At 38.4% G+C, this 288,358-nt stretch overlaps 3 long non-coding RNA genes, 1 other non-coding gene and 5 pseudogenes across 15 annotated transcripts; 5 read left to right on the plus strand and 4 right to left on the minus strand.

Annotated features, from left to right (window-relative positions):
• LOC143649324 (lysosome-associated membrane glycoprotein 2 pseudogene) overlaps positions 1-1,953 on the plus strand; it is a 22,630-nt pseudogene extending 20,677 nt beyond the window's left edge.
• Positions 1,954-13,296: 11,343 nt separating this feature from the next.
• On the minus strand, positions 13,297-112,316 carry LOC143650882 (uncharacterized). Of its 8 annotated transcripts, none has more exons than XR_013159709.1 (7): positions 111,493-112,316; positions 71,902-72,053; positions 71,007-71,115; positions 21,315-21,436; positions 17,464-21,186; positions 16,382-16,979; positions 13,297-15,191 (listed from the first exon to the last, which is right to left on the minus strand). It is a non-coding gene; the product is annotated as an uncharacterized LOC143650882 (long non-coding RNA). The 8 variants fall into 8 exon arrangements; XR_013159710.1 differs by lacking the exon at positions 13,297-15,191 and having other exon boundaries at positions 15,425-16,979; positions 111,493-111,665; positions 111,882-112,316; XR_013159715.1 differs by lacking the exon at positions 13,297-15,191 and having other exon boundaries at positions 15,425-16,626; positions 16,936-16,979.
• Positions 22,089-24,116, plus strand: LOC143650879 (glycerophosphocholine phosphodiesterase GPCPD1 pseudogene; annotated as a pseudogene).
• Positions 71,894-72,056, plus strand: LOC143651059 (U1 spliceosomal RNA). Its single transcript, XR_013159808.1, has one exon. It is a non-coding gene; the product is annotated as a U1 spliceosomal RNA (small nuclear RNA).
• Positions 112,317-112,363: 47 nt separating the features above from the next.
• LOC143650883 (uncharacterized) lies at positions 112,364-127,301 on the plus strand. Its single transcript, XR_013159716.1, has 2 exons — positions 112,364-112,491; positions 127,237-127,301. It is a non-coding gene; the product is annotated as an uncharacterized LOC143650883 (long non-coding RNA).
• A 7,131-nt stretch (positions 127,302-134,432) lies between these two features.
• On the minus strand, positions 134,433-136,848 carry LOC143650880 (F-box/LRR-repeat protein 14-like; annotated as a pseudogene).
• A 22,315-nt stretch (positions 136,849-159,163) lies between these two features.
• Positions 159,164-231,264, minus strand: LOC143650881 (uncharacterized). Of its 5 annotated transcripts, XR_013159703.1 has the most exons (9): positions 230,776-231,264; positions 229,990-230,437; positions 216,944-217,205; positions 211,804-212,027; positions 211,491-211,699; positions 200,230-200,330; positions 175,345-175,452; positions 174,718-174,819; positions 159,164-159,254 (listed from the first exon to the last, which is right to left on the minus strand). It is a non-coding gene; the product is annotated as an uncharacterized LOC143650881 (long non-coding RNA). The 5 variants fall into 5 exon arrangements; XR_013159705.1 differs by lacking the exons at positions 159,164-159,254; positions 174,718-174,819; positions 175,345-175,452 and adding an exon at positions 197,266-197,510; XR_013159706.1 differs by lacking the exons at positions 159,164-159,254; positions 174,718-174,819; positions 175,345-175,452 and adding an exon at positions 199,009-199,547.
• LOC143651098 (small nucleolar RNA SNORA70) lies at positions 173,073-173,190 on the plus strand (annotated as a pseudogene).
• Positions 231,265-270,656: 39,392 nt separating the features above from the next.
• LOC143649752 (ragulator complex protein LAMTOR5 pseudogene) lies at positions 270,657-271,061 on the minus strand (annotated as a pseudogene).
• Between the last annotated feature and the right edge of the window lie 17,297 nt (positions 271,062-288,358).

Consider the following 288,358-nt stretch of genomic DNA (forward strand, 5'->3'; position numbering starts at 1 on the left):
AGATACTTTCTTAAGTTTATAAAGAAATATTCCTCAACCATTGTCTTTAAGGTTAATTCTTTATTGTCCTGTTTATGAAGTTATTATTTACACATATGTGTAAATAATTTTACATATGTAAATATGGAAAATGTTAAAATGGACCAAGACATAATAAACAAGAGTGCCAGAAGTAGAGGGGATAAGTGAGCAGAAAAAAAAATATTAAAATAAATAATTGGTTGGGGTCGGTGGTCCGCAGCTTGTAATCTTTGCTCCATCAACCCTTCCTCCGGTGTTGCGGCTGTAGTTGACCAGCGCCGCCTCCGCCGCCTCCTCTTTATGGGATCATGGGGTGCCGAGGCCCTGGCTTCTTCCCGGTTCCGGGCTCGGGGCTTGTTGTGCTCGGACTCCTGCTGGATTTATCTACCTAGTAGTGAAGGATTAACATGGAGAACGAGGAAGTCCTTGGTAAGAAGGAGGATAAGATTTTCACAGAGAACGAGTATCTCCCCTTTGGAGGTGATCTAAAAGAGAGAAAGAGCTGTCCATTCTTATGCATTAGAACTTAATTTGACAGATTCAGAAAAAGTGACTTGCCTTTATGCAAAATGGCAGATGAATTTCACAATACATTATGAAACTACAAGCAAAAACAATAAAACTGTAACTGTATCAGACCTTGGCACTGCAACATATAATGGAAGCACTTGTGGGGATGATCAGAATAGTCCCAAAATCGCCGTACAATTTGGATCTGGTTTTTCCTGGGTTGTGAGTTTTATGAAGAAGACGTCTACTTACTCAATTGACAACATCTCATTTTCCTACAACACTAGTGATAACATAACATTTCCTGATGCAAAAGATAAAGGTGTCATTACGGTTTATGACTCCCTGATCATTGGAATTCCATTGAATGATGTCTTTAGATGCAATAGTTTATCAATTTTAGAAAAGGACGATGTTGTTCAGCGCTATTGGGATGTTCTTGTACAAGCTTTTGTCCAAAATGGCACCGTGAGCAAAAAAGAGTTTCTGTGTGACAAAGATAAATTTTCAACAACGGTAACTCCCATCATCCCCACCACTGTGCCGTCTCTTACTACAGCTCCCACTCCAAAGGAGAAACCGGAGGTGGGAACCTACGCAGTTAATAATGGCAATGGCACTTGCCTTCTGGCTACCATGGGACTGCAGCTGAACAACACTCAGGATAAGGTTGCTTCGATTATTAACATCAACCCCAATACAACCGACTTCACTGGCAGCTGTCATCCTCAAACTGCTCTGCTTAGGCTGAATAGCAGCACCATTAAATATCTTGACTTTATTTTTGCTGTGAAAAATGAAAATCGGTTTTATTTGAAGGAAGTAAATGTCAGCTTGAATCTGGTAAATGGCTCTGTTTTCAGCATTGCAAACCACAACCTTAGCTACTGGGATGCCCCTCTGGGAAGTTCTTATATGTGCAACAAAGAGCAGACTATTTCAGTGTCTGGAACATTTCAGATAAATACCTTTGATCTAAGTGTTCAGCCTTTCAGTGTGATGGAAGGAAAGTATTCTACAGCCCAGGAGTGTTCGCTGGATGATGACACCATTCTAATACCAATTATAGTTGGTGCTGGTCTTTCAGGCTTGATTATCGTTATAGTGATTGCTTACCTAATTGGCAGAAGAAAAAGTTATGCTGGATATCAGACTCTGTAACACTAATCCATATATGATGTCTGTTATAAAATAATAAAGCAAGTACAAGTTCCAACATGAACTACTATTTAATTAAGATATATTTAGTTGTAGTTCTGATCCCGGAATGGGTTGTCTGTGGATTTCATTTAAACAGATTTAAAAAAAAACTATAAAGTACAATTTAGTCATGTGATTTTGGTCTGCCCAACCAAGAATTTAAAACTTTTGTTTCATTAGCAAAAGACATGTGCAGAGTCACCTGGATTGTACGTTCTATTTGATCATCTTAAATTATCATTTCAGTGTTTTCTGACTAGAAATATATAATTTAGGAAAAAATTTTTAGAGAGAGATTTTTTTTCTTACATGTAGTTAAATTGGGACAACACATTCTGTACTGAACTTGTATTTTCTTCCTTTGCATTTCTTGTGATTTGTTTGCAGGTTAACTTAGTTTATTTGGCATTGCCACATATTTGACTTAAGAGAGATGCTAGTAGATTTGAACAGGGCCTAGTATCATTATGTGCTTAGTGATTAATGCTTTTCTAATGCTTTTTGAATGCATTTGTATTTAATGTGACTGTAATGACAAAAGATACAGAAGCTTTTTAAATTTTAGAATAGTTGTTAATTTTATTATTTAATCCTTCTTTTAAAAAATCATGGGTATTTCAGTCTTTTAAAATACAAATCTCAAGACTATTCCAGCTGGACATTTCAGCCCAATTTCTAGGTACTTCAGAGATAATTGCTAGGCAATTTTGTACCCATAAATTGGCCTCTACATGCAGTACTAAAATTAATGCAGATTTATCCTCTTTAGCCTCCCATTATTCTTGTTGGTGGTAGCATGGTTTTTCTTTTCTTTTTTTTCTTAAACAAGAAATGCCAATATATCCTACGGCCTACATAAAGAAGTATACTTTATCCTTATGAGGTAATTTGCACCTAACCCAAAAGTTTTGGTTTTCTCTTAGTATTAGTGTACATTAAAAAGTTGTTCTTTAGTTCCAGCTTGTATTAATTTCTACAGAATTTACTAATTTGGCTTTCACATTTAAATGGTTCTGTGCTAATCAAAACTTACATTGTTATTGTTCATTATGGTAGAATCATTATTCATATCTTTCGTGTTCAGTTTTGTACTCTGGAGAGATGTACCAATTGTCCATTTACTGTGCACCACCTAATGTTTATATGAAATAGCAAAACATTTTAGCTTAATAATTAACATATCCATCAAGTATTTCTTGTTGCTTCTAGGAGATTTTTAAAAATTTATATTGGAATGGCTAAGCAAATAGTAAAAAACTGTTAATATGCAGTCATTTATGGAAGGTTCTTGTGTGTTCATGGTTGTTTTTTGTTTTGCAAGGGAAGGGTTATGTGCCTCCCTCCCACTCACTAGAAAATGAGGAGTTACTTGGGTTCTAAGATATTGATAAGGAATGAATTTGGTAGTTCAGCTGTAAATGCATACTTATCTGTAACTGTCTTTCATGTTATGTTGGAGTGATAAATATTTTCTTCCACCTAAATTTGTTCTCTGTTTAGAATAGCCTAAAAACCTTACTGGCATGGAATCAGATTCCCAGCTAGCTCCCCTTTTAGGGCTACATTGAGCTGCATTGCCAGGTTAAAACGTTTTTTAAAAACTAAGTATATATCTGATTTTCATAAATTATTTTTTATTTAAATAGTGCCTTGGTATAAAATTGTTACCCTTATAAGAATGATAATGTTTATAAGAAAGAACATGCACCTTAGATATTTCTCATGAGTCAAAACAAAGCAGTTTTGTAGCCTTTTTTAAAAAGTGAAAATTGGAAGCACAAGAGAGTAGCACTGGCTTAAGGCTCTTTATGTTACTAAAACTTTTCTATATTTAGATTATATACCTGATTCATATCAAAATACCTCTAATAACCACTGTTTTATAGAAAATCTGACTTCAATGAATATTTTTGTATTTTACTTGGACCAGCTTATATACTGCTATTTACACTATTATTTCCTATAACCACATGTTCTTTGTCCTTTTGAGGTTTTATTTGTTCTACTAGATTTATACCTTGACAGTAGCACTCTATTTGGTTTTGGATGTTTTTTATGTGTTAGCATTTGTATAAAGAAACTGGTCCATGTAAGTACTTTCCATGTTTTTTTTTTTTCTAAAATGTTTAAACCACTAGCTGCTGTATGGTATTTCTCTTTAGATATTTGCCTGTTCATATGCTTAACATATTGCTTCAATAACAACAATAAAGATTCTTTTACTTCTTAAAAAATAAATTAATTAATTAATTAATTAATTAATTAATTAATGACTAACTCCCTAATTTAATTCTGAGCACTCTTAAATCTCAGGGAACTCCAAATAGTATGAACACTGTGGGATCCACACTTAGATATAACATAGAATTGCAAAAGCAATCCAAAATGAGAACTGTGAAAAGAACAAGAGAAAACTATTCCATGAAGTACAAGGTACCCAGCTATCATTATAGCAGACTTCTCATAGAAACAATGGAGGCCATGAGAAAGTGGAATTCCATTTTCAAAGAACTAAGTTTTTAAAGTAGGTAAGGATGTCATAAACAGAAAACTATCTTTGAAAGATAAAAGCAATTTGGAATTAATTTCTGACATGCTAAATTCTTGAAAGTCATTAGTTTTGTCAAGAAAACTTGAAAAATAAAAATGAATGATTCTCTAGGATTCATCAGAGAATTCTGGTTTTGAGAAAAATTTCCAACCCAATATATGAAGAAAAAGGAAAATACAGAGAATAATTGCTGATTTTTTATTACATAGAACAGAAGCTAAGGAGACATAAACATACAAAAATATTTACGTGTTAAGTTTTTAAAAATTGCTGGAACTGAGTGTCGGATAGTTTGTGACTTGCAGACAGATGGTATGACATCTTTATGGTCTCAATTTCACCTTGGGCACTACACCCAGGTACCCAACATGCTCTCAAAGTGAAGATGTGAGAACCATTGTATAATATACACAGAGCTTTCTCTATAAGCAAGGTCTATTCCACAGAAAAAGAAAATAAACATGTAAGATGTTTATTCAAGAATTATTCCACCTAGTGCAAAAGTCTTTATCAATTCCACAACCCCTAGCCTTCCTATTTTACTTAAGAAGTGAAAAAAAATCTAAAAACTTGTTAAGACTGAGATTGGATAATGTAATTATAGAATGCTTCCTATCTTACACTCATAAAGAGCTAATCAACAGGGCTTCATGATTGTGGTTTGTAGATTACTAACAGAATCTTACAAGCCACAGATTTTTATCTCAGGAGTTCTTAGGAAGGCTAAAAGCAATGTGGGAGACAAAAGCAAGAAAATTATAGTAATTTGAAGGCTCTTGTATAAACAACTAGCACAGAGGCTAAATGCAGCCAACTTCCAAGCCAAACTAACATAAAACTTAAGAGAAAGGTCTATTTAAGGTAGGGCCTAATACCCAAAAAATAAGTTGGCTTTTGTCTTAGTTTTCCAGAGCTGCTATGACAATACTGCACAATAGGTTGGCTTAAAAATACAAAAATTTATTGGCTTATAGTTTTAGAGACCAGAAGTTCCAATAAAAGGATTAGAAAGGCTGTGCTTTCTCCAAGAACTGTGGTGATAGCCAAGGTCTCCACACAACTCAGTCATAGGCCCAACCATTTCTGAACACAAGTGGAAGGTCCTCCCTTTTGAACCTAAGAAACCCCTTCTGCCCAAAATCTGCTTCCATGGTTCTACCCTTGATGTCACTCTTTGCATTGTTCCATCCATTTCCCTCTTACTGAAGGCTGGCATACCTTTTTCTCATAGTAATTCTCAAAATCCTTGTTCATTTGGAGGACATTTTAAATAGGTTCAAATCATCAGGCAAAAGATTTTCCACAGATACTTCCTGGATAAGTATATTTCCAATTGTCACTTCTCTGAGATGGTTGCCAGGATTCATGACTGATGCAGTAAATCTTAGCAAAGAGCTGTTCAGCCAAAGCTTTGTATAATATCCCAGTCTCTGTTAGCCCTCCTGTGTGGGAGTTCAGGGAAGGCCCCAATAGTGATACTTGTGGCAATAAGGATACAGTATGATATGTGGATAATGTGAAAATTCTCTAAATCATGAATTACTAGTTTTATGCTTTATCAATTCAGTCCTCAATTTATCCCTCCCATCTCTCAATTTACTATAAATAGAAAGGAAAAAACTGAACTCACCTCCCACACTTACCTTGGAATTCTGCTAAATATGCAGACGTCACTTCTTTGTTTTGCTATCCACATGACATCAGAAATAAATTTTGCCAAATGTTTTGCCATTTTACAACTAGGATCACCTTTCATCTAGTTTCTAAATAGCCCATTCAGACTTTCCTTGTATGTCCTTACTGGAAGCTCCTTGAGTTCCCGTATTTCTACCAAAGTTTTTCAACATCATGTATGTATTTTCTAAGAAGGGAGAACATTTCTCTATGGCTATAACACATTTCTGTGTCCTTGCAGGAAACACCTTTAATGTTTATATCACCCTGACATTTACTTCAAAGAAATCCAGGCTTTTTTTTTTGATCAAGTACCTCAAAATTCTTCCATTCTCTGTTACCAATTCTAAAGCTACTTCCACATATTAGGTGTTTAACAGAAGTATTCTACTTCTTGTATGAAATATGTATGTATACATGGATTTAAAGGCCAGAAATTCCTAATCAAAACATTGAATAAGTCATTTCTTTTGGAGTCCAGCATCCTGGTGCTGGATTCTCACCATCCTTGGGCTTCCCTGGTTGTCTCTCTGCCTGTTGTTGCATGGTGACCATTCTTCTTGTGTCTCCTCTTCTAATTTCTGCTGAATTATGCTTCTAGATGTCCAGCAACATGGCTAAAGTCCAGCCATTATTCAGGGTGCCACATTTGAATAAAATCTTCAAGGCCCTATTCACAAGTCAGTCAACATCATGACTCTTTTTTTCATAGTAAGAAATACTTCTTATATATGGGTTCATATTCACAAGAATGCCAATTAAGATTAAGTACATGAATTTTGTTAATGTATATGTTTCAAGCAACCACAGCTTTCATAAAAAAAATTACAAGGAATGATAGGATGACAGAAAAACACTCAGATAATGTAAGAATCAGATTCAAACTTGGATAGGTTACAGATACTATAATTATGAGAGAGGGATTTAAATTAATTATTATTATATATTACTCTCTATAGAAAACAGAGAACATATGAGTACACTTGGGTAAAATGAGCATAGGAATTGAAAATCCAAGGAATAATTAAAGGCAATACTACAAATAAAACACTGCGCTGGAAAGAAAAGTGGTTTTCACATCAATACACTGTAGTTTGATGAAGGAAGTATTAGGACTGGAAGAAAGTATTAGGACTAAAACTTCCCAAGTTGAAATGTAAAAAAGAATTTTAAAAATGAAAAAAAGCATCTTTGAACTGTGGAACAATTTCAACATGTTGACATGTAACTGCATTTATAAAATAAATGAAATATATTTTGAAAATATATGCCATATTGTACCAAAGTAATGCTCCACATAAAAGTATTCCAACTGTGATGGATGTTAGGGAAATAATTTTGAGAGCATATATGTTTTTATCACTAGTATATTCACAATAAAAATATTCACACTATACCAGAATGGAAATAACTCAAAAACCCATCACAAATAATATGCTTAAATAAATCTATTGTAGTGATATAATGGAATATCACACAACAATGGAAATGAATGGATTATTTTTACAATAGCTACATGGATGAATTTCACACACAACTAAAGTGAAATCTACCAAGTACAAAAGGTGCATCCAATAGGAATACTTGTATATGATTTCCAAAATATTCACACACAATTACCTATTTACAAGTAAATATAGAATTCCTGCTGGCACAAAGAATAGTGAATGGAAAGGACAAAAATGAGATTGCTCATGTTCCTTCAGCATGCTATTACTTGCACAGAGTTTTGTTCATTCTGTGAGAGTTCGTATTATGATTCATGGACTTTTATTTGCTATTTTCTATATAAATGCATTTAAAACAGCCTTCAAAAATTGTTTAATTTAAAAGAATACAAACTAACTGTGAACAACACATTTTAGTGATAAATCCATTTCTAACCTCAGAAAATACAGGGGAAATACTAGAAAATATGACTTCTATTAAATGCATCAATAAAAATTCAAAATACATGAAAAATTAGTATAAAATTTATTTTAAAAGTAAGCTGAAGCTTGAAACTAGCAGATGGATATAAAATGTGTACCTTTGGAGAGTAATGTGGTCTAGAGATACAATTTGTGAGTAATCAGGGTAGGAAATTTTTAATTAAAAAGTATTTAAATTTCTTTTTATGTACTGTATATTCCTTACAATGTAAATTTATTTTTTTTCTGTTTGATACTGAGTAATGACCATTTTATATTGAACAACAGGTTCACACATAAAATTTCAAAGAAGGGAAGCAGTGCTACTAATATGAAATATTGTAGAACCATGAAACTTAAAAAAATTATATGGCATATATGGCATGATAAGACGTATGAAGGATAGTGAAGAATTCAATAAACAATATATCATTTAATCCTCTTGGGAAATTTAACTATTGAAATTATTAAAGAAAGCCCTTTCTGAAACCAAGACATTTTTCTTAGACTTTGAATCCGTCATTCCAGTCACAGGAATATATTCAATATAAACTCTTATACTTGGGAAACAAGAGACTTGTACAAATAATGCTATGTTTATTGACATATCATATTGAATTGAAAATTTAGCACCATATTTTTTTAAATTCCACTGTATTAATTATTACCAACATTTAGGCATTAATAAATTCTCATTAATTGCTGATTGGAATGTAAAATTTTAAAAACAATTTGGGTATGTTTGGAGATTTTCTTAAAGCTACATATTTGCCTAACTTAAGTTTAGTTAAGTAATTGATACAAATTATGTCCACATAATAATTTGGAAAAAGGAGGTTTTTAGTATTTTTGTAAATAATAAACCTATATTCTCATTATGAATAAAAGACAAAGAGAGAGAAAAAGAAAGAAAGGATGAAAGGAAGGAAGGGAGGGAGGGAGGGAGGGAGGGAGGGAGGGAGGAAGGAAGAAAGAAAGAAAGAGAAAGAAAATGAACACATAATGTATGTACCTTGAAATACATAGCAGTTTGGTCATTGTATAGATGACCTGACATTATTTTATTTATTTTTTGCTGGACTGTATTCCTTATGCACTGTATTTCCTCATGATAAAAGGCATTATGAAATACTTGTTATGAGCTGAGAACATAGGTACAGTAGATAAAGCTGATAATCACAACATTTCCCTCCATTCTAGATTGGAAGTCCATCTAGTTCAAATAACAGTATATATATCTTTAATTTCTGAAAATAAAGGGAATGAAGATATTTAACAACGCATTTATTTAGTAATCATTTCTTGGAATACAGATCATTTCAGGCCGTAGACTAGTCAAGGCATTTTATGTTGCTCAATGTAAATTAATAAGGTTTCTTCAGGTCACATTTGTAGACAATACATTACTTTAAAAGTATTCTCAGGTGGTGCGATGGTGGTTCAGTGGCAGAATTTTCACCTGCCATGCCGCAGGTACACACATTTTTAATCCAACACACAGCCCAAAAAAAAGTAATGGTTTTATTTTATATGACAATTAGTTTGATTCCTGGAGCCTGCTGATGCACAATAAACAAACAAACAAATAAATAAATAAAATAAAAATAAGATATTTTCATGGACTGCCTGACCTCCTTATGCCTCAAATGGTAGATACATATGTTTAACAGAGTCATACCACCACCTTGTTTTGTTCAGTGGAACATGAGGGGTGTGGCCTCATATAAATGAAGGGAGATGCACCATAGAATAGGCTTGTTATAACCACATGTGAGGGACAAGTGGAGACAGATTTTGTCTTTTCCTTACTGAAGTTCATCTGGAACACCACAACAATCACATGGGCATAGGAAGCTACAGTGACTAGGAATGGTAGCAGCAAAACAATGAGACCATTCATGTACAATACACCCTTACCAGAAGTGTCTTGACACACCAATAGCAATAAAGATGGTATTGCACAGAAAAAAATGGTTATATGAGCCAAATCTATAGAATGGAAGTAAACAGAAATGCAAAGTGTCTACTAGAGAATAGAGGGAATTACTGGTGCATGCCAATGTGCCCATAGTCAAACAATGCATTTTACTCTTGAGTATAGGATAACACAGTTTGAGAGTTGGCTTAATATTGATCAAAAGACATGAAATTGAGAAAGGATATTGTTCCACCAAGAGTCAAAGACATAAATGTTGAATCTCACAGCCTACTTTAACTTTCTAGGCTGATGAAAGCAGACACCACAAAATGGGTTGGACTTTAATAGTGGGAATTTACTAGCTTGCAAGCTTGCAGTTTTGAGGCTGAGAAAAACGTCCAAATAAAGGCATCATCAGGTAATGATTTATCCACAAAGATTGGTTGCCAGCAATTCTGGACTCCTCTTACACATTACATGGTTAGGCAAATGATGGTATGTGCTAGTCTCTCCCTCTTTCATTGATTTCATTCACGTTTCATTGATTTCAACTCCTTGCTTCCATGGCTTTTTCCCTCTCTCTCTTCATGTTCATCCCACTTATAAAGGACTCCAATGAGAGGAATAGGACCCACCCTGGGCCATACCTGAGCCACATCTTAACTGAAGCCACCCAATCAAAATGTCTTATGTACAATAGGTTTACATTCAGGAATGACTCAGATTTAAGAACATGATTTTCTGGGGTACACACATTTTTAATCCAAACACAGCTCCCAAAAAGTAATGGTCTTGTTTTATATGACAATCAAAGTTAGTTGCCATCTCAGGCACAGAAGCAGAGATGTACATCATGTCAATGAAGGAGAGCTGACTGAGCAGAAAGTTCACTGGTGCATGGAGTCCAGTGCCCATTTGGATCAGATTAATCAGTATGATATTCCCATCAGTGCCAATGAAAACAGGATGGCTATATTGTAAGAAAGAGGAAAGTGGTTGTTCATCCACATTGGTAAAGATCAAGAAGTGTAAGATCTATTCCAAAACTTCAGTATTTTGCATTAAATCAAAATGTCAAAGCAAATAATATGTTAAATTTCCATGTAATAACATTGTTCTTTAAGAGAAAAAGGAAAGATAACTTCTTGCAATGGAATTCTCTTGAATTATCTTAGGTGAATATGCCCCACCATATAAACATACCAACTCAGTATATAATGGGCATTAGCCATTTTTTGACCAATGTTAAAAAATATATAAATACTTTATTGTCCATAGAATTAAAACACCATATGAAAAAAGCAAATAAAGCATTCAGATTATTTGCCTATGTATGATTTTTCCTCATTGTACATAGTTCCAGCACATATTCTGAAGGAAAAAATCTCACTGAATTCATTTAAATAAGTCCTCAGTTTTAGAGGATACCTTTGGTCAAATGTGGTATAATTTTTCAAATTTTTTTGAATTGAGAATTGCAATTCTCAATTTTGAATTTATATTGGCTTTATATTGTAATGCAAGGTATAATGATATTCTTTTTGGAAGAAATATCACCACTCTTATGAATGAACTGCTGCTTAATTCTTCTTGTCAGTGGACATCAGACTTTGTCAGTCCTCCCCAAAAAGGCATGCCAGAGATTATAAAGATCTAGAGACTGAATAATTTAAATATAATTTAACACTGATTAATCAAAACTTGGACTCAAGAACCTGCCAAATATGGTCAATCCAAGCTAAGGAATTAAATTTTATTCTTTTATTTTGATCCAAGTCCTGGAAAATTTATTAAAAATGAATTTGCTAATATAGTCAATATGTTTAATTCCATAAATTATAATTATGAAAAACTAATAAATCCTATAAATATATTATTCATAATACTTTGAACATTCTCACTAGTCATAACAAATAACTCAATACTGATACGCAGTACTCTAACCTATTACTGAAAACTGGCTTAAATTTTTATATTAAGTTAAATGAAAATTATAGCATGTAACTGAAGAGATAGAATTATCAAATGGTAATTATTTATCAATTCCAACAAGTCCATCCTGAGTTTCTATTATCTATTTTATACCATAAAGTAATTATTTTAACAAAATATGGAATGACATTATCAAACAGAAAAGTAAAACAATATCAAGAATGAGGAGAAAAAATGCAACATATCAGATTTAGGAAGGTAAGTTAGATAAACTGGGACAATTGAGTGATAGAACAAGAGAAAGGAAAGAACATCATAGGCTAAAGAGCTAATAGAAAATAGGTCATAGAGAATCAGGAACTTATATTTCATGTAATTATTCAGCAACGTACTCCTGACTTTCTAATGTGGTTGCTTACAGCATCTCAAAGGATGTTTGTGGAGATTTGAACTAGTTAATAGTTGTGAACAATTCACAATGTTGCCAGAGATAAAGCAAGCACTCAGTAAATACTGGCTTTAATTATGATGATTATTATTATGTTGGTGTTATCACTGTTTCTTGAATTTTGAATCTATAATAAATGAGGTGGATTCAGGAATGGAGTCATCTCCTTCATTGCTTTGCTCAAATGTGGACAAAAACATTTCAAATGTTTGGGAGCCTGGGCCCAAATAGTTAGTTAGAAAGGATCATGGGGTTTTCTTTACTTCTAGATTTAAGTTGCTTAAATCCACACAATAAGTTTTTTAAAAAGCATAAAAGATAATCACATTACAATTGATCAAGTTTAATGAGAAAGAATTTAAGGCAAATGTGTAATGAGGAAAACTGTCTAGGTAATTCCATATGACAGATGATGTTCCTTAAGGCAAATTAGTACCTAGCTAATACCATTGGTTCCTTAAAATACAGGATCATTTGAAATTGGACAATAGGGAAAACTGAAGCTGAAGAGCAAAAAAAATATGGTCCTGATAAAAAAAATCCAAAGGAGAGACTTAAAGTGTGGCTTTCCATAAAAGTAATCAATATCAAGATTTGAATAATTTATTTTGCAGGGAAAACCTTCTTACTCAGCTACCCACTTATTCATCAATTAATTTATCTGTATTCATTTATAAATTACCATTAAGTTCCTGGAAGAATGCTAAACATGGGAAGTAAAGATGGATACAGAGTACATTCCCTCAAGAGGTTTACAGATGAATGAGACAGACAATCAGATCATCGCAATTCAATGTGAAGTATGCTTACAGAGATCTGCATGGGATGGAATGTGTTCAAGAAGGGATTCTAATCTACTTGGGGATGGCTAGGATAAAAATGTAGACAAGAGAGATATTAGCAGGTATCAAGGGGAAGTACACTGATAAAAGGGAAAATTAAATGGAAATGCCAACAATGACACAAATTTAGAACTAAGAGTAGATGTGAGACTATTATAGGCAATTTAATATTTTAGCAGCCATAAAACAAACATCATAACTATTCCAAATTTATAGAATAACTTTGTCCCTATACAGGACAAAATGAGAGGAAAACGTTATATAGGATAAACAATCACTCTATTGGAGAGCATTTAGCTTGGATCTCATTTTTTCATTTCACATTACAATCAGATAAAAAAGAAAAACAAACAAAACAATATGAAATTGCAGCAGAAATATCAAGGTTAATTAAATGCAAGTTTGTTGGATATCATCTAATCACCTGCTATCCACTTGGATGGCCTCTGATTAGATATTTCAGCATTACCTACCTACAGTTAACAAGTTACCACTTTCATCTGCATTCAGTAGTCTCCATGGTAGACACACTGATGAATACAATTTTCTGTATCATAAAACAATGGCAATAATGTTACTATATCCAGTTACATGGACATGCTAGACATTTGCCTGGTGCATCATTAGTTTCCAGAAAGTTGAACAATTATGAATGGCAGGAGGAGGGTAGAAGTAATGAAAAACACTGGCATGTGTAAAGACAAACAGTATGATTACTTGTGGAAAAAGTAATGTAAATAGGTTGGTTTCAGCATAAATTTTCTCACAGATCAGCAGAGATGTTGGAAGAAGTCACACATATATATTTATTTAGCAGCCTGCACTCCAAGTACTTTTTATATCAAAGAGTCTTAATTAGAAACATAGTTTCTATGAGTATCTTCCTGATATTATGAGTTGATGGCCCTAAAGGTTTCTTTAATGTTATGTATAAAGTAACAAATCCCATTTTTTCCTTAAATTTCATATTCTAATTAGAAATGAAGTAAATTGAGGTCATATTGAATCTTGAATTGAATGTGTGGATAACTAGCATCTTCAGATTATTGGTCTTTTAATCTATGAATATGAATATATTTCCATTTATATACATCTTCTTTCATTCCTTTCAACAATATGTATCATTTACTTTCAAACATAGAGTTCTTAGACATCTTTCTTTAGAAATTCCCATAACAACTGGTTTACATTCTAAATGGCATTTTATATTTAATTTTATTATTGAGTTGTTGTTTGATTTTCTGCATTGATTTGTATTCAGGGCCCATGGTAGAAGTATTTATTAGACTAAAGAGTTTGTTTCTAGAATCTTTGGATTTTCTATGTATACCTCCATGCCATGTATAAATGAAGCTAGATTTATTAATTTCTCTGTTTATGCTATTATTTTTCTTGGTGTACTGCACTATGGAATAAAGTACATAAGGAATATTTTTTCATGAATTTCCCCAAATCAAGTGAAATTGTTCAATAGTTCACCAGAAAATATGATAAACATAGGTTTTTTCATGGACTACCAGTCAGATTAAAGATGCACCCTTCTACTTTTAATTTTTATAGAATTTTTTAACACAAATTAAGTTTTATCAAATACTTTGTCTGCATCCACTGATGTGACCACAAGATTTTTTTCTCATTTAAGACTGTTCTAATTTGCTAGCTGTCAGAATGCAATATACCAGAAATGAAATGGCTTTTAAAAAGAGGAATTTAATAAGTTGCTAATTTACAGTTCTAAGGCTGAGAAAATGTCTCAATTAAAACAAGCCTAGGGCAGGTCATGGTGGCTCAGCAGGCAGGAATGCTTGCCTGCGATGCCAGAGGACCCAGGTTCGATTCCCAGTGCCTACCCATGTAAAAAAAAAAAAGCCTATAGAAATGTCCAATCAAAGACATCCAGGGAAAGATACCTTGGTTCAAGAAGGCTGATGAAGTTCAGGGTTTCTCTTTCAAGTGGAAAGGCACATGGTGAACACAGTCAGGGTTTCTCTCTCATCTAGAAGGGCATGTGGTGAATATGGCATCATCTGCTAGCTTCTTCTCTTGGCTTCCTCTTTCATGAAGCTCCCCAGGAGGCATTTTCCTCCTTCTTCATCTCCTAAGCGCTGGCTGGTGGACTCTGCTTCATGGTGCTGCAGCATTCTCTGCTTTCTCTGAATCTCCTTCATTCTCCAAAATGTTCCCTCTTTTATAGGACACCAGAAACTAATTAAGACCCACTCAAATTGGCAGAGACCTAATCTACCTTAACAACCACTATTGATTAAATCATACCTCCAGGGAGATGATCTAATTACAGTTTCAAATATACAATGTTGAATAGGGATTAGAAGAAGCAGCTGCCTTTACAAAATAGGATTAGTATTAAAACATGGCTTTTCTAGGGTACATACATCATTTCAAACCAGCACAAAGAAATTAAGATTTATTACATTTATTTCAATGTTTAGACAAATTTGCACTTCAGGAATAAATTCAATCATGTACTTTTCTTTTTTATATCTCTGGACTTAATTTACCAATATTTTCAGTTGGGTTTCTGTGTTTAAATTCATAAGAAATATTCAATATTCTATTCTTGCAATGCACTTCTGATGTGGTATACCCAAGTTTTATGTTGGTTCATGTAATGAATTGGCCATGTTTCAGTTTTCTATCATCTGGAAATATTGGCAGAAGATTGGTATTATATAATGTATGAATATACATATATACATGTATATAGAAGAATCCATATGCATATGACTGAAATATATAGGTTTTATATGGATATGTTTTCATTAAAGTAACTGAATAAAATTCTTCTCCCATTTACTAAACTGCACTTTGAATTCTAAGGTAACATTTGAATAGGATTCAGTATGCAATAAAAGGTATTTGCATTTTTAATACACTCATTTTTTTTCAATATCATAGGACATCTCTTTTGGTCAATAATCCCAGCAATAGTAAAAAATGAATAAAACAGTAAGCACACCTCAAAATTTTTTGATATCCTGGCATGTGTAATTTTGTTGTTGTACTTGATCTCATTGGTTCATGTTTAGTGATATATTGGTTTCCTTTGTTTTTTCACTATGCTAGATATTTAGAAAAATATGATATGCATTAAATGGTTATTCAGAGATTATTTCTGATTTTAACTAGAAATTATGAAATGTGGTTGAACTTATTATAACCAGGGATTACCTTAAAGATACTACTCATGCCTTCTCATTTTGGAGGGTGTTCTAGATTGCTAGCTGCCAGAGATGAACAGCTCTTTAAAAGGGGAATTTAACAAGCTGTAAGATTTACAGTTGTAAAGCTGTGAAAGTGTCCCAATTAAAGCAAAGCTATGGAAATGTCCAATCTAAGGCATCCAGGGAAAGATACCTTGGTTCAAGCAGGCCAATAATATTCAGGGTTTTCTGCTCAACTGGAAAAGCACATGGTGAACATGTCAATGTCTGCTAGCTTCCTCTCCAAACTTCTTTTTGCGTGAAGTTCTCCAAGGGGCATTTTCCTTCTTCATTTCCAAAGGTCTCTGGCTGCATGATCTCCTGTGGTTCTTGTTGTTCTGAAGCTTGCTCCAAAATGCTTCCTCTTTTGAAGGATGCCAGTAACTAGTCAAGGTCCACCTGGAATGGGTAGAGTCACATCTCCCTTTAATCAAGGTTAATACTCACAATTGGGTAAGTCACATCTCTGTGGAGATAGTCTAAATACTCCCACCCAATAATATTGAAGGAGAATTCAAGGACATGGCTTTTCTGGGGTCCACAAATTCAAACCAGCCCATTCCACCTTTTGGACCCCCCAAAAGACATGTCCTTTCCAAATGGAAAATGCATTCCTTCCATAACATCAGAAAGCCTTAAACCATTTCAGTCACAACACAAATACAATACAAGGTTAAAACCAATAAACGTTGCATCAAAGTCAGTTACCAGCATGATCTGTTCTAAAGCAAAATTCTCCTCTGGCTCTGGACCTGTAAAATTGATAAGTTATTTGCTGCCAACATACAAAGGAGGGACATTTATAGGTACATATAACCATTTCCATAGGGAGAAATCAGAAGGAACACAGGGGTCACTGGACCTAAGCACTTTTGAAAACTCCAGGGCAAACTGCACTAGGTTTCAACATCTGAGAGTCATTTATCCTTGGGGCTTTAGAAAGCAGCAGTCCCACCCTGTCCAAGGGCCTACACAGCTGCCCACTTTTCTCCAAATGCAAACTTGGGGAATATTGGGAGACCACCTTTTTCTCAGCTCCACCCTCTCCAAGCATTGGGGCTGCACCCAGGCTATCTGCCATCTCTGGGGCACATGCTCAATCCCTCTAGATGGTGGTACTAAGGCTCTCCCCAATCCCCAAGGAATATGCTCCACCCTCTCCAAGGTCTGAGGCAGTACAACTCCTCCATGTTTAGACAAATTGAAATAAATCCATTGTCTTTGGGGTAAACTCACCTTCTTATGCTTGGATGGGTTGGCTCTCCTGGCCTGAGGCTTTTTCACTTCAGATCTCAGCCTATATGGTTCTGCTTCTGAAGACATTTGACCTTCACTTTTTCCCTTTCCTGAGCCCCCTGGCTGAGCCTGGCAGTGGTTACATTTATACAGGTCCCACACACTCTTGGTGATCTTGTACGTAGTAAGCAAGGATCATGCCAATCAGAAGGAGTTTCCACAAATTGTTTCTGGATAATTACACCTCTAATCCATACTTTTTCTGAAATGGCTGACTGGTTCCACTTTTGGTTAAATCCTTACATGGGGCACTATTCTCTGTAGTCTCCCTTTCTGGAAACCCAGAATTTTCCAGAACTTTAATTTCTGGTTTATTTGTTCCCAAGTTCAGTTCTCAGCTTATCTCTTTCCTGTCACATTTCACTGTAAGCTGCAAGGAAGAAACCAGGATGTAGTTTTCACATTTAATTTGGAAAATCTCTTCTGCTAAATATCCAAGATCATGGCTTTTAAAATCTGCCTTCCAGCCAAAGCTGTCAATTTTGCCATGTTATGTACCATTTTAAAACAAGGATCACCTTCCTTTCAGTTTGCAATAACACAAGTCTCGTTTCTGTCTAGAGCTTCATAAGAGGTATTTTTAGAGTCCAATTTCTACCAATGGTTTCTTTGAAGCATTCTAGGCCTTCTCTACCAAGTTTCTCACAACTCTTACAGAATCTCCCCCATATCCATTTAAAAAGCCATTCCACAGGTTTCATATTTGCAAGTCACTACAGCACCCCACTTCTCCATTACTAAAATCTGTTTTAGTTTGCTAGCTGCTGGAATGCAATATACCAGAAACAGAATGGCTTTTAAAAGGGGGAATTCATTAAGTTGCAAGTTTACAGTTATACAGCTGTGAAAATGTCCTAATAAATGTCCAATCTAAGGCATTCAGGAAACATACTTTGGTTGAAGAAAACCAATGACATTCAGGGTTTCTCTCTTAACTGGAGAGGCACATGGTGAAGATAATGATATCTGCCAGCTTTCTCTTCAGGCTTCTTGTTTCATGATGATCCCCCAGGGAAATTTTCCTTTTTCATTTCCAAAAGTCTCCGGCTGTGTGAGCTCTTATGTTCTTGTTGTTCTGAAGCTTTCTCCAATATGCTTCCTCTTTTAAAGGATTCCAATAAACTAATAAAGACCCACCTGGAATGGGTGGAATCACATCTCCCTCTAATCAAAGGTTAATACCTACAGTTGGGGTGACTCACATCTCTGTGGACATAATCTAAAAGCTCCCACCCAACAATACTGAATGAGGATAAAGGACATGGCTTTTCTGGGGTCTACAAATCAAACCAGCACAGGCAGGAATAAAATATTTCATATATGGAAATGCAATGATTAGGTAAGGCTTTAAATACAATACTCATTTCCAGCATTAGTGCTAAAACTGAATCATTTTACCATAATAAAGATCATAATACATCTAATTTTACTATAATATATCTAATGTTACTAAGAAATAATAATTGCAAGTTGTAAAAAGACATGAAATGGAATGGAGAAAATGCAGTGGAGTGGATGGAGTAAGTGTCCTCTTGAATCATAACAAAATGACAATTATTTAAGTTGTCTATTTTTCTTCTGTTATATGACATCTAATCTTTACCTTTTAGCTTCTAAGTTTGGGAATTCTTAATTTGATAAAAAGTATCTATATCTAAGACCAAGACAGAGGTTTCCATGTATTATGAAATATATGATTACAATAGATAGAAAGAATTTTGTAACAAATCCCAATTCATTTGGATTCTGAAGCCTACAGATGTGAAATGCTTTGTTAATAGACATAATAAATAAACAAGAACATAAATATAATGGTATTGATAGTGTCCACACATCTACCTTCTTCATAGAATATCTCATTTTCTTCTCTTCCAATCTCTGAAATTGTGGTTAAATTCCACAAGTTAATATGTGATAAACATGAGCTCTAGTGGGATTCTATGAAACGTAGTTTTCAGTTTCCATTTGCGATTAATCTCTGAAATGAGACATGACTGGAAGTGATTAGAACTGACAACAGACAACCTAGCAAATGAAGTACAATCTTTGTATTAAAAGTGGTGTTATTTGTAGAAGAATTTATGCTCGCTTAATGTAAAATAATCTTCAGTTGAAAATTCCCTGAGAGATGAAAACAGATAAAGGCTTAAAATTTCTTCAGCAAAATTCTAAATAATTTTTGCGCTAATTCTATTTTAGCATCTATTGGTATCTAATAAAATAAATGATGCTGGATTTAACTGAAAAGAGGACAAATCAATTTAAAATTTACTTCAAACTCAGATTACTTTAGTAACTACAGTGCTGATGCTATTGCTTCACTTTTATATTAGTTCTTACACAATAAATACAGTGAGGAAAGAACAGATGGGTTGGTTTCTAAATATACGATCAATATAATGAACGTGGGCTTTGTGCAAACGTGGGCTTTGTGCAATCACCTTCCAATTGTTAATTCTTGTTTATGTTTAAACACTATATTATAAAATGCTTAGTACAAACATGCTAAACTCAACCTTTGGTGATGTACTAAATATGGTTTGGCTCTAAAACAGGATCTATGAGAACATACGCATTGTACTTCTTCATGTGATCAATGTTTGACTCGACTTCTTGCTCTCTGGTTGTAATTAGACAACTTCTATATGTGAGAAATGCAGGTGTTTTTCATACTGCTTTCCTAAGATGGACACTGGGTGGTCTTAATATGTATTATATATGGAAAACACTTATATCTCTACCTAGAATATGTGAAGCACTCAATGAGAGTTAAATTAATATAATATCATACACTCAGCAGGCCCTTAACATCAGCGGTGGACCTAAACTAACCTACTTCTTATTCCATATGCAGCAGAGACTTCATTTGTAAACAAGCTCAATTCTAAGGATTGGTATACATCTCTCCCTGAACCCATATATAGAAAAAATATTTATGGATTACTTGGGGATTAAAATTTTCAGAGAACTTAATGAAATAAGTAAAACTATAGAAAACACAATGGATAATAGTGTGAATAATTCAAATGAAATAGATCAAGGAAAGTTCTCACTCAATAAATCATTTATCTATATAAAATCATGTTCTCTCTTTATATACATCATAAAATGTATATGCATGTAAGTGTTTGTTCATTTCACATGAGAGGCCTAATATACTCTTATTGTCATCATTGTATAGAAGAAGACTCATTGGAAAGAGAAGGTAAGTATCATTTCTGAACTCACTAATAAGTGGTTAATCAGGAAGGAAACCAACTAACTCTGAATCTAAGGCAGCACCTGTTGACTCCTGCACTGGGATTTCATGACTAAAACTTTTGAGTTCTCAGAAGGAGTTAGCTGGGGCTGATAAATTGATGTTTATGTGACCTATCAATATTTTTGGCTTACTTGTTTTCAAGATGACAGATTTCTATAATGGGGCCATTTGAAGGACAATGGATTAGTTTTGCTTGTTATGCTGAAGGGAACAGAGGGGCAGACAAAGGACATTTTCTCCAAGGACAGTTCAAGTAGATTGTAAATTGGCCCGAATATTTGTAGTAGACAGTTCTACAAAACCTCTTCAGCTCACTGGTAATGTATGGCTCTGACAACAGAGGAAGATGAATCTCTCTGGATACTTCTCTGTGCAACTCTTCTTTTTACATAAATACAGTACTGGTGATAATATGTGAAAATATAAGAGGCATGTTAGTCTATATTTAATATTTTTGAAAAGAAAATGGGATTTAGGTTTTATAAAACAAATCAAGGGTGCACGGGTTGTTCAGTAGTAAAACGCTCACCTTCCATGCAGGAGATCCTGGTTTGATTTCCATGCATCTCTGTCTATGAGATAACCATTCACTTATGTTTAAGCACTCTTGGAGTTGAAGGATTTGCTTTTCCTTAAATGATTGTTTTTCTCCTGTGAAAAAATCAGTAGAAATAGGCATGATGATAATGTTTTGCCTTGATGATGCATATAACACTGAACTATAATCTCCTAGCCAGTTATATATACAAGTGAAATCGAGCAATTTACATAACAATTTTTTATGTATGCCACTTCGTGTATGATGACATACAACCTTCACAGATTTTTCAATAACAAGAGTTGGATAGCGTCCGGAACAATATTCGAATAACAAAAATACACCTTTAATACGTAGTCATTAAATATCTTTTAATTAGACAGCTGAAAAGACTCAATTAATTACTTTACTTGCCTCTGTAGAGTCGAATTACAAATAAATTTTAAAAGCTTTAAATTCAAGATCTTCAACGTTATTAAATTGAAAAATTTGGGGTTTGAGCTGAGCCCCTTCCCGCCGGGCGCCGCGGCGAGTAGCAGGCGGGAGCGCGGGAGAGGCCGGGAAGCTGACGTCATGCACCTAGACCCGCAGCCCCCTCGCTGGGGGACGACGGCGGCAGCGCGGAACCGCGGACCCGGCAGGGGGGGCGGGCGGTGGCTGGAGCAGCGCAGGGGATGGGCGGAGCTGTCAGGGCGACGCGGGCCGGGCCAGCTGGCGGACGGCTTTGTGAGCAGCGTCGGGCGCTGTTGCCGGGGACCAGCAGCCTTGACGTTCTCTCCGCAAGATGTCCTAAAATAAATCCATCAAAATGACACCTTCTCAGGTTACTTTTGAAATAAGAACTGTTTTTCCAGGAGAAATTTTTGCAATATGCGAAAATTGTGATGTTTTAGGAAACTGGAATCCTCAAAATGCCGTGGCTCTTCCTCCAGAGAACGAGACAGGTGAAAGCATGTCATGGAAAGCAGCCATTGTACTCAGCAGAGGAGTATTAGTTCAGTATCGCTACTTCAAAGGGTGCTTTTTAGAGCCAAAAACTATCAGTGGGACAACATTTCAAGTCACAGTTAATCTGCAACCACGATCCACAACCCCTTTAGGAAGTGAAATTATTATTGACGATGGACCATTTGGAATCCTCAATGACACTGAAACTCTGGATTCTGGGTGCTTGACGTGTCGCACTGAAATAAAATTATGTTTGCATTATTCTGAAAAATCCTCGTATCTCGATAACCAAGAAAAAAAATTTTTTAATCTAGATTTAGGGTAAAGCTGACACTAGCGGGTCTGGAGAAAGATGATGACGATTGGGTGTCTCCCAGTATTCTTCACAAAATGTCTAATAGCTTGGAGATAACCTTAAGAAGCAGCAATCATTCAAATGCTGGCATTCCCAGCCTGAATATGGGTATGGCTTACAGCCTGATTGTTGGACGGAGTATAGCATCCAGAGAATGGAGCCAAATAACCTGGAACTAATCTTTGATTTTTTTTGAGGAAGATCTCAGTGAACCTGTAATTCAGGACGATGCTTTCTCTGGACATGTAGAAACAGAATGTCTTTTATTATCCACCATTGCTGAGAGTGGGAAGAGTGCTGGAATTCTTACTCTTCCTATCATGAGCAGAAATTCCAGAAAATCAATAAGGAAAGTGAGAGTAGACTTTATAATTATTAAGCCATTGCCAAGATACAGTTGTGACATGAAATCTTCATTTTCCAAGTATTGGAAGCTAAGAATATCATGGGATGTTGGACATCGAGGTGCAGGGAATAGCCCAGCTTGCCAAATTTCCAGAAAATATTTTTGCTTCTTTAAGAAATGCTGCTAGCCCTGCTGTAGCATTCGTGGAATTTGATGTGCATTTTTCAAAACATTTTGTGCCTGTGGTATATCATGATCTTACCAGTTGTTTCACTGTAAAAAAAGAAATTTGATGTAGATTCAGTAAAATTATTTGGAATTTCAGTAAAATAATTAACATTTCACCAACTCTAGTTGTTAAAGTTTGCCCATGTGACCACATTAAAACCTAAGGATCAGAAGGAATCTGTGATTGAGGAGGGAAATTCCTTCTCTGAATATCAACAATTTCCTTCTCTCAAGATAGTCTTAGAATCTTTGCCAGAAGATATAAAGTTTAACAGAAATAAAATGGATTTGCCAACAAAGGGTGGGATGTAGGATGGTAACTTGTCTACATATTTTGATGTGAACCTGGTTTTGGATATAATTTTAAAAACTGTTTTAGAAAATTCTGGAAAGAGTAGTTTTCTTTTCATTTGATGCCAATATTTGCACAATGATTCAGCAAAAGCAGAAAAAATATTCCATATTATTCTTGACTCAAGGAAATCCTGATATTTATCCTAAACTTATGGATCATAGATGTCTGACAACCATTGCAAAGAGCTTTGCACAGTTTGAAAATCTACTGGGAATAAGTGCACATACTGAAGATGTGCTCAGAAACCCAGACTATACTCAAGAGGCAAAAGCTAAGGGACTAGTCATATTCTGCTGGGGTGATGACACCAATGATCCTGAAAACAGAAGGAAACTGAAGGAATTTGGAATGAACTGTCTAATTTATGATAGGATATATGATTGGGTGCCTGAACCATCAAATATAATCCAAGTAGAGCATTGGGAATGCCTGAAGGAAGAATTGCCAGAGCTTAAGAACTGTTTGTGTCCCACTGTTCGCTGCTTTGGTCCTTCATCTTTGTGTGGGGAGCCTGAAATGCAAGTGGATACCAACAGAATCAGTAATGTGGAGAATGCTTAGTTTTTATTGCACAAGTCTCTTTCAGGGCATGCACCACTGTTCAAGGTGTTCACTTTTCATCACTGAGCATTGTTTATCTATGCCTTTTGAATTCCTCTGTCCACTGAAGCAATAATGAAATATTTTATTACATCTTGCTATAATTTCAAGTATGTTATTTAAATCACATGGCTAGGTATAATTGCCAGTCAGTTTCTACAATGAAAAGATTTGTTGCTTGGTAAATATCTTAAACTAGATACATAAACCTAAATGTTCAACAGGTGTACATTAAAAGTATACCATGTTGAAATGAAATATTTAAATTTCTCATATTAAAATTCAATATTGATTTGGTATGTTTACAGGGAAAAAATCATTTAAGAAGAAACATATCCTTCACCCACAAGAGTGCTTAAATGTAAATGAATGGATATGTCATAGATTTATTATGCATAGGGTGTAAAAATTTACAAGTTGACTAGCTGATATAATGATGGGTGGATTTTGAGCCTTTCATATCCTAATGTCCTACTAGTTACTTCAAATGAATAAAATGACTGCTCAGATTAAAAAGTACTTTGCTTTAAAAAGTATAAAATTACTAATTACATTTTAATATATCTATGGGATAAATAATCTTTTCACCCAATTGTACAGCAGTGTATCAATCATCATTTATGAAAATCACTTGAAAAAGGTAAGGTAGCAGTTTATGTATAAACTGAAACCACAGTATGTGGTTGTGCCTACCTACTTATATTTGGATCTAGAGTTCAACATGCATTGACATGAACAAAATACTCATATCCTAAAAGTTTGCCATTCTAGAGAATCATGTGTCAAGTTATTTATTGGTAAGGAAAGAAAAATAATCAATGAGATTTACTGAAGCTTGAAAATTATTATTGAATGTCTAAAATCTGTAAAGAGACTGAAACCATTCTGTAGGAAGGAGACATCAAACTTCATTGTAGTCTCAGTTAGAGCCCTGGGCCATGAACTTTTAATTTCCCTTTATTGTGAGCTCCACTAGATGAAGCACAGATGAGGAACACAACCAATTCCTCCAGCCAAATTTTATCTCTAGTAGCAGTTTTCACTTGTTTGTCTCCATTGTCTTCATTTTGTCCATCATCAACAGTCTTTTGTGAATGTGGAGTGAAATTACCTAATGTCACCCAGCAGGCATTTGGTTTGACACTGGGCTTCTGGGCTTAATTGAATATTCTTATGTTTTTAGCCAACAAATTACAAAAAAAAAAAAAAGACAAATTTATCCATCTTGATTTCCAAATAAGAACACTTAAACAAGATTTCCCTTTAAGAGGTCTTATTAGGCAACATCCTGAAGCAAAGAAACAGGAACCTGGAAACATTTCAATGTGATTACGGTGCTGGTTCTTTAACTGTTATCAAAATATGTAAAGTTACTGTTCTTTCTGAAAATCAAACTTGCCTTTGAAAATGAGGAAAGCAATTCCTTGAAGATATGTTATAAAGATAATGTAGTGTGCTGGTTTGAAAGGAAGTATGCCCCCTAGAAAAGCCATGTTTTAATCAAAATCCCATTTCATAAAGGTAGAATAATCCCTATTCAATATTGTATGTTTGAAACTGTAATCAGATCATCTCCCTGGATAATGTGATTTAGTCAGGAGTGGTTGTTAAACTGGATTATGTGATGACATGTCTCCACCCATTTGGGTGGGTCTTGATTGGTTTACTGGAGTCTATAAAAGAGGAAACATTTTGGAGAATGGGAGAGTCAGAGCAGAGAATGCTGCAGCATGACAAAGCAGAGAGTTCACCAGCCAGAGACCTCTGGAGATGAAAAAGGAAAGCACCTCCTGGGGAGCTTCATGAAACTAGAAGCCAGGAAAGAAAGTTAGCAGATGATGCTGGGTTCACCATGTGCCCCTCCAGCTGAGAGAGAAGTCCTGACTGTGTTCACCATGTGCCTTCTCACTTGAGAGAGAAGCCCTGAACTTCTTTGGCCTTCTTGAACCAAGGTATCTTTCCCTGGATGGATGCCTTAGATTGGACATTTCTATAGATTTGTTTTAATTGGGACATTTTCTCAGCCTTAAACTGTAAACTAGCAACTCATTAAATTCCCCCTTTTAAAAGTCATTCCATTTCTGGTATATTGCATTCCAGCAGCTAGCAAACTACAACATATAGCATGTATAAAAGCTAATATATAACATACAGGTGCATAGAAGATTAATTATCACCACTATTTCATTTACCCAGTCTTTACCTCTTGCAAATTAGGACTAAGTAAAACCAGGTAGTCTTTAAATATCTGAGGTGGACATACACATATATAGAAATAGACAAAAAATAGATACTGATAGACATAGAGATTATCATGTAGATAAAAATATAAACATAAACATAGACATAGATTTAATAGAGAGTCAGAGGTTGAAATATTGAGAGATAGAGGCAGACATGGAGAGATTATAGGTTTGGATTTTTTATTGTTTAAGCAAACTTTATTTAGTATTATCTAAATTTAAAGGGGTCTAAATACATTACCTTAAAATACAGAGACTAGTGTTCTGGTGATTTTCGCTAAAACTATTATAAATCAGTGCATATTATATGATGCACTGTCATCATATTAAAATTGAGAATAATCTTTGGTACAGAGTTAAAATAGATGAAAATATGTAATGTTTATCACTTTATAACAGAGAGGGGAATGAAGTTGGTATATTGTAAAATGATGGTGGGACCAAATTGTGCTGATATTAAAGATTTTTGTCTGAACTCTCCAGGATAATGAATTCAGATGCAGAGAATGGGGAGATGGTCCAATCAGACCACTGGAACTGGTTTTGTTCTCCTAGGCATTTTTCATGACATTCAGTCCCCTAATCTTCTGTTCTCTCTCATCTTCTTGATGTTTCTCATGGCCCTTTGTGGCAACATTATGATAATGATTCTTATTTGGTTGGACTCTGGACTCCATATGCTTATGTAGTTCATTCTCAATCAACTTTCCCTTATGGATCTCTTTTACAGTTCCACTAGGGTTCCCAAGATAGCCATTGATTTCCTGTCTGGGAAGAAAACAAATTTTCACAGAAGAAAACTGTGAAATTCAACTCTTCCTCTCCATGACCCTTGCTGCAGTAGAGGCTTCTTCTGGCAGTCATGGCTTGTGACTATTATGTGGCTATATGTCTTCCTTTCTATTTCTTTGTTCTCATTTGCCCTACAGTCTGTGCCTTCATGGTGGCTGACTCCTGGCTGGGTTCTCTATTTGATTGTTTAGTCTATACCATATATATTCTGAATCTCCCTTGCTGGGCTTCATGTAAAATCCATCATTTCCTTTGGGAGGTCGCAGTTCTCCTGAAACTTATTTTTGCTGATACATTTTCTTATGAACAAAGAAAGGCTTTGGAAACCTGCTTTTCCCTTGTGATTGTGGTGTCTCTCTTCTATGGAACAGCCATTATCATGACCTTGTCCCAAAAACCTATTGTACCAATCTGCAGGATGAAGCAGCATCTGTCTTTTATACTATTGTCACTACAATGCTCAGTGGAGAGACATCTATACTCTTTGAAATAAAGATGTGGCAGCATCCTTCAGGAAAGTTCTTGACAGGTAACCTTCTAAAAGGACATCTATTTAGAATAAAATATGAGACAATGGACCTCATAAAGAATGAAGCTATTATACAAAAGATAGACACCATAAAACAACCAAACTACCACTTTTATACAGATAACTCAGAAAAAATCCTTCAAGGTCCTCTTGGTAAATTGATAATTAATTAGTTCACTTTTTCCAGTTGAGCCTCATTTGAACCTCACAGTACTATTAAATGGAATGCTCTATGTCAGAAGATACACAAAATTTGTAGGTGCTAGCAAACAGTTGAGAACAAAATGGTCTTCTAATGTTAGACAAGAGGGAAAATGTAGAACCTCAGCAATATAGATCCTATGCTGAATGTTATATTTATTTTTCCTAAATACCAGTATTATAACATCAAAACATAATTTAAAAATGAGCATTAGTAATAAATTGCTGATAACTTGTTTTGCAATTCTTAAATTAATATCTAATTCCAAATATATTAATCTAGTGTCACCCACAAGCATGTTTTTTTTTCTTCATTCTCATACACTTGATTTTGGGAGTGATATTATGTTTTTTGAATGATTGTTAGAAGCACATATATTCTTAAATTATTAAATAATATTTACCTAATCATTTGCAGCAATTTAGCTTATTAAATATACTAATCCAATAAATAGTATCTATTTTTAGGTCCTTTCATATATTTATATACACACACACATATATATATCATGTACACATATACATATGTAATCAGATGTATTTCTATATATGTACACAAATAAACGTATATTCACATGTAAGTAAATATGTATATATAAATACCATTCCACTTTATGGAATTTTTATCCTGATATATATTCAGAAATGAAAATGATTCCTCCAAATATTTTATTTTTTCTCAATATGTATTTCCCAATTAAATTTTATGAGTAATGTATATTTAAGATACAGCAACACAGATTTGTGCTTATAATTTGCACATTTATGTTAGACTGTGGGCAATGCAGTCATCAATACAATGTAGATTAAACTGTTTTGTATTTAATTTTAATTTAATTTTGAATGTGAAAAAGAAAATTGTTGTAAATTTTATATTTATTAAATATACATGCCACTAAAATTATGTGTGTGCCTTGTAATGTTCTTCAGTGTGACTTTATCGTAATGGCGTTTAGCTCTGTATTATTTCTGGGCTCATATTAGTAGATATATTTGACTGATTAACTTTCCTGTAATATTAATGAAAAACTCACCAATCCATTATTGCTTGCATAATTTATGTTTTATATCAGAATTTATGCAACCGTAATTTTTAAATTGTTATAAGCATGCCACATCATTCCACATTATTTGTTTTATATTTGTACATTTTCTTGGCAGTAATTAGCCTTTTCTTTTTTTTTTTTACATGGGCAGGCACCAGGAATTGAACCTGGGTCCTCCGGCATGGCAGGCAAGCACTCTTACCTGCTGAGCCACCGTGGCACACCGCAGCCTTTTCATTTTATGTTTAACTTGTAATTCAAGCTCCAGCAAGTGCTACACTACGCAAGATTATGTCTAAATATCTATGATTTAATTCTGCAGTATGTTTATCTAATGTTTTTTATTGTGAAAAATAACATACATGCAAAAAAGTAATGAATTTCCAAGTACATTTTACAAGTATTTATACAATAGATTTTAAAATTCAGTATGGGTTACAGTTCCACAATTTTTCATTTTTTCTACTAGCTCCTCCAAGACACTGAAGACCCAAAGAAATATCAATATATTGATTCAGCAGTCATATTTATTTATTAAATCCTATCTTCTATATTATAGTCTTCCTTTTCTTTTTTCTTTTTTATGAAAAATAACATATATACCAAAAAGCAATAAATTTCAAAGTACATTGCAACAATTAGTAGTAGAATAGATTACAGAATTTGGTATGGGTTATAATTCCACAATTTTAGGTTTTTATTTCCAGCTGCTCTATGTACTAGAAACTAAAAGAAATATCAAAATAATGATTCAGAACTCCTACTCATTTGTTAAACCTGAACTTCTCTATGTAACTCCACCATCACCTTTAATCTTTCTCTTACTTCTTAAGGATATTGGGCTATGGTCATTCTAACTTTTTCATGTTGGAAAGGGCTGCTGATAATATGGGATAGGGGGATGGAACTAGTTGTTCTGGAAAGGCTGACCCCTCCCTCTGCATTTCAGAACTTATCTGGTCCAGGGACACATCTGGAAGTTGTAGGTTTCTGGAAAGTTACTCTGGTGCATGAAACCTTTGTGGAATCTTATATAATGCCCTACATATTCTTTAAGATTGGCAGGAATGGTTTTGTTTTGGGTTTGGCAAGTTACAATATCAGCAATGTTTAACTGAAGCTTGCTTAAGAGTGACCTCCAGAGTAGCCACTTGATGTTGTCTGAACTCTCTCAGCCACTGATACTTTATTAGTAACACTTATTTCCCCCCCTTTTGGTCAGGATTGTATTGTTGATCTCATAGTGGCAGGGCCAGACTCATCCTTGGGGGTCATTTCCCACACTGTCAAGGAGACTTTCTTCCCTGGATGTCATGTTCCACATAGTGGGGAGAGCAATGTTTTCACTTGCAGGGTTGGGCTTAGAGAGAGAGAGACCACATCTGAGCAATGAAAGAGATCTTCTAGAGATGACTCTTAGGCATACATATAGGTAGACTAAGCTTCTCCATTACATATAAGCTTCACAAGAGCAACCCTCAAGATCAAGGGCTTGGAATATTGATTTGGGTGTCCCTAATATTTGACACAGTATCCAGGATTTCCCCAGATGTAAAGTTTGAAAATTCCATATTGTTTTACAATATTTTTTTAAATGGGCAGGCACTGGGAATTGAACCTGGGTCTCCAGCATGACAGTCAAGAATTCTGCCTGCTGAGCCAACATTGCACTGCCCTACAATATGTTTTTTGTTTTTTTTTATGTGGGCAGGCAGCGGGAAATGAATCCTGGTCTCCAGCATGGCAGGCTGGAACTCTGCCTGCTGAGCCACCATGGCCCACCCTGAAATATGTTTTTAATAATCAATAAATTGCCTCTCATTTTCAGATGTTAATTGGTTGGACAGAACTGGCTCACAGCAGCAACGAAAATAGCAATGATAGAAATGCTGTTAAGAAATGCAAACAGATTCATTTTTTTTCCATAATATTTTGCCTGTATTTGGTAATGCTTATTTCTGCTTCTGTATTTTAGCAAACACATCCTATGATTTATTAAGTGCAGCATAATATGCCCATGGGAACTTTCTGGAGTAATGATTTTTCAAAGCATAACTGTGATAGAAGCTGGTTAATAAATATGAGCTAAATAAATGAAATATTGTTAAAATTGTGCCAACAAAATGTTATTTCTTTGCATTATAACATAAGCATCAGCTTAAATATTAATTCCATTTTCTCACATTCACCACATAGTCTATATTTTTAAACAGTAATATTATTTTAGTGTTAATGACTCAAATAACATGAAATCAGGTGGATTAAATGGCCCAATTCTCCTTTCTGTCATCACAGACAAATTTTTAACACACCTTAAGGGAAATCTGAAACCTCTACTTGCTGTGCAATGAGAGGGACTATTTAGGTACATTTTAACATATCCCTTGTTGCTGTATCTCTGCTAACCACAACTCAGTTTATTCTAAAACTGTTCCCCTCTCTTTCCACCATGTGTGTTTTGACAAACATATAAGTTATGTAATCCTAATCCATAAAATCCATAAATATATTCTCCAGGACCAGTCAATCATTTTTTCCATTTGTCTAGCCCAATTACTGATGTAGGAATGAACATATATTCAATTCAGGATAAACTGTTCACTTCTCTTATGTTTTTTATATTTTCAACTCTTTGCAATTTCTCTTCCAAAGGAATTATGCAATTTGTCAAAGAGTTTGGTTAACCTTCCAATTTGTTTGGAAATCAATTAAATCAACATATGAAATTGGCTGTTGTCAGATACAAATAAGCAATTCTAGTAGAAAGGTCTTTAGATCTTACCAAAATGGGCCCCCCTCTGCCCATGGAACTGTCACATGGAGATGGGAAGACTACTGTTCCTCACCCAGGAAAAGCTTCCAACCGTTCAACTTCCTCCTCCACTGTTACTTGTCATTAGCCAGGACTCTCAGTTTCCAGCATCTTTTACAACAAATTCTGAACTGTTTCTGGAGGATTATTTTTTATAATGAAATGGAAAATTTCATGAAGTGTAACTGCAGTGAGATAACATATGCATGATTCTAATTTTGATACCTAGTTTGAACTGAAATTTACTCTGCAAAAGATACATCAAAGTCCTAACACCCATGCATGTGATCCTAGGTAGAAGGAGGATCTTTGTAGATATCATGAGGCCTAGCTGGAGTGGGTGGGCAATATAGCTGGCATCCTTAAAAGGAGATCAAATTTGGACAAAGAAAAAGGAGAACAAACTGCACACTGGAAACAGACATGACATTGTGTAATGAATTGTCACTGCCAGAACCTGAGAGACCTCAGAAAATGCATGACTCTGTCAACTCCTTGATAAGGAGTTCTGGTGTCTGGAACTTTATATTAAGTCACCCAATAAATTTCTGGAATATAAGCAAGTTTGTGGTATCTTGTTAGGTTAGCCCCAGGAAACTAAGAAAACACCTACATCTAGATGAACAAAATTTTATATGAATTAATCTTTCATTGACCAATATATGAGAATATTCATTACCCTCCTTGCATAATTAACATTTTTCAGTAGCTTAAATTTAAAGTATGTTTCAATTTGCACTTTATCAATGATGATAAATTTCTTAAATGTATAATTCCAAATTTTAAAATTATATTTTGAACTTTGCTACTCTTTATGAGTGTGAATGTATTAGACACGTAAAATTTTTAACTTTTTGTTTGCTATTACAAAGATTATATTTATTTTTTGTGGCTACATCAAAAAAATTTGACTAAAGTACCAGGATAGATTTTAATAAGGTGTGCAGGATATGGTTTATCTTCAAATATGGACAGTAGATGATAAAGGTAGTTTTTCATCCAGAGGAAAGATATTTGAGATCAAAAGAGTGTGTTGGTTATTCTCTCTGTATAATATTTAACTATAAGGGAATGGAGAAAATAGTTAAGTCCAATGTGAGATGTGCTGATTTTTATCTTTTACAGTTAATCTGCTAAGTGAACACAGAAGAATATATATATCCTTAAGCAGGGGTGTATATGTATATATAGCTGCAAATATTTACTAATATTAAATTGTACTATTGTTTAATCACATGCCTGAAAAATTTCAGGCAAGATAACATATCTTAAATATTTCTTTGATTTAGTATCTATCTCCCTGAAAACTATTTTGTCCCATTTAGATTCTAGAATCTTATTGTTAATTCATCATTCTTCCTCCTAAATTTAATATTGATACATCTGCTTCTTTATTGTTGATTCTTGTGGAATTAAAGGCTATCAATTAAGCTACATTAAGGTAGTGTCCCATTTATTTTTTACTATTGTTTTCAATTAATTACCTATTTATTATTATGCAACCATACTATTAAATGCTAGCATTCTTTTTAGAGAATTTATAAAGAGATTTAAAATAATTTTTATATGATGACGTTTTGATTCATTAAAATGCTATTCGGAAGGAAAATTTTGTCTTCATTCTGCCTATTTGCTTAGTTTATTACATTATAGAAAAAGACTGTGTTGAAATAATGTGTTGAGGATCATCTGGTGCTGATGAAAATCAATTTTGTGAATATTTCTGAGATGTTGGGATATAAAATACATTTCTCAAACTTCCAGTTTCTTCATCCAGTTTGTTCACCCAGCAGGTGAGCACCTTTGAAATCATCCTTCCAATCTCTAAAACAACAAAAAATGGTGAACAATCAGAAAAAAAGTCTTATATCTAGGACAGAACTGAAGTCACAGGGAAAACCACTGCCCTGTGACAGAATAGAGGAAGCTAATGTGAATGACAGCAAGCAGGAGATGGATGGAAATAGAAGACCTGCTGGAGCCAGTACAAGTGGGAATGCTGGAAACTCATTAACAAATCTGTGGATGCACAGTCTGGACAACATTGAGAGTCATAGACTCCAGGAGACCAGACAAACTGGGGAGGGCACATGTTTTACTGAGATTTGTTTACAAATAGCCATACTATTTTCCTACTGGGAACTCAGGAAAATTACCCCTTTCCAGTAGAAAGAGGGAAAAATAAGCATGTTGAAATATACATACACTGATATGTTCTCTTAAAAAGGACTGCTTTAAAAGAACTATTTTATAAAGCATAAAAAACTTTGGTTTTATCAGCATGTAAGTAATATAGGAGAAAAGAAATACTGAATGGCAATCACCTTTACACTTTCATGTTGTGGAAGGAAAATACAGAAATTAGACCCCATCTAGCTTTAGAGGTATGGGGAGGAAAATATCCCAAAGCAGCCTGTTTCACATTTCTTTTCTCATATGGAGCAGGGAGACTTTACAATGCTGAGAAACATCTAAGCTCACAGTCCAGGGACATGCTAACTAAAATTTGGGGAGCTAATCATAAGAAAATAGAAAGCTTTCCCTTCTCCCATACCTCAAAGGACATTGATAAAGCTCCTATGTAATAAAAGTGGATTACAACAGAAAGAATTTTAAGCCTTGGGCCTTATTTAAGAAGTCTTTAGGAAAACCTAAGAATATAGGGAAGAAAACACAAGGAAATTAGTGGAAATACTGGCCCCTAATAACTTACAGCTTCAGCAAACTGGAAACTTAACCTAATTCCTAGCTATGCACATAAAACCTCATACATGTGATGGGCTTAATTTTATATCTTCCAGGGTGGTGGTTGTTAATTTTATTCCATTACTGTGTATGTGACCCATTATAAATAAGATCTTTTGAAGATGTAATTTTTTTATTAAAGAGGGACCCAGCTTAATGAGGTTGGATATTAATCTTATTTCCAGACACTTTATGAAGAAAAAGCCATGTAGCAGAGCCAGAAACAGGAAGATAACAGAACCCAGAAGAGAAAAGATAGTACATCACAATATGGAAAGAAAGCTAAGTAGCCCATGGATTTCTAAACAAACAGAACAGTGCTGACCTATTAGGAAGTTAGCATTCTAGAGTTCATGATGCAGTAAATTCCTGTTGTTAAGCAAACCCATAGCAAATCTGTGTTGTACATAGAAGCTGGGTCTCTTAAGACTGCTTTCAGTATTGGGCAGTTGGATGAAGCTGATAGAAAATCATGGAAGTGTGGAAGTTGCCTTGGAGTTGGGGAATGGGTAAAGACTGGAAGAATATGAGGCACTTGAAAGCAAAAGCCTACACTGAATTGCAGTGACCTTTCATCAAATTATGGGCATAAAATTTACCCTTGATAAGACTGAAGAGGGAAGTGATGAATGTGTTATTGGAAACTGAGGGGGGCGGATTATCCTTGTTATAAGGTAGCTGGCAACTTGGTGAACTTGTGTCTGAATGTTGGATTGAACGTGGAACTTGTAAGCAATGAACTTGGATATTCAGCTAAGAGATTTCCAACTTAAATGTGGAAGGTGTGACTGAGTTACTCATTGCAGCATATACATATATGACTATATATATGAGTGTATATGACCACAGGAAATTATAAAGCTAAAAATTAAACTATTAAGCACTAATAAAGCAAAACAATTTTTTTAAAAAATACTCAGCCTATGCAGATAAGCACTCTGAGAGTTAGGACACAAAGATCTCTGTCAAGGACATCACTGAGCTTTCAGGAAGCAACTTCCCAGAGAATTGGTAAAATACATGTCAAGGTTTAAGTTAAAACCTCTTTGTTAAAGGAGGCAAAACTGAATATGGATCTTACAATGCATTTCAGTTCAAAACAGGTTTTAAAATGAAGTTATGCAGGAAGGAGTTGTGGAAAGTCTTTTTATCTGAACTTTTGACAACCTTGAACTGCACAAAAGTCAACAAGGCTTTTGCAAGATTTTTATGAAGAGAAGTAATACCTACCTGGATTGAAAGGGACAGAAATGGACAACTTGAAGGTAAATGGACATCAAGCACAGAAACATTGATACAGAGGTCTGAACCCAAATTAGCCTCTGCTGCCAAGACAGAATGCTCACTCATGTGTGTGAAAGTAGCTTGTCCATCCTTATTCTTGAGGGGACACTCAACCTACCCCAACACTAACATGGCAGGTGCCTTGAATCCCAATTTTTAGGGAGAATGCCATCACCCCAGTTCTCTGACTATTCCATTGCATTCAGGCAGAGTGTGGGTCCCATTCTAATGATCAAAAAGTTTGCAGCCTGTGCTCTTGTGTTCTGGGCTGCATGGACACTGCACAAGCTTTTTCAATCATGGATTTTCTGTCCCATGAGATGCAGAGGAGAAAGCATTTCTGCAGACAACTCTCAGACCTTGAAATCTAATAGATCCTGCTATATTTCAGACTTGTTTAGGAAAAGTTGTTTTCCTCCCAATTCCTCCTCTTCTAAAATCTTATGCTTGCCTCCTAACTGTATTTTTGAAGTAAATAACTTGTTTTCTAGATTCTAGAGGTCCATCAGATGAAGAAGAATTTTTTCCATTACAAAGCATGCCCCTAACTGATTTTCATTAGACTTTGGATTGAAAGCATTTTGTATGTGGGAAAAATATGTATTTCTGGGGTCCAAAATATGGACCATGATACTAATAATTGGGTACCCTAGAGGGACCAAAAAAAAGTAAACTAAAGTAAAATATTAAATTGAGTGCATACAAAGAACCATTTTGAGATATTATTTTTAGCTATGTTGTGGCCTACTGGAATGAGACTTCATACAGAGAAAACCACTTAGGGGAGTGATTCTGGCACAATGAGAAGCAGAACCAAAATCAACATGAGAGATATTTTAACACTATTGGATCAGGAATTTAAATAGCTAAGATTAGTATGCTAAGAGTTCTGATAAAAATTGGACACTATAAAGGAACTGATGAGTATTGTAAAAAGAGTGCCAAATACTCTAAACATATATCTTGTTACTTTATGGAAACTGTTTTCTAATTTATTTTGTGTATTACTTAAACCAGGTTTATAAATTAGATAATTGAGTATTGTATTATTTTCCACATTGCCTTTATTTTCATTCAGTAAAAATTTTGGATAACTCATTGTGTACTAGCTTTAAAAAAGAGTTTTTGTTTAAGTGTTTTAGATATTTTGTTATTTACTATTAAGCAAAAATTTCTATTCATATAATGTTCTAAGTGGATAAAAGTAGAACACGCAATATCCATCAATCCACATAAAAATTATATGCTTTTTAACAAGTCTCAAGTTTTTCATCATTCTTTCTTGATCAAAGTCCTCCTCTTCCCCATAGATGTGATGTCATCTGAATTTATGTAATTTTAATTTTATTTCTTTTCTCAAGCATGCTATTTTCTTTTACTTTTATTAATTATATTTATTTACACTCATATACAACAAATGAACATGCTATCTTCCCCTCAGCCCGTAAACCATGGCAACCTCTAAACTACTTCCTGTATATGTGAATTTGTTATTTCTAGGTTTTTCATATATTGATGTCATGCAAATTTTGTCCTTATTTATCTCATTCATTTATCTGACCATAACATTTTTCAAATTTCTCTCAAGATGGATGTCTCAGTCCTTCATTCTTAATGCTGAATAATATTACATTTTGTATATGTATTACAATTTGTTTTATATTCATTTAATGGTGAACATGGGTCTTTTCCATTTTTTTCTCACTGTGCTTACTCATTTTTTTTGTCCATTTTGCACTTGCATTGTTTTTCTTTCTATTGTCACATTGTAATCATTTTTGTGTATTTTGGATTTTAAGCCTTTCTGTCATAAAATGTGCAACTACTTTCTACCATTCTACAGTTCCTTTACTTTCTTGATAATGACTTTGATGTACAAAAATGTTTAAATTTGATGAAGGTGAATTATTCTGTTGTTTCTTTTGTTGATTATGTTTTTGGTGTCATATGTAACAATCCGTTTACCTAATTTCTGTTCAAGAATATTTTGCCCTTTGTTATCATCTATATATTTAGTTCTTATTTGGATTATGGAGCTATTTTGTTTCAATTTTTATATGAGATTATGAGGTAAGGATTTCACTTAATTCATTTGCAGGTGAATGTCCAGTTGTCCAACACCATTTGTTGAGGAGAGTATTCTATTTCTATTGAATGTACAATGCTCTGTAGTCAAAATCAACTGGGTCTATTTATGGATTTTTAATTTTATTATATTGGTCTATGTGGATCTTTGTGCCAGTACCATAGCATATTTATTTTATATATGTAGTGCAGGCGTAATTGGGAAATGTGAATCCTCTAATTTTTAATACTTGTTTTTTACTTTTCTGTGCCCTTATGCATTCTATACTATTCTGGGGATGTGTATTTTCTTTATTGCACAATAAGTTCCTGTAATTCCATAGGGTTTGTTTAGGATTTTAGACCACATTGATAATACTGACATCTTAATATCATTAGGTTTTCCAACCCATGATATGATAGGTCATGATGTTTATTTGGGTCTTTAATTACTTATGAATGTATTTTGCAGTTTCCAGTGCACATTTTTTTCATACTCAGTTAAAATGCTGTGGTAAAGACTGATTTCTTAATATGCCCATGATAGGTTTGCCCATTGTTAGTATTTAGAATTGCAGTTGGCCTTTGAGTGCTAATCTTGTGTCCAGCCACTTTGCTAATATCCATATAAGCTCTAGTGGTTTTCTTGTTCATCTTTGGATTTTCTATATATAGCATCAAGTCATCTATAAATAGAGATAGCTTCAATTTCCTTTCTGATTTGTACATGTTTTCCTTAAATATTCTTCCTAATTTATTTTTCTAGAACTTCTAGGACATTATTGAATAGCAGTGCTGACAGTGGATATAATTCACTTGTTTGTGATGAAAGGGAAAGACTTTTAGCTTTTTACCATTGAGCATAATGTTATTGGACTGTGTTTCCTAAAAGTTCTATATCATGTTGGGTAATTTCCCTCATACTCCTAGTGTACATAGATTATTCTTTAGGAGAGAGCCTTTGTTAAGGCACAGAAGAAGTCTTGATTAATTAAAGAATATTAAAATTATTTAAAATAACCCTTTCAACCAGAATGGAAGAAAGTTAGAAATAAATAACAGAAAGTAATATGGAAAATTACAAATATTTGGAAATTAAGTGGCACATTGTGAAATATCAATTTTTTAACAAAGAAATCACAAGAGAAATTAGAAAATCTATAGGCAGGGACTAATGAAATAAAAGAAACAAAAATACCAAATTTAAGGGATGTAGCAAAGGTAGTGTCAAAGGGAAATTCATAGCTATGAATGCCTATACTAAAAAGGAGAAATGTCTCCAATTAATTTCCTAAATCATATATTGACAAACAGAAAAAAGAAGAGGAGAGTAAACTCAAAGATAGCAGAAGGAAGGAAATATAATTAGAGTGGAGATAAATGAAATAGAGAAGGGAAAACAATTCAGGGAATTGGTGAAATAAGAACACACTTCCTTGAAAAATGTCAATAAAATTAGCAAATACTTAGGTAGACTGATAAAGAAAATAAGAATAAATATAAAAATAAAGATATTAAAAATGTATATGATGATATTACTACCACCTTAGATGAATAAAAAGGTATACAATAGAATATTAAGAACAAGTGTATGCCAGCAAATTAAAATAACTAGATAAAATGGAAAACCTATACAAACAAATAAACCACTTAATTGACTCAAGTAGAAATAGGAAACCTCAAAAACCCTTTAACAAGTGCAAAGATTGAAACTGTATAAAAAAGAACTTGCACAAGGAAAAGTCCATGGCCAGATTGTTTCACTGGTGAATCAACACCAATTACTTTTAAGCAGCCTTGTTCACAATTTCCAAAAGGTAGAAGTAACCCACATGTCAAAAACAGTTTGATTGGGCAGGCCACGGTGGCTCAGCGGCAAGAACACTTGCCTGCTATGCCAGAGGACCCAGGTTCAATTCCTGGTGCCTACCCATGTAAAAAAAAAAAAAAAAATTGAACAGATAAATAAAATGTGGTATGCATGCATAATGGACTATCATTAATCCATAAAAGGGAATTGAGCCCTGATACATGTGACACATGGATGAACCTTGAAGACAACATGTTGAGTGAAATAAATCAGACACAAAAGAAATATTATATGATCCCACTGATTTGAAATAACTACAAAAAGCAAACTCATAGATAGGTTCTTGTATTCTCATTTTACCTTTTCCAGCACAGAACAAACAACCTAGAAGCAATCATATTAAAAAAAGATCCAGAATCTTGATTTCCTCTGCCTTTGATAGATCATTCACCTTATTGTATAAGAATGTAGACCTTGGTTTCTTTATTAGAGATGCTGTGGGTTCACGGAACAATCATGCAATACAAGATTCCTATATACCAAGTCTTATTAAACCCTTGTTTTAGTTAGTGACAGACAGGGCACATTTGTTACAATAGATGATAGCATGTTTTTTATAAATTGTACTATTAACTATGGTGCATGGTTTAACTTAGAAAAGTAAAGTCCAACTGTGTTCTACATTAGTTGTATTAAATATCTTGTAAATGAGTTGTGGTTTTTTCTTGTTTATCCTGGATTAATAATGAGGTTTTGTCAATATTCAAGCTTTAACTATTTGTATATGATTTCAGTATTCTCATTAAATTATTTCATTTTTATTTTTTATTTTGAATGAACTCAGTGTTTACTCATTGATTTTTAGAAGTTCTTTATGGAGTCTGTATACCCATCCTATTACAGTTGCAAATGTGACAAAAATATTTCTCCCTCTCTGGGCTGGATTGTCATCCTCTTAAATTTGATATTTATGAAGATTTATCATTAGCAACGATGTGGTCATGCATGCAGAATCTCAATTCCAGGGCAGGACCAACAAGAATCTAACTGAAAATCAATGACTTTCCTTGGATTCACAAGAGAATTTTGGCTTTGGGACAAAGTGCCACCCCAATTTAAAGAGGAACATAAAAATAAAGAGGATCATACCTAATATTTGTTATCTAGAACAAGAGCTAAGAAGCCAAAAGCTTCTTGGAATACTTACATAGTAATTTTATGAAACTGCTGAAGCTGAATGTGGGATAGCTAGTTACAGATAGGGGATGACATCTTTAGGGTTTTCATCACTACTCTGGGTATTAGATCCAAGAACCTGAACATGATACCACAGTGAATATTTGAGAACCATTGTGAAATATACCTATCTCTTTCACTATAATGAAGTTCTACTCCTGAGAAAAACAAAATAAAGCAAGACAAATTATTAACTTCACTAGAAAATATTCCACATAGTGAAGTAGGCTTTATTCAATTCCAATAACCTTCTTGTCTTACTTAAGTCATGATAAACTCTAAACACCAGTGAAAATTGAGATTTAAAGATGAAATTATGGGATGCTTCCCTCCCTCTTCTATTCCTAACAAACTAATCAGCAGCACTTCAGTACAGTATGGTAGATTATTATGGTAATATCTGCAAGACACAGATTCTTTCTCACATGTTCTTAGGAACCCCAACAGCAACCTAGAGATGATAACAAGAGAATTATAGTAATTTGCATCCTGTTGAATAAATGCAGCCAATTTCCTAAGGAGATCACCATAAAATTTCACAGTAGAGGTCTACTATAGTAGTTATTACCCAGTACATCATGATTAGATCTTTTTTTTCTAACTTTCCAGAGCTGCTGTGACAATACTACAAAATGAGTTGGTTTGAAAACAAGAATTTATTGGCTCACAATTTTAGGTGCCAGAAGTATAAAACCAAGGGGTTCATCATGGCTATGCTTCCTCTCAGAGACCACAGTATTCTGGTGCTAGCTCACTGCAATTCCTGTAATTTTTGGCTTACCTCTCCCCATCCTGACCCATGGCTCTCTATCATTATATCTTTGTGTCTGTTCTTCTGTTTTCTGCTGAATACCACATTTTTAAAAGGAATCTAGTAGTACGGATAAAGACCTACACTCATTCATTCAAGCATACCGAAACAGGATGCCAAAAGATCTTATTCAAAAAGACTCCAGACCATTCCTCAATTTAACCTATTAAAATTACTATTTACAAATGGATTTATAAGGACAGAAACAGAGATTAAGATACCTATTTTGTTGGCATGTATGAATCAATCTACCACAGTTTGACCCCTGGACTCCAAGATGCATGTTTTTCCAACACACAAAATACTTTCACCACTTCTGCAATAGCAAATCCTTAAAGCACTTGAGTAACAACTCTGAGTCAAAGACTTAATGAAATCAAATATGGGTGTGATATGTCCTGGAGCAAAATATCTCTCCATGTGTGAAGCTCTGAAACATAAAACTTAGTAAAAAATTTACTTTTACTCAAAAATATAATAGTGGGGCAGGCATAGAATTGGTTTTTTCTTCACACATAGATGATAGTGGAAGGAAATTAGGGGTCATTTGTCCCACACATCTCTGAAATCCAGAAGCAAAATTCTATAATATTCTAATGTCTGAAAGTTATCTGTCAATTAGTGGGTTTGTTCCCTCAGCCCGGAAGGCTCAGTCTTACCAAGAATGGGATATGGACAAGCTCTTCCTGAAACTCAGAGCACAGGCTATGCTTTCTCTAAGAAACAGGTTGGCAGTGAAGGCCTCTTAAAAACTGGGATCATGGGCCCCACTATTTCTGGTTCCCAAATAAATTGAATTTTTTTTTCAATTTTATAGAGATATATTCACAAACCACAAAAACAATAAAAAATATAAAATCAGTGGCTCACAGTATTATCACATACATCCCCATGATGGATTTTCAAATATTTTTATTACTTTAGAATCAAAATAAGAATAAAAAATAAAATCCAAATCCTCCCATAGCCCTTTTCCCTCCATTGTTGACTCAGAGTATTGGTGTAATAAATTTGTTACTGTTGAATAAAAATACTAAACTATTACTGTTAACTATAGACCAGTTTGCAATAGCTATGTTTTACCCATATACCCCTACATGTTATTTTACATTCATAATGGCTCATGAAGAAGCTTCTTTAGATACTTTAAGCAACCACTTTCAATCAAATTCACCTACTGTACATTACTATTATTTATAATCGTAATAATGAGCTACCATCCCTCTACCCATTCCAAAATATTTATGATCAACCTCATTAACAATTTTTTAAATCTACTCATCTGTTAATGGGCACTTGGATTGTTTCCATCTTTTAACAATTGTGAGTAAAGCTGCTATGAGCATCAATTTGCAAATGTCTGCTCATATCCTTGCTTTCAAATTATACTGAGTAGTGGAATTGACAGTTCATAGTAAAGGCCCTCATTTTGCACAAGGGAATCCCCTTCTGATCTGACCTCTGCTTCCTTTGTTCTGCCCTGACAGTCATTTTTCCTTCACTTGTCCCATTCAGTTCAGGTTGGCAATACTTAATCTCATAAAATTTCTCAAAATCCTCATGGTTTGGGGGAAATATAAATGAGCCTAAGTCATAACACAAAAGCATCTTCCACAGATCCTGGATAAATGTATTTCCAAACCTTACTTCCTCTGAATAGGCTGTCAGGATGCATGAGTCAAACACATAATATTCCTAGAAAATGGCTATGATTAAACCTCACTTCATGTCCCATTCTTTGTTAGCTCTCTTGCACAGGAGCTCAAGGAAAGCCCGAGTCATTTCTGGCCCTTCTCTCACAGCATGATACCTGGATAAGATGAAAATTTTCAAGGTCATCAGTTGCTAGTTCATTTTGCCTTATTAACTCAGTTCTATTTATCCCTTTCATCTCTCATTTTATTATAAGCAGAAAGAAATAACCAGGCCATGCCTTCCACTTATAATTTAGAATTCTCCTCTGCTAAATATCTAAGAACATTGCTTGCATATTTCGTTCTCTACCTGACATCATAAAATTCTGCCAAGTTTCCTACCATTTTATAACTAGGATCACCTTTGATCTATTTTTTTTTTCATGGGCAGGCACCGGGAATTGAACCCAGGTCTCCAGCATGGCGGTTGACAATTCTGAAACTGAGCCACTGTCTCACCACCCCATCTAGCTTTGAAATAGTACATTCATCATTTCCTTTTATTACCTTCACCAGAAGAACCTAGATGTCTATATTGCTACAAAATTTCTCACCATAAATATGTATTCCCTAAGAAGACAAAGTTTTCTGTACATCTCAAAATTATTTCTCTGCCATCACAGGAAATGACCTTAAGATCCATATCTCCGTGGACATCTGCTTCACTGAAGTCTAGGCTTTTCCTATCAAGGACCTCAAAATGCATCCAGCTTCTACCCGTTACCAATTCTATAGCTACTTCCACGTATTAGGTATTTAACAGCAGCACTCCACTTTTGGTACCAAAAGCTGCCTTAGATTTCCAAAGATTCCATGACAAAGAGCACACAATTGATTAATATCATCAAGTTTTTATTCATACACGGATTGAAAGGCCAGAAATTCTTCACCAAGGTTTGGCAAATTTACAATTTCTTTTGCAGTCTAAAATTCTGATGCTGGCCTGCCACCATCCTTGGGAGTCCTTAGTTTGCCTCTGTGCATCTGGTTGCATGGTGACCATTCTAATTGTGTCTGCTTTTTTTTTTTCTACTGCATTCTCCTTCTAGGTCTCCAGAAGTATTAATTAAGACCCTCCCTTATTTATTTGGCCACACCTGAATAAGATCTTCAAAGATCCTATTCACAAATGAATCCACATCATACATGTTTTAACATAATAAGAGAATGCTTTTTCACAAATAGGTTATAGAAGGAAACAGTGCTAATATGAAATATTATTTTAGAACCATGAAATTGTCAATATTAACAAGATTTACTACAATATATGAATGAGAGGGAAGAGATTAATAAAAAGCATATCATTTAATCCTCTTAGGATATTTCATTGTTAAATCCTTAAAGAAAACACATGATTGTTTTGCTGTGACCATGAAATTTTTTCTCTCCTATGAATCCATAATTTCTATCATACATTATGAATATACCCAATATAAATTCTTAAACATGGATAACAGGAGACTTTTAAAATAATATTCTGGTTTCTTCACATAATATTTTAAATCTAATTGTAAGTTTAGCACCACATATTTGGCATTACTTTGTATTTATTATTATGTGCACCAAGGCAAGAATAATGCTCATTAATTACTGATTGGAATGTAAATTATTAAAGCCAATTCAGAAAATAGTTTGCAGGTTTCATTAAAGATTACATATGCCTTACTTAACTATAGTCAAGCAATTCATAGTTATATACCCAATAAATTTGTTTCTCTGCCCATGCAAAAAATTTAAAAGGAAGTTTTTATGTATTTTATTGACAATTGTTGCAGTTGTACTGGCCTTCCTTGGGTTAAGGTATCCTTCCCCAGATGCCTTAGATTGGATACTTTTACTTCCTTAGAACTGTAAACTTGTTACTGTATTAAATTTCCCTTTATAAAAGCCATTCCAGTTCTGGTAAATTGCTTTCCAGCAGCTAGCAAAAAAACACAAATGGCAAGAGGAGAGTAGATGTTATCTGAAAGGCTAATATGTTTAAGAACAGGAAAGCAGAATGGTTACATATGGGAAAGGTAAAGTAAATAGTATTGATTAAGCATAAATTGCCAGGCACAGATTACCACATATATGTAAGAATAAGCAAGATGTATAATATATCAGCAGTCTACATTTAGTTCTCTGAGAATTTTTATCAAAAATGTTATCAACTTTTATGAAATAATTTCTGCATTCATTGACTTGAATGGAACATGTGGAAAAGGTAAGGTAAAAATCCAATTGAGTTTGAAAGGCTATTGAAGTATTGTGGGCTAAATTATTAATAGTATTAACATTTTGAATACTTTGATTTAAGGCCAGGGCAGATACAGTAGCAGTGGTTATCAAAGTTACTAAAGATAATATACCAGCTATAATTAACCAAACTACTCTTTTTGAATGAGTAAGTCCAGAATGTAGTTCTTTTAATACTTGTAGCCCTGGGCTGTAGTACAAGGGATCACTGAAATTAACTGGCAGCATGACAAAAGCAGGCTGACAAAGTATAAGAATGTTTTGGCCAGCATTATGTATAGATATGCAATTTGTTAAATTGCATTTAGAGCAATTAATAGTAAACAAGTTATCTTTTCATGCTACAGTTAAATTTCCAGTAAGGACTACATAAGGAGGGTTAACACAGCTACATTAAATAAGTTCCAGCAATAACCCCCTCTTTCAGCACAGCAATTATCTTCTTGTCCTGTACCACAGCAGTATTTTAAGTTTCATTAGTAAAATTCCATGGCAAATTTGGAGACAGCCTTTAGAGTTTCCTTAGAAATAATTTATAAGATTCTTATGATGTGCTTTTCCTTTCTCATAAGATTCCTCTCTTAAAATTCTTTAAGTTTTTTTTCTTTCTCTTAGAAATAATTTATAAGATTCTTATGATGTGCTTTTCCTTTCTCATAAGATTCCTCTCTTAAAATTCTTTAAGTTTTTTTTCTTTCTCTCTCTAACTGCTTGCATGCAGTTTTTATGATATCTTCACAGAACAGTGGCCAACTTTCAATTAGCTTGTGCAACCAGGCCCAGTTTTGTCCTCTGGGAACTAGCTAGGGACCAAGAGAAGCTTCCTGGGACCTAGATATTTTTATCACAGTACACCTCCTCCCAGGAGGATAGCCAGTTCTCCCACCTAGAGTGCACATTTCAACACTTTCTTACCAAGGTCATGCAACAGCAACATTAGTCTCATGTAATGGCAAAATCAGGTAAACTGAACAGACTCCACAAATGTATTTTCCCCTTACATTTAGCCTTTAAAATCTGATTTGTTCATGATATAAGTCATGGTTATTTTGGGGGGGGGGGTAAATTTAGTTTATGTATATATTTTTATATAAATACAGGGCAAAGCATTAAAATACTTTTATGCAGGCTTAAGGAATTTAGATATTTATAAGATTTGAACATCACTGAGCCAGTAAAACAAGAGTATACATTAAGAGCAGATCTACTTATAACAATATTCCTTTAGATTAATAGATTAAGCCACCTGGTTTGGGGCAAGAAAAGAAACCATTTCCAGCTGGTATAACATTTATAAAACAAAAAAGAAATATTATTCAGATTTGCATAGTTTGGGGCACCCAGTACAATATGTTAGGAGACAGAAAAACACATTACCCAGCCAGTACAGTATTTTTATACTAGTTACCCTGCTCTGGGGGAAGACTAGCAGCATCTCAGGTAAGACTGTTTTTTTTCACTTGTCCCCATGTCATAGCAGGTGCAGAAGAGGTATTAATCATTGATTGGCTGGCAGAGGCATTTCCATTGGTTCTGGGTGGTCTGCATCAACTCCTTCACCCATGTTATCAATGGCTTTGTCTGCTGCTCTGCACTCAAGTCTCACACAGCATTCTGGGACCCAAAATGGTTGCTCTATACCTTCTGGAAAAACACAAATATAACCTTCCCCCACATTAAAGCAGGATCAGGTCTCTTCGATTGACCTATCTGTAAATATTTCCACTTTACTAATTCTGTGGGACATGTGAGTGTTCCCCAGAAATGAGTTTCAGTTGGTGTGATGGAGTTTTTAAGATTTAAAAAATTTATAGTATAAAGGGCTAAAGCTAATCTTCATTGAGGGGAGGTAAGGTATTCTCCCCCTTTTCTTCATACACAGATTTAAAAGAATGATGAGCTCATTTATTAATGGCTTGTTCTTGTGGTTTATGTGGAATTCCTGTGGTGTGAGAGATATGAAAATTTTTACAAAATTATTTAAAACTGTGACTTCTATAAGCCAGGCCATTATCTGTTTTGACTGCCATCAGTTTTCGTATAATGGAAAATTCAGCTAGGTAATGTGAAATAATATGTTTTGTGCTTTCCTCAGATTGGCAGGTAGCAAAAATGAAAGCAGAGTAAGTATCAATAGTAACTTGTTCCCATTGCAAATGACTAAATTCTGTAAAATGAGTTATATCCATCTGCCAAATTGGTTAGGTCACAAGCCATGTGGATTTACTTCAAAATGAAGAACTGAATGAAAAGGAATGCAGTTTTTTTATGATTGATCATGCTTGGTCTTTGGTAATTTTAAATTCCTTTCTGAGTGCTTCAGAGTTTTGATGAAATTTAGAATGTGAATGCTGAGCAGTTTTGTAATTATTTACTCCAATAAAAATGACATTAGCTAACATGTGATCAGCTACAGCATTCTCAGCAGGAAGGGGCCCTGGCAATTTAGCATGAGAATGAATGTGTCCAATGAAAACTGGACAGGTTCAGGCATATAGAAATTTTGTAATGTAGTAAATAATGCAAATATTTGAGGTGAGGATGTGTGACATAATGTAGCAGTTTCAATGAAAATGAAAACATGTACTGAATATTGACTATCACTATATATGTTTAACAGTCATGAAGGAAAGTAATTTAGAGCCATGTAAATAGCATAAACTTTGGCTTGCTGGGCAGAAGAAACAGATACATCTTGCTTTTGAGAGTCTTCTGCACTGTAAAATACTGCTGCTGTTCAAGAGCCATCAGTGAACACTACCAAAGCAGTAGGCACAGGGTGAATTTGAACAAGTTTTGGAAAAATATAGTCAGGATATTAAGAAAATTTCCATAGTTTATCAGGTGGGTAATGATTATCAATACTATTAGGGGAGTTGGCTAAACTGATTTGCCAGGGATCAGAATTTTCCCAAAGCTAAGATTGTTGTTGAGAATCATAAGGCACAATAATTTTATCAGGCTCTTTGTTATTCAACTGTGCAAGGTGGTGTCAGACCTTTGCAATTAAAATGGCTACAGCCTCAAAGTAAAGTAGCAAAGATTTATGCAAAATGTGTTGTAAGTCCATTCAAGAGGGCCTTGAAATTGCCATAATACTGCTGTAGATAGATACGGAGTTTTGAGGGTAATTAAAAAACAAGGTTGTTGTGGGTTTACATGAGTTAACTGTGCTGATTAAATAGCCTGATTAACTCGAAAGAGAGTGGCTTCTGCCTCTGGAGTAATCTGTCTAGGAGAACTGAGATCTTTTCACCCTTGAGAATTTCAAATAAAGAATTAAATTCAAAGTAGTTAGTTAACTTTAAGACTGTCTGGAGCAAGTTAATGTCTCCCAAAAGTTCCTGAAAGTCATTTAATGTGATAAGAGAATTGGTCCTGATGTAACCTTCAGGGTTTAATTTTTCAGCCATCCAGTATATATAACCTAGGTATTGATAAGGTGCCATTTTTTAAAATCTTTTCAGGTGCTATCAGCAAATGAGACTGTTTAAGTTCTCTTCCAGATGCCCAAATATAATTTATAACTGATCAGGATCTTTACAGGATACCAAGACATCATCCAAATAATGGATAATATAAGAATCTGGAAATTGTTCTCTAATAGGTAAAATAGCAGTTGCCACATATTTTTGACATAAAGTTGCACTATTAGTGGTGCCCTGAGGTAACACTTGACAACAATATCTTGATATCTTGACTTGAAAATTGAGTTGCGGCACTGAAAAGACAAATTTTTCAGTGTCCGATGGGTGTAATGGAATGGTGTAAAAGGCATCTTTTAAGTCTATAACTATTAAATGAAAGTCCCACGGTATCTTGGTCGGTGAAAGTAGACCTGGTTGTAATGGTCCCATGGGTTGCATAGTTGTATTAACTGCTCTAAGGTCCTGAAGTAGTCTCCATTTTCCTGATTTCTTTTTAATAATGAAAATTGGAGAGTTCCAAGGAATGTTAGCTTCTTTTATATGCCCTGAAAATAATTATTCTTTTACTAAAGCATGGGCTGCTTGTAATTTTTCCCCTTTTAGTGGACACTGATCTACCCAAACTGGAATATCTAAAAGAGATGCTATTTTATCAGCAGTCCTCTGAGTAGGGGGTTTGATCAAGGCTACCTCTAAAAAGCCTGTAATGGAGTAGAGGGAGAGGAAAACCCAATTCCAGATTGATCACATTTCTCTGAGACCTGAATGAGATAGAGTTGGTCTTGATGTTTTTCTAGACCTTGAGTGGGAATAAATCCTTGTTTTAACATCATAGCTGTGACAACATTGCTTGGACTGACAAGTAATACACCCATGCCTCCAACCACATTCCATCCCCATAGATTTAAAGGAATATCTTTAAGAATATATGGTTGGAACCATCCCTGTTGCCCATCTGGAGCTTGCCATTTTAGGAGTTAGAGCTTTGACTAGGGTTAGTGACAGCTCCAATGCCTTGTAAATCGCAGCCATTCTTTCTTTGGGCCATGAAGAGGGCCAGTATTGTTCAGATATTACTGGAACATCAGCTCCAGTATCCAAAAGGCTTCTGAAAGGCTTTCCTTCTAAAAGGAGCCCTAATTCTGGTCTCTGATTTAATTATATGTGCCCAGGAAGCTGAATTTGAGGATCCAAAACCATCTGCTCATCTTTGTCTTTGAGACAGAATTTTATTTGAGGTTTTGATAAGAGGAACTAAAACAATTTGAGCAAAACAGGTATCAGTGAACAACTGAACAATTTCATAATTAGCCTGGGTTATTACTTTAATTTCCCCTTCACAGTCAGCATCTATAACTCCTGGATAGACTTGCAAACCTCGAGCAGACATACTACTCCTTCCTAAAATCAATCCCACTGCACCTTTTGAAATAGGGCAATAAATTCCTTAGGAATTACTTGAGGTCCCATTTGAGGAGTTAGTATGACTCAGGAGGTGGGGCTGAGGCCCAATCCTGCTCTTCTGGTGGTTGCACAGAAGGAGTCTGTAATTGATGGAGAGTCCATCAGGGGAGGGGCTCCCTTTGGCATGGTTTTAAGTTGGCCTCATTGCAAGTGGATTCACTGTTACAGCCCCTACTGTTTGATGGGGCTGAGGCAGGTCCCTCTAAAAGTTTCACTGCTGAGGAGGAAGAGGCAGCCAGAGGAAGAAGTTTGAGATCAACACTCATTAACCCAATGCTTTCCTTTTTTACATCAGGGACAAAGACCAGGACCTCTATTAATATATTTATCCCTACATTCTTGAACAAATTGTCCTGGCTTACCACAATGAAAACAAGCTCCTTTACTTTCCCCACCCTGACATCGGATGACAGGGACTCTTTCAAGGCTGCAGCTAAAGTTGTACCCTGTATATAAGAAGGTCCAATTTCAGAACATAACCTGATATAGTCCAAGATATTTCCAGTTTTCTTATAAGGCCAAACTTTATTTGCATTTTCAAAGGCCAATTATCAGACTAGAACATTTCTAGCCTCAGGGTCATCTATAATTCTACTTATATATGGAAAAAGCCTGGAAACAAAGTCTTCACGTGCTTCCTCTGGGCTCTGTATAAACTTGTTAATATCTGTTGTTTTTGTTCCCCTAGCAGGCAAATGTCTCCAGGACATAACTGCTGCTTGGGCAGACTGCTCATAACATTAAATTTCAGACTGAAGCTGTTGATTTAACTGTTCATATTGGCATGTTCCTGTTAACATTTCCACTGTTCTGGGGATAATATTTCTCCAGTTTCTATAAGCCTGTTGTTGGCATTTATCATACCAATCAGATTTCCATAACAAATAGTCTCCTCCATTTAGACAGACTTTGGCAAGAGTAATCCAATCTTTAGGGGCTATGGGATTTCCACTGAGCAAAGAGTCTAAAAGAGCCAAAGAAAATGGTGCTGCATTTTTCAGCACCAATTGCCCAATCTCTAACCTATTTCTATCTCCTGATAGTCTATTCTTAACTTAAATTCTTTGAGTTCACTCACTAATGTTACTTCATATTAATGAGACCAGACAATATTGGTTCTTCTTCTCTTGTTGCTTGCAGGATTTTCTGTTTCTCTTCAACATTTGACATTACTATGTTGGGGAAGGCCTATTTGGAATTATTCTGTTTGGTGTTCTTTGGGATTCTTTGACCTGTACATTATGTCCTTTATGAGGGTTAGGAAATTTTCCCTCATTATATCCTCCACTACTCTTCCTAGCCCTTTACTCATCTCTTCTCCTTTTGGGACACCACTGATTCTTATATTTGTGCACTTTGTTTTGTCTATCATTTCCCTGAGTTCCCATTCAATTTTTTCCATCTTTTTTTTGCCATTTGCTGTTTTGAGTCTTTGAAGTCAATTATCTTGTCCTCTATATCACTTATTCTTTCTTCTATCTCTTCAAATATGGTGTTGTGTGCCTTTAGTATGTTTTAAATTTGGTCAACAGAGTCTTTAATCTCTGTGATTTCTACTATTTTTCTATTTATTCTTTCAGATTCCTCTCTGTGCTCTTCTTTATGTCATCTGCTATCTCACTTACTTTATTAAGTAGAGTTGTATGAACATCTTTGATTAGTTCCAATATCTGTGCCTTCTCTGGTGTTTTAATTTGGTCATTAGGCAGGGCTATACTGTCTCCATTGTGATATGCTTAGTGATTTTCTGCGGTCTTTGTCACATGTAGATATTTTGATTGATTTACTTTGGGAATTGATTTCTTTCAGTAGTCTAAGGCCTTGTGTTCATGGGATGGTTGTACAGCAGGGAGCAGGGAATGGGGTGGATCACTCAGTATGGCAATTTGCTTCAGATATTGGTGTAGGATGGGGATGTTATGCTGATGTTTGTGAATGTGGGCACCCAGTGGCCAAAGAGGATGTAGCAGTTGTGGGAGCACAGATCTGGGTTGTGTAACCCTGGTGTGCATTGTTCTAAGGCATGGGGCTCTTTGTGTACATGCATAGTGTTGTGGCAGCAGGTTGATGTTATGCTTTTGTGAAGTGGGGGATAGATGTGACCTAGCTGTGCAGGTCGGCACTTTCTCAGAGCTGGTAAGTGAAGTTGAGGGCTGTGTGCATGTGTGGTTCTAGGACTGCTGTAAAGTGTGGTTCCCAGACCTGAATGACATGATTGGAGGCCTGTAGGCATGCATGAGCCTGGGAGTGCCATCAAGTGATGTGCTGAGTTCAGTGAAGGTGGGGTGAGGCTGTGCGACACTATGGGCAAGTGGTGGGGGTAGCCTACATATGGAGGTTAGTGCCTGCAGCTTTTATAAGCTGACAACAGCCAGCAGGGAACAGGGAGGAGGAGGTAGTGTTTGGGAGGTATGCAGGAGAGGTGGGTTGGGCTGCACTTAGGGTGAGACTGTGAGGCAGGTACGTTCACTGGGGGCTGGTATGGTGGGACACCTGGAGCATAGGGAATGGAAGCAGGTGATGGTGTTCAGGTGTGTCATGTGTGGGGTGAGTTGCTGGTCACAAGACTGTGCTTGTGAGGGTAGTGTGCCCAGGGTGTGTGGCCTGGCTTACTCCCTAGTTCTGTGTTTCTGTCTGTGCACTCCCATGGGCTCCATGCCTCCATGCCAGGCTCCAGATTTTTGCCTCTCAGTTCCTCAGACTGTGCAATCAGGGCTGCTGCATGTGGTGCAGAAGGCTCTCCCAGGTCAGCTGCACTCCTGAATTGCTGCCTCAGTGGCCCTCCTGTTTCTTCTCTTAGAATGGCTTTTATAAAGGAAAATTTAATAAGTTACAAGTTCACAGTTCTAAGGATGTAAAAGTGCCCAAATTAAGGCATCAACAAAATAGTACCTTCACTCAAGAAAGGCCAATGGGTCAGAAATGCCTGTCAGCTGGGTGGGCACATGGCTGACATCTGCTGGTCCCTTGCTCCTGGGGTCCATTGCTTTCAGTCTCTATTTCTGTGGTTGTTCCTCAATTTACTTTTCTAAGGCTGATTTTCATTTCTTTATTTCCCTTGGCTCTCTCTGGTTTCTGCCTTGCTTAACATCTTATGGCAAAGTCTGCTGGGCTCCAAGCAACTCCAAATATCAGTGCCTGTATTCTCCATGTGTCTGCATCTGTGTCAGCTCTGCTGTGAAATTTCTGTTGGCCCTGATGCTTCTGTCATTTCTGAGTGTCTCCAAAATGTTTCCTCTTCTAAAGGATTCCAGTAAACTAATCAGGACCCACCTGGAATGGGTTGAGTCACATCTTCATCTAATCAGAGGTCAAGTGCACAACTGGGTATGCCATATCACCACAGAGATGATCTAATCAAAAGTTTCCAACCTACACTTTTGAATCAGGATAAAAAGAAGTAGCTACTCCCACAAGATTGGATCAGGATAAAAATACAGTTTTTCTGTGGTACATAACATTTCCAAATTGGCACATTCCACTCTCTGGACCCAAAAAAAGACATGTGTTTTCAATATACAAAATACGCTTACTCCATCACAATATCACAAAAGCCTTATACCACTTCAGTAACAATACATATACAATAAGAAGTTAAAACCTGTAAAAAAATCTCAACAAAGTCAATTATAGGCATGATCTGTTCTAAGGCAAAAAATTCCCCTCTGGCTCTGGACATGTGAAACTTAGAACAGCTTATCTGCTGCCAATAAACAAAAGAGAGACATTCATAGGATATATGTTTTCATTGCTATAGGGAGAAATCAAAAGGTAAAAAGGGGTCACTGGTCCCTCACAGTTGTGAAAAACCTGGTATATTCATTTTTATGGTAACCTCCATTAGTTTTTTAATTCTGAGAGGCATTTATCCTTTCAGCTTTAGAAAGCCACAGCCCCAGCCTTTACAAGGGCTTATGCAGCGGTGTTCCTCTTTCTCCAAAGGCTGGGTTCTGTTGCAACACAGGGATTCATTGGAGGCGGCATCTTTTTCTCAGCTCTACCTTCTCCATGCTTGGAACAGCATCCTAGATCTCTATCCATGAGCAGGGAATGTCTTTCCACCTATTTAGGTCTCCTTTGATTTCTTTTAGCAATGTTATGTAGTTTTCTGTGTACAAGTCCTTTATGTCCCTGGTTAAGTTCATTCCTAAATATTTGATTCTTTTCATTGCTATTTGGAGTGGAATTTTTTCCTTAACTGACTCCTCAGATAACTCATTGCTTGTCTATAAATGTTACTGATTTTTGCATGTTAATTCTATATCCTGCCACCTTGCTAAATTTTTTTATTAGCTAAAGTAACTTTGCTGTAGATTTCTCGGGATTGTCCAAGTAGAGTATTTTATTATCTGCAAATAACGAGAGTTTTACTTCTTCCTTTCTACTTTGCATGCCTTTATTTCTTTGTCTTGCCTGATTGCTCTAGCTAAAACTTCTAGCACAATGTTGAATAACAGTAGTGACAGTGGACATCTTTATCTTGTTCTTGATCTTAGGGGAGAAGGCTTTTGGTCTCTCTCCATTGAGTATGATGCTAGCTATCAGTTTTTCACATACTCTTTTTATCATACTGAGGTAGTTACCTTCGATTCCTATCTTTTGGAGTGTTTTAATCAGAAAATGATGCTGAATTTTGTCAAATGCTTTTTCAGTATCAATCAAGATGGTCATGTAATTTTTCCATTTTGATTTGTTAATGTGCTGTATTACTTTTCTTGTATTGAACCATCCTTGCACTCCTGGTATAAACCCCACTTGATCTTGGTGTATAAATCTTTTAATGTGCTGATGGATTTGATTTGCTTATATTTTATTGAAGTTTTTGCATCCATGTTCATTAGGGAAATTGGCCTGTAGTTTTCCATAATGAGTGCATCCATTTTTTTAATTCCTTTAAAGTTTTAAATGAAATAGGTTCATGATATCTTTGAACCTAACCCTGGGTCTGAGGATGAGACCCTTAAAATACAAGAAATATTTGAAAATCAACTGTATTTTCTTCTGTATTATTGTAGAAACATCTATCACTACCTTCAGTTTTGCCAATGTCTTTCTCATGTCCTTTGGAGCTCCTTGAGAGTATAAACATTTATGACTGTTATATATTCTTGGTGAATTGACACATTCATTAGTATATAGTGTCTTTGTCTCCTATGATGTCTTTACATTTAAAGTCTGTTTTGTCTGATATTAGCATAGCTACTCCTGCTTTCTTTTGGTTACAGCTTCTTTTGATGTGCTGCTGGTTCCAATTTGTAAGAATTTTGTTGAAGATTTTTGCATCTAAATGCAAGTCAGGTCAGGCTTTTCATGAAGCAGGCCTCCGCTGGCAAGGCCATGTCAGAGTAACCTTGGAGGCAAGTCCACTTTCTCTTAACTCTGTGTTGTGTCTTTCTTAATCTCCCACTGCCCCTTCTGACCTTGTTTGAAGAGTTGTTCAAGTAGGACTCAGTAAGTGGTGCCCAAACAAGGACCTGATGTGGAACTCTCAAAGCTTAAAGTGAGGAGACACTCCAGGGATCCCACTGCAAATGCTACAAATGGTAAGGAGTGAATTGGGGATAAGTTTTTCAAGCTAGGTGTTAAACATAGGGAATTCTGGTTCAGCAGAAAGAAAACTCTATATTCCAATGTTGAAATCCATGTTGTCCACTAGAGGCACTAAATTTTCTCAGTCTCAGTTCAAAACTTTTCTTAGTCATGTACAGGATTGTTGCCCATGGTTTCCAGAAGAAGGCACAGTTAATCGTCAAACCTGGGCAAAAGTACAGAACAACTAAAAAGTAGATATGAGACTCTTGGTCTTAAACAAACTCCAGTAGGTACTTTAATTTATGGATGTTGATTTGTGATCTGCTTTCTCCTGATCATGAACATGTCAAAATGGCACAGTGAGTACATGAGTCTTCATCCTCTGTTGTCATTATTGACCCTCTTAATTCCACAACAGGTGATAAAACAGTAAAGATGATAAGCCAGGAATAGATGATGCCCTTCCTCTGGCATCTCCTTTTCTTCCTCCAGCATCTCCCTTAAAATCTGAACCCCATTCCATGGGTCTACCTTTAATGACTTACCCTGATATGACCACACTTTCTATAAAGGAAGCATCACCTAATTTGTTATGATACTGCTCCCCCAAAAACAGGCCCACTTCATATGAGGCCATGGTGATCCAGGGAAAAAGATACTTCTTTTTTGAATGAATATTATGGTCCTTGTGTAACTGCTTCTATATTTCCCAATCCTCCACCTCTGGAGGAAGAATTAACTCCTTTAGAACGTACTTTACATGCAGCTAGAGAAAAGGGGGAAGTCTAAATATAGTCTCTGCCATCTTGGGAGCACATTTTCAACCCCTCCAGGACAATGGCATGGCAGGTAGGCTCCTCCTAATCTCCAGTTAATGCACTCCACCATCTCTGAGGCCTGAAGTGGCACAACTCTTCCCGAACAATGAAGCAGAGACCTTCCCTCTGCTTCAAAGTCAAATAAACCCTCTCCACATGTGTGGATGGGTTCACTTTCCTGGCCCAAGCCTTCCTGACTCCAGACATTAGCTTCCATGGTTCTGCCTCCAAAGACATCTTTCCTTCACCTTAGTTCCAATGGGCAATGGTTCTCTATTTATACAGATCCCATAACACTCTTGTTGGTTTTCTTGACATATGTTGGGATCACAATCAGACAAAAGCACTTTCCACAAATCCTTTCTGGATAACTCATCTCCAATCCTTGCTTGTCCAGAAATGTCTACTTCCAGGCTTGGTTAAATCCTTACATGGGACCCTATTAACAGGGTGCTCATTTTGTGGAAGCCCAAAATTTTCTAGAAGAAGCATTTCTGTTTTATTTGTACCAATGAGTTCAGTTCTCAAGTTATCTATTTCCTCTCACATTTTATTATAACCTTAAAGGAAGAGCCAAACTACATTTCCTACATTTAATGTGGACATTTCTTCTGCTAAATATCCATGTTCATCACTCTCAAATTCTGCCTCCCATCTACAAATAATGCCTTCCTTCCAATTTTGAATGGCATGCACATCATTTCTGTTTAAAACCTCATCAGCAGTATCTTTAAAGTCCATATTTCTACCAAGAATCTCTTCAAAGCATTCCAGGCCTTTAAAAAGCTGTTCCAACAGTTTTGGCATTTGAAAATTGCAGAAGCACCCCACTTCTGATCCCAAAATCTGTGTTAGGTTTAAGCTGCTGGAATACAATATACCAGAACTGAAAAGGTTTTATAAAGGGGAACTTAATAAGTTACAAGTTTACAGCTCTACAGATGTGAAAGTGTCCAAATTAAGACATTACCAAGAGGTTATGTCAACTCAAAAAGGGCTGCTGTGTCTGGAACACCTCTGTCAGCTGGGTAGTTATGTTACTGGCATCTGCTAGTTCCTTGCTCTGGGCTCCACTGCTTTCAGCCTCTGTTCCTGTGGGTGTTTCTCACTTTACTTCTCCAGGGCTGGTTTTCATCTCTTGGCTTCCTTTGGATCTTTTCATATTCTGGCTTGCTTAACATCTCATGGCAACATCTGCTGGGTTCCAAGCATCTCCAAATATTTGGTTCTCTACATGTCCACATCTGTATCAGCTCTATTGTGAAGTTTCTGTGGGCTCTGGTGCTTCTTCATTTCTGACTCTCTCCAAAACATTTCTTCTTTTAAAGGATTCCACTAAACTAATCAAGTCCTACCTAGAATGGGTTGAGTCACATTTCCATCAAATCAAAAGTCACACCCACAATTGAGTGTGCCATGTCTCCATGGAGATGATCAAATCAAAAGTTTCCAAGATACATTATTGAATCAGGATTAAAAGAAACAGCTGCTCCCACAGGATTAAAATATGGCTTTTCTGGGGTATATAATATTTTCAAATAGACACAGTGATGTTCTAGTTTCTTATGCTTCTTTAGCAAACACCACGAAAGTGGTTGGCTTAAAAAATGGAAATCTATTTTCTCATGGTTTTGAACCCAGGACAATGTCCAAGTCAAAGCACAACTGAGGCAATGCTTTCTCCTCAACACAGTGGCATTCTGGAGCTGACATCTGCTAACCCTGTTTCCTTAGCTTGTTATATGTCAAGGTACAAGGCAGCATCACCTGGTCTCTTCCTTCTATTCTGGATTTCATTGCTTTCTGCTTATTTCAGTTGGCTTTCTTTCTCTGTACTTGAATTTTATTATTTCATAAAGTATGTCAGTAATAGGACTAAACCACATCCTCTTTTAGGTGGTACACTTCTTAACTGAAGGAACCACACCAATAGGTCATACTTACAATTGGAATAGACACACAGATATGGATTTTAGTTAACAAAATGTTTTCTGGGTACATACAAGTTCAAGCCACCACACTCCACCCTCTGGGCCCCAGAAAGACCTGTTCTTTCTATAGTCAAAATACATTCATTCCATTAAAATATCCCTCCCCCTCAAAAATGTAAGCCATTTCAGAAGCAGTGTTTAGTACAAAGTGTAATTAAAACTGATTATGGGTGTGGTCTGTCCTGGAGTACAAATCTCCTCTGCCTGTGCAACTGTGAAATCTGCAGAAGAATGTACAATAAATGGACAAGCATAAAATAAACATTTCCACTTGCATAGAAATTGAAAGGAAAACACAGTTCATGATTCCCAACTCTGAAATGCATACTCCATCATATTTCAAGGTCTGAGAGTCACATATGGGATGAAATTTTTCCTCTGAGACTGATGAAGTGGCAACTGTAGCCCTTCCAAGTGCTTGTGCACCAGTCATGCTCTCTGTAAACACAGGAGTGACGTCTTCAACCTCTCAGAACTTTGGGGTGCTGGTTGACTCTGAAATCCCTGAGGAATAGGTACAACACTCTCAAAATGGAGAGGTGGTGGAGAGAGATGCTACAATTCCATGAGTACTGATTACACTCCCTGAAACAGTGGGATGGCACTCCACATGAGGTAGGAGGCCAACACACTCCAAGCCCTGAAACAGATAGCCCTTTCTACATATATTTGTGGGCACACCTTCTTGCTTGAGAAGATATCTTCAGTCCAGACCTCAGCTTCCACGGTTCTGCCCTTGAAGTGATTTTTCATACAATCTGGTCCCTTTTCATCAACGCTGACAGTGGTTGTTCACACATGTCTTGCAAAAAACTTTGTCAGTCGTGAATTTTCTACACAGAGATCCAAACCTTCAGACAGGAGAAGATTCCACAAATCCTTCTTGGATCACTGCACCTACAATCTTGACTTGAACAGAAATTGCTGACTGGTCTCATGTTTAATTAAATCCTCACTTGAAGCACTATTCTCTGGAGACTCACTTTACAGAAGGTCCAAATTCTCCAAACTATCAATTTCTGGTTTCTTTGAGCCCAAGATTTCAATTCTTAGCTTATCCCATTCCTCTTGTATTTTACTATAAGCTGCAATTAGAAACTACTCTGAACTTTCCATGCTTATCTTAGAAATTGTCTCAGTTAAAATTCCTAGTTCATGAATGAAGATCTGCCTTCCACATAACATCAGAACTTAATAGTGACAAGAATCATCATCTGTCCTGTCTCCATAATACATCATCATTTCCTTCTAGGGCATTACTGGAAGTCCTTTCACATCCAAATTTCTATGAATGGTCTCTTCAAAGAAATCTAAGCCATTTCTATAAATGGCCTCACAATTCTTCCTGCCTCAGCTGTAATCACATTTTTGGTATATGCCACAGAAGCACCCCAGTTGCCAGGTGTCAAACTTTGTTTTTAGTTTCCTAGGCTACTTCAGCAAATAGCATGAAATGGGATGGTTTAAACAATGAAAACTTATGAGCTTATGGTTTTGAAGTTTGGAAAAGTTCCAAATCCAGGCATCATCAATACAACATTTTCTCCCCAAAACTGTGGCTTTCTGGGACTCACAGCTGACAACCATTGTTCCTTAGCTTTCCATATGGCAAGACATATCATGCCATCTCCTGGTTTATTTCTTTTCTTCAAGGTTCATTGACTTCAGCATCTTACTACCTATGGCTCTCTCTCTGAATTTTATTTTCTTATAAAAGACTCTAGTAATAGATGAAGATTCATTCTGCTTGAGGTGGGACATTCCATAACTGAAGTAACCTCATCAAAATTAATGTAAACAATGGTTGACATATGAAGGAATAAATTAGATTTAAAAATATGTTTTTTCTACAGTACATAGAGCTTCACACCATTATACATTGGAGGTCAGCCAAGGGAAAAGTACCTGGAACACAGAATATTGATGATTTTTCACCATCAATATGTTAGTTAAGTCTTACCCTTGTGCATAAATACAGTGAGAACTTCTGGTTGCTAAGCCCATGTTCAAGGACAGACAAGAGAATATTCTGTATTTTCAGACAAGAAGGAATTCTAGGGTTCCACAATAGTTCATTATATTTTCAAAAAAGAATTGAAACACAGTGTAATGGTTAGGTTCATGTTTCATGTTGACCAGGTAAGGGTGCCCAGTTCCCTGGTCAAGTAAGCACTGGCATAATCATTACTGCAAAGAAATTTCATGGTTGGCTAATAAATCAGAAGGTTGGTTTATTAAATCATCAATTTATGGCATCTGTGGCCAATTACATATATGATCAAATAAGGGAATGACTTCCACAAAGAGTGAAACCAATAAGTTGCATTTAATCCCATTACTTGAAGACTTTATAGGGAGAAGAGAACTTTCATGTCTTTTTCAGCCAGCCAGCCACTTCTGGAGAGTTCAGTATTGACTTTCATTGGAGTTGTCAGCTACTGCTTGCATTATGGAATTTGGACTTATACATCCATAGAGTTATGTGAGACAGTTTTGTAAAATCATATTTATAGATATCTCCTGCTGGTTCTGTTTCTCTGGATAACCTTGATTACTACAGTAAGTTTCTTGCAACAGTCTAAGTTAATGTGGAAAAGGATATGCCTGTTTAATTGCTATCATCTGAATCCACATCAAATCCCTAGAGCACAATAATTATTTAGGGCACATTTAATCTCCTTATTCATCCTTATAGAAAATACTGATTGTATTCCCATCATTGTGCTGAGTGTTTGACATTGAATAAAGAAAAAACATGGAATTTGTGTTACAAACATTACATTTTAGTCAGGTGAAAAACTAAATGCAATTAATAAGTAAAGAGAGAATAACCCTACAGGACTTCCTGGAAGATGGCGGCTTAGTAAGACGCGCGGATCTTAGTTTCTTCTCCAGGACAGCTACTAGGGGAGTAGAAACGATACAGAAAGTGCCCAAAGCCACAACAGAGATAAAAAAGACAACGTACCCCATCCTGGAACGGCTGGCTGGCTGAGAGAAGCAGCTGGGGTGAGATCGCCGAGGCGCGCGGGCCTCACCGGGCGGGGTGGCAAGCGGCCGGAGTTACTCCCTTCCCCCTTCCCGGGCCAGCTGGGAGAATTGGAGAGGCAGTCCCCTGAAACCAAGGCGGCTGGCGCCCACACCACGCACAGCCCCCCGGACCAACTGAGAGTATTGGATCGGAAATCCCCAGGCTGCGGAGAACGGTGACGGGTGGGGGAGGCCCCTTCCAAACCCGTGACTCCCGGGGAACGTGCACTCTCTCGGGCGGGCTGCTGCCGCTGGCGTCCTCCCGCCACACTTGTCGCCCAGGGCCGACTAGGAAATTCGGACGGGCTCTTTCCCCGGCTGCGGCGACCAGCAACCCTCCCTGCATTCGGACCCCGACCCAGCTCAAGCCGCTTCGGCTAGCGAACCCCCCGGACGGCGAGAGTTTTCCAAAGTTTAAGGTCCCACAGCACCTTTTACTGGTGGGACCCGCAGACAAACGTGTGCCACGAGCGCCACCTACTGGGCAGGATAAGAAAAACAGAACCCAGAGATTTCATAGGAAAATCTTCCAAACTTTTGGATCCAATACCCAGGGAAATCTGTCAAAATGCGCAGACGCCAACAGAAGATAAAGGATCATGCTCAAATAATTGAAAATATGGCCCAGTCAAAGGAACAAACCAATAGTTCAAATGAGATACAGGAGCTGAGACAACTAATGCTGAATATACGAACAGAAATGGAAAACCTCTTCAAAAACGAAATCGATAAATTGAGGGAGGACATGAAGAAGACATGGGCTGAACATAAAGAAGAAATAGAAAAACTGAAAAAACAAATCACAGAACTTATGGAAGTGAAGGACAAAGTAGAAAAGATAGAAAAAACAATGGATACCTACAATGATAGATTCAAAGAGACAGAAGATAGAATTAGTGATTTGGAGGATGGAACATCTGAATTGCAAAAACAAACAGAAACTATCGGGAAAAGAATGGAAAAATTTGAACAGGGTATCAGGGAACGCAAGGACAATATGAACCGCACAAATATACGTGTTGTGGGTGTCCCAGAAGGAGAAGAGAAGGGAAAAGGAGGAGAAAAACTAATGGAAGAAATTTTCACTGAAAATTTCCCAACTCTTATGAAAGACCTAAAATTACAGATCCAAGAAGTGCAGCGCACCCCAAAGAGATTAGACCCAAATAGGCGTTCTCCAAGACACTTACTAGTTAGAATGTCAGAGGTCAAAGAGAAAGAGAGGATCTTGAAAGCAGCAAGAGAAAAACAATCCATCACATACAAGGGAAACCCAATAAGACTATGTGTAGATTTCTCAGCAGAAACCATGGAGGCTAGAAGACAGTGGGATGATATATTTAAATTACTAAAAGAGAAAAACTGCCAACCAAGACTCCTATATCCAGCAAAATTGTCCTTCAAAAATGAGGGAGAAATTAAAACATTCTCAGACAAAAAGTCACTGAGAGAATTTGTGACCAAGACCAGCTCTGCAAGAAATACTAAAGGGAGCACTAGAGTCAGAACCGAAAAGACAGAAGAGAGAGGTATGGAGAAGAGTGTAGAAAGAAGGAAAGTCAGATATGATATATATAATACAAAAGGCAAAATGGCAGAGGAAAATATTATCCAAACAGTAATAACACTAAATGTTAACGGACTGAACTCCCCAATCAAAAGACATAGATTGGCAGAATGGATTAAAAAACAGGATCCTTCTATATGCTGTCTACAGGAAACACATCTTAGACCCAAAGATAAACATAGGTTGAAAGTGAAAGGTTGGGAAAAGATATTTCATGCAAATAACAACCAGAAAATAGCAGGAGTGGCTATACTAATATCCAACAAGTTAGACTTCAAATGTAAAACAGTTAAAAGAGACAAAGAAGGACACTATATACTAATAAAAGGAACAATTAAACAAGAAGACATAACAATCATAAATATTTATGCACCGAACCAGAATGCCCCAAAATACGTGAGGAATACACTGCAAACACTGAAAAGGGAAATAGACACAAATACCATAATAGTTGGAGACTTCAATTCCCCACTCTCATCAATGGACAGAACATCTAGACAGAGGATCAATAAAGAAATAGAGAATCTGAATATTACTATAAAGGAGCTAGACTTAACAGACATTTATAGGACATTAAATCCCACAACAGCAGGATACACCTTTTTCTCAAGTGCTCATGGATCATTCTCAAAGATAGACCATATGCTGGGTCACAAAGCAAGTCTTAACAAATTTAAAAAGACTGAAATCATACACAACACTTTCTCGGATCATAAAGGAATGAAGTTGGAAATCAATAATAGGCGGAATGCCAGAAAATTCACAAATACCTGGAGGCTCAACAACACACTCTTAAACAACGAGTGGGTCAAAGAAGAAATTGCAAGAGAAATTAGTAAATACCTCAAGGCAAATGAAAATGAAAACACAACATATCAAAACTTATGGGATGCAGCAAAGGCAGTGCTAAGAGGGAAATTTATTGCCCTAAATGCCTATATCAGAAAAGAAGAAAAGGCAAAAATGCAGGAATTAACTGTTCACTTGGAAGAACTGGAGAAAGAACAGCAAACTAATCCCAAAGCAAGCAAAAGGAAAGAAATAACAAAGATCAGAGCAGAAATAAATGAAATTGAAAATATGAAAACAGTAGAGAAAATCAATAAGACCAGAAGTTGGTTCTCTGAGAAAATCAATAAGATTGATGGGCCCTTAGCAAGATTGACAAAAAGAAGAAGAGAGAGGATGCAAATAAATAAGATCAGAAATGGAAGAGGAGACATAACTACTGACCTCACAGAAATAAAGGAGGTAATAACAGGATACTATGAACAACTTTACGCTAATAAATACAACAATTTAGAAGAAATGGACGGGTTCCTGGAAAGACATGAACAACCAACTTTGACTCAAGAAGACATAGATGACCTCAACAAACCAATCACAAGTAAAGAAACTGAATTAGTCATTCAAAAGCTTCCTAAAAAGAAAAGTCCAGGACCAGATGGCTTCACATGTGAATTCTACCAAACGTTCCAGAAAGAATTAGTACCAATTTTCCTCAAACTCTTCAAAAAAATCGAAGTGGAGGGAAAACTACCTAATTCATTCTATGAAGCCAACATCACCCTCATACCAAAACCAGGCAAAGATATTACAAAAAAAGAAAACTACAGACCAATCTCTCTAATGAATACAGATGCAAAAATCCTCAATAAAATTCGAGTAAATCGTATCCAACAACACATTAAAAGAATTATACATCATGACCAAGTAGGATTCATCCCAGGTATGCAAGGATGGTTCAACATAAGAAAATCAATTAATGTAATACACCATATCAACAAATCAAAGCAGAAAAATCACATGATCATCTCAATTGATGCAGAGAAGGCATTCGACAAGATTCAACATCCTTTCCTGTTGAAAACACTTCAAAAGATAGGAATACAAGGGAACTTCCTTAAAATGATAGAGGGAATATATGAAAAACCCACACCTAATATCATCCTCAATGGGGAAAAATTGAAAACTTTCCCCCTAAGATCAGGAACAAGACAAGGATGTCCACTATCACCACTATTATTCAACATTGTGTTGGAGGTTCTAGCCAGAGCAATTAGACAAGAAAAAGAAATACAAGGCATCAAAATTGGAAAGGAAGAAGTAAAACTATCACTGTTTGCAGACGATATGATACTATACGTCGAAAACCCGGAAAAATCCACAACAAAACTACTAGAGCTAATAAATGAGTACAGCAAAGTAGCAGGTTACAAGATCAACATTCAAAAATCTGTAGCATTTCTATACACTAGTAATGAACAAGCGGAGGGGGAAATCAAGAAACGAATCCCATTTACAATTGCAACTAAAAGAATAAAATACCTAGGAATAAATTTAACTAAAGAGACAAAAAACCTATATAAAGAAAACTACAAAAAACTGCTAAAAGAAATCACAGAAGACCTAAATAGATGGAAGGGCATACCGTGTTCATGGATTGGAAGACTAAATATAGTTAAGATGTCAATCCTACCTAAATTGATTTACAGATTCAATGCAATACCAATCAAAATCCCAACAACTTATTTTTCAGAAATAGAAAAACCAATAAGCAAATTTATCTGGAAGGGCAGGGTGCCCTGAATTGCTAAAAGTATCTTGAGGAAAAAAAACGAAGCTGGAGGTCTCGCGCTGCCTGACTTTAAGGCATATTATGAAGCCACAGTGGTCAAAACAGCATGGTATTGGCATAAAGATAGATATATCGACCAATGGAATCGAATAGAGTGCTCAGATATAGACCCTCTCATCTATGGACATTTGATCTTTGATAAGGCAGTCAAGCCAACTCACCTGGGACAGAGCAGTCTCTTCAATAAATGGTGCCTAGAGAACTGGATATCCATATACAAAAAAATGAAAGAAGACCCATCTCTCACACCCTATACAAAAGTTAACTCAAAATGGATCAAAGATCTAAACATTAGGTCTAAGACCATAAAACAGTTAGAGGAAAATGTTGGGAGATATCTTATGGATCTTACAACTGGAGGCGGTTTTATGGACCTTAAACCTAAAGCAAGAGCACTGAAGAAGGAAATAAATAAATGGGAACTCCTCAAAATTAAACACTTTTTTGCATCAAAGAACTTCATCAAGAAAGTAGAAAGACAGCCTTCACAATGGGAGACAATATTTGGAAATGATATATCAGATAAAGGTCTAGTATCCAGAATTTATAAAGAGATTGTTCATCTCAACAACAAAAAGACAGCCAACCCAATTACAAAATGGGAAAAAGACTTGAACAGACACCTAACAGAAGAGGAAATACAAATGGCCAAAAGGCACATGAAGAGATGCTCAATGTCCCTGGCCATTAGAGAAATGCAAATCAAAACCACAATGAGATATCATCTCACACCCACCAGAATGGCCATTATCAACAAAACAGAAAATGACAAGTGCTGGAGAGGATGCGGAGAAAGAGGCACACTTATCCAGTGTTGGTGGGAATGTCAAATGGTGCAACCACTGTGGAAGGCAGTTTGGCGGTTCCTCAAAAAGCTGAATATAGAATTGCCATACGACCCAGCAATACCATTGCTGGGAATATACTCAAAGGACTTAAGGGCAAAGACACAAACGGACATATGCACACCAATGTTTATAGCAGCGTTATTTACAATTGCAAAGAGATGGAAACAGCCGAAATCTCCATCAACAGAAGAGTGGCTAAACAAACTGTGGTATATACATACGATGGAATACTATGCAGCTTTAAGACAGGATAAACTTATGAAGCATGTAATAACATGGATGGACCTAGAGAAGATTATGCTGAGTGAGTCTAGCCAAAAACTAAAGGACAAATACTGTATGGTCCCACTGATGTGAACAGACATTCGAGAATAAATTTGGAATATGTCCTTGATAACAGAGTCCAGCAGGAGGTAGAAACAGGGTAAGATAATGGCCAATTGGAGTTGAAGGGATACAGACGGTGTAACAGGACTAGATACAAAAACTCAAAAATGGACAGCACAATAATACCTAATTGTAAAGTAATCATGTTAAAACACTGAATGAAGCTGCATCTGAGCTATAGGTTTTTGTTTTGTTTTGTTTTGTTTTGTTTTGATTTTACTATTATTACTTTTATTTTTTTCTCTATATTAACATTCTATATCTTTTTCGGTTATGTTGCTAGTTCTTCTAAACCAATGCATATGTACTAAGAAATGATGATCATGCATCTATGTGATGATGTTAAGAATTAATGATTGCATATGTAGAATGGTATGATCTCTAAATGTTGGGTTAATTTCTTTTTTTCCGTTAATTAAAAAAAAAAAAGAGAAGGGATAATTGGAGCTGAAGGGATACAGACTGTACAATGGGACTGGATATAAAAACTCAGAAATGGACAGCACAATACTACCCAATTGTAATGCAATTATGTTAAAACACTGAATGAAGCTGCATGTGAGGTATAGGTTTTTTGTTTTTGTTTTTGTTTTTTTTTCTTTCTATTATTGTTTTAATTCTTATTCTGTTGTCTTTTTATTTCTTTTTCTAAATCGATGCAAATGTACTAAGAAATGATGAATATGCAACTATGTGATGTTATTAAGAATTACTGATTGTACATGTAGATTGGAATGATTTCTAATTGTTTTGTTAATTCTTTTTTTAATTAATAAAAAAAAAAAAAAGAATAACCCTACAGGCTGACATCTCAAAAAAAAAAAATAATAAGTAAAGAGACAAAAATTGCAGATAGTTTTTCATGTTATAAAATAACACAGAATATGTATATGAAGTAAAAAAAAATCTAAAACAATATAGACAAGCTGTTTTAGACACTTCTTAAGAGGATTAGCTATGTAAGTTTAAGACTCACCCAATGAGAGCAATGACTGATATTCTCCAGTATCACATCTCTGAACAGCTTTGTCTGGGATGAATCAAGTATTGCCCACTCTTCCTGAGTGAATTCTACAACTACATCTCTCAAGTTCACTAACTCCTAAAAACATCAGACATATAACAGTTTGGAAAGGGCCATCTGCCAATATCCAGAGTAGAGTGATTGAAAGCACAGCATCAAGGAATTGGTGACTGTTGACAGAAAGTTCAAACTGCATTTGAGTTTCAAGTCAGATGATTCTCAATGCTGAACAGTCATCTGTCTTTCAAAGGTATGGACACATACACATACACACACTGATTATTTGACTCAATTATTTAAAAAATCTCAAAAAATCGTGGTGTATATATAACTTGGACATTTTCCAATATACTGGTCATTATGATTTGCAGATGGTGATGTATAATTTGCACTTCAGCATTTATAACAAAAAACATTTTTCCACTTATTTCAAGTAAATATACTGACTTATTACAAGACAATGAATACTCATGTTTTGCCACTTTCATAACTATAGTTAGATTACTGCCCCAGATGACCTAAGTTTACTCTCATTCATGAAATCATTTCATATTTGAAATTTTGAAAGACCCAATGAGCTTATGTGTAAAGTACTATGCATCTGAACATAATATACAGGTATATTATTCAACAGAATTGTAGCAAACTTTACAGATAAGCATAGAGTTCAGCACAACTAAACAGGTATCAAATGGATAACTTGAAACAGTGTAAGCTGCCTCACTCAACTCTCCATAACTCAGGTATTCATCATAACATACAAGGAGGAACAGATCAGCAGCACACGTCAGTCTCCTGAAACTCCTATGCTGAAGGATGATCCTAGTTGGCCATTCCAGGGATATGAGATCTTTCAAACTCAACTTTTCTTGGGATCTTCAAAACCCATATTCATCACCTCTTCTATCTTCACCTCCTCTTTAGGTTCAAGAATAAAAGAAGGCTCTCAAGCCATTCTGGTCTCTCCAGTTCTTCAAAACTTTTCATAGGGTCTTAAATTTTACTCTACCCACTAGACTCCTGAATCAAGCTAAAATTAAAGAAACAGCATTTCTCTTCACTACTTCCATTTACAAAATTTGAATAAAGATTGTTTAAAAGAAGGGAAAATGGGCAATGAGGACAAAGGAAAAGGAAAATTTTAGATATCCTCTTTGTAAGTTTTAAAAATGTACAAATATACAATATCAATACCTTAAGAAATTAGGAGTTGAGGAAAATAAATGATTCATCTTTTCCTTCTATTAATCAATCCTCACATTTGCTCCTCTCAACACTGAACAACCCTCCACCATAGCAGCTTTATCACTGGACTGATAGAACTCAGTTGCTGGACACCAGCCTCCCTACTGACTTAAACATCTGCTGTTACTCACCTCTATCAACAAAGTTCACTGTATGCCTAAGCCATTTGCAGGCATTAACAGGATTATTTCTCCAGAGGACATGGGCTGAATGAGAAAAACCTCTCTCAGTTCTCCAGTGAATACAGAGTCTTAATGGAATCTGGAACAAACTTATGCTGGAAAGTTACTTATTGATGAATGATCACCATCCCAGAGGCCACGATAAATATAACTTTAGCTCAGATCCTTGAATATCTTCTAAATGTGATTAGAATATCCATGCCCATCTGCTGAGAACATATGGGTAATTTCAGTAAAAAGAAGAATTCCTTCCTCACCAGTGGCTGCATTGTCAACAGCTCAGCTGACAACTGTCTTCCTCAGGGTTTATACTCACAAGATAAGCACTAGGTAAGCAAAGTTGAGAATGTAGAAAAAAGTTATTAGATTCTGGACTTGCCTCTGATTTTCAGACACAATTCTCATGACTCCTAATACTCCACCTAGGAATAATCCCAGTTTAATAAACAGGAACATGATATATGCTCCAAGGGAATAACTTCTTCATACAGATGAGATGAAAAGAACAAATCTTTTCATATAGTTTGTTCACACAATTATGCCTCATCCCCAGGCTTCCCTCCCCAATGAGAACCTTCATAAAACTGAATCCACTACCAAAAGATCAACTTCTAGCTCACTTGATGTTTACTGAACAGCAAAATCTGTATTTACTCACATTAATATTTTCCTAGTGGGAACAATACTTCTCATGTCCTGCCTTGTCCATGACTCCACACAGAACATAACTAAGATGCTGATCCAGATTTAAACACAAAGTTCCTTTCCTTCAGGTCACATATAAAATCTGTCATTATTCATTTATTAATTCATTTATCTGTGCTTCCTACTGGTCTAACTGCATGAATTTATTCCTTGAGTAATTTTAGGCAAGTTTCCCTGTGAAAAATACTAATGAATTATGAATCTAGAGACATTTGTACATCCACTGCAACCTAACCTGACCTCAAATGGCTGAACCTAAATGCCTGCAGTCAAATCCAATAACTAAAAAATAATTAAAGAGGGCAGGTCATGGTGGCTCAGTGGCAGAGTTCTCACCTGCCATGTCAGAGACCTGGGTTTATTTCCAAGTGCCTGCCCATGCAAAAAAATAATAATAATAACTAAAGATTGTCCTTTTTGGTTAAAATTCTCTTCCTTATAAAACAGAGCTCAAACTGGGCAGAAATGCAAGTAAATCAAGACTTACTGATGATGCCTTCACCAAATTTCAGTGCTCAGAGGTTCATTATCACTCTAGAAGAAGTACCACTTTCATGGAGGACTATCCTTTAATGTAGTTGACAGTGTCATCAGTCCTATAATCCAAAGAAATCCTCATTATTTCGAATGACAGTAAAGATACTTATAATCAACACATGCCTTCTTTAACACAATCTTTACCATCAAAATATATAAATCATGCAGGCATCCTTTAATTCCTCCTAAAATCTAAACCCAACCTACATATCTTTTCCAGAGGACTCACTGTTTTATGGATTTTGATATACTGGGTAAGCCCCCTGGAGAATCTACAGGTAGAAGGCTTCTACTATTCTACTTTCCTAAAAGGACTTGTAATTGACCACCATTCTCTAACAATGTGAGCATCAGTGCAGTCTATATAACTGTTGGTGCTGAAAATATATGTTCAAATAAAAATATATTCATTTGATTTTAAATGTACATATTTTATTACTATACAAAGGAAGGAATATCATATCTCATCATTTCAGATTTAGCTGACATTCTAAGAACTTTAAAACTATATAAACTTTATTCCTAGAAAAAATGATCAAGATTCATTAATAATTTTACTATGAATAGAATTTGTACTATATTTTTTCCTTAGATTCATCATGTACTGCTCTCAAATTTTACTATCTATACAGTTTCTCTTTTTAATTGTGTAAACATCTTATATACAACATAAACTTGCAATCTCAACCAGTCCCCATCATACAAGTCACGGGATTAATCACATGCAAAATTTTGTGCTGCCTTCATCAGCATCCTTTGCCAGAACTTCACAATCTCCACAAGCAGAAATCATACAGCCAGCATTGATGATTTCCTTTAAATTAAAAGCACAAAAGCATACTTACCTGTCAGGGGAGACACCATGATCACGAAGGTGGTTTTCCCAGGGCGAGGCTTGTCCATTGCACTGCGGGTGTGCTGACCCCTGCAATTTCCCCACGTGCGGGAAACTCGACTGCATAATTTGTGATAGTGGGGACTGCGTGCGCGCTCTCCCCTGAAAAAAAAAAAGCACAAAAGCATTCAGTCATATCTTAAAATATTAAAAAAATCAGAAGCAAAAAAGAAGCAAATCATTTTAAGTACAGGTATTTGAATTTAAAGTAATACTTTTATCCTTTTTTAAACTCTGTTATGAAATTTACTAAGATATATTCTGTTTTAGTTTATTACTCTGCAATTTAATAATCATTGATTCCATTTTCATGGTTTTCTTATAGTCCTAGGAGATTTCAGCCTAATTGTACCAGAAAATTTTGAGGCAATTGATATTTTTTGTCAGAAATGTAAAGATAGTAAAGTTACAAGTTACTTTAAACTTGGTATATACAAGGGCATAAAGTTATACTCACAAATTTAAAAAATAAATAGCCCAGAACTGTGGAGTTTAAGAGCTGTATTAGAAGAGACAGTTTTTAGGAAAAAATCAAGAATGCTTTGAATACAGAATCCAGAACTATTTCATTTTGAGAGATGGAAAATCATCGCAGAAATGCAGATATTTCGTGCAAAACATTGCTTAAAAAGTATTTTTTTTTTACTCCAGGCATGAGTCAAAGGTATTGAACTATCAAAGATCAGAAAATCAAATATAATCAGCTCATCTATATTACTAAAAAGGGAACTGAAATATCTGACTAGAAAAATAAATGTTCAAGTCTGGGAATCAGACATTAGAGTCAGATGGGAAAGTATAAGCTTATAAACATAAAGATGATGTCTGAAGTCAAAGAAATGTAAGATATTGCCTAGGTAGAGAGGAAAAAATAAAGTAAGACTGAGCCTGAGGCCTGCAGCTCTTATAATTAAGGCTTCAGAAAAAGCTCACAAACACATAGAAAGTGGAGCTAGAGAAATCCAGGTGAATATTGACCAAGGAGACCAGGACAGAGACAAATTCTAGAAAAAGGGAATCAGGGAATTTGTGGAGGAACCTTGTAGGATGAATCAGCATTCAGTGGAATCAGTGAGGTGGATATAACCAGACTCTCAAGGATAGTGCATTGACATGAAGACAGTTTAAAATATATTGGAGTGTATTGAGGAAAAATGGGGAAGAATTAAATTTTAAGTACCTACACCACAATCAACTTCAGGCAACTTTTCAGTAAGAATTGAAATTTGTATGTCAGTGGAATTCAAAAGTTTCACTTTACTGTCTATTGTTAGTGTATTTTGTTTATTGTGAATATGGTTGCAAATGTCACTAGAAAAAACATGAGAAATGTGAATATATATGAAAATAATTTTCTTTTTATTAAAAAAACATGCATTTTTGCAGAACAACTTCTGCATGGTGTTGAAAACTCAAACAGGCACTGAATTTATGCTGTGTAGTAAATGGATCAGCAAATGAGCATGTCAGAAAGACTGGTAGAAAATAATAGTCAAAGACCCCAAACTAGACCTTTCTAATCAGGATCTGTATTTTAGTGAAATCTCAGGGGATTCATATGTGCATTCAAGAATGAGCAATACTGCTTCAGAATTTATTCCAATGTTCCCTTTCACCAGACTTAAATCCTGTGTGGCACAATGAAGATTTTCCTACTGTCTTATTCAGTTCAAATCCAAACAAGAAACCATCAAGAATGTTTATCTTAGGGTCTTTGCCTACATTGTAGTAATTTAGGTAACCTGATATTGGTGCCAAGACATCAAATTCCCAAAATCATTCTCTACTTTTGAAATAGTTTCAGAATAAAATACTCTTCATTGAAAATATAATATGGTCAAGCTTAGAATGACAAAGGCAAATCTGGACTGTTTCTCCACATTTCCAGCCATATTTCCCAGACATAAGTTTCAAATTGTTTTAACAATTCTTGTGTACATCCCAAAATTTATCACATGCATTCATTTTAAATTTTACCTTTCCAAATTAATAATCAATAGACTGACTTCCTTGTGGTACATACACAGCACATTTGCCATTCCCAATACTTTTAAAATAATTACAACATAATTTTAGTTCATTTAATTTGTTGTTGAATTGTAACAAAAATATTACTTATTTCTAGTTAGAATGTTGACATGGTCAGGTTCATGTGTCAATATGGTCAGGTTGTGGTTCCCAGATTTCTAGTCAGGCAAGCACTGGCCTGCCTGTTGCTATGAGGACATTTCATTGACTTACGTCTTGAACACATTGGTTGCATCTATTTGCAATCAGCTAAGGGGAGTGTCTTCTGCAAAGGGTGATGCTTAGTCTAATCACCAGAAGGATTTTAAGGAGGATTCAGAGAAGATAATCATTCTTCCCACTTCAGTCAGCCAGCCTCCCTGAGAGTTTATTAAAGATATTCATTGGAGCTGCCAGCTTGTAGCCTGCCCTACAGATCTTGGACTCTTACATCCACATGGTTGCCTAGTCAACCTCTCCTGAGAGTTCACCAAAGACCTTCATTGGAGCTGCCAGTTCATGGCCTGCCCTATAAGCCTGGACTCTGCATCTCATCTCCATTGTTACATGAGACACTTTTACAAATTTTATATTTAGAGATAACTTCTGCTGATTTTGTTTCTCTAGAGAACCCCAGCTAATTCAACTTAGTTTCTGGAGTGGTTCTTAGGAAACAGAGTCTAAAAATGGATTATTATGACTGATTTTCTACACTGACTGGACTTAAAGGCACTAAAGACTGTTTCCCATAATCAGAGTGACACTACCAATCCATGGGGTGATCTGGCAAAAGAGATAGTCAAAATATCACTGTTTGATTATGCAAATTCTTCACTTATATGAAGCCAGGCACTGGGGGATAATGTTTTTGACACGTTTATGGAGTTTTGTGGAATTGGGAGGTATAGAGATGCTGGCTGGTTGTTGTTAGATATGCTGTATATATTGATGAGGGAAAGGGATGAGCTGAAGTCTTTTAATGAGAAGTGCATTCACCATATGTCAGATGTAAAATTTCTATGAGTGCCCTGATGAAAATTCTTATTCCCTGTAGCCAAAGACTTGAGATGTCTGAAAATCAGACTCAGAGTTTCATTTTTAGGGGAGAAACATTACATCATAAACTGAAATCTCAACCCTGCATGGTGACTGCTATTAAAGTGAGGGCATTGATTGGAAAGGAGTGGGACCCTGAAAAATGGGGTGGCAGCATATGGATTGATAATGATGGCTGTGGAGAGGTAGAAACCCTAAATTGTGTTGAGTGTTTTTCAAAATAACATTGTAATAGTCTGCATTGAGGACATAGCTGCTCCAATTTCAGCCTGCCCTGAGGAGTTGGCCACCTAACCTCCACCTAAAGGGAATATCTCTGGAGTAATGAATCTTGTTCCACCAGATGAACCTACAAATGAATGGCCTGAAGCAATTGGATTGGAAGATATTTCTAATTCTTTTTATTGCTCACTCCCACCACCTTTCATTTCTTCCAAACCTGTAACTAGGCTAAACTCCCAACAGGCCACAAAAAGTGAGATACAAAGTGTCACCCACATGGAGGTATATTATACACCAAAAGAACTGTGTGAGTTTTCTGATTTGTATAGATAAATATCAGGGGGATACATGTGACAATGGATTTTAAGGGTGTGGGATAATGGTGGGAGGAACATAAAACTGTACCAGGCTGAATTATTGATATGCAGCACTAAGCAGAAGAAATACTGGATTCCTGGAGGGATTGCAGAGTTTAGTTCCACTGTTAAGGACTTGAAAGATGCAGGGGTGGTGATTCCCACCACATTCCCATTCAACTCTCCTATTTTACCTCTGCAGAAAACAGATGGGTCTTGGAGGATGACAATGCTATAGTAATAGTCTGTATTGAGGATATAGCTGCCCCAACTTCAAAAATGAGACTCTGAGTTTATGCTTTATCATAAACTCAATTGGTGACTCCAATTGTCACTGCTGCTCTGGATGTGGTATCACTGCTTGAATGTATCACTATACCTTGGAGCCAAGTATGCAGCTATTGATCTGGCAAATGCTTTTTTCTCAATAGCTGTTATTAAGGACCATCAGAAATAGTTCGCTTTCAGCTGAGAAGGTGAGCAATACACTTTCACTGTCCTACCTCAGGGTTATATCAACTCTCCAGCCCTATGTCATAATCTTGTATGCAGGGACCTTGGTTGTTTCCTCCCTCCTAGAAGATGTCACACTGGCACATTTTATTGCTGATATCATATTGACTGGACCCAGTGAGCAAGAATTAGCTACTACTCTAGACTTACTGGAAAGGCATTTGTGTGTCAGAGGATGGAAAATAAATTGAACAAAAATACAGGGGCCTTCCCCCTCAGTGAAATTTCTAGGTTTCCAGTGGTGTGGGGGCATGTTGAGATATCCCTTCTAACATAAAGATAAGTGAATAAAGATAAGTACTGCATTTGGCCCCTCCTACAACCAAAAAAGTGGCACAATGCCCATTGATATCTTTGGATTTTGGCAACAACATATTCCTCATTTGGGTGCTCTACACACCCCCATTTATCAAGTAACCATTAAAGCAGCTAATTCTGAGGAGGCTGTGCAACAGGTCCATGCTGCTGTACAAGCTGCTCTGCCACTTGGATCATATGATCCAGCAGATCCAATGGTGGTGGAAGAGTCAGTGGCAAATAGAGATGCTCTCTGGAGTCTTTGCAGGCCCCTAAATAAGAATCACAATGCAGACCCTTAAGATTTTGGAACAAAACTTTATCATCTGCTGCAGGTAACTATTCTCCTTTTGAGAAACAGCTTTTGGTTTCCTACTGGGCCTTAGTTGAGACTGAAAACCTGACCATGGGCCACCAAGTTACCATGAGACTGCATAGCCTATCATGAGGTGGGTGCTGTCTGATATACCAAGCCATAAAGTTGGGCATGCACAGCATCACTCCATTATAAAATGAAAATGATATATATGAGATAGGGCCAGAGCAGGTCTTGAAGGCACAAGTAAGTTACATGAGGAAGTGGCCCATATACCCATTGGTCTGCACTCCTACCATGTTACTTTCTCCTTCCCAGACCAGATCTATGGTCTCTTGGTGAGTTCCTTACAGTGGATTAACTGAAGAAGAGAAAACTCAGGTCTCATTTACATATGGTTCTTCACAATGTTTCCTGGGAAGTCCCTGAAGGAAAGTGGTGAGAGTAAATCCTCCCTGTGGGCAGAACTTCAAGCAATGCACCTGATTGTTCATTTTGTTTGGAAGGATAACTGGCCAGAGGTGCAGGGGCCTACCCATGGGCTGTTGTTAATTGTTTGGCTGGACGGTCAGGGACATGGAAAGAAAATGAGAAGAGGCATGTGGTAGACCTTTCTGAGTGAGTTAAAAACATGAAAATCTTTGTATCCCATGTGAATGTGCACCAGGGGGTTGCCTCAGCAGAAGAAGGTTTTAATAATCAAGTGGATAAAATAACATGTTCTGTGGACACCAGTCAGCCTCTATCCTCAGCAACTCCCGTCATTGTCCAATGGGCTCATGAGCAAAGTGGTCATGTTGGGAGGGAAGGAGGTTAGATATGGGCTTAGCGATATGGATGTCCACTCACCAAGGCTGGCCTGCTTATAGCCACTGCTGGGTGCCCCGTGTGCCAGCTACAGAGACCCACACTCAGTCCCCAATATGACACCATTCCCCAAGGTGATCAGCTGGCTATATGATGGCAGGTTGATTACATTGGAACACTTCCATCATGGAAGGAGCAGTTATTTGTTCTAACTGAAATAAACACACACCTTGGATATGGGTTTGCTTTCCCTGCAAGCAATGCTTCTGCCAAAACTACCATCTGTGGCCTTATAGAATGCCTTATCCATCATCATGGTATTCCAAACAGCATTGTCTCTGATTAAGGAACTCATTTCACAGTAAAAGGAAGTGTGGGAATGGGCACATGTTTATTTAATTCTCTGGTCTTACCATGCTCCTCATGATCCAGAGGCAGCTGGTTTGATAGAACAATGGAATGGCCTTTTGAAAACTCAATTATGGTGCCAACTAGGTGTCAATTCCTTGTAGGGTTGAGGTGATGTTCTCCAGGAGGTTGTGTATGCTCTGAATTAGCATACACGCTATGATGCCGAGTCTCTCATAGCCAGGATCCATGGTCCCAGGAATCAAGGGGTGGGAATGGGATTGGTGTCACTCACTATTTCCCCTAATAATCCACTAGGAAAATTTTTGTTCCAGTCCCTGTGACACTGAGCTCTGCTGGTCTACAGATTTTAGTTTCAGAAAGAGAAGTGCTTCCACCAGGAGAAACAACAATGATTCCATTGAACTGGAATCTACACTGCACACCAGTTACTTTTGATACTTGTGCCCTTGGATCAACAAACCAAGAAGGGAATTACTTTACTGGCTAGGGTGGTTGATCCTGATTATTGGGGGAAATAGTACTGTAACAACTACTCAATGTAGTTAAAGAAGAGTTTTCCTGGAATATGAGATCCCCTAGGGCATCTTTTAGTATTACCATGCCCTGTGATTAAAATCAATAGAAAACTGCAACAACCCAATCCAGGTAAGACTACCAATGGCTCTGAAACTTCAGGAATGAAAGGTTTGGGTTACCCCACCAGACGAAGAACCATAGCCAGTTGAAGCGCTTGCTGAGGGTAAAAGAAACATGGAATGAGTAGTGGAAATCCTTAGTGATAAGTATGAACTATGACCATATGATCAGTTAAAGAAGTGAGAACTGTAATGGTATGAATGTTTCTTCCTTGCTCTGAATTAGTATCTATGTATTTATACATAAATCAAATATCTTTTACACTTTATTTTATCCTTTTATCATACGACATAATCTGTTTGGTTCATGTTATAGTATTTAAGCTTTAAGATATCAAGTTTAAGAGTAAATATTATGCAAGGACTTGCACCATACTCTGGAAAGATTTAATGCATTTTCACTTGTACAATGGGACAGTTGAGTATGGTTAGTTGAGGAAAAAATGTATCTGCTATTATTTTCTTTTTAGAAATTAAGTATGGTTTAAGGTGCATAGCTGTCAAGTTGACAAGGAGTGGACTGTCATGGTCAAGTTCATGTGTCAACTTGGTCAGGTGGTGATGCCCAGTTGTCTGGTTGGGCAAGCACTTACTTGTGTATTGCCATGATGACATTTCATGGACTTAAGTCTTGATCACATTGGCTGCATCCACAGCTGACTGCATTTGCAATCAGCTAAGGAGAGTGCCTTCTGCAATGAGTGATGTTTAATATAATCACTGGAAGGCTTTTAAGGAGGATTCAGAAAAGAAAATCATTCTTCCTGCTTCAGCCAGCAGCTGCTCCTGAGAGTTCACTGAGGACCTTCCTCCTGCTAGCTAGTGACCTGCCCTACAGATCTTGGGCTCTTACATCCCCAATGGATGTAATTGATCCCAAAGGATCTTTATTGAAGCTGCAGGCTTGTAGCTTGGCCTTCAAACCCTGGACTCTACATCTCCTGGTTATGTTAGACACTTATAAATTTTATATTTAGCAATATCTCCTGCTGATTCTGCTTCTCCAGTGAACACTAGCTAATACAGATATATATAGATTTCTTGTTTACACAATTTTCTTTTCCTGCATAATTTGTCATTAGCTCTACTTCTTTGAAAATCTGTCATATAGAATTCCTAAAATAATTTTAAATCAATGACTTTATTACATATAGACAGTCAAACATATCTCACAACCTACTCTATCCACATTTTGCTTTTTCTTGTATTTGCTGTGAAATGAAGTTCATTCAAACCTTGTCATCCATATACACTGTAGTAATGAAGACCAGAAAGTTTAATTTTCATCTAATTTTGTTCTTTACCTTTCCCAGTTTTCACCATACCACAGAATGGGGTAGGGAGGGATTGTGCTAGTTTGTAATGCTGCCAGAAATGCAATATACCAGAAATGGGCTGGCTTTTATAAAGGGAATTTATTATGTTAGAAGTCTGCAGTTCTAAGGACATAAATATGTCCAAACTAAAGCATCCAGAGAAAGATACCTTGATTAAAGTGAGAGCTGATGATGTTTGGGGCTTCTCTTTCATCTGGGAAGGCACATTGTTATGTCTGCTAACTTTATTTCCTTGATTCTCCTTTCAAATGGCTTCTGGATTTTCAGAGAGCTTCCCAGTGATGTTTTCTTTCTACACACCAAGTGTCTCTCTCTATATTGTCTCTGAAGCTTTTTCCAAATAGGTTCCCTCTTAAAGGACTCCAGCAAGTGACCCACCTTGAATGTGTGGAGCCATATCTCCATGGAAACAACTTAATCAAATGTTCCTACCCACAACTGGGTGGCTTAAATTTCTATGGATACACCTTAATCAAAAAGATCCTACCCAACATATAAGTAACGCATAAAGACAGAAATAATTAAATAATGGGTGTGATGAGGGGTAAAAAATTTTGATATGCTGCAGTACTAGTGGTCAATGATATGGGGGGTTAAAGGCATGGAATTTATGTTTCTTTTCTTTTAATCTCTTTTTCTGGAGTGATCCAAATGTTCAAAAAATGATCATGGTCATGAATACACAACTATGTGATGTTTATAGAAACTGAATGTGGTGACAAATTACATGATGATACCGTGAGCCTCCAATTGTATACACTGGATGGATTCTATGCTGTGTGAATATTTTTCAATAAAATTGCATTAAAAAATATCCCACCCAGCAAAATTGAATCAGCATTAATCAATATGGTTTTCCTGGGTGTACACAACAACATCAGAGCAGCAAATCCCACCCTCTGCACCCCAAGGAAAACAAATGTTCTTCCCATATATAAAATACATTCATTCCATTATAATATCACAAAAGTTGAAAGCATTTCAGTAAAAATACAAATGGAATACAAAGTCAGAACCAGTACAAAACCTCATCAAATTGAGTTATAGGCAGAGTCTGCTCTAAGGCAAAATTCTCCCCTAGTTCTTAACCTTTAAAACTCAGAAAAAGTTATCTATTGCCAACATTCAAAGGAGGGACAGGCATAGGATCAAAGTTACCATTTCCACTGGGAGAAGTTGGAAGGAACCACTGTTCACTGGACACAAGCAGTTCCAAAAACCTATGGGCAAACTCCATTAGATTTCAAAGTCTGAGAATCACATACCCAGAGGTTTAGAAAGCAGCAGTCCAACCTTTTCTAAGAGATTAAGCAGTGGTCCTGTCCTCTTCAAACACTGAGGAGAAAAGTGCAACCTTGGGGGACATTAGAGAGGCCACCTTTTTCTTAGCTTCTCCCTCATCAATCATGGGGGCAACACCTGGGTCCTCTGCCATCTCTGGGGCATACTCTAAACATGCTCAGAAAAATAGGGCCACAGCAAAGCTCTCCCCAACCCCCAAGAAATGTACTCTACCTTCTCTGAGGCCTGAGTCACCAAAATTCTTCTTGAACTTTGAGACAGAAGGCCTGCCTTCTCCCTTCAGGGAAAACTTACCCTCTCCAAATATATGGTTGGGTCTGTTTTCCTGGCCTGAATTTTCTTGGCTTTAGACCTTACCTTCCATGGTTCTGCCTTTGAAGTCATTTTTCCTTCATTCTGTTTCTTGTCTGTCCTTTTCAGTCCAGACTGGCAGTGATTCTGTTTAAACAGTTACCACAACACTCTTGTTGATTCTCTAGGTAGAATACTGGAATCATATCTATCAGATGGTATGACTTTCCACAGATCCTTCCCAGATAACTTCATCTCCAATCCTTGCTTTTTCTGAAATGGCTTACAGATTCCACATTTGGTTAAATCCTTACATGGAGCACTATTATCTGTGGTTTCCCTTTCTGGAAGCCCAGAATTTTCCATACCGTCAATTTCTGGTTTCTCTGTACACAAGAGTTCAGTTCTTGACTTATCTCTTTCCTGTAACATTTCACTATGAGCTGCAAGGAGAAACCAGGCCACAATTTCCACATTTGGAAAAATCTTCAGCTAAGTATCCTAGCTTGTGGATTTAAATTGCCTTCCACTCACAACCAGGACTCAATTTGGTGAAATTCTCTGCCACTTTAAAGGAAGGATCACGTTCTTCCAATTTGTAATAACATACGTAAGAGTTTTGTCTAAGCCCTTATCAGAGGTATCTTTAAAGTCCATATTTCTACCAACAATCTCTCCAAATACTGTAAGTCTTCTCTATCAAACTCCTCACAAGTCTTCCAGAATCTTCCCATTTTCCATTTAAAAAGTCATTCCAACATATTTTGTATTTGCAAATCACTGCTCTCTATTTCTCTGGCACCAATACCTGTTTCAGTTTGCTAATTCTGTTAGAAAAGTAATATACCAGAAATGGGTTGGCTTTTATAAAGATAATTTATTAATTTACAAGGTTATTGATCTAAGGCCATAAAAATTTCCCAAATAAGGCATCCAGAGAAAGATAACTTGACTCAAGAATGGGCTGAAGATGTTCAGGGCTTCTCTGTCATTTGGTAAGGCATATTGTGATGTCTGTTAGCTTTCTTTCCTGGGGGACAGAACAGTTTCAAACTGGCAAAGAGGCCATTAATTGTTTTTCTCCAATTTGAAAAAGGATCAGTAAAATTAGAAATTTATATAGTTCTACAAACAAGAAGCATATGGTTCAATACATTAACATATTATATGCCAAGCTAATATGATTAAATTCTGCCCAAAATTCACACCAAATACTCTGATAACATTGACAAGCTGAGTCTAATATTTATTTGAAAGACATAAGGTCAAGAATTCTGCCATTGAACACTTTGCTCTAGTCCCAGCTGGGCACTTCTTGCTTTTTATGTTCAAGGCTGGGCAGACAAGAATGGGGAATCCTTGTCTTGGCAGGAGTGATTGATTTGATTCAGGGGAAGAAGCTAGGCTGTTATATTACAGAAGCAAGGAAGAACATTTGGCACCTACATGATTTACTTAGGCACCTCTCAGTACTTTCCTGCCCAGCTTTGGTAATAAATGGAAAAGTTTGCAAACCCTGCCTGAGAAAGACATTGTGATGAAGAGATCTGACTCATCACTGATTAGGAACTACCACCTGTAAGATCCGAGACTGGAAGAGGTGATAGGTGAGGGTGAGGGAAATCTAGAATGGACAAGGTAGAAGGACACTGATTGGCCCTAAAAACATCTACAGTGGTGGTAGTGTTATGGGAAAATATGCTTACTCTTGCAGATTCCTTCAGGAAGAGAGGCCTGGGGAAACAACTTCCTGAATATATAAAGATAGATACAAGTGAGACAAGGGATGGACTGGAACTGGCTCACCTAGATCCTCCTTAGGTGAAGAACTTCCTGCTCAGATTCTGAACGTTATCAACACTCTGACAATGTCCTTTCTTTGTCTGGACATTTAAGGATTGCCTTACCTGCAGAAAATCACATGTCATAAGATCACACATTCCCAGTATGATTAACAGAGACCAGGGTATGTAGTTCTGGCAATTCTGTTTCAGTATAGTACACATATAATGGACCATGTCAGTTATGAGGCGGCTTTGCAGCTTCAATTTTCCCTCTGTCAAATGTTTCTTTCTGTCCTCTTCTTTCCTCCATGTTGATACATATACTGCATACTAGGTTCTGGGAACCTAACCTATGAGAACAGTCAAAATTGTCTGGGAAAAAAGAGGATTTCATAAGCAGCAATTACTCAAATTCTGCTGAGGATGAAATAAGAAGAAGACTGAAAAAATCTCATGAGACTATAATATTGATGAAAATATTGCTGTCACTAAGACTGATCTCCATGAATTAATGGGAATAAAGACACATATTGGAGAGAGTGAGAATGGGGTGTAATGAGGAGAGAATCCAATGAATGGACTCTGCTTTTAACTTGAACTGAAAAGACAGCTGGAAATAAAAGTTCAAAAGAGTTTTAACTTTCAAGTTTCAGAATTGAAGATTTTAGAACATATTTAAACTCAAAGGGCTGGAATCAGATTTAGATGAATTAGATTCTAAAAAAACATATATGACTCATAAATAATGATATAAAATTTATGATACTGTAGCAAAGGATGGGAATCAAACACAAAGTTAGAGGTAAAGAACTCAGCTGGGAGAAAAGATAATGCCCTAACTGTTATGGGATAGATACTAGAAGAAGAATACTTTCAAATTTAATGGCCCAAAATACCTACCTCCAAAAGTACCTATGTCATTTCTCAAATACATTTCATATAAGGTGCTGAATTTGAGTGGAAAGGCAAGGATGTGGAGATACTAAGGTCATGGCAAGGATGTAAAATATTTTTTATTAAGCCTGGGAATTGGAATTGACCTGAAAGACTTAATGGTATTCCCTGAAATTTTTGACAAATGCACCAAGTAGTGTGATGTCATAGCTTCATAGGAAAGGGAACAATTACAATGTACCTTAGTAAAAAAGTTTCCTCCTGGGAACCAGAAATTTTAATCAGGAAGGGCCTATCTCTGAAGTCAAAATTGTTTCTATAGGACCCCTATAGTTTGGAAACCTTCAATATGCCACTTAGGAAGCCTCAACAATTGGCCACTGTTTTAGAGAGGGTAGACACCTACTGCTAAGATGCACCAGAAATAGGCATGTTTCTAAACAGCAAAGGAGCTTTAAGGGTGAGCATATCTGAAGGCCAGGACCAAATATAATGATCTCTGTGGCAAATGCAACTCATATTTGTAGAGCCCCAGAATAAATTCAGGCATCTCTAAATATGACCTATTTGTACCAAGGAAGACTAATTTCTTCACCTATAAAATGTATGTGATATTTTAACCAATTTCTTATTCTGAATCATAAAATAAATAACTGGATGTAGAGTGATTTGAAACAAGCTCAATAAAGAGTACTCAATTAATATGTTTATTCATAATAGTAACAATATATAATTATTTAAGTTTCAGGCAAATATAATTTTTTCCAAGCTCAAGAAGTGACCAGCCAGGCCCTCTTTATGAGAAGTATGAAGTTGAGTCTAATATATTCTACCAAATTAGAAAACATAGTATTTAGGTTGAACAGAATAATGTGGAAATTTGTGAATCCTGATTAAAATATACCAAGCATAGACAAAAGAACAAACCTTAAAGAGGAAAAAGGAAACTCATAATTTTCCAAAAAATTTAGTATCAAAGGTCTTAAATTCAATGATACAGTCCTTGAAATAATAATTCTAACAAGAGTAGAAAGAAACCTCATAGAATGAATTCAGAAAATGTCAATATTACACAGATAAATTTTCATTTACAATACTGAAAAATCTGAATTGTTCATTAAAATAGCTAAAGGATACTCACAGCAGAGGTCACAATTTAAACTAAGTAATCAAGCAAATATTCTTAATTATTTTATATATGATGCCTGAAAATAATTTTAATAAAATGGAAAATCTTTGACATCATTTGATGGACCCTCAAGGAGCATGAGATAAAAATATGCTTTGTATAGCTGTTTACTTATGAAAAGTCACTGTCATTACTATGGCTTAAGTTATGTTCTAAAAGCTTTTTAATGTGAAAACAAAGTCTTCAGTCCTCAGAAATTCAAACAGTTGAAATCAAACAATTCTCTCCTTTTTTGTCCCATCCTTGGCTATACCAGTTCTGGTGTTCACTGAAAGAGTTTGTGACAGTAAATATTGATGGTTTTTGTTTAATCACAACTGAAATTATTTCAGGAAGCGCCCAGACACTGCCCAACTAATCCCTGGCACATACTGACTGAGAACTGACTTCTTCAGAGTTCCTCAAATACTTACTTGGCATAAAGAACATGGGCATTAACAAAGAACAAATGCTCAAATAAGAATAACTGTCATTCTATCAATATAGTTTCCAAGTCTTTTTCTATGCCACACTGTGATATACAATGCTGAGAGAAACAGTACTGACACCTGCTCTTTTGGAGTTCACTTGGGTGGAGAGAGTCAAGAAAATGTATTACTAGTTGTACATATTTTGGTGGATATAGAGGTTTTTGTGGGCCTTGATACATAACAAGGTTGGAGTTCAACATTCAAACTATTAATACCTAGGCCAGTATCTAAAAGAAGGCCATGCTGGATATTGTCATAAGAAGTTCCAGGAATAGGTGGACAGGTGAACAAGTCATTAAAACAGTGGAGCCTATGGCCACTTGTATTAGCTAGGGTTCTCTAGAGAGACAGAATAAGCAGTAAATATCCATAGACAAAAAATTTATAAAAGTGGTTCATGTGACTTTGGGAATGTAGAGTCCAAGGTCTGTAGGGCAGGCTGCAGGCTGGTAACTCCAATGAAGGTCCACAATGAACTCCACAGAAGAAGGTCACCAGCTGAAGCAGGAGGGAAGACTGTCTCTTCAGAAGCTCCTTAGCTTTCCAGTGATTAGATAAAGCACCACTCATCACAGAAGACACTTCCCTTAGCTGATTACAAATGCAATCAGCTGTGGATGCAGCTGACATGATCATGGTTAAAGTCCATGAAATATCCTCAAAGCAATTAACAAGTCTGTATTTCCTTGACCAGGCAAATTGGCACCACCACCTGGCAAAGTTGACACATGAACCTGACCATGAAAGTCCACCCTTCATCAACTTGGCAGCCATACACATCAACTTAAACCATACTTAATCTCTAAATAGAAAACAATAACTGGCACATTTTTTCCTCACCTAACAATACCCAACTGTCTTGTATACAACTGGAAATGCCTTAAATCTCCTCAGAATAGGATGTAAGTCCTTGCATAATATTCATTCTTAAACTTGATATCTTACAAATTAAATACTATAAAATGAACAAAACAGCATTATAGTCCTCATTTCTGTAACTGATCATGTGGTCATAGTTCATATTTATCACTACCTTCTTCCACTACCATGTGCCCTTTACCCTCAGCAAGCACTTCAGCTGGACTTCGGTTCTTTGCCTGGTAGGGTGGCCCAAACCTTCATTCCTAAAGTTTCAGAGCCATGGGTAGTCCTGCCTGGATTGGGTTGTTGCAACTTTCCATTGATTTTAATCACAGGGCATGGTAGTACTAAAGGACACTTTAGGAGATCTCCTATATTCAAGGAAAACTCTTCTTTACCTCCATTGTGTAGTTGCAGGCCTATTTCCTCATGATATTCAGGTTTATCACCCCAGGAAATAAAGTAACCCCCTTCTTGGCTTGTTGATCCAGGGACATGAATAGGCCAAAGTGACAAGGTGGAAGTCAGATTCCAGTTCAATGGAATCATTGTTGTTTCTTCTGATGGAAGCACTCCCTCTTTTGGAATTAAAATCTGTAGACCAGCAGAGCTCAATGTCACAGGGAAAGGAAGCAAAAATTTTCCAAATGGATCACTAGGGGTAATAGTGAGTGGCACCACTCCCATTCCCAACCTAAGGTTACTGGACCCACAGATCCTGGCTATGGGAGAAACAGCACCATACAGCTTGTGCCAGTTTGAAAGGATATATGTACCCTAGGAAAATCATGTCCCTTAATCCTCATTCAATATTGCTGACTGGGAGCATTATGATTGTTCCTATGGAGATGTGATCTACCCAACTGTGAATGGTAACTTTTGATCAGATAGTTTCCATGGAGCTGTGACTCTACCCACTAATTCTTTAAATGAGAAAACATTTTGGAGAGAGTCCCTTTTTTGTAGAACCACAAGAAAACCTGCAGATGCCTCATGTTCACCATGTGCCCTTCCAGCTGAGAGAGAAATGTTGAACCTCATCAGCCTTCTTGAACCAAGGTATCTTTCTCTGGATGCCTTAGATTGGACATTTCCCTAAACTTATTTTAATTGGGACATTTTCTCAGCCTTAAAACTGCAAACTAGCAACTTATTAAATTCCCTTTTTTAAAAGCCATTCCATTTCTGGTGTATTGCATTGTGGCAGCTAGCCAATTAGAACACAGTGGATGCTGATTCAGAGCATACACAGCATCCTGGAAAACATCACACCAGCCCTGAAAGGTATTTCCACCTACTTGGCACCATAATTCGGTCTTTAAAAGGCCATTCCACCATTCTGTCAATCCTATTGCCTCTGAATGATGAGGAACATGGTAAGACCAGAGAAGTCCAAGAGCATATGCCCATTCCCACATTAATTTGTTGTGGTGTGTTCCTTGATCAGTAGCAATGTTGTGTCGAATACTTGATAATGGATAAGGCATTCTGTAAGTCCATGGATGGTAGTTTTGACAGAAGCATTCAGGGCGGGAAAAGTAAACCCATATTCAGAGTATGTGTATATTCCAGTTAGAACAAATTGCTGCCCCTTCCATGAAGGGAGTGGCCCAATATAATCAACCTGCAACCATGTAGCCAGCTAGGTCATCTTGGGGAATGGTGCCATATCAGGGGCTGAGTATGGGGCTCTGCTGATGATAGAATGGGCACTCAGCAGCAGCAGAAACCAGGTCAGCCTTGGAGAGTGGAAGTCCATGTTGCTGAGCCCATGCATAACCTCCATCCCTACCACCATGACCACTTTGTTCATGAGCCCATTGGGCAATGACAGGAGTTGCTGGGGAAAGAAGCTGTCTGGTATCCACAGAATGGGTCATCTTATCCACTTGATTATGAAAACCTTCTTCTGCTGATGTCACCCTCTGGTGTGCATTCACATGGGACACAAATATTTTCACATTTTTAACTCATTCAGAAAGGTCTAAACATATACCTCTTCCTCAGACCTCTTTCTCACCAATTTTCCAATTATGGTCTTTCCAAGTCTCTGACCATCCAAAGTATTAGCAACAGCCCACGAGTCAGTATACAAATGAACCTCTGGCTAGTTATCCTTCCAAGCAAAATGAATAACCAAGACACTGTTCAAAGTTCTGTCCACTGGGAGGATTTCTACTTAGCACTGTTCTTCAGGGACATCCCAGAAAAGGGATAGGGTGCTGCTATTGTCCACTTTCAGGGGGTACCTGCATATCATGCGAAACCATCTGTAAGCCAGGCCCAAGTTTTCTCTTCCTCAGTCAATTCACTGTAAGGAACTCCCCAAAAGGCCATAGTTCTGTTCTGTGAGAGAAGATAATGTGGCAGGAGTGGAGACCATGGGCATTTGGGCCACTTCCTCATGTAACTTACTTGTGCCTTCAGGAGCTCCTCAAGCTCTATCTCATATATACAATTTCCATTTTATGGTGGAGTGCTGCTGAGCACAGCCAACTTTTAAAAAAAATTTTTAAATACCAAAAAACACCAAACAAATGCAAACATTGTAACTTTTGATCATTCCATTCTACATATATAATCAGTAATTCACAATATCATCATATAGTTGCATATTCATCATCATGATCATTTCTTGGAATATTTGCATCTATTCAGAAAAAAAATGAAAAGAAAACAGAAAAAAATTCATACATACCATACCTCCCACCCCTCCCCCTCACCAATCACCAGCATTTAATTTAAATTTATTTTAACATTTGCTCCCCCTATTATTCATCTTTATTCCATATGTTTTACTCATCTATTGATAAGGTAGATAAAAGGAGCATCAGACACAAGGTTTTCACAATCACACAGTCACATTGTAAAAGCGATATCATTATACAATCATCTTCAAGAAACATGGTACTGGAACACAGCTCCACATTTTCAGGCAGTCCCCTCTAGCCTCTCCACTACATCTTGACTAACAGGAGCACAGCCAACTTTATGGCTTGGTAGGTCAGATGACACACAACTCATGAAAGACAACTCATGTCTCATGGTAACTTGGTGGCCCATAGTTAAGTGTTCAATCTCTACTAAGGCCCAGTAGAAGGCCAAAAGCTTTTTCTCAAAAGGAGAATAGCTATTTGCAGCAGATGGTAAGGCTTTGCTCAAAATCTTAAGTGTCTATATTGTGATTCTCCTATAAGGGTCTACCAAAGGCTCCAGACAGCAACTCTATGTGCCACTGATACTTCCAGCAATAGATCTGTTGGATCATATGGTCCAAGTAACAAAGCAGCTTGTACAGCAGCCAGGGCCTGTTGCCAAGCCTCCTATTATTTAGGTCCCCACTCTTTTGCTCTTTACTGGCAACATTAATTTCTTCTCTTAGAAACAATCAAACAATCAGTGGGTCAAAGAAGAAACTGCAAGAGAAATTAGTAAATATCACAAGAAAAATGACAATAAGAACATAGCATATCAAAACTTATGGAATGCAGTGAAGGCAGTGCTAAGAGGGAAAATTGTGGCCCTAAACACCTACACTAAAACAGAAGGAAAGAACTAAAATAAAAGACCAAATGGAACACCTGAAGAAACTAGAGAAAGAAGAGCAAACTATTCTGAAATCAAGCAGAAGGAAAGAAACAAAGGCTAGTGCAGAAATAAATGAAATGGAGAACCAAAAACACAATAGATTCAATAAAACCAAAAGTTAGTTCTTTGAGAGGATCAAAGAAATTAACATTGCAAACTAACCAATGTATTGCATCATATTAACAGACCATATAAGAAAAATTTTCATGAACTCTTCACTACACTGAAAAATCAAAAACAGAGAAAATACAAATAAATAAAATCAAAAATGAGAAGGATAACATTACTACCAACCCCTCAGAAATAAAAAGCAAAAGAGTATATTAGAACAACCAGACTTCCTGGAAGATGGCGGCTTAGTAAGACGCACGGATCTTAGTTTCTTCTCCAGGACAGCTACTAGGGGAGTAGAAACGATACAGAAAGCGCCCAAAGCCACAACAGAGATAAAAAAGACAGCGTACCCCATCCTGGAACAGCTGGCTGGCTGAGAGAAGCAGCTCGGGTGAGATCGCCGAGGCGCGCGGGCCTCACTGGGCGGGGTGGCAGCAGCCGGAGTTACTCCCTTTCCCCTTTCCGGGCCGGCTGGGAGAATTGGAGAGGCGGTCCCCTGAAACCAAGGCGGCTGGCGCCCACACCACGCGCAGCCCCCCAGACCAACTGAGAGAATTGGATCGGAAATCCCCAGGCCGCGGAGAACGGTGACGGGTGGGGGAGGCCCCTTCCAGACCCATGACTCCCGGGGAACGTGCACTCTCTCGGGCGGGCTGCTGCCGCTGGCACCCTCCCGCCACGCTTGTCACCCAGGGCCGACTAGGAAATTCGGACGGGCGCTTTCCCGGGCTGCTGCGACCAGCAACCCTCCCTGTGTTCGGACCCCGGGCCGGCTCAAGCCGCTTCGGCTAGTGAACCCCCCGGATGGCGAGGGTTTTCCAAAGTTTAAGGTCCCACAGCACCTTTTATTGGTGGGACCCGCAGACAAACGTGTGCCACGAGCGCCACCTACTGGGCAGGATAAGAAAAACAGAACCCAGAGATTTCATAGGAAAATCTTCCAAACTTTTGGATCCAATACCCAGGGAAATCTGTCTAAATGCGCAGACACCAACAGAAGATAACGGATCACGCTCAAATAATCGAAAATATGGCCCAGTCAAAGGAACAAACCAATAGTTCAAATGAGATACAGGAGCTGAGACAACTAATGCTAAATATACGAACAGAAATGGAAAACCTCTTCAAAAACGAAATCGATAAACTGAGGGAGGACATGAAGAAGACATGGGCTGAACATAAAGAAGAAATAGAAAAACTGAAAAAACAAATCACAGAACTTATGGAAGTGAAGGACAAAGTAGAAAAGATAGAAAAAACAATGGATACCTACAATGATAGATTCAAAGAGACAGAAGATAGAATTAGTGATTTGGAGGATGGAACATCTGAATTCCAAAAACAAACAGAAACTATCGGGAAAAGAATGGAAAAATTTGAACAGGGTATCAGGGAACTCAAGGACAATATGAAGCGCACAAATATACGTGTTGTGGGTGTCCCAGAAGGAGAAGAGAAGGGAAAAGGAGGAGAAAAACTAATGGAAGAAATTTTCACTGAAAATTTCCCAACTCTTATGAAAGACCTAAAATTACAGATCCAAGAAGTGCAGCGTACCACAAAGAGATTAGACCCAAATAGGCGTTCTCCAAGACACTTACTAGTTAGAATGTCAGAGGTCAAAGAGAAAGAGAGGATCTTGAAAGCTGCAAGAGAAAAACAATCCATCACATACAAGGGAAACCCAATAAGACTATGTGTAGATTTCTCAGCAGAAACCATGGAGGCTAGAAGACAGTGGGATGATATATTTAAAGTACTAAAAGAGAAAAACTGCCAACCAAGACTCCTATATCCAGCAAAATTGTCCTTCAAAAATGAGGGAGAAATTAAAACATTCTCAGACAAAAAGTCACTGAGAGAATTTGTGACCAAGAGACCAGCTCAGCATGAAATACTAAAGGGAGCACTAGAGTCAGAACCGAAAAAACAGAAGAGAGAGGTATGGAGAAGAGTGTAGAAAGAAGGAAAGTCAGATATGATATATATAATACAAAAGGCAAAATGGCAGAGGAAAATATTATCCAAACAGTAATAACACTAAATGTTAACGGACTGAACTCCCCAATCAAAAGACATAGATTGGCAGAATGGATTAAAAAACAGGATCCTTCTATATGCTGTCTACAGGAAACACATCTTAGACCCAAAGATAAACATAGGTTGAAAGTGAAAGGTTGGGAAAAGATATTTCATGCAAATAACAACCAGAAAAGAGCAGGAGTGGCTATACTAATATCCAACAAGTTAGACTTCAAATGTAAAACAGTTAAAAGAGACAAAGAAGGACACTATATACTAATAAAAGGAACAATTAAACAAGAAGACATAACAATCATAAATATTTATGCACCGAACCAGAATGCCCCAAAATACGTGAGGAATACACTGCAAACACTGAAAAGGGAAATAGACACAAATACCATAATAGTTGGAGACTTCAATTTCCCACTCTCATCAATGGACAGAACATCTAGACAGAGGATCAATAAAGAAATAGAGAATCTGAATATTACTATAAAGGAGCTAGACTTAACAGACATTTATAGGACATTACATCCCACAACAGCAGGATACACCTTTCTCTCAAGTGCTCATGGATCATTCTCAAAGATAGACCATATGCTGGGTCACAAAGCAAGTCTTAACAAATTTAAAGAGATTGAAATCATACACAACACTTTCTCGGATCATAAAGGAATGAAGTTGGAAATCAATAATAGGCGGAATGCCAGAAAATTCACAAATACGTGGAGGCTCAACAACACACTCTTAAACAACGAGTGGGTCAAATAAGAAATTGCAAGAGAAATTAGTAAATACCTCGAGGCAAATGAAAATGAAAACACAACATATCAAAACTTATGGGATGCAGCAAAGGCAGTGCTAAGAGGGAAATTTATTGCCCTAAATGCCTATATCAGAAAAGAAGAAAAGGCAAAAATGCAGGAATTAACTGTTCAATTGGAAGAACTGGAGAAAGAACAGCAAACTAATCCCAAAGCAAGCAAAAGGAAAGAAATAACAAAGATCAGAGCAGAAATAAATGAAATTGAAAATATGAAAACAGTAGAGAAAATCAATAAGACTAGAAGTTGGTTCTATGAGAAAATCAATAAGATTGATGGGCCCCTATCAAGATTGACAAAAAGAAGAAGAGAGAGGATGCAAATAAATAAGATCAGAAATGGAAGAGGAGACATAACTACTGACCTCACAGAAATAAAGGAGGTAATAACAGGATACTATGAACAACTTTACGCTAATAAATACAACAATTTAGATGAAATGGACGGGTTCCTGGAAAGACATGAACAACCAACTTTGACTCAAGAAGACACAGATGACCTCAACAAACCAATCACAAGTAAAGAAATTGAATTAGTCATTCAAAAGCTTCCTAAAAAGAAAAGTCCAGGACCAGATGGCTTCACATGTGAATTCTACCAAACGTTCCAGAAAGAATTAGTACCAATTCTCCTCAAACTCTTCAAAAAAATCGAAGTGGAGGGAAAACTACCTAATTCATTCTATGAAGCCAACATCACCCTCATACCAAAACCAGGCAAAGATATTACAAAAAAAGAAAACTACAGACCAATCTCTCTAATGAATACAGATGCAAAAATCCTCAATAAAATTCTAGCAAATCGTATCCAACAACACATTAAAAGAATTATACATCATGACCAAGTAGGATTCATCCCAGGTATGCAAGGATGGTTCAACATAAGAAAATCAATTAATGTAATACACCATATCAACAAATCAAAGCAGAAAAATCACATGATCATCTCAATTGATGCAGAGAAGGCATTCGACAAGATTCAACATCCTTTCCTGTTGAAAACAATTCAAAAGATAGGAATACAAGGGAACTTCCTTTAAATGATAGAGGGAATATATGAAAAACCCACAGCTAATATCATCCTCAATGGGGAAAAAATGAAAACTTTCCCCCTAAGATCAGGAACAAGACAAGGATGTCCACTATCACCACTATTATTCAACATTGTGTTGGAGGTTCTAGCCAGAGCAATTAGACAAGAAAAAGAAATACAAGGCATCAAAATTGGAAAGGAAGAAGTAAAACTATCACTGTTTGCAGACGATATGATACTATACGTCGAAAACCCGGAAAAATCCACAACAAAACTACTAGCGCTAATAAATGAGTACAGCAAAGTAGCAGGTTACAAGATCAACATTCAAAAATCTGTAGCATTTCTATACACTAGCAATGAACAAGCTGAGGGGGAAATCAAGAAACGAATCCCATTTACAATTGCAACTAAAAGAATAAAATACCTAGGAATAAATTTAACTAAAGAGACAAAAAACCTATATAAAGAAAACTACAAAAAACTGCTAAAAGAAATCACAGAAGACCTAAATAGATGGAAGGGCATACCGTGTTCATGGATTGGAAGACTAAATATGCTTAAGATGTCAATCCTACCTAAATTGATTTACAGATTCAATGCAATACCAATCAAAATCCCAACAACGTATTTTTCAGAAATAGAAAAACCAATAAGCAAATTTATCTGGAAGGGCAGGGTGCCCCGAATTGCTAAAAGCATCTTGAGGGAAAAAAACGAAGCTGGAGGTCTCGCGCTGCCTGACTTTAAGGCATATTATGAAGCCACAGTGGTCAAAACAGCATGGTATTGGCATAAAGATAGATATATCGACCAATGGAATCGAATAGAGTGCTCAGATATAGACCCTCTCATCTATGGACATTTGATCTTTGATAAGGCAGTCAAGCCAACTCACCTGGGACAGAACAGTCTCTTCAATAAATGGTGCCTAGAGAACTGGATATCCATATGCAAAAGAATCAAAGAAGACCCATCTCTCACACCCTATACAAAAGTTAACTCAAAATGGATCAAAGATCTAAACATTAGGTCTAAGACCATAAAACAGTTAGAGGAAAATGTTGGGAGATATCTTATTGATCTTACAACTGGAGGCGGTTTTATGGACCTTAAACCTAAAGCAAGAGCACTGAAGAAGGAAATAAATAAATGGGAACTCCTCAAAATTAAACACTTTTGTGCATCAAAGAACTTTATCAAGAAAGTAGAAAGACAGCCTTCACAATGGGAGACAATATTTGGAAATGATATATCAGATAAAGGTCTACTATCCAGAATTTACAAAGAGATTGTTCATCTCAACAACAAAAAGACAGCCAACCCAATTACAAAATGGGAAAAAGACTTGAACAGACACCTATCAGAAGAGGAAATACAAATGGCCAAAAGGCACATGAAGAGATGCTCAATGTCCCTGGCCATTAGAGAAATGCAAATCAAAACCACAATGAGATATCATCTCACACCCACCAGAATGGCCATTATCAACAAAACAGAAAATGACAAGTGCTGGAGAGGATGCGGAGAAAGAGGCACACTTATCCACTGTTGGTGGGAATGTCAAATGGTGCAACCACTGTGGAAGGCAGTTTGGCAGTTCCTCAAAAAGCTGAATATAGAATTGCCATACGACCCAGCAATACCATTGCTGGGAATCTACTCAAAGGACTTAAGGGCAAAGACACAAACGGACATTTGCACACCAATGTTTATAGCAGCGTTATTTACAATTGCAAAGAGATGGAAACAGCCAAAATCTCCATCAACAGAAGAGTGGCTAAACAAACTGTGGTATATACATACGATGGAATACTATGCAGCTTTAAGACAGGATAAACTTATGAAGCATGTAATAACGTGGATGGACCTAGAGAACATTATGCTGAGTGAGTCTAGCCAAAAACTAAAGGACAAATACTGTATGGTCCCACTGATGTGAACAGACATTCGAGAATAAATTTGGAATATGTCCTTGATAACAGAGTCCCGCAGGAGGTAGAAACAGGGTAAGATAATGGCCAATTGGAGTTGAAGGGATACAGACAGTGTAACAGGACTAGATACAAAAACTCAAAAATGGACAGCACAATAATACCTAATTGTAAAGTAATCATGTTAAAACACTGAATGAAGCTGCATCTGAGCTATAGGTTTTTGTTTTGTTTTGTTTTGTTTTGTTTTGATTTTACTATTATTACTTTTATTTTTTTCTCTATATTAACATTCTATATCTTTTTCGGTTATGTTGCTAGTTCTTCTAAACCAATGCAAATGTACTAAGAAATGATGATCATGCATCTATGTGATGATGTTAAGAATTAATGATTGCATGTGTAGAATGGTATGATCTCTAAATGTTGGGTTAATTTCTTTTTTTCCGTTAACTAAAAAAAAAAAAAAGAGAGAAGGGATAATTGGAGATGAAGGGATACAGACTGTACAACGGGACTGGATATAAAAACTCAGAAATGGACAGCACAATACTACCCAACTGTAATGCAATTATGTTAAAACACTGAATGAAGCTGCATGTGAGGTATAGGTCTTTTGTTTTTGTTTTTTTTGTTTTTTTTTCTTTCTATTATTGTTTTAATTCTTATTCTGTTGTCTTTTTATTTCTTTTTCTAAATCGATGCAAATGTACTAAGAAATGATGAATATGCAACTATGTGATGTTATTAAGAATTACTGATTGTACATGTAGATTGGAATGATTTCTAATTGTTTTGTTAATTCTTTTTTTAATTAATAAAAAAAAAAAAAAAAGCATTTGATAAAATCCAGCATCCTTCAGTAAAACACTTCCAAAGACAGGAATAAAAAATTTCATCAACATGACAAAGGGTATACATGATAAACCCACATTAACATTATACACAATGGTGAAAGACTGAAAGCTTTCCCTCTAAGATTTAGAACAATGCAATGATGCCCACATTCAACAATGTTATTCAACATAATGTTTGAAATTCTACTAGAGAAATTAGGAAATAAAAAGCATCCAAATTGAAAAGGAGAATTAAAACATTCATTATTACAGATAATATGATCCCATATATAGAAATTTCCAGAAAGTCAAGAACAAAGCTACCAGAGCAAATAAATGAGTTCATCAAAGCAGTGAGATGTAAGAGCATCATGAAAAAAATCAGTAGTTTTCCTATGCACTAGTACTGAACATTCAGAAGGGGAAATTTAGTAAAAATATTCCATTTACAATGGCAACTAAAAGAATCAAATATCATGGAATAAAGTACTCAAATATATAAAGGACCTGCATTCAGCAAATTACAAAATATTGCTCTAGGAATCAAAAAAAAGTAAATAAATTGAAAGGCATTCCACATTCATGTTAGAAGAATAAATATTGTTAAAAGTCACTTCTACCAAAATTGATTTGTAAATTCAATGTAATCCCAATCAAAATACCAACAGCTGACACTGAAGAAATAGAAAGGGCAGTTATCAAATTCATTTGGAAGTTTAAGATGCCCAGAATAGCCAGAAATATCTTGAAAAAGAAAGAAGTTGAAGAACTCACACTTCCTGACTTCAAAGCACATTGCAGACAGTGATTAAACAGCCTGGACCTGACATGAAGATAAACATACTGATTAATGGAAGCAACTGAGAATTCAGAAATAGACCTGCACACTTTTCAACAATTGATGGCTCACAAGGTTGTCAGGTCCACTCTACTGGAACAGAACAGTCTCTTCAACAAATGGTGGAAGAACTGTATGATATCTATATCCAAAGAAAGGATCACTATCTCATGACTCTAAAAAATTACTTCGAAATGAATCAAAGACCAAAATATAAGTGATAGGAACATAAAATTCCTGGAAGAAAATATATGGAGTCATCTTCATGAAACTGTGGTATGCAAAGGTTTATTAGACTTTATACCCAAAGCACAAGCAATGAAACATTAATGGAAACTCATAAAAATTGAATACCTTTGCATTTTGCCAAGAAAGTGAAAAGAGAGCCTACTCATTGAGAAAGCATATTTGGAAACCACATAGCCAGTAAGAGTTTACTCTCCAGATTATACAAAGAAATCCTACAACTCAATGATAAAATGTCAAACCCAATAAAAAATGGGCAAAAGACAAAGACTTGAGTAGATATTTTTCAAAAGAGAAAATATTAATGGTTTAAATGCACATGAAGTGATGCTCAGCATCACTACCTATTAGGGAAATGTAAATCAAAATCATGAGGTTGCATTTTACACCTACTAGATGGCTAATATTTGAATAAAACAAAAAACTGAAAATGTTGAAAAAACAAAAAAATCTACAAGTGTTGGAGGAGATATGGACAAATAGGAACACTCATTTACTGCTGGTGGGAATGGAAAATGGTGCAGCTGCTGTCAAAGACAGTTTTGCCATTCCTCAGGAAGCTAAGTATAGAACTGCCACATGATGCAGCAATCCCATTACTGGGTATATGCCCAGATGTACTGAAAGCAGGGACCTGAACAGACCAATCTTCAGAGCACACCAATCTTCAGAGCAGCACTATTCACAACTGCCAAAAGATGGAAACAACTCAAGTGTCCATCAACTAAGGAAGGATGAACAAAACTATGATTGAATACTATTCAGCATAAGAAGGAACAGATTCCTGATGCCTGCAACAACACTGATGAACTTTCAATACATTATGCTGAGTTAAATAAGCTGGACACAAAATGACAAAATGATCTCACTATTATGGACTAATGATAAGTAAAATCATAGAGTTACACTTTAGGATATAGTTTACCAAGATATAAGAGGTAGAGAATGGGGAGCTGATGCATATTTTTGGTAGAATATTTAATTACATTGACTCCTAATTTTTTGAAATGGATAAAAGGTGATGGTACCACATTATTGTGAGCCTAATTAGCACTACAGAATTATGTGATCATGGTTAAAAGGGGAAGTTTAAGTAACATGTGTGTCACTAGAAGGAAAGCTAGATAAAACAGATGATGACAGTGGTTAGCAGTAAAAAGATAAGAACGTTCTTTCATGAACTAGAACAAATACAAGTACCTTTCATGTTAGCTAGAGTTAACAAGAATTAAAATTCTTTCATCAACTGTAAAATAGGTATGACACCAGTGTTAAGTTTCAATAATAAAGGGCCACAAGGATTAGGAGATTTTCTTTTGGGTGGAATGAAAGTGTTCTAAAATTGTGGTGATGAATTTACAATTCTTGTTGATTATAGTGTTAACCATTGATTGTACACTTTGGATGGATTGCATGGTATGTGACTATACATTAATTTGGTCTGTGACTATATCTCAATAAAACTGCTTTAAAAATAAGAGAAATAACCTTGAACATGATAAGGCAGTGGGAATAAATATTTATAAAGCACTGAAAAAAATTAATTACCAAACAAGACTGTTTATATCCAGAGAACCTCTCTTTCAAAACCTGAAGGAGGAATTAAGATATTTTCAGATAACAAAAGCTGAGTGGGCATCACTACTTGATCTGCCCTGCCAGTAAAACTAAGGTTAGTTCTTAAGACTGAAAGGAAAGGACACAAGACAGATATCAAAGCAGCATGAAAAGATACAGATCTCCAGTAAGGTAATTATGTTGATAATTATAAATTCCAGAACTATTTTATTGTATTTTTGGTATGTAACTCCGCATGTAGAATGTAACATGCATTGCCATTAAAGTAATGACAGATGTGTGGTTTTAAACTCAAAAGGAATAAACACATAATTTGTGACAAGAACTTTATAAAGAAGAGAGAATAGAGAATTAGAGGAAAAAAATTATGGATGATATTGAAGTTAAGTTGGGATCAAATCCAAAGAGATTATTAGATTCAGGATATTAAATTATACTCCATAGTAATCACAAAGAAAATGCCAGAAAATATGCAAAAAAGGAAATAAGAAGTATTCTTATTGTTTCTGGAGTGGTTCATTAAAAACATCAACTAAGTTAAAAAGGAGGAAGTAATGAAATACTTGTAAAAAAAAGTATGGCTTGCAAAAACCAAATTCCAAAATGGGAAAAGTCCTGAATTATCAAGAGTTAAATGCAAATATCTTAAATTTCTCAAGCAGAAATTGCAGCTATCCCTTCTGCATCATGATTCTCTCCATCACATATTCAATATATCATGGTAATTAAAAGAAAATAATGGAACTTTTAGAGGAGTTTTACAGAAGTTGCAGGTGACACATGAAGGCCACCAGACAACACAGAAAATGTTTAGCAATTCAGAAATGCATAAAATTTATGTATAGTATTATATAGTATCCATATGTCTTAACTTTTAATACCAATAAGTTATTATAAACAGAAAAGAAAAATTCCGACTTCTTCTCTGGTATGAGGGGAGGACCAAAAAATTTTATACAGATTTTCTGCATTGTTGGGGCACCACTTGCTCCCCTAACCCCTGTGATGTGAAAAGGAGAATGCTATTCCACTTATAGGTGACAACCTTAAATGCAAAAACACAGGTTAAAGGTGAAAGGATGGAAAAATATTACATGAATATTGTAGCCAAAACAGAGTGAGGATGGTTAAATAATCAGCAGACCAAATAAACTGTCAAATATTCTTGGAAGGAACAAAAAAGACTCTATATCTATTGATAAAAGTATCAATTACAAACATAACTAGAATATGTAGACTCTGCCTTAAAACATGCAATGTAAGGTGCACAGAAATAGCCAGAAGCTTGAGAAGAGGGGCAATTACCTAATACACTCAGAATTTTTAACAAGGTTGAATTTAAATGTTTGGAAATGGACAGAGGTGAGGATAGCTCATTATTGGGATTGAAAGTATTAGTTCTCTATCGTAGGTGAATTTGGTTGAAAGGCATTGTTTACAGTCATAATAAATCACTGATTAACACTACAAATATAATCAATTTCTTACATAAACTAGTACAAATAAAAGACTTGTATAAAGAGTTAATAATAAGTGGTATAGCAGGAAAATACCCATTGCCAGCTATGGTTAAGGGTTAACCGTAATACCTTAATATGATTCCATCAACAGTAATAGGTGTACCAAACCAATACTAGAGGTCAACAATAGATGAGATAAGGGATATGGGATGTTTTGGTTTTTCTGTTTTATATGTCTATGTGTCATTTTTCTTTCTGAAGCAAAGAAAGAAAGGTCTAAAACTCAGTGTGATGCTGATTGTACAATGAGGTGAAGCTACTGTGAGATTGATTGGAGAAATAGGTGATTCTATATTAATAATAGAAGACTTCAATGTACCACTTTAAATAATGGCTAGCACATCCACACTGAAGGCCAAAATAAATAAAGGACTTGAATAATAATACATACGAAGTAGATATGGTAGATATATATAGTTTTATATAACATATAGAGAATGGGAAAGTGGGAGAAATAGCTAATGTAAAACTATTTGAAAACAACAGAGTAAATATTTTTCTCAAGTACACAAGGATCATTCCCCAGGACAGACTATATATTATACCACAAACATATTGGAATACAAGTCTCAATAAATTTTAATAGATTGAAATCATATAAAGGACCTCATCTGAACAAAATGAAATGAAACTAGTTATCAGTAAAGAGAATATGAAAATTTACAAATATGTGGAGTTGAACAATGCACTCACAAGACACCAATGTGTCAAAGAAGAAATCATCAGGAAATTTGGAACTATCTTAAGGTGAATGAAAAGGAAAATACAAAATATCCAGACTTATGACAAATATTCAATAGATTGATAGAGAAAAAAGAGAAGATGGAAATAAAAAAAATCATTTGACTGAAAGGGGGAATATTACTGCTGGCTTTACAAAAATAATAGGGATTGTAAGAAGATATTAAAAATGTTCTATGCTAATAAATTAGGTGACAGATGAAATGGACAAATTCCCAGAAACACACAAATTGACTAAACTGACTCAATGAGAAATAAAATCTCAAAAGACCAAGAACAAATAAGTAGTATATCAGTTATCAAAATCCTCTCAATGCAACAACATCTAGGATAGTATAGCTTCATCAACGATTTAAGTAAAATTTCCCCAAAGAAAATACCAATATTCAATAGCACTTCAAAAGATATTCAACATTTGGTTATCAGAGAAATGCAAATCAAAAGCAAAATAAGATATCACATTCCATCCTCTATGTGACTATTACTAACCTCAAGTCAAAAATAATAAATGTTGATGAAAATACAGAGAAATAGGAATCATGATATTATTGCTAGTGGCACTGTAAAGTGGTAGAGACACTGTGGAAACCAGTTTGATAGTTCTACAGAAAGTTGAAAATGGAATTCGCAAATGATCTAGCAATAAAACTTTTTGGTATACACTCAAAAAAAACTGAAGGCTGGGACTCTGATAAATACGGTATACCAGTGTTTATGGCAGCATCATTTAAAGGAGATAAAAGGTGGAAGCAACCTATGTTCATTAATAGACAAATGAATAAGCAGAAAGTGGTATACAAATGTTCTGGAGCAGTTAGAAGGAAAAATCTGAAATGCTGGTATGGTAGCCCATGACAAACTCTGGGATCTGTTTGTAACTACTTGTTGAAGAGGGTTTAAAAACTATTGCTTTTGTCTCTCTTTGCTTTGTATATACATATTATATTATATAATAAAAAGTCAAAAAATAAAATAAAATTAATGCAAACTGAGATCAAAAGTTAATAGTAACACTGTAATATTCTTTCATTAATTGTAACAAAGTCACCATACCAATACTAACTGTCAATAATAGGAGGATAAAAGGGGCATGGTGTTTTTTTGGAAGAAATGAGAATGTTCTTATATTGACAGTGATGATGAGTGCATAACTATGTGATTATACCAAGAGCAATTGATTGTACACTTAGAATCAATTGCATAGTGTGTGAACAAAAACTGTTTTAAAAAAGTAGTATACATACACTGGTGTAGGAGCCAAAGGGTTAACAGAAAACCTGCAGAATTTATTGGGAGTGACTGGCTTCAAATTGGCCTTGAGGAGGTCTGCTGCCAACAGCAAGCTCCCAGCTGTGAGCCTTATCTGGGGACCAAGAGAAGGAACAGGTATGCAAACAGACTTGCTTTGTTCCTACTTTCACACACGAAGTTTAGAATGTTCCCTTTTTGCTACCCAGATATCCAGGAGGCTAGATTGAAAATAATCAGCAAAAAAGCTATAAAAATATATATAAAATAAAGCGGCTGGAGCTCTTCGGGGCTGCAGTCATCTTGTCTGTCTTCTGTGTGTGTCTGTGTGACACATTCTGCAGGAAGTGTCCGCATCTGTGTCTTTTATTTCGCAGGGGTTGCTGAAAGACTGCAACACACTGGAATGTTATTCAGCTGTAAAGGTGAATGAAATTCTGATATATTCTATAACATACATGAATCATGAAGATAATATGTTGTGTAAAATAAACCAGATACAAAATGACAAATATTGTATGAATTTCTTTATACAAAATAATTAAAAGAAGGAAATTTCATACCGATCAAAGGCTGCTATTTTACCAAATTATGTTAAGTTTCCAAAATCTGGAGGGGTATAGAGGGACAAGGAATTATTGTTTGATGGTGATGAAGAAGTTGGGATAATGGATATTGGTAATGGTAGAAGAATAACATGAATGTAATTGAGCCAATTGAAATGTGCACTCGAAAGTGGTTAAATGGAAAATTGTAAGTAGTTCAATTGGTACCACAAGAACACACTCATAAGAATGGCTACTATTTAAAAAAAAATCAAATTAAATACTCACAATGGTGCAGTGAATTAGAAATCCTTGTACATTTCTGATGGAAATATAAAATGATGTAACCGCTGTGTGAAAGAATTTGGAGGTTCCTCAGATAGTTAAACATACAAGTATCATCTGACCTATCATTCTACTTATTCTGTTCCCAAGGAACAGGGAACTCAAACAGATAGTTGTACACCAGTACTTACACAAATGTTTTTATTATAGGCAAAAGATGGAAGCAACACAAGTGTGCATCAACAGAGGAGATAAAATGTGCTGGATCTACATACAATGGAACATTATTCAGATGCAAAATGAAGTTCTGACACATGCTACAGCATGGAACAACTAGAAGACATCACATTGAATGAAATGTCAGGCACATAGAGACATATTATATGATTTCACTCATTTGAAATACCTGAAATAAGCAAGTTCAGAGGCAGAAAATAAATTAGAGCTTATCTGGTGCAGGATAGATGCACAGCAGTGAATTAATGCACAATGGGTACAGGGTTTCTGTTTAAGGTAAAGGGAAAGTTCTGGAAATGGATGGTGATGAGAACAGTCCAACACTGTCTATGTAATTAATCTCAGTGAATACTATTCTTAGGAGTGTTTGATATGGCACCATGTATGATGTATATATATAGTTCCACAATTAAAAAAAAAAAAGCAACAAAAGAGTCAACTAAATGCAACACATGCACCTAAATGGGATCTAATAATGGAGAAAAGCTTGAAAAGACCTTGTTGGACATATGGAAAAATTAGAACACAGAATATGCCTTGTAACAATATTAAATGTGTTTAGCTTGTTAACTCTACATTAGGCAGTTACATTAGTGATTATCCTAGTTCTAAGGGTATTTACATAGAAGTGTTGTATGCAAGGACAATGGTGTATACAACCTACTATCAAATGTTTAATGAGGAGAAAGACATGAGGGAAGAAAGAAGGAATGGCAAAAGTGACAAAGTATAAAAAATGATAAATCAGGACATAAGTGGCAGGGGTGTATTTTGGTATTCTTTATTTTTTTGCATTTGCCCTGTGTGCCAGTTTGAAAGGATTTATGCACCCTAGAAATGTCATGTTTTAATCCTAATCCAAACTTGTGGAGGCAGCCATTTCTTTAAACTCTTTTTAGCACTACATGTTGTAAACTTGATTAGATTATTCCCACAGAGATTTGCCCCTGCCCATTTCAGGTGGGTCTTGATTAGTTTACTAGAATTCTTTAAAAGAGGATTCATTTTGAAGAAAGCTGGAGAATAAGGAGAGATCCACAGAACCACAGCAGAGCCACAAGGCTGAGAGTCCACAAGCCATAGCCCTTTGGAGATGAAGAAGGAAAATGCCCCCAAGAGAGCTTCATGAAACAAGTAGCCTGAAGAGATAGCTAGCAGCATTGCCATGTTCACCATGCGCCTTTCCAGTTGAAAAAATAATCCTGAACTTCATAGGCCTTTCTAAAGTGAAGGTATCCTCTTGTTAGTGTATTAATTTGGACATTTTTATAGACTTACTTTAACTGGAACATTTTCATGACATTAGAACCGTGAACTTGTAACTTATTAAATTCCCCTTTTCAAAAGTCATTTTGTTTCGGTATATTGCATTCCAGCAGTAGCAAATTAGAACACCATGAATTTAGAAATTATTTCAGTAATGTTAAAAAAAAAAGTGAAATGAGAAGGGAATTAAAATGGCACACCACAAAATAATGGTGGATTTAATAATAAAAAACATATAGAAGACAAATAAAATGGAAGTTTTAAGTCTTTCATTGTAAGTAATTTTATCCATCATGCCAAGCTCTGTTCTCATTATTTATTTTAATAAGTTTTCATTTAAAGCATTTGCTTAATTAGAATAGAGCTTCACATAATGGATAAAACTTGATGCAACTATTTTTTGCCTGCAAGAGAACCACTTTAGATCCAAAGGTCCAGAAAGATTGAAAGTGAAGGAATGCAAAAGAGTACTGAGATACTGCATACAAATACCTAAAAAATTAAACAGCACACTATAATAAAAGACAAAATTAAAACAACCATAGTTACAGAAAACAAAGAACTGGGTTGACGATAGTAGCTCAGCAGGCAGAGTTCTTGCCTGCATGCAAGGGACCTGGGTTCGATTCCCAGTGTTATGTCAAAAAAAAAAACAAACTGATATATATATATATATATAAAAGTGTCAACCTATCAAGAACATCTAAAAACTATAAACTTATATACCAGAAACAACAGAACACCAAAATATATGGAGAAAAAAATAAATATTGTCTATTTGAATAGTTGGACAGTTCAATTTCCCATTTCACAAATGAATAGAAAAACTAGAGAAATGATTGATAAAGAAATAAAGGACTTGAACAACACTATAAACAAGGTAGTTCCAGTAGAATATTCATTCTTCTGAAGTCCATGAGGAACATTCTCAGGATAGACCATATGCTACCCTATAAAATATATAAAAACACTGAAAACATAAATATCTTCTTTGACTGAAGTGAAATGAAATTAGATATCAATAACAGAAGGGAAAGTGGGAAGTTCCACAAATACGTGGAAATTGAACAACACAGCCAATGTACCAAAGGGTCACAGATGAAATCATCAGGAATATTAGAAAACACTTTGAGATATACAAAAATAAATACACAGCCTAACATATAGGATGCACTGAAAACCTTGCTAATAGAGAAATTTAGCTATAAGCACCTATATTTAAAAAGAATAACAGTTTTAAATTAATACCAGAATTTACATCTTAAGGAAATAGAAAAAGAAGAGCTACCTAAACCCAAATCTGGTAGAAGGAAGGAAATACATATTATATCAGAAATGAATTATAGAATTGAAAACCAATAAAATTAACACAATTAAAAGTTGGTCTCTGAGAAGATCAACAAAATTGATAATCCTATACCTAGACAAAGAATAAAAGAGAGAAGAAATGATTCACTAAAGTTAGTAACAAAAGTGGTGACATTTCTAACAACTTTACAGAAATAAAATGGGTTTTAAGAAAGCAATATAAACATTTCTGCCCCAAGAGATTAGGTATCTTTGACAACATGGGCCAATTCCTAGAAACACACCTTGCCAACTTTATATTTAGTCTTAAAATTTCACTTTTTTTAAAAAAGAGCATTTTTTAAAAGGTGGTATTTTAGGTAATCATGTATCCTATTTTTATGTTACTCATGATTTTATGTTACACTTCGTTTTTCTAGCTTAGCTATTATTCAACATTTTTAGGGGGATTAATAATCTCTGAGTCAAGGCTGTATTGTATTAGTCAGTACAAATACACAGGCAAACAAAACAGTCCATTGTCTGCCCTGTTGTGTTCAAGTTTAGTTTACAAAAGAGAATTTAAAGTTAAAAAATGATTATGATTATTATATTTTTGAGGCAGGAAATCTTCTCAGAAAGAACAGATGAGTTTGGTGAAACCTAAATTATTCAGCTTGGCAAAGTCCTAGGAAATTTGTTTGGTTTACAAATTAGTTTAATGGGAAAATGTACAAAATCCCAGCGACAATAGGGTGCTCTTTGCAAAAATTGAGTGGAATGGACTGAAGGCAATTGGGGTGGACTGGATGACAAAGAGTGGCAGTGAGAAGAATTCAGGGTCTGAAGACAATTGCAAGCCCTATGGCTTTTGTTCTAAGAACAGTGTGCATGTATTGACAAATTTAAGACTAATGACATGATGAGATATCTGTGTCTAGGTTTAGGTTTAGGTTGCATTGACATAAGGACTAAAGAGGTACATTAGGAGAAAATTCAGAAGGGTATTAGTGAATTTTAAATATTCAAAGATGATGCCTACATGCCTTAATGAAAGAAATGAGACCTGTATCATAGGATGTAATACGGAAATTGAAATGAGGTATAATTTAGTACTCTCACCTTGAATCCCACCTAGACTAAGGACAGGTGACTTACTTGGGGCCTCATTTGAATCATTTTGCAGGAGATCCCACTAGTGCAATCTGGTAAAATTTGAGCATTAAAAAAACTAACAGATGAGAACACACTGAATAAAACAGAATACATGAATCTTGAGTGCTATAAAATAGTCAGTGAGCAAACAAGCCCTTTGTAAGGCAGTAAGCCAAATAAAATAGAGCAGCACTGTTGGAAATGGAAAAAATGACCAGTTGGCAACCATTAGAGTGGTGGCTGACTGTGCTGAAAGGATTGTGGGTTTAGGATGAATGGCGACCACAGCATAGGTACAATCTCAAAATATGTCTTCATGAAATGTCATTATAATACAAAGTGAAAGCACGTTTTTGCACATGGAGGAACTTAAAGAAGTTTCAATAGATTATCAAGTTCACATCACCAATGGGTGAGGAAAGTATCTCTGGTCACTCTCAAAGGACTGCAGTGAGTCAAGCATAGCACCAAGCTAAGTCTCTACTGGGTATGTAGGACCTAAATCTCAAAAGGAAACATTGGCTAGAGGAAGGTAGGGGTCATGTATGCTTTTGAAATTTGTCAAAGATGTGAAAATGAAAGAGACTCATGAGGAGTGCCATATTGAAGTTAACTGGAAAAAATAGATATTTTTGAGACAGTTTGTGAAGGGTGGAACAATGGGTAAAAGTCGAAGGGGTCTGTGAGTGGGTTTATAGCATTGAAGCAAAGCTGATTCTGATTTGAAGTTTTCTAGGAGTATGTCCTTTTTTCTAGATGAATATAATGGAATATTTTTATGAAATGTTTGTTAGTGACCAAATATAGTAAAATTATAATCATATTGAGTATATAACCATACTAAGTATAATCATACCAAGCTGGGAAAACTTAGTAAAGGGATCGGGAATTCTTTGTACGCACTCTTGCAATTTTTTATACTTCTGATATTATTTCAAAATAAATTACTTAAAAACACCCATGTCCATTTTCCAACACCCCCCAAAACCCTATTAGGGCCTAATTGGAAATTATTCCCTTTAAGAATCAGGAACCAGTTTTATTTATTTACTTATTTTGCATGGACAGGTTCCTGGAATCAAACCAGGTCTCTGGCACAGCAGGTGAGAATGGAAATCAATTCTTTTAAAAACTACTTTTGGGGTTATGAACATCAATGTTTTATGACTATCAAGAACATGGTATATCTTTTCATTCATTCAGAATGCTGTTTATGTCTTTCAATAATATCTTATGGTTTTCCTCACATAGGACTTTTCTTGTTAAATTTATTTTACTGTTTATGTTGCTATTGTGAACAGCCCATTTCCTTCAACTTCTATTTCTACTTGCTGCTAGTTATTCTCTGGTCTATTGCTAATGTGGAGAAAAACTATTATTTTTGCATATCGCCATTTCACCCAATTGTCTGATTAATTTTAGTTTTGCTTTTAAACTACAGAATTTTGTGTTTTCTAAGTGTAGAAACATATTATTGGCAAAAGAAAACCAACACATATCAATTATATAAAGTTTTTAGTCAATGCATTTCTTTACTGGGAGAAATATAGTATTCAATAATGACATTAGTAGCAAAAATGAAAAGAAATGTGTACAAAAGACAAATGCTCTAAATGGAAAATTTCAAGATTATTTTTTATAAAGTCATCAGTATTCTACTTTATTTTTTTCTCCAGAGCAGATGCCTGGGCTTTTATTTTTTTCTTTATATTGAGTATTGGACTTTCTTTTATAAAATACACAATTATATTTCTTTCCATGATGCCTGAGTTGCAAAGTATCTCAAAAGCATTACAGTTTTTCTTCCTATATAATGCAAATATGAAAATTAAATATTTTGCAATTTTATGAAATAAAAATCAATGTCACTAACATGGTACAAAGTGTAGAGAGATCAAATCTACCGAAATGCAATTCAACCAAATTTTGAAGCAATCAGCCTTTTAAGAGTCTGGTTGTTACTAAGTAGAAAATGTGTCACTATTATATTAATAGCACTATGTCTTTGGTGTCCTGAATGATTTAGGCTTTATGTGGAAACAGTGAGGTGTTTATATTCCAGTTTCACACAGAAGCTCCTTCCTCTGCTGCATGATTTGCAGACTGACTATACTTTAACCCAGGTTGAAAGCCACAGAGAAAGCTATGTATTATATAAATCCATTCTCCAAGTCAGGGATGTGCCACTCCAGAATTTCTTGTGATCACTATGCCTTCGATAGGTGGATCAGATTTTAGTCATATTTTTTACTTGGCTTTCTTTTTGCCTGTCTGTGCTTGTGTGTTTCAGGGGATATCTCTCTATCTGTTTCCACTTCAGTAGCCTTTTGATAGATATTCATGACTTTTGGTAGATATTAGGGGATGAGGTTGTGACTTCATCACAGGACGGATTTTCCAGGTGAAGTGCATTGGGCTATGAAATGTGAGGGTTTATCTTTATGTGCCAAGCTGGGAGAGTAACACATGTAATTAGGGCACTGATTCTTGTTGAAAAGTGATTATAAACATTTATGAGACTTACTAGTCTGAGATAATATACTGTACCATGGGAAATTAGTTAATAAATCTGAACAAAAACCCAAACAACATATAAAGGTGGATGGTTCTTAGGCCTATACCCCCTTCAGTGTATATCATTAGAGTAAAATTTAACTAGACATGAACAGATTTTCAAATTTCAAAGTAGAGAAAGAGAAAAGAAATTGAAAATCATTCATAACCTTTTGAAATATTCATTCTTACAGGAAATAGGCATATACAACATGATGAGATTATAGACTTACTGATTTCACCTTTCCAAGGAATTATACAAAAGTAAACTAAGTGCAGATTCAGAGTCTGAATTTTCCACAGAAGAAATTTACTTTCAATGAACACATCTGAATTCCAGAAAAAATAAACTGCTTCTGAAATGGGCCTTCAATAAACTGGTAATTTAAGTGCCACACAAATTTCATCTTAAGTAGTTTAAACAGTATTGCAATACTAGCTATTGAAAATCACAATATTGACTTGAACATCAAAAACTAATTCCTGTACATGAATTTTACTCAATGCAAGTACATCCTCACTTGAAGTCTGCATATTTGTTAAATTCACATAGCAAATAACCAATTTAAAGTGTACAATTCAGGGACATTTAGGTCATTTTTATGCTGTGCAAATACCACCTCTAACGATCTATCTATATAAATAGTATAGCACCAGTAACACTGAAACTAAAATATTTCAGTAAGCTAAACTTAAAGGTAACTTCAGATCATCACTTGGTCATGAAAAATTGTAAAATGTAGCATTTAAAAACAAGAAAAAAATTTCTAAGTACTGTTCAAAAATTTTTCTCAAAACTTTGCTTTTATTAAAGCCATGAAAGTAAAATTATTATGAATGGTGGAATTTGGGGTAACTAACACTTCACAGTAATATCGGGAGTTGTATTACCCATACTTTTGAACTCTTCAATATTTTTTTCAGCTATGTAATTTTTGCAGACAAAATTAAATGAAAAAGTAAATAATAAAGGCATATACCTGTGAGCACCATTTTCCCTTTTACCTTGGACTCTGATATGGCTCAGCCAGAACTGTTCTGTCCTTCAACCGCTCCACTGGAAGGTTGAAATATTTTGTTCATCAATTTTAGTATGTTTGAATGATTTTCCCTTCTCTTTGAATCTTCATTAGGGTTATCGCCAAGAAGAATCCTAATTCCAGAAAAAAAATCCCAGTTTCTGACCTGGCAAAGCCCCCAATGAGCAGTTACTTTGCAAAGATAACTCTTGCTAAGAAAGTAGAGAATAAACTGAATGGAAAAAGGCATAAAATGAAGGTTCTGTGCTTCCTATTTTGAAATAAATCTCAGAGAACAGCAACAAAGTTCTCTCCTCAGTCTCAGGGATGAAAGGAAGCTATTTACTCACGTGGACGTGTCCCAAGTACTCCCAGAGCTACCGGCGCCTCTTCTGTGGGTACGGCGGGGAGAAATTGCTCATCCTTCCTGCGGTTGCGGTGGCTGGTGTGTGGGGGATGAACCAGGAAGTGTTTCTGGTGCTCTTTGTTCAGAAAAGGCATTTTTGCGCTCCCTCTGCTGGCCGGTGGTCCACAGTGCAGGAAGCTTTGGGCTCCTCTTCATTGTGAAAATGTGCCTACTCCCTCAATGACTGAATAACTGATACTGTTTTCAGACTATTCAATACCCAGAGACTGAGCCTGGGTGAAGTGAACTCCTCAGTACAATCAATATTGAAGGTTCAAAAAGAAGGGCCAGCAAAAGGAGCAAGAGCTCTGGAGCTCCCTCTCTATGACCTGACTCCCCTGTCCACATCAGGCTTTTGTCCCCACCCCCACCTGTCTGGACAATTCCAGGATAAAACCCCTGGTGCATCACAAAGGGTATCTGTGACCTCCCACGTGACTCCCTACATTGGCCCTGCTTAGCCAGAATCCTTGCTGCCTCTATTGCACCAACTATCTGCCCTGTCCAGTTAAGAGATATCCACAGTTTTGTTGATGAATTTGTTGGACATCAAGGTAGGTGACCTGTCCAGGATCTCATTGCCATCTGAAAGCATGGCAGATCCAATCCCATGTTCTCAACTCAGAGTACACAGAGTTCCAGGGGACAAAACAGCTTAGCAGGGGGCTGTTTAAGTCATAATGAGGGGAGACTGAAGTCCCTCCCCCACAGCCTATTCCTTGTAACCTGACCAATAGAATCCCTGTCGGATACTCACTAGAATAGGGGTTGGAGGGGTTTCATAATGTGAGTAAAGGAACCTCTTTTGTTTTTCATTCCTGTGAATTTATGTTTGCTGCTATTATGACATGTAAATATTATCCCAAGGAATGAACTATGAACAGTTAGAATTGCAAAGCTTGCTTTATGCTGAGCAAAAAATAATGTTCCTAAAGAACTTTATATCATAGTATTTGATTCATGTCAAACTCTTTGTAGTCCTAAAAGGTGTAATCAAGTTCCTGAATACTGGTGTCTACCTGACACTATGTCTGGATTGTGTCTTCAGGTCTCTCTACATCTCTGTCACCATCCATATACAAAAAGAAGGAAAGCAGAATCCGACTCAGAGGACTACCAGGAGTTTTGCATGGTAACCAATTAAAGAACTCAGAATAGTACCAGTGTTCTCTTTTAACTCTTGTATGGTCTATTCTGAATTTAAAAACCCTGTGAGCAAGTCTCAGGGTAACAATTTGCCATATGAGTCTCCCCTTGATATATTGTGCCACAATTCTTACATCAAACTTATGATGTGTATGGTTCATCTATGTTTTTCCATCTTCCTCTTTGTAGTATTGACAAAGCAAATGAAATCCCTTCTCCATGTGTCTGTTGTTGGTGTGTGAAATTAGACTATTCCCAATGGGAATCATCTTTGATAGTAGGAATGAGTCATTTAACCTGAAGTTTAATTATCAAAATCTATAGGTATAGCAGCATTGCAGCAGGAGTTAACTGAGTCCATAATACTGGCTGACATGTAAAATCCATATTTCCCTGTGCTTTGGTCCCCATCTCTCCATCCTACATTTTAACCATGAACTCCAGGTGACCAATATAATGTGATAGATTTCCTTTGACTTGACCACTCCCATGGAAAACATTAAGTAAAATATCTTTCTATACATAGTAGTTTGGTAGAATTTTCTGGGTAGGAGAAATGAGGAACTGGATCCCCCAACTCTTGAGTGTTTTTATATCCCCTGATATTGTTAAATTGCACATTCTGGAAAAGCCCTCCTATATAGCTCTACTTACAGATCTTTACACTCTGAGTTGGAGAAAATTCTTGAGGATGCTGAGGTGGGAGGTAGAGAGTGGGGAAAATGTGGAGACCCCATGATCTGGAAATTGGGACCCTGAAAGGCCCGAGAAAAAATACAGAGTGGTTGCCAGAAAATGACATGCTCTACAGGTCACTGAATAAAAGGTCAGGGAAGGTAGGATGCTAGCTATGATTTCATATACACAAATGTCACATTTTTAGAAAAAAAATTAAAAGAAAGAAGGGCAGATTATTCCAAAGATAGTTCCAATTTTCAAAACAGGAACAACTGCATGCACCCTATAATGCACAGAATTTATTGAGTGTACAATATGAATGTATTTTCAAGATGCCACAGCATTTCATCTAAGTTGTCTAGTTTGTTGGCATATAGTTGTTCATGGTATCCTCTTGTGGTTTCTTTCATTTCTTCAGAGTCTGTCATAACACACCATACTTCTCATTTCTGATTTTGTTTATTTGCATCCTCTCTCTCTTTTTCTTTGCCATTCTTGCTATTGGCTTATCAATTTTATTGATTTTCTCAAGGAACCAACTTTTGGTTTTATTGATTCTTTCTATTGTTCCTTTGTTCTTCCATTCATTTAACTATGTTCTAATCATTGTTATTTCTCTTCTATTTGCTTTGGGGTTAGTTTGCTGTTCTTTCTCAAGTTCCTCTAGGTAAGCAGTAAAGTCCTTGATTTTTACTCTTTCATGCTTTTTTAATAGGCATTTAGGGCAATAAATTTCCCTCTCAGCACAGCCTTTGCTGCATCCCATAAATTCTCATATGTTGCATTCTCATTTTCATTCATCTCCAGGTAGCTACTGATTTCTCTAGCAATTTCTTCTTTGACCCACTAGTTGTTTAACTGTGAGCTACATAATCTCCATATTTTTATGAATGTTCTTGTTCTTTAGTGGTTATTGATCCACCTTCATTCCATTGTGATCAGAGAAAAGATTTGAATAATTTCAATATTTTTAAATTTATAAAGACCTGTTTTGTGCCTAACACATGATGTATTCTGGACAATGTTCCATGAGCATTAGAGAAGAATGCATATCCTGGTGTTTGGAGGTGCAATGACCTATATATATTTGTTAGGCCTAATTAATTTATCAAGTTCTTCAACTTTTCTATTTCCTTACTGATCTTCTTTCTGGTTGTTCTATCTATAAATGAGAGTGGTGTATGGAAGTGTCTTGCTATTATTGTTGAAATAGATAGCACTCCTTTCAGTTTTGTCAATGTTTGTTTCATGAACTTTTGAACCCCTTGATTGGGAACATAAAAATTTATTTTTTCTTGGTGAATTTTCCCTTTTATTCATATGCATTGTCCTTTGTCTTTTATGATATCTTTATATTTAAAGTCTATTTTGTACAATATTAGTGTAGCTCCTCCTGCTTTTTTTTTTGGTTACAACTTGTGTGAAACATTTTTTCCACATTTCCACATTCAATCTATTTGTATCCTTGTGCCTAAGGTGAATTTCTTGTAAGCAGCATATAGATGGATTATGTTTCTTAATTCATTCCATCAATATGTACTTTTTAATTGGTATGCTTAGTTCATTTTATTACTGAAAATGTTTTTCTTGAATCCACCAACTTATTTTTGGATTTTAGTCTCTAGATCTATATATTCTTTTCCCTTTTTCTATTTTCTTTCTTTAAATTACCCTTGCTCATATGCTTCAATTCTATTACCTCCTCAGGACTTGCTTCTCCTGTCTTTTTTTTTATTTCAACTGGCAGTGCTTCCTTTAGTATTCTTGTAGGGCCAGTCTCTTGCTGACAAATTCTTTCAGGATTTGTTTCTCTGTGAAAATTTTAATCTCTTCCAAAGATTTTTGTTAATTTTTTTATTTAAGAAAGCAAACAATACACTTAGAACTACCAGAAATGGATATCTTATTTAGCTTAAACATAGGCATATTTAAATAAAGTGTCCATATAAAACCTGCGTTTGCACACTAAGTTTCACAAACCAATTTAAAATTAAGGCAACAAGGAAGATACAAATGTTTTTACAATTAATATATGGAAATCTTAACCTAAAATGGATATCTTAGTTAGATTATCCATAGGCATATTAAACCATATTAAAAATATCTGAGTAATAATAGTACAATGTGTTTGTATAATATGGTTTTTATAATGTTTCATAAACCATTTTAAAATTAAAGCAAGGAAGGAAAAAAATCTATAAATACAGACATTAGAGTTACTTGAATTCTAAATATTAAACTGTATCTTAAATACTTTGACTAACTGTCAAAAACTGAATGTGTTCTCAAAATACCAAAAAAAACTTATTACAAATATCAACTTTGCTGTAGTAGTGAGCTATGTCACTAAATATTTTCAAATGTTTAATTTCAGGAATTTATTTTATCTGATATTATAATTGCCTATAGTTTTTCACCATTTTCTAGTTGTAAAATGTGACATATATTTATACAAAGAAAAGAAAAGAAAAAGCATGTTTCAACAAGCAGCTACAGAACAATTCCAAGATTTGTCATGGGCTGCCATGCCCACAACTCAGATTTTTCCTTCTTGCTGCTCCAAAACACTGGTGGCTTTATCAGAGTCATAATAATGGAATCATACAGTATATACCCTTTTGTGTCTGACTTATTTCACTCAAAATTATGTCCTCAAGGTTAAGCCACATTTTTATATGCTTTGGGACATCATTTATTCTAAATCCTGCACAATATTCCATTGTATGTATATATAACATTTTGTTTATCCACTTGTCTGTTGATGAGCACCTAGTTGTTTCCATCTCTTGGCAATTGTGAATAGTGTTGCTATGAACATTGGTGTGCAAATGTCTGTTTGTGTCACTGCCCTCAACTCTTCTGGGCATATACAGAGTATTGGTATTGCCAGGTCATAGGGCAACTCAATATTTAGTTTTCTAAAGACCCGCCAAACTGATTTCCACAGCAACCGAACCATTTTACATTCCCACCAACAGTGAATGTGTCTCAATTTCTCTGCATTTTCTCCAACATTTATTCTTTCCTGTTTGTTTAATAGCAACCATGTTTATATGTGTGTGTGAAGTGATATCTCATTGGTGTCTTAATTTGCATTTCCCTTACAGTCAATGAAGAGGAGCAGCTCTTCATGTGCTTTCCAACCCTCTGCATTTGCTCTTCAGAAAGGTGTCTTTTCATTTCTTCTGCCCATTTTATAATTGGGTTGTTTGTTCATTTGTTGGTGAGCTGTATAACTTCTTTATGTACACAGGATATCAAGCCTTGATCTGATATGTGGTTCCCAAGTATTTTCTCCTATTGAGTTGGCTGCCTCTTCACCTTTTTATCAAAGTCCTTTGAGACACAGAAGCTCTTGATTTTAAGGAGTTCCCACTGTCTATTTTTCATTTCACAGCTTGTGCTTTAGGTATGAAGTTTAAGGAAAACTCTTATTACTAGATCTTGAAGATGTTTCCCTATATTTGTTTCAAGAAGTTTTATGGTACTGGCTCTTAGACTTGGGTTTTTTATCCATTTTGAATTAATTTTAGAGTAGGGTGTAAGGTATGGGTCCTCTTTCATTCTTTTGGCTATTGAAATCCAATTCTCCCATGCCATTTATTGAAAAAACTATTCTGTCCCAATTCAGTGGATTTCAGGGCATTATTGAAGATCAAATATCCATAAATTGGTGGTCAATCTTCACACTTTTGATTCTATTCCACTGGTCAGTCTTGCTGTCTTTGTGCCAGTACCATGCTGTTTTGACTCCTGTGGCTTTATATAATAAGCTTTCAAGTCAGGAAGTGACAGACCTCCTAGTTCACTCTTCTTTTTTAGTATATTCCTTGCTGTTTGAGATCTCTTTCCCTTCCATATAAATTGGATAACCAGGTTTTCCAAGTCTTAAAAGTAGATTATTGGGGGTAGGCCATGGTGGCTCAGCAGGCAGAGTTCTCAGCTGCCATGCTGTAGACCCAGGTTCAATTCCCGGTGCCTGCCCATACAAAAAGCAACATAAAGCAAAGAAAAGGCAGGATTTGGGGATTTTTATTGTCACTGTATTGAACTTGAAGATCAGTCTGGGCAAAATTGACATCTAGATGATATTCAACCTTCCCATCCATGAGCATGAAATATCCTTCCATCCACAAAAGTCATTCTCCATTTCTTTTAGCAATTTTTTTGTAATTTGCTGTGTATAAGTCCTTGACATCCCTGGTTAGCTTCATACCAGATACTGAACTCTTCCAATCACTATTCTGAATGGAATTTTTTCCTTAGTTGTTACCTCAGATAGGTCACTGCTTGTGTCTTGCACATCACTCCTGTATTCTGCCACTTCATTCAATTTGTTTACCAGCTCAAGTAGTTTTACTGTAGATTTCTCAGTGTTTTCCAAGTATAAGATCATGTTATCCACAAACAATGAAAGCTGTACCTCTTCCTTTCCTTTTTGAATGCATTTTATTTCTTTCTTCTGTTCAATCGCTCCAGCTAGTACATCTAATACAATACTGAATAATGGCGGTGACAATGGACATCCCTGTCTCACCCCGATCTCAAGGGGAATGCTTTCAATCTCTAACCAATGAGTATGATGCTTGCTATGTGTTTTTCATATATGCACTTTATGATATTGAGAAAGTTTCCTTTGATGCCTAACTTTTGAAGTGTTTTTATCAGGAAAGGATGCTGGATTTTTTCAAATGCTTTTTCAGCATCAATCGATATGATCACGTGATCTTTCCTGGTCAGTATGTTAATGTGCTGTGTTACATTGATTGATTTTCTTATGTTGAACCACCCTTGCATTCCTGGTATGAGTGCCACTTGATCATTATGTATAGTTCTTTTTAATGTGACATTGAATACAATTTGCTAGTATTTTGTTAAGAATTTTTGCATCTCTGTTCATTAGGGAGATTGATCTGTAGTTTTCTTTTCTTATATTATCTTTATCCAATTTTGGTATTAGAATTATGTTAGTTTCATGAAATGAGTTAGGTAGTATTTCTTTTTCTTCAATTTTTTTGAAGATTTTGAGAAGCATTGCTGTCAACTCTTTTTGGAAAGTATCATAAAATTATCCTATGAAGCCATCAGGTCCTGGGCTTTCATTTGTGGAAGATTTTTGATGACTGATTGGATATCTTTATTTGTAAGTAGTTTGCTGAGTCTTTCTAATTCTTCTCGAGTCAGCATAGGCAATTCGTATGTTTCTAGGAATTTGTTCATTCCATTTAAGTTATCTTGTTTTTTTGAAATATAGTTGTTCATAATACTCTCTTTTGAGTATTTTTAAAAATTTTCTTCATGAGCTTTGGTAACAACACCCCCCTCATGTCTGATTTTATTTATTTGCATCCTCTCTCTTCAAGTTTATTAATTTTCTCAAGGAACCAACTTAAAAAAAATTAATTAAAAATTAAGAACAAACAAGCAAAAACATTAAACATTGACATATAATTCTGTTCAAGGAACCAACTTTTAATTTTGGTGATTCTTTCTATTGTTTTATTGTTCCCCAGTTTGCCTATTTCTGTTTAAGTTCTATTATTTCTCTTCTTTTATTTGCTTTGGGGTTAGTTTGTTGTTCTTTCTCTAAATTCTCCAGGTAACCAGCTAAATCCTCAAGTTCTGCCCACTCTTATCTTTTTTTAATACAGGCATTTGGGTCAATAAATTTCCATCTCAGCACTGTCTTTGCCTCATCCTGTAAGTTTTAGTATCTTGCATTCTTATTAACATTTGTCCCCAGATATTTACTGATTTCTTTACCAATTTCCTCCTTCACGAACAGACTATTTAAGACTGTGTTGTTTAATCTCCACATAATTGTGGAAGCTCTGTTTCTTTGGTGATTATTAATGTTTAAGTTTATTTCGTTGTGATCAGAGAAAGTTCTCTGGATAATTTCATTCTTACTAAATTGATAGAGGTTCAGTTTATGTCTAGTATATGATGTATTCTTTAGAATATTCTATGTGCACTAGAGAAGAATGTGTATCCTGGTGTTTGGGGATGTAATGATCTATGTATGTCTATTAGATCTGACTCATTTATTTTATTAAGTTCTCTATTTCCTTAGTGATCCTCTGTGTTGTTCTCTCTATAGTGGAGAGTGGTGTATTGAAGTCTCCCACTATAACTGTTGATATGCTTATAGCTCCCTTCAGTTTTCCCAATATGTGCTTCATGTACTTTGGGAGCTCCTTGATTGGGAACATACACATTTATGATTGCTATTTCTTCCTAGTGAATTGTCCTCTTTATTAATATGTAGTGTCCTTCTTTGTCTCTTATGATATCTTTGCATTTAAAGACTATTTTGTCTGATATTAGTATAGCTACTCCTGCTTTCTTTTGGTTATATCTTGCATAGAAGATATTTTTCCATCTTTTCACTTTCAACCTAACTGTGTCACTGAGTCCAACATGTGTCTCTTGTAAACAGCGTATAGCTGGATTATGTTTTTTGATCCATTCTGTCAGTCTGTATCTTTTAATTGGTGAGTGTAGTACATTAACATTCAAAGTAATTACTGTAAAAGCAGCTTTTGATTCTTCCATCTTGTCCTTTAGTTTTTATTTATCAGATCTATATATTATGTTCCTGCTCTCTCTCTTTTCCTTCAAATTACCTTTACTTATATTCTTTAATTCTGTGCCCTCTTCCAGACCTCTGTCTTCTGTCTTTTTTTAATCAGCTGGCAGGGCTGCCTTTTGTATTTCTTGTAAGGAGTGTCTCTTGTTGACTAGTTCTCTCAATCTTTCTTTATCTTTGAGGATTTTAATCTCTCCCTCAATTTTGAAGGATAATTTGGCTGGATTAGGAATTTTTTGTTCAAAGCCTTTCTCATTCAGGAGCTTAAAAAATCATAATACTGCCTTCTTGCTTCCAAAATGCTTGTTGAGTAGTCTGAACATGTTTTCTCTTGTATGTAGTACATTGCTCCTCTCATGCTGCTTTCAGAACTTTCTGTTTCTCTTCAACATATGACAATCTAATTAGTATGTGCCTTGGAAGGGACTTGTTCAGATTTGTTCTATTTGGAGTTCCCTGGGCCTTTTGATGTGCATATTTGTGTACTTTATAAGGGTTGGTAAGTTTTCTCCAATTATATTTTCAACTAACCTGTTATTCATCATTTCCGTATGAACCAGTTGGATTTTCCCATCTTTCTAGCTATTTGTTTTGTGTGTGTGCTCTAGTTCTATTGTTCTATCTTCTAGCTCACTTATGCTTCCTTCTGCTTCTTTGAATCTGCTATCATGTGTTGCCAATGTATGTTTTATTTGGTCTACTGTATTTTTCATTTCTGTGAGATCTGCCATTTTTCTATTTAACCTTCCAAGCCTTTCTTTATGCTCTTCTAGTGTCTTCCTGATGTCCTTTATTTCTTTATAAATATCCTTGAATAGATTTTCCATATTTTGTGTCCTATCTGGAATTTTGATTTGGTCATTTGGCTGGATCATTTCTGCTTGGATCTTCATGTTCTTGATGATTTTCTGTTGTGTTCATGGCATTTGATTATCTTGATGTGGTTATAATGCAAGTTGACTTCTTTCACTTTCTACAGTTTTGTATTTACATTGTTTTTGCTGAATGTTTCCTTTTGCATTTTGTCAGTTATCCTCTGCCAAATCAAGGTCCAAATCTCACGTAGAGGATACAATTCAACTTAAGCATCTATTATAATGTAGGATGGGGTGGGCAGATACTCCAGCTAAAGAATGGCTGCCCTCTACACAGAAAACCCAAGCTGAACTCTTAGCCTATGAGCACATACGACAATTTTATTGCCTGTAGTGTATGGCTGACATTACCAGAGGTTGAAATGAAAAAACTGCCTGGTATAATGTAGATGATGGGATCCAGAGGTTTAGAGATATTGAAATGTTAGAGCAGATTTATCATGTAAAGTCTGCTCTTACCACCCAGGAATGTCCGGAGGATGCACCTTTTTACCAGAACTGTGAGAAACAAATTTGAGAGACTAGCAGCAGCATCCTTGAAAAGCTCTGTAGTTGCAGTTCTCTGTAGGTCAAATATTATGTGGGAACTGCCATTACTGAGCTGGAATCCTTAAACACAATGAGGATGACCAGATCTCAAGTTGGCAGAAGCCAGATGGCAGCAGTTAATTGCCAAAGACAAGGTAGACATGACAATCATAATGGATAGCAGACTCAAAGCAGAAGTCAGAATAATCTGACTCACAGAGACTTGTGGCATTGACTGGTAAATCATGGGGTACTTAGAATTACAATAGAAGGGCAGTCTACTAAATTCTTGTTTGAGCTGTATAAGCAGAAGTGTTCTAGGTCAAGTGAACAGAAGTCTAACTTGAACTACAAAAACAGAGTGTCACATCTCCTTAATCAATTTCAGACTTGAGAGAGTTTACAGACCCAGAGCCCCTTGAATGACAGGGGGGCCAGGTCTCTTTGGAGGAGGACCCTGTTACACTGCCATAAATTTATACTGTTAGTCTTCCTCTAAGCCCTCCTCAAAGAGACTGATGGCCTTTTACCAGGGTAACTGTGCATTGGGGAAAATGAAATGATAAGATATTTTGGGGATTATTAGACACTGGTTCAGAAGGGACATTAATTCTAGGGAGCCCAAAACATCACTCTGGCCTATCAGTCAGAGCAGAGACTTATGGAGGTAAGGTGAGTGATGGCTCAGGTCTGTTTCACAGTGGGTCCAGTAGGCCTCCAGACCCATTCTGTAGTTATTTCCCCAGTTCCAGAATGCAAAATTGGAATAGACATACTGAGCAACTGGCAGAATCCCCACATTGGCACTCTAACTCATGGAGTGAGGGCTATTATGGTGGGAAAGGCCAAGTGGAAGCCAGTAGAACAGCTGTTACTTAGCAAAATAGTAAATCACAAGCAATACCAGAATCCTGGAAGATTGCAGAGATTACAGCCACTCTTAAGGACTTGAAGGATGCAGGGGTGGTGATTCCCACCACATCCCCATTCAACTCTCCTCTTTGGCCTGTGCAGAAAACAGATGGGTCTAGGAGTATGACAGTGGAGTATTGTAAGCTCAACCAGTTGGTAACTCCAATTGCAGTTTATTTCCTGGAAGTGGTATAATTGCTCGAGCAAATCAATACATCCCTTTTTACCTGTATGGAGCTATCGATCTGGCAAATGCTTTTTTTCTCAATAGCTGTTAGTAAGGACCACCAAAAACAGTTTGCTTTCAGATGGCAAGGTCAGCAACATACTGTCACTATCCTCCCTCAGGGGAATATAAACTCTCCAGATCTGTGTAATAATCTTGTCTGTAGGGATCTTGATCATTTCTCCCTCTGACAAGACACCACACTGGTCCATTATATGTGCTGCTTTTAACAACTTTTGAAGTGTTTTAACATATATAGTTTATTCCTTGAAAAACCCTGTTCCCATCTTATTAAGAAGGGGATATGAAAAAGAAATTCCTCATTAAACTAAGTACAAGTACATAGGCAGCTATCTCAAGTGAGCACTGCTGTCCATTACCTTGATCTTATTGATCTTCTACACCTGATGCTATGTCTATAGCTGAAGCCTTTCTCCATGTGTTCCTCACACGTGGCACCATTTGTGGGTGACACCACCTATGGCAGTTATTCTTTGTCCCGCAAAGAATTAGCATGAAAAGAAACACTTTTTGACACAAAGTCAGAAAGCAGGAAGGATCTGTCCCAAGAGAGAGACAGAGCCTTGAGTTTATTTCTTGCTAGCTATTTATCAGGTAAAGGGGCCATTTGGAGTTAAGCTATCCATTGAACAACAGCAGAGGTTCCTACTTGCCTTGAGGAGGTATCTTTAATTTTAAGAACAAGGCAGGAATTTTCTTTGAGTAAGAGGATAAATTTCAGATAAGCAAATGCCACAGATAAGCAAAGCAGACAGATATACAAATGACACAACAAAGCAGACAAACATCTTAAGCTGTTTAACAGCTCTCATGCTGTTAACTGCAAACAGAAAAACAGACAAGTACAGTGGTTTTCTACTACTTGAGGACATGAAAACACAGAGTAAGCTTACAAATGTTTTAAACATATCTTCCTCTCAGGAATCCATTATATAAGAAATAAAAAATAGCTAAACAACAATAACAGCAGCAGCATCTCTAACAATTACAGAAGATCTGGGTCATTATATTGACAATTCACAGGATTCAGAACTGTAGATGAGGCCAGAACTTAATGCTGAGTGTAAGAGCATTGCACATTATTTTCTTTTATTGTTGTTTGAACATCAACCTGAAAAGGGGAAGACAGCCTAAAGAAGGGATGTTCTTTGGATTACTGAATTCTAAATAAATCTACTTTTCTCTTCCTATTCTTTCCACAACTGTGCATTTGTACTCGTGTATGTGTTACCTTTATGTAGAATCTTATTCATTTTGCTTGCCTACATCTTCCAGTAGGCCTAAAGAAGACTGCCTTTATGACAGGCAAGACAAAATACTTTTTATGAGAAATGCTTGCTAAATGAATGGAAGGTAAAATAAAGAATACTTGTCAGCATGGAGCACTAATTGATTAAATATACTTAATATCACAGCAAGTACTTTGGGGTTACACTAGTAAAATGTTTTATGTCCGAAAAAAGACCTGAGTTAACTGTACATACTGGTTTCAGTTCTATTTATTTACCAAATATTTCTGTTAATCTTATTAGGAAAATGAGTTCTCTAATTTCTAATGGAGATAATGTTACATTTTCAATTCTGCACTTTCAAACTAGCAAATCATAGTTATCTTACTGTTTTAAGCTTTTTATCTTTGCCTTGAAAACTACTGTTTGTCAATGAATTGGGTACTACTTGATATTATAGGGAAATATGTGTATTTATTATTTTAATCACACACCTACACACCTGCAAACTTTGAAATATATTACATATTAAGTTCATTATTTTATTGTAGCTCAACAACAGAGAGAGAGGGCATGTGATGGAAAAGAGTTTTAAGAATTTTAGCACAAACAAGTAAAACAAGTAGGATATTTCTACCTATACAGTTATTATTTATGAAGTCCAATGAAGCACTATAGAGTCCAAGGAACTATTTGTGTCCACTTAAGTTTTATTTATCTTCCAAAATAACCCTGAAAGTAGCAGTTAGTTGTTAAGAAAATATAACTGCTACACAGAGGTATCAAAACCTATAAACTATGGAACTTCTTTTTCCAAATGAGCTTTATATTTTCTAAGGGTATCAGGAGTGAATTATTTTAGATCCCATAATAGAAGGTGGTAAAGGATAGTATGTATGAACAGGAATCTCTTCAAATCATTTCAGATACATAATTTTTAGAGGTGCTACCACAATTGTGAACTTGGAAATTTTATTGGCTTCTGTCAGTACTGTAAGAAAATGAAGATCATTTAAAAATTACCAACTAACTTTATGTTATTAAATAATTGCTCTTTTATACTGTCTCATTGAATTTAAGTGGGCTCTGATTAGTAAGTGGTTGACTTGAATCCTTCTCTGACTTCTGTTCTTGCTATTCATCAGCTAGGTCAACTGGCAGGCCTGAGTTAGCCTTAATGGCTGGATCCAACTTCATTGAGGTGACACTTTTCATCCTCTCTCTATTTACATATCACCCTGAACTTCATGTCAGCCCTTTCTTGCTATTCCTCTTCATTTACCCATTCACTGTTTGGGGGAAACTTGACTAACCATGTTAATCAGAATTTTCTCACAGGTTTCATATACCTATGTACTTTATTCTTAGCAATTTAGCATTCATTGGTTTTTCTTATTCCACTACCGTAAGGTCTAAAACACTGGTTAGTTTGCAATCCAAACAAAAAACCATCTCTTTTGTTGGCTGCTTTGCCCAAATTTACTTTTATCTTGGTTAAGTGTGCAATAAGTGTTTTCTTCTGGCACCAGTGGCCTATGACCACTACATAGCAATCTGTAATCCTTTAGTATATTCAATAACCATGTCCCAGAGAGTGTGTAACTGGCTGGGAGTCATGCCATATGTGATAGGCTTCCCAAATTCTTCAATATCCATCTGCATGATAACTAGTTTTTAGTGTCTGAAATTCTAGTATCAATCATTTTTCTGTGACCCCACAGCTCTTCTGGTCCTTTCCTGTACAGATGCATCCAGCATAGAATTGTTGATCTTTGTCTTAGCTGGGTTCACCCTAATGAGTTCTCGTATCACCATCACAGTCACTTACGTTGCCATCACTTCAGCCATCCTGAGGATCCAGTTTACTACTGTCATTTCAATGCTGAATCCTCTTATCTATAGTCTTAGGAGCAAAGATGTGAGAAATGCTTACTTTAGAATCCTACGTAGAAAACTATTTCCATGACCAATCTATTTATCTAACAATGAAAACAAGCCTGGATAGTTTTAAAGCCTTCATTTACTCCAACAATTGGAAAAATATTACAGTAACCTCGCATGGAATATTACATATTAAATGAAGGCTTAGAACTTTTAAATTTGTGACATGTATTATAATAATGTGTTTGTGTTGAACACTGACTAGCTATATTAGGGAGTCATTTAGACACATCAATTATCCAGAGCATGAAATTTATGCCTTACCACTGATGTGTGAGCACAGGAACACCATAACCTTTGAAAAACATTAAACTGTTGTTCAATGTTGCCAAACATTCTCTTCTCTTGCTGTTAGTAATTGAGAGGAGAGATCATGTCAAGTGATTATAACATGGGGATTCTTAAATTTTATTAATGCAAAAAAGCAGCTGATAGCCTGAGAGCAAAGCAGAAAAAATAGTATAGGACTAATAAAATTAAATATAAGCACCAGTGAAAATATTGGGTCAGTTCAGTGAGGTGCAAGCACTAACAGGACCAACAAGTAATATGGAGACATTTCTTCATAATGTGGGAACATTTTGCCAAAATCATTAAAATTTTGATCATTTTTATGTGTTTAGATATAATTTTGATTTTTGATTATATAGAAAAATGACCTTTTTATGAAATAGATTATGTTCTTCATAAAAGCAGCAGAGCTTAATTTCCACATAACTATACCATGCCTGTCTAAATTCAAAGAATTATTAAACAAACATACATGAATGCATAAATAAATGACTGACTAGCTATAGCATATTTCCTCCACTAGTTTAGGAATATATGGAGAGATACTTGTTTCCAAATCCTGCAAAAAGCCTCTGGTAATAAAGAATCTACAGTGTTAATATGAAAAAAGAAAGGATTTTTGTTCCCTGAAGAGAGAATTCTAAGGTTCAATAATTATTTTTAAATGTAACCCAGAGGAATGAACTCTCCTTGACATTGTTACAAGATCCTTCAGTACTGTCTTTACTGTGCATGAGTCCTTTGTAGCAATCAGACGAATGAAGGGGGACATCATAGTTAAGATGCATATTGAAAGGAATAAAAATTAATTTGATCATGTTAAGATTAAATGAGTGCTTGTGTAATATTTCTCTCTCTCTAAGATGAAGATTGCAAACTTCTTGAGAAAAGGAATTGCTTATTCTTATTTATTCTTCACAGCATCTAGTAAGTATCAAATGAAAATATGCAAGTAAATGTTGTTTGTGTTTTGATATGTGTGAGGATGTGTTATTAGATGCATTAATTTACACCCTCATGGTAAATAGCAATAGTTTTCTTGGAATTTTCCTAGCTTGTGGAAGCATAGTGATAACTCATTAAGGCCCCAAACTCTATTTTATTCAGGGTTATAATTTTCATGGGCATTTGAACAGACTTGCACAAACTGGGATTCAGAAAATACTTGATTAGAATAATTGCCAAAATATTTATTATGTGTATATTAAGTATGGTATAGTGATTTACAGATATATTCCTTCTCAAATGATGTCTTTTCTAAAGGATTTATATAGGGAAATAAGACTTTAACAGAGTTATACTTTGTGTATATGACTATATGTAACTGGTGTCAACTGCAAAGAAATTCTTATATTCCATGTATCAAAAACAAAAATTTATAGGAGCCTTGGTAGTGACAAGATGTAGCTTACATGATGAAATCTGTGTGTGTCTGTGTATGAATGTGTGTATATTTATGTGTATTTTGTATTGTTTATATTATAATGCTTTAATACTTGTAAGCTTCATTGTACAACGTAATATTTTATATTATAAATTTCTAATATAGTGGACATCTAATGAAGGGCTATGGCATTATTGTAGGGATATATTGAGTCTACTGTTCATTTACTCATTACTTTTCATTATATTATACATTTTCCTTCTCAATAATGCTGTTATTGTGAAGATTTTTCATGATTGAGAATTATTAAACTGAGTATTTTTTTAATTTCTTTTTTCCACTAGGGATTTTCATTTATTCTTTCTACATATAATGTTCTTTTTAAAATAACTGTAAAACATTATTACTTTCATACTTCTCTCTATCTATCCTGGTTCTAATTTTAAGGAGTTTTATTTTTCTGTACTTGCATTGAAAATGCATTCTTCTATTGTTAATTTCAAGAAACTTGCACAATTCTATATTTAATATTAATCAAATGATATATTTAGTAGTTCTCTTAAGATTATTAATGTTTTCTCACTGTTCTGATTCTAGGAGAAAAACCATGTCATACTTTATTTGCCCACCCTAAGATGTAAGTGATGTATTTTATTTGTCCAAATTGCAAAAATTCCCATATTTATGCCTCTCAGTGTGATCCTCATATCTATCCCCATTATACCTCCTATTCCCTTTTATAGCTCCTTTATCTGCACCTTTCCTTTAGCCTCCAGCAATATCCATCTTTCCAGAATGAGTCATGAATTTCTTTGCCACCCCTTATCTTTCTCTCACCTTATTCCCTCAAGATCCTTGCTCCCTTCCATACAGATTTTCCACATCATAATGTTTGGGATTATGTCCACAGCAGTAGCCATCATGTCTGAAATTTGTCAGATATATTTTCTTTTTTTAATATATTGAGAAAATCACATTAAAACGTTTGCTATATCAAGCTTCAAAATGAAGATAGTTATTTTTGCTCAGTTTAAGATACCTGTTAAAATATCAAATTTAAAAAGTAAAAGAATATTAGTATTAACAGTTTCATTTCAAAATTATTTAATTCCCCCCAAACATATCATTTAATGAAAATAAAATAAATAGAATAAAATTAGCTTGTCTATATCACGTAGATTCAGACTCCTTCTTAAATCCGTACATAACAATAGAGGTTCATTTAAAAATAAACTCAAGACTATGAGTTGACTATTAGAAGGTAGTATGAATAGATTAGGATTTTGCATAGAAAATTTGCCTTTCAAGATATAGAAGAGTGATAAAGCAGCTATCTAAAAATACTTAAAGACAACAAATAAGAAAGGGGATACAAGAAAGAAAAATATATTTTAATGAAGAGAGTAGGGATACTGAGGCAATAAGATATAAATATATAAGACAATCCCATCTTAATATTATTATTTATTAAGTAGAATTAATTCCTCTAAAATGACAAGTATTACGAAAGTGAAAGAAAATACTAAATTGAGAATAATATATTTCTTACAGAATTTTTACCTAGATACAGTGATGCAAATCATGGGGATAAAAGGACACAAAATAACTAATTTGATGGAACATTGTTTTTCTGTTACATTTACCTGAATCTCACTTCCTCTGGGTATTTTTATGGATCGCTACTTCACATCTTACAAGTTGAACATATATGACTTTATCACGGAAGATTCTCTGAAAATGAATTCTTAAGAGAGCAAGCCCAACTATCCATGCACACCTGCTGCTTAGTTTTCTCCATAGCACCCATCACTATCAACGTCCGTGTACTTCACCATTTACCCCACCTCACCCTACCCCCACAATAGAATGTCATTCAAGGTCACTCTTGTTAGAACTCCTCACTGTCACTCACCTGCATAGCCCACCCACTCCACAAGGCCTTTGCATTGGTGTACCCCTTTCTGGAACACTTTCCTTTCATGTACCTGTGTGACTAATTTTTCTGTTCTTCAAGTCCTTGATCAATTGCCAACTTTTTCATTGAGGTCTGCCCTGACCTGACCACACTAATTCCAGTTGGTTCCTCATGCCCTTGTGCCAGAATATATCTTCCACTATTCTATTTCACATTTTTTTTAGAAATAGTGCTTTTCACATTCTAACATGGCATATCACTCATTTCTGTATATTTTTCAATTTCTTCAAACTAGAACCAAGAGAACAAAACTTTTATTATTTTGCTACACTATATAGACAATGCCTGGTATATTTCAGGTTTTCAATAGAATGTTTACTGGATAAATGAATAAAATGCCATTGTGTGTTTGAAAATAACACAACCTGTGTGTAATCAATCCAACAAGCACAACACATTTCAGAATTTTAGTAAGCGAATAATATAATTGAGGAGGTTAAAATTGCATATCAACATTTGAAACTTACTTTCTCAGCATCTATGACTCATTTATACAAATTCATTACAATTAATCTAAACATTTCAATAAATTTACATATTTAATATAGAGGTATCACATCTCTGAAAAAAAACTTTTTAATTTAAAATTACTATTCGAAATATAAGAACTGGCCAAACTGGTCAACTTGAAAATTAAAAAGAAAGCTGAAAATACAATCTTCCTATTCTTGATTAAATGGGAAATAGCGATTTGCTTCTAGACTATTTATATAATGGATACCAATATAAGTCATGCATATCACTGAATATAAAGTAAAAATAAAATGATTCTTAGATAAATAATGGAAATATCAAATTCCTGTACCCTTAAAAAAGTAAATAATATAAATAATAAAATTAATTATAAGAAAGTGTTGGAATAACAACAATAAGGTCAGCCTAAAAAAGTAGAGGAAATAAAAATAATGAAATTGAAATAGCATTAAAGAATTGGAAAGCCAAAAACTTTCTTTATCAAAAAAGAAATAAAACTATTTTTAATAACCCCCTTCCCCAACAAAAAGCACAGGAAGAATAATCTATGAGAAGAGAGAGACATAAACATCAGAAAAGAAGTAATGTCTAGGATATGAATCTATATCATCATTTAAATAAGAAGAGATTTAATATCTCTGGTCAGACATTGGTGTTTGCCATGAAAAAGTGGCACAAAAATTTCCATAACAATCATAAATACCTCCAAACCTGGACAAAATGCACATGGCAATTGCTCTCAGGCACTGGACAACAGGCCTCGAAGATCAGTTATTAGTGAGATTCTGTAATTACATGAGAAGAACATTGTGCTTACCCTGTCTTTCTAGATGGCTGAGCAGGAAAATAAAGACTGTAAGCAGAGTACAAATGTCTGGTCTTGCAGAACTGAACAGAAAGAAATTGGAGGTTCCAGCAGCTAAAGATATGCTACTGAAGACAGAGAACAGAAGGAAGTGCACTAAATGTCTGTATGGTGATTCCTTGAAGGTCCTAGGCTGAAAACAGGGCTCCAAATATGCAGGGGAACTAAAAATGTTTATATGCTGCTACAGGGTTAAAAGCAGAATGTAACTACAGAGTTCATGAAGGTCTGGGAGGAACTGGAGTTATGTCCCAGATATTATGAAGAATATGATTGACTCAGGAATGAAGTTGACACAAAAAAGCCACAAATTTAAAGTAAAGATCCTGCCCATGGAGTGAAGGCTGTACCTTAAGATTAAGAAAAAAAAAACACAAAAAGAACTTTCTTATCAAAGAAAAAAATAATGGTAGCAGTTTAAAAGGCACTGAGCAATTTATTGCCTGCCAGAACAAAATTGAATAACATTTAAAGGAAGGCAACATTATCCAAACCCTAATAAAACTGGACAAGCAATAAAGCAAGAAAATGTAAACTATTAATAAAGTAGTTAAAATAAACATTTTTCAAGATGATCCAGAAAAGAATGGTAAAATACTTGCAATAAAAAATTATCTGGAAGGGTTAAAAGACTAATCTGCAGATTGGAGCCATAGAGGAATGTATCAGTAAACTCAAAGACAGATCAATAAAATATTTTCAAACTGAAAAAACTAGGCAAACAAGAACATAGCCTAAGTGAATCAATAAAATACAAGAAAATGTAGACTGGTTTTTTTTAATTTGGAGAAAAACATCTATTACATCTGAAGAACCAAAACAAATGGTCACACACAGACACAGAAAAGCACCCTTCCCCACACCCACAGGAACGCACTTAGGCATGTTATTGTCAAGCTGCAAAATATGGACTATATAAAGAAACACTTTAAACGACCACATGGAGCAAGAAGAACACATTACCTGCAGGGAAAAACATATCAATTGTGGCAAACTTCTCATCACAAACCATAAGCCTTGAAGACAAAAAAAGTCTATAAGGAAAAATAATTCTGCATCTATTAAAAATACTCTTTAAAAAAAAGGCTGACATGGAGACATTTTAGATAAATGAGAATTCAAAAAATTCATTGCCAAAATCCTGCAGTATAGGAAAAGGCAACAGAAGTTCTTCAGGAAAAAAAAAATGATATCAGGAGAAAAATGTATGATATGATAGATATAAATGATATTCAGAAGAAAAATTAAGAAAAAAATCAGGCCAAAGAAACGAAGAGCACCAGGCACAAGAAATATTTTTAAATTCTGCAAAAGATGACTGAGCATACATGACAAAAATAACAATATTGTATTTTATTATTGATATCATTGATTTTAATATTGATTTATATGAGACTAGAATAAATGGCACAATGGCAGAAATTACAAGGAGTAAATAGAATTTGAATTTAGGGCTCTTACACTTTATGTGAAGCAACATAATATTAATTGTAACCACACCAAGATAAATTAGTAATGTGAATTTTATCCCTTAAAGTATTAATTAACAATGTAATAAAAAGAGCTATGTTTTAAAAATTCAATACAGAATACAGAAGGATGGTAAACAGGTGGCATAAATTGAAAATAACCCATTGATAATTATTTTAAATGTAAATGGGCTAAACACTCCAATACAGGACAGAGTTATTGAGAATTAACTAAAAGGTAAGAATCAACTATGTACAAATAAGTATACATCTTGTGAATTATATATCTTGAGAAGAGAAACTTACTCATACTGATTTTACAAGGAGTTAACAGTAACTGCTAAGGAGGCATTCACTCAGAAAATCACCTTTAGATTCTCACTTGGCTTAAACCAAGGTTACCTCCGTCAAATAAATCCATACTGGCATTTCAATCTTCAAATAATCCTGTCTTAGCATCACAAACTCACTGATGAAAACAAAAATTGCTTTAACAAAAGTTCACCATAGATTATCGTTTTCTAAGTTCCTTAACCAAACCAATAAATTCTCTCCTAAAATTCTGGAGTGTGAACAGATTAAGAGTTACTTTTAAGTCTATATGAAAGTTGATTTCATTGATGCTTATCATGAAAAATTCATAAGACAAACATCTGAACTAAATATGATTAGAGAAAATCAACTTTAGCCACTTTTTATTTATGTATTTATTTATTTTGGGTACATGGTCTGGGAATCAAACCCAGGTCTCCCACATGAAAGGTGAGCATTCTACCACTGATGCACCACCACCCATGCATCCCTTAGCCACTTTTTCTAATAAATTAAAAATTACAATTCTCAGCAATTATTTTTACTTTCTCCTCTCAATTTTCTTTTAAGAAAATAAAAACCAAGTATACTAAAATTTTATAGAAAGTTGCAAATTGTTATATATGAATACAAAAATATATCTACTGTGTAGATGGATTAGGTGACTCTGCCAAACCAGAAGAAATAGACTGCACCATGTTTTCCATGTGATGCCTCAAAAACACCCATTCACCAATAGGTGCACATGCCTAGAGGGAAGTGAGTGCTGGGGTGCACCCAATTCAAAATACCAGAAACTGGGGATGTGCTGATTTGAAAGGATGTATGTCCCCTAGAAAAGCCATGTTTTATTCTAAATCCCATTTTGTAAAGGCAGAATAATCTCTATTCAATACTGTATGTTTGAAACTGTAATCTGATCATCTCCCTGGAGATGTGATTTAAAGAAGAGTGGTTGTTAAACCGGATTAGGTGACAACATGACTCCACCCATTTGGGCAGATCTTGATAAATTTCTGGAGTCCTATAAATGAGGAAACAGTTTGGAGAATAAAAGAGATTCAGAGAGGACAGAGAGTCCATGAGCCAGAGACCTTCGGAGATGAAGAAGAAACATGCCTCCCAGGGAGCTTCATGAAACAGGAAGCCAGGAGAAGAAGCTAGCAGATGCCAGCATGTGCCCTTCCAGATGAGAGAGGAACCCAGACCATGTTCACCATGTGCCTTTCTAGATGAGAGAGAAACTCTGACTGTGTTTGCCATGTGCCCTTCCACTTGAAAGAGAAACCCTGAACTTCATCGGCCTTCTTGAACCAAGGTATCTTTCTCTGGACACCTTAGATTGGACATGTCTATAGACTTGTTTTAATTGGGACATTTTTCTCAGCCTTAGAACTGTAAACTAGCAACTTATTAAATTCCCTGTTTTTGAAAGCCATTCTGTTTCTGGTATATTGCATTCCGGCAGCTAGCAAACCAGAACAGTGAGGAAAGGTGGAGTTTCAATATATAATAACCACCTTCAAGACATAATCTGCATCTCAAACATGCAAACAAACAAAAAAAAAAGAATTCAACTGTTATTTCTCCCACATATTTGTGCTATAAATTGAGTCAAGATTTAGAAACACTATTGGGTCCTCAAATCCCAAAGGATAAGAAGAAAATTATAGCCAGAAAGTAGAAGTGGGACAACACTGGATGGATGATGGTCAGGAAGAAGCCAAAACAAAAAAGATGTACAAACCCAAAGGACAGGCTTCCAGTCTAGGCACAAAAATGTTGCAGTGTCAAAATATCTCTCTTGCAGAATTCCAGGGCTTCAGAGAAAAAAGTAAACTAAAACGAGGTAGCCACACACACACACACACACACACACACACACACACACACACATAGAATATTTTCAGCAGCAAAAAAAAGGTACTTAAAAAAGACTGTGATTTTAAATTCCTTCCAAAAAAGATAAAAGATAACAATTAAGTGCCTACCCACGCAAAAGAAAAAAAAAGATAACAATTAAATGAGCATGAATATCAGAGTTTGGTAAAAGAAGTGATGAGAAGAGACGAGGCCTAGTCATAAAACTGGAAGGATGAAATGGCTATTGTAGTTGGGTTTGCTTTTTATATACATCAAAATAAAAACCAGATCACAGTATTCAAATGAAAGCTTAAGTGAAGGCAGACATTTTCCTCTACTTCCTAGGTTGAAAGGCCTAGTCACTCTCCTCTGATCTTCAAATGCATCACAGTGGGCAAACAGTAGCTGTATCAGTCCTCCATTTCCCTGCAGAGAGGAGTGGGTAAGTAGCTGAGTTCATCTTTCCATCCTCAGGGGAAAGCAGAGAGGATCAGGCTACAGTATCAGAGGAGTGATGTGGTCAAGTTGGTTTCTATCCCCAGATGGGATGAGAATGGGCACTTGGTAGGGATGGATGCTGGAGGTGGGAGGAAAAATGAACCTGAGGCTTCCTGTCTTTGCCCCATCCCATCCATTGCAATGATTTATATATACTTATATAAGGAGAGAGAGGAAGGGGCAGTGGTGGTGATGAGGGAGGGAGGATGAAGAGGGCAGGACAAGGGAAGCTGGAGCTGCTGCCCTCACCTGATCATCTCACTTTCCGTCATCTGCCAGCATACCAGGTTGAGTACCTTCAGGCAGGGCACTGCATAATGCTCTCCAGGTCGCTCTTGGAGATTCCTGTACAGCCATACAGGTGGATCGCAGTGACCTGGCTCAGGTGCTCAGGGGTCAACTCCAGGCCCTTGATTGTGAAGCACACACCCTGCCTGTGGCACCATGCAGTTGTTGCCAACATCACTGATGTGTAAGGAATAGAGGGAGAGGGGCTTGAGGCCTTCCAGCCCCTGAGCTATGTAGACCAGACTCTGGTCCCCCACCTTGCACAGGACACATCCAGCCCTGATAAGCGCAAGCTGCCAATGGCCAGATGCATAATGCCTGCGTCACTGACGTTGTCACAGGAGCGCAGGCTAAGGTCGTGTAGGCTGTCCATATGCGACAGGGGCAGGAAGCCTGAGTTCGAAATGCCCCCACAGAAACTGACGTTGAGGAGCCTCAGGCTCATCAGCCCGCGAGAGATGTGCTTTAAGGACACATCTTAAGGACACTTCTGGCTGTCTTGCTCTGTGACTGTTGCAGGCCCAGGAAGCCGCACTGTGCTTCATGTCGGCCAGGTGCCCGATGCTCATGTCCAAGAGGTGGTGGCAGCTGCGGAGGTTAAGGCTCTTGAGGCGCTGCAGTTCCCAGGCAGTGAGCAAGGGGCCCGTTTTAGTGATGTTGCTTGCAGCCACCCAGCTCCAGCACCTCCAGACACTTGAGGTCCTGGGCAATGTGGCCCTGGCGGCTGATGGTGATCTGCTTGCACAGGCTAAGGTTGAGGGCGCGCAGAGAGCTGATCTGCACCAAGCCTGGCCCAGCCCGTTGTTGGTGAGGCTGTAGCAACCGCTAAGGTTGAGACTCTCCCTGATGGCCACGCCCCGGATCACGTAGCTGAGGCTGCAGCAGAGGCTCCGGATCTGAACCCGGCGGATGCCCTAGGCTTGCAGGGTGGGGAAGGGCGACGGGTTAGATGTAGCTTGGCCTCCACACCCCGCCACACCGACTTGTAGGCGGCATCGTGCCAGGCCGTGGACCTGGGCGGCGCGCGCCCGGTATCCCGGACGTCCAGGCAGCCGAAGATGATGCCATGAGGTGTGTGGGTCCCCATCTTCCCCCTCCCCACTCCGCGGCGCCAGGGAGAGGAGGGGCGACTTTGCCGCCCTGGCCGCCGCCTCGGCTCCTCCTCCTGCTCTGTCCGTCCTTCCTGCCTGCCTGCTTGCTGGCACCGCCTTCGCGGGCTCGGCTCAGTCCTCCTTTCATAGCTCCGCGATTCCGGCAGGCCCCCCGCCTCCTCGGCGAGCCTGGGGATTGGGCACTTTGTTAGGGCGCCGCGGAGACTTTCTGTTGCCTTTGTGTCTTCCCGCTTTTCAATCCTCCCATCGGCCGCCCGCGCTCGGCCGCCCAGGACCGGGTCCAGGAAGCCAATCTGGGCAGCCGGGCTCACGTTCCTTCTCCCCCTGCTTTCTGGGGCACTTGGGGTCCTCCCACCACACCTGCAACACCCTCACCCCGGCCCCGAGGACGCCTTGGCTGGAGCACGGCTTGTCTCAGACCCGGGGTAAGCAGTCGAGCCGCGAGTTTCCAATTGTGCTAATTTTTAACAGCAGTTAACCTTTGTTACAAAGGATGAAAGTTTATTAAACTAGTTATAGCATCCATTGTTTACGTTCAGTGTATTTTTCCCATATGCCACTCTATTATTAATTACCGTGTATTGTTATCACATATTTATTATAACCCATAAAAGAACATTCTTATGTTCTAATATAGTCGGTCGTCTAAAAGAGTTCAACAGGCAGTACAGTCTAATGTTTTATCTTAATTTTTATTACAGTAAAATCCCAAACTTTCCTCTTTTACACAAATTCACCTATATAGTTCAGTGCTGTTGATTACACTCATGGTAATATACTACCATCACCATCGTCCATGTCCAAATCTTTGTCAAAAGACTATATAGAAATTCTGTACAGTTTTAACTCTCCATTCTCTAAGCTCAATCTATTTTCTGGTAACTCATTCTAGATTCTAACTTTATGAGTTTGCTTATTACAACTAGTTCATAACGGTGAAATCATAAAGTATTTGTCCTTTGTGTAGGCTTATTTAACTGAGAATAATGTCTTCGGGTCTGTGCTTAGTTTCCTGTAAACAGTATATAGATGGACCATACCTTATAAAATCAATTCTGGTTTTCTGTTTGGGGAGTTTAGTCCATTAACATTCATTGTTATTTCTTTTAAAATTAATACTTATCTCAACCATTTTATCTTTTGGTTTTTATGTCATAACCTATTTTTGTCTCTCTTTTTACCCTTTTAGTTACACTTACTGATAACCTTCATTTCCACCCTCTACTCCAAGCCTCTCTCTCTTGTCTTTTCCTTTCAGGCTGCAGAACTTCCTCTAGTATTTCTTATAGGGCAGGACTCTTTATTTCAATTTTATAGAGATATATTCACATAGTCTAACATCACCCAAAAGTGAACAATTACAGCTTCAAAATGTCATCATATTGTTGTACATTAATCAACACAATCAAGTTTTGAATGTTTTAATTACTTAAAAATACATATCAAAATAAAAATGAAAAAGAACACCTAAAACATCTCATACCCTTTACCCCCTATTATTTATTTATTTTTGTCCTTATTTTTTTATTCATCTGTACATACACTGGTTGAAGGGAGTGTTACATGTAAGGTTTTCACAATCACACAGTCACAAGTAAAGCTATAGAGTTATGCAATTGTCTTCAAGAATCAGGGCTACTGGATTACAGTTCAACAGTTTCAGGTATTTCCTCCTAGATATTCTAATCCACTAAAAACCAAAAAAGAGTTATCTATATAATGCATATGAATAACCTCCGGAATGACCTATCAACTTTATTTGAAATCTCTCAACCACTGAACTTTCATTTCATTTCATTTATCTTCCTTCTTTTGGTATTGTCTCAATACCACAATACCAGGCCCAAGCCCATGACCAGGAGTCATGTCCCATGTCCGGAAAAAGCAGTGGATTTACCGAAGGATTTGGCTTTGAGAGAGAAGCCAGATCTGAGCAACAGAAATGGTTCTCTGCAGTGACTCTTAGGCATAATTTTAGATAGGCTAAGCTTCTCCTTTGCAGGAATAAGTTTCATAAGGGGAAGCTCCAGGATTGAGACCCTGAATCATCAAATTGGCAGTCCCAAATGATTGCAAGAATATCAGGCCTTCACCAACTGGAGAAGTTTAATATTTCCACCTTTCTTCCCAGGTCCTCAAGAGGAGTTTGCAAATAACTTTTAATCTTCTGACTAGATTATTCTGAGGTATATTAGGCATCACTCTTCTCTGTTCAAACCAAGATCTCACTCCTTTTTCAAGGTTTCATGTAATCATGGTATTTGGATAAACTGAGCATACAAAAGCACAAAAGATAGTGTGCTGCAAAAAATGTAAATTTTGCACCAAATAAACATCTCTTCCTTTGGTCTCATACAGAACTTGAAGTTTTGAAACACAGACAATATAATCCTTTACATTTTGGTCTTATTTACCTTGGTCTGTAGGGCAGGACTCTTGATGAAATCTCTTAGTGTCTGTTTATCTGTGGATATTTTAAACACCCCCTCATTTTTGAAGGACAGTTTTTCCTGGTGGAGAATTCTTGACTGCAATTTTCCTCTTTCACTGTCTTAAATATTACATAAAACTGCCTTCTTACCTCCTTGATTCTAATAAGGAATCAATACTTAATCTTATTGCTGTTACCCTTTATTTGATGATTCTCATTTCTCTTGCTGTTTTCAGGATTCTCTTTTTCTTTAGCATTTGAAATCCTGCTTAGTACATGTCTTAGAGTAGGTCTATGAGAATTTATTCTGTTTGGAGTATGTTGTACTTCTTGGACATGTTTATTGATGTCTTTCGTAAGAGTTGAGAAATTTCCAGCCATTATTTCTTTAAATATTCTTACTGTCCCTTTTCTATTCTCTTATTCTAGATCACCCATGATGCATATGTTTCTTCACTTTGTGCTATCATACAAATCTCTGAAACATTGCTCAAAATTTTTTCCACTCCTTTCTTAATCTGCTCTCTTTCAGTCAATAGGCTTTTATTGTCTTGTCTTCTAATTTCCTACCTCTTTCTATGACACAGTTGAACTTGTCTCATAGGGCTTTCTTTTCACACCAGTCTATTTTGTGCTCTTTTCTGGCAATGATCCCCTTTCTGTAGTCCTTCAAGATAAGTGATCTATAGAGCAGTAAAAGGGATTCTGGAAGTAGATGCGTGTTTTGTGCCCCCAGAAGCAGCACTGTTATGCAAAGGCTTGGAAGGGGTGGGGTTGCCACTCCATCAGACTCTGAAGAGTAAACATCAATTTACAGTGACTCTCTGACCTTGAAATCTAATGGAATCCATCCTGTCAGGTTTCCAAATTGTCCCGTTTTCCTTCCAATTTCTTGCTATTGAAATGGGAATATTCATCCTATGGGAATTGAATGAGTCAGAGTTTTGTGGCTGGGAGAAGTTCAAACTGAGTTATCAGCAAGGTAATGCTTTCCTACCTGTGGCATTCTGGGGCTGGCTGTAGGGGGTCTTTGATCTTTGACTCTTCTGTTACATCAAAAAAGCGCATGGCTATGTTTATTCCTTTCTCCTCTGGGTTCCAGAAACTTCCAGCTTCATCTGTCTCTTTCTTTATCTGTTTCATTCTGCTTATAAAGGAGTCCAGAAATCAGACTGAAATGCAAGTGTGATTCAGACCGTCACATTTCACACAAAAATAAATTCTACAAAATGTCTTACTTAAAATGGGTTCACATTATAAAATGACAAAAAAATTAAAAAATAATATAATGGGTTTGCAGTTGTAGAAATGCATTCATTTATATTAAGGACGTGTTTTTTTTTCTTTTAATACTTATGGCAATCTCGAACAAAGTTTTATATATATATATATATATATATATATTATTTAATCCTTTTTCAGTTAATTGTGGTATATGGTGAGAGGTTGGGGTCCATATTCATTCTGTTGCCTATAGATATCCAGATCCCCAATACAATTTGTTAAATAAGCTGTTCTTTCTCAACTGAGTAGATCTGGGACCATTTTCAAAACCAGGTGGCCATTGACATGAGGTTTGATTTCTGAACTCCTAACTCAATTCCATTGGTATGTATGTTTGCCTTTGTGTCATATTTTGATGTTTTGGTTACTATAGCTTTATAATAAGTTTTAAAATTAGAAATTGCTAGTCTTCAAACATCCTTCTTGTTTTTAAAGTAGGTTTTGCTATTTAGGGTCCTTTATATGACTTCCCTATCAGTTTAATGGCTAGCTTTTCCATTTCTACAAAGAAAGCTGTTGAATGATTGCATTGAATCTGCAAATAATTTTGGGTAGAATTGACATGTTAACAATATTTAGTCTTCCATCCTATAAGCATGGAATGTCTTTCCATTTAATTAAGTCTTCTTTAATTCATTTCAGCAATGTTTTGCAATTTCTGTGTATAAGTCATTTACACTTTTGTTTTAATTCCAACCTAGACATATGATTAATTTGGCTCCTATTTTATTTGGAACTTTTTAAATATTCCACTCAAGAGTGTTCATTATTTGAGTACAGAAACACTGCTGAACTTACTTGTTGATATTGTATCCTGAGACATTGTTAAATTAGTTTATTATCTCTAAGAGATAGCTGCTTTATTGTGGATTTTTCAAAATTTTCTATACATGGTATCATGCCACATGAAAATGGTGAGAGTTTTATTTCTTCCTTACCAATTTGAATATGTTTTATTTCCTTTTTGTATTGTTTTTAAACTGTTATGTACCCCAGAAAAGCCATGTTCTAATCCAGTCTTGTAGGGACAAAACTATTGTTGGATGTGACCTTTTGATTAGATTGTTTCCAAGGTGATATGACCCCACCCATTCAAGGTGGGCCATCAACCATTTACTGGAGTCCTTTAAGAGAGAGACATTTTGGAGAATGCACAGACACTCACAAAAGAAAACTCCCTGGGAGATTGTAAAGTAAGAGAGAAATCCAGAATTTACCCCAGAGAAGCTAACAGAGACCCTGGAATCAGAAACTGAAAGCAAAAAACTGGGAACAGGGAGCAGCAGAACCCCCCACATGCCTTCCCAGTTGACAGAGATGTTCCAGATGCCAACAGCCTGTCTTCAGAGTCTAAGTGTCGCCTTAATTCAGACATTTCTCTGGTCTTAGAGCTGTGTATTTACTACTAATAAATCCTCTTTATTAAAGCGACCCATTTCTGGTATATTGCATTCCAGCAGTTTTAGCAAACTGAAACACTTTATCTGCCTATCTTTTCTTGCCTATTTATTTTGGTTAGAACTTCTAGTATAGCGTTAAATATCATTGGTCACAGTGAACATCATTGTCTTGCTCTTGCTCTTAGAAGAAAAGCTTTCATCCTTTCACCTTTCAGTATAAAGTTAGCTCTGGGCTTTTCAAATGACCTTTAATCATTTTAAGTTCCTACTCATAGTTTTCTGAGTGTTTTTATCAAGAAAGCTTGTTTGATTTTGTGAAGTGAATTTTCTGCATTTGTTTAAATCATCTGTTTTCTTCTTCCTTCTATGGTGATGTATAACAATTACTGATTTTCTTTTGCTGTACCGCCCTTGCATACCTGGGATAAATTAATCTTGATTGTGGTGAATAGTTCTTTTAAAGTGCTATTAAATTCTCTTTAGAGTATTTTTGTTGAGAGTTTCATATCTATATTCATAAGGGGGATACTGTTCCATAATTTTCTTGTGATGTTTTTATCTGTCTTTTGTATTAGAGTGATCCTGACTTCTTACAATGAGTTAGGAAGTGTTGCCTGTGCATAACTTTTTTTGAGAAATTTGAGCAGGACTGGTAGTTTGGATTTTTTGGTATATTTCACCAGTGAAGCTATCTGGCCAGGGGTTTTTCATTACTTTTTTTAAATTTTTCTTTCTTTATTTTAATTTTTGGCCTGGGCTTTTTAAAAAAATTTATTTATTAATTAAAAAAATTTAACAAGTAAACTAAAACATCAAGATATATAATTGGTAATTTACAATATCATCACTTAGTTGCATATTCATCATTTCTTAGAACCTGGGCTTTTTTTTTTTTTTTTTTTTTGGCTTTTTAAAAGGAGAATTTAATAGGTTGCTAGTTTACAGTTCTCAGGCTGAGAAAATGTTCCAGTTAAAGCAAGTCTATAGAAATGTCCAAACAAATGTATCCAGGGAAAGATATCTCGGTTCAAGAAGGCCGATGAAGTTCAGGGTTTCTCTCTCAAGTGGAAAGGCACATGCAAACACAGTCAGAGTTTCTCTCTGATCTGGAAAGGCACACGGTGAACATGGCATCATCTATTAGCTTGTTCTCTTGGCTCCCTGTTTCATGAAGCTCCAGGGGAGGCGTTTCCTTTCTTCATCTCCAAAGGTGGCTGGCTAGTGAACTCTGCTTCTCGTGGCTATGTTGTTCTTCTCTGGCTCTCTCTGAATCTCTCATTCTCCAAAATGTTTCCTCTTTTATAGGACTTCAGAAACTAATCAAGACCCAGCTGAATGGGTGGAGACATGTCATCTCCTAATCCAGTTTAATGACTGCTCTAGATTACATCACACCTCCAGGGAGATGATCTAATTACAGCTTCAAACATTCAATGCTCAATAGTGATAGAAGAAAGTGAATCTATTCACACTGATGTCATCAGCAGGCCAAATTCTCCCTTACCCAGGACTCCTTTCCTGAAGAATAGATAATACACAAAGCCGTTATTGGTCTAATTTCACTCACAAATTCCTTACATATCTAGGAGCCAGGTAACTATTTTTAACCTCGTAGCAAAGATATTGTCTCTCTTCTAATCCTGGAATGCAATCTCAAAGGTTATAACTCTGTAAACACGGTATATTCTTGGTATGTGGGGAAATCTGGAACTCAATGATACTGTTACTTTGAGCATTCAACTTAGATTTGGATATTAGAAAACATTTGTATCTCTATTCAGGTGAGGCTGGTTTCCCTCCATTGATTCCGAACGTCTTCTTTGTACGTCTGTGCGCCCTTCAAAGTTTTGGGGTTTCTCATCCGTTCATACGTTCATATTTCAGCATCTCTTTTGCACACACTTAAAAAAACCCCAGAAACTCTCAAAGCCAAGTCAAATCCAAGGAATTGAAGTTCTGTGTGTGACAGAGTTTCCTTCCAAACGGGCTTTCTTCGAGGCGGTGGAAAAGTGTTAGAGAGTTTTCGGAACATGAACAGCCAAACGCTCTACCCAGAAAGGAGACGTTTTCGTTGACTTCGAGCGCAGCGGCGGGGAGGTGAGGCGTCCGCGGCTCTGACTACTCCCAGGTCACTGGCTCGGGCCCGCCGCGCCCGCCCACTCTGCGCGGTTGCCATGGCACCCGCTCGCCCCGCCCCCCGCCGCGCGCCCGCGCGCCCGCCCGCCTGTCCGCAGCCTCTTTCACCCCTCCCCCCTCGGGCTGGGGCAGAACCTGGGCTTTTTTTAATGGGAGTTTTTTGATTATTGGTTTTATTCCTTTCATTGTTATAGATCTTCTCTTTCTTCTGGAGTCAGTGTAGGTAGTTTGTGTTTTTCTAAGTGCTTTCCATTGCAGCTAGGTTGTTAAATTTGGGGTTTACTACTGTCCATAGTATACTCTTTGACTACTTTTTATTTCTGTCGGGTTGATGGTAATTTACCTCTTATCATTTTATCATTTTTTATTTATTTGCCTCCTCTTTTTTTTTTTCAGTCTAGCTTAAGTTTCATAAATTTCATTGCTCTTTCCAAAGGACACACTTTTGCTTCTTTGATGCTCTTTAATGTTTCTTTATTCTCAATTTCATTTATCTCCACTATCATCTCTATAATTTCCCAATCTTTGCTCTTCTGTTTCTATTTCCTCAAGTTCTGAGATCTCTGTCTCTCTCTGTTTTTTTGTATGCTGTATGGTGAGGTCACATTTCATTGTTTTTCCATGTGAGTATCCCATTATTGCAGAAACATTTGTTGAATTTCTTTTATTTTTTGTTTGTTTGTTTGCTTTGCTTGTTTTTTGGGGGGAGGGGGTAAGTACACAGACCAGGAGTCACACACAGGTCTTCTGTATGGCAGGCAAGAATTCTACCACTGAACTATCCTAGTACCCCCTCTCTTTTTTTTATAGCAAGCATTTACATCTATGAGTATCTCACTGCTATCTTTGCTGCATCTTATAACTTTGGTTGCATTTAAATTTTGTTCATTTACTTCAAGATATTTTTATAATTGCCTTTGTGATCTCCTCTTTGACCTGTGGGTTGAGTGTGTTGTTTGATTTCCTCGTATTTGTGAAATTTCCAGTTATCATTCAAGTATTGATAATGGCTTCATTCTAGTGGGGTCAAAGAAGATACACTGCATGATTTCCAACTTGTTAATCTATTAGTACTTCTTTTGGAACTAACCATATGATCTAACCTGGAGAATGACCTCTGTGCATTGGAAAGTATGTGTATTTGGTGGTGTTGTGTCAAGTGTCTGTTAGCTTTAGTTGGTTCATAGTGCCATTCAGGTCTTTTATTTTCTTATCAATCTTCTGTCTAGCTGTAGTATACATTATTGTATATGGTAAATTGATATCTCCTACTACAACTTTAGATCTATTTATTATTTATTTATTTATTTTTCCCTTCAATTATGTCAGTGTTAGCTTCATGTATTATGGGGTTCTGCTCTTTAGATACACACACACACACACACATATATATATATCTATCTATATCTATACCTATATATGTATATAATTGATATTTATTTTTGTTGGCTTGACCTTTCTATTAGTATACAGTGTAATTCTTCATCATCTCCCCCCCTTTCTTTTTTACCATTTTGAATCCCTTCTCATTTCCTTCTTCACATTTGCAGATATTGTTGCTGTGGTTTACCACAGAGATTAAATATAAACTCTTAAATCTATACCATCACTTATGGTATAGAGGGTATGATAGCAATTTTACTTCAATGCATACACAATAACATACACAAGCACTCTTTCTGCCTTCATCCATTCCCCCATCAATACAAATGATATCTTTACAAATTGAATGTCATAAACCATTGATTTTTCATTACTTTTACACATTTTTTTTACAACTTTTAACAACTGAAAAGTGGGGTTAGATATAGAAAACACAATGCAACAGTAATGGTGCTTATTATTTATCTACATGTTTACCTCTACCAGATGTCTTCATTATTTTATTATTCTTCAATCCACTGTCTAGTGTCCTCTCCTTTCAGTGGAAAAATCTCCCTTTAGCATTGCCTGTAAGTCAGGTTTAATGGTAATGAACTTCTTCAGCTTTTCTTTTCCTGGGCTTGTCTTTATCTCTTTCTAATTTTTAAGACAATCTTGTTGGATATAAAATTCTTGATTGGTAATTCTTTTCTTTCAGCATTTAAAATATTTTGTTTCAATTGTTTCTGAACAGAAATCTGCACTTTATTTTACAAAACATGTTGCTCTTTTCCTGGACCCTGTAGAAAATTCTCCTTGCCCTCAGAATTTGAAATGTAGGCATCAGTGTATTTAGACACGATTGTCTATAACTTTATCCTGTGTTGTGTTTGTTGGGTATCCTGAATGTGTACATTCATGTCTTAAATAAATTTGGGAAGTTTTCTGCCATGTGTTTTAAAATATGTTCCTGAACCATTCTCTCTTTCTTCTTCTGAGTCACCATAAGGAATATATTAGTATTCTTAGAATCTGTTAATTTCTTATCAGTGTTTTCACTTTTTCTCCTCAGATTGAATCATTTCATATGTCTTATCTTATGGTTCACTGATTCTTTCTTATACCAGATCTAATCTACATTTGAGACCCTGTAGGGGATTTCTTATTTTTTATTGTTTTCTTCAACCTTAGTATTTTTGTTTAGTACTCTTTAGATTTCTTTTTTATTGAAATTCTCTGATTATTAAGAGAATTTTATTGGAATTCTCTTATTATATCTTTTAATTGTTTCTTTGTGTCTTTCTTTTGCTTCTAGAGCATACTGAGGACCATTTTTTATGTCTTTAACCAGTATGCTCAAAGTCTGTTTTTCTTAATTGACAGTTTTTGTATTTTTATTTTTAAAGGGCAGTGAAATAATTTAAGTATGCAAATTTTATCCCCTAGAAAAATCACTGGCATCGTTATTAAATAAGGTATCATGGAAACAAACAAAGAGAATACAATTCGATATTAAATATTTTATTAAGTCCAAAGAAGCCAGGAGAGTAGAGTTGGAAGTCCAAAATGGATGACTTAAATTGAAAATAACAAATCAATAATTATTTTAAGTATAAGTAGATGAGACATTCCAACTAAAAGAGTAATTTATTCAATTAACACAGTTATGTCTATAAGAAACTGATTAAAGGTGAAAAATATACATTGTAAATAGAAATATATTAAAATACTAAACTATTGTGATGACATAGTCATACTAGAAGAAAACCTCTATTCCAGAGAGGTAAAGGATAGTATAAAAGAAAATAGAGCCAAGTTTTCAGAAGACATAAAAATCCTTAAAAGAGCTTCAAAACATGTAAAAATTTGACAATATTAAATGCAGCCATAGATTTCAAAATGAATAGCAGCATAAAATAATTTTCAGGGATAAAGAGTTGAAAATCTAAGACAAAGAAGTCTTATTTCATTTGTTTCTCACTTCCAGTCTTCTACCAATACTACATTACTAGTAGAGTTGACTGATTGGAATGCCAGCAATAAAGATTCAGAAAAATAGATTAGTTATAGAATTAGTTTTGTAAATTATTCTTTCTTTAACCTTTGCTCATATTACTCAAAATTTTACTCAATGACTCTAAAAAATTAATTTTAATGCATGAGAAAAGAAATCACTCCTTGTGATTTTACAAATATAAGCCTGCATATTGGGATGGCATTGATGAATGACATTATACTCTCATTTGATTGAAATGCTGACATCACCTGTTGTAAAATAAATTGGTACTGGTTTTTTAACCTCCAGTTAAGCCTGTCACACTCTAACTAAATTTTTGATGAATAGAAGAATTGTACTTCCAAAAGTTCACCAAATATAAAATACATTAATTTGTAACTCCTTTATCCATATCAACAGATTCCCTCCTGAAATTTTGGAGTATAAACAGTTTTTCTGTAAGAGTTACTTCCAGAGCTTCCTGAAAATTTATTATAATATTGTTAATCTTTGCAAGATTCACAAGAAAGCATCTGTCTTCTTTATATAGAGAGGAAAAGAGCTTTTGTCCATTAATTATGAAATGTTTTGCATCTCAGCAATTATTTTTACTTTCTTCTTTTCTTTCTTATTTATTTTACTAAAGTATTAGCAAAGAACCAAAAAATATGAAATAAACTCCAGAAACTTTTTTTTGATGAATACAGCAATACATCTAACAATGAATTAGTTGAAACTGCCAAACCTGAATGGAGAAATTACTCAAAGTTTTCCTTGTGATGCCTCAAAAATGATCATTCATCAGCTGGTACATACTCCTAAAGAATAGTTAGGTTGCATCAGCCAAGAGAAAATACATGAAATTATCAGTTTTATGAAAGTCTAAATATAACTAAGGTTAAGGATTATTATGAATATTTAGTTACAAAATCTGAATATTACTGAAAATATAGCATGATAAAAAGTATATGACCACATAAGTATAGATATAAATAATTAGCTGTGCCTAAAGAAAAATAATTGTAAGAATATACGTGCCAAGATTAACAACATAATGATTTTCATTTTCTTCTTTGAATTTTGTTGTAGTCTAATTTTAGTGCAATTAATAAATATTTACTTCCATGATAGTGTCACACTTTTAAATATAAATATGTTTCATAATAAAAAATGTGGTATTCCATCCCTGGTAGCTAATGAACTAGACTTTCAATCACAGGGTAATTAATAATTTCTCTAAAAAATACCTTCTTTGTTACCCAATCAGATATTACAGTACCTCAAAAGAATATCAAAAAATCATTCTTAAAATTCTGTAGCTTGAAGGAGAGAAGGGATTCTCTAGTTTAAACTTAACATTGATGCATTAGTCATTGAAAATATGCCAAGTAATCTCCTTGGAAGCTGATTCCAGAGACAGCTGAATGTTACGGTATCAAGAGTCCTCAATATGAGAGGTACCAATTACTGATTGTATATGTAGAATGGAATGATATCTTAATGTTTTGTTTGTTAATTTTTTTAATTAATAAAAAAAGTTTAAAAAAAAATATGAGAGGTACCTTGGCATTAGAAACACTCTGTTTCTAAACACTTGGCAGGAGCACTCTGTTCTGCCTTTGTTCACAGAAACTCCTTGATATACTTGTGACATGTAACTTCAGGGGAAGTTTCATTTGACCAGGATCTGAACAAAAATTAGGGGTTCATTTCTTTTATCTCAGAATAAAACAAAAATGCCTAAGCAAGAGTTTAAAAATAACTTACCTAAAAGAAAAGAGAGATGTAGCAGAAACTTTCAGTTCCTTAATTGTATAACATATTGCATATGTGGAAAGCATTGGAGCAGTTCTTCACCTTCCTCAGATAAGTATTATTTTCAAAGTTAGAAGGCTTTAGATTTGATCAAATAAAATGAGGATATTAGAAAAATATCCATATCCATAGATACATAATTTAGATGTTACCTCAGTAATGCCAGGATTTGTAGAAATGATAATTTAGAATTTGTGGAATCAGGATGTACCAACAGTAAACAGTAATTCAATTTTTTGAATAAATTTTATTTTTGTTTTATTTTTTTGAATAAATCTTTTTAATAAAGAAGTTAAAAATATATCACATGTGAATTAATTTTAATAAATATTCCATGTTTATCTTGCATTGTACAAAATGATTAAGTTATCTCAACTTGAATTAAATATCAACTTTAACAAAAAAATCATTATCTTTTGAAAATTAATATTAATGTGCAGTATATAATATTAGTGCACCCAATAAAGAGGCCTAGGATTTACTTTCTTACCTGTCATTGGTATTACATAATATTGGGTACAAAACAACAAAAGATAATGCATTAAAACTGTTATTATTTATTACAGATATATCACAGTTTATTTGCCTGAAAGTAACCATAAATAGGAATACAATGTGCTATATATGCTTTCTTGATTGAACCAATCTTTATAGACTCATAGAATCAACACTTAATGGTTATGATGCTGAATAAGTTAATTAAATTTTTGTGAACTTTCTATCTTCTAAAAGAAGGGAACAACAGTAATACCTCTGAAATAATATTTTCATCTGTATGTTGATAAATGGAAGTATTTATAATCATTCAGATTCATTCTGATTATTCAATATAAATGAGTTTCTATTATATGAAATGCAAAGGATCTATTAGAACCTTATTTGTATTTGGCAGTAAAAGTAAGAATTCTTCCATCACATTTTGCAAATTACTCTTTATTATATATGTCAAGGACTATGAAATTAATGTTTTACAATGTAAGATCTACTCATATAAATACAAAAACTTTTAAAAATCATTCGTGTCAAGTACATTTGATTTCTTAACAGTTTACAACAGTTGAATGCTATGGGAAGTAGGAATAACACATAATGTGCCTGACTTCACTCTTCTCAGATTGAAAGATTCTAAAGAGATCCAGAGAATTCTCATAGGATTTCTCCTCACATATCTGATTACTATGCCGGGGAATACAGTGATGATAATGGTAATCTGCATGGCTCTCCAGCTTCACACCCCAGTGTATTTTTCCTTGGCCACCTCTCGTCCTTGACCTTTGTTGCTTAACACTCATTACCCCTAAAACCTTAGAGAATTTACTGACTTCCAACAAACATTTCATTATCAGGCTGCTACAACCAGCTGTACTTTTTTTTCTTGGGTGCCACTGAGTGTTTCCTGCTCTCTTCAATGACATATGACCACTACATACATTCCAAGGTTTAGATTCTAGATGTGCTCACTTTTAAGCAGACTTTCCTTTGGTTTCTTTAATGTAAAATAAAAACAATAATTCTAAATCCAAAGAGTTATTGTAAAGATTAAATCAAATCATTAATGTGAAATATTTAATGCAATACTAATAATTTGTGGCCATCATAATCAGAATAATTACGGTCTTGAAAAACTTGAATATACACTGTATTTTGTTATGAAAATATTTACTGGCATTTGATAACCTCTTTGGTTAATCTTATTGCTAATCAAACAGTTAAATTGGAAAGCAGTACTTCAAACATTTGTTATTAGAGCAAAGGAAAATATTATGTTAGAATTGTGATAGACAAAATATATGTGAACATCACAGAAAATGTGGTAAACATTTTAAATATTAAGGTTTAATATTTAAATATTAAAGAAAATGCATACATCCTAACACTATTTTTGATAGCATTTTTGTTGTCTTCTAAACTAATACATATTTATTTTTATGCTTACATTAAATATATATTCTAGATGTTTCTCTATTACTCTTTTACACTTTTCACTTTACACTTATCAGTATATAAGTGTATATAATTATATATATAATTAGAGAATTTAAAGGTTTTCAGAAAAAAAATGCATAAACTGCAGAGCACCAATAAATCCCCCTATATTAACACCTTGCATTAGTGCATAATTAGCGTGTGTGCTGGTTTGAAAGGATTTATGTACCCTAGAAAAGCCATGTTTTAATCCTAATCAGTCTTTTCAGAGCAACGGTTTCTTCTAGTCCCTATTCAATGCTATAGGTTGGAAACTTGATTAGGTTATCTCTACAGAGATATGACTCAATTGAGTGTGGGTATTAAACCTGATTAGATGGAGATGTGTCTCCACCCATTCTACATGGGTCTTGATTTGTTTCCTGGAATCCTATAAAAGAAGAAGTATTTTGGAGAAAGCGTCAGGAACAATGGAACCACAAAGCACGGAGTCCACCAGCCAGCGATCCTTGGAGAATCTGAGAGAGCAGAGAAGGGTGACAGAATGACACAGAACCATGAACCAGAGAGTCCACCAGCCAGTGACTAGGAGATGAAGAAGGAAAATGCCTCCTGGGGAGCTGGTGAAGAAGCTAGCAGATGATGCCATGTTCACCAAGTGCCTTTCCATATGAGAGAGAAACCCTGACTGTGTTCACCATGTGACTTTCCACTTGAGAGAGAAAAACTGAACTTCATCAGCCTTCTAGAATCAAGGTATCTTTCCCTGGATGCTTTAGATTGGACATTTCAACAGACTTGCTTTAACTGGGACATTTTCATGAACTTAGAACTGTATTAAATTCCTTTTTAAAAAATACTATCCTATTTCTGGTATATTGCATTCCAGCAGCTAGCAAACTAGAACAGTGTCGCAACATTATTTTAATTGTGCTATAATTAGAATCCATGCTTACATTAGGATTCAATATTTGCAATGTACACTCCTATTTTTTTTATTTAGTAATATGTTTACAACTTAAATTTCCCCTTTATGCTGTGTTTGTATCCTTTTGTTTATTGTGCCATGTCACAATTCTATGTATTTGAAAAGTCTAATTATTTAAATAACGATGAAGAAAATAAGATTAGAATACTGACAAAATATAAGGAATAGTTTTTGTTTGCAAATGAATGATTTTATATATTAAATGTAAAAAAAATAAATTATGTTTACCCAGCACCTACTGAATACCAAATAATATTTAAAGGATTTGAGGTTTGCAATTGACTTGATTTATCTTCACAAGATAACTCTCAAATAGGTTCTGGCAGTATCTACAATTTAATATCAGATAGTGAAAGACCATCCTCCTACTTGTTCAGGTAAAGACTTGAATCATTCTGGTCTCTATATCACACAACTCAAGTTTAGTCCATCGGTATATCATATTGATTCTATGTACAGAAAATATTTGATGGGTGACTATTACTCAAAACTTCCTGTGCCATGACCCTTACCCAAATAACCATCATCTCGGTTGTTAAATTATTGTCAAAGCCTTCTAGAGTGTTTTCCTGATTTGTCTTATTCCCCTTGAGGTTAATCTTATTGTAGGAGCTAGAATTGTACTGCTAAAAAAAAATAGATGGGGTCATGTCACTTTTCTTCAAAAAACCTACAAGATTTCCTATTATACTAAATTTCAGTATTTTTACAAAACCCTCCATAACCTAAATGACCTTGCTCCTCCTTGCTCCTATGAACTCATTCTTTATCACTGCATCTGCCACTCTCACTTTGGAGTGGCCGCACTTGCTTTCTCACACTTCCCTATACCTGCTAGTCCTGATGTTGCCTGGACTTTTTTCATTTTGCCTTCTTCTTCAAACTCCCTTCTTCCAGATAACAGCAGGGATCTTTTCTCATTCTCTTCCTCATGATACCATGCCATACCACATTATTTAAATTCACCCCTGACCCCATCTGTTGTCCCTGCTGCATTTGTATTCCATAACAGCCACCCCAACTACCTATTTATTTCGCTTATGGCTTTTGTTTCTTTGTTTTCCTCCACAATGAAAACTCATGTTTTTACTTATTTTGTTCAAACCTGTATCCCCTAGACCTAGAACAGTGACTCAGTAAGTGGTTGAATGGCTGAATTTTACAGATGATGAAATTGGGCACAGAGAGATTACAGAACACATTTGTGTTCAGGTAACAGCTTCAAGGACAAGCTCATATTTGAACCCACCCCATCTGATTTTACAGCTCACATTCTGCATCACCACTCTATAATATGCCTGTTGTTCTACAGAAATTTACTATGCTTATCAGAGGAAAAGTAGAATTATTGCTTTATTATATTTTTAACAAATGAAAACCACAAGGTCATTGAGAGGTGTATATTGTTGGCAGGAATTCTTTAGATATGCTGAGAGAAGACTGTGCGACTCTGGTAATGTCAGCCAAATATTTCCAAACAAAAATCTATAGTCCTATTTGCAGAAATAAATTGTTTGGAAAGGAAGGAAAGATTTATCAGGTGATGTGACTGAGTTGCAGAGAGAATTGCATTAGGTACAGGCTGTCCTTGAATGAGAAGGAAATTCAGAAACACCTGGCTTAACAATGAGGAAAGTATCATCCTTGGATGTAACAGTGCAGAATTCTGCTGAGTAGGGTCTATGGGTGGCTCTTCCATGGGGTAATCCAGGGACCCAGGTTTCTTCTGTATTGTTGCTCTAATTCCCAAGAGGTCATCATTTTCTGTACGGTTGAAGAGAACTCACATAGCACTCTGTCCACATTTCAGTTTTCATATGGTAAAATTAAGTCCCACATTTTTGTAATGTAACAGATTTTTAAGGAAAAATTCAACTGCATGATATAGCACTATTCAGGTTACTCATTTTGTTCTGGTGTGTCTTTAAGGAATTGTATATTTTTTCTAAATTTAGTAGAAAAAGGACCTTTAAAACATTTAATTACTACCCTTTCAAAACATGTGGTTTGCTCTAGGCATTACCTTTCTCAATCTTTGCACTCTTTGGCCATAAATTTTACTTCTGTACATGATTAAAACCCTATAATGCATCATTGAAGCTTTTCCTTAGTCAATTGTTTTTAAAATCCAATATTTGATATATTTACCTTCAGTTTTATGTTTTCACATTATTTCTTTGAGTAGACTAATGGCTCCTTTTGTTATCATACTCCTTCTTCCTGGAAAATTTTTGAAGCACAAGTCTGATGGCTACAGATTTTTTCTATACATGTGTGTGTTTATGTTAATTTTCCTGAAAAGATCTTCTTTTATGTTTGAATGCTGTTCCAGTGGGTATTTAATACTGCAAAGGCAATTATTATTTTCAGTCCTTTAAACATCCTTCCATTTTGTTATGGCTTAGTTCACTTTTGATGCGTACATGTCTGGTGTAATTCTCATGGTTTTTCTTCTGTATGTGATATGTACTATCCTCTGACTGCCTTCATAGTTTACTACTTATTTTTTTCATCCAGATGTGGACTAAAATGTCTAGATATTTTTTATGTCTTACGTTTATTTGCTATTTTTATTTAACTCTTGGTGTCCATTAACATTCATAGATATCAGGTTTGATATCTGTCCTTATTTTCAGGAAAGTTTGACATTATCACCTTAAATATTTCTTTTTAAACATTCCCTTTCTATTGTTGTTGTAGGACTGGTACTATATGTATACTATACTGTTTGATATTTTACCACATCTCATCGATACTTTTTTCAACCCTATTTTTTCCTTGCCTTTTTTTCATTTGATAAATTCTTATTGGATTATCATCAAGTTCGTTAACTCTTTCCTACTCTTTATTGATGCTACAGATGATACTGTTGATGGGAGTTTTCTGATTTTTTTACATGTGTTGTATATGGGTGCTTTGTAAAAGTTCATTTTCTAGCATTTCTGCCTTATAGATTCCATCCCTATGATAAATTTCCTCATGTATCCATGTATATTTTCTCTCCTCTCCTCTCTGTATATTAACCTGAATTGCTCTTTAGTCATAGAACACCAGAAATACCTAATGGTTGAAAAATGTGATTTTATTTCTTGTTACAGTGAAAAAGGACCCATGCCATGGGAAAATGTGCAGTTTCTTAAGTAAAAAAGTTTTAGAAAGAGCCTATTGTAGTATTCAGACTCTAGTTGGGTAACTAGGGAGAGGGTATAAGGAAGCCAAAATTTGCTGTTCAGTTACATACCATAAGAAAGTAAAAGCAATTCCATGACTGAGTATCTCAGTAAAACTTATCTATCCTTTGGCAAGTAAAAGTAAGAATAAAGCTATAAGTGGTAAAATAATAGCAGTTCCTCATTAAAAAAAAGGAATAGAAAGATATTTGGTATTTTGTGGGTTGCATATTGACTTCTCTGAATTCTTTCAACATGCCCCTGTCTTTCCCAGGGGTATTTGGTAGGGTCCTGCAGAGAAGATATTGAAAGTGAATGAAAAACCTTTGATTCTAGAGCTCAGTGCTTTTCCCAGTTGGCACTGTAGCTTATAAATAGATTTAACAATTCTATAAAATTATCTATGTGCTTAGATAGTAGCCACATTTTTCTCCCACCCTCTGCCAAAAGTGAAGCTCTTCATTTGTCTCATTTCCTTTTATTTGAGGGGCTTGGTATTTGATTACTTAGTTGTTTCCATATCAGTGACAATATTAAGTACCCAAACTTATCAAAATCTGTAATATGGGTGGTCTTTCAGTGGACGCAGTTTCCTTCCAACTGTGGATGTGTGAAACTTAGAAGAAATTATCTGCTTCCTATGTACAGAGGAGGGACAGTCACAGAGTGAATATTCCTATTGCCATAAGGAGGAATTGGAAACAAAACAGGGGTCACAAGTCCCAAACAGTTCCAAAACCTTGCAGGGCAAAGTCAATTAGATTTCAAAATTTGAGGGTCATCTGCAGAATGTCCTTTGAACTCTCGGCATGACATAGCAGTGAACCCAATCTTTCCATGGACTTATGCAACAGCCCTGTTATCTTTAAACACTAGGGTAAAGAATCCATCATCTCCAAGCTTTGAGATGACAGCCAGACCCAAAGCTCCACCCTCATCAAGCACTTGGTGGCAGCTGGACTCTCCACAATCTCCAGAACACAAGCTCAAGCCCAACAGAACAGTGAGGTGGTGGCCATACTCACCCCAATCCACAGGGAATATGTTCTGTCTTCTCTAATGACTGGGAAGGGTGCACTCTTTCTGAACAATGGGGCTGTCAAATTCTCTGCAATTCCTCAGGCATCTGGGAATCTTGGGGGTAACACTTTTCCTGAACAATGAGGCAGAAGGCCCACCCTCTGTAAGTTCTGGGACTTACTCATCCTTTCCACATTCACTGGTGGGTCTACTTCCTTTGCCCAAGAAGATGTCTTTATTCCAAACCTCAGCTTCTGGGTTCTGTCTTTGAGGTAATTTTTCCTTCTACCTGTCCCTTTTCTGTCTGTTTAGTCTGCATTGCCAGTGGTTCTGTTCACCCAGATCTTACAAAACCCTTGCTGACTTTCTATGCAGTACACAGAGGTCAAATCACCAGATAAGACCTTCCATAAATCTTTTCTGGATAACTGTACCTCTAATAGTGACTTGTACTGAAATGGCTGACTGGATCCATGTTCTGTTAAATCCTCACATGGAGCACTATTCTCTGGAGACTCACTTTCCAGAAGTTCAAAATATTCCAAATTATTGAGTTTTTGGCTTTGTGTGTGTATGTGCCCAGTTCAGTTCTCAACTTATTTCTTTTCTCTCCCATTTTACTATAACATGCAAGTAAGAATCCAGGCTGCATTTTCCACCTTTAGTCTGGAAATCTCAGCTAAATATGCAAGCACATTCAAATTCAAATTTGCATTTAAATTCTGCCTTCCACCAATACTCTCAATACGCTCAATTTTTCCAAATGTATTGTCACTTTAATACAAGAGTCACTTTTTTCCAGTTTGCAGTGGTATAGTCATCATTTTTATCTATGGCCTCCTTGCAAGTACCTTTAGCATCCATATTTCTACCAAAAAGTTTCTTCAAAGCAATAGACCATTTTTATGTAACCTAACACAATTCATCAAGAATCTTCCTCATATCCATTTACAAAGCTGTTTCAACATTTTTGTATTTACTTCTGTTTAATAAACAAATATATAATACCCCATTCTCCTGATATGAAAATCTATTTTAGTTTGCTAAATTGGATAAATGCAATATATCAGAAATGAGTTGGTTTTTACATTGGGAATTTATTGAATTTAATATTTACAGTTATGTGGTCATGAATTGTCCAGATTAAGGAATTAGCACACAATAACTTCTCACTGAAGACCAAATTTCAGTGCTACTCAACTCCTCTGTCACATGGCAAGATGAATGGCAACATCTGCTGGTATCTCCCTTTTCTCCCCATTTTTATTGCTTCTAGCCTCGTTTCAGTGGCATACTGTCTGAGCTCCTCTGATTTTTTTCTGAATATTTTCTCTGTCTTTTATTCTCTCATAAAGACTCCAGTAAGAGGTTTAAAACATATCCTGAATGGGTTGTGACACATCTCAGCTTAAGATCCCACTCACGAAAAGATCCTACTTACATGGGTCCATACCCACAGGAATGGATTAGTTTTAAGCACATGATCTTTCCTGGGCTACATACACCTTCAAAACAAAACAGCTACACAATAATCGATGTTATTATCACCAATTAACAAAATATTCACCACACATTTTGCCTGGTTATATAGAGAGGAAGTGAGGTTTGGACCATTAAATGAATAATAAAATGCTTACTCCATTCAACATTGATTTTTACTTTCTTCTATCATGTTTCTTATATACAATATCAGACAGTACACTGAAATAAACAGTTTACACAATGTTGTGATCGAATACAACAATGTATCTGCTGTGTAGATGAAATATTTGACATTGTCAAAACTGGGGAAATCCTCTCATATTTTCCTTTTGGTTCCTTAAGAACACCCATTTTTCAGCTGTGTACACTCCTAGAAAGAATTTAGTTATGCTGTGCCAGCCACTGTAAAATACATGCAAATGTGGGCTTTCCAAAAGTCTCATATATTATAGGTCAAAGTGTATTATTAATACTTAATAACAAACTCAGAATTTTGCTGAAAATACACTATGATAAAAATTATGTAAATGTATCAGAATACCTAAAAATTAGCATTACATGCACAAGGGAAAATAATTAGAACACTGTCTAAAGATTAACAACAATGATTCTAATACCATTCTTAGATTATACCAAACTATTGCTACTGTCCTCCACCTTGTTGATTGCAATCTAACACCAGACCACATGATAAAACCATCTGGGCAATTCTGATTTCATCAAATGAGATCACTTATACCTTTCTGCATAACTCAAATTAAGCAATTCAAGGTCTAACTTTGCTAGCATCCCTCTTCCCTTGAAAAAGAACTCATTATTATAATCTATTCATCAGACCCTAGATAATTTTAATTTTAAATTAACAATTTTCATAGGTCAATGAACCAAATACTTGCCATTTCAAAGAGTCATAGTGATCCAAATGTATGACCCAGGTAAAGTGAGGCCTTGGTTCTGATCTTGTGCCGTGAGCAACTCCTTAGTTCCTGGATCTGCATGTGTCCTGACTGTATAATATTTCCTTTGTCATCAAGTTGCTTGCCCTGTTTGTGTCAGAGTAATACTTCATGAATTTTAAGAGTGGTATTCCAAGACTTGACTTTACTGCTGTTTATTAAACCAAAACAAAAATAATTTCTATAAATCAACAAGATTGCAAATTGCAATTCAGATGTGAGCTACTAAAATGCAGTCACCCAATTATTCAGGTGCACAATCTAGGGAATTGCTGACTTGTTGTTTATTCTAAAAATCAGAGTAGTGCTCAGGCTTCATTGATTGGCACAAATTGTGATGGAGAATCACATTGATATAGATTTCTTGATGGCCTGTCCTGGTGATGTCTATACCATGGCTGATATTTCTTATTGTACTTGTTATAATGAAACTGGCAAAGTGGAATAGGCTATGCAGTACCTTAAAGAAAAACTTATTTGCCTTTCTAAAGTTGATCAGCGTGGTCTATGGGATTGTTCTCTTGACTTGGATTGGGAAACTGATATTCCAAGTTCTGAAACATTTACCAGAATTAGTAATTATTCTTGTCTCTATCATAAGGGTCATGATGCTGGGCGGGTGCATTCTGTCAAGAGTCAAGTTCTCTTTGCTGCTGTTCTCTCATCAGATGATCACTAAGAAGATACAACAACAACACAGTCAATATATTAGGGCAGTTGAATATTAAGATGATGCAATAATCTCTGAGCACTGCAGATCTGGGTTCTTGCTTTCTCTGAACTGGTAAACCTGTCACAACCCAGAGAATGACAAAGGGGACAAATGAGAGACTGTATATGCAAACGGGCAATAACTAGGATAATCTGAACCACCATGAGCACTAATCAGGTCAGAAAACTCTGGTGTACAACCTACAGCAATAGGTTCAGGAGTTGTCCTCTATCACAGTACATATCCCAGAAGTCAAGCAACAATCCCTATAATAGATCCACAATATCAGGACTTGATCAATAACTGGCAGCTTTCCTAAGATTTGTCCCCACTTCTGCCTTAGAACCAATTGAAGAAAGCCAAATAGCTCTCATAAGTAATCTAATAGCATGAACCTTGTTTTAATAAGCCAACTTCCAGCCTCACACGCCAACCACCTCCTATTAAAGCATATTTGAAGACTTTCCTTTATTCCACTATAAAGCTTTCCTATTCCCGTCTGTCTTTGAATCTGTGCCAAATGCAAGTGATGGTGGACGGTCCCTTTGCTATGGCAAGTTCATAATAAGTAACCTTTTTCTCATTTTGGTGCCCAATGTTAATTTCCATAGTTGTTTTTCCTCAATGTCCCACCCCCTTAGTTCCACTGGAAATAATACCACTGCTCTTCCAAAGATGTTTTACTGCTGTTAAAACATACCATTTTTGTAAGACATTTTGACTCAGTACCAAAGAGCACTATTTGTTCCCATTCATCCATAACAATTTAATCTTTGTTACTGAGTGAATTATTGTATAGCTGTTTTGAAGTGTAAAATAATCAAAGCATATCCCACTTGGTGCATCTCCTATGGATTACAGCACCAGAATAAGTCCATATAAACAATTTAGTAAGCCATATTCATAAATAAACTGCATTTGTGGTTATACAAATAAGAGGAAATTACAGGTCATTTCCAGAATATTTTGGAAGATAGAACCTAAAATATCATGTCTGAATCTACTATGAAATCCCCAGTTTAGTTCCCACTTTAGTTCCTGTCTATTGTATAGTGAATAGAAGGCATCCATCTGCATTTGATCTATGCAGAGTTCTACCTAAGAACTGCAGTCCCATCTTTATTGGAAAACAACAAAGAAAAATATACATTTATTTATGAAACTTAGAAATATTATTCTAAAGTTATACTACTTGGCATATGTAAAAAATAGAAGACAATGACAAAACCTATCTTTATAGACCTTTTAATAAAGAAAAGATCGATGAAGTTTTATCTGTATAGTGTAATGTTTGAATGCATATTACCAGCCACAAAAAATATGTTACATGTAATTAAAGAATGGAACACATCACTTAAGGAAACATATTTTTCATGCATCTGTTACAATATTAACCTTGAGAGCCACTATTTGTTATTTTTTTAAATAAATAAATTTGATGAAGAAATTCAATTATGCTGGTCTCCATTAATAATAAAACACTGAAATATTTAAAGACAATTATTTATATATTTTTGTTTCATGTATTTAATTTTCTTTTTGCCTATACATTATTATATCTTCTTGGTTATTCAAACATATTAATATTTTAAAGGGTAGCCTGAATAAGACTGTCTAACGTCATGCACATCTTTTAGTCATTGATCTTGGCCATACATCCATATCATAGATTCCAAATCCTGTATTATTTATCTTCTACCATTGTGAATTCAGGTACATCACTGAACTGATTGGCAAGCATTATATTATGGCTGTTATTTTTTTTCTGCAACACCTATTCAAAATTTTTAAAACATATATGGATTGATTTTATCCTATTTATCAATGTTTGTATTTTATTTCTTTCAATTCAACTTTTACCTCTACTAAAGAAACTATTTTGCCTCAACTTCCCTTCATTTAATACTCATATAAACTTCTTCCTCCATTTAAAATTTAAAATAAGAAATAAACTAAGTTTGGGGGGATAATCAAGTGTGTATGAGGCAGGCTCAGCAGGGACCTGAGAGGGGAGAGAAGATATTGTGAAGAGGCCCTTGAGGAAGGAGGACTGATCAAGGCCTTGACTGCTTGACCTGTACTGACATCCTGCCTGAGGCTAGCCATTCATGCAAAACACCCAGCAGCAGTCAGCCCACCCAAATGTACTCTCCACTACTGGGTGCCTCCATGGAAAGAAGTGAATTTAGGAAAAAGAGCCCTGACTTGTAAGATATGTTTTCCAAAGATCTATTTTGGATATTTAAGACCTAATAGAGTGGGTAACAGAAGATTCTTGTTAATAAACCACTTTGATCTAACAAGGAGTGGGTAAGGAGAGTAAGTAAAGTTAAACAATAAAAGCAGATTGCCCTAATGTTGCATGCCTCTCACCTCTTCTCATGTGAGAGTGTCTGCATGTTCCGCTTGCATATATACTCAGCAAACTTTCTACCTGCTTGCTAGATCTGTGCTGTGCCCTTGAATTCTTTCTCATGGCACAACCAAGAACCTAAGAATTCAATGCTGACAACATATAGACATTTTAGGTTACTGTATGTGACAAAATGAAGCATTAAAGGAAATGTGAAATGCATTGTTCTTTATGATAGAGAAGATTCAAAAGCAAAATGATCCTTTAGTTCAAATGTGTGAACTCACCCATAGCAATCAAAAGAAATATACTTAAAAATTTTACTGCAGAGTGTAAAAATGTCTAATCACAAAATATATACTTCATAAATCAACAATGGTAAATTATAAATCTGTATCACTGGGAAATATATACTTAATTTATGTATCTAAGTGCCTAAGAGTAAATACATTAAAAATATTTGGCAAAACTCAAAACATTCATCAAAATCAATAGTGATTCTATAATGGGAATGGATCAGGTTTGAGTCAATAGAAATATAGTTTATCTGTAATATGACAAAAGTTTGTTAAAAGTGGGGATGAGGATATGTTGTTTGTTATGCCACTGTTATGTGTGTGGATATGTGTGTGTATAGGATTTTTTACAAATATTTTGACAAGTGAAATTTTGTGGTTCAGTGATTACACTTAGATTCAATAATTAAGTATCTAAATAAGACTTTCTCTGCTTGTCCAAGGTTACTTTCTTAAGTAGCATATGCCTATCTTAAAAGTACAAAATATTTCTTGGAAAATTCTCTATACATTTCAAATTAAATCCTTTGTGGTAACTGTTGAAATCAGGGAACATGGTGGGCTTGATTTTATACCTCAATGAAAGACATGTTTTCAGTCCTTTGGGTATTTCTCAAGTAAATGGGGGATGTATATAACACATTATTTTTAGTTCAGGTTTGGCCCAACTGAATCAAAATTGATTCCAGTCCATACTACTGGAGTCAGCAGATGAAATTTCATGACAGTGAGGAAAAGCCACAGGGATATGGCAGAAGGTCAGCTGAAACCGGAAAAGTAGGCATAAGGAGAAAAGAAATTACCATGCAGAAATGCAAATGAAGGAAACCTTTGAATTGTAGGTAAGCCACTAACAAAAAGACAGCATTGTCTTTCTAATGCCTTGATTTGGGACTTCTAGTTTCTGCAATCATGAGCCAATATATTCTTATTTTTTTTAAGCCAGCCATTTTGTGGTACTTGTCACAGCTACCTAATAGCATGTGTGAGAATTTCAACAATGATCTTCAATATTGACTTAGCTATTCAAGGCCCCCTGCAATGTCTTATGAATGTAAGGGATTGGCTTCTACATTTCTGTAAAAATGCCTGGTTGGGTACTGAGAGCTATTGCTATCAATCTGTAGATCCCTTTAAGAGGTTGACATCTTAAAAGTATTAAGTTTTTCTATCCATGAAAATCAGGCATATTGCATTTGCATAGGTTTTCTTTAATTTCTTTTAGCAGTGTTTTATAATTTTTAGTGTAAAAGTCCTTCATCAGACATGAAAGTAACTCCATCTTCAAAGACTCTCCTGCAGAATAATGAGATATTTTTGTCAAAATATTTAGCATAATTCTGGGTACAGTTAGAGGTGAAAATGTTAGCACTCTCCCCATTCATTTCTCTATAAAAGAAAATTAAAAAATCACATTTTAAAGAATCACAACTGCAAGGAATAAGAAAATTTGAAACAGATTTTAAGCAATATAGGGAAAATAAGTATAAGCTAGAAAGGGAAGGAAGAGCTAACAGAGTGAAATAATAATCTGAACAAGTAGATGTCACAGTGATAGGATAGGACCAGTTTATTTGGCAGAAATAAAGACACATGATTGATGAAAGAGGGTTAAGTGTTACTGAATAACACTGTAGAAGGAACAGTATTGATGTGTTAATCTGTTTTGGTAGCTGAAGCAGAGTGATGTGATAGAAATTGATAAGGAAAATATCAGGGTTCTGGAAGTATTTTCCACTGATATTGATGTACCCAAAGATGATGATAAGTATGGGTTGGAGGTAACTCTTGCTTATCAACTTCTTAAGGCATTTCCCTCTTATTGTTGGAAAAAACATTGCCTACATAATGTAATAGACATATATAAGATCTATCTCTATATTTACTATGTGTAATAGCATCATCAGACAATTCTAAGAGCATCAATAGTTTTCTGGTGACTTCATATATTTGAAATTTGTGAAAAGGTGACAAGAAAAACAAGATCTGGAATTTTTTGGTATTTTTAAAGAAAATTTAACTAATTTGAAAATGAAACATTTAACGAAGAGTAAATTTTCAACAGCAAACAGTTTTACCATCAATTTATATCTTTCAGTTTTTCCTATTAAGAGATGAAAGCAACAAAATATTTGGAACAGAAATCTCACCAGCATGACTGAATTAACTTTTCTGGGAGTTTTAAACCATCCAAAGTCTTAGACTCCTCTTTTTTTTGTCTTCCTGGTCTGACTGTGTCTTGGAATCTTGGAATTTGGGTATCATCAACCTTACCAGAGCTGACTATCAACTGCAAGCCCTATGAGCTTTTTCCTCTGATTCTTTGCTATCATAAGTCTTGCAATCTTATCATCATTGCTCTAAAAATGCTGGCCAACTTCTTGGTTAAGAAGAAAACTGCCTTTTATTTATGGTTGTGTAGCCTAGTTGGGTGGATTCTTCATTTTCATTCTGGCTCAATGTCCTATAACTGCTATATGGCTATTTGTAACCCCTTGATCTGCATGGAGGTGATGCCCTGGCAGACCTGTATAGTCTGACAACTTCACTGATCCTTTTCTGTGATCTCTGTGTCATGCTGCTCTTCCATTATAATCAACCATTTTTATTGTTTAATGTTCTTCAGATAGCATTACCATTTTCTGATATCAACATTCCAGAAACAGCAATGTTTACCTTTTGGGGGACCAATTTGCTGATTTTTATGACCATTGTTCTGATAGCCAATTTCCACAGTTACCTTGCCATTTTGAAGATACATTCCTCAGAAGGGGCAGAAAACTTTTTCTACCTACGCTTCTCTGATGTTTGCTGTCACTGTTCTACTGGGCTTTTTTCCCCTATGGATTTGCAGCCAAGCAGTAATCACTTGTTAGATACTGATACAATAGCCTCATTCTTTTACGCCCTAGTTATACTAATGCTGAATCTTCTAATTTAAAGCCTAAAGAACAAAGATGTGAAGGATGCACTGACGAAATTACTTAACAACCCATTGTACTCTTTCAAACAAATGGGAGTTTATAACTACAACTGTTTTTATTTAGCAGTTGAAGTTTTCTCCTGAAAATCCTGTTAACTGAAGATGTAAGACCAATTTTTCTTTTTTTTTTATTTCTTTTTATTTTTTATTTATTTATTTTTTTATACATGGGCAGGTACCGGGAATCGAACCCGGGTCCTCGGGCATGGCAGGCAAGCACTCTTACCTGCTGAGCCACCGTGGCCCGCCCCCAATTTTTCTTTTATTTATTTTTTAAAGTCTATTTTAGTGCACTTTTTTTTTGCATGGGCAGGCTCCACAAATCAATCTGATTTAATTTTAATGGGAGAAATCTTAATGCATTTATTCCAATCCAAAATAAACTACTGAAATGTTCAGATATAAAATTGTTTTGATTGCAAAATTAAAGCAAACTCATTTAACAGACAATAATTTAAAAGTAAATAAATGTATCTGAGTTAATAAAGTGTGCAATTTTTAAATAAAGAAGATATAGCTTGTTTTTGTAGGATGTATGCAAGAATACTTTCTTGGAAGATACTCAAGAATCAGATCTATGCCTTTGTCATTCCCATCTTCTGTTCAATAATTTTATTTTTTATTACACCATTTTCTCCATCAAAATCACAATCTATGATGGGGCCATTTAAAGTAAATTTATTTCAAAGAAAAATATAACTGTAGAGTAAAATAAAAATGAAACACAAGTGTACTTCAAAACATAAGGAAATAGGACAAATAGTATGACATTTTGAGGAAAAACATAAAAGGAGTCTACTTTTCATCCCTTTTATTCAGTCTATATACATAAAGTGAAATATTTATGTTCATCCAAATACAGTATAATATTAAATTTTCCAATATGGGATGGATTGAGGAAGAATAGGCATGGCATGCAAAATGAAAATGGATTCTACTAGTAAACTACAGATATGACATTTCCAGGCAGGTTAGAAATAAGCCAAAAAGAACTGAGAATGTCAGGTGAGTAAGTAAATTTCTGACTTTGGTCATGAATAAACCCAATAACTGGAAGTAGAAAAATGGAAAGATAAAGTGTATATTTCTGGTCTCAATATGAAAAATCCATGATGATTTGATGATATTAGACCTCAAGATATTTACGTATTTTTTTTTGTCTGCAGTATGATGGTGGTCACATTTCATTCTTTTTCCATGTGAGTATCCCATTATTTTAGCACCATTGGTTGATTATTTTTGGAGGGGAAGTGCATGGGCCAGGAATCAAACCCTGGTCTCTTGCATGGCAGGCAAAATTTCTATCACTGAACTATTATTGCATGCCCAGTTAGTTTTTGGATTGTTTGATTTCAATTTATTACAAGCATGTTTGTGTTTATCAGCCAATATACTTGCAATAAGAGAAATATATTTCCCAGTAAAAACTAATTCATTATGTATGTGGCCAGGTAACCTGAATTGGGGCAACAGGGAAACCCTGCAGTATTACCAATCTTATAAATTTTGTTAGCAAATTAAGGTCAAGAGTGAAAACTATACCATTTTCTTCCTTTTTATTTGGTTTACATATAAGTATTTTCCAAAACTATTTCACTTCATTCTTACTGCTGCTGAAACAATTACCACAAATTTCATGGCCTAGACCTACATAAAATTTTTATCACACAAATCTGGAGGATAGAAATCTAAAATGAGTTTCAGTACACGAAATATCAATGTGTCTATAGATTACACTTTCTGGAGGCGCTATAAAAGAACCTGTTCCCTTGCTATTTTAGTTTGCTAAAGCTAATGAAATTTTACATATCAGAAATTGGTCAGCTTTACAGTGGGGATTTATTAACTGACAAGTTCTTAGGCCTTGATATTATCCAACTCAAGGTATCAACAGGAGATGCTTTCTTCCTGAATACAGGCTGCTGGTGAGCTTGCGACCCTCTGTCTGATAGCAAGACACATGCAAATGTCTGCTAGTCCTTCTCTCCTGAGTTTCAAATTCTGTCTTCTGTGCTTCTTTCTCAGCTACTCTTGGGAGTTTTCTCTTTCATTATCTTATAAAGGACTCCAGTAAGAAGATTAAAACCCACTGTTCTGGTTTGGAAGTATTATGTATATCAGAAAACTCATTTTAATCCTAATCCAATCCCTTTTTTGATCAGAAGACCTATTATTTAGGGTGCAAGCATTTGATTAGATTGTTTCCATAGAAGTTGACCCGCTCAACTGCTGGCATGACATTTTTGGTCAGATTGTTTCCATGGAGATGTGACATAGCCAATTTTGGTTGTGATCTTTTGATTAGGTGGAGTTGTGGCTCTGCCCATTCAAAGTGTGTCTTGGTTAGTTTACAGGCATCCCTTTAAAATGGGAAACACTTTGGAGAAAACTCAGATGCAGACATAGACATTTGGGGAGGCAGAGCCCAACAGATGTTGCCATGTGCTTTCCCATGAGATACTAAGTAAGCCAGATCCCAGAGGTATGTCCAGAAGGAATTAAGTGAAGGCCCAAAGACACTTAGAGAGGAAACCACTGGTATCAGAAGGTGGAAGCAATGAACCTGGAACAAGGACCAACAGACAACAGCCTCATGCCTTCACAGATCAGCCTTTCTTGAGTCTTGGTATCTTTCTCTCAATGCCTTTGTTTGGACATTTTTATGTCTTCAGAACTGTAAACTTATAGCCTCTTTTTTTTTTTTTTTTTTACATGGGCAGGCACCAGGAACGAAACCCGGGTCTCCAGCATGGCAGATGAGAACTTTACCACTGAGCCACCATTGCCCACCCACTTATAACTTATTAATTCCCTTTTTAAAAGCTTTCCATTTCTGGTATGTTGCTTTATGGCAACATTAAGAAAGAAAAACACCCAACTTGAATGAGGTGGGTTATATATCAATAGAAATATCTTAACCAAAATGTCCCAACTAAAATAGGTCTAACACACAGGAATGGATGAAAGAATATGATCTTTTCTAGGGCACATGCCACTTCAAACAATCGTATTTCACCCTCTGTACCCACAAAAGGCATTTTGTTTCCATATGCAAAACATATTCATTCCACCACAAATCCCAAAAGCCTTAAAGCAGTTTCGTAACGATATTAAGTACAAAGTCCCATCAAAATCATTTGCAAGTGTTGTCCTGCAGCACCACTGCCCTCTAGCTGTGGACCTGGGAAAGTTAGAATAAATTATCTGTTTCCAATGTATCAGAGAGAGCGAGCAATAGTACATTCTTATTGCAGGAGAGAGAGTCATAGTACATCCTTATTGCAATAGAGACACATTGATAGGAAAACTGGAGTCAAGGTTTCCAAACAATTCCAAAGCTCTCCTTTAGATTTCAAAATCTGAGAGTTATTTATAGGATGATGTGTTATCCTTGAGTCTTGATAAAGCTGTAGTCCTACCCTATCAAAGGGCATGTCCAGCAACTCTGCTGTCTCCAAACACTGGGATAATGGCTCAAACATTTATAACCACTGGGGTGGTGGTCATTCTCTCAACACCTCCCTCTTCAAGCAACATATGGACGGTGGCCAAGCTCTATTGACCACCATCCTTAAGCATCAGGGTGATGGACAGTCTCTGCAATCTCCTGCACACAGACTCAATCCACAGTGGAGTGGTGGTCAGACTCTCTCTAATACCCAGGAGAATACTCCATCCTCTTTGAAACCTGGAGCAGCAGCACTCTTCCTGAACAATGAAGCAGAAAATCTCTTCAAAATACCCCAGTCACCTGAGAACCCTGGGGTGGTAACACTCTTTCTGAACGATGAAATAGAATGCCTAATCTTAGCAAGCTCTGAGGCAGACTCACCTTTCCCACATACAAGTATGCATCAACTCTCTTCATCCAAGAAGATGTCTTCATTCCAGACATGCATTTCCATTGTTCTGTCTTTGAAGTCATTTTTTTCTTTCAATCTGTCCCCTTTCTGTTCCTCTCAGTCCATGCTGACAGTGGTTCCTTTCATAGAGATCTTGCAAAAATCTTGTTGGTTTTGCATACAGAAGACAGGGGTCATAACCATCAGTCAGTAGGACTTTCCACAGATTCTTTTTGGATAACTGCATTTCCAATCTTGATTCACATTGATATGACAATATTTCCATGTGCAGTTAAATTCTCACAACTGGTACTATTCTCTAGGGAGTTTGCTTTCTGGAAGCCCCAAATTTTCCAAAGTATCAATTTCTGGTTTCTTAGTATGCAAAAGTTCAACTCTCAGCTTATCCCTTTCCTCCTGGATTTTCCTATAAGCTACAAGGGAAAACCAGGCACATTTTCCACATTTAGTTTAGAAAGCTCCTCACTAAATGTCAAGCTCATCCTTTTCAAAGTGTGGCTTTCCTTCAACATCTGTAATCAATTTTTCCAAATTCTCTGCCACTTTCAAACAGTTGGCAATGACATATTCTTCACTTCTGTCTGAGGTCTCATTGAAAGTACCTTTAGTGTCCATATTGCTGTCAACAATTTCTTTAGAGCAATCTATGGCTTTTCTATCAATACCTCCAGAACCTTCCCCTTATCCATTTATAAAACCATTCCAGTATTTTGAGTATTTGCAGTCACTGAATCACATTCTCAAAACCAATATATGTTTTAGTTTCCTAAAGCAGATGAACTGTAATATACCAGAAGAGGGTTGGCTTTTACAATGGGGATTTATTAACTTACAGTCTTACAGTTGATAGGTTTTGAACATCTCCACCTCAAGCCATCAACATGTTAAGCTTTATCCCTGAAAACTGGCTGCCAGTAAGCTTAGAGACTGTTGTTAGATAGAAAGGCAGCTAACAATGTTTGATGGCCCTTCTGTCCTAGGTTTCATTGCTTTCAGATTCTGGAATCAGTGACTTCATCTTTCAGCTTCTCTAGGGATCTTTCTCTTTATTCTCTTATAAAGGGCCAAGTAAGAGGATCAAGATGGGTTTATATCTGAATTGAAATAACATAATCAAAAGGCCCACCTACAGTAGATCTACACCCACAGGAATGGATTAAATGAACATAATCTTTTTTGAGGCATCTATAGCTACAAAGCTATATTTGCCTTTTGATACTTCTAGATGCTGTCCTTACTCTAAGGCTTGTGGATCCCTTCAAGCCAGTCATCAGACCACTCCAGTTTCTGCTTCTCTCATAATACCCCTTTCTATGACTGTGATGACCCTCTCCTTTCTCTATAAAATATTTTGTGATTACATTGGGGACACCAAAATAATCCAGGATAATAATCTAATCTCAAAAATCACTTACTAAATCCACCAACAAAGTTCACTTTTTCCACTAAAGGTAACTTATTCTCAGGTTCTGGGACTTAGGCAAGGAAAACTTTGGCAGGATGGGCATTGTCTCCTTACCACTCTTAAATTGACACATTTTTCAGAAATGAACCATCTAATATCTTGTACTTCTCCCATTTACTAATGTTCATAAAATATTCCACAAAATTTACATATTATATACCCATTCCACATTACTAATCAACAATATTTGTTCTAATCAAACTACACAAAAAAGAATTTATCTTCTGACTGTGATAATTTACCGATCAAAGTAAACTCCATGGGAAATAAGTTAACCTGCAATCCAAACTTGTGTATCTGGGTCCCCAGGGTGTTCTGTGGCATCTTGTGTCTAAATAATGAGAGAAAAACCCTGGCAGTGGTTAGGGGAATAGGAGAGGCAAGCCACAGTCATGAAAAAAGAACTTTCTGGGCATACTTATGACAAAAAGATCTGAAACAGCAATCCCAGGGCCCCCTCATTCTATAGTGGCAGCATAACCTGTAGCTCTGACACAAGTCCATAATTTAAGGAAGGCTTGGACAGAAAGTATGTAAGTGTGTAAATATGGGTGGGGCACATATTGAATATGTTCAAGATCATGAAATAATGAAGAGGCAATACTCCCCCAAATTCAGAAGTTTAGTAAGTACCATTTTATGATTTTAAACCAAAATCTAAGTAACCGAAAACCATGCTGTTTTCACTTATGATTACTTGATCAGTTTATTGCTTTGAAAGATGTGATTTTATACCTCAGTATTTTATATGCATCTTAATACTTTTTGGGTTTAAAGACTTTTAGACTGCATTGGCAACTATAAAAAAGAAGATAGAGGTTGACATGATTCCACACTTTTTAAATTTAAAATAAAAATCAATGGATTTTAAGTCTTCATGTTGGGAATTTTCTTCTCCCTTAAGGTATAATTGCATTTGACTTAAGCAACATATGGTTCTCTCTGAAATTTCACAGATCCCTACTCCAGATGTTTACATTGCCATAATCCTCTCAGAAAAAAGTTTGTATCTTAATATCAGACCTCCTTATTTTCAGGTATATAACCACTCCACCATGAGAGAATTCCTGATTTCTCCATCATCTATTATATTCCCTTAACCTTAAATGATTTTATTCTTTTCTCTTCCTGCTATTCTCTTTTTCCACCCTTCATTTTCTTTCCACATCTCCCTCAAGAACACAAAACTTGATTTCCTTCTTTCAAATAGACTTACTACTGTATGTACCTTGAGTCCTTCCAACAATTGTGACCTTAGTTGTCACCTTCTAATCCAAGCTGCTGTTCCAGATAAGTTTTGTCTCTCTTCATCTTATCAAGGCATTTTTACTAGCAACAAGGACTATCTGTGTAGGAATTGATGATGGACACAGAAATGTAATAATAAACTTTACTTCATCTCACAAAATGTACATGAAGTTGGATTAATTAAAATGTAAATATCAAAAGCCTTACATCTCCGGAAGTAATTCTAATCATATAAGCTGTTTGAGGTACAATGGTGAGAAGAGTTTTCTATTAATTTAAGAAAAACTAATCTTTATGAAGTATGGTTTAAAGAACTAACAGAGTACATTAAGGAATGTTAATAGTTATTAATGTTTATTTAATTGCAAAGACTATGGATTTAGTCATGGAGTCATGAGATTATATGATGTTATTTAGAATATTTTATGAAAAGCTTGTTAATATCTTTCATGTTCAGATACATGTGCTTAAAATATTGCTGCTTCTTCACCCAATAATCAGTATGGCAGAAAACAAACAGTTCTTTCTTCTCTTTCACTGCAAATGCTTTTCTTATTTTTTACTTCCTCCCTCAGGCTTTTTCAACAATTTCATCAACATTTTATTTTTCGTCATTTGGAAAATGCAAATTGTATCCCAGAAAACCATTGTAGAAAACCATTCATGAGGAAAAGAGTGACAAAAAGGATAGCCTGCAGTAAGTATAATCCTCAAAAAACACACAGGATTTAAGCTACACCCCAGCCACTTTGACACACCTGACTGCAAGGGAAGATGACAAGTAGTCTAGCCCTGTGTTCAGTAGGCAAAACAAAAAGGCTCGGTAACAAGCCAGCCCACCTCTGCTATAGAGAGTGTGTCAGTTCTGTGTGACTTCAACAACTACTGTCTCACCATTACCCTAATCTGTCCACCTTATCACTCCCGAAATGACTGAAATATTAAATATATATGAAAATTTTGTGTTTATCTGTCTCTGTTACAATCTCTGAATTTCTTTGTTGACATGGATTTTGTTTAACTAAATTTCAAACTCAGACCAGTTTTTGAATATTAAAAATATAATAATCTATCAAGGCAAATAGAATAATTTAGCTCTATAAAATTGAATGTGAGCAAATTATTGTCTCATTACTTACCATATGTATAAGAAGCGCATATTCATTAGTTGGATGTCAGGAATCTGAAATCTGTGCACATTGATTGTGAAATGTATATTGGTAGAAATAATCTTGAAAGGATTCATTAGAAATTAAGTATGTTTATTTGTTCTGAATCAGGGATCCACTCCTGAATATATTTCTCATAGACCTTCAACCATGGCTCAGTAAAGGGTCACAACACAGTGTTGCTCATTGTGGTGACACATGTAGCATTCAGTACTTTGGAATGAACTGAATACTTAATACTAAAGAAAAAGTGCATTAAATGGACTTTTAATTCCATTAAATGGAGGTAGATACAGATCATAGTGATCTCATATTATAACTATTGTGTTAGTGGAGAAGAGAAAGCAAGAAGGAATTGGTGTTAGTGTAGTAAAATAAATAGAACCTCAAAACTGCAGCTGACTCTGTAGCCAATTAAGCTGACCATCCCCATCTCCTGCTGGAGGCCCAGTATGAAGTGGCTTCATAGTGTACGCAGCCTGAGATTTGTAAAGATTTTCTTAAGGGAACTTGTAGACAATCTTTTCTGGTTGATGGGCCTGTGTGATCTTGTGCAGTCCCCAATCTAGGCTCCAGACAGGAATGTGAGTTGAGGTTGGATGATTGCCAGGGTCCACTTTGGCCACATCATTACATCCAACAGCAGCAAGCTTCAAAACTAGGAACATGTGATCAGGGTACTGTGCAAGGTCAAGTTTAAGTTGTCTGCCCTAGAAAATCCTTGTTTCCAAGTAACAGGGCTTTACCAAATTTAATGATGAGAAATTCAAAGACATCATGGCTGAGAAGCACCTCATCTTAGAAGGTTGTGGGGTTAAATGTATCCCAATCATTTGCTGAACAATAAACTACTTTCTGGCCATCAAACAAATATAGAATGGAAATGTTAGATATCAAAATGACTTATGCAACAGCAAACACATGCTCATTAAAACATATATTTACTTTATAAAGCTGTGTATGTCTTTTTAAGGACATATCAGCCTTCTTAAATGAAGTGTCTATATAGAAAGGAAAATTAAAGTGGAATTGGGAATGAAGAATAATGATGATTACAGGATATAGTATTAAGGTGAGATTAACTCAATTGAGTTTTGAAGTTAAAAGAAAAAATAAAATAAGAGAAACACAAATATTCATAATTTGTACTCTCTCTGATTCTTTTAAAATCAATATAGGTCATGTTAAAGAAACCTACCTTACACATAAAACTTGAAGGTAGCCAATGTGGAAAATATTGAATATTGAAATAGTTTTGGGGTGATTGAAGTGTGTATCCAACAAATAATGTACTTAACTCAAGGTGCTTGAGAGAAGGTAATGCAAAAGGATACAAGAAAGCAAGTAAATTATATATAAAAGCATGTTTCTCAATAGAGAAATCAGAGATACCCTGGACAATTAACAAAGACCTGGTGGAATCATTTCCTGGTTTCACTTGCTTTGGCAATTAAAACAGATTGCATTCAAGCTCCCAGGTTTGTGCCTTAAAGGGGAGAGACACTCAAATTTCTCTGATTTAACTGAGGTTAGCAACCACATAGGGGAGAAATAACATACTTGTCACTTAAGGTGAGCAGTTGACTCTAATCATAATTATCAGACTAGCTCCAGTGAAAATTCTTAACTCAGTGGCTTCAATTTAAATTATGGAAATGAAAATAGTACTGACTCATTCCAAGGATTGACTCAGCACAGTATGCCATACATATTAACATTCTTATTTCACAAAGAAGTTTTCTGGAGTAACTTGATATTTTTAACAGCATTATTGTGGTCTTTGAATTGGTTTGTAATACTTATTATTTTGACATGGAAAATCTAAGCTATGAAAATTCTGAAGGGGAAATGGTATTGTATGCTTCACTTAGAATATGGTCTTAGCAAAGATGGTGATTGTCAGGTCAGGGTTGTTGATACTGAGTAAGTGTTTATATTGCAAATACTAATAGTTTCCAATGAAAGCTTGCAGATATTCAGTAATGTGATATTAACATTATTGTTGTCTCAAATTAATTGCATCTACAGTTTCATTTGTGCCATAAATACCTGTGCTTTCACTTTACCAATTTCATACACGAGAAGAAGGGGATCATCAGAGTTTAAATTCCTCTTAAGTGGATCCTTAAAAGTGTTTCCAGAAAGCATGTTCTGGAAAGAGAATAGAGTATTTGAGACAGGGGGTAGAAGAATGTTGACAGTATGCAGTAAAGAGCAAGTTACTGCTGTAAGTAAGTGAGGATCATTTGCTTGAGATTATTTGAGGTGCCCTGGAGAAGTTTTTATGGAAGATTTGAGGAGCTGAAACTTGGCTGCAACTCTAAGCCATATCAGTGGTGGTTCAATGTGATAGGGAGTGGGGAGTTAAATGTTTCTGCCATGATGATATTTCCGATAGTAAATTGATAGCAAAGTCAAAATAAAATATGAAACATTTTGCATAAGTGAAAATATTCAACAGGGCACAATAATATAAAGCCTTGGACCTTATTATTTGTTTATTAAATTTGCTGGTGTTTCCATAAAGATAGTGAGGCTCAAGGCTTGGAAGTACCTATGAATATATTTTTAATGAGGGCAGAACTTAGTTTTAAATCAGTGCAGGAAGGGTCAATTCTTAGATGAATTAAGTCAGGAATGTATGTTCTGCTTTTGGTATTAGTGCACTTTGCTCACCTTAAACATTTGATAACTGTTGGCTTGGTTATTCCGTTTCTCTTCTAGAATACACCCAAATGCATTAAGGGAAGAATTCATCTTGGTCTTTAATTGATGTAAGAAATTCTATAACAAGAAAACAAAGAAAACTATGTTTAGGGATGGGAAAAGGATGAGAACTTCCCATACCCCTCACCTGGCCCTTGTTATGCTGCGCAGATGCAATGCAAACCATATATATCAGCAGATAGGATTTTTTCCATATATTTGAAAATCTGGCACAATGGAATATAATTATATTTAAGAAACAGAGCAAATAAAAGTATTGAAAATCATCACAAGCTGCATCATACTGATTAGATATTCATTCCCAGATACTATAACATTTGCACACTGGTGTTTATGGCAGCACTGTTCATGATTCACAATAGATGGAAGTGGCTTTAGGGAAAAATGGCTGAGGAATGGAAGGGAACTATGGTGTATACATACAAGGGACTACTGAGCAGCCACAAGAAGGAATGAAGTTGTGATACATGCAACTATGTGTATGAACCTTAAGGACTGTATGCTGAATGAAATGTTCAGAACAATAGGACAAATATTATCATGCTTCATTCATATGGACTAAGTATAATATAAAAGCTCAGTGAACTGAAGTTGAGAGCATGGTTTACCAGGTTGGGGCCTATTGTAAAGGTCCTAAATTGTAAGCTTCTACAGTAGTCATATATTCAGGAATTATAACTGTAATTTCAAAATTCTGAAATTATGAGCTGTTTCTATATAACCTGATCATTTCCAGAAACTTTGGGTATTTATGTGACACTTGAGATTCAGAGTTAGAGCTCTGAAGCTATGAAAGTTAGCACAACCCCACACAGGAATGGCTTAAAAAGTTGAGAAAGGGATCAGACTTTGAGTACAGATATGAATGAAACTGATTTGGATAGGGTTGGTGTGAAGCAGAATACAGGGTAAAGGATGATATCATCCATATTTTAAAATTTCAACTTCTGTGTGAAACCAAAGGGAGAGATATTTTTTGGTTCAAAATTTATATTTTGAGTAGTACACTACCTAATTTAACTTTTTTGGTCAGTTTAGTTGAATACCATAAGTTCATGTAGTCTTGAATAGGGAGAGTGATCTTGTTATTTTGTCCAGGTTAGTGTGATGATCTGATATATCCCAGAGTGAGTTGAGCACTGTATTTGCAAAATCACCATAAGGGACTGGAGAAAAAGGAAAAAATATTCAACTTTTATAGAATTCTCTTAGAATTACTGATATTCTCACAAGCAATGGGGACAGCCAAGTCAATAGAATGAACCTTAAATCTTGGGGTTTGCCCCTATGAAACATTTCTGCAAAGGATAGGCTAAGCCTACTTATAACTATGGCTAAGAGTCACCCACAGGTCTTACTGCCCTCCCCCTATGTAGGACATGACTCCCAGAGGTGTAAATCCCAGGGGTGTAATGTGGGTCAGAACTCTTGGAATTCACTGGGATCTGGTATCAAGGAGTTGAGAAAGCCTTCTTCACCAAAAAGGGGAAGAGAAAAATGAGACAACATAAAATTTCAGTGGCTGAGAGATTTCAAACAGAGTCAAGAAGTCATTCTGGAGGTTATTTTTATGCATTATATAGATAGCTTATTTTAGTTTATGGTGCATTTCAGTGGCTGGAGGGAATTATGTGAAATAGTTCAGCTGTGTTCCAGTAGCCTCAATTCTTGAAGATGATTATATAGTGATATAGCTTTTACAATGTGACTGTGTGATTGTGAAAACTTTGTGTCTGATGCTCCTCTTATTCAGAGTGTGGACAGATAATTAAAAAGTATGGATAAAATTAATAAGTAAATAAATAATAGCAGGATAAGAAGTAAAATAGATTAGATAGATTGAAATGCCAATGGTAAATGAGATGAAGGGGTTATGGGTATGGAATGTATAAGCGTTTTCTTTTGTTGTTTTATTTCTTTCTCTGGAGTGATGAAAATATTCCAAAAATGATAATGGTAAAAACACACAGCTATGTGATGATATTGTGAGCTGCTGTGTATACATCATGTATGGACTGCATGTGTGTGAAGATTTGTCAAAAATATTTTTTAAAAATCTCTCCATTTGCAAATTTATCTAATTTAAACATTTTAAAATGTTGTCCTTTTAGTGTCCCTTTTCTACTGTTGTTTTTGCTCAAAAATATTAAAGCAAACTTCTAATTCATATGTATTGAATTAAACATGTAGACAATGCTTCTTATTTTCCCTGCTATGTTCTGTGGAAGGCATATGGTTCAGTTTTTAATACACATCTAAGGAGAACATGCAACCACTTACTTAAATATTAAACTATAAACTGTAATTGGAGTTTTAGGCTAATAGTGTATGGAGCAGCGTTACCAGCTCAGTGTTACTAGCTGAGTGTTACCAATTGAGTGTTGCCAGCTTAGCATTGCCAGCTCAAGTTAGTTCTTCAAATGTTCACACAGTATGGCAGAAGCACTTTTATTTCAGAAAGGAACTCACAGGAATAACTGGCAAGCAAATGCAAAGCATGGGAGCAGGCAGGCTCTTTTTGTCTTACTCTCTGATGCAAAGGACTCCCTTCCCAGTTTGCCTTCGGCCCGCTACTTAGGAATTAAAATCTAGTCTCAGAAACTAGTCAATTAAAGAGTGAGGTTTCTACACCTTATTATCATAATCATTCATTTCTCTTTGACTAACCACAGGTAAAGGTATGTTGAGTCCTTTATGTGGATATTTAGCCACCCTTAGAGAGGGCCAATCAATTAAGCCTCATACTTGACCAATATAGATGAAGGTATGTTGAGTTCTTCATTATCATATGTTGTTTCAGGGGTGGGGTGGATGTGGGCCAGGTTAAGTCATGGCTTAAGTTACTTCCTTATTTGACAGGAAGGTGTCCAAATAACGAAGTAAGAGGTGGCCCTTACATCCCTCTTCTTTTGTCTTTTATAATTGGACTCCTTTCCACTTTTGGTATAGGTTTTCAGTTTCCTTATCTAAGTCAATGTGTTCTTCAGGCATTTTAGTTTTTCTCACTATCATTACATGCTCAGGTTTTCCACTTTGTTGTTTGGTAGCTATTATTTACATATTTTAAACAGTGCTTTGTATGAGCCTAATAAGGCAGGGAATCAAGTATGGAATTAGCAAGCTGCTGAATAGGCATAGTAAAAAGAAGATAATTTTTTTTCCCACTAGACCTCAGGAGGTCAAGATTCTAACCAATTGGTCCAAGAGTTTCTAATTCCAGAATTCTGAACTAGCTCTTCTGAGAGTGTGGTTAGACCTTGGAGTGCCATTTTACAGACTCATCTGGGGCAGTGTTGTTTGGTATATACATGCAACAGTTACTCCCTATCATAACATAGACTACACCCTTCTGTGCTAAGATCATGTCTAGAGCTATTCAGTTTTTCCAAGCCATTCTACATGTGGCATGCAACTGGGATGCAGGTCCTTTAATTGCGTTGCTTGTGTAATTAATAAATTTTTGCTGGTTGTAATAAATGTAATTAATCCAATCGATATTCTTATTTATAGTGGACCACCAAAACAGGAAGGACTCAAATCCTGAGGCTATTTGATTTCTAGCTTTATATTCATCTGGGACTCCTCTTGGGAACCCTATGGCATTGAGGTAAACTCTATCATCAAAAGAGCCCTTGGGGGTATTGGTGCTCTTCTAATTCTATTCTTTGAGGGGTTTTCTAATTCTGGTTTTGCAAATGTTAGGGCAAAAGGGTACAGCAGGGAGTGTCACTGTGTCTCAGTGGCAGAGTTCTCACCTGCCATGCTGGAGACCTGGATTCAACTCCCAGTGCCTTCCCATGTTAAAAAAAAAGGGGGGGGATAGTCAATAGCACTAGTGCACAAGTTGTGGACCAGGTGGAGGGCAGAGTTTGTTATATTGAGGTTCCTCCACAGTACCACCAGAGATCGCTCTGGGGATGCTGATACTGGAGAAATTGCCAGTGCTATCCAAGGTTGCATTCCAGCTTTTCAACATGATGTTTGGGTTGCTGAGGTTTTGGGTCTTTCTCCACCCTGCCAAGAGAGACATGCTGTATGATTACCATATCCAGGTTGAGCCATGGAAGCAACACTAAAGTTACTTCACTTCATAGGAGGAAAAATAGCAGACAAAGCACTAAAGTTTTCACCAGGTGTATTATTTTGAAACAGGAGGATGAAACATTTGAACCTGAGAAATGGGCTGTCTGGAAGCATAGGCATAACAGTTGCTTTTATTCAAGGTATTGGCCATGTACCTTACACATTCTAGCCAGGTATTGACCTCCCTGTACCCTGACTTCACTTCTCATAATTCAGTCAAGTTGTGTTAGGTGGTTATTCTAACATTGGTGGGGTTTTGGGTGACTGCAGGAAAAGGAGGTGGGGAAGAGGAGGATATTGCTGGAATTGTTTAGAAGTGATTTGGGTTTTGCTTCCAGTAAGATTATAAACCTAGCAATTGCATCCTTCCTTATTACATCAACCCCTATTTCAAAGGTGAAGTTATACTTTTGTCTATTGGTCCAGGTAGGGTAAAGACTAAAGGATTGCAATAATTTAGAGAGCATTCTTTTATAGTTATTTCTTTAACAAATGTTATACCTTGGAGGCTGTAGCAACTTTTGAGTTGTTCTCCAGGGCTAGCAAAACTGAGGGCACACTTTGCAGTCTGCCTCCATTCCATGAGGCTGTCCACCCCTGGTACTGAGTAGTAAATTTCACCTGGGACCAACCAATACATGGTTTAAACCAAGAGGAAATATACCCTTTAGGATTGGAGTGTTCAGTGCATAGGTATTTGTCACTTGATCTTAAGGACTGGTGGTCTTGTAAAGATCCACAGTTAACTCCTTCAAGGCTACAAAAGTCAAACTCAATAGCCTGATTTTGAGGAACTATAGTCATTGATTATTGACATTGTCCATGTTGCCTGGTCTAGCATTTCCAAAAGTTCAAGCAGTTTTAGCTCCTACTTCATCCTTTGTTGTATTTTAGCCTCATCTTTTTTTTTCCTTATGGCAAAGGGAGTATACTTAACAGCTTATATACCATACATACACCTACATAGGCAAAACATAACCCAACTGTTATGAGTACCAAGTTTATGTGTTTCTTACCCAGTACCAATATATGCACAACATAGAGTTAATCTCAAGGGTCCACTGGATGTGACTTTCCATCCAGCCATCTCAGAGGGGATGGAAGGGGTGATGGGTCCTTTTACTCAGGTGTGATTTGTCCAGCCTTTTCTGGCAGTGTGAATAGCTGTATCGGTATTCAGCAGGACTTAGAATGTGCCATCCCAATTTGTGAATAACTTGGTCTTCCATCCAACTCTTTATTAGCACTCAGTCACCAGGTTGGAAGTTAAGAACCGGGAATCTGAGAGAAGTCTGGGCCAACAGGCCCTCTGTCAAAGCCAAGAAAAACAACCAGCCAGGGCATATATATATTCCCTTAAAAATATGTCTTTACTGTCTAACTGGGGTAGATCAGCAGTTTTCCCTAAGTAAGTGTAACCAAAGAGCATTTCATAAGGTTATACCCGTATAGCCCTTCTAGGACTGGTGCATATTCTGAGGAGAGCAAGAGGTAAGCATTTGGTCCAGGGCAAGTTTGTTTCTAGGATAAGTTTAGTAAGAATTTTTTTTTACTTTGATTCATCCTTTCCACTTTCCCTGAAGAGGGAGGGTGCCACAGGGTATGGAAATCCCAATTAATTTCAAGTGCTTTCATTACCCCTTTCAGAAGCTTGGCTGTGAAGTGTGTACAATTGTCTGAATCAATATTTTACACTAATCCATATTTTGGTACAATATTTCTAGGATAATTTTGGTTACAGTATAAACTGTACCTTGGCTAGTGGAATATATCTCTACCCACTCAGTTAGGTGATCTGCTAGGACTAGGATTTATTTAAGCTTCTCTACATAGGAAACCTCAGTAAAGTCCACCTGGATACTTTGAAAGGGTTACAATCCTGGCAGCCCCCTTGAGGAATCATCCCTAAACTTTAACATTTTTTGCAGATGATACAGCTGTCACAAACTTGTCAGGCAACTGTGAAAATCTCAATACATCCAAATTTTCTTAATATAGCATCACACATGTTCTGAGCCTCCCAGTGGCTGTCTTGATGGAGAGTATTCATAATATTTCTCATAGTTTGTTGATTTATCATTTCTCTCCCATTGGGTAAAAGCCACCTCCCTTGGGGGTCCATCTAAGCTCCTGCTTCCTTCAGATATTTCTCTTACTTTCTGTAAAGGACTGTTTTTCAACCTTTTCAGGGTGGCAGGGATTAAGACTAGCATAGGTTCTCTAATAGTCCTTCTGAGGGCAGCCTCTTTACCTCAAAGAGGTACCCTTGAACTAAAGAGGCTCTTTACTCAAAGAGTAAAAAGATATCTCTTGACTCAAAGGAACTCCCTGTTTGGTGCCCATTTATATGTACAATAGCAATTTCTTCAGGTAGACAAATACTTTTTAATACCTTCAGAAGTAGTTCCTTGTGGACTAGTTTTTTGCCCTTACTATTAATCATTCTTCTTTCTTCCCAAATTCTTCTGAACACGTGTACCACCCCAAAGGCATACTTAGAGTTCATGTAAATTGTTCCTTCTTTGCCTTCTAATAACTTTAAGTCCTGGTTTAAGGCATATAATTCACTTGTCTGAGCCTACCAATTATTTGGTAATCTACCCGTTTTTTTTTTTTTTTCTTGGTGAGAAAGTGAATTTTTTTTTTTATTATTTAAAAAAAGAATTAACAAAGCAATTAGAAATCATTCCATTCTACATGTACAATCAGTAATTCTTAATAACATCACATAGTTGCATATTCATCATTTCTTAGTACATTTGCATCGATTTAGAAAAAGAAATAAAAAGACAACAGAATAAGAATTAAAACAATAGAAAGAAAAAAAAAAACAAAAAACCTATACCTCACATGCAGCTTCATTCAGTGTTTTAACATAATTGCATTACAATTGGGTAGTATTGTGCTGTCCATTTCTGAGTTTTTATATCCAGTCACGTTGTACAGTCTGTATCCCTTCAGCTCCAATTACCCCTTCTCTTTTTTTTTTTTCTTTTTTAATTAACGGAAAAAAAGAAATTAACCCAACATTTAGAAATCATACCATTCTACATATGCAATCAGTAATTCTTAACATCATCACATAGATGCATGATCAACATTTCTTAGTACATTTGCATCGGTTTAGAAGAACTAGCAACATAAGCGAAAAAGATATAGAATGTTGATATAGAGAAAAAAATAAAAGTAATAATAGTAAAATCAAAACAAAACAAAACAAAAACCTATAGCTCAGATGCAGCTTCATTCAGTGTTTCAACATGATTACTTTACAATTAGGTATTATTGTGCTGTCCATTTTTGAGTTTTTCTATCTAGTCCTGTTACACCGTCTGTATCCTTCAACTCCAATTGGTCATTATCTTACCCTGTTTCTACCTCCTGCTGGACTCTGTTACCAATGACACATTCCAAATTTATTCTCGAATGTCTGTTCACATCAGTGGGACCGTACAGTATTTGTCCTTTAGTTTTTGGCTAGACTCACTCAGCATAATGTTCTCTAGGTCCATCCACGTTATTACATGCTTCATAAGTTTATCCTGTCTTAAAGCTGCATAGTATTCCATCGTATGTATATACCACAGTTTGTTTATCCACTCTTCTGTTGATGGAGATTTCGGCTGTTTCCATCTCTTTGCAATTGTAAATAACGCTGCTATAAACATTGGTGTGCAAATGTCCGTTTGTGTCTTTGCCCTTAAGTCCTTTGAGTAGATTCCCAGCAATGGTATTGCTGGGTCGTATGGCAATTCTATATTCAGCTTTTTGAGGAACCGCCAAACTGCCTTCCACAGTGGTTGCACCATTTGACATTCCCACCAACAGTGGATAAGTGTGCCTCTTTCTCCACATCCTCTCCAGCACTTGTCATTTTCTGTTTTGTTGATAATGGCCATTCTGGTGGGTGTGAAATGATATTTCATTGTGGTTTTGATTTGCATTTCTCTAATGGCTAGGGACATTGAGCATCTCTTCATGTGCCTTTTGGCCATTTGTATTTCCTCTTCTGATAGGTGTCTGTTCAAGTCTTTTTCCCATTTTGTAATTGGGTTGGCTGTCTTTTTGTTGTTGAGATGAACAATCTCTATAAATTCTGGATACTAGACCTTTATCTGATATATCATTTCCAAATATTGTCTCCCATTGTGTAGGCTGTCTTTCTACTTTCTTGATGAAGTTCTTTGATGCACAAAAGTGTTTAATTTTGAGGAGCTCCCATTTATTTATTTCCTTCTTCACTGTTCTTGCTTTAGGTTTAAGGTCCATAAAACCGCCTCCAGTTGTAAGATCCATAAGATATCTCCCAACATTTTCCTCTAACTGTTTTATGGTCTTAGACCTAATGTTTAGATCTTTGATCCATTTTGAGTTAACTTTTGTATAGGGTGTGAGAGATGGGTCTTCTTTGATTCTTTTGCATATGGATATCCAGTTCTCTAGGCACCATTTATTGAAGAGACTGTTCTGTCCCAGGTGAGTTGGCTTGACTGCCTTATCAAAGATCAAATGTCCATAGATGAGAGGGTCTATATCTGAGCACTCTATTCGATTCCATTGGTCGATATATCTATCTTTATGCCAATACCATGCTGTTTTGACCACTGTGGCTTCATAATATGCCTTAAAGTCAGGCAGCATGAGACCTCCAGCTTCATTTTTTTTCCTTAAGATGTTTTTAGCAATTCGGGGCACCCTGCCCTTCCAGATAAATTTGCTTATTGGTTTTTCTATTTCTGAAAAATAAGTTGTTGGGATTTTGATTGGTATTGCATTGAATCTGTAAATCAATTTAGGTAAGATTGACATCTTAACTATATTTAGTCTTCCAATCCATGAACACGGTATGCCCTTCCATCTATTTAGGTCTTCTGTGATTTCTTTTAACAGTTTTTTGTAGTTTTTTTATATAGGTTTTTTGTCTCTTTAGTTAAATTTATTCCTGGGTATTTTATTCTTTTAGTTGCAATTGTAAATGGGATTCGTTTCTTGATTTCCCCCTCAGCTTGTTCATTACTAGTGTATAGAAATGCTACAGATTTTTGAATGTTGATCTTGTAACCTGCTACTTTGCTGTACTCATTTATTAGCTCTAGTAGTTTTGTTGTGGATTTTTCCGGGTTTTCGACATATAGTATCATATCGTCTGCAAACAGTGATAGTTTTACTTCTTCCTTTCCAATTTTGATGCCTTGTATTTCTTTTTCTTGTCTAATTGCTCTGGCTAGAACCTCCAACACAATGTTGAACAATAGTGGTGATAGTGGACATCCTTGTCTTGTTCCTGATCTTAGGGGGAAAGTTTTCAATTTTTCCCCATTGAGGATGATATTAGCTGTGGGTTTTTCGTATATTCCCTCTATCATTTTAAGGAAGTTCCCTTGTATTCCTATCTTTTGAAGTGTTTTCAACAGGAAAGGATGTTGAATCTTGTCAAATGCCTTCTCTGCATCAATTGAGATGATCATGTGATTTTTCTGCTTTGATTTGTTGATATGGTGTATTACATTAATTGATTTTCTTATGTTGAACCATCCTTGCATACCTGGGATGAATCCTACTTGGTCATGATGTATAATTCTTTTAATGTGTTGTTGGATACTATTTGCTAGAATTTTATTGAGGATTTTTGCATCTATATTCATTAGAGAGATTGGTCTGTAGTTTTCTTTTTTTGTAATATCTTTGCCTGGTTTTGGTATGAGGGTGATGTTGGCTTCATAGAATGAATTAGGTAGTTTTCCCTCCACTTCGATTTTTTTGAAGAGTTTGAGGAGAATTGGTACTAATTCTTTCTGGAACGTTTGGTAGAATTCACATGTGAAGCCATCTGGTCCTGGACTTTTCTTTTTAGGAAGCTTTTGAATGACTAATTCAATTTCTTTACTTGTGATTGGTTTGTTGAGGTCATCTATGTCTTCTTGAGTCAAAGTTGGTTGTTCATGTCTTTCCAGGAACCCGTCCATTTCCTCTAAATTGTTGTATTTATTAGCGTAAAGTTGTTCATAGTATCCTGTTATTACCTCCTTTATTTCTGTGAGGTCAGTAGTTATGTCTCCTCTTCCATTTCTGATCTTATTTATTTGCATCCTCTCTCTTCTTCTTTTTGTCAATCTTGATAAGGGCCCATCAATCTTATTGATTTTCTCATAGAACCAACTTCTGGTCTTATTGATTTTCTCTATTGTTTTTATGTTTTCAATTTCATTTATTTCTGCTCTGATCTTTGTTATTTCTTTCCTTTTGCTTTCTTTGGGGTTAGTTTGCTGTTCTTTCTCCAGTTCTTCCAATTGAACAGTTAATTCCTGCATTTTTGCCTTTTCTTCTTTTCTGATATAGGCATTTAGGGCAATAAATTTCCCTCTTAGCACTGCCTTTGCTGCATCCCATAAGTTTTGATATGTTGTGTTTTCATTTTCATTTGCCTCGAGGTATTTACTAATTTCTCTTGCAATTTCTTCTTTGACCCACTCGTTGTTTAAGAGTGTGTTGTTGAGCCTCCACGTATTTGTGAATTTTCTGGCATTCTGCCTATTATTGATTTCCAACTTCATTCCTTTATGATCCGAGAAAGTGTTGTGTATGATTTCAATCTTTTTAAATTTGTTAAGACTTGCTTTGTGACCCAGCATATGGTCTATCTTTGAGAATGATCCATGAGCACTTGAGAAAAAGGTGTATCCTGCTGTTTTGGGATTTAATGTCCTATAAATGTCTGTTAAGTCTAGCTCCTTTATAGTAATATTTAGATTCTCTATTTCTTTATTGATCCTCTGTCTAGATGTTCTGTCCATTGATGAGAGTGGTGAGTTGAAGTCTCCAACTATTATAGTATATGAGTCTATTTCCCTTTTCAGTGTTTGCAGTGTATTCCTCACGTATTTTGGGGCATTCTGGTTCGGTGTGTAAATATTTATGATTGTTATGTCTTCTTGTTTAATTGTTCCTTTTATTAGTATATAGTGTCCTTCTTTGTCTCTTTTAACTGTTTTACATTTGAAGTCTAATTTGTTGGATATTAGTATAGCCACTCCTGCTCTTTTCTGGTTGTTATTTGCATGAAATATCTTTTCCCAACCTTTCACTTTCAACCTATGTTTATCTTTGGGTCTAAGATGTGTTTCCTGTAGACAGCATATAGAAGGATCCTGTTTTTTAATCCATTCTGCCAGTCTATGTCTTTGATTGGGGAATTCAGTCCATTAACATTTAGTGTTATTGCTGTTTGGCTAATATTTTCCTCTACCACTTTGCCTTTTGTATTATATATATCATATCTGACTTTCCTCCTTTCTACACTCTTCTCCATACCTCTCTCTTCTGTCTTCTCGGTTCTGACTCTAGTGCTCCCTTTAGTATTTCTTGCAGAGCTGGTCTCTTGGTCACAAATTCTCTCAGTGACTTCTTGTCTGAGAATGTTTTAATTTCTCATTTTTGAAGGACAATTTTGCTGGATATAGGAGTCTTGGTTGGCAATTTTTCTCTTTTAGTAATTTAAATATATCATCCCACTGTCTTCTAGCCTCCATGGTTTCTGCTGAGAAATCTACACATAGTCTTATTGGGTTTCCCTTGTATGTGATGGATTGTATTTCTCTTGCTGCTTTCAAGATCCTCTCTTTCTCTTTTACCTCTGACATTCTAACTAGTAAGTGTCTTGGAGACCGCCTATTTGTGTCTAATCTCTTTGGGGTGCGCTGTACTTCTTGGATCTTTAATTTTCGGTCTTTCATAAGAGTTGGGAAATTTTCAGTGAAAATTTCTTCCATTAGTTTTTCTCCTCCTTTTCCCTTCTCTTCTCCTTCTGGGACACCCACCACATGTATATTTGTGTGCTTCATATTGTCCTTGAGTTCCCTGATACCCTGTTCAAATTTTTCCATTCTTTTCCCGATAGTTGCTGTTTGTTTTTGGAGTTCAGATGTTCCATCCTCCAAATCACTAATTCTATCTTCTGTCTCTTTGAATCTATCATTGTAGGTATCCATTGTTTTTTCTATCTTTTCTACTTTGTCCTTCACTTCCATAAGTTCTGTGATTTGTTTTTTCAGTTTTTCTATTTCTTCTTTATGTTCAGCCCATGTCTTCTTCATGTCCTCCCTCAATTTATCGATTTCGCTTTTGAAGAGGTTTTCCATTTCTGTTCATATATTCAGCATTAGTTGTCTCAGCTCCTGCATCTCATTTGAACTATTGGTTTTTTCCTTTGACTGGGCCATATTTTCAATTATTTGAGCGTGATCCGTTATCTTCTGTTGGCGTCTGCACATTTAGACAGATTTCCCTGGGTATTGGATCCAAAAGTTTGGAAGATTTTTCTGTGAAATCTCTGGATTCTGTTTTTCTTATCCTGCCCAGTAGGTGGCGCTCGTGGCACACGTTTGTCTGCGGGTTCCACCAGTAAAAGGTGCTGTGGGACCTTTAACTTTGGAAAACTCTCGCTGTCCGGGAGGTTCGCTAGCCGAAGCGGCTTGAGCCGGCCCGGGGTCTGAACGCGGGGAGGGTTGCTGGCCGCCGCAGCCCGGGAAAGCGCCCGTCCGAATTTCCTAGTCGGCCCGGGGCGACAAGCGTGGCGGGAGGGCGCCAGCGGCAGCGGCCCGCCCGGGAGAGTGCACGTTCACGGGGAGTCACGGGTTTGGAAGGGGCCTCCCCCACCCGTAACCGTTCTCCGCGGCCTGGGGATTTCCGTTCCAATTCTCTCAGTTGGTCCGGGGGGTCGCGCGTGGTGTGGGCGCCAGCCGCCGCGGTTTCAGGGGACCGCCTCTCCAATTCTCCCAGGGAAGGGGGAGGGGAGTGACTCCGGCTGCTTGCCGCCCCGCCCGGTGAAGCCCGCGCGCCTCGGCGATCTCACCCGAGTGGCTTCTTTCAGCCAGCCAGCCGTTCAAGGATGGGGTACGCTGTCTTTTTTATCTCTGTTGTGGATTTGGGAGGTGTTCTGTGTCGTTTCTACTCCCCTAGTAGCTGTCCTGGAGAAGAAACTAAGATCCGCACGTCTTACTAAGCTGCCATCTTCTCCGGAATTCCGAGAAAGTGAATTTTACTATAGCTGCACATGTAAGGAACTGGAAAAAAAATTTTCCAAGACCAGTTCAAATCGAGGAGGGTGATTTTGGCTTTTATAACCCCAGACAAAGGAATGGCCAGAAGAAAGCACAATTAAATATAAGAAAAAGAAAGAGGAAAATAGAAGAGGAAAAGCTGTTCCTTGAGCATATCTTGTTAATTTTGAGGTTCTACCCTCTTTCAGGCCTGTTTTTCAAGGAATGGAAGTACCCTTTTTTTCTATTGAGTCAGTTTCCCCATCAATCACTGAGTATCCATTATGCTTTTCTCCTTCAATTACTCTAGAAGACCCATCTATAAACAGTTTCTTTACCCTTGGAAGATGAGACACTTGTAAGATCTCCTCTAACTTTTGTTTGATAATCTATTATTTCCAAGCAAATGCACTCCAATTGTTCAGGTGTTTCCTCCCCATTTGCCAGAGAAACATGGAAGAATTTAGTTTGTTATCAGTAGTTAATACTAAACCTTCTTTTTCCAGTAGTATAGCCTCATATTTTAGTATCCTGGGATCGGTTAGCCTTCTCCCACTTTTTAATTCAAAATGGTTCTTTCTTGGTGAGGAGTACTCACTATTAAAGCTCAACCAAAAGTAAACTTTCTTCTCTCCTCTACCAAGAGGACAGTGGCTGCAACCACCTGGATGTACTCTGGCCATCCTCTTGTCACAGGATCTAATAATGTAGATAAAAAGGCCACAGACTTGCATTGGTCTTCCCACTTATCAAGTACGCCTAGAGCAGCTCCATTTCCCACATTTTTGAATACAGGAAAGGGCTTGCTTAAGGAGAGTAAAGCTAACACAGGGACTTGAGTGGAGGATCCTTTAATCTTTAGGAAGACCTCATTTTCCCTACTTTTCCATATTAATAGATCTGGTTCCTTTTGTAATATTTTTGAATACAAAGGTTTTGTTAACTGTGTGTATGAGTCAATCCATAGTCTACAATATCCCACCAATCCTAAGAACTTTCTTAACTCTCTCTTAATTCATTTTTAGATCCATGAAGGATCTAATCTGTGCTTTCCTGCACGGATTAAATGTCCTAAATATCTAACCTCCTTTTCTGTGAATTGCATTTTATTCTTTAACACACTTGATCCTTTTCTTCCCAAGAAGTCAATAACAGCTTGTGCCACTTCTGTCCTTTCTTCTCTAATGATTAATAAATCATCTTCATATTGTAAAAGAATGACTCCTCCTGGAGTGATAAAATCTTGGAGAACTTGCTCTAAGACTTGTCCAACCAAATTTGGAGACTCAATATATCCTTTTGGTAGAACACACCATTGAAGTTGTTTTCTCCTAGTTGTAGGGTCTTCTCATTTGAAAGCAAACAGTCCCTACTCTCCTTATTTAAGGGACAGGCCCTAAAGTATCTTTCAGATTAACTACACTAAACTATTCTCCCTCATATAGGATTTTTCTGAGGAGGACATATGGGTCTGGGACCATGGGACTATGGCATTTATACCTCTCAAGTCTTGAACCAATCTATAGGGCCCATCAGGTTTATGGACAGGTAGGATGGGGGTATTTTAGGGTGACATATAGGGCTCCAATAGCCCATCTTTCAACAGGCCCTAAATTATAGGCTTCAACCCCTGCTTACCTTCAGATGGAATGGTTTGTTTGACCCTCACCACTTGTGATAGGTCCTTAAGCTCAATTTGGATGGGCTTAATATTTAATCAGCCTCTGTTTCCTGGTCAGGCTCATACTTTTGAGTCAATTTCTATCTCTTCTTCCACATAAAGCTCAAAAAGTTTTATGTGGATGATAATCTCATTCCCTGTCACCCTGAGTCCCACTTTCAGTTCAATTATTAAATCTCTCCCAAGCAGATTAATACCTGCCTCGGGAATTAAGAGACGGTGTCCTGGGTGGGCCGCGGTGGCTCAGCGGGCAAAGTGCTTGCCTGCTATGCCGGAGGACCTCGGTTCGATTCCCGGCCCCAGCCCATGTAACAAAAACGGAGAAACAGAATACAATAAAACAAGAAAATGTTTAAAAATGTTTCCCTTTCTTCCTTCCTTCCTTCCTTCTATCCTTCCTTCCTTCTCTCTGTCTTTCCTTTAAAAAAAAAAAAAAAAAAGAGACGGTGTCCTAGTGTAGTCTTATGTTCACAAATAACCTTTAATGTTCAATATAAGGCACAGGGAAAGTTTCATCTTTTACTCTGGAAACCTTCACATGTGGGTGCTTAATTTAGTTCCTTTTTGTAAGTGGTTTAGGGAAGATCAGGTGGCTTCTGTGACTATTAGAAATGTAATATCCGACTTATGGTGTCCCATCCTTAGGTTTATCAAGGGTTTTGGGTCGGATTGCATAGTGAAGGGTCCCTGACTCCATCAATCCTCTAAATCCATGAGAGTCAAGATTTTGCCTGTCTTCTGGCCTCAGGACTTTCTTTTCCTAAATGTCCTGGCTACCCCACAACTATAACAGGTCAAAGGTCAGTGGGGTTTTGATATGTCAAATTCATAAGCCCTTGGTCTTGCCCATTCCTGTCTGCCTTCCTCCTTCCTGGTTTTTCCTTGACTCTCCCATCTTTGAATTGGGTTCTGCTGTTTAATGGCCTCAGCAGTTTGTATCATTAATTTAACCTTGTTCTGGTGTTGCTATTTCAGAACCTGTAACATCGTTTTAGTCTGATCTTTCTGACCACCTTCTCCTCTCCTTACAAAAACTTTCTGAGCTCCCCCCAACAGTTCTCTGAGGTAGTTCATAAATTTAACCTCAGTATTTTTGCTGTATAGCTTTATGAATTTGTGTATCACTTTATGAATTTATGTGCATCACTTTATGCATTTATGTACTTCACCTTATGCTATTTATGTGTATCACTCCGTGTATTTGTGTGTATCACTCTATGAATTTGTGCACTCACAAATGTATGTAAATGCAAGCTTTCTTGAAGGAAGCAAAATAAAATGGCTCCTGCATCTGCCTGCTCCTAGTCATGTATGCAAAACAGGGTGTCTGTCACATGTGACCCATCTAGACAAAAGAAATGAGCTATGTTACTCCCGCCCTTGCAAGTTCTGTACTTTTCCAGTGTTTACTACCCATTTGCATAGTAACTCCTGCCTTGCCTACTAGCCTATATAGCCTGGAAACAAAGGACGTTCAAGGCTCAGACTTTGGATGGAATTCCTCTGAGTCTGTCGTGGCAATAAAAGTTGGTCCATTTCTCAGAAGCTCCATTGCTTTCTTGGGTGTTGTTCAGAGTTTTTCCCTACTTCACCTATAGCAGCTTACTGGTCCAGTCTTTTATATTTTGAAGATTTTTCTTAATGTCAGATCAAGAATTCATCACAAAATACATTTTCAGCAGTCCCTAAGACATGTCACTGTCTACATCAAATCTTGAGTATTTTCTCATTTGTTCCTTAAGCTTATTGAAAAATTCAGTTGGAGTTTTCTCCTTCCTTTGGAAAATTTCTGATACTTTATTCAAGTTTAAGACCAGGGTACTGCTTCATTGATGCCCTGAATTATCAAATGACTTAAATCTCTCATATTATTTTTATGACTGTCATTGTCATGACCCCAAGCTGGGTCTTGAACAGGGAGTTTTTGTTCCCCTTGAAAACCTCCATCAGCTATAAGGTGGCTTTAGTCCCATCCTGCTATGACAGCTTTTCTTATCTGTTCTTTCTCATCCCCAGAAGAGTCCATCCAGGATGGATACCTGTTCCATCCAGGAGTAAATATTGTGTCCTAAGAATTGATTTAACTGTTCAGTGTAGGGGTATCACCTTATGAAATGCTCTTTGGCTACACTTACTTAGGGAAAACTACTGATCTACCCCAGTTAGACAGTAATGACATATTTTTAAGGGAATATATATATGCCCTGTATGGTTCTTTTTCTTGGCTTTGACAGAAAGGCCTGTTGGCCCAGACTTCTCTCAGATTCCCGGTTCTTAACTTCCAACCTGGTGACTGAGTGCTAATAAAGAGTTGGATGGAAGACCAAGTTACTCACAAATTGGGATGGCACATTCCGAGTCCTGCTGAATACCGATACAGCTATTCACACTGCCAGAAAAGGCTGGACAAATCACACCTGAGTAAAAGGACCCATCACCCCTTCTAACCCCTCTGAGATGGCTGGATGGAAAGTCATATTCAGTGGACCCTTAAAATTAACTCTATGTTGCGCATATATTGGGACTGAGTAAGAAACATATAAACTTGGTTGGGTTATGTTTTGCCTATGTAGGAGTATGTATGGGATATAAGCTGTTAAGTATGCTCCCTCTGTCATAAGGAAAAAAAAAAGATGAGGCTAAAATACCTCAAAAGATGAAGTAAAAGCTTCTTCAGTCAAAGATTTCATTTCTCCTTAAAATTCTTCACCTCTGAAACTGTTAATGTGGCATTTACATAACCTAGAGCCCTTTTCCTAGTGAGACCTCCCTTAGGGGAAATTGCTTTTCTGGGCCTCTTTTATTCTCACTTCCCACAGCACCATCCGGGGAAACATTTTCCTGTCCCTCAGGAGTTGTTTTAATTCTTTTCTTAGGGGGCCATGAGGGTTTTCCCCTTGAAACCTTGCCTCTTCTCACATACTATGCCCCAGGTCCCCTTTTAATCAGGCTGAGGACTCAGGAGTGGGTGAACCCAGGGCATATGCAGGAATTGGGGCCAGGGACTGTTGAATAGTCTGGGGAGTATACAGGGGTGTGAGAACAGATAGAGGATCCCAGAAAGTGTCTGGCTGTAATTTTCTGTCTCCTCTTTTTATCCTTCTCCACTTTAAGTGGGAATAAGCTAGTTCTGGGAATGATAGTTACATTAATTGCACTCTTCCTGATTTATAGGCTACTTCCTGTTTACATGTATATATATAGAAAACCTGGCAAACCCAAACAGCAATATTTCATCATTTTCTTCTTACTCTTGTTTTTATACTTTGGGGAATCTTCCTAATTATTTAGTTTTACTCTGAGAGGACTATCAGCATTTCATTCCAGATTTCATCATTTCATTCCAGATTTCAAGTTTCTGATATTTGGGTTATGCTGACTTCTAGAAATGAATTGATGGACTTTCCATTATTTTCTCTACAATAAACTTCCTGGGCTTGTTTGAGAGTGATTTCCTCTTCCCATATAAGTATATATGTGTATCTTTGCTTTGATTATAGAACCACATTTTGGTGCAGATTTAGAATCACCACAGAAATACATATTTGAATCCTGCTTCATTTATTTATTTGCGCATGAGTTTTCTTTACATTCTTAGGAGACATTTTTCAAATATCTGGTTTTCAAATTTTCATCAATTATATGCACTCCGACATCATTAAATATTATATAAATGGTGATTCATGTGAAGATAAAACAGTAGAATCTTCTAATAACCAAAGACTTTTATTCTTCTCATCACTTAATTCATTTGACAAATGTGCTTTTTTAATATTCTAGACATTTTTTTTGGCATGGCAGGCTCCTGGAATAAAACCTGATTTCCAGCATGACAGGTGAGAATTCTGCCACTGAGCCACATTGCATCACTGGACAAATATAATTTTTAAGGATACAATTTATAATTTTGCCAGAAAAATTAATATAAAAAATGTAAAATGGAAACTGGGTCCCTCTATGCACAAGTGTTGGCATCTTCCTACTAATTCATTACCAGAAAGTTTTGTACAAATGCATCTGACATGCAACAAAATGCACCTTTTTGAGTGATTTTATTAAATATATCTGGTTGAATAACCACTGCCACAATCATAATATAGGACATTTGCCTCCTCCCTCATGCCCCATTGCAGTCAATCAATTCCCCTCATCTCCTGGCAACCATCAATCTATTTTCTTTTGCTATCATTTTGCTTTTTCTAGAAAATCTTACAAGTAGAATCATATGGATTGTATCCTTTTATGTTTGGTTTCTTAACATATGCTTTTGAGTTCTATTCATCTTGTCAGAAATGTGCAAAATTTCTTGCAGTAAAAGAATTCCATTATGTGGATGTACCATATGTCCATTTATTCATTAACAATGATAAGCATTTGAGTGGTTTCTAAGTTTAGGCTATTATAGATAAGCTGCTATGAACAAACAAGGACATGTATTTTAGTGAGCCTATGTTTATTACTGCAGGGTCACTGTCTAGGAGTGAGATGCTAATTTCTATGGTAGAGGTAAGTTTAAGTTTGTAATAAATGCCAAAACACTTTTCTCAAATATGACTCCCATTTTGCATCCTTATTAACAATATATGAGGATTCTAGTTGCCTGCATCCTTGTCAGGTGAGTCTCTCAAATTTTAGGAATTCTAGTAACATTAGTTCATTGAGGTTTTAATTTGCAATTAGAATTTCTCAATATCTTCATCATCCCCCATGTAAAATAAATACTTTACTTAGCTAGCTCTCCATTATTCCTCTCAATGCTCAACCCACCCTAAGGCATCTTTTGTTTAACTTATCTTTTATTAGTGTATGTCTGAAGTGACATGAACAAGTTTTTCTTTCTTTCCTTCCTTCCTTCCTTCCTTCCTTCTTTTTTTCTTTCTCTCTCTCTCTCTCTCTCCCCCTCCCTCCCTCCCTCCCTCCCCCCCTCCTTCCTTCCTTCCTTCTCTTTCACTCCATTTCATTTATAGCCCTCACAGCCTGATACAATAAATCTATAAATTCATTCTTTATCCTTACTTCCCACATCTCTTGTACATCATCATTCATTGACATAGTTCAACCGTATTGATTTGCTGTAACTATGAAATAAGGAAAGTTCTGGAGGCTGAGGGGAGGGATACATCCTTTCCCTCATGGAGAATATATTCCAATGGGGACATATAAACCAGAAACCTAAATTATATAGTGTATTAGAAGTTTAAGAGTGCTGTGTACATAATTAAGGTAGGGTATATGAATAAAGAGGGGCACAGCAATGCTACTTTTCAGTATTGTGATCTATATTTTCTAAATTTTAAGGTGCCTTGGTAATTATTTTTATATTTCTTAAACTTTCTGATTCTGCTTCCTTATCTCCTATGGAACTCATATTTTTAAATTATTTAATACCCAAATATAAAGGGAAATTAATATTCATTTTATCTTAAATTTTTATTTTATAACTTCATGTATCTGGCTCAAATGTCCATCTATCCATTAATTCACTTAACCAGCAAACATTTAGTGAGGGCCCATTCTATGTGACTCCCTTACTGGGTTGTTCTGGCATGGGGCAAATACAAAACACCAAAGAGAAGTCACTTCTGTTAAGTGATGACGCGCGAAGACACTAGATGTGAAGCAAATAAATAGGCTCATTTCTAGAACAGAGAGCAAAGATGTGAGAAAGCAACACTTCATGACTGGGGAAATCTAGGTAGAGTTCGCCTGGGCAGGTGAATAGGGAGTGGAGGGTTTCCCCAGCAGAGGCCGAGTCCAGCACCAAGGCAGGCCCTAGGACCCCTGTGGTTGGAAGGAGCTCGGGGGTGGGATCAGAGAAGAGCAGTGGGAAGCCGGGGCTTAAACACGATCAGGAAGGAATTTCTTTTCTTATTCAACTGCTTTTATGTGCTCTCCCCGTCTTCCCTTTTAAAGTAAAGAGCATGGAAGAGGAAGGGTGTGTTTCATATAATAAAATAGTAAACGATCCAGAGAAAAAGTTGTTGGAAATAAAAGCTACCATAATCAGTGTTCTTAGACAAGGCCTCTAGCAATATATTGACAGCATACATATGTCCATGCTTTTCTCTATTTCCTTGTACCTCTGGGCTATGTTGAGAGCTGGGGAAGGAATGAGGGTTACATTGAGTAAAAGAATTACAATTCCTTTTTCTTTTCATTTTGTAATGCACAGTCAGCATTGCTGCACTTTCTGGAATTTTTCACTAATTAAGATATCACATTCAGGGTGGGCCACGGTGGCTCAGCAGGCAGGAATGCTTGCCTGCGATGCCAGAGGACCCAGGTTCAATTCCTGGTGCCTGCCCATGTAAAAAAAAAAGATATCACATTCATCTATTTTTGAGGATTCTATGTTTTTATTCTGTATTATAAATTACAAGTTGATTTTCTCTGAAACTATTTTTCTTAATATAGTCTAATGCTCTTCACCTTGGAGAAACTCCTAAGCTGAAGTATTTCATCCAAATAAAAAATGCGATATATCATGAAGTCCAATGTAAATAGCAATTATAAAAAAATTATAATAAAGATATGATAATACCAAGGGGGCGTAATACCCATTTTAAACAACATAATTAAAACTCATTTCATACTTAAATTGAAATTCTTTCAAAGTGCTTAAAGCTTCATAAATTCTTTCAAGGCACATCTTTGTTACTCTTTTTATCTGTAGATGGCCCTGACCTGGCTGATGGGTCAATGACAGAGGCACAGACTCCACTAAGATAAAGTGAAAAAAAGGCCTCTGATTCCCAAACCAGAACCCCCCAACCCCTCCCCCCACACACATATACACAAGCCCACAAGCCTCAGGGACATAAAACTGACATGGACCCTCATCATAAACTCTGTGGTCACCATCCATGAGCAATGTTAAGAGACACCACCTCAGGGAGGAGCCACTCAGGGCTTCCCAGCTTGTAGAGGCCTCTGGATTCCCCACCCCTGCCTCACCTTCCAGAGCCCCTTGTCTGTGCTGGGTGGTCTCAGATCTGGGAGGAAAATTGGTAACCCTCAGGCTTTGGTTATTGTCTGTATTTTCTATTTAAAAGTCCCTGATGTAAAGTATTAAAGTAATTCCTTCCTTAGACTTGTTCTTTATTTAATTTGGGGTTTGAAGTAAATAACAGACACATAGTCAGGTGGACATGGGTGTAATTTCCTCAGGCATTGGGAACACCGGGGTCAACAATTAAGACCTGGGGACTCTGAAACTGAAATGCAGACTCTGAGGCAGATTTTCAATGGTAACTTGAGAAATAAGTACAAACAGGAAGAAACAAAGAAGAGTTAAGCCATGGATATGGGTTGACCTGTGAGAAACAGGGAAAATGTGAATTAAAGTTGAACCTGTACTGAATAAGAATGAGCTGGGAACATGCACCTTTGACCCATGGGAGCCACAAGGGGTGCAGTGGGTCTTCTCAGGGGCCTGAGGAAACCCAAGTGGTTGGAAATGAATTTTCCCCAGGCCCTTGCTCACTGGCCTACAAGAGAGGGCACAGCTGGTCCTTCTTTCCAAGGGGAAAAACAGCTGACAACCACCACAGGTGCCCTTCTGATCATAGAACTATTCCCTGGAACTCAGCCCAGAATTTGAGTGGCAGTTTGGTAAGGTTGGGGAAATGCCTGGCATTTTCAATGGGAAGCCTCAAGTTTATTAATTTGTGAAACATATTTCACAAACAGGAAAGAGGAAGTAATAATACTGTATTTTATGGACTGAATCATATTGTCCATAAAGACACAGTCACATATTATCCCCTGCTCCCTGCCCCAGCATCCATGTGTGTCTGCATTTCCAGATTCCCTCTCCCAGCCTGTGCTGACTCAGTTTCCCTCTCTGTCGCATCCCTGAATCATCTGTGAGATATGCTGGGTGCAGCAGAAGCCAGGGAGCCCTCCTGTGTATCTCCTAAGATTCTACTCATATTGAGACAAGCTCCAGGGCTTGGAGTTCCCAGCTGCTTCCTTGCACCCAAGGGTCAGGGCAGGGCTTTGGGTCGTGGTCCACAAGGCCATTTGCTATACTCCAGGCATGGTAAGTGGGTTGGAAACTAAACAAAATGTATCTGAATATTCCATATTGCTCAAAATATTTGTGAGGATTCTGTATACTAGACTTCCCTCTGACAGCCAGCAACATGTACTTTAGCTCACATTGTATTTGGAAGTAGCTACTCACAGTGGTCAGGTGACCTGCAGTGTCAGCCACATTCACTGGCTTATTGCGAATGATAAACCACCTAACAAATCCTATACCATCCCTTATAACATTAGCTGGGGAGAGAGTTTAAAGGTTGAGCCCTGTTAATTTAGACACACTTGGGTAATAACCTGAGCTTAAGCAGATCCCCTGTTTCCCAGAACCTCAACCACTGGGCTCCCTGGTGCTCCTGCCCCTAGATCTTGGTGTGTGTTTGTGCATCCAGCTGTGGTGCTGCCCTAGTGGAAATTTCCTCTGGGGTTGGAATGGAATAGCCTATTTCACCTGAAATCTGGTATAAATCTCTAACTAATTAATTAAGTCAAAACAAACCTCAGTCAACTATGTTTCATTGGCCCCATCTCTGCTTGTTGCTCCCAGCCACTGAACAGGAGCTTTCAGAGGAGAACTTAAGAGTGAAGCAGGACCTCATGTGTGGGGAAGGTGTCCAGGTGGGTGTGCTGCTGAGAGTGGTTGGGAAGTTGTAGGTAAGAAGCCTCCCTATAGGAGGCGTGTCTAACCTGGGATTTGCAGAAGAGATAAGAGATAGTTGGCTAGAAGAGAGATACTAAATAAGTAGAATAGAACTTGGCATCTAGTAAGTGATACAGGGGGCATCTTTAGAGTTATAAAAATTTGTAAGATGTAAGCAAAGTGCTGAGGAAGAAATATGTGACCTTTTGTGCCATCTTCTGTGTCATCTCTCCTTGCTAATTCATTGCTTCTGCCCTTCCTCAGACTTCCAATCCCATCTGGTTGCTCATGAATTATCTTCTAGGAAGACCCACCTGCCCCTGAGGACCCTCTCAGGGCTATGGGGTCCTGGCTTCTCCCTGGGTGGCCTGCAGAGTCGGTCACCTCCCTCAGGGTGGAAGAGCAGGAGGAGAAGCCAATCTCTCTCTTTGTAACAAAAATGGTATCTCTGGGAATCCTATCCCTGTGCCTTTTTAGGATGAACCATTGTTTTATAAAGGCTGAGGAGGGTCCTCAAGTCTTAATCTGCCATGCTGGCATGTGGTATGTGATGAGAGAGGAGTTTCTTTCTTTGGGCTACCAAATAGAGGCTCTGGAAGGTTTTCTCCTGCTCCCTAATTCTGCTCACTGGGCAGGAGACATTCTCTGAACAATCTGTTTCCTGTGACTCCTGTCAAACAAAATGCATGATGGTACAGGTCAGGAAGACTGTCTTATTTTTGAAGAGAGACCTCCTCTTCTGACAAATCCACTGCAAGACCAATAAGGAGAACCCTGGGTGATGTGCTTCCCCCAGCTTGTGAGGACACAGTGGACAGAAGCCTGTGGTAAGTCCAGAGCTTCTTTTCTCTAGTCTGCTCCAGGAACTTCCTCCCAGTTATTAAAGGATCTGGACTCTGAGGCAGCAGGGGCCTGGGACCTGTCCCTTGGGGGTCTGTGGGGACATCTCAGCTGGGAAATCAGGCCCTGTTGCCCTGTGTAGGGCTCTCTGCTCTGTGTCCCTTGGGTCCTTGAGAGGCTCCCACAGTCAGACCCCATGTTCAGCTTGCACCATATTTAGGCCCAGGGACACCCGGGAGAGGAGACATAATTTGCATGAAGTGTTCCTTTCTCACCCCTAATGAGTGGAAAAGATGAGAGATTTGGGGCAGTTCTGCTCAGCTGTGGGTTCAGGAAGCAGAGCTCTAGGGGCATCTCCACCATGTCCTGGACCACTTTCCTCCTCACTCTCCTCACTCTCTGCCCAGGTGACCAGTTTTGGAAAGCAGGAGAGGGGACTGTGGGGAGACCCCCAATGCCATGTTTCTCCCCTTTGCTTGGGATCATTGTGTGGGTGACAGCCTGAGACTCACCCCTGCGTCTCTCCCTCCTCTCTTCCAGGGTCCTGAGCACAGTCAGGGCTGATGCAGGAAGCCTGAGTATCAGGGTCTGTTAGTCAGAAGGACACCCTCACCTGCAGGGGAAGCAGCAGCAACATTAAAACCTATGGTGCAGCCTGGTATCACCAGCTCCCTGGGGACAACCCCAAAGCTGTGCTGCTCAGAATTACTTGGCCCTCAGGGACCCCAGCCTTGTTCTCTGGCTTCAGATCAGGCTCCACAGCCTCCCTGAGCATCTCTGGGCCCCAGCCTGAGGATGAGTATGATTATTACTGTTTATCCTGGGACAATAGCATCGATGCTGACACAGTGCTCCAGATCCATGGAGAAGTGAGTCAGAAAACTTTCCCTGCCCAGAGACACTGGTTGTGCCTCAGCCTGTGACAAACACCAGTGGAGGGTGATGGTGGCATCCCCACATCCCCAAATGTCAGTGTCCCGGGGTCTGAAGGCAAAATTATAAGAGCTACTGCTCTTGATGTTCTCCCCACCCCTACAGTAGCATTTGGTATTGTCACACCTCTTGTTTTGTCCAATCTATTGTATGAAATATGATCTTCTTGTCATCTTAACTTTCATTTTCCTAATTACTAATAAAGGTACATATCTTTTTAAAATGTTTTCATTACTGTTATATATTTCCACTTTTGTGCAATTTCTGTTTATGTCTTTTGCTCATATTTTCTTCCCACTGGATTTTTAGTCTTTCTTCTTATTGATTTATTTACAACCCATTTTCCTGAATAAAATTATTCTTAAATATGAGGAAAACACCAACAAAATACTTAGGAATGCAAAAGGATTTCTGGAAGTTATAGGAATTCTATAAAGCATTAGGTATATTTATTTAAAATGGTCTTTAACAAGAGAATGTCCAACTCTGGTCATTGTGTTCAAAGTTAGAAGACATATTAAATGATGTATTTAGGTAGGTAGAAATATATATATATTTTTAAAACCAGAATAAAGGGTGATCCCACAACTTTCCTTATTAAAAAAAAAAGGCTTTATTGTGATATCATTTTCATACTGTAAATTAAACCAATTTAAAGTTTGCAATTCAATGGTTTTAGCATATTTATAGATTTGTACAAACATCCTTATTATGTAATTTTGGAACCTATTGATTCCTCAATAAAGTCTCCCCCTTTCCATTTGCTCTCTTTCCCCAGCCTCTCACTTCTTATACCTAGGTAACCAATTATCTACTTTCTGTCTAAATAAATTTATCTATTTGGACATTTCTTATAAATGTACACACACAGTATGAGATTCTCTGTGACTGGCTCTCTCACATCATTTCTTTACAACTTTTGAGGTACGTCTATTTTGTGGCATGGTTAGCACTCCATTGCTATTTTTCACATTTGCATTTTTATTATCTCCATTGTGGTAGTTAGATTCAGTTGTCAACTTGACCAGGTCAATGCACCTAGTTTTGTTGCTGTGGACATGAGCCAATGGTACGTGAACCTCATCTGTTGCTAATTACATCTGTAGTTGGCTAGGAGGCATGCCTACTGCAATGAATGTTGCTTAGTTTAATTGGCTGGTACTTAAATGAGAGAGTGCAATGCAGCACAGCCTAAGCAGCTTGGCATACCTCATCTCAGCACTCGCAGCTCAGCCCAGGCCTTTGAGATGCAGAAAAGAATCACCCTGGGGAAAGTTTTTGGAACCCAGAGGCCTGGAGAGAAGACCAGCAGAGATTACCCCGAGACTTCCCACATAAGAAAGAACCTCAGATGAAAGCTGTCTTTCCTCTAACGAATTAACAAAATAAATTCCCTTTTATTAAAAGCCAAACCATCTCTGGTGTGCTGCATTCCAGCAGCTAGCAAACTAGAACAGATTTGGTACCAGAGAGTGGGGTGCTGCTGCAGTTTGCAAATTCCAGATATGTTGGAATGGTTTTTTGGATGGTTACAGGGAAGATTTAGGAGTAACTGTGAAGAGAATGATGGAGAAATCTTGGAGTGCTTGAAGAGACTGATGGTGTAAACAGAACCACTGCCAATCTGGACAAAGGGGGACAGAAAGGGACAAATTGGAGTTTGCAGAGTGAGAATCATGGAAGCTCGGGTCTGAAGCCAAGAAACCTCGGCCAGGAGAATGGACCCACCCATATAAATGGAGAGGGCGAGTTTTCCCTGAAGGGTGAGGATGGGTCTCCTACCTTGTTGCAGTGGAAGAGTCATGCAGCCTCAGGCCTTGGAGAAGGTACAGCATGCTCCTTGGGGGACTGGGGAGAGCCTGGTTGCTACCACATGGAGGGGTTGAGTGTGTGCCCAGAAATGGCAGAGAGCCCAGGGGTGGCCCTGATGCCTGGAGAGAGTAGAGCCAAGAAAAAGTGGTCTCCTTGCTGTTCCTCAAGGTTGATTTGGAAAGAGGTGAGCCACTGCATAGGCCCTTGGAAAGGGTGGGACTGATGCTTTCTAAAGCCAAAGGATGAATGGCTTTCAGACTTTAAATCCAATGGTGTTTGCCCTGCAGGTTTTACATCTGTGTTCTTCCAATTTCTCCCTATGGAAATGAGAACTTGTATCCTGTGAATATCCTCCTTTGCATATTGGCATCAGAAAATTGTTTTGAGATTCACAGGTCCACAGCCAGAAGATCACCTTAATACTGTTTAAGGGGATGTGTGTAGTTGCCAAGTTGACAAGGGGTGGGACATGTGGTAGTTAGATTCAGTTGTCAACTTGACCAGGTGAAGGCACCTAGTTTTGTTGCTGTGGTCACGAGCCAATGGCAGGTGAACCTCATCTGTTGCTAATTACATCTTCAGTCAGCCAGGAGGCATGCCTGCTGCAATGAATGATGTTTGGCTTAATTGGCTGGTGCTTAAATGAGAGAGCACAACATAGCACAGCCTAAGCAGCTCAGCACCTCATCTCAGCACTTGCAGCTCAGCCCAGGCCTTTGAGATGCAGAAAGGAATCACCCCAGGGAAAGCTGTTGGAACCAGAGGCCTGGAGAGAAGACCAGCAGAGAGTAACCCAAGCCTTCCCACGTAAGAAAGAACCTCAGATGAAAGTTAGCTGTCTTTCCTCTGAAGAACTAACAAAATAAATCCCCTTTTATTAAAACCCAATCCATCTCTGGTGTATTGCATTCCAACAGCTAGCAAACAAGAACAAATGTCTTCACTATCAATGAATCTTTTTTACATTTCAAATCCAATTGTTTCACTATCCATCTCTTCAGTGGATACCACTGAACATTTCAACATACCACTGAAATGTTCCCCTGTATTTTTTGCACTTCCATATATAATTTGTTATTTAATTTGTTTGAGAATCTGTACACCTTTCTTCAACCTCTGAGAACAATAATCTCCTAGAAATATTGAAATCTCTGTCCTGTTGCAGGAAATCCTGTCTCTATTCAAGAAGAGATCACAAGCCACACTGTCACATGGCTGCTGTTCAACTACCTGCCCATGTGCTTGCTTCCCGAGCGCTTAGCTTCCTCACATCCACACAGCCCAATTTATAGTGACCAGGCCCCATGTTTTCCATTCACTTTCCTTATTAATCCAGGAACTTCTCAACAAAAGGGCAATTCATTAAAATCTGCTATCATGTAGTCCATGGGTGGCTGTGGACTTACAGGATTTGGCACCTTGTCCAAATCCCCTGATATTATTTCCATGAAAAGCTTGGGGTTTGACAGTGAGTAGAAGGGGCAACTGTGTGCCTTCCTCAGAGTCTCCACAGTGGTTGACCACAGCTGTGCAATCCCCCAAACTCTTCAGTGTTTGCTAATGGGAACTTAACTGTTGTATTTTCTCAGGGCTGGGCAGAGTCTCTTGCTCATGGGTGTATGTAAGGTCCCAGTAGGTGCTTCTTCACAGCTCTCCCATTTGGTAAACACTAAGTCTCAACTATCTGCCCCCTCAGTCCAAGAAACCAAGTTCAGCATTCAGCCAGTCCTCCAACTGCAATAAATAACACCATAGGTGATGCAACTTTACATGAAAAATCCTCCTCCAGTTGGAAAAGATAAGAACACCTGGCTCAGCCCGATCCGAGCATGGGGTCTTAGCAGAGCTGTGCCCACCATGGCCTGGGCTCCTTTCCTCCTCATGCTCCTCTCTCACTTCACAGGCAAGGGCAAGCCTAGGAGACCCTGGGCAGGCCCCCAGCCTCCATCAGCCCCTCACGTTCAGACCCACAGCAGGTTCATCCTGGCCTCTGCCCCATCACACATGCATGTAATTTTTTGAAAATTTCTTCTCCCAGCTTGTGCTGACTCAGCCTCCCTCTCTCTCTGCATCCCTGGAAACATTAATTAGACTCCCCTGCACCCTGAGCAGTGGCTTCAGTGTTGGTGGCTATTACATAACTTGGTACCAGCAGAAGCCAGGGAGTCATCCCCAGTATCTCTCTTGACATTCTATTCAGACTCAAGTAAACACCAGGGCTCTGGGGCTCCCAGCCAATTTTCTGGATTCAAGGATTCCTCAGCCAGTGCAGGAATTCTGCAAATTTCAGGGCTCCAGTCTGAGAATGATGTTGATTAATACTGTGTTACCTGGCATAGTGATAATAACACATAGTGCTCCAGACCTATAGGGAAGTGAAACAAAAATTTTCATTCTACTCTCCACCCTGGGACAGCCACCCCTGATTGCACTGACTTAAAGTTTAAGTCAGGGGTGAATCCTGGGGTCACCTGTTAGAAGACTTGTTCTGACAATGTCATATCACTTTCCTAGTTGAAAATTTTTATTTGTGCACTGCTGATTTATTCTTAGCCAGGTCGTTTTTGCTCAGGCAAAATTTATTGTTTAGGTTAAAAATATCTAAATGGGGACATTGGAGGAGGGCAGATGAGGGTGATTCCATCCATACACCCTCAGGGTCTAGAAGTAACTCAGAGCCACCACCACCAATCCCAGAAAGCACTGAGCTGGGTCAAGATGCCAATTGTTGTTTCACAGCTGAGAGAGCTCATAGACCTATGGGACTGTCCCAGAGTGCCCTTGCTGCTCAGGCCTGGTAGATTCTGTCTGTTATGTCTTGTCACAAGTCCTTTAGAGAGAGGGTACTGCCATCCCCCTTTGCTCATGGAATACCCCCTCCCTCCCAAGGGGCATGCTGCATGGGGCAACCTCACTCTTCAGGGCAGTTTCTCCAGGCAATCCTTAGTATTCCATCCTGGGATTTTCCACAGTGATTGCCCCCTGCCCACTTGATTGTAGCCTGAACTCAGAGGGTAAATCTCAAATAGACAAACTTGTCAGACTAGGACACTCAGGGTCAGGACTGGGACCTTGGATTCACCTTCCCCAATTCCCCAAAAGCCATATTTCCCTCTTCGTCTTCATCTACTTCATTCTCAACTGATGAGTTCTGAGGCCTTCTTTCCCAGAAGTTACATCCCAGAGTCCCAGGAGATGGGTCTCTCTTCAGACCCTGGTGGGGATTGTAGGGAAGGGCTCTCATGTGAACTGAAGATGGGGTGTAAATTGGTACCAGTTTATAATCAATCAATTGGACAACAATCCATAAAATTATAACAGTGTGTACAGTGCTTAAGGATATTTCCTCCATTATCACACATTGGTATCTAGAGAATGTATTATTCCACATTTCCACTGTGTGTGTGTATGTGTAGAGTAGGAAAAACATCAATGTACCCAAGAATCAGGACTGTGTTGACTTGCACAAAGGTCATGGTCTAGCTCCAGACCCACTGTGTGTGTGTCCTGGGAAGGTCTAGACCTGGACAACATTTCCCCTGTAGCTGAGGCTGACCTTGAAGGGGTTTCCAGTTTTAGGCTGTCCCTTGGCACTTTACCCCACTAGGGACAATAAAACCTACTTAAGGGGGTGTATGATTGGAGGCTCCACAAATGCACCATATGGGGTGGGCAAGGAGCAAACCCAGGACCTGCTACTAGGGGCCTGGATCCACCTTCAACTGCACTTTATGAAGACTCATGACTGGTGACCTTGCTTTCTCTAGTAAATTTTAAATAATGCCTTGGGAATAAAAGACAGATTTTTTTCCCCCTGCTTTTAGGGAGACCTTACTCAGAACTCAGGATCCCCCTAACAGGTGTGTGGATTTTAGAATGTCCACTCAAAAAAGTCAGCTACAGATGAGGTATTTGTTTATCTGCTTTCAATGGCCCCAAATGGCTTGATATCTCCATTCCATCATTGTTTTCCCTTCAGTACCTTGTTCTCTTGGACTTTAGCAATTATACCATAATTATTGTCTTGTTCTCTTTCAGGGGATTGTTTTAGAAGGAATGAGGACAAAACTTGAGTAATATTGGCCTGATTTAAAAAGAAATGTGACCACTAACACACAACTGTTGGCCTGATTTAAAAAGAAATGTGAACACTAACACACAACTGTCTCCAGGATTCTCCAGCACTGGAGAGGAGTGTTGTGTTTCAGTTTTCCACTGAAAGAGGAGTGCTGGAGAATCCTGGAGACAGCATTTTCAGGGTCTGACTGCACAAGCCTTGAGCAAAGCATCCTCCTCTCCTCTCAGATAAGATTCTTTCTTTCTTTTTCTCATGAGATTCTCTTCCTTCTCAAGTCTAATTGCTTGCATGCAGTTTTTTGATATCTTTACACAATAGTGGCCAGATTACAATTAATTCACTTGACCAGACCAAGGTGGTCCTCTGGGAATTGCCACAGTTTAGGAAAAACAGTCTAAGTGGGATATTTTCTCTTTGAAAAACCAAGAGATTTATGGATCAATAAATAAAGCCGTTTTGTCTGTTATTACCAAAAGTCCTCTTTACCCTTGTTTTGCCTAATGAACCATTTTATGCAACAAACTTGTGGGACAGGCAATAATGAACTCTATTGTCCCCATTAACTTGTGCTCAATATTGAAAGTGGAGAAGAATTCATACAGGATATATAATAAATCAGATTTGACCAACTGAAGTAATGCTCAATTTTAGTTCAAAAATATATTAGCTTACATCAAGAATATTTTAAAGCTTTAAGTATAATTAAGGGTTACTATTACATGTACCACAGCAACAATTTATCAAACTATGTAAGGATTTCCTAAATAGTGTTAATTTGCCCATGTAAATTTATTTTCACCAAAGAATTGCAAAAGTGCTTCAAAAGACCAGAGGTAAGTAGAATCTTTTCAAAAACAGAAGGAGAAAGAGAGAGGGTCATTCTGGGGAAGAAAGCATTCACTTTCACCTATTTCAGCGTATTAGTGCCTGAATGGCAACTTCCTAACCATAGCACAATATTTTGGGGACTTAAAAACCCTCTATGTCTTAGCCTCTATTAGAGAAATTGTATATTACTTTCCCATTCTGTTTTTACTTATGTTTGCATATCAGATGTATTAAAAATTAAAAGTTTGAATATTGAATATTAATTATGTGTTATCCTGAATAATTTCAAGATCAAACTTTTTTTTGCAATTAATTATTTTGTTGTCTCAGAGTAGTAAATTTTCTTCAGTTGCAAACATCCCATGTTATGATTCATACTGCTTAGTTTGATATTAAGAACCTAAGACCAACTTCAGCATTAGGAGAATTTGATAAATTCCTGCTTATGAGACCTCTTTCTCTCAGTTCTGACTGCTGTTACACGTCAAATTTCCAGGAAGACAGCTCTGAAATAAAGTTTAGCGTTCAGAATATTTATTAGAAGTGATTTTGAGATTAACAATGTGGAAAAGAGGGGGAGAGAAAGCAATTCTGGACAGAGGTAGAAGTTTAACTAAAGTTAAACATTAAAAAAAAATAGTTTGGGAAAAATTGGAGGCCTATATGAAAGTGCAAAAAAAGATTTTTGACTCCTACTTCACAATATATACAAATATATACACAATATTAATCTATTTATAATGACTTAAATATTACTCCTAAAACTACAATTTTGAGTTAGAAGTAAACCCCAAAATTACTTTATGACTTGTGTATCTGTAATGATTTTTTAAGCAAGACCCAGAAAATAAATAACTGGTGCAACTGTTATTTTGTTATGCATTTGTTTTGCATTTATGTTATAAATGTGCAACTGATGCACATTTCTTTCAGCTGAAACAATCCCTGGAGGGTCTTCAGCATTCATTCTCATTGGTCTGCTTGTCCCTTCAATTGTGGATGAGACACTGTGTAAAATCCACCTTCTGCCTCTTCGAATTGGAGATTTGAGGGAGCAGTCCTGGCTTCTCTTGGTCTAGTCTTATAACCATGTTATTTTTAATCAATTGATATTTCCTAAATTCCCTGTTTTGGCATCAGTAATGCTAAAATACATGTCACAAATCATTCTGAGGAATTCAGTGGAAGCCAACCCTCCTTCAACTGTGGCAAGGAAAGTAGATGTAAACCAAACTCCTTTTCTCTCAGGGAGAAGGAAGTTCCTTTCCAGAGCTTTCTGCTCCCTCCACTCTTATTTTATGGTAGCAAGGAGGATATAGGTTTATGATATTGAAATGGAAACATTCAGAGAGTCCAATTTCTGAGCTGATGACTTCATGCAAGAAAACAAGAATGAGCGTCTAGACCCCACTAGCCACTTTTTTCCAAAGGGACAGAAAACAAGGATCACAGAAATGGTTTGTTTGCAAACAGGTGTTCATGTCAGGCATACCTCGGTCAGGCACACAAGGGTGCAGGAGAGTCTACAAAGGCATCTCAGAAGACATAGGTCCTACTATTATGAACCTCACTCTCCAAGGGGTACATGGATGTGATGTGAGAGGTGTGGTGGCTGCTTCCTGGAGGCCCACAATGATTTTATCTCTTGGGGTTCACACCCTTGTGGAGATGCCTCCCACACTTTCATCAAAAGCACATGTTGAGGGGTGGTGACCCCGTCTGAAGTAAGGATGAAAAGCCACTGTGGCTTCTATCCAGGTTGCTCTGTAGCTTTCCATCTTTCTCTTTATTATAATTCATCCCATCTGTCTCTTATCAACCGCATTAATGAGAGCCAGTGTCCATGTGGGAGCCACGCTAGGGAAGAGCCCATATGGTGAAGACTTGAAGCCTCCAGCCCATGGGCCTGAGGGCGAGCCTGGGAGTGGACCCTACGGTCTCAGTTATGCCTTCTGATGTCTGTAGCTCCAAATGACAACTTGGCACAATCTCAAGCAGACCTTGAACCAGAACCACACAGTGAAGCTGACCCAGAATTTCTGACCTACAGAAATGTGGCAGATAACAAATGCATTTTAATTGCTCTATTTGTGGATAATTTGTCACTTATCTATAGATTGCTAGTAAAGAGCATTTACATGCTATCAGTGTAAAGGTGTATAACTCCTAGATACACAACTTGTCCAAAGGATTTGCCTGACTAAGCTCCTGCCATCAGGTTTCTCATTATACATTCTCTGCTGGAGACCCTTCCCCAGAGCAAGCTGAGTCTTGAACCAAAACCCACTGTGGGCACAGTGCTGACCTGGCAGCCAGGATCCATGTTTATGGCAAAAATCAGCAGTAACCTGGACACACACAGGCATCTTGCTAGAATCACCTGTGAGACCAAAGACCTTTCAGGAACATTTCAGTGGGGATTCAGCACTTGAAAGAACTAAATTGATGCCCAAATTCAATACAGCCTTGAGTTGGGGGCAGAACAAGCAGCAGAGCCCTCGTTTTTTTCAGCAATTATGACTTCCTGACCTGTGAACAGCAGGGGATGCTGTGGGACTACACTGTGTTTTGTTCACTGGGGTTCAGGAAGGACAATTCACTGTAAAGGGACCTGGCCTGGGCAGCTGAGCCCTGTGCTCACTGATGAGGACTCAACAGCTGTGTCCTCTCTGGCTTGGCAGAGTCCCAAGCAAAGATCTTTTTGTTGTCTCAGCAGCTGCTTCTGCCCAGGGGCTTCACAAGGGGCAAACCTCGTTCATCATATCAGTGACAAGTGTTCACTGAGCTCCATCATCAGGGCTCAGGGACGTCCTGGGCAGCAGTGGATGGAGGCAAATTTGCATGAACAACCCCTCCTCTGGCAGAGGGTAGGAGAGAAAATGAGGCCTGGGGCAGCCCAGCTCCACTGTGGGCACCACAGTACTGTATCCCACCATTGCCTGGGCTCCTCTCCTCCTCATGCTCCTCTCCCACTGCACAGGTAGGGTCAGCCTGCAAACACCTGGAGAAGCCTCCTGTCTATGTCAGCCCCTCACATTCAGACCCATAAGTGCATCTATCCAGGTCTGTTCCTGGTCATCTGTGAGTGTCTCTGTTTGCAGGTTCCCTCTCCCAGCCTGTGCTGACCCAACCATCTTCCCTCTCTGCATCCCTGGGATCCTCTGTGAAACTCCCTTATACCCTGAGCACTGGCTTCAGTGTTGGTAACTACTACATATACTGGTACCAGCAGAAGCCAGGGAGCCTTCCCCAATAGCTCCTGTACTACCACGCAGACTCAGATGAGCACCAGGGCTCTAGGGTCCCCAGTTGCTTCTCTGGATCCAAGGATACCTCAGACAATGCAAGCCTTTTGCTCATCTCTGAGCTGTAGCCTTAAGATGAAGCTGGCTATTATTGTGAGATCTGGCACAACAATGCTTGTCACAGTGACCCAGGCAGGTAGGGAAGTGGGACAAAACTCCAGCTTCTCAGACATATGGACCATGAGTCTTTTCTATTACAGTAAATTGCATGCCCATGTATTATGCCTGGAAATAGCTTCTGGCTTACAAGGGCTCTCCTCCCTTTTCCCAATTCCCTGTCAGTGTCTATGGAATCTCAGAAAACATGAAACAAGCAACACGCTTCTACATGATACTGAAGATACCCAAGTGACAAATGTGCCCTCAAATCAAAGCCTGTGAGTCTGGCCTTTTTCTCCTGGAGGAAAGCTCCTCTGTCCCTAGCTCTCTTGAGTTGGAGCCCCGTGGATGTTCCAGCACATGGACCATCCCTCAACAGCATGGATGATCTCCTTGGAGACCAGTGCACAGGTGTCCCCTACCCTCCCTGACCTTGTGCTCAGAGCTGGCTGAGGCACACCATGCTCCCAGGTTGAGGCAATTTAGTGTGAAGTGCTGAGTGAGGGACACAGGCCAATGGTGGAGTTCTAGTGGCCTGTCTCACTCACTGGGACCTATACCTCCAGGCATTATGCCAGCCAGAGACTATGCCTGCAAACCTCTTAGAAGGATTGAAAGGATGATGGTGCTGGAGATTCCATCTTTGGAGAAAACCTTCATGTATATTGAGTGGTGTTGGTACTACTGATGGGACTTGACTAGAGCTGATATCACTCACCTGATCCCACACCTGTTGGTGGGTTTTCCTGAGCCCACACAAAAAGAGACTTGCATTCTCTTCTCATACCTCATAGGAGCTTTTCAGCAAACCCATATTTAGGAATGGGTATGTGGAATATCAGGAAGCACAATTCCCCCAGTATTGAATGAGGTAACTCCACCTCCTGAAGTTCCTGAGAAGGCACCATGCTCAGATGTCACCATCTCCTGCACAGGAGGAGCAGGACACAGAGAGTTACCGTGGGAACAGAGCCCTGAGTTTATGACCTAGTCAAGGAGTGAACAACATTCAGGGATTCAGCCTGATTTACCATGTCTGAGTTATGTCAGTCTCCTTTCACACTCCTGGGCTCCAGCCTGGAGACAAGGTGAAGATGACTGTCACAAAGCTGAATACACACTGATGGCAGCCCTGTCCCATGGGAAAGCAAGATAAGAATCTGCTCTTGTCTCCAGTGCCTGAGTCTTCAATCCCCTGTCCTTCACTGGTCCTCACATCATCTCAGGACTTGAAGTTCACTGTCCCCTGTGCTACCTAACATGGATAGAATGATACTCAAGTCAGTTTATCTTTAAGGGTCAAGTAAAATAATACCTCTTCATACTGGTCTCCTAATGCAAACAGGGCCAACTTGGATAAACAACATCCTCTTTATTCTGGGTGAAGATGACAAGACGGAAGAGTCTAGCATGTGTGACCCAAGAGCCCCAGGGGTCTTTCTGCTCAGCCTCTTAGATGTCTCCAGTTCTTGGCCCAGGCTGTGTTGATCATTCCTTAGCTATGAAACTTTGGGCAATCTGGTTTCAATCTTCATCTTGAGATGACACCTTCCAGGACCTCCTATCCCCCCACATAAAGGATTCTCTGATGACCAGTCATGTAGGGCTGCATCTACACATGTCCTGGTTCATTTCTTCAGTTATTGGCTTACTTGTCATCACCAACCATTTTGAATACTCTTCTTGTATTTGATACTTCATGCACTTTATGAATTTCTGTTTCTTGATGAACATTGGGTAGGCCATAAATACTGAATACTTTTGAAGAATATGTAAATATATAATATTTATTTTTCATTAAATCATCAATGAAATTATATATATCTAGTATTACTGAGTTAACTGAAAACTCCAGGAAAGTAATACATGTCAGAGAGTAATATTTTTTTAAAAACTGAACAAGTTGAGTTGGATAAATTTTGATTCTCCCCACCCATGAAATATCCCAAATGTCCATGTTGGGTGAAAAGGCTGCAAAAATTCTCCTTTTATGTCTTTTATATTGCCAGGGAAAAAGGAAGCTGGGTCAGATTAGAACTATGATGTGGGAGGGGTGTGAAATCTCAGAGGAGAAATTGACCTTGACAATTAGGAGAGCAGGGGATCAGTGGGAAAATGATGTGGTGCTGTTGGGAGCTCCCCCTAATTCCCTCTGGTGGGCAGTTTTCCCAGAAAAATGTATTTGAGACCCTGAAAGTTAATAGAAGGTTCAATATCCTCACTCAGATCAGAACCATTGGTGTGAGCACAAAAGGGTATTTGGGCTCTCTACCAAGGGTTGAAATTACTTTGTTCTTTGGGAGCCAAATGGACTGCAGTAAGGGCTTAGTAAATATTTCATTCACAAATAGTTATAGGCAATCTTCAATAAGTAAATGACAAATTTTCTCAAATTACAAATGGGAGTTTTTGCCTCTTCAACTTACTCAGGAGTGGAGGTGACGGTTCCATTCCAGGCCTTTGCCTCATCCCGTCTTCACAGTCCTCATCTGTGACTACACATCTCAGTGCTAATGCAGTGCAGAAGCTCCTGGAAAGTACAGACCCCCTCAGAGCTGAACTTTCAAATATCATTATAGTTCAATTAGTGTTCCCTACTTTCCCCAAAGAGAAGCAAAACTTCTTACCACTGCTGCCTCAACAGCTTCTCTCTGATATCTCTACCAGAGTTAACATCAGTATCACCCAACTGATCCACAAAATGACAAGCTTCAAATTTGCAATTGACTCTTCCCTCCACCTCACTCAAAACTACAATTGATAACCAGCCTTGTTGATTTCCTCTTCAAAAGTTCTTGAATATTCATCTTTTCCTTCTGACTTTCTATTCTAATATCTTCCTCGAAATCCTCATAAAATTTATGAGTCATATGTTCATTGTGACCTCTGCTTCATGCCAGGTGCTACCACCTTAGAGTCCCTCTTGTCTCTGTAACTTCTGATTTTGAAATCTGGGCCCAATGCAGTACAGCAATTAGCTTAACCATTGGGGGAGACTAAAACACAATTTTAATTACATGTGACTTGTTGCTTTTAAAATATAAGAATTTGAAAACATTAAAAATGCATTTACAAGCTACATCACATATCAATGAAGTGAAATCTTAAGAGTTTGCTTTAAATTCATTGAGTAAGGGTGTGGGATGTGGGTTACAGATAAGTGGAAGTTTAAACAAGATGAGTCATATTGTGAAGGGTTAAGGAATTAAGAATAGGACAAACTTGACCTGAGGATGACCTGCAAGTGGGTCCCTCAGGTGAAGGAACTGCAAACAGTTCCTTGAACTGCTTAAGAATAGGGAGTTCTGCATACTGGGCTGTAAATAAGGCTGGCTACCTTGCTTAAAGAATGTAACAAAACAAGTCCCAAGGCTTGCTTGTTTTTGTGCTCATACTCACAGTTTCTTTAGTATAAGAAACTAAAATAAAAGGTCATGTAGTTAACAGTGAGGCTGCTCTTTGCCTGAGTGAGCGGTAGCCCTCTGTACTCCTTTTATGCATCCATCTCGCTGGTCTCATCCTTGCTCTGCAAGGAACATCGAAATACAACAACTGGCGCCCCACGTGGGGCTCGAGGTGAGTACTGGGAACGAACTGGACCGAAAGGGAAGTTGAACTGCGTGCGAAATTTTGAACTACGCAGAATTTCGGGAAACTTTGGAGTCAGAGTCATGGGAAATTCCCCTTCTTTGGTTGATGACTATGTTGCTGTCTTGAAATCTTTGCTGCATAGTTCAGAAGTGAAAATGAAAGAACATGTTCTTAGGGGCTTATTGGCTCAAGTTACTAAACATTGTTATTGGTTTGTGCTGGCTAAACATAATCAACAGAATTTGAAAGTTTGGAGACAGGTTGGCATTGTATAGAGCCCATCAGGCAGGTGATCCTATCAGTGCAGAGGTTTGGGCTGCATATAATTTGGTGGCATTAGCTTTGCAGCCTTTTCAGTCTGACTCGGACTTTCAGTCTAAGACAGTCTGTGGCTGACAGACATCACCGACCTCCTCGCAAAAATGAAAGTATTCTTCTCGATCCGCCTTTAGCTGAAGCCAAAGATCGTACTAGTCACAGCTCGGAGGAGGACGCTCGGAATGAAACTGAGGAGGAATGGTCTGCACCACCCGTGCCAGTTAAGCCAGATTTTCCTAAACTTTATCCTGACTTAGAGCCTCTTAAACAGTCTAAGGAGCCTGCTAGTTCTGATATGTCGCAGCTTTCTATGTTGCTTTCACAATTGCAGTCCTTACTTTCACGTCATTCTGCAGCTTTCCCTGCTCAGCTTGAGCCATCTGCCCCACATCCTAATGCTGGTTGTGTTTCTCCTTTTCAAACAAACTCTGCAGGACCTAAGTTTCGTTTTCCTTTGTCTTCGGATTTACAAAGGATTCTTTTAGATGCAGATAGCTCCTCGAACATTTTAGTGGAGCCTAACTCTGTCTTTTCACCATTATCTGTTTTTCCAATTCAACGGGTGCACCAACCCCCTAATGCTCAATTTCGTCAAGGCTTTGTTCAAGTTGCACATCGGAATGTTGATTTTCAATTTCTGAAATTGTTAAAAACTTCTGTGACTAACTATGGTCCTAATTCTCCCTGTGTCCATGGTTTGCTTGGCGCATATGCTAAGGATAATCTTTTAATTCCTCAAGATTGGGAAACATTGGCTAAGACTGTTTTAGATCCAGGACAATATTTGCAGTTTAAGTCATGGTGGCGAGATGAAGCTGAACGAGTGAGTCGGTTGAATGCAACTCGCACTCCCCCTGGTGCTACTTTTGAGCAATTGACCGGTACTGGAGAAGCAGCGTCTTTGCGGAATCAATGTCATTAGGTGATGATGCTCCAGCCCAAATCCGCGACATCTGTCAGCATGTGTGGCAGAAGTTGTGGGCCACTGGTCAGGCTGAAAAATCCTTTACAAAAATTTTACAGGGTCCCAATGAACCTTATACTAATTTTCTTGCCCAGTTGCGTGATACCATTCGCAAAGTTATAGAGAGCACTAAATCCCAGAATATTTTATTACTTAACTTAGGCTTCGAGAATGCAAATGCAGACTGCCAGAAAGCTTTGATACCAATGTAACAAAAGGGAGGGACTATTGAGGAGTATATTAGAGTCTGTAGAGATGTGGGGTCTGGCACTTTTAATGCTAATTTATTAACTGCCACCATAAGAGGGTGACAATCGGTTGGAGAGCCCTAGGGAATTGTCTCCTGAAGCAGAGGTTGAATTGCAATGGACTGAAAAACATATACATGGTGCACAGCTGGATCATATACATGATTATACTAATTTAACTCTTGTTGTCTTTCACATGTCCCGTTCTCCTACTGGATTGCTATTGCAGAATGAAAATATTATTGAGTGATTATATTTACCTAACAAACAAGTAAAAAAATTTGGGAACATTTAAATCAAATAACTCAAATCATTGTTAAAGGGCATGTACGTTTAAGACAATTATGTGGCCAAGATCCTGAAACCATAGTTGTGCCATTCTCTGCAAAAGAAATCACTCAACACTGGACACTTAATGAACAATGGCAAAATTGTCTCAGTGATTATATTGGAAAAATTCGTAACATATATCCAAAAAATAAATTATTACAATTCTTAAAGTTAACTCAATGGATATTACCAAAAACTATTTCTCCCCAACCAATTCCTGATGCTGATACTTATTTTACAGATGCCAATAAAACAGGATAGCTGGTTATTCTAATTTTGTGCATTCTCGTGTAATACAAAGCTCTTATGATTCAGTTCAAAAAACAGAATTATTTGCTGTTATTCTCTTATTAACTGATGTCAATTCTTGTCCCATCAACATTGTTACAAACTCTCAATATACTGCTTATACTGTTCAAATGATAGAGATGGTGACATTGCCATTTTCTACAGAAGAATGAACTATTCTCTTTACTCAACTGCAACATTTAATGCAAAACTGGACTCACTCTTTATATATATATAAAATATATATATATTTCAACCTTTTAGTATTTCATATTTTTAAAATTATTTATTTATTTATTTATTTTTTACATGGGCAGGCACCAGGAATCGAACCCAGGTCCTCTGGCATCGCAGGTAAGCATTGCTGCCTGCTGAGCCACCGTGGCCCACCCTCATTCTGTTTTTATTACTCATATTGGGGCCCATACCAACCTTCCTGGACTGCTGATGGTAGGTAACTCTCATATTGACACTCTTGTAGGATCTGTGCAATCAGCTTCTGAAGAACACACTTTATATCACACCAATGCTCATTGTCTATGAGCTTCTCACAACCTTACTTGGGCACAAGCCAGACACATCGTTCGTTCATGTGTCACTTGCCAGCAAATTGTACTGCCTTCTCTTCCCACTGGAATTAATCTCCAAGGGGATCAGCCCAATGATATTTGGCAAATGGATGTTACCATTGTTCCTAAATTTGGAAAACAAAAATACGTACATCGCTCTGTTGATACATATTCTCAATATTCCTGAGCTACAGCATTAACTTCAGAAAAGGCTGATGCTGCTATTACCCATCTTTTAGAAGGTTTTGCAGTACTTGGTAAACCTCATACTGTCAAAACTAACAATGGCCCTGCATATTTATCTCAGAAGTTCCGAACTTTTAAAAATACCTATAATGTCACTCATGTTACTGGAACTCCTTATAATAGTATTGGCCAAGCCATAATTGAAAGACAAAATCATACTCTAAAAGAAATGTTGCTTAAACAAAAAGGGGGAGATATGTTAGATTCTTCTAGGAAAAGATTGCTGAATGCCCTTTTTACATTAAATTTTCTCACAAAAAATACTCATAATTAACACCTGCACAAAAACACTGGGTAAGAGAAAAACCTAAAAATTTACAGCAACTGATCTTATATTTTGATATGCTAACCAACACTTGGACTCCAGCTACTATCATTTGCTGGGAATGAAGCTATGCTTCTATTTCCACAGAAACAAAAGGGTTATGGGTCCTGAATAAATGAGTAAAGCTAACACATGGCTCAGAAGAGAGAGTGAGGGAAACCAGTGGTGAATCTTCAGCACAGAATGGCACAGCTGAAAGTGACTGAAAGAGGCATGACATTTCAATTTCCACTGCCTCAAACAACTAGTGCTTCTCCACCTACTTGGGGGCAGCTGAAAAAGCTTACCCAAGAAGGGGAACAGATGACTAAACATCAGGGAATTCCCTTGATGGCTTTATCTTTATTTCTAGCTATGCTTGCTATCGTTTCTGTACAGGTAAATCTCTGCTGTGCTAAAAATTATACTTATTGGGCTTATATTCTTAACCCATCTTTGCTGCAGGCCCTAATACAGTCAGATCCAACTTTACCAAAATATCTGAATACTAGTTTAGGATTCCCAGGTCCAGTAGATTCAAAACTTCCAAAACTACTCTAAAAAAAGAAAAATTGTATCAAATTTAACTCTTCCATTTTTAGAAAGACCCATATGCACAATTCTGTGAAATCAAATGATACTTGCCTGTTAAATGGGAAAGAAAGTTGGAATAGATGGCAATTATGTCACATGGACTGAGCAGTTATCATAATTAATGATTCCTATGGAATTGTAAAAAATGCGACCCCTGTGGGGCCTCCCATCTCTAACTTGAAGATAACTGAGACTATATAGACAGGCAAGCTAAATCAAAGTTTAATACATAGAAGATGATTTGTGCCAAATCCATTGGATAATAAACATAACATTAAATAAAGAAATTGATAGAAAATTTTCCTAGGACTAAGACCAATTTTTATAGTAACTTCTAATAACTATAACTTCTCTTTAAATATCAGCCATAAACACTATATGCATATAAAAAATCAAACTTTTAATTGTAAGAATTATTTTCTATTCATTTGTCTCCAAGCATTTATGTTGCAGGAAAATAAGATGATTATAGCAGCAAGAAAAAGAAGAGGTATTTAGCTGCCAGTGCAGATGTCAAGATCCTGGCAATCCTCCCCAGAAACACAAGTCCTGATCCACTTGGCAAAAAAAAAATCTGAAAAGGACTAACAAACAAATTGGACTCACTATTACAGCTGTCATTGGAATCATTGAAATTATCACAGTAGCTGTGGTCACTGGAACTGCACTGTTAGGTTTGGGGCTGTTTATATTCTTTCTCTTCCTCCTCAATTGTGTCAAACAACAAAATGTTCAACGTAACAAGCTGTGCCACTAAGCAGAGCCATGCTAACACTGTGATTCTGGTGAAAGCCTTTGGTTCCCTCCTGAATCAAAGTAAAAAAACTTGACTGATAGCCAATGATGGGTAAGACCCTTCCTTCAGAGCTTAAGGGCAACCTAAGACAGGCACAATCACTGAGCAAAGCCATGTTAAAAATATGATTCTTGCAAAACTCTTGGCTCCCCTCTGGAATCAAAGTCAGAGAGCTTGACTGGTAGCCAATGACAGGTAAGACCCTTCCTTCAGAGCTTAACCGCAACCTAAAACAGGCACAGTCACCTCAGCTGATAAAATAAAAAGGGGGAAATGTAGAAGCCAAGGGTCAAAACAAGACCTGCAGAATTTGTTGGGAGCAGCTGGTGTCAGAGTGGTGGCAAGAAATTGAGGAGATTGTTATCTGCTTAATTGGAGGACAGTCTGAGAGGGAGAGAATGTTTGTTTCTTCTTTAACCCCAAGGTCTTGTTAGCTATCTCTTGTATGCAGGGAGTAATATACTGAAAAGTAGGCACTCTGTTTTATCTCTAAATGTACGCATGCTTTTAGTCACATAAACCCTGCAGTATATAAGCAAGAACTAGTTAAGAACAAAGTGGTCTGTGGTTTGTTAAAGTTAAGCTTCAGACCCCCTGATCCCATCTGTCTCCTTCCTTCCTTCCTTCCTTCCTTCCTTCCTTCCTTCCTTCCTTCCTTCCTTCCTTCCTTCCTTCCTTCCTCCCTCCCTCCCTCCCTCCCTCCCTCCCTCCCTCCCTTCCTTCCTTCCTTCCTTCCTTCCATCCATCATTCCTTAATATCCTTCAAGTTCCATTTCATAAGAAGCAACAAGTTAAGCTACATGCTATTCAAAGAAGGGGGAAATGAAGCGTTAAGGAATTAAGAGTAGGACAAACTTGACCTGAGGATGACCTGCAAGTGGGTGCCTCAGGTGAAGGAACTGCAAACAGTCCCTTGAACTGCTTGAGAATAGGGAGTTCTGCATACTGGGCTGTAAATAAGGCTGGCCATCTTGCTTAAAGAATGTAACAAAACAAGTCCCAAGGCTTGCTTGTTTTTGTGCTCATTCTCACAGCTGTTGTTTGTATAAGAAACTAAAATAAAAGGTCATGAAGTTAACAGTGGGACTGTTATTTGCCTGAGTGAGTGGTAGCCCTCTGTACTCCTTTTATGCATCCATCTTGCTGGTCTCATCCTTGCTTTGCAAGGAACATCGAAATACAACAATATTGCTCATAATTGAATGTGGATAATGGTAGAAAGTGTACATAGACTATTCTCTATATTTTGTAAATTCACGAATCTCCATAATAACATGTTTTTGAAAAATCCCTTTCTCTCTCTGTGGAGACCTGCCTTACTTTAAACAGATTCACAGACTTGCTAAAGTAGACACTTACATTTTGATTGTATGTGGAAGCTCATCTACACCCAAAAAAGACACAGGAGGAGCTGATGTGGAGACTTTGGAAGGCAAAAGAGCTCAGGGTTTCCAGGTTTAGGGAAGTGAGTGAGTCTGGAGGCTGAGAGCAAGGGGAGGGAACTTTGAGGTGGGCTGCAAAGCTACATGGGCAGAGACCAGACTGTGAAGGGAATATCAGGGATGTTAGAGGTATGGACTTCATGTAGGCAGCAATGCAGAGCCAGTAAACAAATTTAGGTTGGGGCAGACATAGGGGATTAGGGCTGGGGTCTGACTGATCGGACAGTGAAAGGAGTCTTCTGAAAGCTTTGAGGGCCATCCTGGTCAGAGGTTACTTACTAAAATATCCTTGTGAGTTCAGGTGCTTGGGGACAATATGTGGATGTGAGGAACAATGAAGTAGTTATGATGTCCACCATTCCCTGCCCAGACCTTCAGACACAATTGCAAAATGAGTATGACATTAAAACATACACTAAGCTCCCTACTAAACTGAAAATAATGAGCAAAAAAGCAGAAGTTATAAAGCATCTGTTCACAATATCAACAAATTGAGTCACACTGAGGACAAGGTGCACACAAGAAATATACAACACAAATATCCACAAATATGCAAACATTCTTAGGAAGATGTAGTCCGATTTCATAAAATACAGAGGTATGATATAGTATTGGCTTGTTAACAGTAAAGCTATAGATTTTTCCAAGACCACCAATCAAATCTAATCCATGTGTGCTGGTTTGAAACTGTTGTGTACCCCCAGAAAAGCTGTGTTCTTTAATCCTGATTCAGTATTGCAGGTGGGATTTGTTGATTAAGTGGTTTCCATGTTGATATGTCTACAAACATTCAAAGTGTGGTCACTTACCAGAGTCCTTTAAGAAGGAGTAATTTTAGAAAAAGCTTCAGAGCCCACACAACCAAAGACCTTTGGAAATGAAAAAGGAATAAAACCCTGAGAAAGTCTTATGAAACAAAAAGCCAGGAGAAAAAGCTAGCAAACATTGTCATATGCTCTTCCAGCTGAGAGAGAACTTCATCAACCTTTCTTGATGAAGGTAACCTCTTGTAGGTGCCTTGATCTGGACATATGCATGGCTGTAGACTGTAAACCTGCAATTTATTAAATTCCCTTTTTAAAAGTCATTCCATTTCTGATATATTCCTTTCCAGCAGGATTAGCAAACCAATACAGATTTTGCTACTGGCAAAGTGGGGTGCTGCTGCAGTTTGCAAATATCAAACATGTTGGAAAAGTTTTTAAATGGATAGGGGAAGATTTTGGCAGAATTGTAGGGGTCTTAATAGAGAAGGCTTAGAATGCTTTCAAGAGACTTTTGGTAGAAATTTGGACTCTAAAGATACTCCAGAGGAAGTTTTAAACAGAAATGACTCATGTATTGCTGCAAACTGGAAGGAAGATGATGGTTGTTTTAAAGTGTTTTAAAGGGATTGACTACTGGTTTGGGATGGAAGTCAGATTTTAAAAGTTATGAACTAGGGTACTTAGCTGGAAAGATTTAAAAATCCAATGTGGAAACTGTGGCCTGGTTTTTCCTTGCAGCTAATAGTGAAATGTGACAGCAAAGAGGTAGGTTGTGAACTGAACTCTTGGGTAGAAAGAAACCAGAATCTGATGCTCTGAGAAATCCTGGGTGGAGTATTTTGGGGACTGGGGAGAGCATTTCTTCCACACTGTTGTTCTGCCAAGCTTGAGCATGTGCCCTGGAAATGGCAGAGAGCCTAATGCTATGCCCATGACTGGAGAGTGTGGAGTTGAGAAAATTGTGGCCTTCCCAATGTCCCACAAGATTGCAACCATCTCACTGTTTGAAGAGAGCAGGGCCTCTGTGGAGGCCCTTGAAAAGCTGGGACTGCCACTTCCTAAAGCCCTAAAGATACATGACTCTCAGACTTTGAGTTCCAATGGAATTTTCCGTACAGATTTTTGGAACTCTATAGGTTTTATGACCTCTGTCATGGTTAGGGACAGGTGTCAACTTGGCCAAGTTGTGGTACCTGTTCATCTGATTGGGCAAGCGCTGGCCTGTCTGTTGCAATGAGGACATTTCATAGGATTAGGTCATGATCACGTCAGCTACATCCACAGCTGATTCCATTTGTAATCAGCCAAAGGGGAGTGTCTTCTGCAATTAGTGATGCTAAATGCAATCATGGGAAGCCTTTTAAGGAGGACTCAGAGGAGACAGGTTGCATTCCTGCTTTGGCTGGTGAGCCTCTCCTGTGGAGTTCATCCAGGCCATCCATTGGAGTCATCGGCTTCGCAGACTGCCCTGTGGATTTTGGACTCTGCATTCCTATGGTCACGTGAGACACTTTCATAAATTTTATATTTGCAAGTGTTCCCTGTTGGTTCTGTTTCTCTAGAGAACCCTAACTAATACATCTTGGTACCGGGAGTGGTTCTTAAGGAACAGAATCTTAAAAATGGGTTTTTATGAATGGTTTTCTACTCTGACTGGGCTCAGAGACACTAAGGACTCTGATTCCTGTAATCAGAATGACACTCCCAATCCATGGACTGAGTTGGCAAAGGAGATAGTCAAAATATCATCATTCGATTCTCCTAATGCTTTGCTTGTACGAAGCCAGACTCTGGGGGATAATGTTTTTGACACCTTTACAGAGTTTTGTAGGAATAAGAGTTATAGAGATGTTGGTTGGTTGTTGTTAGATACACTGTCTACATTAAAGGGTGAAAGGGATAGGCTTAAGGCTTCAAACAAGAAGCTTAAGTGCCGTCTGAAAGATGTTGAGGTTTCTATGAGTATCCTGAAGGAAAATTTTATTTCCTGTAGCCGTAGACTTGAGATCTCTGAAAATCAGACTCAGAATCTTATTGTTAGAGTAGCAACTTTACAACGTAAACTGAAATCTCAGTCTTGCATGGTGTCTGCCGTTAAAGTGAGGGCATTGATTGGAAAGGAGTGGGACCCTGAAAAATGGGATGGTGACATATGGATTGATAATGATGTTGAGGGTGAGGTTGAAACCCTAGACCATGCTGAGCCTTCTTTAGATAACCCTGTAATAGTCTGCCCTGAGGACATAGCCGCCCCACCTCCAGCCTGCCTTGAGGAATTGGCCACCCAACCTCCTCCTGAAGGGATTAGCCCTAGAGTTATTAATCCTGTTTCACCAGATGAAACTGCAAATGAAAGCCCTGAAGCAAATGGCTTGGAAGATATTTCTAATTCTTTTCATGACCCACCCCCACCACCCCTCATTTCTTCTAGACCTATAACTAGACTAAAGTCCCAACAGGCCCCTAAAGGTGAGGTACAAAGTATCACACATGAGGAGGTACGTTATACTCCAAAAGAACTGTGTGAGTTTTCCAATTTATATAGACAGAAATCAGGGGAATATGTGTGGCAATGGATTTTAAGAGTGTGGGATAATGGTGGGAGGAATATAAGGCTGAATCAGGCTGAATTTATTGATATGAGCCCACTAACCAGAGATTCTGCATTCAATGTTATAGCTAGAGCAATTAGAAAAGGTGTTAACAGTTTGTTTGGGTGGTTGGTTGAAACATGGATCAAAAGGTGGCCAACATTACCTGAGGTTGAAATGCCAGAACTGCCCTGGTATAATGTAGATGAGGGGATCCAGAGGCTTAGAGAGATTGGGATGTTAGAGTGGATTTATCATGCAAAGCCTGCTCTTACACCCCAGGAATGTCCAGAGGATGCACCTTTTACCAGAACAGTGAGAAATAAATTTGTGAGACTAGCACTATCATCCCTCAAGAGCTCTGTGGTTGCACTTCTCTGTAGGTCAGATATTACTGTAGGAACTGCTGTCACTGAGCTGGAATCCTTAAACACAATGGGGATGACAGGATCCCGAGTTGGCAGAAGCCAGGTGGCAGCACTTAATCACCAAAGACAGGGTAGACGTGGGTATTATAATAGACAACAAACTCAAAGGAGGCATCAAAATTATATGACACGCAGAGATTTGTGGCATTGGCTAGTAAATCATGGGGTGCCTAGAAATACAATAGAAGGGCAGCCTACTAAATTCTTGTTGGAGCTGTATAAACAAAAGAGTTCTAGGTCAAGGGAACAGAAGTCTAACCTGAATTACAAAAACACAGAGTCACGGCCCCTTAACCAATTTCCAGACTTGAAACAGTTTACAGACCCTGAGCCCCTTGAATGAAGGGGAGGCCAGGTCCCTATGGGGAAGAAACCTGTTACACTGCCACAAATTTATACTGTTAACCTTCCTCTAAGTCTTCCCCAAGGAGACCGACGGCCTTTTACCAGGGTAACTGTGCATTGGGGAAAAGGAAATGATCAGATATTTCGGGGATTATTAGACACTGGTTCAGAAGTGACATTAATTCCAGGGGACCCAAAACGTCACTCTGGACCACCAGTCAGAGTGGGGGCTTATGGAGGCCAGGTGATCAATGGAGTTTTAGCTCAGGTCCGTCTCACAGTGGGTCCAGTGGGCCCCCGGACCCATCCTGTAGTTATTTCCCCAGTTCCGGAATGTATAATTGGCATAGACATACTGAGCAACTGGCAGAATCCCCACGTTGGTTCTCTAACTCATGCAGTGAGGGCTATTATGGTGGGAAAGGCCAAGTGGAAGCCACTAGAACTGCCCCTACCAAGCAAAATAGTAAATCAAAAGCAATACTGTATTCCTGGAGGGATTGCAGAGATTACTGCCACTCTTAAGGACTTGAAAGATGCAGGGGTGGTGATTCCCACCACATCCCCGTTCAACTCTCCTATTTGGCCTGTGCAGAAAACAGATGGGTCTTGGAGAATGACAGTGGATTGTCGTAAACTCAACCAGGTGGTAACTCCAATTGCAGCTGCTGTTCCAGATGTAGTATCATTGCTTGAGCAAATCAATACATCCCCTGGTACCTGGTATGCAGCTATTGATCTGGCAAATGCTTTTTTCTCAATAGCTATTAGTAAGGACCACCAGAAACAGTTTGCTTTCAGCTGGCAAGGTCAGCAATATACTTTCACTGTCCTACCTCAGGGGTATATCAACTCTCCAGCCCTATGTCATAATCTTGTTCGCAGAGACCTTGATTGTTTCTCCCTCCCACAAGACATCACACTGGTCCATTATATTGATGATATCATGTTGATTGGACCTAGTGAGCAAGAAGTAGCAACTACTCTAGATTTACTGGTAAGGCATTTGCGTTTCAGAGGATGGGAGATAAATCCAACAAAAATACAGGGGCCTTCCACCTCAGTAAAATTTTTAGGTGTCCAGTGGTGTGGGGCATGTCGAGATATCCCTTCTAAGGTGAAGGATAAATTTCTGCATCTGGCCCCTCCCACATCCAAAAAAGAGGCACAACGCCTAGTTGGTCTTTTTGGATTTTGGCGACAACATATTCCTCATTTGGGTGTGATACTCCGGCCCATTTATCGAGTGACCAGAAAAGCTGCTAATTTTGAGTGGGGACCTGAACAAGAGGAGGCTCTGCGACAGGTCCAGGCTGCTGTGCAAGCTGCTCTGCCACTTGGGCCATATGATCCAGCAGATCCAATGGTGCTGGAAGTGTCAGTGGCAAATAGAGATGCTGTCTGGAGCCTTTGGCAGGCCCCTATAGGAGAATCACAATGCAGACCCTTAGGATTTTGGAGCATTTTGGAACTCTCCTTTTGAGAAACAGCTTTTGGCCTGCTACTGGGCCTTAGTAGAGACTGAACGCTTAACCATGGGCCACCAAGTTACCATGAGACCTGAGTTGCCTATCATGAGTTGGGTGTTGTCTGACCCACCAAGCCATAAAGTTGGGCGTGCACAGCAGCACTCTATTGTAAAGTGGAAATGGTATATACGAGATAGAGCCAGAGCAGGTCCTGAATGCACAAGTAAGTTACATGAAGAAGTGGCACAAATCCCCATGGTTTCCACTCCTGCTGCCACATTACCTTCTCTTTCCCAGACCAGAGCTATGGCCTCTTGGGGTGTTCCTTACAGTGAATTGACTGAGGAAGAGAAAACTCAGGCCTGGTTTACAGATGGTTCAGCACGATATGCAGGTACCACCCGAAAGTGGACAGCTGCAGCATTACAACCCCTTTCTGGGGTGTCCTTGAAGGACAGTGGTGAGGGGAAATCCTCCCAGTGGGCAGAACTTCGAGCAGTGCACCTGGTTGTTCATTTTGCTTGGAAGGAAAACTGGCCAGAGGTGCGTTTGTATACTGACTCATGGGCTGTTGCTAATGGCTTGGCTGGATGGTCAGGGACTTGGAAAGACCATAATTGGAAAATTGGTGACAAAGAGGTCTGGGGAAGAAGTATGTGGATAGACCTTTCTGAGTGGGCTAAAAACATGAAGATATTTGTGTCCCATGTGAATGCACACCAGAGGGTGACTTCAGCAGAGGAAGATTTTAATAATCAAGTGGATAAGATGACCCGTCCTATGGATACCAGTCAGCCTCTTTCCCCAGCAACTCCTGTTATTGCCCAATGGGCTCATGAACAAAGTGGTCATGGTGGTAGGGATGGAGGTTATGCATGGGCTCAGCAACATGGACTTCCACTCACCAAGGCTGACCTGGCTACAGCCACTGCTGAGTGCCCAATCTGCCAGCAGCAGAGACCCACACTCAGCCCCCGATATGGCACCATTCCCCGAGGTGACCAGCCAGCTACATGGTGGCAGGTTGATTACATTGGACCACTCCCTTCATGGAAGGGGCAGCGATTTGTTCTAACTGGAATAGACACATACCCTGGATATGGGTTTGCTTTCCCTGCACGCAATGCTTCTGCCAAAACTACTATCCGTGGGCTTACAGAATGCCTTATCCATCGTCATGGTATTCCACATAGCATTGCTTCGGATCAAGGAACACACTTCACAGCGAATGAAGTGCGGGAATGGGCACATGCTCATGGAATTCTCTGGTCTTAACATGTTCCCCATCATCCAGAAGCTGCTGGATTGATAGAACGGTGGAATGGCCTTTTGAAAACTCAATTACAGTGCCAACTAGGTGGCAAAAACTTGAAAGGCTGGGGTAATGTTCTCCAGGAAGCTGTGTATGCTCTGAATCAGCGTCCACTGTATGGTGCTGTTTCTCCCATAGCCAGGATCCATGGGTCCAGGAACCAAGGGGTGGAAATGGGTGTGGTGCCACTCACTATTACTCCTAGTGATCCACTAGGAAAATTTTTGCTTCCTGTCCCTGCTACCCTGAGTTCTGCTGGTCTACAGGTTTTAGTTCCAAAACGGGGTGTGCTTTCTCCAGGAGAAACAACAGTGATACCACTGAACTGGAAGTTAAGATTGCCACCTGGCCACTTTGGGCTACTTATGCTTCTGGATCAACACACCAAGAAGGGGATTACATTATTGTCTGGGGTAATTGACCCTGACTATCAGAAGGAAGTAGGACTGCAACTACGTAATGGAGGTAAAGAAGAGTTTTCTTGGAATATAGGAGATCCCCTGGGGCGTCTATTAGTACTACCATGCCCTGTGATTAAAATCAATGGAAAACTGCACCAACACAATCCAGGCAGGACCACTAATGGCTCTGAGACTTCAGGAATGAAGGTTTGGGTCACCCCACCAGGCAAAGAACCACGGCCAGCTGAAGTGCTTGCTGAGGGGAAAGGGAACATGGAATGGGTAGTGGAAGAAGGTAGTGATAAATATGAACTTCGATAAATATGAACGTGATCAGTTACAGAAATGAGGACTGTAATGCTGTTTTGTTTGTGTTATACTATTAAGTTGTAAGATATCAAGTTTAAGAATGAATATTGCCCAAGGATTTGCACGCTATTCTGGAGAGATTTAATGTGTTTCCAGTTATATGCAGGACAGTTGAGTATTGTCAGGTAAAAGAAAAAATGTGTGCTTATTTGTTTTCATTTGGAAATTAAGTATGGTCTAAGGTGATATATATATATATATATATATATGTGCCAAGTTGACAAGGGGTGGACTGTCATGGTTAGGGACAGGTGTCAACTTGGCCAAGTTGTGGTACCTGTTCATCTGATTGGGCAAGCGCTGGCCTGTCTGTTGCAATGAGGACATTTCATAGGATTAGGTCATGATCACGTCAGCTACATCCACAGCTGATTCCATTTGTAATCAGCCAAAGGGGAGTGTCTTCTGCAATTAGTGATGCTAAATCCAATCATGGGAAGCCTTTTAAGGAGGACTCAGAGGAGACAGGTTCCATTCCTGCTTTGGCTGGTGAGCCTCTCCTGTGGATTTGTCCAGGCCATCCATTGGAGTCATCGGCTTCGCAGACTGCCCTGTGGATTTTGGACTCTGCGTTCCTACGGTCACGTGAGACACTTTCATAAATTTTATATTTGCAAGTCTTCCCTGTTGGTTCTGTTTCTCTAGAGAACCCTAACTAATACAACCCCTATATTCCTTTTAATCTCTCCATATGGCAATGGGGAGATGTATTCTATGACTGCCCCTCCTTTGAGTACTGGCAACAGATAACTTGTTCTGAGTTTTACTGGTCCAGAGGCAGAAGAGAACTTTGCCTTAAGACAGACCATGCCTGTAGCTGACTTTGATGAGATTTTGTAGTATTTCTGATTTTGTACTGTATTTGAATTGTCACTGAAATGGTTTGAGGCTCTCTGATTTTGTAATGAAATAAATGCATTGTGTATATGGAATGAACATGCCTTTAGGGGGTCCACAGGGTAGAATGTGCTAGTCTGAAACTGTAGTGTACACCAGAAAAGCCATGTTCCTTAACCATGAATCACTATTTTAGTTGGGATCTGTTGATTAGGTGGTTTTCATGGAAATGTGTCTATACCCATTCAAGATGGGGTCCCTTACTGCAGTCCTTTAAGAGGGAACTATTTTGGTAAATACTTCAATGCTCACACAGCCAGAGATATTTGAAAATACAGAAAGAAAACTCTCCCCAAGGAAGTCTTAGGATATAAGAAACCAGGACAAAAAGCTAGCAGATGTTGCCATGTACCTTCCTAGATGACAGAAGTGTCCAGAAGCCTAAGATACCAGCAGACACCAGCCACATGTATTTCCAGCTGACAGAGGGATTCCAGACAATGTCAACTTCCCTTGAGTGAAGGTAACTTCGTATTGATGTCATAATTTGAACATTTTCATGGCCAGAACTGTAAACTTTCAACTTAATAAATTCCCTTTTTAAAAACCATTCCAGGGTGCACAGGTGGTTTAGTGGTAGAATACCCATCTTACATGTGAAAGTCCTGGGTTTGATTCTCAGACCATGCATCCCTCCCCCCGAAAAAAGTCATTCCATTTCTGGTAATTGCATTCAGGCAGAAGTAGCAAACCAAAACATAATGTGAAAATGCGAAACTGCTTGTATAACTTCTGAAACGTTGGCCCAATATTGTCATTTTAAGAAGCCATGTAACATTTTTATTTGCTAGAAAATGCCTGATCTCCATTGTCATGGGACAGTCCCACCGTCCACTTCACACCACTCAACTGATCCCTCTTCTGAGTCACCTGATCTGACACATGTGTGGGGATTTTAAACTTTTCCCAGAATCTTCTTTAGTAGTCCTATAACCTTAAGTAACTTACCAACATAGGTGCACTGTCAATATACCAGGAATCTTTCCAAGAATGAGAAGATGTCTAATAATAAAGCATGTTGAACTTGAGAATCAGACCATCTACAATTGAACAGAGACAGTGAAGTAGTGAGGGGATGAAACCTGCTCAGCTCTTGGGTCCTTCGGCCATGCTGAGTTTGTTCCCTGCAACCAGCTTGGGGGTCTGTGTGACTTCAGAGGGGCAGAGTAAGGACTATTCTCTTAAAGAGGCCCCAGGCTTGGGGACTGTTCCTTGTGCTCACTGATGGAAACTTAGCATCTCTGTCCTCTCTGGTCTGGCAGAGTCCCTTGAGGAATGACTTTTGTGTAGTCTCAGCAGCTCTTCCTCCCAAGGCTCTCCCAATGGGCAAAATAAGCATTCATCCTTCTTAGTCCACAGAGTCAGCAGAGCTCCAGCATCAGGGCTCAGGGAGGGCCTGGGCAGGCAGTGGATGGAAACAAATTTGCATGAATAGCCCTTCCTCTGGCAGAGGGTAGGAGCAGAAAAGAGGCCTGGGACAGCCTATTTTCACTCTGGGCCACAGAGGGCTGTACCAGGAACCCTGACCCTGCTCCAGGATGAACTTCCAAGGGCACCTAAGGATTAGGGCCCAGAGGGACTTTGACACCCCAGGCTGTTTGGCATGAGGACCCCTGACTCATCTGAGGCTGCTAGAGAGCATTAGAGTGACTTGGGGATCCTAGCCCAGCTGAGCATCTTTAAGATGGAGGGCTCTCTGGGGGTCTCTGCCGTGGCCTGCATCCCTCTCCTTACCTTTTATTCAGTTGCATATGTCTGTGAGGTCAGGTATCAGGGCTGGCAGTGGGTGAGGACTGAGACCTGACATGCATCCTTGTCCACTATTCCTGCCTCGCTCACCCACTGTGTCTCTTTGCTGACATTCAGTGTCCTAGTCCAAGTCTATGCTGACTCAGCATCGTCAATGGGGCAGATGTTCACCATCTGCTGCTCCAACAGGAGCAGTGACATTGGAGGCAGGTGTCTTAACCCCCTCATGTAGGGAAGCAGGATTTACTGCTCTTGGGTTCTGGACGAATTCTCAGGCTTGGTCAGAGAATGTGCCCCCCCTGGTCATCTCTGGGCTGTAGCCTGAGGATGGGGTAGGTTCTTACTAATCATTGTGGGTCAACCACTTGGGGCACCTGAGGCCATGGGGCCATGTGACACAAATGTGCTAATGACCTCACAATGGGGTACCCTGTGCAGGTCCAGGTGTCAATGAGGGCTGTGAGTCTCCTTGTTAGTGTCTTTGCTTGTTTTTCTTGTTTGTCCAAAAATTACTGTCTCAATTCATTCTACCAAACATGTCTCAACTCACTCTACCAAACATATTCTAGACACTTCTCATATTCTGTCCCAAATTCAATCTTAGGTAGCAACACATTATGTCTTGAATTGAACAGAATTTCCTTGATGCAGGGGTCAGACAACCCTGGGGCAGAGTGCATGAAAGGGGCATGACAGACATAGGGACTCAGAGGCCATCTGGACCTGCCTCAACAGGGTAGATGGAGACAGAGGTGCATCTGTCCATGCCATTAGCTACTATGTGCACGATCAGCTCTAGGGTCAGGGTGGACAAGGCAAGGAGGATCCCATCCTCACTGAGGTGAGGTTGTGATAGGGAAGGTAAGGAAGAAGATGAAAAAAAAAGAACAATTAGACTAAGACATGTTATGGTGGGGTGAGAAGAAGTAAGCTGGGGAGATGGTTATAGGAGTCAGTGGAATGATTGAAGGGGTAGATATGGAATTGGGTTTGCATTTACTGAGAAAAGTCCAGTTTCTCCATAGAAGCCAAGCCAAGATGAAGTGATATTAAAAGAAAGAGTTACCACCATTCATAAACAAAGAAAAGCAGAATTTAAATTAGTCAGAAATACATGCTACACAAGTGGACATGAGATATGAGTATATAAGGAATTTCCTCACTCTGTGCTAATTGAGGGTATAGGGGAAGGGTAACTTGAAAAAATTAAAGGAATTGAAGGAATCTCTCTAAACAAAGACAGTGGAACACCTACTAATCTGTAGAATGAAGAAGTCTCTCTTTTTGGCATCAGATCTAATGAAAAGTTAAACTTTGTTTTATTTTTTGAAATAAAGTATCAATCAAAAGAGTGGGCTGCTTTCTAATTTATGGACTCCCCACTCCTTGAAAGCCAGATTGTCTCCTATGGCTCTCTCCCCACCCCCTCAACCCAGACACTCTTCTTGAGCATCAGATCAGGGGTTCCATCACCCCAATCTGGATGCAAGACTAGGGTGCTCAGGTGGCTCAGGGATCCATGGCCTGGTGGTGCCAAGAGTAGTGTGGCCACATGGGGCACAGGGGTTGCTGTGGGGTTGTTCTCATGGTGAGGGCACTGGGCCCTCCAAGCTTGGAAAGCTTCCATGGGTTGTTGGGAATGTGAAAACAGTATGTTCACAAGAGAGCCTCTTTTGTTGCTCAGATGTGGCCTCTCTCTCCAGCCAACATGATGAGCAGTCTCACCACCCTCCCCCTCTCTGCATGGGACATGACTTCCAGGGGTGTGGACCTTCCTGGCAATGTGGGACAAAGATCCTGGAATGAGCTGAGACTCAGCATCAAAGGACTGAGAAAAACCCTAGAATGAGCTGAGAATTAACATCAAGGGATTGAGAGAACCTTTTCGACCAAAAGGGGGAAGAGTAAAATGAGACAAAGTGTCAATGGCTGAGAGATTCCAAACAGAGTCGAGAGGTTATCCTGGAGGTTATTCTTATGCATTAAGTAGATATCACCTTGTTGTTCAAGATGTAGTGGAGAGGCTGGAGGGAATTGCCTGAAAATGTAGTGCTGTGTTCCAGTAGCCATGTTTCTTGATGATGATTGAACAATGATATAGCTTTCACAATGAGACTCTGTGAATGTGAAAACCTTATGTCTGATGCTCCTTTTAGCTACTATATCAACAGAAGAATAGAACATACGGAATAAAAATAAATGATAAGGGGAACAAATGTTAAAATAAATTCAGTTTGAAATAGTGGTAAATGAAAGCGAGGGGTAAGGGGTATGGTACGTATAGTTTTTTTTTCTCTGTTATCATTTTATTTCTTTTTCTGTTGTCTTTTTATTTCTTTTTCTAAATCGATGCAAATGTACTAAGAAATGATGAATATGCAACTATGTGATGATATTAAGAATTACTGATTTATATGTAGAATGGAATGATATCTAAATGTTTTATTTGTTAATGTTTTTAATTAATAAAAAAAAGTTAAAAAAAAAACAGTATGTTCAATGAGCTGTGACCCAATTGCAGCTGTGAGGCCCTCAGGACCCTCTGACCTCATGGTAAGGCCCCCAATCAGATGACTTCCTCTTTGTTCCTCCCTTTCCTCCTGCCTTAGAGACATTGCCAAAAGGGATAATTGAATGAGCTGTCCACTGGGGAGCAAACCACACATCAGTTCATGTGACAGTAGTTGTAAACTGATGCTTTAACATACAGAAGTTGGTTTGATTAACTTGTTGCTAATGACTGAGGATGCTGAGCATATTCTCTGTTCTGTGCTGTATTACACATTATACTGAGCCAAGGGTCTGAAGCTCTTGAATAGGTCAGTGACTTTAAGAAACTTTAGACTGACATGGAGCTGAAGTCATACTATCACCTCCCCAGAGGCATAAAATCTGTGATCAGCAACAATTTCTTCTCAGATGTAATGAAATGGTCAGAATCAGACCAACCCACCAAGGTCAGCCTCATAAGCTACATATATCTTGTATATATAGCTTGTGTAAGTTACAAGCATCTGGTCAGTTCTGCCAGTGTCAGGCTCACCTGCAGCTCACTCAGGGCTCCAGGCCAGTGAAAAGTGAGCTCAGGTCTGCTCAGGAGGCTCCTCTCTGAGCATGTCACTCACTTTGTCACCACTGGTGACAATTACCAGGCCCACTTGTGGCCTCTGCTACACCAGCACAGGACTCTGCACTGTTAACAAGAACTTGGATGGACTCCTAACTATATCCCCTTCTCCCTGCAAACACAGTTTACCTGTAGCTCACATGTAGCATGGAGGCAGCACCTGACAAAAAATTCATCAGGGTGTTCTAGGTTAAAATAAAATTCCACCAAAGGGGGTAAAATGAGACCTGGATAAAGAAGATCAAGTTGATGGATATGGTGACTTAATATGGAAAAATGAAAATTATGCTAATTTTATGTTTATTATTATTAGTAGATAAAGGTAAATACAGGTGTATTGAGAAACTTCACATATTTTCAAATGTCTGTGTGGAAATTTTTAAGCCCAGGAATATCCTGGAATATTTTGCAGATTAATGAAAAACAAGGGATACATACACCATTGAATATTGAAATATATTTTTAATCAAAATTAATTAAACAGTGTCAGGATATTGCAGAAACAAAAATTTAATGAATAGCCCTGAAACAAAGCCATCCATGCAATGGTCTGAGTGTGTATTATTCAAGAAAATGAAAATTCAGTTCCTCTTTTTGATTCCTTCTTAATTCCTTCCTGGAGTGTTCACCCTCTCCCATGGATCGTCAGTTCTCTTGCTCCATCCAGTATCTCTTAAACACAACATAAGCTTAAAGGCTTTTCCATCCCTGGATGGTCCCTTGACCTTTAATGAATTTGAAACTTCTAAAGTCCTTTCCATTCCACAAGGTCTCTTCCCCATTGTTTATTCTGGGGAGCAGAACCTCCACTCATCCACCATTGGGAAAATGAAGGACACTCTCTCTGAGAAACTTTGTCTAAATGTCCTAAATACTGTGTTTTTAAGACCACAGTCTCCTCTCCTGGCATATTCCATGAACTGTATTATTTATTTCCTTTTGGCAATTCCCTCAGAAGACTGCCACAAACAGAAAGTAAATTGATCTTAGTATTACATGGTCTAAGCTCAGTGCTTGGCACACAGATATCTCATTCAAAATGCTGGAATTACAGTGAAAATATGAAATGGTAGGAAGACCATTATTGTGGAGACTGAAGTTTTCAATATCACCAGCAGGGGGCTTTGGGAGGCAATGAGATGGTCTTCATGTTGGGGGAACTCCTAGATGCATAAGATTTTAATTGATTTCAAGTCTGGTTGGACCTGAGCTCCCTGAAGGGAAATCAGAGCTGTGGACTCTGGATGAGTCTCCTGCCTTCAGCTTTGTGGATATTCCCATCAGCAGCTACTTCTCACCAGCTCTCACCAAGGAGCACCCTCAGAAAATCCCTGCCCCTTAGATGTCTCTGTCCACAGTCCTTAGATCCAGTAAGATATGGGGAAACAAGTGTGTAGGAACATATTTTCATGACTAGTGTCTCACGTATGAGTCCAGTGTGGGGGTATAAAGAGCCTGGGGCACCCATATCTAGACCTGGGGTCTCAGGGACTGTGATAACCATGACCTGGGTTGCTCTCCTACTTGTGAACCTCTCTGCATGCACAGGTAGTGACAGACCACAGGAGCTAGCTCAGATTTCATTAGCTTAATCTGGTCTCTGTCCATCACTCATGCATGTCTGTCTGCAGGTTCCCTCTTCCAGGCTCTGCTGACTGATCAACCCTCCCTCTCTGCATCACCAGGAACTCCAACCATACTCACCTTCACTCTGAGGTGGGAAGAAAGAGCTTACACTGGTATCAGCAGAAGCCAGGGAGCTTTCCTAGGATATTCCTGTTTTCTTACTCAAACTCAAAGAAGCGATTGGGATATGGGGTTTCTAGTCACTTCTTGGGATCAAAAGAAGCACCAACAAAAACAGCACATTTGCTACTCTGTGTGCACCTGCATGAGGACAAGACTGACGGTTACCACCAGGAAACTGAGACAGCTCCATCCTCCCACAGGGCCTAGGAACAGGGCCTAGGCCCTGCTTCCTTGAATGAGTCTCCTCCCTTTGTGACTTGAAAAACAAGATGCAATAAGAGAAAAATTAAGGGCTTTAAAGTCAATGCTGAAACCTGTTCTGAAAACATAAACAGTAAAAAACAGTTCAATACTTTACACCTGGTGACATGAAAGGTAAAAAATGGAAACCGAGTATTCATTTTCTAGGAGAGCTGTAATATTCAGTCTCATCCCACAGCCTTGGGGCTGGTGAGATATTGCAGCTGAGAAAGTAACTTTCTTGTCATTATTCATGATGCAATCACCTCTCCTGGAACAACAGTCCCTCTATCTGGAATCTGGAGCTCCCACAGTTCCACTCTGTTCTGATGAGCTACAGCCCAGGAAAGTTGACCAGGGTAAACTGGGACCTGAATTAGATTGGCTCAGATGTGTCAGAGACTCCAGTTAGGCCTGGAATCTTGAGGCCAAAATAGGGTCCTGTAACCCATTTTGAGATCGTCCTGTCATCATGGAAATCCTTCAGGCCTCTAGAGGAGCTGAGTAAACCACATGGACACCAATCTGGGATAGGCCCACAGCTCCAACTTCCAGGACCCAAGGCTCCCCTGAGGCTGGCTCCCCTGAGGCTGGGCTTCCTTTCACATTGGGCCTGGGTCAGCCCATCTCCTCCTCCTCTTTCTCCTGCTGACTTTGAAGTTTCCAGGGCTGGAAGGGTCCAGGGACAGAGAGCAAGGCCTTATTTACATGTAGCAACTCCTCCCTATAATAGATTCCAGGGATATAGAGAGACTGATGGGAGCTCAGTCTCCATCACAGCTGCAGGAAGCAGAGGTTAAGCCTCCCCATGGCCTGGACCCTCTCCTCATCCCCCTCCCCAGTCTCTACATATGAGGAATCCCACCTTACCTGGGTGGGGGGTGAGCTGTGGGAGGTTCACACCTCTCTATCCCCTCCAGGGTCTGTGGCACCCTGGCTAAAAGGACCCAAGACAGATGCCACAGTTCCCTCCTCTGGATTCAACAACATTTGCCCTGAAAGGGTATCTTCTCTGCAGCATAACCAGAGTTGGATACAAAAGCTCCCAGCCCAGAGAATCCACAGCTGACCCCAGTGCTCCCAGATCTACTTTCTGGCTCCAGGTCAAGCAGCTTAGTATCTTTCAGCCTCTCTGAGCTCCAGCCTGAGGACATGGCTGGTTGTCCCTGCTCCGAGTGGAGCAGCAGTCTCAGGACTCACCCAGGGCTCCATGTTCTCAAAGAGAGGAGACAGACCAGTGGTTCCTCCAGCCTTCACAGACATAGGGAAATCACAGTGCACCTTTCAGCAGAAGTCATGAAACTCTAATGTTTTGTTCCACTGAAAATCCAGTGTACTATTCAGCCCTATTAAAAATAATAGTATGAGTTGAAATGCTTGGATCTTCAGGATTAACAACATCCTTTTGAATGTATCTATCTGAACTTATAGACAGAGGGGTTCACACTCATATGTTAATAATGAGCAATGGAATATTTCATGTCCACTCCCCTTTCCAAAATAATTGAACAATTCAGAGTTTCACAAATGGAATACTCATGTTCCAGATTTTTTTCACTTACTCAATTGGAGGAGCTGGATTTACATACTCAGATGGCACACCTCTCTGATCACAAGTGACCATTTACCAGTGTCACAATCAACCCACCTACATCTTTTCTTGGTGTTGGTACTTGCCCTGATGTATGACTGGAAATCTTTTCCCCCTCTCTGCCACAGAGATCTCCTGATGGCTCCTGATGTTCCAAACACACACATCACACCTGCGTGCAGGCTTCTTACCCCAATAACCTTTTCTCTCTCTCTCACACACACAGACATACACACACACAGAAACACAAACATGCACTGCACAGAGTGATTTCTCAAGGTTCATGTTCCTACAGCACCCTTTACTTATTCTCTCATGTACTTTGTTCAGTGCCTGGCAAAAACTGGCAAAGTTGGAGTTTCATGGATACAGTTGATAGAAATGAGCATTTTTATAATAATTATAGCAAGTTTAAGAACATATTTCAGTAAATGTAAACATACCCATTTGAGAGCATCACAATTCCAATTCAGGAGCTATGGATACCACTTCTTTCTCTGTATTCTCGAGTAGTGACTTGAAGAAAGCCTGCGGGTAAAAGGAGGGATATTCTACGCATGCGTTTATTGGGATCCCAGTGGCCAGAAGATGTTTGCCTTGTACCAGCAGAGGGCAGTGTGGGATGACTTGAGAGTGAGGATTCTGAGCCTGATGGTTGGTCACCCACCCAGCTGGCTTCAGGGGAGTTTAGTCAACAGTTTCCTCATTGATGCAAGACTTTTCTGCACCTGTGATGCACCCCATGACCCCATGAGTTCTTGCACCTGGTGCTTTCAACTCATTCTCCTCCTTTCTCTCTGTGGGATCTTTGGTTACCTCTGGTCCAAGCAAGGGCTCATAGACAGCAAGGAGCCAGAAGGTGTTTGTATCAAGTATGCTGGCTCCCTTGGAGGTCTGGCCAGTGGCTAAAACTCAGCTCAGAACAAAGGCCCCGCAGTGGTGCTTCAGAAGTAAGAGTTCTGAGGCCACTTCATCAGGCTCCCTGAAAACATGAACACAGTTTAGGGAAATGATCCCTAGGGTCACATGGACCATGCCTATCTCCTCTGGTCTTCAGAGGACCAGGACCCTGTCAGGACCCCCCCACCCCAGACCTTCCTTCTCACAGGCCATGGGGTCTCGCAACAGTTGCTTACTCCTGGGGCTCCCCAAGTACCAAACAGTATAGTCCTACTTACCAGCCTCCTCTAACCACAAGACTCTCAGCTCAGGGAAAATGGAAGCAGATAGGAGGAGAGGCCTAATTCGCATTACCAGCTCTTCCTTTGGAGAGGCCAGTAGAGAGGGAATAAGAACAGCTCAGGTACATCAGGGTTCTCAGGAGCTGCGTCCACCATGGTCTAGACTCCTCTCCTCCTCATGCTCTTCTCTCACTGCACAGGTAGGGACAGGCCACAGACAGCCAGTGAAGGCCTCCCAGCCTGCATCAGCAACTTGCATTCATACCTGCAGCAACTTCACCTTCATCCTTGCCCAAGAACCTATGCATGTCTGTGTTTGCACTTTCCCTCTCCCAGCTTGTGCTGACTCAGCTGAGAACATCTGTGAGACTCATCTGCACCCTAACAAGTGGCAGCAATGTTGGTGACTATAGGATATTCTGGTACCAGCAGAAGCCAGGGAGCCCTTCCAAGTATCTCCTGAACTACCACACAGACTCAAGCTAGTGCCAGGACTCTGGGGTCCCCAGCCACTTCTCTGGATCCAAGGTTGCCTCAGCCAATGCAGGCCTTTTGCTCATCTCTGGACTGCAGGCTGAGGATGAGGCTGAATATTACTGTGTGATCTGGCACAGCAGTGCTGCCCACAGTGACACAGGCAGGTGGGGAAGTGGGGATAAAAACCTCAAGACCCACAGGGGATAGCCTGATTCTTGCTTTGTTGATAGTAAACTGTATTTACATTTATTTCTATACAAAAATTTTCCATTCAGGAATCTGTCAGATTGCCATGAAATAGATATAAGGACTTAAGAAAGCATCCTCAAACCAACTCAGTCACATGATATCCCAAATTTCAGAGGAATTTGATGGAAATTCCACGTGGCCCTGATGGTCTGTGGGATCAAGACAGCAATCTACAAGGACCATTCCTGTCCCCTCAGCAGGTGGAGCCACTTCCTGTCTCAGAGAGCCCAAGGCAGCCCCCAGAGAGGACATCCTGCCATCCTCATAGGCCCACAGCAGGGACCCCAGCACCAGGCCTTGGCCTCATCATGGGGTTCTGAGAAATGCAAAACTGAGAATTAAAACCCAGTTGTAGTGATGGGAGTGGGAGACAAACATGAAAAAGTAACTGTGGGGCTGGAAATGCTGGATTTTTCATCCACTAGCTGAAAGGAACTAAATGGAGTGCAGGGTGTCTAATGAGGTTCTACTGCAATTATGAGATGAAGGTTATATCTGCTACTAAGGCTTACAGGATACAAAACCTTACATCTCTTTCAATATCAAAATACACACACTGCCATCATTTCTCAAACTGTAGGAGGAATGCTATTTTTGAAATTTAGTATAATATATCATGTAAAAAAAGAAACTAAAGTTTCCTTTTGTAATAAAAGCAATAGAATGAAAGAAGCTGCTGTGAAGTTTAAATGCTCATTTCCCTTAATAGTGACTTTTTGTTCAATCAAGTGGGGTGGTTTTGAAATAGCAGGAGGTTATCCACATCAAATTCATTCTTCCACTCGGTTAGAAATATAGAAAAAGCAATGAAAATACTACTGAATGCAAATTATCATTCTAAATTGTCCACAGTCTCATTTTTCTCCATTTTTAATTGCATTACATGTCTGATTAGCCCTGGAGCCGGGGACTGGAGAGTGAAACCCTCCCTATCCCTTGGATCTGTCCTTTCCCTCAGACCTCTGCTGTCCCTACTTGGGGATCATACTGCCTTAAACCCATCCCCTGCCCTCCTCTCCATGAAGCATGTGTGGATCCGAGCCTGACAATTCCACTTCCTTTTACTAAGAATATAATACCTGTCCAAATCCATAGAGGGCGAGGCTCCTGCCCTCAGGGTGGTGACCAAGGCCTTGACCCCACCTATCTCTCCAACCCTGGTGTCACGCTCCACACCTCTCACCTCCTTCTCACCTTCCCACTCTTCTCCAAGCATTTTGCATTGTCCTTTTTTTCTCTTCTGAGAGAAGCACCTGTGGAGCCCAGCTCCAGCCCTGCCTGCCCTTCTCCTGACCCTCTGAAAGGCTGAGATTCCCTTTCCCTTTATTGGTGCCCCACAGAAGGTGTTTCCTGAACCATAAACTTCTCTATAGTGTCATCCCCTCTCACTGTGAGCATTTGTTTCATGCCTGATCCCTCTGCCAGGACAGGGACCGGCACTCACCAACTCACATTCAGAATGAGCATCAGGCATCACCCAAGGTAGAACCAGGTGATATTGGTGAATGTGTGACGTTGTACTAAGAATTGACAAAGCCCTGACTTTTAGAACTTTGGGGCCTAGGCTAAATGAAAGTTTTCCCTAAACACCAAAAAGAGATAGGACAGGAGGTCAGAGTATGTCCTAGAATATCTACAGGGAGGCTTTTATGAGTTTTGGCCTGTGGGAACCATTTGGAGAACTCCAGTCATTGAGGACAGTGGGTGTGGAGAGGGGTGGTGACAGCTGCCCTCTCTTGCCCAGGTGTCAGACATAACCACAGAAATATTTGACACTAAATGATATACTTAGCTTCCTATTAAATTTACAATAACCATAAGAAAGTACAGATGGAAAAAAAAATCTATTTTCAATAAGAACAAATGGTGTGAAACTAGGGCAAAATCCAGACTTGGAATGTACAATACAAATATGCATAAAATACACTTTTACTGATTCACAAGTAGAGAACATTGTTACACTATTTGCTGGTAAATGTTAAGTCTAGCAGAGCTGTTAATTTGTACCAAGTCACTAAAGTGTGTTAAATTCCCATCTAAATTCAAAAATTTTGCCTAAATTTTTTTAACATTTCCTGAAATGTCATCATTTGAACAAGCCACTGAGCACATTTCCATCCTTGAAAACACCCCTTCTATGCAGCTTCCCTGAACAGGACTCCATGGATTTCAAACCAGCCCAGGTGACTCCTCATCTGATGCATGTTGTAATGGAAAACCTGTTAGCTTTCTCCAGAACTTTCTCTAGTGGTGCTAGTCCTAAGGATGCAGTTTGTGCACATGTTTGCAACTCCATTAGGTTTTCTGGGGGTGAGAAGCTGTTGAATGCAGTGTGGTGTATCTGAATTGCAAGCAGCTGGAGTTGGTCCATTGATGTTTAGACTTAGAGCTTGATTTTAGGAGAAGGAAATAATCTGGGCACCCAGGCTTTGCAGCAATGGTGACATCCTTCTCTGTGACCAGGAGTGGGTACTGTGGGATTGCCCTGTGTTTCCTAAATTGGGGCTCAGTAAGGACCATTCACCTGAAGGGGCCCTGGCCTGGGGGGCAGGGCCCTGTGCTAACTGATGGGGACTTGGCAGCTGTGTCATCTCTTGTCTGATAAAGTCCATTGAGTAGGACCTTTGTGTTGTCTCAGCAGCTGCTTCCTCTCAGAGCTCTCCCAAGGGACAAACCCAACCTTCATCCTCATCAGTCCACAGGGTGCACTGAGCTCCAGCATCAGAGCTTACAGAAGGCCTGGGCAGGCAGTGGATGGAAGCCAATTCTGGCAGAGAGTGGGGGAGAAAAGGAGGCCTGGGGCAGCCCAACTCCCAGCTTTGGTCAGCTCCTGTAGCTCAGACCTCAAGCAACTTAGTCTGAACCCTACCTCAGCTCCAATGCATGTCTGTGTTTGCAGGTGTCCACTCCCAGCCTGTGCTGACTCTACCACCCTCTCTCTCTGATTCTCTGGGAACAATAGCCAGACTCACTTGCACCCTGAACAGTGGCATCATGGTGGTGGCCAAAGCATATAAATGGTTCCAGAAGAATCCTGGTAGTGCTCCCTGGCTGTTCCTGTACTACTACTCAAGTTCAGATAAGCAGCTGGAATCTGAGGTCCTCAGTCAAATGTCTGGATCCAAAGACTCCTCAAGCAATGCAGTGTATGTGCAATCTCTGGAATCCAGCCTAAGGATGAGTGCTGCCCACAGTGACAAAGGCAGAGAGGGAGTGGGAAAAAACCCAGGCCTTCTCAGGGTCTCTAACTGTGACTTTTCCCTCTTAATAAAATAATGTTCATATTCACTGCCTGTTCTGGGAATTGCTTCTGGCTCACAAGTTTTTTTCCCAATTTCTCATTCAACGTTTCTGAAGTAACAGGGAAACTAAAACCAAAACATAAACAGAAAACAAACAAACAGAAAAAATAGCTCTCATGACAACAAGAAATGCTATTCCTTGATGCACATATGGGGTAAAATCAGAGCCTGGGTAGATGGATTTTCCTCTTGGAGGAAACCACCTCTGCCTTTAGTAGGATTCTTCTGAGGTCAGAGCATGAGGGAGGCTCTAATAGATGGACAGTCCCTGACAACAAGGACGTTGTACATTGAGGTGAGATCTCAGATTCCCCATCCCTCCTGTGGCCTGAGCTCAGGGCTGGCTGAGGCGCCTGTTCCCCAGGACAAGGCATGAAGATGTGAAGTGCTACCTGAGGAAGCAGGTCTCTGGTGAATTCTAGGCACAGGGCTGACCTGGCTCACTTGCTAAGACCTACCTCATCAGCTGAAATATCAGAGAGAGGAGTTAGACATGAGAATCAGGGCCCTGAAGCCAGCAAAAGAGACAAATGGCTCATCATTGCTGGGAAACCTGAGTTTGGTAGAAAGAAAGGAGAAAATAGATTCTCCTGATGTGACTTTCCCATATTTGAGGCATCTCAGGACCCCTGCGTTCACACCGAGCCCACAGGCAGTGATGAGTGTCCTGTTCTCCTTCCACACCCCACTGGGGATTTGCCACCCTCAGAGTGCAGGCATGGGTCTGTGGACCATCAGGAAGCAGGGACTTCCCTGTATTGCATGAAGTAACTCCACTCCAGGAAACTCCTGAGAAGGCCCCAGACCCTGTAGTCAGCTTCCCCCCTGTGCAGAGCTATGGAAACATCATGGGTTACTGTGGTGATTGGTTCCCAGGGCCTCCAGGCAAGTCCCTATATTTGTGTATTTCTTAAAGAATTCCAGCCAGCCTCCCCATGTCTGGCTTCCTTGTCAATCCCTGAGGCACCTGAAATGAGGCTGATTATCTCTGTAGGACACATGAGTACAGGCTCCAGGCCACCATGAGCTCCCAGCTATGAGAATATTAGCATCTGCTCCCCATGCCCCTGGCAGATCCATCACTCCCCTACCATATCTGCCTGGGACCAACACCAGCAGCTTTTGTCTTCCACTGCCACTTGTGATACAAAACCCAGAGGACCTGATGCTCTAATCTTGGCCATTCTTTATGGTGTTAATGAAAATAATCCCTTTTATTCTTGCTTTCCCTGTGAACTTGGAATTCTTGTGTGCCCAGGACCAAAAATATCTCCCACATATGTAGGGTGGAGATGATGAGAAGGGAAGAAGTGAAACGTGATCCAGGAGGCTCAATTATCCTGCTGTCTGAAACACGATATGTTCCCTTCTCCTGGCTGAGCTTCTGCTGGGCTCTGAAACCTTAGCAGAGTGTGGCTTCTCTCTTCCTCCTCAGGCACCACCCCCAGGAGCTTCTGAGTCCCCAGGTACAGCACAATCTCCCCACTAAGATTTTACACAAACCAGCCTCTGCTTACTTTTCCTGTGTAAATCCACAGCTCCTCTTCTCTCTCCCTTCTCTGGATATTTGGTTGGGATGATGCGGAATGCATCTCAGTTCTGTGGTACATGGAGTTTATATCCCACCTCTACTATCACAGGGAAAACCAACATCTCAGGGCCATTTCCTGAAAGCTCTGATTTTCTTCATTGTAATCCAGGGAGCATTTACCAGACAAATTTCTTCAGGACTCAGTATTGGCTGGATACTGGGCCATGGGGACCACTTCTTGCAAGAATGGAGGAAGATCTTGCTAAAGTGGAAATTTCCTTCAGAGTAATGGTCTTTTCATGAAAGCAAAGCAGTTATGTGACATACTATGGCCAAGGACTTATCAAATACAATCTTCCATCCCACTGCCAATTATTCAAGAGGCACGAATGTGCATTTACTATTTTAGAGTATATTTACTTCCAAATAAACACCATAAGATTAATTTCACTCAGATTCTTTTTTTTTTATTTTATTTCTACTGTTTCTGAACAGAACACTGTTGTGAACCCAAATTCCATTGGGGAAATAAACTGAAATGAGGGAGATTTCCTGTCACTATTCAAGTTCAGGAAATTTGGAAATATCTTCCTACTGTTCATGATTGGGTCCATTCATTTCTTTGACATTGCTGTATCACTACTGGGTTATTGTCCACTCACTTATAGACTTTCTATAAGCTGGAAGAGGAGCAGGGTTACTGTACCTTCAGAGTTCATGCTGGCATCACAAACAGAAATGAGTGAGCGCAGGTGAAGGGAACAGCATTAAACCAGGAATCAAGAAGATTGACTTGTAGCTGTTGTCTTCAAGAAAGGGAAAAACAGCAGGGCTATATAACCACCTTATTTGCTGCAAAATGTTGCCAGCTTGGGGCAAAGGGGAATGCATGTCCACAAGGGAGGCTGAAGTGACTGGACTGTAAACCCACCTGGGATGATTCCTGAGGAGGGAAGGATAAGCCACATCCACAGCCAGTCACACTGGGAGCAGGAACAATGTGTTGCTTCTTCTGTGATGTAAATAGCTCAAAGCAGCCTCTGTGTTCCCAGTGCTGGCTTATCTTGTTTGAGGAGAGTGGGGCCACCCCAGGAGCTCAGTGTGGGTTCTGAGCAGGGCTATGTGGTCACTCACCAGTGAGTCACATCAGCTTTGCTGGTAGGAGTTCCTGTGACTGAGGGTCACTTCCTACTCAGAACATTATGTGTCAACTTTTTCACACTATGATTTTGCTTTAGTTCATATTTTTACCTTTTTGCACTGGTAAAAACATATTTTTACTGTTTTTGCTCTTTAAGACTAACTTAAATATAAAAGTAGTAATATCTCTCATGTCAAAAAAATGCTTATAATTTAAAGGCTGCTTAATACCACTTTAATTGTAAGTATAATCCAAAATTGTTGCTTTTTTTCTGGTCCCAATTACTATAGAAATAAAGATTTGATGTCATATTTTTAGTGTGAGCACCCTTCAGTCCTTTCTGCATATTTAATGAGGGGTAAAAGACCACCATTTTCTATTGGAAGCTCCTAGTTCACAATTCCTAATACACCAGGCACAGGGAGACAGGAAGTTAACTCCCTGGGCCTGTGGGTTGGAAGCCAACTAGATTGAGGTGTGATACACAATCCACAACCAGTCCCTGCAGGGCTGTGTTAGAGCAGGCTCCTTCATCTCTGAGGCTCACCCAGGCCTGTGGGGTGGGGTTACAATGTGCATTCCAACTCGTGGGGTATGGAGTTGGACTGAGACTCTGCATTTCTAATCAGATCTCTCTGCTGACAAAATTTACAGACATTTTAAATAATACCAATCTACAAGGGTCACATGAAAAAAGAAAGGGGGATCTTAGCAGGAATGAAATTTAGGGAAATCTCTGAGAAAATGAATGACTTGGATTAAAGAAGAAACACACTGCATGTAGAAAGCAGACTAAAAAGTATGGTGACAAGAGGGCAAAAGGTGAGTGAAGCTGCTCTTTCTTTAGCAACAACATCAAAGCCAAAATTACACTCATCTCTACGTGAGCTCCCCTTCGCCCCTTGCCCCACCTCCCATTGGCTTCTCCAGCATTCTCTTCAGCACTAACTGTCCACCTCTCACAAGACCTACATGTGACACTTGCTTCCCTTCTCAATGCTCAGTACGCTCTTTCTCTCTCTACACTTCTTCTCTGTCCAGGCCTCCTCAGTTGAGTATCATGGTCTTAATATCAGAAAAGCTGCTGCTATTTTCCCAGATCTTTCCTTGAAATATGGCCCTTACATCTCCTTCCTCATGTAGAACCTGTCATCCCTTAGATAATCAGGGATAAGTTGTTTGATTTCCCTTTTTCACCTCCACTCATACCTTCTACTTCTTGGGTTGTCCACATTTATAATTGAATTTAGTGAACATGTGACATGCTCATCATTCCCCTAAACCCTCCCTTCTGCCTCTGTGATCAGATCATGTGAGAAAAAGGCCCCTGGCTTTGTGAGCATCCTGGAAGTGAGCTCATGGTTAGACTATCCCAGTTCTCAGCCAATATATGTTTCTAAACCATGTTAAGAAACATGTGTGTGAGACACACTGTCCCCTGAGGAGTCTTTATGCAGTGTGAAGAATTTCTAATTCCTATTGAAATAACCAATATAGAAATGTAGAAGTGGAAGCTGCATAGTGGGCAAGGGTGGGTGGGGGTCAGGCCCTGGAGGGGGAGGCAGGAGTTTCTATCAGGGTCACTGTCATCTGGCCCCACACATGATGGAGCTTGGCCTGAGCAGCAGGAGTGCCATGGGCCTTGCTGAGTGTCTCTCAGCTGGGACCCCTGACCTCAAGCCCAGGCCCCACCCTCCCAGCCATGACACCGGCCACTGGGGACACACACAGGGCCTATGGAGGTAGATGTGGCCAGGGGAAGAGGAGCCCATTTGTATGCAGGCCCCTGTCCCCTGAGGACTGAGGGATAAGAGAAGCATGGACCATGTCTGCCCCAGCAGAGCTCTGCGGTCTGCAGCATGGCCTGGGGACACCACTCGACCTCTTCACCTCCTCATCCACTCCACAGAGCTGGACCATCCTCAGCGTCCTGATGCTGGGAGTGCCAAGAGAAACCAACCCCATGTCACAAATGTCCTTCTCTCTGCCTTTTCCCAGGACCTAATGGGTGTCTGTGTTTGGGAACCCTCTCCCAGCCCATGCTGACACAGCTACCTTCTGCATTTGCCTCCTTGGGGACCTCAGTCAAGCTCACCTGCACCCTGAGCAGTGAGCACAGCATTGCATGGCACCAGCAGAGGCCAGGGAAGGGCCCCTACTATGTGATGTATGTGAAGAATGATAGAAGCCATGGCAAAGGTGATGGGACCCCTGATCACCTCTCAGGCTCCAGCTCTAGGGTCAACTGTTACTTACCCATCAGCAACCTCCACCCTGAGGACAAGGCTGCCTATTTCTGTGGGGTTGCCTATGACACTGGGAGCAGCTACATGTAACCTACAGTGACACAGGCAGTGGGGAAGTGACACAAAACCCCCACTGATGTGCTCTGTCCCCTTCTCCCTCCCCTTGGTTTAATAAGCAGTTTGATGGAAGCCTCCTCACCTGCCAGCAGAGTTTCCATCTGCCCAGGTGTGTGGGTCCTCACATTGCCTGTATCTGAGAAGAGTGTGACTCTGCTCTCTGCCCATGCCTGATAAAAGTGTTCCTTGTGTTATAAGATATATTATCAGGAGTTATGTTACATGCGGGATTGTATGTGGACCTGTGTGGTTGTCCCCACTCACATGCCCCTGTAGGATGTTTAGTTTCCTGTATGTAGAGCCATCCACAGGTGTACCCAGGCCTAACCACCCCATCAGCTCCTGTCACCTTTGTTCTCACACAGCATCTGCAAGTTGCTTCTAAAAGTCAGGGCTCTGAATATTTCCATGGAGAGCTGGGATCTGACTGTGATCCCCCCAAATTCCCTGTGCACAACAGAGCTCCTCCAAGCTCTTCACCCCCACCCCAAACTCCTCCAAGTGCACAAGAGTTTCAAAACATTTTATTGCAGGACGGTCGGAGTGGCAGGACTGATTCTGTACCTAATGTCTTTGGAGTTTGCTGACATCCAAAGAGTGAAGTGGTTCATGGACAGGAGAAAGCCCAGGTGAAATCACTGTCTCCTCTAACAGCCCATATGGATGCTCAGGACAGGACATGGCCCTCTGCTCTGAGTGGCTGTCATTGCCCAGGTGTTGGCTATTCCCCCTGGATGGGATGAGGGTGGAAGGAGCATGGCAAGGAGAGGCCCTTTGGGGCTGGTCTGTGCCCACTTCATACTCCACTGTCTTCAGGACCAGACCTAGGGGATCTCTCTCACCTCCCACAGGGAGGGTGACAACAACAAGTTATACTACTAAATGTCCAATAGTTCTAAAGTCAGGATATTTGGAGCATGATTTTTAAACTGGAGGAAAGCAGCTCTGTCTTTGGTAGGATCCCCTGGGGTAAGAGTACTGGGGAGGCTCCAATAGATGGACAGTCCCCAAGGATGATGCTCATGGAGGTCAGAGCAAAGTCCCCTTCCCTCCCACCAGATGCACTCAGGACTGGCTGAGGAGCCCTGTGTCCCAAGAAAAAGCATGAAGGTGTGAAACGCTACCTGAAGAAGCAGCTGAGTGACCATATGGTCCTGCTCTTAGCCCACACCGAGTCCCTGTTGTGGCCCCAGCCTCCTCTCACTGGTCAAGCCAGCACTGGAAGCACAGAGGATGCATTGAGCTATTTCAATCACAGAAGAAACAAAACTTTGTTTCTGTTGCCAATGTGGCAAGCTCCAGGTGTGGCTTATCCTTCTCTCCTCAGGAATAATCCCAGGTAAATTTAGAGTCACCTCAGTCTCTGTTATTATCTTGCATTCACCTTTGCCCCCAATAGACAGCATTTTGCAGCAAATGAGGTATGGATATAACCCTGCCCTTTCTTCCTTTCTTGAAGACAACAGTTACAAGACCATTCAGGGTCTTAGTCTTTGTGCTTCCCTCTTCCCCTGGACCCACTTCCTTCTACTCATGACCCCAGCAATGAGCTCAGAAGGGACAGTGTCCCTGCACCTCCTCCTTATCCCCAGCTTGATAGAAACTCTCATCTGTGGTAGTAAGTGAACAATAACCCAGTAGTGATGCAGTGATGCTGAATAAATGAATAGACCAGATCATGAACAGTGGGAAGGTATTTCTAAGTTTCCCCTCCTTGAATAGTGACAGAATCTCCTTCATGTCACTTTGTCACCCCCACGGAGTTTGGGTTCATGGTCAAATATTGGTGTTCTCTTTAGAAATGAGTGAAATAAAGGACAACAGAATCTGAGTGAAAGTAGAGTCTTATGAAGTCATTTACTTGCAATTAAATTTACTCTAAAATATTACAGGCACCTCATGCCTCATGAGGAATTGGCAGTTAGGATAGAATATTACATCTGAGATATCCTGGAAGAGGGAACCATATTTTGCCAAATACCTGTTGTATTTTAATAAAAAGAGCTCTATTCTAAAGGAAAATTTCCTTTTAGGCAAGATCTTCCTCTACTCCTGAAACAAGGGGAGCTCGTGGTCTGTTTTCCTTCTGATATTGGGTCTTGATAAAAGTTACCTGGTAAAATTTCCCTGGATTGACAGTGAAAAATATCAGGACTTCTGGAAATTTCCCTGACATGTTGGATTTTTTTTGTTTTTTTTTTGTGATAATGGAGGTTGGGATTATAAACTTGGTTTATCACAGACTGAGATGCATTGATAGTCATTTCAACCAAAGATCCAGTGAGGGAAGGGAGTGAGGAGCTGTGGAGTTACACAAGCAGAGAGAGCAGGGGCTGGGTTTCATCATCCTCTCTTTAGTGGAGAGGTTGTGCTGCACCTGGGAACTCAGGAGCTTCTGAGGGTAGTGCTGAGGAGGAAGAGAGAATACACACTCTGCTAAGGTGTCAGAGCTCAGAAAATGTTCAGCAATGTTTTTTCCAGAAGTAGGGGTTATTTTTGGTTCAAGGCAGCAGGATAACTGGGTCTCTTGGATCACACATACTTGATATATGCCCCTCTCATCATCCCCACCCAGCATGTTTGGGGCTATTTTTGCTTCTGGACACCCAAGTATTCTGTGGGCATTGGGAAAAGGGGAACAAAGGGTTTTATTTAATTGACCCAATAAAGATAGACCAAATTAGAGCATTAGGCCCTCTGAATTTAGTAGCACAAGTGATAGTAAAAGACAAAACTTGAGTTGATATAATTCCCAGGAAGATACAATGGGAGTAATGGGTCAGACAGGGGTGAGGAGGGCACATGCTATTCTTCACTGATAAAGAAGCTCTTGCTGGCCTGGAGGCTGTTTTCAGGTGTCCTACAGTGATAAGTTGTCTCATCTCAGATGTCCCAGAGGTGTGGCAGAAGGCTGGGCCCAAGGAGGCTGGCTGGAACTCTTTAAGGAGAACACAAATGTAGGGGTTCTGCCTGGGATCCCTGGATACCTGCCAGTGTTTCTCACATTGGATTGATTTTAATGTTATGTAGAAATCACCCAGGCATTGGAATTTCATGATTGAAGATTTTCTGAGAAAGTTATTCACAAGAAAACATAAATGCTCACCATTTCTAGGAGGCCACAATGAACTTGCTCTGAAGGAGGAGGGCAGGGGTGATTGAAAGGCTCATAGAGAAGGAGCACTGCAATCAGGGTTTGAAAATCCCTTTGGCAACAGCCTCTTTGTGTTTTTCTCCAGTCAAGGAGGAAGGAGATCTGAGGCAGGGGGCTGGGTATGAAACAAGGGACAAAGGGACAAGTGTAAAACCATCTTTAGCAGGTAAAGATTTTACTAAAGATTTTATTGAATCATGGCAGGGGAAAATCTATGGGTATTTTAATACATGTCTGATGCGTGTATTTAAAATACCCCCTACTAAGGTGTAAAGAAAGAAATAAAGTGATGGTAAATGGTAGACAAAACCACACACAGGTCCTTGTGTGGCACGGGTGAGCAGTGATGGGTACCTGATCCCAGGCAGCTGAGGCAGCATAGGAGAGGTGAACATATGGATGGTGGGCTGTAGGCAGAGTATGAAGAAGAATTTCAGTGTCAATCTCTAAAGGGATGTGATTGGACTCAAAAATCAGAAATGGGCTCTATGTTCCCAGTGTGAGGAACAGGCCTGGGTACAGTGCCTGCCACATAAGAACATTGCCCTGTGGTTAGTGACTTTCCCAGCTGTGGAATTCTAAATTAGGAAAAATCTCCATGACAGCAAGGATTATATTCTGTCTGATCATCAGTGTAACTTTAGATCTATGATCATTACCTGATACTAAGTACAAACTCTCTCTCTCTCTCTCTCTCTCTCTCTCTCTCTCTCTATATATATATATATATATATATATATATATATATATATATATATACATATTTATATAATGGGTGTAAGGACTCATGGATTCACCTAAATTGAAATCCACAAAATTCAAGTCTGAAGAACATACCATGCTTTTTGCTTTCTGAACTGTTTGAGATTGAATTTCTCAGTTCATTGGAGAGGAGATGCTAAGAACAAACACTGACCTAAGCTCTGGAGCACAGGAGAGGAAAATGGACATGGGTCTGGATAGTTTTCTTAATAGAATCTATGAGGCACTGGTTAAAGCCTGGGACAGCTTACCCTCATGATGGACTGGACACTATGGATTCACATGCAGAAAGTAAAGAATGTGGAGGTAACTCCCGGCTCCTGAGTAAAGAAACCACAGGTAGAAGGTAGGTAGCAAAGAAAATGCTGAGAAGAGAAGACAAAGTCTGTCAGTAAACAAACTGCTGTGCATGGGATAGTTGAGGAATGTCTGCTAATGTTTCACTTCACTAAGATCCTATAAGGTAGGTGTTTATGAACAAGAACTCAAAATCCACCATATAATAAAATGCTGATTTTCAGCTCCCTCCACCAAACTCTCATCCACAAAAGACACACCCAAATGATTTACAGCTGATGGATCTCCTTTTGTTCTATGCAGGATTTGCCCAAATCTGGACTGAAGAAGGCTGTAGTGAGCAAAATGCTAGAATGTGTTTTCATGGATTCAGTCTGAACCCACCAAAGTCCTGGCATGAAATGAGACAGAGCTTGGGGACAGAGTTTCTAAAATGGAGTCTCAATAGCGAACTCTGACATGTCTCATTATGTCCTGAAGATGTCAGTTATTTTCTGAGAGATATTTTCTTAGTTTAGAATAAGAGTGGAGTACTTTTTTATAATTGCAAGGAAACAGGAGCAATTTTGAAAAATTTGCAGTCAGGGAGGGGCACACTAAGGGAAGAAAGAAGGTTAGGACAATGACAAGGCTGCATCATGGATGCCCTTGAGGAGAATCTTCAGGAATTTAAAGTGAGATCAGTATATATGGTAATTGTTCCATTTGCAGTTTCATTCAGATTTATTGTGTTGAATAAGAAAACTACTTAGAAAGATGTAAACAGTTTGGTAGAAAATCTTAGTAAGTTGTTTTCTGAGAGATTACATTTTCTCAGTTTAGAATATAGATGGAGGATTTTTATAATTGCAAAGAAATGAGAGTGAATTTGAATTATTTGAAGACAGGGAAAAACACACTAAGGGAAGGGAGAAAGTGAGGAGGAGAGTGTGGCTGTGGTTTGGATGCTCTTGAAGGAAATCTTCATCAATGCAAAGCATGAGCAGTTCATGTGGTGATGTATTTATTTCCAGCTTCATGGCCTTGTTCAGATGGAGAACAAGCAGTAGGTGATTTACACAGGGCAGAGTGAGAAGCAGTGAGTAGGAATGAATGCCAAGAAGGAAAAAGACCAGAGTACTTATAGTGATTGCAGTGATTATAATGATGGACCATTATCTTAAGCAGGCTAAGTAAGTACATGAAGGAATGAGAAAGGTGAGAGAGAGAGAAATGTGATTCTTTACATATTCACAAATATTTACACATCCTTAGTGACTGGTGAACTGGGCCCCAAATTTCCTATCCAGCATCAGGTCTCCATCATCACCCAACTATCCCCATCCTCATGCCCAGTGTCATTCTCCTGACTTCAGTCCAAACCCAATCCCTACTGTGGGCAGGAGGAGGGTGGTATTCACACCCAACCGTGCCTCCTACTTTTTCATTTGGACCCAAAGTAAAAGTAAAAAGAATAATAATTATGCTGTGCAAATAATTCTTAAATGCACAACTGCATTTCATGATAGATAGATTTCCCCAACCTACTGAGTAGGATACTATGCTCTCCTATTTGTCCCTTAAATACTAGGTTTCCTCAGACTGGGCCACAGTCATTCTGTGACTCTTCTTATTTCACACCATCCCCACCAGTGACTGCATTTCTCATGTGGCTTACCATCAAGAACTGCCCTTGACTTGCTGCCGATGGTCACTGACAGCATTTGCCTTATGTTGATGTGTATTGATCCAAACTTTGCATTTCTCCATTTATTCCCTATGTGCCCCATAAGTTTGGTAAAAGAAAAAAACAAATTGTCTAATAATCTATGAGACTAAATGATACCATCTACTTACTTATCCAAGACATAATCATTAAATTATAACTGTTACATCTTTCTTCTACCATCAGATTTTGTCAATGATGCAACATCATCTAATTAGTAAACATTTCAAAATTAACTTCCTCTCCTGTCCTCCTTGACTCATTTTTCCTTTCATTCTGTTCCACAGTTCTTTGTGCTTTCTCTGTCCTGAGATGCTCTCCACATACCTCCCGGCTCATTCCTTGAGCCCTTCTCCTTTCAATGACTTTAATATTTGATGAATGTGCTGTGCCTTTTCATGGATTTGTCCGTCACACCCTATTTCTTCATTCAAATCATTCTTTCCTTTCTTTTTCTGTATCATGTATGACTCTCATTATTAATCTTCAAGACTCAGGTTAAGGAATGCCTTCCTGAAACTCCCTCATTAGAGAGTTTTTGAGGCAAAACTTTACTCTTAAAGCCTCTTCCATATTTCCTTCCTAGTTACTAATTGAAATTTCCCCTTTAAATTGCAAGTATCTGAAACATGTGGGGCATTTTTAAATTACTTACAGTAAAACTGGTCACAGCAGTGAACATGCAGGTTTTCCCATTGATATTGCATAAAAGTGATGAGATGAGAAGGCAGGAATCTATAGGACAATGGAGAAGAATGAAGATTGACACTGGACAGAAGGGGGATACTCTGGGATTACACTGAGGGTCTTACAGGGTATGAGTGACCTTAATTCCAAGGAGGTTGGGGTTGAGCCCTGTCTTCAAGTCGAGAACTTAATGCTGAGAATCCCCTAGCTTGATATAGCATCCTGCTCTCAGCCTGAGTGTCCCACCAGCTGCTCCTTCCCAGAGCTTCCCTAAGAAGCACAAGGTGTAACCCTTTCTGCTCTAACCAGGAGAGCCCCAGCTCAGGGAAAAGGTGGGGAGTTAGAAGGTGGGTCCCAATTTGCATGACCAGCCCCCCTTTGGAGAGGCCTCCAAGAAGGAGATAACTGCAGGCCTCAGGGGCTGTGTCCACCATGTCCTGGACACCTCTCCTTCTCATGCTTCTTTCCAAATACACAGATGTGGTCAAGCTTCAGGGGCTCACTCACATCTCAGTAGCTTAATATGGTCTCTATTCATCACTCATTAGTGTTCATCTGCAGGTTCACTCTCCCATCCTATGCTAACTCAGCTGCCCAACTTCTCTCCCACCCAGGGAATGTCCATGAGTCTCATCTGCACCGTGAGCATTGGCATCATTGTTGACAGCTATGCCAAATGCTTGAAACTGCAGAAGCCAGGAAGCCCTCCCTGGTATTTCCATTACTACAACATAGAATCAGAGAAACAGCAGGGCTTCAGGTTATCCAACCCATTGTCTAGATCCAAAGATGCCTCAGCCAATGCAGGCCTTCTGCTCATCTCTGGGATTCAGGCAAAGGATGAGGCTGTCTCTAACTGTGTTGTCTGGCATAGAAGTGCTACCCACAGTGACACAGGCAAGTAGGGAAGTGAGAAAAAGACACTTCTACTGTTTATGCTAAACCACACTTACTCTTATTATTATAAATAATTCTCCATTCAGAAACTATTTCCCTAAATTTCACCAAATAATATAAAGACTTAAGAAAGTATTTTTTACTACACATGAGCCAAAAAGAATTCCTACTCTGGATAGTTAGAGCCCATCACCTAGTGTGCAGGGAGATGCCTTCAGTTCTTTTCCTTTTCAAACACCCCATCCCTCTACTTTCAAGTAACACAGGGTCTGAGAACTATTCTTGTGTGCTCAAATCTCATGTCCACTTATTTAATGTTGTGTCCACCTTTGACTAGTTTACACTCTAATTTTGTATGTTTATAAATGTAAGCAAACACATTCTTTCTGAATATCTCTTTTTCTTTCACTTTAATAGCAACACTTTTCTTTAGGGATTTACCCCCATAGGGGGATTAAATGTATTTATTTTCCCCCAATTCTGTTCAGATAAAAGTCATGTAAAAACCTAGTTTTGTATAAAAGTACCTTTTCCTTTATTTTATAAAACAAAATATACAACAGAAGTGTGAACTGCTTACTGATAAATGGACCCCCACCCTGTGTCAGCCAGATTGTTTCCTAGCCCTCCATCCTCACCCTTTTCAACCTCAGCCACACCCTAGGTGTCCACATCAGAAGGGCCACCAGCCCACAAAGGGCACAGGTCATGTCAGGTGGCTTAGGGGTCCTTGACCTGGTGATGGCAAGAGCTGTGGCCAGCAGGGGGTGCTGTGGAGCTGTCCTCACGGTGAGGGCACTGGGCTTTCCCAGCTAGGAAAGCCTCAATGGATTGTTGGGGAGATGAAAAGAGTGAGTTCGCCAAGCTGTGAACAGATTGCAGCTGTCAGACCCTCAGGACCCTCCGGCCTCATCCCAAGGATCCCAGTCAGATGACTTCCTCTCACTCCTCTCCTTTCTCCTTACCGCAGAGACATTGTCCAAAGCCTGGGGCCCTGGGGGTGGTCAAGAAGGAGAGGCATATTTGAATGTAGGAACTACTCCCTCCTGGGGCCTTGGGAGAAAACAAAAGAGACTTAGGAGAGTCCAGGGTTCATACTGGAATCTCAGAAGGCAGAGCTTTGAGCACCTGTACCATGACCGTCCAAACCCCATGCCTCCTCCTCCTCCCTACTCTTCCCAGGTGAGGGCTGATATAAGTTGTGTGGGAAACCCCTTGTGAGGTCCCTTACCTGCCTTGGCACCACTCTTTCCTCACTGAGTTCACTGTCTCCCTGTCTCTCCCTGACCCAGTGTGTTTGGCCCAGATGATACTGACTCAGCCACCTTTAGTGACTCAGAACCTGGGTCACATGTCCATGGTCATGTATTCTGGCATCAGAAACAACATGGGCAACCAGGGAGCAATGTTGCTGCAGCACCCAGGCTATATCTCAAGACTTCTGACCTTCAGAAATAACAACTGAACTTCAGGGATCTTAGAGACATTCTCAGACTCCAGGTCAGGCAAGGTGACCTCCCTGGGGTCCAGCCTGGGGACAAAGCTCATTACTATTGCTCAGCATGGGACAGCAGTCTGAGTGCTTGCACTGTCCTCCAGGCTCATGGGAAGGGAGAGAAAAACTTCTGAGCCTCCTTTAGCCTCACCACCCACGGGCTTGAGGCACCTTGGACCTGAGAGGACTTGTCTGGGATCCAGCTGGGCAGTATTGGGGATGAGAACGAACTATGAAATAAAGTGTTTCTCTTAAATTGGGACTAACAGAACTATATAAACCTATTCAAAATGATTAGAATGACCCATTCAATAAATATTTATGTACAATCCAATTCTAAATGTATTAAATTGTTTTTGACAGTGTAATTACAAATAAACATTTATAATGAAGAGAGAAGCTAGAAATATTTATTTAATTTCTGATTTATTTCCTAAAGAAACAGATTAAATAAGTGTGATGCCTGGAAAAGCTGAAGGACTATTCACTCACCCAATTTATCCCCAACAAATGTTCAATTCAGAGTCATCAACCAGTGCTGAAATCTGTGCTTGGTCACCCTTCATGGTGTACAGGGGCCATATTTTTGGTTCACTAGAAATGGGTCAGTGATGCCCCAGCAAATCTTTACAAAACTTTCCTCTTTATGTATCAGGACATCCATCCCCCCCATCATTCCTCTAGAACTCACCTTCCATCTTCTTCCTAGCTCTGAATGGAGGTATGAGAGGACAATTAAAGGATGCGATGGTGGTACAGTCTAAGATAGACCCCTGTGATGGATTGTACTAGGGACCTCTCTCTCTTTCTACCCTCTTCTACCCACTCCCTCATCATCAGTTAAGTGCCATGGTCTTAATATCAGAAAATAAGCTTTCATTTCTCAAGATCTTTCCTTGGAGGTTGGCACTCACAACTCCTTCTTCATTTAGAACCTCTCTAATCCCTTAGTCCCTTTGGGATAAATTGGCTGATCCTCTTTTTCACCCCCACTAGTACTTTTTTTACTCTCTGTGCTTGTCCTCATTTTTCATTGAATTTAGTGAGCATATGACAAGTTTCGTTATTCCCCTAAACCTTTCCCTCTGCCTCTGTGCTGAGACCAGCTCAGTATGAGGGGTCAAAGAAGGTGTGCTGGCTTGAAATGATGCATGTGCCCTAGAAAAGCCATGTTTTAATCTTAATCCCATTTTGTAAAGGGAGCCATTTCTTCTAATCCCTATTCAGCATTGTATGTTTGAAACTAATTAGATCATCTCTCTGGAGATGTGATATAATCGAGTGGTTGTTAAACTGGATTAGATGATGACATGTCTCCACCCATTTGGGTGGGTCTTGATTACTTTCTGAAGTCCTATAAAAGAGGAAACATTTTGGAGGATGAGAGATTCAGAGAGAGCAGAACAGAACCACATAGCCATGAGAAGAGAGTCCATCAGCCAGGGAACTTTGGAGATGAAGAAGGAAAATGTCTCCCAGGGAGCTTCATGAAACAAGGAAGCCAGGAGAAGAAGCAAGCAGATAATGCCATGTTTGCCATGTGCATTTCCAGATGAGAGCGGAACCCTGACTATGTTCACCATGTGCCTTTCCAGATGAGAGAGAAACTCTGTTTTCACCATGTGTGCCTTCTCACTTGAGAGAGAAACCCTGAACTTCATTGGCCTTCTTGAAGCAAGGTGTTTTTCCCTGAATGCCTTAAATTGAACATTTCTATAACTTGTTTTAATTGGGACATTTTCTCAGCCTTAGAACTGTAAACTTGTAACTTATTAATTCCCCTTTTTAAAAGTCATTCCATTTCTGGTTTATTGCATTCTGGCAGCTAGCAAACTAGAATAGAAGACATCATGGTTAAAATGTCCAGATTTCAGCTACTATGTGTACTAAATTGAGAAAATTTGTGTGAGACACGCTTCCCCCTGATGTCTCTTTATAAAGTGGAAGGAATTTCTAATTCATAATGAAAAGCCATAAATAGAAAAGTAGGGGTGGAAGCTGGGTCGTGGGTTGTGGCAGGCTGATGTCAAACCCTGGAGGGGGAACAGGAGTTTCTGTCAGGGTCACTGTCATTTGGCCCCAAACACAATGGAATTGTGTCTTGGAAGGAGGGGACACTGTGGGTTTGCCGCTGAGGGTCGGAAGGTTCTCTGCTAGGACATCTGACACTAAGACCAGGCCCTGCCCTTCCAGCAATGACACCAGCCACTGGGGCCACAAATGGGGCCCAGGGAGCAAGGGGCAGCCATGGAAGAGGAGCCCATTTACCTTCAGGACTATGTTCCCTGGGAACCAAGGGGATAAGACAGGCATGCTGTGTCTGCCTCAGCAGAGCTATGGAGTCTGCCCATGACCTGGACCCCACTCTGCCTCCTCACCCTCCTCATCCACTGCACATTTAAGGACCATCTTCAGCATCCTGATGCTGACAGTACCAGGAGGACCCAAACCCATATTACAAATGTCCTTCCCTCTGCCCTTCCCTTCGGCCCTAACAAATGTCTGTATTTGCAGGGTCCCTCTCCCAGCGTGTGCTGATACAGCTGTCTTCTGTATCTGCTTCCCTGGGGGTCCCAGTCAAGCTCACCTGCACCCTGAGCAGTGAGCACAGCACCTACTACCTTGAATGGTATCAACAGAGGCCAGGGAAGGGTCCCCAGCTGGTGATGGGAGTAAGGAAGTAGTGGTATGTCTGGATCCAAGGGGGAAAGAATCCCTGATCGCTTCTTAGGTTCCAACTATGGGACAAACTGCTACTTACCTATCAACAACCTCCACCCTGAGGATAAGGCTGCTTATTTCTGTGGGACAGACCATGGCAGTGGGAGCAGCTATGTTACCAACAATGACACATGCAGAGGGAAAGTGAGAAAAAAAATCTCCTGCCAATGTGTTCTGTCCCCTCCTCCCTCCCAGTGGCTTGCTCAGCAGTTTGAGGGAAGCCTCCTTACCTGCCTGCAGAGTCTCCACCTGCCCAGGTGTGTGAGTCACTCATCACCTGCGTCTGAGAAGAGTCTGTCTCTGTGCTCTCTGCACATGCCTGGTTGTGACCTATAGCAAATATCAGTTGCATGATACTTTCTCAGGAGCACTTTTAGGATTGTGATTGTTCATGGACATGTGTGGTTGTCCTCATTCATCTTCCCCCCTTAGAATTTTTTGTTTCCAGGGTGCAGAGCCATCCATGGGTACATTCAGACATGACCACTCTATCAGCTCCTGTTACCTTCATCCTTACTCAGCATCTGTGAGCTGCTTCCACAAAACAAGGTCTGAGTACATCCATTGAAGTTCAGGATCTTGACCCTGACTTCCCAGAGTCCCATATGCACACATGAGAGCCTCTTGGCCTTAACTCCCCATCCCAATCCCCTCCAAGTGCATCAGGTGCTCAGGGTGGACATTCCTGTATGAGCTTGAAAAAATAAAATGAAAAACATTTGACTCACGAGGATGGGAGTGACAGGGTTGTCTCTGTCCCTGACATCTTGGGAGGTTCTCCCACTGACTTCCCCAAGATTAAATGGCTCATGGGCAGGAGAAAGCTCAGGTGGAATCACTGTCTCTGCTAATAGCCTGTGCATACATTTGGGACAAGCCATGACCCTCTGCTCTGAATGCCTGTTATTGCCCAAGCCTTTGCTGTTCACCCAAGTTGGAATGATGGTGGAGGAAGCATGGTGAGGAAATACCCCTTGTGGATGATCTGGGCCCAGTTCAGTCACCACCTCCCACAGGAGGCCAAGGTGTTATAGAAAAACCCACATGAGTCTATGTGTTACACAGAGCTGTGTGTGGTCATTAATCCCCACATTGTCCATCCATTATTACCACTCAAGGAAATAAGAGTCACATAGAAATTCATGAATTGTTAGAAATTCCATCACAGTTCACATATTTGATTTTCTGTGGTAACTCAATGAGGCTGAGCATTTTGCCTAAAATCATCAAATCTATGATGGTTATGGAAGGAGCAGACTCTCCTTCATGACATTTTCTTACTTAAAGGAAGATGAGGACTATTCCTCCAGGCTCTCCTCAGTGTCACTTTCTCCAAATTATCCTGAATAACAATGACTTTGATCCAAATGCTATAGAATCTCTATTTATGTCCATGTACCCTGGACACCTGCCTAAGTGAAGGGGGACAGTTTTTTCCTACTGAGTGGGGAAAATTGTGTGATTTAAAGTAACTTTAAAGTGATACCACAATTCAGAATCACTCTTGTGGGCAGTTTAAATACATGTCACAACTTGGGGACTGATGTCTTATTCTTGTCTTTTCTCAGTTTCATGTAAGAAAGTAATCACCTAGGCATTGAAATTTCACATTTGGATATTTACTAGGAAATGTATTCACAGGACAACACAAATACTCTTCATTCCTGGTGCTTGGCCTTCTCTACAAGGCTCCTCGTGAGCTGGTTCTGGACAAGGAGGGCAGGGGCAGAGGGCAGGGGTACTGAAGGGCCCACAGAGAAGGAGCACTATGGTCTGGGGTTGAAAATCCCTTTTGCAATCACCACCTCCTTGGGGTTTCTCTAGTCCATGAAGGGGGGAGCTGAGGTGGGGTCTGAAGGGGAAATGAGGGACTAGCCCCAGAGGCATCTTGAACAGGACCCTACAAATTTTACTGAATGTTCACAGGGACACAATCTATGGGTATTTTAATCATAGAGGTGCCTTTCTCAGGCAAATATATTTGAAAAAAATACTTGACTATGGTGTGCCATAGTCAAGTATTTGTAAAGAAGAAGTAAAGAAGAAGTAAAGTGATAGCTAGTGGTGGATAAGACCATACCCTGCGACTCTGGGTGACAGAGGTGAGCAGTGAGGGGCCAGCACTCAGGCAGCTGTGGCAGTGTGGAGAAGATGAAGAGACAGAAGGGAGGCTGTGGACAGAACATGGAGAAGATCAGTGTTAACCCCTCTTGGGAGTCAGAAATGGGATCCATATTCCCAAAGTGAGCAACTGGCCATGTAAGAACATTGCTCCATGGTTAGTAACTTTCCCCACTGTGAGATTTTAAACTGGGAAATATCACCATGAAAATAGTGATTATTTTCTGTTTTGTCATCCTTGTAACTGTAGAACCCAGCTCATCACCTGACATGAAGTACAAATTCAACATACATTTATTTAACCAATATATGAATGCACCTAAATTAAAATACCAGAAGGCAGTTCATGTCTGAAGCAAATATGACTCTTGCTTTGTGAACACTTTGAGATCAAGGTTCTCATTTCTTTGGAAAGGAGATGCCAAGGACAAACAATGACCTCAGCTCTGGAGAACAGGACAGGAACAGGGACTTGAGCTCTGGATAGTTTCCTTAATAATATATATAAGGCAATGGTTAGAGCCTGAGACAGATAAAACAAATGATGGACTGGGCTCCATAGGTTCATGTGGAGAAAGTACAATAGGTGGAAACAGCCCTGGAACAACGGGGGGAGACACCCATTGACCCACTTTTGGCAACCCTGAATCCATGTGTTACTAGTTTTCCTACCAAAGATAAGACTGACTTTTGTGCAGAAAAGAGCCATGTAAGGACCATTTCCTGTTGTTGTTGCAGATCCAGCCTTAGCATTTTTTACAGATATCATGATGATATTTTGACAAAAATAGTACAACTTCAAATTTTCATCAATCATTCCATTTTTTTGAGTTTTCAAAAGCAAGGGACTGAAAAATGTCTTTATGAATGTGGCTCCCTCTGTGATGGTGTGGCCAAATGAGAGGGCCACTGCAAGCTCTTTAAAGATATAATCAGACTAAAGGGCAGGGTTGGGAATTTGGCAAAGGTGAGCCAATTTCTAGTTCTATTACTCAGAGTCTGTGACTAAGTTTTCTGCAAACTCTGACCAGGAAGTGATTCCTAGCTGCTTGTGTGCAGTAGAAGCAGAATAAAATGGCACAGATTAAAACAAAGGGTCTGGGATGTTCAGGTTGGAAAACCAAAAATAAATAGATAGATAGGTAGACAAATAATAGGGGATATATATATATATATATAGATATAGATATAGATATAGATATAGATATATATGGAGAGAGAGAGAGAGAGAAATGTCTTTGGGGACAGGGATTCCTTGGTCATGACTCCACAATTACTGACCTTTAAGCATCTTAACTTGGCAATAAGAGGAAGTTATGGAATCAATCCTGCATTTGTCAGTCATATGTCCATGGGATTTGGTGTCAAATTGCAATACATGCTTTTTAGGGGAAATGTCTCCTAAGGTCTCACCTAACTAAAGTCTTATAAGACAGTCTTGAACAAGAAATTTAATATAGTGCTCAAAATCTACCATATAGTGTAAATTCTGATATTCAGCTCCATATACCAAACACCCATCTACAAAGGACACTTGCAGGAAATGTCTTGAAGCAGTTTGTAAACTTTGTTTTCTCAAAGAAGAAATGTATCTCAGTGGGAGAGTAGTTGAAGGATGCTAATGACAGGCTGTTTGAGAATTTATGAATCAATCTGCACTTAATTCTAGGAAATATGTCATGTCATAAAACATATAACTGCAAAATTTAGAACCCACTGTGATTCCTTCAAACTCTAATCAGTTCAACATTAGCTACACGTTGTCAAAATGAAAACACAAAGGAATATACAGGAAAATAGTTAGAGTCCAATGTTTTAAAGTATAAGAGTTTGAAGACATAAAATGTGTATGTACATAATAAATCATACACTGATGAAGTGATATCATGTTCAGGATTTTTAAGTTGTAGAGTAAGGCTGTGTGATGAGGGGTGCAGACAAGTGGGAGATTTAACAGAAGAGTCATATTGATGATAGCTGAAACTGGATGATGATGCTAATATTTCATGAAGTTTTTTTATGTTTTTCTTAATTCAACAATTTCTACAATAACAAATGTTTACAAAAATCCTATTGGTGTGGATGGGGACATGCCTTAATTTAAAAGGTGCTGTAAGATGGTAAAGTGGACACTTCCATCATCATTTCATGTGGAAGCTCATCTAATCACAACTGACAAAGGAGAAGATTGTGTAGAGTCTTTGCATGGTAATGAGCTAAGTGTTGCCAAGGACAGGGAAGAGAGTGAGGATGGAGGCTGAGAGCAAGGGAAGGGTGCTGTGAAGTGAGTTGTGGGGGTTGGCAGGAGCCACACAGTGAAAGAATATCAGGGGCTACTGAGAATGTTGGGTTCATCAGGAAGCAGAGATGAGGAGCCACTGTTGGATTCTGAGCCAGGGGGATGTGTCTGACATGAAGGAGAAATAACCTCTGCAAGCCATGGATAAAGAGTACCCCAGGGAAGAGGGTGAGCCTGGCCCTGGACTATTTACTAAAAGATCTTGGGAGAGGAGACATGGGCCTCTTGCACAGTTAGAGCATGTGTAGACATTGGGTACAGTGAATGGGTGGTGTTTTTTGGTTTTTACCTGCCCAGGCATCCAAACGCATCTGCAAACAGCATGACATTAAAATGCCCATTGAATTTTCTGCTAATCTGAAGACAATGAGTAAGAAAATACAGATGGGAAAATATATTTTTAAAATGAACAGATTCTATAATCCTTATGTCAAAAGCCTGATAAAAACAACAACCCATCCAAGGATGAAGTCATAGAATAAATAATTGTCTTACACTGTGTAAATATTAAGCTTACCAAAGGAAAGAAAGCACCCAAGTGTGATCTACTCGCTATCTGAATTCATTATCTGAAGGCTTAGCCAACCTTTTGGATCTTTTCTGAATGTCATCTTTTGAACTTGCAGGGGGGCATTTTCATTCCCTGAAAAATGCCAATTCAATTCTATTCCTTTGAAGAACCCCTAACTGATTTTCAGACCAACCCACATGACCTTTCTTCTGTTTCATATGACATGATGACATGATGCCACCTAGTCTTGGCAGCATTCTCAATGGACATGGCAACAGGCAAAGTTCTAATCCATGCACATGTTTGCATCCATCAGGACACAGAGACCTGGTCTCCTGCAATAAGGAACTGGCTAGGAATCCAGGACAGCATCTAGAAGCACTGTGTCTAGTAATAAAACACTGATGTTTGAACACCTGGTGAAGGGTAGGTAGGTATCAGCTGGGCTCTCAGGTCCTTGAGATTTGCAAAAGATTGTACCTTGCAATGAGAAAGGAGTTCTTTGCCACTGCCCTAGATTTCCCAAACTATCTCTCAGTTGGTACCATTCATTCACAGGGGCACCAAACAGGGTTTTTGGGCCTTGAGCTACTTGCTGAGAAGTCAGCAGCTGTGTTCTTCCTGGCCTGGTAGAGTCTCATTAGCAAAGAACTTTGTATTTTCTCACCAGCTGCTTTCTTCAGGGTTCTCCAAAGGGGAAACCAAACCTTCATACTCCTTAGTCTACAGGATGAGCTGTGCTCCAGCATTGGGGCTCATAGAGGGCCAGGGCAGGCTGTGGATAGAAATTAATTTGGTTGAAAAGCCCCTCCTCTGGTAGAGGGTGGGAGAGAAAAGGAGGCCTGGGGCATCCCAGCTCCACTGTGGGCCTCACAGGGCTGTGTCCACCATGGCCTGGACTCCTCTCTTCTTCATGTTCCTCTCTCACTGCACATGTGGTTGGGGACAGGCCTTGGTTAGCCAGGGCAGCTTTTCATCCCTCTTCCTTAGACCTCCTCCTAGTAGGTTCACCCTGGTCCCTGCTCCATTACCCATGCATATTTTATGTTTGCAGATTCCCTCTCCCAGACTGTGCTGTCTCAGCCTTCTTCCTCAGTGAAACTCCTAGAACACCTGTGAGACTCATCTGCATTCTGAGCAGTGGCTTCAGTGTGAGTGGCTTCTGGATATGCTTGTTTCTGATATATAAATCAAAGCAAGGCTAAATATTGTTACTATACATGGAATGGTAAATCTGAGTCTTACATAGGGCTCCAAACCCATGGGAAAATGAGACAAAAAACTGCTCCAGCCTGATATTGTCATCATATCTCTGTTTGTAGCCTAGTCTTACTTGGGGTGGGGGGAGCTTCTGTTGACAATGCTTCAGGCAGCACTTGAATTTCCTGGGAACACTGAATGGAAAATGTCTTCTCCTTTTCATTTGTTCAAATATTTATTTGAATCATTACTAATATCTTCTACCCTGAAAAAATATATATTGGTAGAAAATTTATTTTTAGCAAAAATGATTCCTTCAAGGAGATGATTGATGAGGGAGGAGATGGTTGATAATCCCAACCCCATGCTCAGCCCAAGGCTCAAGAGTGATTTAGAGCCATGCGAGGACTGAGGGTTTATCTTTGGTCACCTGGACCCATCAGGTCCCAAGAAAACTCTTCCTCAGACAAAATTCCTGTACTTCTTGTTCCCACATTTAATAATACTAGCCTGGCTCCAGAAGCTGTTTTTTCCTTCCTATTGGCTTTAGGTAGATTGAGCTAACACTGTCTTCTCCACAGATTTATGTGACTCTGTATGTGAATTCCCAGCAGGCACAGGGACATCCAGGGTCAGACTTCCTTCACCCACCTGAGTCCTGCTCTTTAAGCAGTTCCTCAGTTTTTTGTTCAAAGATGTTTCTTGCTCATACAAAGATAAAGATTAGCCTGTGGCATGGAGGAATCAAGAATGGAGTCAAATGAAGAGATATTAACTCCATAAAATCCTTGGATTTGGATCAGTAAAATGTAGAGAAATTGGGTAACTCCTCTGAGGCTTCAGCAAGCAGGCTCTGGGGTCCCTGTACCCTAGCCTGTGGGCCTCCCCTCCCCAGCCTTGTCCCTGCACAGGACACTGCCTGAAGAGCCTCTGGAAGTGGCCACCAGGAGAACTTTGACTCTTCCTCTTTCATATCCCCTCTTATGGAAAGACCCTCAGTACTGCTCAACTCAATTACTTCTTATCCTTGTGAGATGAATACTCTCCTTCTTCATTAATTTTGCAAGCTTCACTGGCTTTCCATGACTGTGAGAGTTGATGAAAATCATGTATCGGTGCATCCAAAATAGATTCTCTTAGTGTGGCAGGACCTGAGATAGCTGGCGCTGCCATCTGCTCCTCTTCCCCCACTGAGTAAAACACTTACTGCATCATCCAAGTGTCCTGAAACAGATTTCAGTCCTGACCCTGCATCTTCTCTGAGCTGCCACAGATTTCTCCTTCTCAGCTCTGCTTCCCACAGGGCTTCTCAACCATTCAATTTTGTTTAAAAGATGCAACATCTGGTGGGGATTACTTCTTCTGCAACATGTCCCCAATTGCTGCCACAGCACCCAGCCCAGCCTACCTCTGCTTCTCATCAGGCTTCTCAAAGTGTAGACACCTGGTGACATCTGCTGTCCCATTATTGAAAAGGCCCCACAAAAGCCAGATTGTTGCTTGTGCCAGTTTGAATCTTTTGTGTGCCCTAGAAAAGCCATGTCCTTTAATCCCCATTCAATATTTCTGGGTAGTATATTTTTTATTGTTTCCATGGAGATGTTACCTACCCAATTGTGTCATAACTTTTGATTAGATGGTTTCCATGGAGATGTGTCTCTACCCATTCAAGGTGGAGTTGCTTACTGGAGCCATTTAAGAGGGAACAATTTTTTAAAAAGCTTTAGAGTCACCGGAATTAACAGAGCAACCCAAACCAATGAAATCCACACAGCAAGAAATCTTTGGAGAAGAAGAAGAAAAAGGCCCCTGGGGAAGCTTCATGTAACAGAAGCTGGGAGAGAACACTAGCAGATGTCACCATGTACCCCAAAGCCGAGAGAGAAACCCTGAACATCATTAGTCTTCTTGAACCAAGGTATCTTTCACAGATGCCTTAATTTGGACATTTTCATAACCTTGCCTTGAGTTAGACATTATTATGGCCATAGAACTGTAAACTTGCACCCTAATAAATTCCCCTTTTAAAAACCATTCCATTCCTAGTATATTGCATCCCAGCTACTTACTAACTAGAACAGTGCTACGCCCCCAGGTCATGGCAGAATTTGCAGATGCAGGTTGTGCCCAATGAAGGAATTTCCCACTCCTGAATATGGATGTTTGGTAGAACAGACCAAGAGGTTATTCTGTGGAAATGAGATTGCCCCCCCCATCATGTTGTTTAGCTCCTTGCTTGGTGGAATTTTCCTTCACCATGTGGTGATGAGTCTATACCCTGTATCACAGAATCCATGCAGGACTTTTGGTGGGGAATATGTGAGCAGGTTTATTGGGCTTATATACCACAAAGGAAGGGTGATTTAAATCCAAACTGGATTTAAATCCAAACTGGGACATCCCATCAGGCAGTTGTCATTTTGAGACTCCCATCTGTGCAGCATGGCAGTGTTGTGGTCCTGGCCAAGAGGGGATATGTCCTTCCACCTGTGGGCATTGGTCCTGAAACAACAGAATCTAGATGACTGGATACACGGTGGATCTTCTGGTGGAAGGAGGCATTAAGGCTGTCTTTCTCAAGTTGGGGAAACAAGAGGAATTGGGAGGTACTTTGTGGTTTGTATATTCCTTGCCCCAAAGAAAAGTGTCCTCAAAAGTGGACTAGATTTTCATCCCAAGAATAGCATAGGCTTTCCAAAAGACACCCTGAGTTTTCTACTTCTGGGTGGTAGAATAACTTCACTGCAGACAAGTGTAATGCCACTGATATGTTACAAATTTTGACATGTAAATTACAATTTTTAATAGTATCAAAACATCTGTTGAGAATGTCATAAATCCTCTGAGATAACAAGAACTCAAAGAGGTTAGACTCGAATAGGAGATTTTTGGATTCTTGTGTTCATCTCTGCAGATTCTTATTCCATGGGTGAGTTCTTTGAGTGAAGCCTTTGGATGGGAAGAGAACCACTATGGGTGGCCTGAGGGGGAGGGTGTGCTATCCTGAGAGTTCAAATACTGAGACAATCAGCTGGTAGGGTGGTCATTGGGCCATGGTTTCTTCACTGCTGGGTGAGTCCCTCTAATTTAATTACTCTTTATGACATCATGAGCTTCTTTGTCTCCATGGACATCTGACTGATTCACAGTTGATGAATCTCCTTTTCTTCTATGCAGAATTTGTGCAAATCTGGGCCAAAGCATAAGGTGGTAGTTAGTAAAGAGATCGAATATGTTTGCATGAGTTTAATCTGATCTCACAGAATTGATGCAATGAAATGAGATAGAGCATAGGAAAAGAGTTCCTAAAATAGAACCTCAGTAGGGAGCTCTGTTGTGTTTCACCATGTCTGGAAGATGTAGTAAGTTATTTTCTGAGAGATATTTTCTCAGTTTAGAATAAGGGTAGAGGAGATTTTATAATTGCAAGGAAACAGGAACTAGTTTGAAAAATTTGCAGACAGGATGGACACAGTAACGGAAGAAAGGTAAGGATGATGACACAGCTCCAGCCTGTATACCCTTGAGGGGAATCTTCATGAATTAAAATGGGAGAGCGGTCAACGTGCTGATGTGTTCCATTTTCAAGTTTGTTCAAATGTATTGGTTCAAACACGGGGGACCAAAAAGTATGTGGTTTACATAGGACAGGGTTGAATGCAGGGAGAAGGAATGAAAGACAAGACAGAAAGGACTAGAGTATTTTTAGGGACTTTATGATGATTATTTTAATGGACCATTATCTTAAGCAGGAAAAGGAAATACATGAGGAAATGAGAAGGGTGAGAGAGAGAGAAAATGTCATTCCCTAAATATATGCAAATATTCTTTCTTGATAATATCGACAAACTGAGGAGCCTGAACACACCTTCATGACTGGTGCTTTCAGCCTCCAATTTTCTGTCCAACATCTTACCTCTACTTCACCAAAACATCCCCATCCTCATCCCCCGTGGCATCCTCCTGTCCTCATCCCACACCCAACCTTCACTTTGGGCAGAAGGAGAGTAGTATTTCCACCCAACTGTGCCTCTTACTTTTTCATCTGGACTCCAAAGCAAAAGCAAAAACAACAATAAATATGCTGTGAAAATCTTAAATGGATGAATGATAGAAGGATTCCTGCAACCTACCATATAGGATGTTATGCTTTTTTATCTGTCCCTTAAATTCTGAGTTCCTCTGTCTGAGACTCTACTAAGTTGACACCATTCTTACCAGTAATGGCACCTTTATAAATGAAGCTCCCATTCAAGAAGTCTAACTTACTTGCTGTCTTTGGTGACAGATAGCTCTTGCCTTATATTGATGTATGTTGACCTAAATGCTGTCTTTTCACAGAATTCTCTATATACCCCACAAGTTTGGAAAAAGAGAGAAACAAATGTAATCACCTAATAACCTATGAGAATGCATAAAACCATCTACTTAGTTATCCAAGACATAATCATTATATTCACAACTGTGTTTACCTCTTTCTTCCACCACTAGACTTTATAGGTCAATTATCCAATATCATTTAATTAGTAAACATTTTAAAATTAAATTCCTTTCCTTGTCTCCCCTGCTCAGGTTCCCTCCACTCTGTTCCATGGGCCCTTGGGCTCTCTTAAGCCTGTGATTCTCGGCACACACCTCCTAGTCCTTTCCTGCAGTCCCTCTTTTTCCAAGGATTTTCATGTTTCATGGAAATGCTGTGCCCTTTTGTGAATTTGTACATCACACCTTCTTTCTTCCTCCAAGTCACTCCTTCCTCTGTTTTTCTGTTTCATGTATTACTCTCATTCTTAACCTTCTGTACTCAGATTAAGGGATACAGTTTTCGAGAAACCTTCCTGAAATTCCATATTAGAGAGTTTCTCAGGTAACACTTTACTCTTTTTTTTTTCAAGGTTTCCTCCAACCAGATTTATTGAACATAAAAAAAAAATCTATATACAAAGTGCCCTGGACCTGCTGCTTCAAAACAAGATACTTTCTTACCAACATTTTGATAGGTCAATCCATACAGTGTCAAAAAAGCAAATACTGTAAAATAAATAGAAAAATGCCCAATACACATTACATGATGATCTAACTACTGGAGGTTTAATAGTTCTGTAAGATAGTTAACATAAGGAGAACTGAGACCCAATGAAAGGCTGGAGAATTGATATGAACTGTCAAGAGGCCATTTTGTGCACTGCCACAGTGATGCCATCATGTTTCTGGATCATAATGTTCCCATTATCTGATTCTAGACATACCACTGGAATATCAGTGGGGTCAGAAGTTAGCTTAGCTGCTTGCTGGGCTAGAACTGATATCACCCCAGCATGCTTATCTGACAAAGTCCCAGGGCAGCCCAGATTAAGTCCTTGTGAATCTGTGCACAGGACGCCAACAATTGACGGATTCTTCATTGTGTCCTTCAAGTGCTGCTCCAAAGTCTCCTCCATTCCGCTGGCCGCCCGCGATCACTCAGCGCACCACGTACTAACACTTTACTCTTTTTTTTTTTTTATTTACTTATTTTTTTATTAATTTTTAAATTTAAAAAATATATGTAACAAATGCAAACATTCTTAACTTTTTTTTTCTTACTATTATTATTTTTTTTATTAATTAAAAAAACAATTAACAAAACAATTAGAAATCATTCCAATCTACATGTACAATCAGTAATTCTTAATAACATCACATAGTTGCATATTCATCATTTCTTAGTACATTTGCATCGATTTAGAAAAAGAAATAAAAAGACAACAGAATAAGAATTAAAACAATAATAGAAAGAAAAAAAACAAAAAAAACAAACACAAAAAACCTATACCTCACATGCAGCTTCATTCAGTGTTTTAACATAATTGCATTACAATTGGGTAGTATTGTGCTGTCCATTTCTGAGTTTTTATATCCAGTCCCGTTGTACAGTCTGTATCCCTTCAGCTCCAATTATCCCTTCTCTCTTTTTTTTTTTAATTAACGGAAAAGAAGAAATTAACCCAACATTTAGAGATCATACCATTCTACATATGCAATCATTAATTCTTAACATCATCACATAGATGCATGATCATCATTTCTTAGTACATTTGCATTGGTTTAGAAGAACTAGCAACATAACCGAAAAAGATATAGAATGTTAATATAGAGAAAGAAATAAAAGTAATAATAGTAAAATCAAAACAAAACAAAACAAAGCAAAAACCTATAGCTCAGATGCAGCTTCATTCAGTGTTTTAACATGATTACTTTACAATTAGGTATTATTGTGCTGTCCATTTTTGAGTTTTTGTATCTAGTCCTGTTGCACAGTCTGTATCCCTTCAGCTTCAATTACCCATTGTCTTACCCTGTTTCTAACTCCTGCTGAACTCTGTTACCAATGACATATTTCAAGTTTATTCTCGAATGTCCGTTCACATCAGTGGGACCATACAGTATTTGTCCTTTAGTTTTTGGCTGGATTCACTCAGCATAATATTCTCTAGGTCCATCCATGTTATTACATGGTTCATAAGTTTATCTTGTCTTAAAGCTGCATAATATTCCATCGTATGTATATACCACAGTTTGTTTAGCCACTCTTCTGTTGATGGAGATTTTGGCTGTTTCCATCTCTTTGCAATTGTAAATAATGCTGCTATAAACATTGGTGTGCAAATGTCCGTTTGTGTCTTTGCCCTTAAGTCCTTTGAGTAGATACCTAGCAATGGTATTGCTGGGTCGTATGGCAATTCTATATTCAGCTTTTTGAGGAACCGCCAAACTGCCTTCCACAGTGGTTGCACCCTTTGACATTCCCACCAACAGTGGATAAGTGTGCCTCTTTCTCCGCATCCTCTCCAGCACTTGTCATTTTCTGTTTTGTTGATAATGGCCATTCTGGTGGGTGTGAGATGATATCTCAGTGTGGTTTTGATTTGCATTTCTCTAATGGCCAGGGACATTGAGCATCTCTTCATGTGCCTCTTGGCCATCCGTATTTCCTCTTCTGAGAGGTGTCTGTTCAAGTCTTTTTCCCATTTTGTAATTGGGTTGGCTGTCTTTTTGTTGTTGAGATGAACAATCTCTTTATAAATTCTGGATACTAGACCTTTATCTGATATATCATTTCCAAATATTGTCTCCCATTGGGAAGGCTGTCTTTCTACTTCCTTGATGAAGTTCTTTGATGCACAAAAGTGTTTAATTTTGAGGAGTTCCCATTTATTTATTTCCTTCTTCAGTGCTCTTGCTTTAGGTTTAAGGTCCATAAAACCGCCTCCAGTTGTAAGATCCATAAGATATCTCCCAACATTTTCCTCCAACTGTTTTATGGTCTTAGACCTAATGTTTAGATCTTTGATCCATTTTGAGTTAACTTTTGTATAGGGTGTGAGAGATGGGTCTTCTTTCATTCTTTTGCATATGGATATCCAGTTCTCTAGGCACCATTTATTGAAGAGACTGCTCTGTCCCAGGTGAGTTGGCTTGACTGCCTTATCAAAGATCAAATGTCCATAGATGAGAGGGTCTATATCTGAGCACTCTATTCGATTCCATTGGTCGATATATCTATCTTTATGCCAATACCATGCTGTTTTGACCACTGTGGCTTCATAATATGCCTTAAAGTCAGGCAGCGCGAGACCTCCAGCTTCGTTTTTTTCCTCAAGATGTTTTTAGCAATTCGGGGCACCCTGCCCTTCCAGATAAATTTGCTTATTGGTTTTTCTATTTCTGAAAAATAAGTTGTTGGGATTTTGATTGGTATTGCATTGAATCTGTAAATCAATTTAGGTAGGATTGACATCTTAACTATATTTAGTCTTCCAATCCATGAACACGGTATGCCCTTCCATCTGTTTAGGTCTTCTGTGATTTCTTTTAGCAGTTTTTTGTAGTTTTCTTTATATAGGTTTTTTGTCTCTTTAGTTAAATTTATTCCTAGGTATTTTATTCTTTTAGTTGCAATTGTAAATGGGATTCGTTTCTTGATTTCCCCCTCAGCTTGTTCATTACTAGTGTATAGAAATGCTACAGATTTTTGAATGTTGATCTTGTAACCTGCTACTTTGCTGTACTCATTTATTAGCTCTAGTAGTTTTGTTGTGGATTTTTCCGGGTTTTCGACGTATAGTATCATATCGTCTGCAAACAGTGATAGTTTTACTTCTTCCTTTCCAATTTTGATGCCTTGTATTTCTTTTTCTTGTCTAATTGCTCTGGCTAGAACCTCCAACACAATGTTGAACAATAGTGGTGATAGTGGACATCCTTGTCTTGTTCCTGATCTTAGGGGGAAAGTTTTCAATTTTTCCCCATTGAGGATGATATTAGCTGTGGGTTTTTCATATATTCCCTCTATCATTTTAAGGAAGTTCCCTTGTATTCCTATCTTTTGAAGTGTTTTCAACAGGAAAGGATGTTGAATCTTGTCAAATGCCTTCTCTGCATCAATTGAGATGATCATGTGGTTTTTCTGCTTTGATTTGTTGATATGGTGTATTACATTAATTGATTTTCTTATGTTGAACCATCCTTGCATACCTGGGATGAATCCTACTTGGTCATGATGTATAATTCTTTTAATGTGTTGTTGGATACGATTTGCTAGAATTTTATTGAGGATTTTTGCATCTGTATTCATTAGAGAGATTGGTCTGTAGTTTTCTTTTTTTGTAATATCTTTGCCTGGTTTTGGTATGAGGGTGATGTTGGCTTCATAGAATGAATTAGGTAGTTTTCCCTCCACTTCGATTTTTTTGAAGAGTTTGAAGAGAATTGGTACTAATTCTTTCTGGAACGTTTGGTAGAATTCACATGTGAAGCCATCTGGTCCTGGACTTTTCTTTTTAGGAAGCTTTTGAATGACTAATTCAATTTCTTTACTTGTGATTGGTTTGTTGAGGTCATCTATGTCTTCTTGAGTCAAAGTTGGTTGTTCATGTCTTTCCAGGAACCCGTCCATTTCCTCTAAATTGTTGTATTTATTAGCGTAAATTTGTTCATAGTATCCTGTTATTACCTCCTTTATTTCTGTGAGGTCAGTAGTTATGTCTCCTCTTCCATTTCTGATCTTATTTATTTGCATCCTCTCTCTTCTTCTTTTTGTCAATCTTGCTAAGGGCCCATCAATCTTATTGATTTTCTCATAGAACCAACTTCTGGCCTTATTGATTTTCTCTATTGTTTTCATGTTTTCAATTTCATTTATTTGTGCTCTAATCTTTGTTATTTCTTTCCTTTTGCTTGCTTTGGGGTTAGCTTGCTGTTCTTTCTCCAGTTCTTCCAAATGGATAGTTAATTCCTGAATTTTTGCCTTTTCTTCTTTTCTGATATAGGCATTTAGAGCAATAAATTTCCCTCTTAGCACTGCCTTTGCTGCGTCCCATAAGTTTTGATATGTTGTGTTTTCATTTTCATTCGCCTCGAGGTATTTGCTAATTTCTCTTGCAATTTCTTCTTTGACCCAGTCGTTGTTTAGGAGTGTGTTGTTGAGCCTCCACGTATTTGTGAATTTTCTGGCACTCTGCCTATTATTGATTTCCAACATCATTCCTTTATGGTCCGAGAAAGTGTTGTGTAAGATTTCAATCTTTTTAAATTTGTTAAGACTTGCTTTGTGACCCAGCATATGGTCTATCTTTGAGAATGATCCATGAGCACTTGAGAAAAAGGTGTATCCTGCTGTTGTGGGATGTAATGTCCTATAAATGTCTATTAAGTCTAGTTCATTTATAGTAATATTCAGATTCTCTATTTCTTTGTTGATCCTCTGTCTAGATGTTCTGTCCCTTGATGAGAGTGGTGAGTTGAAGTCTCCAACTATTATGGTATATGAGTCTATTTCCCTTTTCAGTGTTTGCAGTATATTCCTCACGCATTTTGGGGCATTCTGATTCGGTGCATAAATATTTATGATTGTTATGTCTTCTTGTTTAATTGTTCCTTTTATTAGTATATAGTGTCCTTCTTTGTCTCTTTTAACTGTTTTACATTTGAAGTCTAATTTGTTGGATATTACTAAAGCTACTCCTGCTCTTTTCTGGTTGTTATTTGCATGAAATATCTTTTCCCAACCTTTCACTTTCAACCTATGTTTATCTTTGGGTCTAAGATGTGTTTCCTGTAGACAGCATATAGAAGGATCCTGTTTTTTAATCCATTCTGCCAATCTATGTCTTTTGATTGGGGAATTCAGTCCATTGACATTTAGTGTTATTACTGTTTGGATAATATTTTCCTCTAACATTTTGCCTTTTGTATTATATATATCATATCTGATTTTCCTTCTTTCTACACTCTTTTCCATATCTCTCTCTTCTGTCTTTTTGTATCTGACTCTAGTGCTCCCTTTAGTATTTCTTGCAGAGCTGGTCTCTTGGTCACAAATTCTCTCAGTGACTTTTTGTCTGAGAATGTTTTAATTTCTCCCTCATTTTTGAAGGATAATTTTGCTGGATATAGGAGTCTTGGTTGGCAATTTTTCTCTTTTAGTATTTTAAATATATCATCCCACTGTCTTCTAGCTTCCATGGTTTCTGCTGAGAAATCTACACAAAGTCTTATTGGGTTTCCCTTGTATGTAATGGATTGTTTTTCTCTTGCTGCTTTCAAGATCTTCTCTTTCTCTTTGACCTCTGACATTCTAACTAGTAAGTGTCTTGGAGAACGCCTATTTGGGTCTAATCTCTTTGGGGTGCCCTGCACTTCTTGGATCTGTAATTTTAGGTCTTTCATAAGAGTTGGGAAATTTTCAGTGAAAATTTCTTCCATTAGTTTTTCTCCTCCTTTTCCCTTCTCTTCTCCTTCTGGGACACCCACAACACGTATATTTGTGCGGTTCATATTGTCCTTGAGTTCCCTGATACCCTGTTCAAATTTTTTCATTCTTTTCCCTATAGTTTCTGTTTCTTTTTGGAATTCAGATGTTCCATCCTCCAAATCACTAATTCTATCTTCTGTCTCTTTAAATCTATCATTGTAGCTATCCATTATTTTTTCTATGTTTGCTACTTTATCCTTCACTTCCATAAGTTCTGCGATTTGTTTTTTCAGTTTTTCTATTTCTTCTTTATGTTCAGCCCATGTCCTCTTCATGTCCTCCCTCAATTTATCGATTTCATTTTTGAAGAGGTTTTCCATTGCTGTTCGTATATTCAGCATTAGTTGTCTCAGCTCTTGTGTCTCATTTGAGCTATTGGTTTGTTCCTTTGACTGAGCCATATTCTCAATCTTTTGAGCGTGGACAGTTATCTTCTGCTGCTGGCGTCTGGGCATTTATTCAGATTTCTCTTGGTGTTGGACCCAGCAAGGTTGTAATATTTTTCTGTGAAATCTCTGGGTTCTGTTTTTCTTATCCTGGCCAGTAGGTGGCGCTCGTGGCACACGTTTGTCTGCGGGTCCCACCAGTAAAAGGTGCTGTGGGACCTTAAACTTTGGAAAACTCTCGCCGTCCTGGGGGTTCGCTAGCCGAAGCGGCTTGAGCCGGCCCGGGGTCCGAACGCAGGGAGGGTGTCCGAATGCAGGGAGGGTTGCTGGTCGCCGCAGCCAGGGAAAGAGCCTGTCCGAATTTCCTAGTCGGCCCTGGGCAACAAGGGTGGCGGGAGGGCGCCAGCGGCAGCGGCCCGCCCGAGAGAGTGCACGTTCCCCGGGAGTCACGGGGTCACCGTTCTCCGCGGCCTGGGGGTTTCCGATCCAATTCTCTCAGTTGGTCCGGGGGCTGCGCGTGGTGTGGGTGCCAGTCGCCTTGGTTTCAGGGGACCACCTCTCCAATTCTCCCAGCTGGCCCGGGAAGGGGGAAGGGAGTAACTCCAGCTGCTTGCCACCCCGCCCGGTAAGGCCCGCGCGCCTCGGCGATCTCACCCGAGCTGCTTCTCTCAGCCAGCCAGCCGTTCCAGGATGGGGTACGCTGTCTTTTTTATCTCTGTTGTGGCTTTGGGCGCTTTCTGTATCGTTTCTACTCCCCTAGTAGGTGTCCTGGAGAAGAAACTAAGATCCGCGCGTCTTACTAAGCCGCCATCTTCCAGGAAGTCCCAACACTTTACTCTTAAACCTCTTCTATATTTGCTACTTAATTATTGCTAGAAAATTCCCCTTTTTATTGCACATACCCCCAAAATGTGGGGCATATTAATATTCATACACTACGGCTGGTTAGAGCACTGGACATGCAGGTTTTCCCATCACTATTACATGAAAGTGATGAAGTCAGAAGACTGAAATCCATAGTACCAGGGAGAAGACTGAAGATTGACTCTGGACAGCATAGTGTGCTCTGGGACTGCACAGTGGGATCTGTAGGAAGGGTTCCCACAATGGGTATGAGTGCCCCTAATGTTAACAAGCATAGGGCTGAGATCTGTGTTCAAGAAGGGACCCAGTGCCAAATCCTCCCTCAGCCTGACAGAGCCTCAGGCACCTGCTCAAAGACCCATGTGTGCCAGAAACTGCTTCCTGCCAGGGCTCTCTTAGTGATCTCACAAAGTAGCCCTACCCATCAGCTTCCTTGAACCACAAGATGCCCAGCTCCATGAAAATGGGACAGAAAAGTGTTGTGTCCAATTTGTATGAACAGCCCATCCTTTGCTGAGGTTAATAAGGAGAAAATAACATCAGCCAAGTTCCATTGAGGGCCTCAGGTTCTATGTTCACATTGGCCTGGACTCCTCTCACCCTTGTGCCCCTAACCCACTGCCTAGGTAGGGACAGACAACAGGGTCTGGCTCAGATCTCAGCAGCTTAACCTGGTTTCTGTTCATCAGTCATACATTTTAATTGTGTGTCTGCAGTTTCCATCTCCAGCCTGTGCTGATTCAGCTGCACTCCCTCTCCGAATCCCCAGTAACATCTGTGAGACTCACCCTCACCCTGAGCAGTGACATCAGCATTGACAGCTATGCCATATCCCGGAACCTGAAGAAGCCAGGGAGTCTTCCCTGGTATCTCCTGTACTATCACACTGAATCAGAAAAGTATCGGGGATCTGGGTTTCCAGCCACCCTTCTGGATCCAAAGATGTCTCAGCCATTGCAGGTCATTTGCTCATCTTTGCAATCTAGCCTGAGGACAAGACTGACTACTGCCGTGTGATCTGGCACAGAAGTGCTATTTACAGTGACACAGGTATTTGCAAAGTGGGACAAATCCCTGGGTGCAAAGGGGCTGGCCCATGACTCTTATATTGTTGATGTTAAACTACATTTATTCTTCCTGTTATAAATAATTGCCTGTCCAGAAATTATCTCCCAGATTTTAACCAAATAACATAAAGATTTAAGAACATATTTTTTTGGTTGTCCCAAAAGAATAGGCTCCTTCATGCTATGGATAGTCATTGCCCCATCAGCTGTGTGTAGGAGATGCTTTCAGTTTCTTTTACTTCTTCAAGCACCCCCATCCCTGTGCCCTCATATAAAACAGAGCTGGATCAAAATCCTTCTGTACACAAATCTCATGCCAGATTATTTAATATTATATACATCTTTGATTAATTTAAAATCTATTTTTGTGTATATTTATAAATGTACATAAGCACATTTTTTTCTGAGTATCTACTTTTTTCATATTATAATGCTTTTCTTTTAGGATTTCTCTATGTAGCAGGATGAAAATGTATTTATTTTCTCTCAATGGCTGCACAGATTAAAAACAGTCTAAAAACTTGGCTTCATAAAAAAATTACTGCTTCCTTTATTTTATAAAATAAAATACACAGCAGAAATGTGAGCTGTCTGCTGATTAATGGACTCCCTACTCTGTGTCAGCCAGTTTGCTTCCTGGGGCTCTACCCCACCCTCCTCAACTTCAGCCACACCCTAGGTGTCAAATCAGAGAGGCCACCAGCCCATCAAGGGCACAGTTCAGACCCAGGTGATCAGGAATCCTTGGTGGGGGGTGGTGCCAAAAGCAGTGTGACCAGCAGCGGATGCTGTTGGGTTGACCTCATGGTGAGGGCACTGAGCCCTCCCAGGTGTGGAAGCCTCAGTGGGTTGTTGGTGAAATGTAAACAGTTCACTCAGTTATGACCACATTGCAGCTCTCAGGCCTCAGGATGTTCAGACCTCACTACAAGGACCTCAGTCACATGACTTTCTCTTGCTCCTCCCATTACTCCCTGCACAGATTCATCACCCAAGGTCAGGGGCACTGGGGTTGACAAGGAGGAGGGGCATGTTTGAATGCAGGATGTCCTCTTTCTTGGGGAGACTTGGGGGAGCACAGGGCTCATGCTGGAGTCTCTGGAAGCAGAACTTTGAAAAGCTGCAACATGACCCCTCAGACCCCATGCCTGCTCCCCTCCTCACTCTCAACCTCACTGAGGCTGACTCAGCTGCCCTCAGTGTCTCAGGACCCAAGACACACAGCTACAATCACCTGCACTGGAAACATCAACAGGGAGCAACATGGCTGCAACAGCACCTGGGCTGGGTCCCCAAACCCCTGACTCACAGGAATAAAAACCCAGCCTCAAGGATCTCAGAGATTCTCAGACTTCAGGTCAGGCAGTGTGGCCTCCCTGAGCATCTCTGAGCTCCAGCCTGGGGGCAAGGCTGATTATTACTGCTCAGAATGTGACAACAGTCTGAGTGCTTCCACTGTGCTCCAGGTTCATGAGGAAGTGAGAAAAAATCCCTTGAGGTTCTTCTGTCCTCTCACTACCCACAGGCTTGAGGTGCCATGATCCTGAGAGGACTTGGCTTGGATTTAGCTGGACAGTATTGGGAATTAGAAGGAATTATAGAATGAAGTGTTTATCTTAAGTTGTGATTAAGAAAACTCAATAAATCCATTTAGAATTATTAGAATGACCCATTCACTAAATATTTATGTACAATCCAATTCAAAATGTATTGAATTCTCTTTGACGATGCCATTTAAAATAGACATTTAAAAAGAGGAGAGAAGCTAGAAACATCTAATTTCATACTTATTTTACTGAAGAAACTGATTAAATAAATGTGATACTTGGAGGAGCTGAAGGACTATTCACTTACCCAACTTATCCCCAGCAATTTTTCAATTCAACCTCATCATCCAGCGTCCAAATCTGTGGCTGATCAGCCATCATGGCATACATGGGCCACATGTTTGGTTCAGCAGCAATGGTTCCATGATGCCCCAGCAAATCTATTTAAAATTCTCCTCTTCATGTGTCAGAACATCCATCTCCCCAATCATTCCTCTAGAACCCACCTTACCTCTTGCTGCCAGTCCCTGGAGCTGTGAGAGGAGAATTAAAGGGTGCAATGATGGGCCAAACTGAGAAATGCTCCCTGGAAAGGCTTGTGCTGGACACTGATTTGGGCCACAGGAGCATGACCAGAAGGGATGACTCTATTGTGTTTAATCCTGTAGAATTAATGGAAATGGACTAGATTGATGTCATGAGGAGAAAAAGCCTCCAGGCTGGGACAATGTCATTTTCCAGAATATAAAATTAAGAAATTTTGATTTCTTTTCTTACCAAAGAATTGAGAGAAGAAGTTTTGGAATGAACCAGGCAAGTCAGGGTGGCACCTGGGTCAAGGAAATTGACTCTGGATGATTCTGGATGAGATGAAGGAAGGACTGTGTCAGGTGCTTGAGAAAACCTGATCTGAGAATTAAGGGCTTGACTATAAATGCCCCGTGAGGCCAAGGAAGAGTCCTTACCTGGCAGTGACATTGTCAATTGGCATTAAGAGAGAATATTCTAGCAGAAAAATGCAGAAAGAATTGAACAGTAAAGTGTGGGAAGAACAGGGAAAAAGAGACTACTTAGGAGACAGAGGAAATGATTCAAAGGTATGGTGATGATGATCTTCCCTAAATAAGTGATTTTGGAAGAAAAGGAAGAAGGGAACTTCAGATCTAATGTGTATATGTGGTTTGTCAGCCCTGGACACTGAGTGACTTTTGAGAGTCAGAAAAGTGAAGCATCTAGTATGAGGATAGTATCATATTAGGTATCTAATATGAGGTTGGGGATTTGGATGGATACTTATACCCCATTGCATATAGAACCTGCCGAATCATGGTTTTCTGGGGAAATATATGATATTTATTTATCTGGTTACCTCAGGAAAGGGTAAAGAATTTTAGGGGAGTATCCGATGGGGACATATGCAGAGTGATTTACACATTCTAATTGTAGATTCTTCTTTGCTTTGTTAAGGTTTTTTTTTTTTTTTTTTTTTTTTTTTTTTTTTTTTTTTTTTTTAGCATTAGCAGGCTCTGGTAATCGAACCCAAGTTTCTGGCACAGCAGATGAGAATTCTGCCACTGAGCCAACAGTGGACTGCCCTGCTTTGTAAAGTTTTAAGCTAAGAATGTACTCATGAAGGATGATGAATCCCAAAGGTCAGCCATCACGGGAGGAATGACCACACTACCCTGAATTTAAGTTTGTGAAAATTAAGATCCCAGTCACAGAAGCATATGGAGAGGTTGGTTTCTGGTCTTCTCTCAGTGTTTACACCAGAAAAATAAATCTGCAGAAATAGGGCCTCTGCTGAGAGTTCTGAGAGGTCTTAGAGTGCCCTGAGGATCTGGCTTAAGGGCCAGCAGGGAGCACTGTGGAGCTGGATCTGAGAAACCAACAAAGATGAGCAGTGCCGGGAGGTACTAGGGTACTGGGTGAACTCATTCATCAATGCTGGGGGATTTTCTTATGCCTTCGAGGCCCCCATTTCCCCATGATAGCCTTGGCCTGGCCCCCTCAACCCACTGCCTGTGATTCTGGTCATCCTCTCTTCTTCCCCATGGAGTCCTTGCCCTATGGTTGTTCAGAGAGAGACACAGATAGTGAGAAGAAAGGAAAATATTTGCCTAAAGTAGCTGTGACCTCAGGGAACAAGAATGTTGCAGCTGCATCTCTACAATATCCCCAGGGCACCAAGCCTGTGGTATCTCCACCTGAATTCAAGCTTGGTTCACTTGTACAGGCAGACAGTTTTTGCTTATAGTGCAGGCAATCTCCATAGTGCAAAATGGTGATGACAGTAGATGGTATGTTTGTGTTCAAACAGAGTTCGGGGCTCAGGATGGTCCCAGCAGACAGCAGATTCTGAGGCCAGCTCTTTTGACTGTCCTTCTCAGATCTGACACACTTTTCTTACACCTGAGGGCCCAAATTCTCATCCAGGTAAGATGTTCCTTTTTCACTGTGATCTCAATTATGTAAAGAAAAGACATGCACATTTTGTAATGCAAGCTGGAAACTCATTGCTATGTTTCAAATGCTCTGCTAATCCTAGGGAACATAGGGCCAACCATTATCATTTCAACTGGGCCCAGAAGTTCACATTCCTACAGGACACTGGCAAGAGTCACTGCCTCCCTTCCAGCCACTCTTGAGTCACTCGCTCTAGAAGGGCACTTTCCATCAGGAATATAACAAGTACCTCTTAGTTCATGAAATGTAGACCCCAACATAAAAAAGGCAAGCAAAACAAAGTAAAGAACAAAATAGATGAAACTGATTTTATCATATATTTTATCCTCTAAATATATCAGTGTTGCAACTTCAACCTTGCTCAGCATAGCAAATTATTAAAGAACAAAATTGATGCTTTTTATTTTGTAATAAGTCTCCTAAATCTGATATTTATTTTACAATTACAGCAGGTCTCAGTTCAGACTTGCTGCAACTAGAATGCCCAATAGCCTCATGGGGCAATCTTTTTGGATATAAGACCATTTTGCAAATACTTTCTAATCTTCAAGCCTAATAATCTCAACTGCAACTGTTCAACTTGACTGATACAGAGAGAAAGCAACCACAGAAAACATATAAGGAAATTGATGTGGGTGTGTTTCAAGAAAATATTATTGATAAATGCCGACAGGGGTCCTGATCGAGCTGTGTACCTTGTATGCTTACTATTGGTCTAGATTTCCATGTAACAGATTCTCTTTCCTCCCACCATAGCTCGTTTAACCCAGATGCACATCCAGGAAACCATTCTGCTAAATTCCTCCTCTCCCTTCTCTTCTTTGCTCCCCCAGGCTCCCCATTCTATTTATGGACACCCACAACAGACTCCCTTAACACTGGGTCTGATCTCAACACTGAGTAAACGCTTCTTGGCTTGGGGGGTCTGTGTGGTTCCTCGTGTTCCTCAGAGTGGAGCAGCCCCAGGATGAGCTGAGCTCTCTCTCTCTCACACTGGCTTCCTGTCCTCCCAATGTCCCCTGGGCTGTTTCTCCCTATGGGTGGAGGAGAGGAGGAGCCAGGAGGGTTAATGGGGGTCTTCCACCTGCCCCCTAGGAAAGTCCTTTGTTCTTCTGGTTATTGAACCCAGAGCAAATTCCATGAGTGAGCTACTCAGCAGGAAGCCTCTGTTTCATGATCTCTTGGACAGAATGACACCATGACTTGCATGGGGAGCAGCGTTTACCTTAGAGCACCGGGGGCTGGCTGGCACCAACACTTCCCTGGGGGCCCCCAAACATGTGACTCTTGGAACTTCCTGACCCTCAGGGTTCCCAGCTTGTTACTCTCACTCCAAGTTAGGCAACATGGCCTCCCTGAGCATCTCAGGGCTCCAGCTGTCTGTTACTGCTCAGCAGCTGATTACAGCACCAGTGTACCCACAGGCTCCAGACACAACGAGAAGTGAGACATAAACCTCCTTTACCTCTGCCTGGTCCCTTGCTCCCTCACTATGTATTATTTTTGCATAAAACTATAGCTTCTATAATAAAAACATAATGAAATGTCAATTTACAAGTATCAAAATTGTTAAAATTATTAAATCTAACACACCAAAGGTTAGTAGGATAAAAATGAAGTAAAAACTTCAGAGTTGCTGGTTGACCTACAAAATGTTACAACTTCTTTGAAAACCATCTTCTGAGTTTCTTCTGAAATTAATCATGCATTTTCTTTTTGACCTAGAAATTCTAACTTCATGTAAATACAGGTAAATATGTGCATGCATAATTATGCACAATTGTTTTATTTATAACAGTCAAATGAGGAAAACCACCCACCGGCATGTCAACAGGAGAAATTATAAACATTCTAGTACCGGAATGTGATGGAGTGCTCTTCAAGCCATAACAGTCACTGAACTACCGAGCCACATGACATGGATCTAAATTACCCAGTTGCTCCTTGGAGAACTCCCTTCAGTGTCTTCCAGGACCCTGGCCCTCTTATTTTGGGATTCTTGGGAGTGCAGTCTTTGGAAGTCCCAGGACATTGCAGCAGCATTGGTTTGACTATCTCCTTTCTGCTCAGTATCCGTTCTAAAAATGCTATCTCTACCCCTAAACCAGGTGACGGGTGGGGGCTTGAGGCAGCCCTTAGCTTCTCCTCTCACATCTCTCCTTCTTCTCTGAATTAACATTTTCATGCTTGTGATGGGAGCAGTAAAAGGACCAAAGAAATTTTCTGTAGGTACTCCATTCTCTTTTACTTTCATGGACTTCTCCCTTTTAAAGGTGGTGAATAGTTGTCCCCTTTCTTTCGGCCCTCATTGAAGCTCACTTTCACAGTCTCTAGTGTGATGGGGGGAGACCCACAGGCACTGCTGAGGAAGAGCTCAGCCCAAGCAGACCCCAGGCATTTTCAGGGTTCCTCCTTCTTAACCACATTCTCCAAATCTTTACTGGACCAATACCTGAAAGGTCTACAGCATCCATTCTCCTTAGCCAATTTGACTCCTTTTCTGCTTGAGATGTGTAAAATCCATCTTCTACCTCTTAGAAAAGGGAATGTTGAAGAGCAATCTTTTCTTCTCTCTGTCTAATCTTATGGACACCTTATTTCTCTCTATTTGGTACTTCCCAAATTCTCTAGCAGAGAATATGGTATCACTAGAGCCAAACAAAATGACCTACAACTTTATGAACAATTCTATGACACCCAACACTTCCACAAATTGGGTCACAGAAAGCCATCATGGACCCCTCTGCTTTTTCCCTCAGGGATAAGGAAGTTCCTCTTCAGAAATTTCTGCTCCCTCCATTCCTCTTTTATGGTAAGGAGGTGAATATGGGATAATTGTATTGAAATGACATCAGTTAGAAAGTCTAATTTCTGAGCTGACAACTTGGATGCCAATTCTAAGAAAACAGAAATGAACATGCCATAGCTCACTTGCCACCAAATATACAAGGGCAGAAATAGGGATTCCAGGAAGGTCTGGCTGCAAAGAGATGTTCAGTTCAGACAGGTATGGGGCAGGCCTTTGAGGGTGCAAGAGAATCTACAAAGAGCATCCAAAAAGGCCTAGGTCCTGCTATCATGGGCCCCCCGTCCAAGGGGCATGTGAGCATTGGTAACATGGTGGATGCTTCCAGGAAGCCCTCAATGACTCCACCTCCTCTGGTTCCATCCCTGTGGAGACCACTCCTACACCATGACCAAGGGCATGTGTTGAAGGGGTGGTGATCCTTCTGAAGTTAGAATCTAAGACTGCAGTTTCTGTTTGGGTAGCTCTGTTGCTTTTTATCTCTCTTTCTCTTTTAGAAATTCAATCCAGTGCTCTCTGGTTACCCTCTCTGAGGAAAGTCAGCAGCCAAGTAGGGAATCACCCTCATGGGTGACCTGAAGCCCCCTGCCTATGGTCCCATGGGTGGGATTGAGGCTGAACCCTCTAGTCCCTGTCACACCCTCAGAGGTCTGCTGATCTGAACAACATCAACTTCAAGGGGCCCTGAGCCAGAACCTCACAGCAAAGCTTCCCCAGAATTCCTGGCCCACAGAAATGTGGGGACATTCAATGCATTTTGTTTTCAACTGCAAAAGTTGAGGTTAATTTGTCATTTCACAATAGGTCACTAGTACAGCCTGTTTTTAGGATATGAATATAAAGGTCTGTAACTCCCAGATATTCCCCTTCTTCCAATTATTTTGCCTGAGAAGTTTCCTGCAGTCATGTTTCTCATGATACCCCACCCCTGCAGAACTTTTCCCAGGGGAAACTGCATTTTAAACAATTCAGAACCATGTGGGCACAGCTCCAACAGGACAACCTCAGGAAAGGTGTGTATAGTGAAATTTCAGCAGTAACCTGCACATCCCCAGGTACCTTGCTGAGAATCATCTGTGAGACTAAAGGTCTTTTCAAGAGCATCTTAGTGAGGATTCTGCATCTTGGAGAAGGTAAATTGATGCCCAAATTCAATAAAGCCATGAATTGAGGGTGGAATAAATAGTTCTCAGTTCTTTCAACAATGGTAATATCTGCCCTCCTTAAACTGGGAGTGCTGTGACACTGCTCTGTGTTTCCAAAGCTAGCTAGAGTAAGAACCATACATTCAAAAGGGCCCCGGCCTGGGAGTCTGAGCCTGTGCTACTGATAGGGACTTGGCAGCTGTGTTCTCTTTGGCCTGGCAAATTCCCCCAAGAAAGGACCTTTGTGCTGTCTCAGCAGCTGCTTCCTTACAGGGCTCTCCCAAGGTACAAATCAAACCTTCATCCCGCTCAGTCCACATGGTGAGCTTAGCTCCAGCATCATGGCTACACCCAGGAAGGCTGGAGCAGGCAGTAGATGTAAACAAAGCTGCATGAACAGCTCCTTCTCTGGCAGAAGGTGGGAGGGAAAAGAAAGCCTGGGCAACGCATCTCCGCTGTGGGCCCCACAGGGCTGTGTCCACCATGGCCTGCGCTCCTGGCTTCCTCACATTCTCTCTCACCGCACAGGTGAGGACAAGACTCAGGGACTCAGGGCTTATCTCCCAGCATGCCTCAACCTTTCTGGTTCAGACCTCAATGTAGCTTGGACCTGGACCATTGCCCAGATCCCATGCATATCTGTGTTTGCACGGTCCTTCTATCAGCATGTGCTGACACAGCAACCCTCTGAATCTGCTTCCCTGGGAACCACAGTCAAGCTCACTTGCACCCTGAGCAGTGAGTACAGCACCTACTGCATTACATGGCACCAGCAGAGGCCAGGGAAGGGCTCCCACTATGCAAAGTACAGGAAGAGTGATGGAAGCCATGGCAAAGATGATGGGATCTGTGCTGGTTTGAAGGGATGTATGTACCTTAGAAAAGCCATGTTTTAACCCTAATACCATTTTGTAAAGGCAGCCATTTCTTCTAATCCTTATTCAGTACTGTATGTTTGAAACTTTAATTAGATCATCTCCCTAGAGATGTAATTCAATCAAGAGTTGTTGTTAAACTGGATTAAGTGGAGACATGTCTCCATCCATTCTAGGTGGGTTTTGATTACTTTACTGGGATGCTATAAAAGAGGAAAGTCTGGAGAAAGCAGGAGATTCAGAGAGAGCAAAGAAGAATAACATAGCCATGAGAAGCAGTGAGTCCACCAACCAGTGACCTTTGGAAATGTAGAAGGAAAAATGATTCTTGGGAAGCTTCATGAAACAAGACGCCAAGAGAGAAAGCTAGCAGAAGATGCTATGTTCACTATGTACCTTTCCAGATGAAAGAGAAACCCTGACTATGATCACCATGTGCCTTCTCACTTGAGAAGGAGACCTTGAACTTCATCAGCCTTCTTAAACTGAGGTATCTTTCCCTGGCTGCTTTAGATTGAACATTTCTATAGACTTGTTTTAATTGGAACCTTTTCTTGGCCTTAGAACTGTAAACTAGCAACTTATCAAATTCCTCTTTTTAAGAGTCATTCCATTTCTGATATATCGCGTCCTGGCAGCTAGCACACTAAAACAGATTTTGGTACTGAGAGTGGGGTGCTGCTGTGATTTGCAAATACCAAACATGTTGGCATGGCTTTTTATGTATTTATTTATTTATTTTTAAAAATTTATTAATTAAAAAAATTAAGGAATCAACTAAAACATCAACATACATAATCAGTAATTCACAATGTCATCA

Source organism: Tamandua tetradactyla, chromosome 11 (assembly GCF_023851605.1).
Source record: "Tamandua tetradactyla isolate mTamTet1 chromosome 11, mTamTet1.pri, whole genome shotgun sequence".
Classification (NCBI taxonomy): domain Eukaryota; kingdom Metazoa; phylum Chordata; class Mammalia; order Pilosa; family Myrmecophagidae; genus Tamandua; species Tamandua tetradactyla.